The sequence below is a fragment of the Lithobates pipiens genome, unplaced genomic scaffold (genome assembly GCF_037356315.1).
Source record: "Lithobates pipiens isolate NorthernLeopardFrog02 unplaced genomic scaffold, aLitPip1_a1.2 Scaffold_8, whole genome shotgun sequence".
NCBI lineage: Eukaryota > Metazoa > Chordata > Amphibia > Anura > Ranidae > Lithobates > Lithobates pipiens.
In genome coordinates this window covers 490,176,023-490,464,380 of record NW_027507903.1, presented here as the reverse complement: position 1 = coordinate 490,464,380, position 288,358 = coordinate 490,176,023, and positions in this window count along the sequence as shown.

Sequence of the window (288,358 nt, the reverse complement as noted above, 5' to 3'; positions counted from 1 at the left end):
AATTGTGAAGTTGTCAGGGAAGGTTCCATCCGCTGATGCCACTGCCTTATATTTGACGTGCAGTGCTGTGGTCCACCAGCAGGTGTCTCCTGGCAGTCTGGAACTGCCAGGGGAGCTTTCCCCTTTTGGTAGTATTATGTCATCTTTGGGCCGCAGTACTGGCGTCCACCAGCGGATGGATCACGGCAGTGTGGCGCAGACAGCACCTCTTGCAAACAGGTGTCACTTGAGACCAATTACAGGCATATAAACACCCAGCAAACACTCACATGTTTGCCTTGGTGTCTTCCTTGTGCCCTGCATCCTGCATCCTGAACCCTGATACCTGAACCCTGAACCCTGAACCCTGAACCTGATCTTGATCCCATCCTGATCCTGTCCCTCCTGTGTTCCTGTAACCCTTACCTTTAAAGTGGTAGTAAACCCGCACATTTTTTTTTAAACCTGCAAAGCAAAAGGCATAATGAGCTAGTATGCATCGCATACTAGCTCATTATGAAATACTTACCTTAGAACGAGGCCCCGACATCTGGCCCGATCCACGCCGAGGGAACTGACATGCTCCCTCTGCGTTTCTTCCGGGTATCGCGGCTCCGGCGCTGTGAGTGGCTGTCATTCCGGCCGGCCGGCCACTGCCGGATTTTCAGGCTGAGAATCCCCTTGTGCGCATGCGCCGCTGCAGTCAGCGGCGCATACCGAGGGGAATATTTCCTAAACCGTACAGGTTTAGGAGATATTTTTTTTACCTACAGGTAAGCCTTATTATAGGCTTTCCTGTAGGTAAAAGTAAAAAAATGGAGTATACAACCACTTTAACCTTCATCCTGATCCATCCCCTCCTTGTCCTGTTTGTTCCCAGTCTCTCTTCTACTGATCCCCCTGTGTATGACCTTGGCCTGACTAACGTTTATGTTTCTTCAACATCCCTTGTCCTTCTGCTGACCTGCTGTGTATGACCCTGGTCTGGCTGACATCTGTGTTTCTGGTACTGCCCCTTGCTGTATATACTGTTGTGGTTGGTGGATTTGGTGTGTTGGTTATGAACTGTTTGTATTTTCTTTTTTATCACCTATCTTAATAAATATTAATATTATTATTCACTTCACATGCATTTTTGGTTATCTCTGTTCAGTCCACACAGTCTGGTCTACTAATTCTCCTGACAGAAGTGGAAGGATAAATGGTTTTCCATTTTTTTTACAAATAAATATCTGAAAGGTGTGGCGTGCATTGGTATTCAGCCCCCTTTACTCTGATACCCCTAACTAAAAACTAGTGGAACCAATTGCATTCAGAAGCCACCTAATTAGTAAATAGAGTCTACCTGCGTTTAATTTAATCTCAGTATAAATACAGCTGTTCTGTAAAGCCCTCAGAGGTTTGTTAGAGAACCTTAGTGAACAAACAGCACCTGAAAGCCAAAGAGCACACCAGACAGGTCAGGGATAAAGTTGTGGAGAAGTTTAAAGTAGGGGTAGGTTATAAAAAATATCCCAAGCTTTGAACATCTCACAGGGCACTGTTCAGTCCATCATCCGAAAATGAATAGAGTATGTCACAACTGAAAACCTACCAAGGCATGACCGTCCATCTAAACTGACAGGCTGGGCAAGGAGAGCATTGATCAGAGAAGCAGTCAAGAGGCCCATGGGAACTCTGGAGGAGATGCAGAGATCCACAGCACAGATGGGAGAATCTCTCCACAGGACAACTATTAGTTGTTCACTCCACAAATCTGGCCTTTATAGAAGAGTGGCAAGAAGAAAGCCATTGCTGAAAGAAAGCCATAAGAAGTCCGTTTGCAGTTTGCGAGAAGCCATGTGAGGGACACAGCAATTATGTGTGGAAGAAGGTAACTTTTTGGCCTAAAAGCAAAATGCTGTGTGTGGCGGAAAACTAACACTGCACATCACCCCGAACACACCATCCCCACCGTGAAATATGATGGTGGCAGCATCATGCTTTGGGGATGCTTTCTTCAGCAGGGACAGGGAAGCTGGTCAGAGTTGATGAGAAGAAAGATGGAGCCAAATACAGGGCAATTTTAATAAAGAAACCTGTTAGTCTACAAAAGACTTGAGACTGGGGTATAGGGTTACCTTCCAACAGGTCAAGACCCTAAATATGCAACCAGAGCTACAATAGAATGGGTCAGATCAAAGCATATTCATGTGTTAGAATGGCCCAACCCCAGTCAAAGTGCAGACTTAAAGCCAATTGAGAATCTGTGACAAAACGTAAAAATTGCTGTTCAGGGATGCTCTCCATCAAATCAAACAGCAGCCTGCAACAATAGACCCCCACCCACCCAGCAACAATAGATACCCCAGCAACAATAAACTCCCTGCAACAATTACCCCCTCCACCAGCTACGACATACACCTCAACAGGTTTTGTCCACCAGCAACAATAGATATCCCAGCAGTCAGCAATAATAGACCCTCCGGCAGCCAGCAATGATTGATAGACCTATCATTGATCTATCTATTTATTAATATCTATCTTATATATTCTATCTATCTGTCTACATAACCCTGCAGTTCTTTTATTAAAGCAGATAAATCTCCCCACAATTCCATTTTGCTTGTGTTCTGTTTTTTGCTGCTCAGGTTGGAAGTCTTAGCAGGCCAAACACAAAGAACATAATTCAACATGCCCGAAACTTGCACTGCAATTACCTCCAAGCGTTGCAATTGTTCCGTATAATTAATATCTAAAAGCTGAAATTTGCACAACAGTAAATGGTAAAATAATTACACAGGCTTGCTTTATACTACCTCCAAATTAAACTTTTAAATAAAATACTGGCAGTCCTACATCTCTATTCATATCAACTTCCTCTGTATAGAATGAGATGGCATGAAGAGGGTTGAAGGTTAAAATATACTGTACATAGATACTTAAAATGCTGTAACACAAAGGCAGGGCCAGATATACATCTCAGGAGCCTATAGGCAGAGAATTCTGAAATGCCCCCCCACCCAAAAAAAGACAGTGAGACCGACTTTTTTTCTTGATAACATTTTTTTTACTCAAAATAAAAATAAAATAAAGTATTACAAGAGAGTGCAAGGATCAGGAGTGCGTTACGCTTAGAATGCAGGGTTAAAGTGTTTGTTAACCCATATATAACAAACACTGCCAGACCCTCTGTTAGAACCTGGCATAGCACACTGCATTAGTCTTTTATAAAAACGAGCGTTGTCAATTTAATTTCGTTACAGTGTTGTATGACTGCGCAATTGTCATTCAAAGTGTGACAGTGCTGAAAACCAGGAAATGGACCAGGAAATAATTTTTTTGGGGTTAACAAACACTTTAAAGGAGTGCGTTCCACTCAGAATGCAGGGTTAAGGAGTGAGTTACGCTCACAATGCAGGGTTAAGGAGTTCTTTATGCTCAGAATGCAGGGTTAAGGAGTGCGTTATGCAGAGAATGCAGAGATCAGGAGTGCGTTATGCAGAGAATGTAAGGATCAGGTGTGCCTTACTCTCAGAATGCAGGGATCAGGAGTGTGTTATGCTCAGAATGCAGAGTTAAGGAGTATGTTGCGATCCGAATGCAGGGATCAGGAGTGCGTTCCACTCAGAATGCAGGGTTAAGGAGTGCGTTGCGCTCAGAATCCATGGTTTAGGAGTGCATTGTGCTCAGAATACAGGAATCAGGAGTGCGTTGCGCTCAGAATGCAGGGATCAGGAGTATGTTTTACTCAGAATACAGGGTTAAGGAGTGCATTACGCTCAAAATTCAGGGATCAGGAGTGCATTACGCTCAGAACCAGTTGTTATGATGGTCAGAAATATACTGTAGCAACGTAAGAATTGCTCCAAGGACTGATTGGCTCATTCTGCCACACAGTTAGACTGTGGGTGATATGCAGAGGAGAAAGCAAGCTGAATTCCCAACTGTGCACAAAAGGCTTGCCAGAACCGGGACACAAACTGACTACTCCTGTCCAAGACAATTACCTTGGATAGCCCATGTAAGCAAAAGATCTCCTGAGCAAAAATGGAAGCCAGTTCCTTAGAAGAAGCCAACTTCTTAAGGGGAATACAATGGGACATTTTTGAGAACCGGTCAACTGCCATAAGGATAACTGTGTTGCCCTGGGAGTTGGGTAACTCCACAATGAAATCCATAGACAGGTGGGTCCAGGGCCTCTCTCCATGGGGTATGGGTTGTAGGAGGCACACACGGAACAGGCAGCTATGAAGACGGTTACCTCAGCACGTAGACTAGGCCACCAGAATTGTTGGGAAATGGCCCAAAAGAGTTGCTTTTTCCCAGGGTGGCCAGCAGCCTTGGGAGAATGGTAAGTTTGGAGCACAGCAGTATGGAGACTCTCTGGGACAAAGCACAATGTTTCTCAGGAGGTGCATGGACCTTAGCAGCAAGAATTTTGTCACCCAAAGGAGAAGTGAGACTGGTGCGAACCATAGCCAGAATACGATCAGGAGGAATCACAGGAACCGGAACTGACTCCATCCTGGAAGTGGAGTAAAATTGTCGTGACAAAGTGTCAGCCCTTACATTCCTAGTACCAGGTAAGAATGAGACAATGTAATTGAAACTAGACCGTCGCACCCTTCTGAGAGAGAGTTGTTTAGATTCAGACAAGAATGTGAGATTCTTATGGTCAGTAAGAATGAGAACCGGCACAGTGGTACCTTCGAGGAGATGTCTCCATTATTTCAGGGCTAAAATGATCAATAACAGCTCTCTGTCACCAATTTCGTAAGTGCAGTCCGCAGGTGACAATTTCTTGGAAAAGTAGCCACAAGGATGCATAGCGCTCTCAGAGGTAGGACGTTGAGACAGAAGGGTGCCAACTCCAGTCTCAGAAGCATCAACCTCAAGGATAAAAGGTAACGTAGGATCAGAATGTGCCAACACAGGAGCAGAAACAAAGGCAGCCTTGAGACTCTCAAATGCCTTAATGGGCTCCAGAGACCAACACTGTGGGTTACCGTGCTTTCTGATCATATCAGTCAGGAGCTTGACCAGAGACAAGGAGTTCCGAATAAACTTCCGATAATAGTTGGCAAAGCCAACAAAACACTGCAGAGGATGTAAACCCACGGGTCGGGGCCTCTGTAGGACTGCTGAAAGTTTCTCTGGGTCCATCGAAGAACCAGCAGTGTAAATAACATAACCCAGGAATTTAACCTGTTCACAATGGAATTCATGCTTCTCCAATTTACAATAGAGATTTTTCTCTCTTAGTTTTTGAAGCACACAACAGGCATCTGTGTGGTGGCTCTCCAGGGACTTGGAAAATATGAGGATATCGTTGAGATAAACCACCACGCATAACTACAACAAATCTCGGAGGACATTGTTAATAAATTCCTGGAAAACTGCTGGGAGGTACTCATAATGGCCTGTTCTGGTATTAACCATTTAATTTTTTTTGCTAGAAAATTACATAGAACCCCCAAACATTATATATGTTTTTTTAGCAAAGACCCTAGAGAATACAATGGCGGTCATTGCAACTTTTTATCTTGCACAGTATTTGCGCAGCAATTTTTCTAACACGTTTTTTTCAGGAAAAAAACAGTTTCATGCTTTAAAAAAAAAAACAGTAAAGTTAGCCCAATTTTTTTGCATAATGCGAAAGAGGAGGATACGCCGAGTAAATAGATACCCAACATGTCACGCTTCAAAATTGCATGCCAAACTTTGGTATTTAAAAATCCCCATAGGCGGCGCTTTAAATTTTTTTATTGGTTACATGTTTTGGGTTACAGAGGAGGTCTAGAGCTAGAATTATTGCTCTCGCTCTAACGTTCGCAGCGATACCTCACATGTGTGGTTTGAACACCCTTTTCATATGTGACTTACGTATGCGTTCGCTTCTGTGTATGAGCTCACGGGGACAGGGGCGCTTTACTTTTTTTTTTTTTTTTATTGTTAATTTTATTTTTATTTTTTTAGTTTGACACTTAAAAAAAAAAAAATTGATGACTTTTATTCCTATTACAAGGAATGTAAACATCCCTTGTAATAGGAATATGGCACGATTGGACATATTTACAGTGAGGTATGGGGTCAATAAGACCCCATATCTCACCTCTAGGCTGGGAAAAATAAAATCCAAAAAAAAACAAAAACGATCCTGGCATCCTAGCCAGATCGGTGCCTTTAATTTGAATACAGAGGCCGGGCGTGACGTCATAACATCGCGCCCGGCCTCCGAACGATCATAGAGACTCCGGGGACGATCTGGTCCACCGGAAATCTCTATGGTAACTTGCGGGGGGCGGCGGATCCTGTGACCGACTCACCGATGGAAGCGGTGAGTCGGTACAAGCACCGGAGGGCCGCCCGTAAGAACGATCAAGTGGCGGAGCAGCCGCTATGATCGTTCTTATGGTGCAGGTAATCGCCGGCTGAAAACGCCGATATCTGAATGATGTCTGTGGCCGCAGGCATCATTCAGATATAACCACTGAAAGCCCATGACGTCAATAGACGTAGTATGGGCGCCAAGTGGTTAAACAAAGTTTTCCGGTCGTCACCCTCCTTAATCCTCATGAGATTTTATGTCCCTCTCAAATCAAGCTTTGTGAAAACCCGTTGCTCCCTTAAGGCGGTCAAATAACTCCGTAATAAATGGAATCGAATAGGCATTCTTAATCATGAAACGATTGAGCCCCCTATAATCAATGCAAGGTCTCAGTTCACCACACTTCCTCTTCACAAAGAAGAAACCAGCACCAGCAGGAGATGAGGATTTGCGGATGAAACCTCGAGAAAGTGTGTCTGCAACATACTCCTCCATGGCCTTATCCTCCAAGACCAACAAAGGGTAAACCCGACCACGAGGGGGTATGGCACCAGGCTGAAGGTCAATTGCGCAATCATACGACCGGTGTGGAGGCAAACTACCGGCTTGACCTTTGTCAAAGACATCGCTAGAATTGTGGTGCAATGTGGCGACCAGGAGAGAACCTTAGCACGGAGCTAATCAAAAGAGGGATTGTGCCTCTGTAACCAAGGATAACCAATAACCAGCGGAAACTTAGGTGAGGAAATAACTTGAAATTGGATTATCTCATGGTGAAGAGCCCCTACGGCCATGGACAATGGAACAGTCTCATGAGTCACATGGGCAGGCTGTAGATGTCTTCCGTCAAGAGCCTCAATGGCAAGTGGAGTGTCACGCAGCTGCAGTGGAATTGAGTGCTTTCTATATAAAGGCAGCATAAATGAACAGGCCTGCATCTCCAGAGTCGATTAGAGCCTGTATCTCGACGGACAACTCAGCCTTAGAAAGGGTAACTGAAACCAGGGGCTCATCCTTCTGCATAACTGGGGACGAAACAACACCACCTAAGGTTTGTCCATGACAGGACCTCAAGGTTTGGGCATTCCCTGGACCAGCAAGACAAGACTTCAAAAAGTGACCTGCCTGGCCACAATAAAGGCACAATCTCTCCCACCTCCTAAGGGTTCTCTCATCCGCAGAGAAACGCATGATCCCCAAGTGCATGGGTTCATCTTCACAGACCGACTCGGTACCAGGAGGCATGGGGGGTGAGGGAGGCAAGGGTGGGAGTACAAAGTTCAGAGACAAATGTACAGGAGGCTTCCGCATGTGCTCCTTAAAAGGGAGTATTTCTCTGAGTCTGGAGTCGAAGAGGATGGCAAATGTGATCAACCTCTCCAGCTTAATGGGTATATCTCTGGATGCTATCTCATCCTTGATGGTATCTGAGAGACCATGAGAAAAAGCAACCACGGGGCCTTCATTGTTCCAAGCAACCTCTGCTGCCAGATTACGGAATTCAATGGTGTAATCGGCAACAGTAATCACACTCTGTTTGATGGACATGAGGCACTTGGCAGCAGAAGCAGAGTGCGTGGGAACGTCAAATACCCTTTTAAAAGAAGTCACAAACTCAGGGTAACTCAAGACAACAAGTGTTTGCATCTCCCTTAGAGGGTTTGCCCAGGCCAAGGCTCTCTCAGAAAGCAAAGCTATCACGAAACCTAATTTGCTTCGGTCCGTGGGAAACGCCTGAGGCAGCATTTAAAAGTATATCTCAACCTGGTTGAGGAACCCTCTGCATTGGACTGGATCGCCCCCAAACCACGGGGGAAGCGGAGCGGAACCAGACATACCTCTTATAGGGGTAATACTCGAGGCAGGTGCCTGCACAGAGACTGGAGCAGCAGCAGGGACAGCCTGCAACACAAGTTATACCGGAGCAGCCACAGTGGGAGATTCCAGGTGAGCTGTGCAACTCAGGAGTGTTTGTAACGCCATGGCAAACTGATCCATGTGGTAATCCTGCTCATCCAATTTGGAAAAAATATTACCAACAAGTGGATTCACTGTATCTTCTGAATTCATGGCCTTCGCCTACTGTCAAAAATCATGAATCAGAGACAGAAGTGCAGTTAAATCACACTTGTTTAATAATAATAAAAAAAAGTTAGACAGAGTAAACGTAGCCAAAACATAGCCAGAGTTCAGGAACCGGAACGGATAGTCAGACAAGCCAAAATGTCAGGAAGCCAGAGATGAGCATAGTAGAACAGCAAGCAGGATCTGGAGCCAGAAGAAATGTTAGCCAAGCAAGTCTTAAACAGGAACACAGGAGAGCGTCTCTAGAGGTGTGACCAAGGCGAAGGCAGAGATCATCTGGACTGGACGGCTTAGGTAGGCAGGACTGGCAAGAAGAATATCATCAACAGGTGAGTCACTGTGGAGAGATAGGAGCTGGAAATTAGCCGACAGCTGAGTGGCCAGCTTTGAGAAGGAAGGACTGAGCTCAGCCCTGACAGTGAAAGAGTTGGAGATGGAGTACTGAGGCTGTCGGGGCCTTGAAGGAAGCTCCCCAGTCTGGGGGGGGATTGAAGTTGGGCTCAGGTGTGGACAGGGCTCTGCAAGAGGGCTGGTGAGTGGCATGCACAGTCGGGAGGACTTGGTGGGAGCAGTCAAGTGACATGGGTAGTGACATAAGTAAGGTTGGAGGAAGCACTGAGGTCAGTGTAAAATGCACGCGTCACCTCCTGGGTTTGGACACCCTGTCCTTTTGGTTGTCATTTGCTATTTTTGGAATAAAATTGTTGGAATGTTCCTGTGGTGTGCAGCCGTTCTTTCCTTCCTATTGATCATCGGTGGCGAGCCGTGGCTTGCACCTGACTGCTCTCACCAAGTCCCAACACGAGTCGACCAATGAGGCATGTTAATATGTTTTTGAGCATATTGTAACCAGGCTTTTTTGTGGAACTTGTGCAGTAAAGACTTCTTTCTGGCAACTTGACCATGCAGCTCTTTTTTGTTCAAGTATCATCGTATTGTGCTCCTTAAAAACAACCACACCATCTTTTTCCAGAGAAGCCTGTATTTCTCCTGAGGTTACCTGTGGGTTTTTCTTTATATCCCAAACAATTCCTGGGGCAGATGTGGCTGAAATCTTTCTTAAGCTACCTGACATTGACGTGGTATCAAGAGATCCCCAAATTTTCCACTTATTAAATGATTGAACAGTACTGACTGGCATATTCAAGGCTTTGGATATCTTTTTATATCCTTTGCCATCTTTGTAAAGTTTCATTGTTAGGCAGGTCTTTTGACTGTTCTTTTCTACCTCCTAATGGCTCAGTGTCTAGCCTGCTTAGCGCATCTAAGTGAGAGCTAACAAACTCATTAACTATTTATACACAGACACTAATAGTGATTTAAAAAGCCACAAATGTGAGAAATGAACCTTTAATTGCCTTTTTAACATGTGTGCCATCTTCTGTGTCTGTACCAAGGCCAAACATTCCAGGGTATGCAGACTTTGTATCAGGGATATTTTGGTGATTTCTGTCATCATTTTGATTTTAAAAGGATCCAAAAAAACTATGTGATAATAAATGGCTTCATGTGATCACTATCCTTAAATAAAAGACAGTTTTTTGGCATGATCAGTCATATTTTCAATATAAATGCCTGTGATAAGCCTTTGAAAAGCCTGTGTATAAATTTCTGTGATGTTGATGTGTAACTTCTATAGCTCGCCTCTTCTTCCTTTGTTGAAATTTATTGATATCATTGTCTTATATACATTCTTAAGATAAATCATATTTTTTTATACAAAATTTTTCATATATTAGTCATCTTCTGGTGTTAGATAGTTACCAGGGTCATACAAAATTGACGTCCTTTTTCTCCCACAAATAGAGCTTTCTTTTGGTAGTATTTGATCACCTCTGCAGTTTTTATTTTTTGCCTTATAAACATAAAAGACTGACAATTTTGAATAAAAAACAAAATTTTTTACTTTTTGCTATAATAAATATACCCCAAAAAATGTAAAAAAAAGAAAATTCTTCATCAGTTTAGGCCAATATGTATTCTTCCACATATTTTTGGTAAAAAAAAATCACAATAAGCCTATATAGATTGGTTTGCTCAAAAGATATAGCGTCTACAAAATAGGGAATAGATTTGTGGCATTTTTATTATAATTTTTTTTTTTTTACCTGTAATGGTGTTTTTTTGCAGGAGTGCAACATTTCGCCAGACAGATCAGACATTTTTGACACTTTTTTGGGACCATTAACATTTATACAGCAATCAGAGCTAAAAATAACCACTGACTACTGTATAAATGGAAGGGAAGGGGTTAACACTAGGGGGCGATCAAGGGGTTAATCAAGAGGTGTTTCTAATTGTGTACTGACAGGGAATAGAGTGAGATCGCTGTTCCTGATTACTAGGAACAGCAGATCTCTCTCTACTTCCCTGACAGGACAAGGATCTGTCTGTTTATATTGACAGATCCCCATTCTGTCCCTCTCAGGAGTGATTGCGGGTCGCGGGCGAAAATCGTGGCCGCTGGCCACGCACATTGGCTTCGATGTCATGCGGCGGGCGAGCTCCCCCTGTACCCCTTAATGTGGCCGCCGTACAGCTATGGTGATTCGTGCAGGGGAACCAACCTGCCACTGTATAACGACGGTGGCTGGTTGGCAAGTAGTTAAACCTTTTCAAACAAAAAAGTCCATTGTGTTATACAAGTGTAAAGTTTTCATCAAAAAAATGATTGGTGTACAGATCAATCACATCCTCTAACGGTCAATGCCAGTGCTATTAAAGTGACAGTGCTATTTCACTTTAATTCACTCCATGTGCACTGTGCCCCAACCCCAATGGGTCCAGACTCACCAAATGTAGTTGACCTCTTATGGTTTATGCCAAAAGGCATTAAAAGAAAGCTTTCCATAGCTCTGCTGTGCGTGGCTAGGTGTCCTTAAAGCTGTTTCTTTTTACACAGACCTCAGCATGTGCATAAAGAAAAGAGGGATCATCACGTAAAAAAAAAACGTCTTTATTAAAACACCTCAACACATTATAAAAATCTACTCACATTGTTAAGTGCCTCCTCGGCACCCAGGGATCATCTGCCTGTAATTATTTGAACTGCTGCTGGCCGCCACTCTGAAGGCGAAAGCCGATGCTATCCATGTATGCACTCACAGAACTGAGAGAACCGATCACTACTACTCATACGGGTTTTCGACTCTCAGTAAGACATCATCGGGAGGCCTTGCATTGCAGAGTATCTCTTTGTCCTAACCCCTCTCCTGTTAAAATTTCTACCAGCAATAAATCTTAAACAAACACACATGTGTTTTTGGGGTATAATTGTATGTATGTCTATGCCATGGGTGAGAAAAATAATTCATTTTCCAAAAAATTGTGGCAAAAAATGTAATCTTAAAAAACGCACTATGCCACCTAATAAATACCCTGGACTGCAGTGGCAGCTGGTGAAGTTTTAGGATGGGGGGGGCGCCAGATACTGCCCTTCCTTTTTGATCCCCCCCATTTCTCATAAAACCCAACCCGTATAGAATCCACCCACTCCGTTCCCTGTATTCCACTTGCTTCCACCCATAGTTACATAGGAGGTGAGGTTGAAAAAAAGACACAAGTCCATCAAGTCCAACATGTGTGTGTGCTTTTATGTCAGTATTACATTTGTGGTCGTTCAGGTGTGTTAGAAGTTTTTGAGTTAATTAATATTTTAAGTGATACAAGTTTCTGAAAATATATGTAAGTTATATGTACGGTAATAAGTGATGGTCTCTGAAGGTCACAGAACAACACAGAGTACAGAGGGGAGTGGTTTTGCTGAGTAGGTACTTCTATTTTTGAGTTACTATGTCAGGACAATGAGTGGAGTTATGCTACTTATCTTTAGACTGAACCATATTAGGTATATATGCAGATGTGGGTATTATTAGGATATGCTGACATAACATCATGAAAGAGTATAAGAATGGAGTTGGATTATGGAGAGTTAGAAAAGAGGTGGGAAGTGAAAGAACTCTACACTTTGGAGAATGTAGATCAAATGCCCCTTTCCTCCTTCTGAGACTATAACGATGCCATATGTTACCAGATGTCAGTCTTGTCTTTGCTTATCTTTCTGAACAATAAAACAACTCTTGAAGTATTGAACGAACGAAGGATTCTTCAATTTCTACTCCTGAAAATACATTGGAAATAAAGCCTTGGATAAAGACATACATATCTCCGCTACACACCCTTTAGGAGAAGGGATACTGATTCACATATTACACAAAGACTTTGCTATTCATTCAGAAACGCCCCTGTGAGTATAGTAGAATACTAGAGTAAAATGTATTTTACTAGGAAGTGTTGTGTATGTAGAGTTTTTACTACTCTCTACACCATTTTTTACAATGGCAAGCCAGTCAAAATGAAGAGTATGTGACATGTGAGAGAGCATTATCAACAGAGAGATTAAGATCAAGTTACAGACTGGTCAGACATGCCATGATATTTTTCACTTTTATGGATCAAAGCACAATACATTTGTGTGTTAAATTTTCCAGATACTTGGAAGAGGGTTCATTGATGAGGAAAATATATATTTAAAAGGGTATTATTACTTACTAAAAGTAATTGTTTTTAAAATAAGATTTTTTTGGCCTTAATTTCGAAAGTTCATTGAGATTTTTGCAGACAAAGTATCTGTCTGAGTAAATTTTTATGAATTATATAGACTTACTGTAAGGCAAATATATTTGTTAATAACAAAAGATTACTTATATACAAACATTTGAAGATCTAAAGAAAGCCCTTATTAATTTAGTATTTTTGGTAAATATGGAGATCTCTCTCAGCCATTGTACATTCAAGTGTATGTGGATGATGAGACAATTTCATTGGTATTTATAAATAAATGTGTTAGGGGTGCATTGTCCAATGCTACAGATCTGAGACATTGTGGGTTTAGCACCATTTGTTTTGAAAACATCTTATGTTATACTAAAGGTGTTATTACAAGGAAAACAGGAGGTGTCAATACACACAGCTTTGTCTAGTGGCAATTGGATGTTAAAAAGATCAGTTGTAGTGAGATTTAAAAACACTGTGTTAAATTGATGCAGTGTGAGGGATAGAGCCACAGTTGTGTAAATTAATCATGAGAATGTCACCTTTTCAACTTTCAGTGGACATTTATTGGGAAAATTATTTATTGTGCTTCTATAGATGGATCCAAATATTGGCACAATGGAATGACAATATACATTTTCTGTATGTGTCTACATTAAAAGCTGATCTTAAGACTGCCATATGTTGGTTTAGCAGTCAGTGACAGAGCAGGTGTGGTTCATTCAATCATATTATATGAGGGGAATGTTTGGTTCTGAAAATAAACTTCAACATGATCAAATTTGTTTCAGAAATAGAATATTTAGGAAAGCCCAACCTAAATTAATGTTCTTTTACAAAATTAAAATAAATTGTCAGTGTAGAGAAAAAAACTGTAATCTGGCAAGATTATACTTTTACAAGATTTAATATTAGTCACAGGATAAAGAAGGGGACTATGACATGTTGTCTTAGAATCAGTAGAGACTGATAAAGGAGATACAATTTATTGTAAAAATTGATTCCAACAATAATGGATAGAGTCATTTTTAAATGAAAACATTTCTTTTTGCATATCCAGGTACCTGATTGATTGATAGATTTTCTTTTTAAGCTAATGAAGGAAATTCTGAACTACTCATTTTAGAACACTTTGTCATCAAACTTCTGAATATTGTTTTATTTGTTTATAGAATTATCTAAAGTGAAAGAGGCCTAACCTGATACTACAAAGTATTGAGGGATTTGGCAAATCTATATAGATTGATTATATTAGTTTTTTCACCTGCTAAAGGAGGATGCTAGGATGTTGTTTTTTTAGTTAATGTTTCTTTTTGATAAATTAATTGAGGTAATTCTAGAAAAAATAATATTTTTAATATAAGCTAAGTTGTTGTGAACTTATGTCATATTCCATTGGGGTTGGATTTCAAACAATGGAATCAGTTAATAATTTAAAATTTTATAGGACAGGTAGTGAAGGACATGTATGCAATGTTAGGTTTAGTAAAGTTTTTGTTTCTTATCATCTTAAGTACTCAGGTATTGTAGAACGTATCAATAGTGTTGGGTAAGATGATTCAAGAATAAGGTGTTGACTTTTTAAGTTAACGACAGGATGTCTTTTAAGATTGGCATACTTAGTTATTTATATAATCTGTTGTATAGAAAGTAGTGTGGGTGCAAATTTTGCAAACAACAGGTATTTCAGAAGTTTGTTCACAAAACATGGCTAGGCCTTTGCTAAATTTAAAAAGAAATGATGTCTTGAATGAGATTTCTACTTCTAATGAGTATGTTTAGTAATTTATTCCAGTAGCTAAAATTATGGTTAAGAATTATAGGTCTGAAGGTACCAGGGATGCCAACAGAGATGTCAACTGGGATATCAATTGGGAAGATTATTTTGTTATTTTTAAGGTAAATTTGGATTATAGTTTTTGTTTCAAAATAATTGGTAAAAATAATTGGTAAAAATAAAAATGAAATGGGTAAACGCAGAAAGGATTATCAGTCTAAAATGGTTTAAATTAAGTAATGAAAATTATTTAGGAAAACATAAAAATAATTTGATACTTGTTTTCATTTTCTTTTACAGATATGTCTTTTGTTTCTAAATTTAAAGAAAACGATTTTTTTACTTTTTTTATTTTATTGTTTTAAATTCTTCTATGTTAATGCAACAAGCACAACTAAATTTCTATTTGTTAATACTTTTTTTTTTTCAAAAATTATAATTTTTTTGATTATGTTATCAAAGACTATCATTTTTTCTTGAACTTGCATCAAAAGCGACATATTGATCGGTCGATCATTATGTGAGGGGGAGTTAGGATGTGATTCTCATATAAGAATTTTTTTATGAATTATCTGAATAATGAGGATAGTGATACAATAATATGAAAGAGAAAAAGGTATAATTAGAGTATATGAAGAAAATGATTTAATGTGTCTAAACAGAGTTATTGTTGAATTAAATAATTTTGGAATGTTTAAAAAATAAATAGAAAAGGTTGCTTGCTGGTCATGGATAGATGGATAAATAAATTGAAAAATAAATAGAATGATAGCTAGAATATATAAAATATGACAATCGAATAATGGGAAAGTCTTTATGTATTTTGTTTCAAATCTGTATTATGGTTAGAATGAAACGATTTTATAAATTGATTAAGGAAGAAACGAAAAAAGATGAAAAAATTATGACAAATATTTTTAGTCGGAAAATTACTTCTGTTTTATCTGATCCAGTGATTAGCTGAGGTACATCTGGAGCAACTGATTCAAAATGTGTATGAAAGGGCCATAAATGAAGTGTGAGTGATTTAGGTAATATCTAGGTTGTGTGAATGTCATTTTGGTACCAGTTGTTCTCCATGTCCAGAGTTTATGACTAAAGGTCAGTGGTTTCACAGATAAGAATATACATAGAGAATGTGTCATATAATGGAACAATATACTTGAAAAGAAGATCATTTAAAGTAAAACCCTAGATTATCCATAAAATAGTTATATGATATGGTTAATGTTATAAGAGTTTCACAAGAAGTAAAAAAAAAAAAAAATTATGAAGTTGAAAGAAGAAAATCTTTAATATTACATGATTTAGTTGGAGAATTAATTAAAATTAATAAATATAATAATTTATACTTTCTCAATGGAATGAAATAGTTAAATATTTTTCATAGAAATATCTCAAAATTTTGGAAAATGTTTATGTACAATATCTGACACACTAAAATGTATTAATGTGTATTTTATTAATGTTTATTGTATTTGTTTGTATTGAAAAAAGAGAATCAGAGACATTTATTCTTTAAGATGAATGCACTTATTATATTTGTTGAATATAGTGCATTAAGGGGAAATTGTTAGAAGTTTTTGAGTTAATTAATATTTTAAGTGATAAAAGTTTCTGAAAATATATGTAAGTTATATGTACGGTAATAAGTGATGGTCTCTGAAGGTCACAGAACAACACAGAGTACAGAGGGAAGTGGTTTTGCTGAGTAGGTACTTCTATTTTTGAGTTACTATGTCAGGACAATGGGTGGAGTTATGCTACTTATCTTTAGACTGAACCATATTAGGTATATATGCAAATATGGGTGTTATTAGGATATGCTGACATAACATCATGAAAGAGTATAAGAATGGAGTTGGATTATGGAGAGTTAGGAAAGAGGTGGGAAGAGAAAGAACTCTACACTTTGGAGAATGTAGATCAAATGCTCCTTTCCTCCTTCTGAGACTATAACGATGCCATATGTTACCAGATGTCAGTCTTGTCTTTGCTTATCTTTCTGAACAATAAAACAACTCTTGTTGAAGTATTGAACGAACAAAGGATTCTTCAATGTCTACTCCTGAAAATACGTTGGAAATACAGCCTTGGATAAAGACATATATACAGTGGTGTGAAAAAGTGTTTGCCCCCTTCCTCATTTCCTGTTCCTTTGCATGTTTGTCACACTTAAGTGTTTCGGAACATCAAACCAATTTAAACAATAGTCAAGGACAACACAAGTAAACACAAAATGCAATTTGTAAATGAAGGTGTTTATTATTAAAGGTGAAAAAAAATCCAAACCATCATGGCCCTGTGTGAAAAAGTGATTGCCCCCCTTGTTAAAACATACTATAACTGTGGTTGTCCACACCTGAGTTCAATTTCTCTAGCCACACCCAGGCCTGATTATTGCCACACCTGTTCACAATCAAGGCATCACTTAAATAGGAGCTGCTTGACACAGTAAGGTCCACCAGAAGATCCTTAAAAGCTACACATCATGCCGAGACCCAAAGAAATTCAGGAACAATTGAGAAAGAAAGTAAATGAGATCTATCAGTCTGGAAAGGGTTATAAAGCCATTTCCAAAGCTTTGGGAATCCAGCGAACCACAGTGAGAACCATTATCCACAAATGGCGAAGACATGGAACAGTGGTGAACCTTCCCAGGAGTGGCCGGCCGGCCAAAATTACCCCAAGAGCGCAGCGACGACTCATCCAAGAGGTCACAAAAGACCCCACAACAACGTCCAAGGAACTGCAGGCCTCACTTGCCTCAGTTAAGGTCAGCGTTCATGCCTCCACCATCAGGAAAAGACTGGGCAAAAATGGCCTGCATGGCAGAGTACCAAGGAGAAAACCACTGCTGAGCAAAAAGAACATCAAAGCTCGTCTCAATTTCTCCACAACACATCTTGATGATCCCCAAGACTTTTGGGACAACATTCTGTGGACCGATGAGACAAAAGTGGAACTCTTTGGAAGGTGTGTGTCCAAGTATATCTGGCGTAGAAGGAACACTGCATTTCATAAAAAGAACATTATACCAACAGTAAAATATGGTGGTGGTAGTGTGATGGTCTGGGGCTGTTTTGCTGCTTCAGGACCTGGAAGACTTGCCGTGATGAAAGGAACTATGAATTCTGCTGTCTACCAAGAGATCCTGAAGGAGAATGTCCGACCATCTGTTCGTGTACTCAAGCTGAAACGAACTTGGGTTCTGCAGCAGGACAATGATCCTAAACACACCAGCAAGTCCACCACCGAATGGCTGAAGAAAAACAAAATGAAGACTTTGGAGTGGCCTAGTCAAAGTCCTGACCTGAATCCTATTGAGATGTTGTGGTATGACCTTAAAAAGGCCGTTCATGCTCGAAAACCCTCTAATGTAACTGAATTAGGACAATTCTGCAAAGATGAGTGGGCCAAAATTCCTCCAGGACGCTGTAAAAGCCTCATTGCACGTTATCGCAAACGCTTGGTTGCAGTTGTTGCTGCTAAGGGTGGCCCAACCAGTTATTAGGTTTAGGGGGCAATCACTTTTTCACACAGGGCCATGATGGTTTGGATTTTTTTTCACCTTTAATAATAAACACCTTCATTTACAAATTGCATTTTGTGTTTACTTGTGTTGTCCTTGACTATTGTTTAAATTGGTTTGATGTTCCGAAACACTTAAGTGTGACAAACATGCAAAGGAACAGGAAATGAGGAAGGGGGCAAACACTTTTTCACACCACTGTATCTCTATATGTAGAGTTTTTACTACTCTCTACACCATTTTTTACAAGGTGCCTAATAGTTTTTGAAGTTATCGATGCTCCCCGCTGAAACCATTGCCTGTGGAAGAGAATTCCACATCCTTACTACTCTTACAGTAAAGAATCCTCTACGCAGTTTAAGGTTAAACTGTGTCTATTCTAATCTTAGTGAATGGCCGTGTGTATTTTTAAATTCCCTTTCGCAGAAAAGTTATTTGGGGTCACCAGTATGATATTTGTACATTGATGTGATTGTAGCCGTATTAGTGCAATTGTGACAGAGAAAATTGAGTACTGTCCGTGATACTGCTTGGACCTGCTTGGACTTTGAAGAAGGGAACATACCCCGAAGCTTGTGCTGAAAAATTGTATGTTAGTGCAAATAAAAAAAGTATCACGGACAGTACTCAATTTTCTCTGTCATATTTGTACATTGAAATCATATCCCCTCTCAAGCGTCTCTTCTCCCGAGACGCTTGACCGCTTCTCGTAACCTTCTCATAGCCTTCCCTCCTAACTAATATCCTCCAGTCCCTTTATTAGCTTTGTTGCCCTTCTCTGGACTCTCTCCATTTCCAGCACATCCTTCCTGAGGACTGGTGCCCAGAACTGGATGGCATAATCCAGGTGCGGCTGGACCAGAGTCTTGTAGAGTGGGAGTATTATCGTTTTATCTCTGGAGTTAATCCCCTTTTTAATGCATGGCAATATTCTGTTTGCTTTGCTTTCAGCAGCATTGGCATTGCTGAGTACACATGTGCACCGTCAATAAATGTGTTTTGTTTCGTTCCGTTTTGTATTCGAATTAATTCATATTACATAATTTGTGTCCGAAATCCAATTTGGATTTGTACGGAATATAAATTTTCATTAAGTTTGTTAATGTTTCATAACAATTACGAATATTCGTTATGATGAATTTATCATTATGAGGGGCTCCCACCATCTCTGTGCTGTGCTGACTTCCTGGGTTTTTAAGTTTTCAATCTACCGTATATACTCGAGTATAAGCCGAGATTTTCAGCCTCTTTTTTGAGGCTGAAAGTGCCCCCCTCGGCTTATACTCGAGTCATCGCTGTCTGCCCGCTCGATCAGCGTGTCGAGCAGACAGACAGCGGCCATTCTATTCAAAAGCCGCGCCTCCGGCTCCGCCTTCGCCTGTGATAGGCGGAACACTGAATTTCCCAGCAGCCTGTGTTCCGCCTATCACGGACATCGTATCATCCTCGTACTACGGACGAGGATGATACGACGTCTGTGATAGGCGGAACACAGGCTGCTGGGAAATTCAGTGTTCCGCCTATCACAGGCGAAGGCGGCGGCGCAGCTTTTGAATTTTACAATGGCCGCCGACGAAGAGGGCACGGGACGGAGGCAAGGCAAGGCACGGCACGGCACGGGACGGGACGGGGGCAAGGCAAGGCACGACACGGGACGGATGCAAGGCAAGGCACGGCACGGGACGGAGGCAAGGAGGCAAGGCACGGGACGGAGGCTCGGGACAAAGGTAGGCTGGACACACACACACACACACACACACACACACACACACACACACACAGGGATGGATGGAGACACACACAGGGATGGATGGATGGATGGATGGAGACACACACACACAGGGATGGATGGATGGATGGATGGAGACACACACACACAGGGATGGATGGATGGATGGATGGAGACACACACACACAGGGATGGATGGATGGATGGATGGAGACACACACACACAGGGATGGATGGATGGATGGACACACACACACACAGGGATGGATGGACGGACACACAGGGATGGACGGACACACAGGGATGGACGGACACACAGGGATGGACGGACACACACACAGGGATGGACAGGCATGTCTCACCCTCGGCTTATACACGAGTCAATAAGTTTGCCAGTTTTTTTGGGGGTAAATTGGGGGCCTCGGCTTATATTCGGGTCGGCCTATACTCGAGTATATACGGTATGTACTCTATGGTCCATGCCGACAGACCTTAGTTTGTGCCGTAAGCGTTTATGGGGAAATCTATCAGATGCCTATGCAAAATCCACATCTACCGGCCTTCCTTTATCTAGATGGCAGCTCACCTCCTCATAATAGGTTGGTTTGGTAAGAATGATTCTTCATAAAACCATGCGGATTACTGCTAATGATACTGTTTTCATTACTAAAATCTTGTATATAGTAACTTATCATCCCCTCCAAGCGCTTGCATACTATTAATGTTGGGCTAACTGGTTTGTAATTCCCAGGGATGTATCTAGGCCCTTTTTTAAATATTGGAGCTACATTGGCTTTTCTCCAATCTGCTGGTACCATTCCAGTCAGTAGACTGGTCGTAAAAATTAGGAACAATGGTCTGGCAATTACTTGACTGAGTTCCTTAAGGACCCTCGGGTGCAAGCCATCTGGTCCCGGTGATTATTAATGTTCAATTTTTCAAGTCTATTTCTAATTCTATCTTCTGTTAGTGCCGTCAATAAATTTGTTTAGTTTTGTTTTCCGTTTCATACGAAAATTAATTTGTGCATGAAATTCAATTCAGATTTGTTAGATTCATAAACTTTTTGTAAAATAATGAATGTTTGTTATGATGAATTTATCATTATGATGGGCTCCCACCATCCCTGTGCTAACTTCCTGGGTTTTTAACCTTTAGGTTAGTTAACTTTTCATAAAAATAACGAATGTTCATTACGATGAATTTATCATTATAAGGAGTTCCCACCATACTTGTGCTGTGCTGACTTCCTCTGATTGGTGAACAAATCTCCAGTCACGTTTCTGTTGTAACGGAATGGGGATCTGAATTTCCGACATTCGTTAACAGAATTTCGTATTTCGTATAAAATTCATAAGCATAGAAATTCCCATAGGGTTCCCACCATCCCTGTGCTGAGTTCCCAGGTCTGAGTGTACACCCACAATGCCCATTATGAGGGGTTCCCACCATCCCTGTGCTGTGCGGACTTCCTGGGGTTTTAACTTTTAGGTTTGTTAAATTTTCGTAACAATTACGAATGTTCATTATGAATTTGGATGCAAAATTTGTAAACAAAATTTTTCGTAGAAATTCGTATGCATAAAAATTCATATTTCGGATTCGTACGAATGTACGAATTTCTGGAAATTCGTACAAAATTAATCGCACATGTCTACTGTTAGCCATGAGGGTGCTTCCCTTGACGTGTCATGAGGATAAACATTGCAGTTTTGGTTACTGAAGCCCCCTGTTTCCCTCGTGAATGAAGGAAAAGAAAAAAATGCAATACCTTTGCCATTTTTCCATCCTTAGTAACCTGATTCCCTTCATCATTCTTTACGGAACCAATATGATCTGACCTCCCTTTCTTACTATTTACATACATAAAGAATTTCTTGTGATTTTTTGTACTCTCCTCTGCTATGTGCCTTTCATGTTCTATCTTGGCCACCCTGATTGCACCCTTACATTTCTTGTTGCATTCTTTGTAAAGTTGAAATGCTGTTGATGATTCCTCAGGCTTGCATTTTTTGAAGGCCTTTTCTTTTGCTTTTATATGCATTTTTACATTGGAGTTAAGCCACCCAGGACTTTTATTAGCTCTTTTAAATGTATTTACCATTGAGATGCACTGGATAATACCCTTATTTAATATGCTCTTAAAGCATACCCATTTTTCCTCTGTGTTCTTTGTTCCTAAGATTCTATCCCATTTAGTATCTTCTAGCAAGGATAGTAGTTTAGGGAAGTTTGCTCTTTTGAAATTCAGTGTCTTTGTATTTCCCTATGTTACCTATTTGTGTAATTTATACTGAAACTAATTGACCTGTGGTTGCTGGTTCCTAAATTGCTCCATATTTCCACATCCGTGATCAGGTCTGTATTGTGTGTAATCAGTAGGTCTATTAATGCTTTGTTTCTAGTTGGTGCATTTACCATCTGACCTATGAAATTGTCCTGCAAGACATTTAGGAAATAGCAAGCTTTAGATGAATGTGCGGTTCCTTCCGCCCAGTCTATGTCTGGATAATTAAAATCCCCCATTATAATGACACTTCTCATCCTTGCCACTAATCCAAATTGTGATAGGAGGTCCTCCAGCCGCTGTCTCGTGTCCTCATTGGATAGATTGATAGTAGTACAGCCATTGGCTCCCACTGCTGTCAATCATATCCAGTGACACGAGAGCCGGCAGCTGGGCCGGGTCCTGCTGTCTGTGTCAATGAACACAGCAGCAGGACTCAGGAGCGTGCCTGCAAGGGTATCCCCCTGGAATGCAGGTCTTCGAGGGGACACTCGATGCAGGGAGGAGTCAGGCTTGCCCCTGGGGGACCCCAGATGAAGAGGATCGGGGCCAGTCTGTGCATAACCCTTGCACAGAGGAGGTAAGTATAACATGTTTGTTATTTATTACATTTTTTTAAACGACAACCCATTTGAGTGAGATAGGGGTATGTGAAGCTCAGAGTAAATTTTCAGTATTATAAAAAATACCTGTAATAAATGTAGCACCCCGCTGACATCCAGAACAAAAATATTACAGCGCACACATGAAAAACTAACATTTACCTCCAGCAAGGCTTTTTAAAAACACCTAGACATTTTCAAAAAACATCAAAAAATATGGGGATTTGGTCACACCATATTGCTATATGGTGCTTAAGTCCACTTACTGCAACAAAGTACCGCATGATTAGTGGGTCCTACGCTATCCATAGACTAGGAGATCCTGCTTCTCTGAATCCATACAATAGACAAACAAGATATTTTTGGGGACACACCCTAAAAAAATGCATAAAGATGGTGCTGCCATAGGGTGTGCCCCCCAAATATCTTGTTTGTCTATTGTATGGATTCTGACCAAATCCTGTTGGGTGGAGCACCCCACTCCCTCAGTAAGTACCTCTCATTAGTGACCACCTGTGTCATGGTGGAGACCTCATGTTCTCCCATATAGAGGAAAGTAGCTCCCATGGTTCAGAGAAGCAAGATCTCCTAATCGATGGATAGTGTAGAACCCACTAATCATGGGGTACTTTGTCGCAGTAAGTGGGCTTAAGCACCATATAGCAATATGGTGTGACCAAATCCCCATATATTTTTATGTTTTTTGAAAATGTCTAGGTGTTTTTAAAAAGCCTTGCTGGAGGTAAATGTTAGTTTTGGATGTGTGCGCTGTAATATTTTTGTTCTGTTGTATGGTCTTATGGCAGCACCATCTTTATGCAGTTTTTTTAGGTTCTGCGCCCCCAAATATCTTGTTTGCCCCTGACATGATTGTACCTCCAGAGACAAGGTGGACATTTCACATCAGGGTTTATCATTTAGGGAATAATGGGAAATGTGAACAGATGGGCACCAGTCACTTTCAGGTGGAGACAAAAAGGAGTTTATAGTTTAAACTCAAAACTTGAGGGGGAGATGGCTGGGCAGTTCAAAACAACCGATACTGGCCAGCAGACTCAATAGCACAACAACAGCCACCAATACAGGAAAAGGGTCATTAAGCTGAATCCTGCAACTTGTACCCTTTTGGAAGAAGCCATCTTTGTTATTAACCATATATTCTCCAATAGCAACAGCAGTAGTCCCAATGATTCCATCTTAATGTTTTCCCATAATGTTTTCTCTGTACATGTTCTTCACCCAGGACCACAAGCAGTAAAGTGACCAGTGGTACTTTATCTCAGACATCATCTTCTCCTCTCCCATCCCCTGCGAGGCTCCCTGAACACAGGGCATTAAAGTGTTTGTTACCACAGCATTTCAAATTCTCATATGTGCCTGCTGTACCATGCACTTGTATGAAAAAGTATCACGTTCTCTTTGCATTGTTTCCTTTGTGTGAAATCTGGTGTTCCAGCCAGTTTCTCTGCTCTCTGTTAAAAACTGACCAAACTAGTCAGGAGAGTTCATTGTGGTCAGTTCCCTAGCTGTGCTGGGAACTCAGCTTGCTGTCGTCCATTGATTAGACATTTCCTGACACCCCCCTTCCCCGCATAGCCTTTCACTGGGAAGATCAGTGAAATGTTGCTTCTCCCCCCCACTGTTATGCAGCTGAGAACAGGGGAAACAGAGGGAATGTGATCACTTATAAAAAAGGAACAAAAAAAAAGAAGGGATTTATAATGTTTTTTTTTTATATCTATACACAAATGTTTGCCTTTCTTTTCTATTTTAAACTGAATGGGTTGTTTTACACGGTGATTATTTGCAATTGCTTTAAGCAACCAGGCATACTGGATAATCTGAATCCTTCTGCTCCAAGCACAGGCACAAGCCTCTAACTCTTAGGCCTAATCTTTCAGCTGCTCCTAAAACATCCTACTCAGGCTGGAGCCCAGGGGGAAGAGAGAGATCACGTGGCCCTCCCCAAATATATATACTCTCCCTTAGCATGCACCAGTGGCAAGAAAACTTTCACTGTTTGGCTAGGAGAAGCTTAACTATTCATAAGCCAGCTTTACTGTAGCTTCTCATACTAAAACCAGAGGTACCAGAGACATCTACTGGCAGAAGGGAGAACAACGCCACTGAGTTAGAGGCTAGGTTCACATCTGTGTGGGTGGTGATGCTCTGGGGCCCGCACAAATACCAGCATCCTCAACCACCCACACAGAGAAATGTGTTAATAATTTTTTTTTGTCATATTTGTTATGTTAGGATGTTTTGTTTTTGTATGTCCTTTTGCATGTTCAGATTCATTTGGTATATTCGTTATTTTCCAATTAATTCGAAATTAATTTGAATTTGAAAATTAATATTCTATTCTATTCTGTTTAATTGTATTCTATTCTATTAAGTTGAACTCATAATCTTTTCCCTTTTATAGCTTACTGTATTTATTGTATTTATTGTATTTATATTTCCAATTAAAATTCAGATCATTTATTTCTTAGAATTTATTTCAGATGAACTGAAATTTTTTACTATTGTGGTTCGGTAATTCAGATACATCTGAATCTCCGAATAACGAAAATATTGTCCGAATTTCAATTGGTAGCGAAACAAATTGCACATGTCTAATTGGATCCAAGCCCACCTAGCTTGGCTTATATGGCAGTACTGTCCCATGGACCTGTCCCCCAGATTCTCATGGCATCAAGGAAGCAGCTTTTCCAGGATGATTCTACTTAAACTCCCTTTAGTTCTTCCTTAGCCCCCAAAGCATACCGGGATATGTAGTTTGGAAGCCCAGGCACTCCATTACATGGCTGTTTCTTGGACTATGCCTCCATAAGTTCCCAACATCTTGCATAAAATCTTAAGGGTTCTCCTAACTTTAATTCTCCCCCTTATGACCCGAGGGAGATTATACTGTTTTACAGACTGTGTCTGAACCTACCTTCTGTATGCACATTTATGCTTAAACCACCATTTATTTTAACCCATACCAATACATTGAGTTAATTTACTGCTAAAAGGTATTGTGTCTATTCCTGGTGCTAATTCAAAGGCAAGTTAAAGTTATCTATATCCGGGTACTTATAAGTGCTTGCAGTAACTTTCATTCAACCAGGTGTAGGTGGTAGGTAGGCAGGTAGGTGGTAGGACTCTCCTGCAATCCTTTTCTTTTGTCAGTTGTACATATTAAGGAATATTAATTTTATTTATGTTGATTGCTGATGAGAAAAATAAACAGATGGGTTTATTTGTTCCTGCCCCCAATCCTTCCTTTGCTCAATGCCTGGATCACATATCTTCATCACTGTGCCATATGTTTTCTGCTGCACCACTGGCATGGTTATATTCTATAAAATGATAATATTCTCTTAGTCCTCTCCATACATTTAGCAGAAATGTGTGCTTAAAGTAAAACTATAGGCACTTTTTATTTTTTATTTTCAAAGTAAGGGAGGGTTATAGCTCATGCCAATTTATTTTTTGCCATCCCTGTCCCATTGCAGAGATTTCTCTTCATTTCCTGCCTCATAGCCAAACAGGAAGTGAGAGGAAATTAAGGGAATCCATTGCCCCCCCCCCCCCAAGCCTAGAGCAGCACAAATCCTAAATACATATGGGATACTCCAGGAACACTAACAATAACAGAAATACACACTTATATCTATGTTACAATCTCTTGCAAAAGGTTTTCTACTAAATTTCAGAGTATGGTTCTCCCAGGAGAGACTAGGGGATTGGCCCACCTATCCCAATAGTGCATAGTCACTAGGATCGTCATAAAATCAGTACTCATGAGGCCAGGGGCAGCATCTGTGCCCATTCAGCTTCTTCCAGATACCTTCCAGGGAGGCTGAGCAGACTGGATCCTTCAGCCAAAGTCTCAGGGTTTCAGAGAAAATTTTCAGGGGGGGGGGGGGTCTGGGGCTGGGGGTTAGTAAAAAACTTGTGTGTGAGCCACTCAGGCTAGAAAAGGGTGCTCATGCCAGGCTACATCCCCAGCGCATTTCGCTCCGCCCCTCGGAGCTTAATCATGGGGAACATAAGGGGGGAAAGCTGGGGTAGTAGCCACCCCGACCCAGAAAGGTGGAATCCCTTCAACAAGAAGACCCTACTATTCTAAAGTTTAAAATTGGGGGCATTAACTGAAAATTATTCCCCTACCTGCACAAATGTGTGTATGTGTGATGATGATAGGGGCTGCTCATTGTAAAGTGTGGAAACTTATGTGTAAAATAAAAAATTGGTGAACCTCGCACCCTACTCATTGACTAAACATATACATCAGGGATATGCAATTAGCGGACCTCCAGCTGTTGAAAAACTAGTCCCATCATGCCTCTGCCTCGGGGTGTAATGCTTGTGGCTGTCAGAGTCTTGCTATGACTCATTGGACTTGTAGTTCTGCAACAGCTGGAGGTCCGCTAATTGCATATCCCTGATATACATCATAAATGCAAATTAATGCAATATGTTAAGCAACCACTAGGTGTCCCCAGTAGGTTGCTAACCATAAGATGACAGTGCAAAAAAAGTACACGTATGTATTAATTTCAAATAATGGCCACCAGATCTCTCTAGTGCGTGACAAACTTTTTTTGTAAAATTTTATAAACTTATAGTGCAATGTCCAAAAGTGAATAACAATAAGCGAACAAAGTCCATTCAATTCCCATCAAACGATATCCAAAAGTGCATGTGATTCCATATATCCAACAATGTAGTGACTAGGATATTCCTCCACCACCACCGGTCACACAGCATACTCACCGGATTTATATGACCCCCATAACAGAAGTCATATACAGCAGGTTAATACAGACAGACTCCCGAAGTTTGCCTCAATGATTTGGCAAAGAAATCTCCGATGGCAAATTCGATCAAACCGTCACCAATTTTCCAGGCATCAGTAAAGGAAAAAGAGACAGTCCTCCATAGTGAAGTATGTAGATTTATTTAAAAAATAAATAAATAATGATCTCTAGATTATAAGAGATCATCGAACGCATGAGGTAAGTAAATGCCCGATGCCTCTGTGTGTCTCCCGGCCTCCAAGATGAATGGATGGATCCGAGAGCTCCTGGGTCAGCGTCCCCACACCGCTCACTCTGGACTCTGACTCCACACTGAAAGTGTATTCCACATCATCCCACAGCATAGCTTGCCTCACTCAGGATGATCACTAGTCACTATATTGTTGGATATATGCAGGGCCAGATTAAGAGCATCATGGGCCTGGTGCTGAGGACTTTGGAGGGCCATTTTTATGGTTAATAAATAAAATTAAAAGGCAATCAAATTTTTATTAAAACAAATTAGGTATTTTTAACAAACTGCTCATTCGCACTATGTGCAAGAGAACCCGTGCAAATGAGCCCAAATTTTCTGTATACTTTTTTTTACATTTTTTTTTTATTATTTATTGCAATCTTTTATTGTTTACGTTCTTATTTTTTTTTTTTTTTTTTTTTACAATTTAACTATTTTATTTTTTTTATTTTTCCAGTGAATGGCAGTGGGTGGTGTAGGTAGTGCACTGGACAGCGTCAGCAGTTTTTTTTTCATAATTTATTTTGTGGAGAAAATAAATCTCTCTCCCTCTCTTTTTCTATCTCTATAGAGAGATATTAGGAAACCTTACTATGGTTTCTTCTGACAAATTTCTGGTTATTCAGTGATTCTGAGGCATCCGAATCTCTGAATGAAATAGTAACTAATTTCATTGAAGTTCATTTAATTTCACTTTGTATATTCATTTTCTAACGAGTTCCAAATTTTCTGAACAATTTAAATTCGGGAAGCCGCATGCTTATCAACTGATGACTCATCAGCTGTCATCGGGCTTCCCCACTAACAGATGAATATAAACAAAAGAATGCTGGCAATGAAAAATGCAGAAAAAAACTGTGTGGGGTCCCCCAATCCATACCAGCCTCTTTGGGTCTGGTATGGATTTTAAGGGGAACCCCATGCCAAAGTGTAAAAATAAATGCCGTGGGGTCCCCCCAAAATCCATACCAGACCTTTATAAGAACATGCAGCCTGGCAACTTTTGATAAACCCCCACAACCACCGGCCAGGGTTGTAGTGAAGAGGTCATTGTCCCCATCAACATGGGGACAAGGTGCCCCCCCTGCCCCAAAGCCCCCCCCCCATGTTGAGGGCATGTGACTTTGTATGGTTTACCTATATCACCTTTCCTGACTTGCCGGGCTGCATGCACTGGTAAGGGTCTGGTATGGATTTTGGGTGGGCCCCACAATTTAAAAAAAACATTTATTGCGGTGTTCCCCTTAAAATCCATTCCAGACCTGAAAGGCCTGGTATAGTTTTTTAGGGGACCCACGCTGTTTTTTCTGCATTTTTCATTACTGGCATTCTTTTTTTCAAATCTCAGCTGTCAGTAGGAAAGCCTGTTGACAGTTGATGAGTCAACAGTTAAGATTCTGCAGCTGGGTGGCGCATGCGCGGCAGCTCACAAGATGGCCGCTGGCTTCTAGAGCTCCGCTCCACCACGGCCCCAAATTGAACACCGGAGCTCTCGGAACGTCCCACGACGATCACCACCGGGCCAGGCGGATAGACGAAACCGCCAGGAATCCACGGATGTCGGCTTCGCATCCGCGGCGCAATCTCCTGGGACAGATGTCGGCGCAATCCGTTCCTGTCAGTTATGCCAAGATGGCGGCGGCAGGACACAAGACAACACACAGCGCGGAACTCGCTGAGGAGTCTATAGCCGACCAGGACCTGGCCCCTCCGTGCTCCCCAGGTACTGACTTTCCTCCTCTCCCCCAGGCAGCCTCTCCAGCGTCCACAGAATCCTTATTAAGCAGATTGGACGGGGATTGTCCTTCCACCCCCATGCTGGATCCTCACACAGGCATGCTTCTCTCACATACTGATTCTGATATTGCAGCCCCTGCTCCTAATGACTTTCCCTCCATGATGATAGCTTTTTCCCAGCTTCTAGCCAAAAGTCTGGCAGAAAATGCAGCACAGATTTCTGCATCCATACACTCTGACTTGCAGCACATTGGGGTGAGAATTGACACTATTGAAAAGAAAGCAGATCAGGCAGTTGCACGAATTAATCAGAATACAGCCAGATTACAGGATCTGCAGGATCAGCTTGAAACCGCATGCGCAAAAATCGATGACCTCGAGAATAGATCGAGACGTTATAACTTTAGGATCAGGGGACTCCCCGAATCCGAGAAAGATGTCCATGCGGCTGTGAAGCAACTGATTAAGGATCTAATACCTGATATTACTGAACAACGCCTGGAACTCGACAGAGCACACAGGGCCCTACAGCCTCCCCGCTCAGATGGCCTCCCTAGAGACATTATAGTCAAAACACACTTTTACTCTGTAAAGGAAGAGGTTATGAAAAGAGCCAGGTTCTCAGACAACCTCAAACTGCTGGGACATAAAATTCAGATTTTCACTGATTTGTCACCCTATACGGTACAGAAAAGACGTGCCCTCAAGCCACTTCTTCAAATCCTGGCGGATAAACAGATTCCATACAGGTGGTCTTTTCCTCTACGCCTTAATTTCTCTTATATGAACAAGCATCTTGGATTCTCCTCTTTTGCTGACGGCGAAAAGCTTTTACTTCAGCTGGGTTTAATTCCTCAGGACACATCCTCCAGGCAAACCATCAGAGGGACCCCGGCCTCTTCAAAGAGGCCTCCTCCGGCCAGTCCTCTACAACCAAATTGGCTACAACAGCACTCCAAACGCTCCAAAGAAAATCTCCCGCCCTGATGTGGATTCGTCTTCAGAAGAATGGACAGTTGTTCTTGATTATTCCCAGACTCTTTCTTTTTTCGCTGGTTTTTTGACCACTTACAGATCCATTCAGTGACCCTTTCTGGGACTCCCTCCTCTGGCCTAGGGCCATCTACCTGTACTTTCCAATTTTTATTATACTTTCCTTTTTGTTTTTTCTCATTGTTATTGGACTGGGGGGCTCAGGTAGGGAGGAATGGAGGGGAGGGATTGAGGGGCCTTGGCCCTATGGGGTAGGGGAGGAGGGTGGGTTATAAAATCCTATTCATTTACAGTTATACAGGACTCCTTATGAATGTATGTATCCTAACCTGGGGTTCATTTTATTGCTATCTACTTTCCATTTTTCACTCTGAGTTTTCCCAGTTAGGATCCCAGGTTTTTGGGCCAGGAAGGCATGCTTTTTCAGTTGGCTATTACTGGGGGCGGGGTTTTTGGCCCACAGGGCTCCTGCTGTTGTAAGGGGCAGCCTGACCCAGCCCCACGCCAGGCTGGAGCGGGATGCTCTTTAGGGGCCTTGTTAGGGGGAGGGAGGGTTTTGAGAGAGTATAGACCTACTGAGTAGGCCTCTTCACTGCAACCACAATGACCAGTAACAGGGTTGCGTTATTTGTTTTTTATCAATTTTCTTCGTTTCTTTACTGGTGGTTAGTTATATTTCAGGTTTGTTCTTATTCTCAGGGACGTTCGACCTATGAGTTTTCTTATGGGCTTTTGTTTTGGCTCTCATTTGCTTGTCTTATTTTTCCGGTTTCTGGGGCCGTGGTGGACCCAGTGCACCTCTGACAGATTTCTAGAGCACCTTTGGTGCCCTTGGAAACTATACTGGGGGTCCTATATTTAGGACTTTCCGGTCCTCTTAGATTACGGGGGCGGAATGACCCAAACTTTCCGTCCGTGGGGTGGGCAGGGGTCTGGGGACCCCAGGTTTTATGGGGAGATGTTTTTGTTAGGGCCTATCTATACATTTGATGTTATACTGGTGTTTTTAACATTGTCTCTTTCTTCCCCTTCTCTATCCTTCCTTCCTTTTTTTCACCTCTTTCCTATAGCTCCTCTCTTTTGCTCAAATTTTCAGTCATTAGATCCTGGCGGACCGTGGTCTTCCTTCCCATGCCCCGGCGATTTTTTTCCCACTTGGCGTCTACTCCTCCAAGTAGTACTGTTCCACTACACAGGTAAGAAAGCAGCCTATCAACTAGCCTCTACACACATATCTCATGCCTAGTTCCACCACTGCAGCCCCCACTCTCAAAATATTTTCTCATAATACTCAGGGACTTAACTCCCCTGTAAAGCGCAGGAAAATGTTCCAAAGTTATCGGTCTATGCATGCAGATGTTCTCCTATTACAAGAGACACACTTCCCAGCCTCATATAATCCTACCTTTCTCCACCAACATTACCCCCAATTTTTTCTTTCCTTCGCTTCAAACAAAACAAAGGGGGTGGCCATTTGCCTGGCCAAACATGTTAATTTCACACACCATGAGACTGTATCGGACCCTCTGGGAAGATACATTGTAGTATCGGGGAAGGTTGATGGAGAGATGTATACTTTTATATCTTACTACGCCCCTAACAAAGGGCAGAGGGCTTTCTTTGACTCCTTACTTCATAAGATTACACCTCATTTTAGGGGTACTATCATCCTTGGAGGGGATTCAAACATAGCTTTTGATTCTTCCTTGGACAAATCTAGTATTCGCGGACAAAAACTCAGACATCCACCTAGACAAAGCGTTAAGATCGCCCAATCACTACACTCAGCAGGTCTGATTGACATTTGGAGGGAAGTCAACCCCCATACAAAGGACTACACCCACTTTTCAGCACCCCATAATACTCTGGCCAGGATAGACCACATATTTGTCAGACCCACATCGATCCCCCTCGTCAATTGCTCTAAGATAGTAGATACTCCATTATCTGATCACTCCATTGTCACTCTGAGTATAAACAGGCCAATGGGGACGGGGTCCCCACCTCGTTGGCGTCTACAGGAATCCCTTTTAAGCGAACCGGCCCATTGTTCGGTTATTGAGGGCTTTATTCAAGACTATTTCAGTAACAATACGACTGAGGACGTTTCCCCTATGACTATATGGGCGGCTCATAAGACAGTAGTTAGAGGAGACATAATCAAATTATCGGCAAAACTTAGAGCGGAACATAAAGCTGACACGGTTAAGCTGATTAATGAATTTAGATCGTTGGCTAGGCTCCATAAACGTCACCCTACTCCGGCCTCCCTAGACCAATTGGATAAGGCTAGGACCCTTTTAAATTTACACTTAACGACAGCAGCAGAAAGACATCTCAGATGGACAGGGGCTAAATTTTATAGTCAACGGGATAGGATCGGCTCCAAACTTGCTGTTAAACTAAGCCCCAAACAACGCATCTTAGCTTTTCCTAAAATTAAATTGCCATCAGGTGAGTTAACACAGAATCCAGAGAAAATAATGAAGGCTTTCTTACAGTTTTGTTCTAAACTTTACGAACACACCCCCGATCTCTCGGATTCGAAACGGAAGTCCTTCCTAGATTCACTCCCACTGCCCTCCCTTTCTACTGATCACAAGGACCTCCTGGAAGCCCCATTTACCCAAGATGAAGTATTAAGTACAATCAAATCCCTGAAAACAGGTTCTTCCCCCGGTCCAGATGGTTTTTCTACAGGATACTATAAGAAATTTAGCTCCACCCTAGCTCCTCACCTGGTCTCCTTTTTTAACTCCCTTAGGAAGGGGTCACCCCTGAGTGTAGACCTTAATTCGGCGTATATTTCGGTAATACCCAAGCCAGGAAAGGACGTCAGTGATGTGGGAAACTATCGCCCTATATCTCTCATTAATAATGATGTTAAAATTATGACTAAAATATTGGCCAATAGGATTGCAAGCTTTATTCCCGCATACATACACAAAGACCAGGTGGGTTTCATTCCCGGGAGGCAGGGCCCGGACCAGATAAGACGTTCCATCGATATCATTTCTCTCCTCAATTCCCAATGGGATGGAGGCCCCCCACAGGAAGGGTTCCTTCTTTCGATCGATCTACATAAAGCGTTAGACTCGATAGACTGGGATTATTTATCAGATGTCCTGCTCAGATGGGGATTTGGCCCTTCTTTCCTTAATTTAATAAATTCACTTTACTCTACTCCTTCAGCACAAATACGATTGCTGGGTAAATATTCTGCCCCATGCCATATTAGAAGAGGTACTAGACAGGGCTGTCCACTATCCCCCCTGCTTTTTGCAATTGCAATAGAAACTTTGGCGATAGCTATTCGGACGAACCCGGACATTCGGGGGGTGGTATGTGGAGACCAGATTCATAAATGTGCGTTATATGCAGATGATCTTCTTCTGTATATTACCTCTCCCCTAATTTCTTTACCAATGATCTATAAAGTGTTGGGTAAGTTTAGTGGGATTTCTGGACTTAGAGTTAACATGCATAAATCAATGGCATTGAACGTTAATATTCCTCCGGACCGCCTTCTTCAGCTTGTTAGAAACTTTGATTTTGTATGGGCTCCCAAAGAAATCTCGTATCTGGGGATTAAACTAACTCCTAACATCAAAGATCTGTTTAATGCTAATTATCCCCCTATGCTAACCAACTGTAGGAGAGATCTGGAACAGTGGTCGAAGTGTGGTCTGTCCTGGCTAGGTAGGGTTCATGCTGTCAAAATGACGCTACTTCCCCGTATTCTGTACTTGTTTCGCTCTCTTCCCATTCCGATTCGTAAGCAGGTCCTTAACAAATTACAATCTGAGATCATTCGCTTTGTCTGGGGGAAGAAGGGTTACCGTTGCCCATCTAGAAATTTACTTCGCTTAAAATCTCAAGGAGGGTTGGGTCTCCCGGATATGTGGAACTATTACATGGCAGCTCAATTGTCGCAGATTTCTCTGGTTTTTTCCAAAGGTACAAAACCGGATTGGATCTCTATGGAGAGGAAAGCAGTCCCACTTCACACTATAGACTTCCTGCTTTGGTGCAATCCGAAGGCGCGACCAGCCATCATGTCACCTACACTGTCCCACTCTGTAGCCCTCTGTTCAAAGCTATTCCAACGTAACACTCTGACATCTCCACTGAAGCCGCTAGCCCACATATTTAACAACTCCAATTTCCCTCCTGGGTTGAACATTCAGGCTTTTAAATGGTGGACTGACAAGGGGCTATACCGCATAGGCCACTTTCTTTCTCCGGGGGGTCCCCTGACCCTTTCTCACTGTAGAAAGAAACTGGAAATGCCGGATACGGAACTTTTCAGATTTTCCCAAATATCTCATTTTTTAAAATCAATTTGGTCTGATCAACGGACACCCCCCACCATCACACCTTATGAACACTGGTGTGTCAATACTACAGACCAGAAAGGCGGCATTTCTCTGATCTACTCAGCGCTCCTGACGAGGAAGGGAAAGCCGACTTACGCTCGAGCATGGGAGGAGGACACGGGAAGCTCATGGTCCCCTACTGAGTGGTCTCAGGCAGCCACACGCTCTTTTACAGGTATTTTCAATATTTCATTAATAGAAGCCAGCCTTAAAATCTTATTCCGTTGGTATTATGTCCCAGCTAGATTGGCTCGGATGTTCCCTGGTACTTCATCCCTATGTTTTAGAGGCTGCGAACTAGAGGGTACTATGATACACATTTGGTGGTCCTGCCCACATATACGGTCCTTTTGGCAGAAAATTTTTAGAACCATCAACATAGTATTCGATACCAATGTACATCCTAACCCAAATGTAGCTCTTCTCAATCAATCCATACCCAACTTGTCCAAACTTAAACAGAAACTTGCCTTCTTCATTCTGTTGGGAGCTAAAACTACAATAGCGAAGGCCTGGAAAAAGCCTACGGTCTCTTTTCAGTGTTGTAAAAGGAAAATCTCTTGGATTATGTCACAGGAGCACCTAGTGGCTAAATTGAATGATAAGGTTGAGAGATTCTATACCACCTGGGATCCATGGGCAGCCTATTGCCACCTTCCCCTTAGACCTGGCCTGTCCAGTTGATTTCTATTTGATTCTTCCGGTAGATACACCAGTTATAACCTTTCTGTCTCTATTCTACTTTTCACTCTTTCTTTTCCCACGTATTCTTCTTTTCTCTCTTGGGGGGTATCTTTTCCCCTCTCTCCATCTGTTCTACTATACTTGTTATGGCACCCACGCATATTTGAAGGTCGGAGGCTAGTTACGGATTTAGGGATTTATGATCTGACCTTCTCCTTAGAAGCATATATGGTTCAAATTTCTATCTTTGACTTGGGGACCGGGGGGTCCAGGGGTGTGGACGAACTTTTCCAATAAGGGTTGGATGTGGTGGGGGGTGTTGGGGTGCTCTCTGGGAGTCCTAGGTCCTCACACAGTTAGCTCCCACTGGGGTGGGGGGGCCTGGACTCTCGGGGGTCGCTCTGGGGCCTTCTACTGGATCCCCTCCGTTTTTGCCATGCTTCTGGTCTCCCGGTCCTGTTTGACCTGTTTCGGGGGGTTCTCCCCGATCAGTTTAGACCATTCTTGAGGGTGTTCATGAATTGGTTACGCTTTGCTCTTTGTATGGCTCTTTCATGATATGTTATTTGTATCAATTTCATGTTTTTCTTTTGATTATTGGTACATGTATACTGGTCGCTGTATTGTTATATGTTTCTTTATTGCAATGGAGCCAATGTTATTCTGTTTACCTACGAAAATACAATAAAACTTTAAAAAAAGATTCTGCAGCTGACTTCCCAGTCTTCTCTTTAGCCACTTGCTTCCTGAGCACTTAAACCCCTCTCCAGTCCAGACCAATTTTCAGCTTTCAGCGCTGATGCACTTTGAATGACAATTGCGCGGTCATACAACACTGCACCCAAATGACATTTTTATTATTTTTTCTCCACAAATAGAGCTTTCTTTTGGTGGTATTTGATCACCTCGGCGGTTTTTATTTTTTGTAAAAAAAAAAATGAAAAAAAACTAATTTTATTTTGTAATAAAATTTTGCAAACAGGTAATTTTTCTCCTTCATTGATGTACGCTGATGAGGCGGCAGTGATGGGCACCGATAGGTGGCAGTGATGGGCACTGATGGGTGGCAATAATGGGCACTGATTGCTTACACTGATAGGTGGCACTGATTGGCACCACTGGTGAGCATTGATAGGTGGCACTTGCGGGCATTGATAGGTGGCACTTATGGGCACTGGAAAGGAGCAATAACAGGTGGCACTGTAAGTGGGTACTGATTGGCACAGATGAGGTGCCTGTGTTCCTTAATCTTCGGGACCGATGTCCCTTTAACATAAGCCAGTGATCAGCTTTTTTTTCTCCTCACACTGACAGCGCGAGGAGAAAAAAAAACAATTACTGAGCTTTTGTTTACATCATGTGATCACTGTCATTGGCTGACAGCTGATCACATGGTTAAGGGGCAGGGCGCGCAGGGAGCGTGCACAGGGGAGGTCATCCTATGACGGCCTCCTGGAAATAGAGGTCCGCGCTGTAGCCATCATTCTGCTATGGCTCGGACCTCAAGTGGTTAAAAACCAGCTGTTCTTCACACAGAATTAGAATCGGTTGATAATTTTTTGACCAATTCGACTTTAAATTGTTCCAAAGAATTTGGAATTGGTTAGAATTATTAAATTAATTTCAATAAAATTTGTTACTATTTAATTCAGAGATTCAGATATAGTATCTCACAAAAGTGAGTACACCCCTCACATTTTCGTAAAAATGTTATTACCGTATTTATCGGGGTATAACACGCACCGGCGTATAACACGCACCCCAAGTTTAGGAGGGCATTTAAAGGAAAAAAGTTTTAGGAGGGAAGTTTAAGGAAAAAAAAACGTACATTTAAATGCCCGTCAATGCAGCCTTATCAGTGTGCATCTGCAGCCTTGTCCATCATTGCAGAATGATCAGTGTCATTTGCAGCTTGCCCAGCATCATTTGCAGCTTGCCCAGCGCTGTTTGCAGCCTTGCAGAGTGTCATTTGCAGCTTGCCAGTGTCATTTCCAGTTTGCCCAGCGCCGTTTGCAGCCCTGCCCATGTTTAAATATCCTGCCACCGAGACAGACCGAGGGAGCGCCGCCGAAAAAGACAGAGCCGTCTGCTCGGCTCCGCTCGTAGTCCCGCCTCCCTGCTGTTTATGGAGCGAGCCCTGCCGAAAAAGACCGAGCCAACTCTACTGTGTATTCGGCTTGGCTCGGCTCGCAGTCCCGCCCAGTATGGGCGGGACTGCAAGCCGAGTACACAGTACAGTCGGCTCGGTCTTTTTCAGCAGCGCTCGCTTCAGAAACAGCAGGGAGGCGGGACTTTTTCGGCGGCGATCAGTCTTTTTCGGCGGCGCTCAGTCTTTTTGACTCACAGACAGTGGGGATCGGCGTATAACACGCACCTACGACTTTCCCCCGATTTTAAGGGGGAAAAAGTGCGTGTTATACGCCGATAAATACGGTATATCTTTTCATGTGACAACACTTTTCTACAATGTAAAGTAGTGAGTGTACAGCTTGTATAACAGTGTAAATTTGCTGTCCCCTCAAAATAACTCAACACACAGCCATTATTGTCTAAACCACTGGCAACAAAAGTGAGTTGACACCTAAGTGAAAATTTCCAAATTGGGCCCAATTAGCCCTTTATCCTCCCCAGTGTCATTCGACTCATTGGTGTTACAAAGTCTCAGGTGTGAATGGGGAGCAGGTGTGTTAAATGTGGTGTTATCGCTCTCACCCTCTCATACTGGTCACTGGAAGTTCAACATGGCACCTCATGACAAAGAACTCTCTGAGGATCTGAAAAAAAGAATTGTTGCTTTACATAAAGATGGCCTAGGCTATAAGAAGATTGCCAAGTCCCTGAAACTGAGCTGCCGCGTGGTGTCCAAGACAATACAGTGGCTTAACAGGACAGGTTCCACTCAGAACAGGCCTCGCCATGATCGATCAGTGTCATATCCAGAGGTTGTCTTTGGGAAATAGACGTACGAGTGCTGCCAGCATTGAGCATAGGTTGAATGGGTGGGGAGGCCAGCCTGTCAGTGCTCAGACCATACGCCACACACTGCATCAAATTGGGCTGCATGACTGTCATCCCAGATGAAGCCTCTTCTAAAGATGATGCACAAGAAAGCCCACAAACAGTTTGCTGAAGACAAGCAGACTAAGGACATGGATTACTGGAACCATGTCTTGTGGTCTGATGAGAGCAAGATAAACTTATTTGGTTCAGATGTCAAGTGTGTGTGGGTGTAACCAGGTGAGGAGTACAAAGACAAGTGTGTCTTGTCTACAGTCAAGCATGATGGTGGGAGTGTCATGGTCTAGGGTTGCATGAGTGCTGCTGGCACTGGGGGGGGGGGGGGGGGCTACAGTTCATTGAGGGAACCAAGAATGCCAACAGGTACTGTGACATACTGAAGCAGAGCATGATCCCCTCCCTTCAGAGACTGGGCTGCAGGGCAGTATTCCAACATGATAAAGACCTCAAACATGCCTCCAAGATGACCACTGCCTTGCTAAAGAAGCTGAGGGTAAAGGTCATGGACTAGCCAAGCATGTCTCCAGACCTAATCCCTATTGAGCATCTGTGGGGCATTTTCAAATGGAAGGTGGAGGAGTGCAAGGTCTCTAACATCCACCAGATTCGTGATGTCGTCATGGAGGAGTGGAAGAGGACTCCAGTGGCAACTTGTGAAGCTCTGGTGAACTCCATGCCAAAGGCAGTGCTAGAAAGGCAGTGCTGGAAAATAATGGTGGCCGCACAAAATATTGACACTTTGGGCCAAATTTTGACATTTTCACTTAGGGGTGTACTCATTTTTGTTGGCAGCGGTTTAGACATTAATGACTGTGTGTTGAGTTATTTTGAGGGGACAGCAAATTTACCCTGTTATGCAAGCTGTACACTCACTACTTCACATTGTAGCAAAGTGTCATTTCTTCAGTGTTGTCACATGAAAAGATATAAAATATTTGCAAAAATGTGAGGGGTGTACTCACTTTTGTGAGGTACTGTATATATAAACATTTAAAGAGCACTATGGGATAGATAAATAAACATCTCTTATCCACCAGACACATCTTTTTACTTAAACATGGTACTGAGCTCTTTGATAGGGGCACTCTGGGAAGACTTTCATATTTCTGTTGACACATTTAGATGTAGCTATTGATCTCTGTAAAAACAACATGCTTTCTACAGCAACCTGGTTAAGAAAGACTTTAAAGCCTATGAAGTACATGAGCTGGATGGATTTCAAGTACATCTAAAATCACCCAGAGCCAAACATATTGATGATTACATCAGAGTCTGATGAGTGATGCTGGAAAATGTTGGTCTGTCTGACCTGTTTATTTTTTGTAAAAATATTTACAAAAATGTGAGCGGTGTACTCACTTTGGTGAGATACTGTACATCCAAATTTCTTAATAACCAAAAATTTGTCCAAATTTATATTCTGACCGAAATTAATTGCACATGTCTATGCCATATCTTCCTCTTCAAGTTCATCCCCTAATAAACTAAAACAAAACCAAACACCCTGGACTAGTTCTTGAAGTTTGAGCAAGTGCTGAATTATATATATTGTCTGGCTGTGTATGTGAGCAAAGACCCAAAAAGTAAAAGCTAGGAAGGAGTCAGGCAGTTGGGGGAAGCATGACAACCAGGTAGGAGTGAGAGAGCCTCGCTGTGTCAAGCTGTGCTGTGCTAAGCCATGCTTTGTCACGCTGTGCTTTGTTGTGCTGAGCCAAGCTGTACCAAGCTGGGTAGTGCCAGAAAAACAGAGTGGACTCCTGTGCTGGACCAGGAGGCTGATTTGAATACGGAATCTGCTATCCAGAATCACTGTCCAGGTCACCATAACATCTCTTGCCGTCTGCTGTGCCGCTACTTAAGGTGGCCTCCCACAGAACAAACCATTTTCTGCCATTAGAAGATGACCACAGGGGAGTTTGGTGAGAGGGTCTCTGACCTGCTTTACAACTTTAACTATCCGTTAACCCTTTCTTCAGTCTAGACTTGACAAAAAAACTAATCTCCATTGTCCCATTTTTGCTACAAGATGTCTATCACCCTCACTGCTGCATCCATCATTCATCTACTGAGCTGTTGAATGCCACCCTCTTGAGTTTTCTTTACCTTTTTAGGCACCAACGCTTTAAGGGCCAGAGTGTTGCCAGTGGAAGTTCACCATAAAGATTGTCAAAGTCACTATGCTCTTGTGAGGGCTGGGCTCAGCCCTTTCTTCTCAGAGTTGGCTGAGTCGACTAATTGCTAGCTCCTATCTCTCCACAGTTACTCAGCTGTTGATGATATCCTCTTCGTCAGTCCTGCCTATTTAAGCTATTCAGCCCAGTGGATGTCTGCCTCGCCTTGGTCAACATCACAGAGATCTCCTACGTTCCTGTTTAACTAGTTGCTGACCGCCGGCCGTCAAATGACGGCCAAGCGGCGCACCTATTGTGGCGGGAGGCCGTCATATGACGGCCTCCCGTTTAAACAAGGAATGCGCGAGATCGTGCGCGCGCATCCCTGTTTCTTCGGTGGCGGCGTGTCACGGAGACACCGCTCGCCACCGAAGGGGGTGAACAGCCATTCGTTATGGCTGTTTACCACAGATGGTCACACCCCGAACGTGCACGGCGCATGCGCGCGATCGCGAGCGCGCTGCGCGTGCACGTCGGTGGCGGCGTGTTCCCCGGGAACACTGCTCGTCACCGACGCTGGTAAACAGCCATTGGCCGGCTGTTTACCCACGTGATCGGCTGTGATCCTTTCACAGCCGATCACAAAAATGTAAACAAACTGCGGTAACGGGATGTTACCGGGTTCTCCTCCTCACACACCGATCGTGTGTGAGGAGGAGATTGCGGTAACATCTCGTTACCGCATACAGTGTACACCAATCATACTGATTGCCCCCCCCCAATAAAGAGGACCTGTCACCACCCCTCATAGTACCTGTCAATCACAGTCCATCAGAGTACCTGTCACAGTCCATCAGAGTATTTGAGTACCTGTCACAGCACATCAGAGTACCCGAGTACCTGTCACAGCCCATCAGAGTACCTGTCAGCCCATCAGAGTACCCGAGTACCTGTCACAGCCCATCTGAGTACCCAAGTACCTGTCACAGTTCATCTGAGTACCTGAGTACCTGTCACAGCCCATCAGAGTACCCGAGTACCTGTCACAGCCCATCAGAGTACCCGAGTACCTGTCACAGCCCATCAGAGTACCCGAGTACCTGTCACAGCCCATCAGAGTACCCGAGTACCTGTCACGGCCCATCAGAGTACCCGAGTACCTGTCACGGCACATCAGAGTACCCGAGTACCTGTCACGGCACATCAGAGTACCCGAGTACCTGTCACGGCACATCAGGGTACCCGAGTACCTGTCACGGCACATCAGGGTACCCGAGTACCTGTCACGGCACATCAGGGTACCCGAGTACCTGTCACGGCCCATCAGGGTACCCGAGTACCTGTCACGGCCCATCAGGGTACCCGAGTACCTGTCACAGTCCATTAGAGTACCGAGTACCTGTCACAGTCCTTCAGGGTACCCGAGTACCTGTCACAGTCCATTAGAGTACCGAGTACCTGTCACAGTCCATTAGAGTACCCGAGTACCTGTCACAGTCCATTACAGTACCGAGTACCTGTCACAGTCCATTAGAGTACCGAGTACCTGCCACAGTCCATCAGGGTACCCGAGTACCTGTCACAGCCCATCTGAGTACCCGAGTACCTGTCACAGTCCATATGAGTACCTGTCACCGCCCTTCAGAGTACCCAAATACCAGTCACCAAACCATCACAGTACCTGTCACCAGGCCATCAGAGTACCCGAGTACCTGTCACCAGGCCATCAGAATACCCGAGTACCTGTCACCAGGCCATCAGAGTACCCGAGTACCTGTCACCAGGCCATCAGAGTACCCGAGTACCTGTCACAAGGCCATCAGAGTACCCGAGTACCTGTCACCAGGCCATCAGAGTACCCGAGTACCTGCCACCAGGCCATCAGAGTACCCGAGTACCTGTCACCAGACCATCAGAGTACCCGAGTACCTGTCACCAGACCATCAGAGTACCCGAGTACCTGTCACCAGGCCATCAGAGCACCCGAGTACCTGTCACCAGGCCATCAGAGCACCCGAATACCTGTCACCAGGCCATCAGAGTACCCGAATACCTGTCACCAGGCCATCAGAGTACCCGAGTACCTATCTCCAGCCCATGTCTCATAGAATATACGTTGGGGTGTTTGCTTTCCAAAATGGGGTCATTTTGTGGGTAATTTCACTGTCCTGGTGGTCCAGGACCTTCAAAAGTGTGATGGGTAGGAATGAAATGAGATGTGTCATTTATGCTCCTAGAACGCCTGAACGTACTACTTCAATGTTCGGCCTCTCTATGTGGCCAGGCTGTGTAAAAGTCCTACACATGTGGTATCGCCATACTCGGGAGGAGTAGCAGAATGTATTTTGGGGTGTAATTTTTGCTATATACATGCTATGTGTTAGAAATATCTTATAAATTGACAATTTTGTGTAAAAAAAAATGCGTTTAAATTTTTTTCCACATATTCCAAAAACTTCTGGAAAAAAATGAACCGTTCAAAAGACTCATTATGCCTCACAGATTATACGTTGGGGTGTTTGCTTTCCAAAATGGGGTAATTTTATGGGAAATTCCATTGTCCTGGTACTCCAGGGCCTTCAAAAGTGTAATAGGTGGTTGAGAAATGAGACGCGTAATTTTTGCTCGTAGAACGTCTGAAGGTACTACATCAATGTTAGTGCTCTGTATGTGGCCAGGCTGTGTAAAAGTCCAACACATGTGGTATCGCCGTACTCGGGAAGAGTAGCAAAATGTATTTTGGGGTGTAATTTGTTGTATGCATATGCTGTGTGTGAGAAATAATCTGATAATATGACAATTTAGTAAAAAAAAAAAAAAAAAAAAAAAATCTTCATTTTGCAAAGAATTGTGGGAAAAAATGACAACTTAAAAAAACTCACCATGCTACTTACTTAATACCTTGGGATGTCTACTTTGTAAAAAGGGGTCATTTGGGGGGTATTTGTACTTTCCTGACTTGTTAGTGTCTCAAGAAATGAGGTACACCTGATGTACTGAAGGCCTGATCAGAAGTGATCAATTTTCAGTGATTGGCACCATAGTTTGTAGACTCTATAACTTTCACAAAGACCAAATAATATATACTAATGTGGGTTATTTTTACCAAAGATATGTAGCAGTATAAATTTTGGCCAAAATTTATGAAGAAAAATTACTAATTAGCAAAAATTTATGACAGAAACGAAGAAAAAGGCATTTTTTCACAAAATTTACGTTTTATTTTATTTATAGCACAAAAAATAAAAAACCCACTAGTGATTAAATACCACTAAAAGAAAGCTCTATTTGTGTGGAAAAAAGGACGCAAGTTTCATATGGATACAGTGTAGGATGACTGAGTAATTGTCATTCAAACTGTGAGAGCGCTGAAAGCTGAAAATTGGTCTGGTCAGGAAGGGGGTGTAACTGCACTGTACTGAGGTGGTTAAAGACTTGCTTTGCTGACATCCCTTCTGGCTCCAGATCCTGCTTGCTGTTCCACTACATTGATCCCTGACTTCTGGCTTGGCTGACTATCCGTTCCGGTTACTGAACTTTGGCTGTGTTTTGACTACGTTTGTTCTTTTTACTTTTATTATTAAACAAGTGTGATTTAACTGTACTCCTCTGTCTGATTTCATGGTTTCTGCCAGCTCCTGAGTGCTGAACTGGGTTGCTGTTATTAAGTTCAGGTTTCAAGGTGTATGCCTAGATCCTTTGAGAGCTCTCAAGTGACTTAGCCTGTTACCTCTCTTTATAAACCTCTTTGGTCACTTGCGAAGTAACATGTCATATGGAGAGCTACTGTTTACATACTGGGTACTGCAGTTTACTCTTGGTTTGAGTCTAGAGGTACCTCTATTGGGTGCCTTGTATCTACTTTTGTTTTGTATATGTGCATTGATATTGATTTATCAAACTGCTTTGTTACATTTGTGTTACATTTTAATCTGCCAATACAGACCACTTATCTTTTACATTTTTGTAATCTTTTAAATTTGTGCAATTTTTATAGGTCTGCTGGGTGTTTCCAGATAATGTATTCTGTTTTTGTCAGTGAGGGTGAGGCCCTGCTAGGACTAGAAAGAGCAGAGGACCCAAACTTATAAGCGGTACACTAATACTCTTGTCAATTTTCTTTTTCTTAAAAGCATGAATAAAAGGTAAGAGGCAATATAGAAGGACTTAAAGTATATAATAACTCAAGAAAAAAAGGGCAATGACTGAAAAGTGCAAACAGACCTAAGGTTATTATAAAAACAAGGGGGGAAGATTATTTTTGACTGCTTGGTGTGAGTTACTGCAGTTATTATTTTTTAGCATTGCAGAATTTTTTTTCAACATGTAACAATACCCTTGTAAGTTGGAGATGGCAAAAAGCAGGTTCATTTCCAATTTTTGTGAAAAAACACTGATTAATTTGCTATTTTTAGAACACAGCGATTGGTTGGTAGAGCTCATCTTCAGCGGCTTCCTCTGCATTTGCCTTTCGATGTGTACAATGTTACTGTTCAGCCTTAGGGACTTGTTGTTTTATAATGAGCGAGACATTAAACCTCAGCAGTCATGTATTATACGGGTAAGCCAGTTACTCATCTTTACTTCCCATTTTTATCTCTTTCATTTAGAAGGAGAACACTGCTCCTTGTTCCTCTGGGGGTCACCGCCCGAGTCTCTCTAATTATGTTTTGTCACTTTCCACCATCTTCTCATTGGAAATTAATAACAACTTATTATGGCAAGATCCATGGGTGGAATTTACATACAAGGATCTCAAATCCAGGGCTAAAAATACAACAGCATTAAGACCATGAGCCCAAATGTTTTTTTTTTTTTTTTTATCTGATCTAAACATTTTATGTTCTCATTAGAGGAAAATATCTGTGGGTCATAACATCATTAGCAGTCCCCACATATGCTATAATTAACATTGTATTCAATGTATTAATAAACTTTTTTTTAAAGAGACACAGTCATCAACTTTAAAGTGGTATTCTTATTACTTATTTAAAAACTGAAAGTATAATACTCACCATTAGCACCTCCATAAAACTCAGTGTTACTTACTTCCAGAGTTGGGGCAATAGATTTCCCATTGCAGGGGCACCTGAAATTGCAGGAACACCTTCTAGACAACCTATAAAGAGGTTCCCAATAAGCTCTTGGAACCACCTAAAAATCACCTCACCCAGAAACAAGCTCCTGGATTCCCTAACGCCCAGACTTTTCAAAGACAGTCATACAGTGTGTCTGGCCTCCCACCTATTCTTACAATGTTCTTTTGACTTTGTCGTAGAAGAAAGTCTTCCGGGCCTGTTTTTGTAGATGGTACAATGTTTGACTCCCCCTATTCTTTACAGAGTGTTTGACCTCCCCCGATGTACCCATTCCTACACCTTTCCCTGTACATCCTTTTTTTATTCACATGCTTTCATACTGAAATAATTATAAATAAAGAATGCAAAACTGCAGGGACCAGCTGTCACAGAAGAACTGCCAACTGACAAGTCCTGCTTCATCTTGGTGGTGACCTGTCATTCTTTATGGATGCCAAATCTCACTTCTCTAATCAACAACCACCCTTCTATCACCTCTTGTCTCCCTTCCCCCCTCCTCACCCTCTACACCTTCAGTTGTTACATTCTTGTGATAAGTTTTGTAATAGTGAAAAAAAAACACTTTATGCAGGGCCAATTTTTGAGGATTGACCTTTTTATGGGTGGGCCACTAGCTCTTTTCAACCTTTTTTTTACTGTGGGGGAACCATTTAATTAATTTTCTGGTATCAGGGAACCCCTGTTAAAAAATAAATATATCTAAAGCTGATGTTATTTTAGCCCAACCACACTGGTGGTTAATGGGAGAGGAGTCACCCTATCAAGCTGGTCAGGAAATTTGTTTTCCTGTATATTGGTGGCCAGTGGTAAGAATGCCACCCTCACAGTCTGCTAACAGATCATTGGTGTCAGTGGTTACCTACAGGAGAAACAAGATGAGAAACTTCACTGGTCCCATGCTGCTGTTTTTGTCAAGTGGCTTTAGTACCAGAACTATGCAGGTACAATTGTGTAGAACAAGCTGCTACTGCTCATAGCTCAAGGAAGCCCTAGCGAGCTCAGGAAAACCCTAAGGGGCTACAGGACTCTGGTTGAGAAAAGCTGGTCTATAGGCTCTAGGGCTGTAAATCCAGCCCTGAAAGTGCACCTAGAATCTTCAGCATCTGTCATTTCTGGGCCTATTGGACACCTGCATCCCCCAACTATAGTTTTCCTGATGGCATCTTCAGAGCTACAGAGGCACACCAACTGTCAGGGAGAATCACGGCATGCAGTAAGGGAAACAGGCATCTGACATTCCCAAGTGTCAGATGCTGAAGATTCTAATGACATCTCTAACATCTTTTGAGGTGCCTTTTGGGGAAAGAATGGGAGTACGTTTCAGGAGGACAGCATTTTCAATATAAAGCTAAGATAATGAACACGGGCAACATAATCTTAAACTAGCAAAAGGAAAGTTAAAAACAAAGTATTTATACTATAAAGTATTATTTTTGTAAAAAAACAAACAAACAAAAAAAAATCAAAAAGGGCTGACTTGATGGACCATTTGGTCTTTTTTCTGCCATTACTCTTATATGCTTCTAAGCATTAAAAACTAACATTACAAAATATTATATTACAGAAAGTTGATGTTGACTTGATGTTAGCAACTGATTTCCAGTGGAGGTAGTAAGTAAGTCGACATAGACCTATGCTAAGTGAAGATAAGGTTAGTAAGGTTAAAAAAAAAAATGTCAGACAGTGCAGTTGATTTACTAAAACTGGAGAGTGCAAAAATCTGGTGCAGCTCTGCCTGATAGCCAATCAACTTCTAGCTTCTGCATGTTCAATTAAGCTTTGACAACAAATACCTGGAAGCTGAGTTGCACCAAATTTTGCACTCTCCAGTTTTAGTAAATCAACCTCTATGTAAGCAGCATCTACAGCATTTATTACCAAACACTGCTTGAGGAAGAAGAAGAAGAAGAAGAGAACATGCCATGTAACCAAAAAGAAGACCTCATGGAAAAAAGGTATTAATACACAGTTAAAAATGTAGAAGCTTCAAGCCTGGGCAAAATTAAAGATTAACTTCTGTGTGCTTATATGAAGCAGCATCTCTGACCTCTTCCAGCCTAATAGGAACCTTCAAGGCCAAAGATAGCTGACATCCTTCAATACGTAGTGGGTTGTGAGGCATAGTGGGTGCAAAGGTGGTAAAAGTCATTGGGCGCCAGACACTTCTTGGATGTAAAAGAGGTTTTATGTCTTTGACAGTCTTTTTTTATATTTTGCAAGGGAAAGGGGGTTAGGGCCAGGACACCCTTGGGTAGTTGCAATTTCAAATGGCAAACTCCAAGACTTCAATAGCAAGATAGCCGTGCAGGGAAAGGCCCCAGCAAGGTGCCACTTCTGCACATGCAGGATTTCTTTACTACAACTTATCCTTGTAGTTCTTCAACCCCGTAAGCTCCTGGTCTCTCATTGGACCCTCTGATTCACTAACTCTGAATCCTGTGAGCTCCTCAAGGCTTTTGCAATGGCATCACCCTCAAGGTCACCCACGCTTCCCTGCTAGGTCTCTAGCTTGGTACTTTGGATACCTTCAAACTTCACCCCTGCTGACTCTGGCTTGACTCACAAGGCTGCTCTGCAAGCGTCACCTCCGCTGGTTCGGTCCCTGACTTGATCATCGCCTGAAGTTTCCAGATTCTCCACTGTGCCCATTTGGTGAGAATACTGCTCCGGTACTTGCTTCAGTTACTCACTGTGGTCCCTGGTAAAGGTTATTGGTCCCTTTGTGGTGACAGCTTCCCTTTTACCTCTGACCACGACAGGTTCTCCGGGTGGCAGAACCGTCACTTTCGGTTGGACTGCAGGCTGCAGTCCCAACCCTGTGCTGCCCTCTTACTTCAGGATTGGCCCTCACACAGTTTGGCAGCCTGATGCCCCCCAGGATAGGCCCAATTTCCAGCCTAGCAGCCTGGGGCAAACGACACTCGGCACACAAGAACCTGGATCACCTGGCCTCCCCCAAATATATAGGCTCTCCCAGCAGGCCAAGGGATTCAACAAAATCCCTGCCCATTGGCTGAGATACCCCATATACCCATAACCTGACCTTGAGTTGTCCTTCTCAATCGAATACCTCCAAGTGCCGGTCACCTAGTTGTAGAAGAGAAAAGTACAACCAGGCCAAACTTTGGGAGAAATCAATGGATCCCTAGCAATTAACTACAGTAGCTACTCCCAACAAGGAATTTGGTGAGGAGCTCCCTGACTAAACCCCAGGGCACTACATTCTCCCCCTGCCCAAGAAACTACGTCTCAGAGTTTGCATTAAAAAAATTAATTTTAGCTTCCAAGCCTGAGAACGGATGTCCTGGCAAAAACCGGGATGGGTAGGGAAAACAGGAAAGGGTTAACAGTGTAACAAGATAACAAGTGTATGTGGCATACCGCACAAATAACATTATTATCAAACATGAAATAGTCAACTATGACATTTAGATATCAAAATTATTATTTACAATTTAAAGGCAATAGGGCAATAGCATTGCTCTCTGATTAGCTATCTAATATATACAGTTGTAACAATATATAACTGATTAGTGTTATCTGGTTAGAGCCTTATCTTTCCTTAGCCAAGGAACACACACCAACTCAGCAGCACCCGAATGAGAGAAATAGACAATGCCAAAGCATCCTATCCTGTAAGAGCATTGTGCGATATGCACACAGTGATTTTAAACTGGTCCTCAGCCGAGGGCAGCATGAAACGTGAGCACATCCTATATATGTTTACATTATTAACATTTTTGAGAGCAGGCCCCATTCTCAGTAAGAATGCCACCCCTTTCATAATCAATATACAACTATAAACTTTCAGCAATACTTTGTTTAGTGACAGTTCTGATATATATATGCATGAGTCAATCATTTGAAAGAATAGGCAATCCCTATAATCATTTGAAAGAATAGGCAAACTAACCACACGTCCAGTATCCATGACCATTTACCATCCATTAACTTTTGTTTCCAATTGACTACATTTCCCAGCAATTCCTTCTCATCTTCAAAAAGGAAACTCCGGGTTCTTGGCACGACCGCATTTCAAGCAACATGTGGTCAGGCCAAATTGCAAGGGACCACACTTTGGGACAAAGGCTCCCATGCAAGGATATCTTCAGTCTGCACACCTGGCAGCCAAAGACAACTTTCTTTATTCTTTTTTTTTCAACCAACAACCTGCTGAAGTCCACTGATCGGTCTTCAGGGTGAAACACCCCCAACAACTTATAATCTTTTAGGCAATGGCTCAAGTGATCGCTTTCTGTAACTGCCAGTATCATTCAGTCCAGCACAGTCCTGGCATCACAGCTTTCTGAGATTTTCTCAGTAGTAACATCTTAAATGGGTGTGCAAGGTAACTATCAGCGGAGCGTCCCTGTCATCACACAGCCCACACCTGTAATCCACAATATTATTGCTTTAATAAGACTTCACCAGTAATATCTGGAATCTTTTATTTTTATGAATAGTCACTCTGCCCAGATTACTTTTATGGCATAAGCCCCAGACATTCAACACTGAGAGGTACTTCTCTTTTTCAAGAGCTTGATATAAAGAAACTGAAGTAACTTCAGCAGTGCGTCCTTTATTCCACATTTATAATTCCCCAGAGAGCTGGATGTAGTATTTCCATAACCATTGCTAGTGGAGCCCGAGGCCGGGCAGAATCAAAGATCCTCTTGTAGCATTCACCATATTGATAAACAATTAAAGTCTCTTTGTGAAACTAACATTATTAACTTGAAGTCAATGGATAGACTTGGAACAAGTAACAGTGGGGCCTTCAATTCCCGGTTCTTTCCCATGTTTCGGTGGTAATAACTTGCTTGCACAACTCTAAAGGTGGTAAAACTTTTGCAACTTCTTCTTCAGTGAACATTTCCTCCCCCTGACATTAGGAGCAAATCTTACATCATCATCACCCATTTAATCATCACAGGTTTCCCCCTTTCCTTCTTCCCTTACCAGCTTCAGACATTGCTAAGGAAGGATACGAGACCACCTGCCTCGCTTGGCTCGTGATGACTGAATGCATTAAGCCAGTCGAGTAATAAATGTAGGCACGCCATTTTCTGTAGTGGTGACATCTGCAGTGGCAGCTGAAGTAGATGCTTGACCCTCTTTGGGCGAAAGCTGGGTTACTGGTACCACCTGTTTCGAACTAGCAGTTACTGTGGATGCCTCTGAAGAAACGCTGGCAATGGGAACTGACACTTCCACCGTAGTATCTGCAGGTTCGTCTGACACCCACCTCTAGTTCCTCGGAGGAAGAGTCAGCTCGAGCTGTGGTAGAACTGAGTTAACAACTTCAGTGCTGGAGATAAGCTCCTCCATAGTGGCGTATCCATGAACCCAATCCACCCTCATCACCCGTGAGCGGCCTTGCAGCTATCAGCAAAAACTCGCCACATTGACAGCATTAGCTCCAAGGGCGCATGAACAGGGCAAACCCGGAACACCGTCGGCAGACAATCCCCATAGCTGCAGAGGTCTGAGAGATATACAAAGCAATCTCACCCCCCATCTGAATGCTTGTGTCAGTAACCGTGGTTCCAGAGTCGAAGAAGCGGGTGATTTCCTGTGGGTCATATTCAGCCGACATGGGTTGAGGGACTTCGATCCTTGGGGCTCCCAAGTATGTCATGTCTCCTTTCAATCCAGGAGGTCTCAGCATGTGAACCCAAGATGGCAATCTGAATAGTAATGCATCCTCCTCTGCAGAGTGGGAGCTCCTCCCCTTGCCAACGGATTGGTGCACATGTTTCTCAGGAACTGTGGCACCCACCTCCTTCTTGCTGCGGTGTGACAAAACTGTAATGGTGTCCATTTTGGGGCCTGTATTAACCCTTACAGCAGTGGCGGGAAGTGTCAAAAGACCAGGCTGATTCTTTCCCATGAGCAGTGCGATTCGTTGGTTTTTCCCCACGCTGATAGTGAACACGACAACAATAAGAAGGGTAAAAGTTACTTGCCACCTTCCCACTGAGCCAGGGGAAATCCCGTTGGAGCTGAAGCCGGTTGCTATGGGCAACTGCTGCAAGGACAACACCTTAGCCCCGCATTGGGAGTCAAATGTAACAGAATCTCTGACCTCTTCCAGCCTAATGGAAACCTTCAAGGCCAAAGATAGCTGACATCCTTCAATACGTAGTGAGTTGTGAGGCATAGTGGGTGCAAAGTTTGTAAAAGTCATTGGGCACCAGAAACTTCTTGGATGTAAAAGAGGTTTTATTTCTTTGACAATACTTTTTTTATATTTTGCAAGGGAAAGAAGGTTAGGGCCAGGACACCCTTAGGTAGTTTCAATTTCAAATGGAAGACAGCCATGCAGGGAATGGCCCCAGCAAGGTGCCACTTCTGCACATGCAGGAATGCTGTTTCCTATGGCAACAGTCTTTAACAGTTCCTAACTCAATGTAACAGTTCTCTCAGCTTTACTACAATGTCTCCTTGTAGTTGCTCAGCCCATTAAGTGCCTGGTCTCTCACTGGACCCTCTGATTCACTCGGAATCCCATGAACTACTCAAGGCTTTTGCGATGGTATCTCCCTCAAGCGTCACCCACTCTTCCCTGCTGGGTCCCTAGCTTTATACTTTGGATACCTTTAAAGTGGAAGTAAACCCATCAATTTAAACAGTTAAAAAAAAGGCATGCTGGGAATACTAACTGCACATTGGCTGTGCTCTCAGCCAAACTATCAAACCATCCAATGGCTGGTGTCATAATGAATCACATGTGCAGCACCATAGCAGTTGAAGATTAAACAGAGGCAAAGATGGCAGCTTCCTTGGCTGAGAGCTATAGGAGAATTTACTTCCACTTTAAGCTTCACCCCTGCTGACTGGCTCGATCCCTGGCTTGACATACAAGGCTGCTCCGGTACTTGCTTTAGTTACTCACTGTGGTCACTGGTAAAGATGATTGATCCCTTTGTGGTGACAGCTTCCTTTCTACCTCTGACCACGACAGGATCTCCGGCCGGCATGACCGCCACTTTTGGTTGGACTGCAGGCCGCAGTCCCAACCCTGCGCGGCCCTCTTACTTCAGTATAGGCCCTCACACAGCCTGGCAGCCTGATACCCACTGGGATAGGACCAATCTCTGGCCTAGCAGCATGGGGCAAACTACACTTGTCCACCCAAATGGCAGTCCGGGTGGCACACAAGAACCTGGATCACCTGACCCCACCCCAAATATATAGGCTCCTCAAGCAGGCCAAGGGATTCAACAAAATCCCTGCCAATTGGCTGAGATACCCCATATACCCATAACCTGACCTTGAGTTGTCCTTCTCAATCTAATACCTCGTTTGTGTGTGGCCACCTAGTGGTAGAAGAGGAAAGTACAACCAGGCCAAACTTATGGATGGACAATGCATCCCTAGCAATTAACTACAGTAGCTACTCCTGACAAGGAATTTTGTGGGAAGCTCCCTGACTATACCCCAGGGCGCTACACATAGATACCAATTATTTTAGTCAATATCTTAAGGTTTTCTCATTACAATTTTTTTCATGCAATATTCACATTTTATAGGCTGTGTGATATTTTCATGAAAGTATTGCCTCTATAGGTTAGTGAAATAAGGAGTAGTGGGTATCATCATCCTGAAATGATGTAATGAGAAAGAAGGGGGATTGGACAAGGGCTACTCCAAAAATAGCCCTCAATCACCTATGGTGAATAGGAGTATCATGATACCCAAATATACAATAGAACATTGATAAAAATAGCATTTATTACAAAATATACAAAAATATATACATAAATTACAACAAAAACATCAAAGCAGTTGTTGCAAAAATCCATATGACAATAACAATAAAATGAAAAATTATAGAACCCCCACAAATATGTAGAGGCACAATGACGTAGGTATAGATGTGGACCTCAACAAGTTTTGCTTCCTCAGGAAACGTCAACCAAAACATCTATAAAATATATAATTGTGATATTGCAGTAACAAGAAAACCAAAATACAGCTATGTTGTCAAAGGCATATTTGTATTAGAGTATTAAATAAAACCAGCATGACTCACCAATGGAGGCCCATGAGGGCAACAGATGGCGTAGACTGAGACACCCGTAAAACGGGTGTTCCCCCTGGGGCGGACACAGGGGGTTTAATGGGAAGGACTAAAAATATAGACAGAGTATAAATGAATATCATGTGGGTTTCAATACAAGGCTTTCACAAGGGAAAAGGAAATTGGAAATGTGAAGGAAAAAGAAAAGAAAAAAAGGGGAAAGGGAAGGAAGGGAAAAAGAACGGAAAAAAACAAAACACATTTTCATGGCTATGCTTCATGTGCACAAGTTTGTAGATTCTTCATCAAGTAACATCTTCAACTAAAACAGTCCAGTTCAATTCCTTTGCTGAACAATCACTGAATGACAGTAAATTAGAGAATACATGGATTGCATTCTGGATGGTAGCACCTGAGCCATCTAAATTTAAATTCGAACCATACTCAAGTGTCAACCAAGACCTTTGTTAATATTCTTTCACTGATGGATAAGTTACATTGTTACTGTACAAGTTTACACTCTGTAACAAGTAGCAAAGGTAAATGTTTCTTACCTCTCAAGGAGAGGATTCTGACTTCAGAATTGCTGTGCTCAATAGCCTAATTAAAGTAAACCTGTATGGGTGAAGAAACAGGTTTGTTTATTAGTACACCCTATCTATGGGTAATATTCCCTCCAGATTCCACTCGATTGGAAAAGAAAAAGCCTTTAACCACTTAACAACCGCCCTATAGCCGAATGACGGCTACAGGGCGGTTTCTTAACTCTGGGAGGCCGGCATATGACGTCCTCCCAGAATTCCGCTCTCGCGCGCCCCCTGGGGCGCGCACTCGAGAGCATCCGTGACCACCGGGTCCACAGGACCCGGCGCATCACGGATCACGGTAAACGGCCGCTCATAGCGGCCGTTAACCACGTGATCGCTCCGTCAAGTGACGGAGTGATCACTTGTAAACAAACCGGCGTCATGTTACCGATCGGAACAGCGGAGGGGGAAGAGATTGGTGTCAGCAGCGATGTGGGCTGCATCTGCAGTGCCTACATCGCTGCTCACCGAAAATTAACCCCTCAATTCCCTGCCAATACTCTGCAATACCCTGCCATTACTCTGCATTACTCTGCATTACTCTGCATTACTCTGCAATACCCTGCAACACTCTGCAATACTCTGCATTACTCTGCAATACTCTGCATTACTCTGCATTACTCTGCAATACCCTGCAACACTCTGCAATACTCTGCATTACTCTGCAATACTCTGCATTACTCTGCATTACTCTGCAATACTCTGCAATACTCTGCATTACACTGCATTACACTGCATTACTCTGCATTACACTGCAATACACTGCAATACTCTGCATTACACTGCAATACTCTGCATTACTCTGCAATACTCTGCATTACTCTGCAATACTCTGCAATACTCTACATTACTCTGCATTACCCTGCAATACTCTGCAATACCCTGCAATACTCTGCAATACTCTGCAATACCCTGCAATACCCTGCAATACCCTGCAACACTCTGCAATACCCTGCAACGCTCTGCAACACCCGCCAATACCCTGCAACACTCTGCAATGCTCTGCAACACCCGCCAATACCCTGCAACACTCTGCAATGCTCTGCAACACTCTGCAATGCTCTGCAACACCCACCAATACCCTGCAACACTCTGCAATGCTCTGCAACACCCGCCAATACCGTGCAACACTCTGCAATGCCCTGCAACACCCTCCAATATCCTGCAATGCTCTGCAACGCAATACTCTGCAACGCCATACTCTGAGATACCCAGCCATACCCAGCCATAGTCGGTGATACCCTGCAATACCCAGCCATAGACACCCCCCCCCCTCTCCCGCCGCCCTCCGGTGCTTCTACCGACTCACCAATACCATCAAATCCAGAATCTTTTTTTTTCAGGCTTCCCAGCTTAGAGGTGAGATGCGGGGTCTTATTGACCCCATATCTCACTGTAAAGAGGACCTGTCATGCCATATTCCTATTACAAGGAATGTTTATATTCCTTGTAATAGGAATAAAAGTGATCAAAAAAATTATTTTTGGGGAAAAAAATGTCAAACTAAAATAAATAAAGTAAAATGAACAATACATTTTTTTTTTTTTTTAAAGCGCCCCGGTCCCCATGTGCTCGCACGCAGAAGCGAACGCATATGTAAGTCCCGCCCACATATGAAAACGGTGTTCAAACCACACATGTGAGGTATCGCTGCGAACGTTAGAGCGAGAGCAATAATTCTAGCCCTAGACCTCCTCTGTAACTCAAAACATATAACAAGTAAAAAAAAATTAAATCGTCGCCTATGGGGATTTTTAAGTAGCGACGTTTGGCGCCATTCCACGAGCGTGTGCAATTTTGAAGAGTGACATGTTAGGTATCGATTTACTCGGTGTAACTTCATCTTTCACATTATGCAAAAATTGGGCTAACTTTACTGTGTTTTTTTTTTTTAAGCACAAAACTGTTTTTTTTTTAAAAAAAAGCATTCGAAAAATTGCTGCGCAAATAACGTGCGAGATAAAAAGTTGCAACGACCACCATTGTATTCTCCAGGGTGTTTGCTAAAAAAACATATATAATGTTTTGGGATTCTATGTAATTTTCTAGCAAATAAATGATGATTTTTACATGTAGGAGAGAAATGTCAGAATTGTCCTGGGTGCTCCAGAACGCCTGATGACGCTCCATGCATGTTGGGCCTCTGTATGTGGCCACACTGTGTAAAAGTCTCACACATGTGGTATCGCCGTACTCGGGAGTAATAGCAGAATGTGTTTTGGGGTGTAATTTGTGGTATGCATATGCTGTGTGAGAAATAAACTGATAATATGACAATTTTGTGAAAAAAAAAAAAAAAAGTTAAAAAAATCTTGATTTTCAAAAAATTGTGGGAAAAAATTACAACTTCAAAAAACTCATCATGCCTCTTACTAAATACCTTGGAATGTCTTCTTTCCAAAAAGGGGTCATTTAGGGGGTATTTGTACTTTTCTGGCATGTTAGTGTCTCAAGAATTCAAATAGGCCGTCAGTACTTCGGGTGTGATCAATTTTCAGATATTGGCACCATAGCTTGTGGACTCTATAACTTTCACAAAGACCAAATAATATCCACCAATTTCTACTTATTTTTACCAAAGATATGTAGTAGTATAAATTTTGGCCAAAATTTATGAAGAAAAAATTACTAATCTGCTAAATTTTATAACAGAAACAAAGAAAAATTCATTTTTTTACAGAATTTTCTGTATTTTTTATTTTATAGCACAAAAAATAAAAAACCCAGCGGTGATTAAATACCACCAAAAGAAAGCTCCATTTGTGTGAAAAAAAGGACAAAAATTTCATATAGGTCCAGTGTTGCATGACTGAGTAATTGTCATTCAAAATGTGAGAACACCGAAAGCTGAAAATTGGTCTGGTTATTAAGGGTGTTTAAGTGCCCAGTGGTCAAGTGGTTAAGTACGTTTTGGGTAGGTCCATGTCAGATCTTACAAAGGGCTATAGAACTTCCACCTGTCTCCATGTGATGGTGGTTGGGCATTGGGATACCCAGTGCTGCCCAGATGCCCAAATACTGTAGTATGGAGTAAGGGCAGAGAGTCACATGCTTCTCCATCAGCACATTGATTATCAGCACAGCCCCCATCAAAAGGTGCCCATCAGTTGCCAATCAATGTCCATCACCTGCCAGCCTGTCCAGGCACTATAAAGCCTATCAGTTCCCATGAAAGTACAGATCAGTGCCCACAACAGTGCCCTATCAGAGCTCTCAGTGCTGCCTATCAGTGCCCATCAGTTTTTTTTCAAAATTGTCGTTTTTTTCCCATCTATAGCGCAAAAATGAAAAACCGCAGAGGTGATCAAATACCACCAAAAGAAAGCTCTATTTGTGGGAAGAAAACGATAAACATTTAGTTTGGGTACAGTGTTGTATAACCGTGCAATTGTCATTCAAAGTGCGACAGCGCTGAAAGCTAAAAATTGACCTGGGGAGAAAGGGGGGAAAGGGCCTGCAATTGAAGTGGTTTAGTGCCGGTTCACACCAACGTGCTCTGTGAGATCGCATGTAATTCACACCGCACTGCAGTGCAAATCAGATGTGATGTCCACACAGGACCCTTTTTTTGGTCCGCACAAGAATCAAATCGCATGGGTGTTTGTCTATATGCTGGTCCGATGGACCAAATATGATGCAAGGGAAGCCATTGGCTACTGGCTATTGAACTTCCTTTTTTAGTCCCGTCTTACGTCATCACATTCAAAACGAACAGACTTTCAAGCGGACTTAGTATGTTCGTGTGTGGCCAAGTCCGTTCATTCGGAAAGTCCGTCGGAACTCCGCCGAAAGTCAGTCGGAAAGACCGTCGGACCTAGTCTGTCGGAAAGTCCGGTCGTGTGTACGCAGCGTTACACATTAAGCCAGTGGGGTTGATTTACTAAAGGCAACTAGACTGTGCACATTGCTCCAGAGCAGTGATGGTGCATCAATAAGTGTGCACGGGTGCTGCCCCCTCTCTCCAGCCACCCCTCTATCACCAATGGATAGCTTCATGCATTCATTGCATGAATCTATCTATGGCTGCCACTGCCACCCCCTATTCAGGCGCCCTCCCCCTTTTCAGGCAGGGTATTTTTTTAAAGTGCCTGAGAGCCATAGGCTCTAATAGGCGTCAAAAAAGGTAAATATGCTTCTCTCTCGCAGTTCACTCAGCTGTGTTAGAAAGGCCTATCAGGCGTCCAATCATAGGAGCGGATGGGAGAAGATATTGAGGACATGGAGGAAAACGCTCGCTGCCCTCATTCGCTGCCCCACAGAGACAGGGTAAGTGGCTGGGTGGGCAGGGGGGGAACAGTGGCAGCATTCAATGGGCACAGTGGGAGCATTTGATGGGCACAGTGGGAGCATTTGATGGCACAGTTGCAGCGTTAGATGGGCACAGTGGTGGCATTTGAGGGGCACAGTGGCAGAATTTGATGGGCACAGTGGCGGCGTTTGATGGACACAGAGGCTGCATTTGATGGACACAGTGAGGCTGTAATTGATGGGGTTTTTTTTTCAGTTTGTTTGCGCCCCCCCCAAAAAAAAAAATTTGAGCACAAGCCGCCACTGCTCCAGAGCTTAGTAAATTAGATAAAGCTTAATTTTGCAAAGAATACCCAATCACATGCAGGGGGAAAAAAAACATAACTGGATGATGAAAGTCAGCAGGGCTTCTGCTCCTTTCCTAAGCTCTGGTCTTGCAGTGTGCAACAGCCAATTTGCCTTTAGTAAATCAACCCCTTTGTGTCAAAGAAAAAGCTTTTTAAGAGAGTGTTTGGCTCTAGAATCCTGCAGGAGACTAAAGGTATAGGCTAGTGCTTCTTGTAAGCACTAAACCCAGGACCCCTATGCCACATGGCGAGAGCTAAGACCCCATTCACACCTGAGCGTTTTGTAGCCCTACGCCTGAAGCTACAAAACGCTGGAGGGGAAAAAATACATTATTCTCAATGGAGATGGTTCACATCGCCTGAAGCCCTACGCCTGAAGCTCAAACAAGTTCCGGACCCTTTTTTGTCGCGCGAATCGGGCTGATTTGGGCGTTTTCATTCCCATAGAAACTAATGGAAATGCTCGATTCGAGCGTTTAGCGCGACAACGAGCGTTTCTATGGGCGTTTTGATGCTGTATCTGCTCAATGCTTAACATTGGTGACCTTTTGCCCTGCACAAATTCGCGTCAAAACACGGCAAAAAACGCCGTGAGTCGCGGTAAAAAACGCCGCAATCGCGGTAAAAAAACGCCGCAAATCGCGGTAAAAAAACGCTGCAAAAAACGCTTGAAAAAGCTACGCTCAGGTGTGAATGCAGCCTAAAAGCTAATACTTCAGGTGAGCATTGGACAAGATGAGAGCTGGCAGATAGGACTACTAGTGGACATTGAGCCCAAGACAATAGTTGACAGATAGGTCTTCTAGTGGGCATTGAGCCTGGGATTCTTGTATAAGAGCTAGGGCAGGGGTAGGGAACCTATGGCTCTGGAGCTAGATGTGGCTCTTTTGATGGCTGCATCTGGCTCTCACCTCTCAATCCGCGGATTGTGTGGTGTGCCGATCCGTGGATTGAGCCCATAGGAAAGGCCACAGCTTCGGCCTAGCTCCGGAGCTGCGGCCATCTTGGTACACCCGGCGGTGGCCTAGGTGAGCTGCGCGCTGACTTCATCCTCACCCGCCACAACTGCTCGTGGATCTGCCTGCCTGTGTAGTGGTAAGCAAGCAGACAATCGTAAGGGAGATGTGGATATTACAGTGGGGGAAATGACGTGGATATTACAGTTATAATTGAAATTAGTTGATTAATCGACTGAAAAAATATAAAAATTGTTTTAAATATATTGTATGGCTCTCGCGGAATTACATTTTAAAATATGTGGCGTTCATGGTTCTCTCAGCCAAAAAGGTTAGCTAGGGAATACTACTTTTGATGGACAAAACCTTCCGACTCTTCCGACTCTACCTCTGTATAAAACATGACTATCCAGCAGGGGAATAAAGCTGCCAAACCATCAGGGCTCCTATGTCTTAATTCTTTCCCATAATCCCCTGTCATGAAGCTAATGACGCTGTAAATTGGTCTGCTCCCTGGGCCCCTTGTTTAATTTCACCAAGCCTCTACGAAGAAGCGTTTAACATTGTGGATGTCAGTCTTCGTACAGCTGCGCTTGCAACATCTTTAATTCATGACTCAATTATAATTTTCCTAGACTGTCCCTGCAAGGGGAGAGCAGGACTGTTCCATTGTGTTCTGCCTCACCTAGATTGTCTATTACAAAACTTTATTTATTGACAGGGATTTACTCTTTTACAGGTTAAATAACAACTCTCACTGTGGAGAACATTACTATGTGGGACAGTGCTGATACGGCTTAAAAATCTGTTGTCTTTGTCCGAATTATCAGGAAATTAAGCAAAAGGCTATGAAAGGGTTAAAAAAGAGAGTACTAATTATTATTAGAAAAAAAATGTAAGAGAGCGCACCGCTCCCTCAAAAGGTGATGGGATTTTAATGGGTGTGTTATGTACTGTCACTGAGGCAAGCACAACCACAAGAGTTTATAAAATTATTTAAGATTAATTATAATGATACAAATATAAAATTATAATACAATAATATCATTGGTCATAAGGTATTGACCATAGTTGATACTTAATGCACAAGATGCGAAAAGATGCTTGCATTCGCAGAGAAGTTTCGCAAACTGCTTCTTCAAGGCAGCTCAGCATGCATCTATTGCGTTGTATAGATTACAAAAAAGTACTATTACTATCAGTAACAATTAATCCCTTAATAATACATTTGCAAATATTATATACAAAAGGTATAGGTGCTTACCAAACTTGTGGCATATATATATATATATAGCGACTGCAACCCCAAAGAGACAGCAGTGATTGACCCTATGGTGATTGTGCAGCGTAGTCAGATACACTAAGCTGGTCTGTTGGGCATCAGACCGTGTAAAGGCATGACATCATCGGGCCAATAATGATCTATAAGTGCAAAATATATTCGTATAATTCCATTAGTCCATATATAATAAAAATAAAAAGGAAATGAAAATAACGCAACAATAAAAAGATGAAAATAAATGAAAATAAAATAATATAAAATAAAAATGAAAAATAATAAATAAGAATGAAAACAATAATAAATTGATAGAGCACAGCAACACAATAAACTTATTGCGGTCCTCAATATCATTTTATTATTGCTTTCATTCTTATTTATTATTTTTCATTTTTATTTGATTTGATTTTTCCATTATTATTATTGTTATTCTCACTATTATTGTTTTTTCTTGTTATGTTTATGTTTATTCATTATTGAATTTTTGCTACTGTGAATATATACAGTGCCTTGCGAAAGTATTCGGCCCCCTTGAACTTTTCAACCTTTTGCCACATTTCAGGCTTCAAACATAAAGATATAAAAATTTTATTTTTTGTGAATCACCAACAAGTGGGACACAATTGTGAAGTGGAATGAAATCTATTGGATTTTTGAAACTTTTTTAACTAATAAAAAAATGAAAAGTGGGGCGTGCAAAATTATTCGGCCCCCTTGCGTTAATACTTTGTAGAGCCACCTTTTGCTGCGATTACAGCTGCAAGTCGCTTGGGGTATGTCTCTATCAGTTTTGCACATCAAGAGACTGAAATTCTTGCCCCTTCTTCCTTGCAAAACAGCTCGAGCTCAGTGAGGTTGGATGGAGAGCGTTTGTGAACAGCAGTTTTCGGCTCTTTCCACAGATTCTCGATTGGATTCAGGTCTGGACTTTGACTTGGCCATTCTAACACCTGGATACGTTTATTTGTGAACCATTCCTTTGTAGATTTTGCTGTATGTTTGGGATCATTGTCTCATTGGAAGATAAATCTCTGTCCCAGTTTCAGGTCTTTTGCAGACTCCAACAGGTTTTCATCCAGAATGGTCCTGTATTTGGCTGTATCCATCCTCCCATCAATTTTAACCATCTTCCCTGTCCCTGCTGAAGAAAAGCAGGCCCAAACCATGATGCTGCCACCACCATGTTTGACAGTGGGGATGGTGTGTTGAGGGTGATGAGCTGTGTTGCTTTTATGACAAACATATCGTTTTAAATTGTGGGCAAAAAGTTGGATTTTGTTTTCATCTGACCAGAGCACCTTCTTCCACATGTTTGGTGTGTCTCCCAGGTGGCTTGTGGCAAACTTTAGACAAGACTTTTTATGGATATCTTTGAGAAATGGCTTTCTTCTTGCCACTCTTCCATAAAGGCCAGATTTGTGCAGTGTACGACTGATTGTTGTCCTATGGACAGACTCTCCCACCTCAGCTGTAGTTCTCTGCAGTTCATCCAGAGTGATCATGGGCCTCTTGGCTGCATCTCTGATCCGTCTTCTCCTTGTCTGAGCTGAAAGTTTAGAGGGACGGCCAGGTCTTGGTAGATTTGCAGTGGTCTGATACTCCTTCCATTTCAAAATGATCGCTTGCACAGTGCTCCTTGGGATGTTTAAAGCTTGGGAAATCTTTTTGTATCCAAATCCGGCTTTAATCTTCTCCACAACAGTATTATGGACCTGCCTGGTGTGTTCCTTGGTCTTCATGATGCTCTCTGCGCTTTCAACAGAACCCTGAGACTATCACAGAGCAGGTGCATTTATACAGAGACTTGATTACACACAGGTGGATTCTATTTATCACCATCAGTCATTTAGGACAACATTGGATCATTCAGAGATCCTCGCTGAACTTCTGGAGTGAGTTTGCTGCACTGAAAGTAAAGGGGCCGAATAATTTTGCACGCACCACTTTTCAGTTTTTTATTTGCTAAAAAAGTTTTAAATATCCAATAGATTTCGTTCCACTTCACAATTGTGTCCCACTTGTTGGTGATTCTTCACAAAAAATTTTAATTTTATATCTTTATGTTTGAAGCCTGAAATGTGACAAAAGGTTGAAAAGTTCAAGGGGGCCGAATACTTTCGCAAGGCACTGTGTTTATATACATATTGTTCATTTAGAGCTCCCATTAAATGTCTCTTATAATTTGTTAGCTGTTTATCTGGCAATTGTAACACATACCACTGGGGGCGTAGGTTTTCCCTTTGGTGTTGGTATTTAATTTGAGCGTTCAGGCTTCCCTTGTGGACGACTAGGCTTCTCTCTCCTCAGCACCCATCCCAATATTCCACCTTCTGTGATGGGCCTCGCTTGCACTCTATGTCCAGGATCCGTCGTGTTTGACGTGGCCAGGACATTGGCGCATGCGCATTGACAAGGGACAGCTGCACTAGAAGTGATGTCAGTGGGCCATTTCTGGCTCATTCATTTCCGGTGGTGACCGTGTACATATAAAAGCTGCAACTGTCGGCTTAGCCACCAACAGGCACACTGTGGCGTTGGTGTGGAAGAGTTAATGATCCCTGCGCAGCCGCGGGTCTATACTATTCAACAGACTCTCTATAGGTAAAGTACCCTGCCTTTTCTGACTTGGGTGTTTCTCTCTATTTTTGTCATATTGTAACTGCCTATTGCTCAAAGTATTATACGTAACTATATATCTTACTATGACAATGTTAACGCTTTCATGTTCTATACCATGGGTTAATTACATAGGTTAAATCTATGGTAATATTACTAACCATCCAGGTTGCCTATGTACAAATATTATATATATATTAGGAAATCCTCTCCCCCCTTGTATTTCATACTTTGGGGGACACAGTTACCAGTTTAACCCTTGGGTTGGTTGGTTGATTAGAGGGGTGAGGGGAGTACTTATAGATCATTATTGGCCTGATGATATTGTGCCTTAGGAAATGAATAGTTACTGATACTAATGGTACTTTTTTGTAATCTATACAATGCTATAGATGCAGGCTGAGCTGCCTTGAAGAAGCAGTTTGTGAAATGCATCGGCTTCTCTGCAATTACAAGCATCTTTTCGCATCTTGTGCATTAAGTATGGTCAATACCTTATGACCAATGATATTATTGTATTGTAATTTTATATTTGTATCTTTATAATAAATCTTAAAATTTTATAAACTCTTGTAGTTGTGCTTGCCTCAGTGACAGTGCGTAACACACTTTTTTTTTTTTCTTATATCAATCAGGGATGTGGATAATCTGTCCCTAGAAATTATCCAACGTATTGTAAATATATTCTACTAATTATTATTATTATCGTTATTATACAGGTATTATATAGCGCCAAGGGTTTGCGTAGCACTTAACAAAATGAAGGCAGACATTACCGTTACATTACAAATTGGTACAAGAGGTATCAGAGGGCCCTGCTCATTAGAGCTTACAATCTAAAAGGGAGGGTCGGTTGATAAAAAAGGTAATAGCTGTGGGGGATTAGCTGATGGAGAAAGTAAAACAGTGTATTAGTTAGAAGCAGGATAGACTTCTTAAAAGAGAAGGGATTGTCTAAAGATGGATAGATTAGGGGACAGTCAAACAGATTGGAATAGGTAGTTCCAAAGGATGGGAGAAGCTCTGGAGAAATCCTGGAGGCAAACATGGGAGGAGGTGACAAGGGAGCTTGAGAGCAGGAGGTCTTGGGAGGATTGAAGAGAGTGGCTTGGTTGGTATTTTGGGACTAGGTTAGATGTAGCTGGGGCAGAGTTGTGGATGACTTTGTAAATGATTGTCAGTACTTTCAATTTTATTCGTCGGGTGAGTGGAAGCCAGTGGAGGGATTGGCAGAGAGGGTTGGAGCACACTGAATGGTTGGAAAGGTGGAGGAGTCTTGCAGCAGCATTCATTATGGACTGAAGGGGGGGATAGCCTATGTAAAGAGGAGGGAGTTGCAGTAGTCGAGGTGAGAGATAATCAGGGAGCAAATTAGAATTGGTGGTGTCATTAGGTAAGTAAAACCTTGGACAGAGGGGTGGCGGTGGATGTGGTATACTTGGATTTTGCAAAAGCGTTCGATACAGTTCCGCACACATGGCTCATGTGTAAGGTAAAGTCTACAGGTTTGGAAATATCAGTTTGTAAATTGATAGAAAACTGCCTAAAAGACAGAATTCAAAGAGTAGTGGTTAATGATTCTTACTCTGAATGGTCTAAGGTTATCAGTGGTGTACCCCAAGATTCAGTGCTAGGACCCTTACTTTTTAATATCTTTATAAATGATATTGGGTCTGGGATCAAAAGTAACATTTCCTTCATTGCAGATGACACCAAGCTATGCAGTGGAATAACGTCCTTACAGGATGTCTCCAATTAACAAGCCGACCTCAATGCTCTGTCTAATTGGGCAACTATGTGGCAGATGAAGTTTAATGTTGATTAATTTAAAGTTATGCACTTGGGGGCTAAAAATGCATGCATCATACATACTAGGGGGAGTACAACTGGGGGAATCCATAGTGGAGAAGGATCTGGGGGTTTTGGTAGATCATAAGCTCAATAATAGCATGCAATGCAAGCTGCGGTTTCCAAAGCGAGCAAAGTCCTTTCTTGTATTAAGAGAAGTATGGACTCCAGAGAGAGATATATCATTTTGCCCCTGTACAAATCATTAGTGAGACCTCATCTGGAATATGAAGTTCAGTTTTGGGCACCAGTTCTCAAAAAGGATATTGGGGAACTGGAGAGAGTGCAGAGAAGTGCAACAAAAGTGATAAGAGGCATGGAGGAACTCAGCTATGAGGAAAGATTAGAGGAACTGAATTTATTCACTCTTGATAAGAGGAAATTAAGGGAGGATTTGATCAACATGTACAAATATATAAGGGGTCCATATAGGGAACTTGGCGTCGAGTTATTCACTTTACAGTCAACAAAGAGGACAAGGGGGCACTCTTTACATCTAGAGGAAAAGAGATTTAATCTCCAAATATGGAAAGATTTCTTCACAGTGAGAGCAGTGAAAATATGGAATAGACTCCCTGCAGAGGTGGTTCTGGCCAGCTCAGTAGATTGCTTTAAGAAAGGCCTGGATTATTTCCTAAATGTACATAATATAACTGGGTGCTAACATTTATAGGTAAAGTTGATCCGGGAAAAATCTGATTGCCTCTCGGAGGATCAGGAAGGAATTTTTTCCCCTGCTTTAGCAAATTGGATCATGCTCTGCTGGGGTTTTTCGCCTTCCTCTGCATCAACTGTGGGTATAGAATTGGGTATATGGGATTGTATGATATTATTTTTATTTTTTTTGTGGTTGAACGGGATGGACTTGTGCCTTTTTTCAACCTAACTATTTAACTATGTAACTATTAGCTAAGGCGGCATGATTTGGACTGGGAAATGGATGTGGACATGAAAGGACTTTGTACAAAACCAACTGCACAGAGCAGGTAAGTATAACATTTTTGTTATTTAATAAACAAAACAAAATCAAACAAAAATACACTTTTATACCATTTTAAAGCAGTGCTCCAGCCCCCCACAAAAAAGTTAAAAGTCAGTAGCTACACGTACTGTAGCTACTGACTTTAAGGGTCGGTTCACAACAGTGCGTGGTGCAAGATCGCATGTGATTTACACCGCACTGCAGTGCAAATCACATGCAATGTCCGTGCGATGCAATTTCAGCCATACAGATAGTATGGCTGATATTGCATTGCATTTGGACCAAACTCGCACAGGACCTTTTTTTTGGTCCGCACCAGAATCGAATCTCATGGGTGTTCACAAGTTCATGTCTAAACTGTCAGTTTGCAGTGCAATATGCGAGCTGAAATGGGGGTTCCATTAACAATGTATTGACACTCCCGGCAGTGGATTTGCAGGGTTCCTGCATCACACGAGCCTTAGGCCCCTTTCACACTGCCGCGACTTGGCGCGATTTTGCGCCCGTGATTTTGCCGCAAAATCAAAGAATGCCTGTGAAAACTTGAAATCTATGGTCCTCAACTTGCATCAAAGCCGGACCAAAGTAGCACAGGGACTACTTTGAAGTAACACAGATATGAATGGTTATCATTGGAAATCATAGGGTATGACGTGTCATGTGAAAAGTCGCAAAAGTATGAAAGGGGCCTTAATATTAAGACACTTACCAGTCCTGATGCGTGCTTCGTCATCAAAAGGTGTCGTCTTGGGGATCAGGCGACGCACTGAATCATCGCATCTAAATAGCAATAAACCGGAACTAAGCCTCGATATGAACTCGAATTTTCCAGGAAACCGGAAACCGGAAGTCAAGACTAAAACCAAGCCTCAATGTTAACCTTAGGAGGCAAGAACCCGGAAACTAAAATCAATGTCAAAAAATGTAAAAAAACGTTATTACTAATAGTAAACAAGAGGACAAGAGGACAGTATGCGGTATAATTCATCCAATCATCAAATAATTGAAAGTGATTAACTTTATGAACACTGCATAGAACGCTAGGTATTAAATAACTAAAATCTAACAAATATGTGTATATATGAATGGTGTATATATGAAATAAATCATATATACACTATCCATTAACAAAAACATGACACACCATATCAGAATATGACCGGTTGCATCCACATATGAAAGGAGACAATCTGCAAAAAATGTATTAGACATTTCAACCACGGAAAGAGCAAAAGCAGACTACCCAAGCTTCACATCAAGTGTACAATCCAACTATATACACAAGAAAAATTTGCATATATAACATGCAATAAATTAAATAAAAAATACAAAATACAGAATATTGCAAAAATAAAAAGCATCAAGAGTTGTCTATAAATGCATTAACGTCAATATCAACGTTAAACCCAAATGGGGTGTAACATTTAATTCTATGTATCCACACCATTTCAAGCCTGCTGATTTCACGCACCAATGAACTATCTTGCCACTTAGGGCAAAATTTGTCAATGCCCAAGAACAGGTCTTAGCTGGATTTCTATTATGAACCAGAGAATAATGTTTAGAAACTGAATGCTTCTGAAACTCATTTTTAATATTGGTAATGTGCTCGTTGAGACGCACAGAGAGGAGGCGTTTAATCCTGCCCACATATTGCAGGCCACAAGGGCACTGCAGTAGGTAAACTACCCCCTCTGTGCTGCAAGTAATGAATGGTCTGATCTCATATTCAGTGGAAATAGTAGTAGAAAGGAATTTAGTTGTCCTTCTATGGTTACAATCATTGAAAGAGCACACGCTACACTTCCCACACTTATAATACCCTGTAAGATTTTGGAAAAAACCCTCTTAATAGGTGGAGGGTCTAAGACATTAGGTGCCACTCTGGCTCGTAAGGCAGGTGCACCTTTATAAATAACCTGAGGCCTATCAGTCAACAATGGTTTCAGAACTTGATCTTGAACTTGAACAGAAATAGATGCCAATGTTTATTAATACGTTGTTTGACCTTCTTATGCTGAATGGAATAGGTGGTTATAAAAGGTATTGATGGCACCCTATCTGTATGGGGAGGATTTTGATTTAATCAGGCACTAATAGAGCCTAATAAGGTACGTTCCAAAAATTCACGTGTATACCCCTTTTCTTCAAATCCTGTAAAAAGCACCCTGGCTTGTACCATAAAATCTTCATGATTAGAACAATTACGTTTACGTCTTATAAATTGACTTTTCGGGAACCGACTGGAGCCATGAAGCGTGATGACAACTGTCAACAGGAATGAATGTGTTGGTACTCTTAAAATAAGTTTGGGTATTGAATACTCCATTTTGGATTTTGATGGTGAGATCCAAGAAGTTCATCTCTGACTGATTAGCCTCAAAATGAAGGGCTATTCCTCTAGAATTATTATTAAGACCCTCAATAAAAAGATCTAAATCTGACCGACTGCCATCCCACGGGAGGAGGATGCCCTCAATGCACCACACCAAAACATTAGCTGGGGGCACTGGTCAACATAGACAACATCCTCCTCCCATAGGGCCATAAATAAGTTGGACAGGCTAGGGGCATACTTAGCCCCCATAGCCACACCCCTATCCTGGCGAAGAAATTGACCATTGAACCAAAAATAATTATGTGATGCCATAAGCAATTCCATGATGAAACAAAATTGTTTATCACAGAGGCCAGAATCTCTCCTTAAAAAGTGTTCTACGGCAAATAGACCTAAGTATGCGGTATTATAGTATGAAGGGAGGCTACATCGGCCGTCAACATCCACATCCCTGGTTTAGGGGTATGCTCGGCTAAAAGGTTAATAACATGACGAGAATGTTTAATGAGTGAAGGCATATCAGATACCAAAGGCTGTAGAAAAAATCGATATACCTGCCCACCCGGGAAGTGAGGGAATCAGTCCCACTCACTATTGGACGCCCCTGGGGGTAGGTAAGAATTTTGTGTATTTTAGCTAAATAGTACACCATAGGTGTGCATGGTGCACTAGGAATTAAATATTGTTTTTCTTTTTTATCAAGGATGCCCTCATAAAGACCTCTCTGTATAATAAGTTTTAGTTCAATGTTATACATTTCAGCCATATAGTCTTTCCGATCCAACACAGCAATACCCCTACCCTTATCAGCCGGCCTAATGACCAACTCCTAAAGTTACACAAGTAGTCTAGACCGACCGACAAGTCTCTATTGGTTCTCACCTTTTTGACAGGCAATTTATCAAGGTCTCTAAGGACCACATCCCTGAACACCTCTAGTGAAGGAGCCAGTGCACCTGGAGGATTGAAAAGGGATGCATTTGAAAGGCCTGAATGCCGATATTCTGAATATGTCAGTCTATTAGTCTTAATTGGATTATAACTAATGTATCTCTTAATACAAACTTATGCATGTCCATGTAGGTCTCAAATTTATTGAGCCTACGTGGAGGTGCAAATTTAAGGCCCTTATCCAAAACCTGTTTTTCTGCATTACTCAAAATGACCATGCTTAAATTAAAGATCCCAGCACCTACATCTTTTTTCTTTTTTGATCGTAGCCCCCCCCCTCTGACTCCTCTCTTTGGTCGCCCGATCGTTTGGAGCCCAGTCCGGGTACGTGAAAACCCCAAGATTGGTGATTACAGTGTACCATGTCACTGGTAGGGCCATTGGAATCATAAGGTATATTTGGAGTATTATTTCCCTCCAAATTATACCAAACATAATTTCTGAATTCAAGATTGGATGGAGGACCATCCTTGTCCTGAAGAGGAAAGAATTTGTTATGAGTAGTAATCTCAAAATCATTAATTTCTCTTACATTAGGACCCAACGGTATAAACCCATGCCTCTCATTTGGTCAGGTCTGGATCCAAAGTTGGAGCCATAACCATAGTTGGTACTGTGACTAGAACCTTGATGAAGTGGAGCACCCCACCCTACCTCCACGGCCAGGTGGACCCTGGCTATGTGTGTAGGGAAATTACCCATAATTGTTCCTCACATTTGTATAGGGTAATCCCTGACCTTGGTTAGCTCCATGTCCTTGGCCAGGTCCATATGTATGATAGGGGGGCACATGGGTATAATTGGGTGGAGAACCACCCCTTGTATTTGATGGAATATTACCCCTCATGTTTCCCATCAATCTATAAGGAGATTGTTGGGGCCTTCTCCTACCTCTAGGGTTATTGCCTCCCTGCGGATATTTGGGGATCAATTGAGAGCCTCCGGGTAAATTAACTCCAGTGGCATCAATGGGCTGTGATACTTCCATTTCTACACTGGCAGCATTTGATTGTTCAGCCAAAAGTTTTTTCTGCCATTCAAAAACCACTCCCCCCTGATAATCAACAAGATCCCTATTAAATTTATTCTTTTTGTTTTGGCTTTTTGCTCTCTGTCCTCTTTTTCTAAAACCTTTAAAAGTGACTAGGATTCATCCTTATATTCATTACTTTCACAAAGTGGATTGAGTTTTCAAAGTTTTTATCTCCTCATCAAGACGCAAAAGTTTGTCATTTTTTCTATCTATGAGAAATTTAAGGAAACTTAATCTTGCTTCATTAAAATATTTAAACCAATCCTCAAGTAATATATGACCTTTCTGGGGACTCATCTCCCATCTTAGGCTCCTGGGGACCATGTTATTCTTAACATATGTCTCCAGGTACGCAATGTCCCACTGGATGTGTGTCTCAGACACCGTCAAGTTCTTTAGATGTAAAAATAGACCTCCCAAATCCCCCTCCTCATCTTTATAAGGTTCAAATACACCCTCAGTATTGACCACGAGTAGCTCTGTAGTCAAAAATATCCGTAGTGGCTAATGTGATGACGATGACAAATGAGTACTAAAAAAAAATTAATATAGAAAAACAATATAGGCAATAGGAAAAAATACCGCGTTAAAGTGCATACGTGAATAAATAAGCTGCTACTGTAACTGTGAAATACACATAGATCAAATACCATACACTAAAACAGCAGCGCTACCTAAAAAATTTAATAATAAAATTGATCTAATACAAATTGATTAGTGACAATGTGCAAATTAAAAATCCAGATATAAAAAAGTGTCCAAAGTGAAGTGAATAAATCTGTGGTAATATTAAAAGCACAATCTAGTCCAAAACAATAAAGTGTCCAAAGTGAAGTGGAATATACTGTGATATTCTTGAAAGCATAATCCAGACCAGCATGCGTACAAGTATTGACAAGGTTCACCTTGTGTCAACAGTGCACCACCACCACATCAATATATTTTGCGTTTACCAGAGGCAAGCTAAGAAAAGCCTGCAACTAAAACACAGCCAGGGCCTTTGTAATATGGAGTTGGGTCACACCACCAAAAAAAGAGAGGCTTCGACACCACTTCAATGAGGCTCAAGAATCAATTAGCGGCCAGGAATTAGGATGGATATTGCCCGAGAAATAAAAAGAAGATCTCCATAGTGTAGACTGAACCACAATGAAATTTTTATATATAAAAAATATTGCACTTACATAAGTGAGGATAAAACAGACACGTAAGGGAAGCCTTGCAGCTGCACAGCTGATTCCCTACTGCGTATGCGTGAAGCGCTTTCTGAATGGCCCGGCGGTGGGAAAGGAGGAGGGGGGCCAAACTTCTGACGTACCTCGCCATGGCAAGGTCCGGCAGAAGTAGGGAGAGGTACCTGTCAAAAACAGGTACCCTCTTCCCCCAAAAGGTGCCAAATGTGGTAACTTCCTGTGCATGCTGCACTGAGACCTCAAGCTGTATTTACAACCATACCAAATTAACCTCTATAGACTACAGAACACTTTAGCTCAATGTTATTGAAAGGGAGCTGCATTCTGTAGTCTTAACATACTTTCTGTCCTATGGCGATGATGCTGCTTCTCCATAGATATAGTATGGTGAATGTTATCACTCTGGCACAGGAACTGCATTGCTGACAGGATCACAAAGTGAAAATAAAGGGAAAACACATGAAAAAAAATAAAGCTAATGTAGCCTTTTCTAGTATTTACAGAGAAGAAGCTGAACATCTAAAACCTTTCCATTACATTACTGCAAAAACTTTTATTTCTTTAGTTCTTTACCAAAAGCAGAGTTAAACTTTAAGCATACAGTCTAGAGATGCTTTAAATTGTCTTTTATTCCAACCAGAAAAGTAAAAATAATTGTGATCTTTCCATACATAATAATTTCCTGACCTCTGCACAGCCTGCCATGACAGGTCACTGGCCTCAGATTCATTAATAGTTGGCTAGCCTGACGTGGGAAAATACTATACCATGCATGCACTGACTCTCCTTAAGAAGATAACTTTAATGAGTTTCAAGTGTTTGAACCTATGGAGAGAAAATCTTACGTGAGAAGAAGTATGAATTAATAATTGTTTTGGATGCATAGTTACACTAGCTTAAAAATAATGACCTTCATTATAAAAGGAAGAATTGTAATTATGTGAAATGAGAGACACATTACAACAAAACCCAGACTAAATAATTTATGTTACATTTGTTAGAAGGGAAAGGATTCAGTGTGTTTGCTTCTCTTTTTCTTTGTTCTTGTGACTATGAATTGTTACTTTTGTTCTGTTTTGTAGATTTTGCAATATTATGGGTGTAAATTCTATTTGGAGATTAGTTTCTGTTGCTTGACTTGGTTGTGTTGGGTTAAAGTAGACTGATTCCAATCACTAAAGTCTCATCTATGCTTTCACATGATAATGTAATTTTGTATATGTAGGGGCCACTGTAGATTTGTAGGTTCTTTCCTAAAGTAGTGCAAAGGTAGCCAGACACACAACAACAGTCCATACACTCCAACCCAATAAGCAGTCTAGGGAATGTCTTTTTTTTTTTGTATTTATTGCTGAATAAACATGGAGGGAGTGTAGGGAAATATAGGATACTCCAGAAACACAACATAGGAACAGGGGTACACACTACACTGTGCTAAGCTGCTGTAAACAGTCTTCACACCAGAAGCAAAGATAATAAAATAGCCAGAACTGAGACCTTACAAGGGCTATCTTAGCCAGAGTCACCACTGGAACTTTCACATAAAGGACATCAGTCACTAGACCCTGAAGCTCAGGTCCTTACTCACAATGCCACACTTTAGCCAACTGTCTCCTTTCAGTATTCACTGGACACTCTTCAGTGAGGGAGAAGATAATGCACACAATGCCACAGGACAGCTAAACCTTTTCAACCTCTACTGGGCACTCTTCAGTGAATTTGCCAGACCAGATCCTTAGTTTCCAGAAGATTTAGAGATAGGCCATAGCTAAGACCTCAATGAACATTGTTTTGAACCAGCAGAACTGCCACAACGGGGTGGGGATTAGCTCACAGAACAAATGGCGTGGAGACTGTTGATTTTAATATTTATGTATTGTTTTGAGAGACCAACCACCTTAAAAGCCCTGTTACATTTTGAGTTCTTCTGGGTTTTACTTGGTGATTCGTATATACAGTATTTGAGGATGTGGTGGTATACCCTTGTTATGATCCTTATTAGGGATGAGCCGAACACCCCCCGGTTCGGTTCGCACCAGAACTTTCGAACGGACCCCAAATTCGTACGAACTTTAGAACCCCATTGAAGTCTATGGGACTCGAACGTTCAAAATTAAAAGTGCTAATTTTAACGGCTAATATGCAAGATACTGTCCTAAAAAGGGTTTGGGGACCTGGCTCCTGCCCCAGGGGACATGGGTCAATGCCTAAAATGTTTTTAAAAATTGCAGTTTTGGCGGGAACACTGATTTTAATGACGATTAAAGTGAAAAAAAGTGAAATATTCCTTTAAATATGGTGCCTGGGGGGTGTCTGTAGTATGCCTGTGAAGTGCCACATGTTTCCCGTGTTTAGAACAGTCCCTGCACAAAATGACATTAAACGGAAATAACATCATTTAAAACTGCTTGCGGTTTTAATGTTATATCTGGTTCCTGCAATATGGTTGAAAATCATTGAGAAAAATGGCATGGGTAGCCCTCCCTGCCCATTACCAGCCCCTTTGGGTCTTGTACGCATATTAAGGGGAACCCCGTACCCATATTAAAAAAAGGAAATGCGTGTGGCCCCCAGGCCCTATATACTCAGAACAGCAGTATACAGGCGGTGCAAACAAGACAGGGACTGTGTAGGTTTGTTATGTTAAGTTGAATCTGCTTGTAATTTTCAACTGGTACATTTTTAAAGTGTAGCTCCAGTCAAAAAAACTATTTTTAAGCTTTTTGGAAAACATAGGGAAGGGTTATCACCTCTGTATAATTTGTTTTGTCGTACATCTTTTTTCATCTCACTTGCTGTTGTCTCCTTCCGTTTGCAAGTAGGAGATGTTTGTAAGTTGGATGTTTGAACGTAGGGGCCTGCCCTATATGCTCTGCAGAAATGGCGGAACAAGGTGTTGGTTTTGCCACAACATTGTAAGCCCTCAAAGTGACTCTTGGTGGGCGCTGGAGCGCCCTGCTGCGAACGATTATATCAAGAATTGTAATTACATGCCATTGTTGAACAGTGGTAGAAAAATTTACCTTTGGTGGTTGTGGTGCTGGTGCCACAACACTATAAGTCCTCACAGTTACTCGGGGTGGGCACAGGAACGGGCCCTCCTATGAAATATTATATCAAGAATTGTAATTACATGTCCCTGTTAAACAGGGGCAGAAAAATTGGGCCTTAGGCACTGGTGCTGGTGCCACCACACTGCAACCTCTCCCATATACTCTAGTTTTATTGCAGGAATTAGCCCTGCTGCAAAGCATTCCATCAAAAATTGTAATTAAACGCCCCTGTTAAACAGGGGCAGAAAAATTGGGCTGATGGCATCACCCAGAACCAGAAATGTTCTTCCAACATATCAGCGGAGGAGGAAGAGGATAGACAATCAACATAACAGGACAGTCACTCAGCATCAGCATAGGCAGTCTTGAAGGGATGTGATATTTAAAAAAAAATTATTCGGTTACATCAGCTTCAGGTGCTTGGTAGCTGTGGGTGATCCAAGACTGATTCATCTTGATGAAGGTCAGTCGATCAACTGATTCGGTGGACAGGCGCACCCTGTGATCGGTAGCAAAGCCACCAGCAGCACTGAAGGTGCGTTCCGAAAGAACGCTGGATGCAGGACAGGCCAGTAGCTCAATTGCATACTGTGCAAGCTCTGGCCAGTGATCCATCCTCAAGACCCAGTAAGCCAGAGGATTTTCGGTGGGAAAGGTGTCCAAGTCTGACCTTGCCCCTAGGTATTGCTGCACCATGTAAATCAGACGCTGGCGATGGTTGCTGGAACCGATCATACCTTGGGGCTGCGGACTAAAAAATTGTCTGAAAGCATCAGTCAGACGGCCACCTTCTCCACCGCTCCTTCTGACCGATGCCTCAGCAACACGTTGTCCAGGACCAGGAGTTTGTAACCTCCCAGTCTCTGGGAACGCGTTGCACAGACCTTTCTGCAAGGCCTTCCGGAGATGTCTCATCCTCTGCTCCCTCTGCGATGGCAAGATAAGGTTCGGCAACCTTACCCTTGTACCGTGGATCAAGGAGAGTGGCTAGCCAGTAATGGTTCCTCTCATTGATCCGAAGAATACGAGGATCCTTCCGCAGGCTTTGCAGGATCAGGGAGGCCATGCAGCGTAGGTTAGCTGAGGCATTCGGTCCGGAGTCCTCTGGGTCACTAAGGGCAACATGATCCGCAGCTACCTCCTCCCAGCCACGTACAAGTCCACGTGTTTCTTGGGACTGTAAATCATCCCTACAAGACTGCTGCTGCTGATGCTGAGTGCCAGCCTCCACCTCCATGCTGACACAATCATCCTCCTCCTCCTCTTCCTCCTCCTCATCCTCTTCCTGTGTGATGGGTGGCACAGCAGGAACACTGTCTGGATAAAGGGGGCCTTGAGAGGCAAGGAAGTCCTCCTCTTCCTGCCTCTGTTCTGCCTCAAGTGCCCTGTCCATTATTTCACGCAGCGTATGCTCCAAGAGGTGGACAAGAGGTACAGTGTCACTGATGCATGCACTGTCACTGCTCACCATCCTTGTGGCCTCCTCAAACGGTGACAGGACAGTGCATGCATCCCTGATCATGCCCCACTGGCGTGGTGAGAAAAAACCGAGCTCCCCTGACCCTGTCCTGGTGCCATAGTCGCACAGGTACTCATTGATGGCCCTCTGCTGCGTGTGCAGCCGCTGCAGCATGGCCAACGTTGAGTTCCACCTGGTGGGCATGTCACATATAAGGCGGTTCTTGGGCAGGTTCAACTCCTTTTGGAGCTCAGCCAGCCGAGCACAGGCATTAAATGATCGGCAGAAATGCACACAGACTTTCCTGGCCTGCTTCAGGACATCCTGTAAGCCGGGGTACCTGCCCAAGAACGGCTGCACCACCAGGTTAAGGACGTGAGCTACACAGGGCACATGGGTCAGTTGTCCCTGTCGGAGGGCGGAGAGGAGGTTGGTGCCATTGTCGCAAACCACCATTCCTGGCTTAAGCTGGCGTGGCGTCAACCACCTCTCGGCCTGCCCCTGCAGAGCTGACAAAACATCCGCCCCAGTGTGGCTCCTGTCCCCCAAACAAACCAGCACAAGCACGGCATGGCATCGTTTTGCCTGCGTACTTGCGTAGCCCCTGGAACTCCTACGGAGCACCGCTGGTTCTGAGGACAGAGCACTGGAAGAGGCTATGGAGGAAGAAGAAGAGGAGGGGGTGGAGGAGAGAGGTGTGTCACAACCAATAGTAGCATTTTGGAGGCGTGGTGGCGGAACAACCTCCAACACTACTGCACCTTGTCCTGCATCCTTCCCAGCTGCCAGAAGAGTGACCCAATGGGCTGTGAAAGACAGGTAACGTCCCTGTCCATACCTGCTGGACCATGAGTCAGCGGTAATATGCACCTTACCGCTGACCGCCCTGTCCAGCAAGGCAAGGACATTGCCTTCCACATGCCGGTAGAGAGTCGAAATCGCCTTCCGTGAGAAAAAGTGGCGTTTGGGGACCTGCCACTGAGGAACCGCACATTGTACAAACTCACGGAAGGGGGCCGAGTCTACCAACTGAAAAGGCAGCAGTTGAAGTGCTAGCAATTTAGCCAAGCTAGAATTCAACCGCTGGGCATGTAGATGGCTGGGAATGAACTTCTTTCGCCTGTCCAGCAGCTGGGGCAGGGACATTTGCCTGCTATAATCGGACGTGGGTGTACTGCTAGCAGAGTGCCCGGAAGTACTTGGCTGTGACACACCTAATTCTACACCTTCATTCCTCTCAGAGCAGGTTTCAGAGAGGACTGAAGGTCTAGTGGGGTTGGAGATGCCAGCTGATGAGGAGCAAGGAGAGGTCCGCTTTGTTCTTTGGTGTGGGTCTTTGAGGTACGCTTGCCAACGAGCTGCATGGCAGGTCAACATATGTCTGGTCAAGCATGTGGTGCCCAAGCGGCTGATGTTTTGGCCACGCGAGATACGCTTGAGACATATGTTGCAAATAGCAGTGGTGCGATCTGATGCACTCGTCTCAAAAAAGGCCCACACCAAAGAACTTTTAGAATAACGCGCAGAGGCAGCGCCCTGCACAGGCGGAGCTCTGCGGTGTGATTCAGTCGGTGTGCTGCCCTTAAGCTGGCCCCCGGAGGGCATCCTGCCTCGTTGGACATGTGCCTCCTCCTCCTCCTCCTCCTCCTCTCTCCTACCAGGCACCCACGTGGAGTCAGTGCCCTCATCATCCCCTCCCTCTTCATCGCTGTAGCAAACCTGGCAATATGCTGCAGCTTGTGGAACATGACTGCCAGATTGCTGTCCCTCTTGAGCATCCCCTCTCTCTGCATTCACGCTACTGCCTTCCTCTAGCTGAGTGTCATCATCAGAGCCTACAAAACACTGGGCATCCTCCTGGAGCATGTACCCAACACTGTGCTCTAAGAGTTCTGGAGACTCCTCAGGAGGACGTGGTGGGTCTAGGGAAGGAGTCACTGATGATGACATTGAGACGAGGGAAGATGATGCATTGGCAGCTGCTTTGCTAGGTGAGAGAGGATGAGGAGGATGAAGAGGGCTTGGTCATCCACTCGATGGCCACGCGAGATACGCTTGAGACATATGTTGCAAATAGCAGTGGTGCGATCTGATGCACTCGTCTCAAAAAAGGCCCACACCAAAGAACTTTTAGAATAACGCGCAGAGGCAGCGCCCTGCACAGGCGGAGCTCTGCGGTGTGATTCAGTCGGTGTGCTGCCCTTAAGCTGGCCCCCGGAGGGCATCCTGCCTCGTTGGACATGTGCCTCCTCCTCCTCCTCCTCCTCCTCTCTCCTACCAGGCACCCACGTGGAGTCAGTGCCCTCATCATCCCCTCCCTCTTCATCGCTGTAGCAAACCTGGCAATATGCTGCAGCTTGTGGAACATGACTGCCAGATTGCTGTCCTTCTTGAGCATCCCCTCTCTCTGCATTCACGCTACTGCCTTCCTCTAGCTGAGTGTCATCATCAGAGCCTACAAAACACTGGGCATCCTCCTGGAGCATGTACCCAACACTGTGCTCTAAGAGTTCTGGAGACTCCTCAGGAGGACGTGGTGGGTCTAGGGAAGGAGTCACTGATGATGACATTGAGACGAGGGAAGATGATGCATTGGCAGCTGCTTTGCTAGGTGAGAGAGGATGAGGAGGATGAAGAGGGCTTGGTCATCCACTCTACCAAGTCGTTGGCATGTTGGCATGTTGCAGTTCAACATGTCCAGCTGCCGAAAAGAAGGACAAGCGTGTCCCATGGCCACGTGCTGATGACAATGCACCGCGTCCACGACCAGCACTGTTGTCTCTAGACACAGAGCCTGCTTGCCCTCTTTTATCGGCTCACGCCTGTCTGCCTCTCCTTGCTGGCCTTTCAGACATGGCAATGGCCTGAAGGGAGTTGGGTAAAACAGCAGCTGGGTAGTGTATATTGTGCTGGAGGCACACAACACCCACTAACTCCTGCAGATGCCTTTAGTATAGAACACCAGAGATAAAGGGGTATACTGTAATGGAGTCACACAACACCCACTAAGCCCTGCAGATGGCTCTATTAGAGAACAGCAATAAAGGGTAGATACAGGTGTATATTGTGCTGGAGGCACAAAACACCCACTAACTCCTGCAGATGCCTTTATTATAGAACACCAGAGATAAAGGGGTATATACAGATGTATACTGTGCTGTGCTGGAGGCACACACAACTTCCAATAACTCCTGCAGATGGCAAGCGGGCTCAAATAGAGAAGAGCTATGTAGGTGGATATAGCGGTGTGTACTGGGTACAGAGCACGCAGACAGCACGCACAAGCTCCTAACACTACTGACTGCAAGCTCTATTATAAAAGATAGATCACTAGCTATATAGGTGAGGTGAATATAGCGGTGTATACTGCGGTCAGGGCACGCAGACAACAACCACTACACAACAGCAAGATCGAAAATCGGCCGATAACGATCGGTGTATACTGTGTTGAAGGTACACAGAACACCCACTAACTGCTTCAGACGCCAACACACTACACAAGGCCGCCGCGCTGGCGGCCTTATATAGTGTGGGGCGTGTACTACACAGCCTGAGCTATGATTGGCCACAGGCATCCTGCCTGTGGCCAATCATGGCTCTCCTCGCTGCTGGCGCTGTGATTGGCCAAGCATGCGGGGTCACAGTGCATGCTTGGCCAATCATGAGCCAGCAATGCACTGCGATGACGCAGTGCATTGTGGGCCTTGAGCGCCGCATGAATTTGGCGCGAACGGCCCATAACGTTCGGAATTCGCCGAACGGGCGAACAGCCGATGTTCGAGTCGAACGTATGTTCGACTCGAACACGAAGCTCATCCCTAATTCTTATAAAGACCTGTCTTAAGAATCCTTCATCAAGCATTTCCTGTTATAGGTTGACTCTTGTTATGAGTTACCCTCATATGTTGTTTCCCTGGAAAATGCACCCCTGGTGGAGGCTTCGAGTTTCAGGCCAATGCCCCTGGAAGCTGGAGATCATTAAAGTAGGCACCATTAACCCAGTGATCTTCACTTGTTGCTGGGAAAAACCCAGCATCGGACAGTATAACCCTATAACCATAACCAATTTTGTGGTAGCATATTTTGATGCATATTCCCTATAACAAAAACTTTTTATGATACAATTTACTGTTCAATCTGCTATCCAATCCAAGTTGTCTCGTATTATGTAAATTGGAGCTCATGTTTTAAACTTTTTGTGTAACCCATGTACAACTTTTTTGTCACTAAAATCAATTTTTATGAAAAATCTCTTTTTGACTTACATTTGCAGCTAAAAAAAAACATGGGGAAACCTAAATGTGTTTTTTGAAAGATTTGTTTTGGTGTGTGCAGCCTTATCAGACTCTTGATAGGTGTCATTCTATGGTATGGTTTATACAATTCACTGGTAATCCTCCTAAAATGCAAACCACCAAAAAACACCACACAGATGTGACCTAGGGTTAGAGCTAGAGTTAGGGTTAGCATTATGGATGAAATTTGGATTGACACCATTCATGGTTTCACAGCTTTATTTGGGGTTTTGCTGGGTCAAACCTTTTTAAATCTTCAATATATTGCATGGCCTCTGAATCATAGTCACAATTCTTAGAAGGGACAATAATGGTGAAAATTGGATAAGCCAACCCCCTCACTCCAATATGTGGGCTCAGGTTAGTCATATTGTTGTTGTATATTGGAACTTTCAGGGGAGCTGTATAGGGAGATCCTACTTAACTGTGCTATTCTATGCTGTGGATTGAAGCGGTGGAACACATTATCTTATGTGTCCCCCCTTTTCTGTTAACAGATTTATTGACATCAGGGCTGCTGTTAGAAATCACGTGGCCCCGCACAGCCTACCAGGCTGAATGGGTCTTGGTCGATTAGGGTATAATTTCTGCCATGGCTGTGAAGCATATCATTGGGGCATTTTACCGAAAATGATATTTTCGGTAAAATGCCTCAATGATCTGCTTCACAGTAGGGTTGCCATCTCATCCCTTTAAACCTGAACACATATGAATTGCACAGGTTCTGAGGCTGATTAAGGTGGTAATTAAACTCACTTAATGCCTTATCTGCATTTAATTAGTCTCAGAACCTGTGTAATTAATATGTGTTTGGGTTTAAAGGGATGAGGTGGCAACTCTAATTCACAGCCATGGCAGAAATTATACCCTAATTGACCAAGACCCATTTAATTGAATCCTGCTGCTCTGCAAGTGCCCCCCAACCAAGGGCAAAGCACATGGTTGCGGTGCGCTAATACAGGGTTAAAGCAGGCAGTGAATATACACTAATTCCCTGTACACACAACCAGTTTTCTTGTTGGAATAAACTTTTTTTCAGACAGAGTTCCGACAGAATTCCACTGAAACTGTCTTCCATACACACAATCACACCAAAGTCCGACCATCAAGAATGCGGTGATGTACAACACGTACGACGGGACTAAAAAAAGGAAGTTCAATAGCCAGTAGCCAATAGCTTCCGTCTCGTACTTGCTTCAGAGCATGCGTAGTTTTTGGTCTAACTAGCATACAGACAGCAGGTGTTCCCGATATGAATTGGTTCCATCTGAAATATTTACATGCTCCATTTCTAGGCCCGTCAGAATTTAAAAAAAAAAAAGTCTGTCTGATTTTTCTGTTGGACATTCCGCTCGTGTGTACGTGGCATAAGTCTTACCACTGCCTGTCATATACTCTCTGAAGAGCAATCCAAATGCTGGCTACTCTTCAGAGAGCAAAGCACATTTGAACAAGTCCTTCATTTTTTTCATTATTTTTAAAAAATATATATTTTTTACATGTTTTTTTTTAAAGAATTATATTAATATTATTATTTTAATTAGTTTTGTTACATTTTTTAACTGACCTGTTGAGGGACCTTTTGGTGAAATATCAGAGGTCTAAACATAGAAAGGGAATGAGGACATTTTTCAGTCCCTTTCTCTGCACCCTCAGCTGCATTGGGCAGTGGATGAATGGGAAGCTCTCTGAGGCTTTCTTTTTATTCACAAAAGGAAAAAATTATAACTCACATCTATTGGCATGTGGTTGCCATCATCCCTTTTGATAAATACAAAATCGAAAAAAAAAATCTGTTTGGTGGGATTTTGGAGGCAACAATAAGAGAAAAAGAAATTAATAAAAAATATATTTCATTTATTATACAAAATCTTGACATTAATAGATGAAAAATGCAATACAAAAAAAGAGACAATGTACACTCTAATGCCACGTACACACGAGCGGACTGTATGGCGTACTTAGTTCGTCATACAATCCGACGGACAGTCCGTCGTACTTTCCACTGAACGGACTTGACCACACACGGATACCCAAACAGTCCGTCGAAAGCTTGCGCGATGACGTGTACAGCACGTACGACGGGACTAGAAATAGGAAGTCCAAGACACAGCAAAGCACCCTTCCGCCGTGTAAATCCTTTCTGGGCATGCGCCATTCTTAGTCCGTCGAACTAGCATACTGACGACCGTACTGTCCGCTGAAACCAAAGTACGACGGACAGAATTTCGAAAAAAACAAAATTCTTAGTACGCCGGACTGCACGCTGAAAAAGTCAGCTGAAGCCCACACACGAGCGGATTGTCCGCTGAAATGTGTTTCGACGGACTAAGTACGCCATACAGTCCGCTCGTGTGTACGCGGCATAAATCTAATCTAAAAGGAATCAGTTGTGAAAGAATGATACTATCCGCTTGGTGATCCTAAGACCTCCAGAAGACTGGTGGTGATGGAATGAGCGGGTCATCCAACGCATTTCGCTATTTTAGGAAATATAATCTTCTTCAGGGATGAAATATTGTAACATTCTCTATAATATATTGAACAGAATCCATTACATATATATCAAACAAATTACTTATCAAATACATAATATGTCTTCAAAATACAATGACTTACTAATCAGACTTGATTCACAAAGGCAAATGCATTTCCCCAATAGCTGAGGGAGAGAGAAAGCCTCAGACAGGTCCACCCAAGCCTCTCTAGCATTTCATACAGGGAGACTGGGTAAATTAATCCACAGATGGCACTTGAAAAAATATATATATATAAATTCATAAATAAAGGGCACTACAGGGGATAGACCAAAAATATATATAAACATCTGAAGTCCTTATCCTTAATGGTCCAAGACAATCCCCTCAGGAACAGGCAGAGATGTGATCTTACTCTATCATTGGAGATAAAAGGCTTGGTAATTGGGCTCCAGTTTTTGCTCTCCTGTCCCGTAGTGTTCTGCTGCAGCATCTCCATTGGAGAAAAAGGGAATGGCACCATCTGTCTCCCTTGGTGTCCTTTATATAGTGTTGTGGGCATATCCAATGTGCGCCGCGCCACCCCCCACAAGGCGCACACTGATGCGCACATAAATGCGCCGCACCCTAACCCACATTGGTGTACCACATTCTAATGTTTTCTCTGCGAATAAATAGTATGTCTGGACGCAATACTTGCGCTCCAGGTGTGAGCACGCCGGGTCCTCATGCGCACACCCGAACGCAATGCTTGCGTTCCGAACGTGGGCATGCAGGGCCCCCACACGTGCGCATATTCGAACGCAATGCGCCATCACTAACGGCTAATATGTTACCCCTGTATATTGAGCATGTCTGGCTGCAATAGATATGCGCTCCAAGTGTGCTGCCTATAAAAAACGCCCATTGACCCAGCACAGTCCTTTTTATTCAGAAATGGAAGCATAATAAACATAGTTAAATGTGTGATGAATGGACACAGGGGCGATCGGTATAAATCGCTAACTGTGTTCATTCAGGAAAGGAAGGGGACGATAAATATGACATATGGCCCTCTTCCCATTGTATGTTTGTTTTTTACATTTTTTTGTTTTTGCATTGGCACAGATCCCCTACAGCAGTGCCCAAATCCCCAAGCTATTTAGTCTAGTGCAAGCTTTTTGTTTAGCGAAAACTTGCCCAGCATCCCCACAGGGGGCCACAATTGTTCATTGAAATGTGCCTTCTATTGATTTCATTCAAGTTCACATCGGAATTTATGGTGCACACATTTTTGTGTGGTCCCTTGGAGAATAAAACCTTGGCGGATTCCAAGTAAGCATAAGAGTTAACAGTAGGGTTAATGTTGGGGTTGGAACTAGGGTTAGGTTAACATTAGAGCTAGGGCTACAGTTAAAGCAGTAACTCATAATATACCCACCACCTGAACCCCCCTATATTTTATTTATTGTATTTCCTATAAAAAAAGCACACCATGTACTTTATTAGTTTCTTTGCCAGTCTGGTGACGCCACCACATCCTTCATATCTTCTTCTGGTGGCAGTGGGCAGTCTTCTAAGACAGGAAATGGGCAGAATGACAGAGTGTTGTTCTGTCCTTTAGAAGATCACCAGCGTTGGACCAAGAAAGGACAGCGCTGGAGGGTAAGTGAAGATTGGCACGATTTCATTTTCTATACAAGATGGAGGATACTTACAATTAAAAAGAAAAATCCTGGCGTTCTAAACTAAGGTTAGCATAAGATTTAGGGTTTGCTTTGTTTACCAACAAATGCCATGTAACCGCTTTTTTGAAGCATATTTCACCTAAGTGGTCGAAAGCATGCTACATTTTAGATCAATCCAAAAAAAAAATTCTCTAAGGCCGCGTACACACGGGCGGACTGTTCGCCCAACTTTGTCCGTCCAACAGTTTCGGCAAACAGTCCGCTCAAAATTAGCATGGACGGACATGGCCACACACGACGAACGAACAGTTTGCTGAAACCGTGCGCGATGACGTGAACGGCACGTACGACGGGACGAAAAATACGACGTCCTATACACTGCATTATAGCTTTCGGCGTGAAAATCCTTTCTGAGCATGCGCGCAACTTTGTTTGACGAACAAGCCTACACACGAGCGGACTGTTCGTTGAAACAAGGTTTCAGCGGACAGTTTTTCGGAAATTCCGAAAAACCTTGTCCGTCCAACTGTCCGCTGAAACTGTCCGCTGAAAGCCCACACACGAGCGGACTGTCCGCCCAAACACTGTTCAGCGGACAAAGTTGGGCGAACAGTCCGCCCGTGTGTACGCGGCCTAAGGAGAAATTGGTAATTTCGCAATGATTTCAATTTTTCTCCCCTCACCCCTACCAGAGAATTGCTGTTCTATTTTATAATAAAAAATACAATTTCACTCTATAAAATAAGTGATTTCTTTTTTTTTTTTAATAAGGCTTTGGTCCTCTCACATGACAACGTGGCTTTGAAGCGTTTTGTTTTTTAACAGAATGGAATCATGTTTCTTATTTCCATTTATCTCACCTAAACCCTAATTACTGCTTCAATTAAAATGGATTAAAGTCTCCCTGTTTTTTTTTTTTTTTCTTTTTCTTTTTTACACAACCACTAAATGTGATCAGATGATAGAAAGAGACAAAAAAGGCACCATTAGGTTCTCTACATTAATTTCCTAGGCGGTTCTGTGCACCTCTCTGGCAATTAGGACTTATCACTTCTACCGGATATTGCCTGCTCTGATTTGGAGATTAAGTTTTGTTGCATTGTGAATAATTCAAGCGAATTATACAAAAGCACTTTGATGGAGGGCTCCCGGTGTAAACGGATGGAGCTGGTATTATTTAATGACAGCAAATAAATTAAGCGTCGGTAAGTTCTAAGAGGGCGCCAAAATCATCTCCCGTTGAAGGTCTTTCTCTCATCTGCTTTCATGTGCTCTGCGTAATTATCAGACTTGTAATTTAATCTCCTGCCATGAAAGGGGACCAATAAGGTTATATGCAAGGGTGACAAACATATGCGCATTTTAATCAGGTGCCAAGGTGAAGGGTTGACCTGAATTGGACATAGAAATTCACCATTCTACTTTACATTGGCAAAAGAAAAAGTAGGATAGGTGCAATCATACTAAATTCCTTCTGCATGTAATCTGCGACAGTTGCAAGATCTTAATGGAAGGAATTGCATGATCTTTCATCAACGGCCATTTGACAAGGGCCACAGGGCTTCTCAACAAAGCCAATAAAAATGCAATGACTTCATAACATACATAAAGTTTAATCAGCCATCCTATTGATTTAAAAAAGAGATTGGGGACATTTCTCTTCAATTTCTATTGCTGTACATAACTTCCTGGAAGCATCACAGCAAAGGCTATTAGAAATCATGGGGCCCCATACAGCCTAGCTGACAATGTCAACCCCCCCCCCCCCCCAGAATATCAAAACAATATTTTTTGCTATAAATTCACTAAAATCATTATTAACAGACACAAACACAATATAATTCACAGAATTCCTGCTAAATCTAAAATCGGTACCGTGTTCATTCAAGAAAGGAAGGGGCCAGTAAATATGACACATTGCCCTCCTGAAACATCCCCTTGTGAGTGAGGCAGGGGAGGGAAGCCAGAGAATGAATGGATTGGGGCTCGGGCATCAGGGGGAATCAGATCATGAACAGGAGAGGGGATAATTGGTGTGGCAGTGGGGCAATTACAGGAATTGATCTCCTGTGTGACTCTTCCTGCAGCAGCTGAAAGTCCATGAGAGGGAGAGGAGGAAAGGCCAGCTTTCACCTGCTGCAGAGTGAGTCACACAGGGGATCAGTTCCTGTAACTGCCCCCCCCCCTTCCTGCCCCCTTCCACGCCTACCACTCCCCTTTCATGTCCATGATCCGATTCCCCCTGCTACCCAGGCTGCTTTAATGAACTGATTGGGATTAGAACCCGTACAGGAGGACTGGCTGTTCTCATCTTGTCGGTGGCCCTTATCACAGCACCCTGCCTCAGTACTCCTCTAAAGTAAGAGTAAACTCCCTTGGCTGATTTTTACCTGTAAGTAAGCCTATAATAAGGTTTACCTATAGGCACAGTAAATATCTCCTAAACGTCCACCGTTTAGGAGATATTTACTTGTGAATGTGCTGTGAAGGAACAGCATACCCGTGCCGTGCTATCAGAGCCCTGTGCCATGAACAGTGACTTCCGTGCGCATGTGGAGGAGTGATGTCATTGCGGCTCCTTCATTCAAAACCAGAGCCCACAAACCTGGAAGGAAGACCAGGTGAAGATGGAAGCCCTGTCAGCTAACAGTGCACTGTTGGAGGGCTTCTTTTTAAGGTAAGTTTTACATAATGTGCTAGTATGCGATGCAATATGTTATAATTTTTCTGTAGTATGCTAGTGGTGTTTTCTGGTTACTACAACTTGTTACTAATATGATTTTGTTTTTTTCCTCTGTCCACCCCTCCTGTTTAGTGCTAGTTAGTTTGGTCCTAGCTAAATCCTCCCCACTTCTTCAATGTTCTCTCAGTCCGTGTAAGTTATTTGCAGAGACAGAAAATAAAATATAAGCTTAGAAATGTCATTGTCTTCTTACACTTCAAAAGACTGGAAAAACATCCTGCACTGTACTGCGATGAGCTTAGTAAAGTTGCATTGGTTCAACTGCTGTGTCCAATTGAAGAGTTAAAGTGGTTCTAAAGCCAAGATATTTTTTTTACCTTAATGTGTTCCCTGCGTTTAGGTAGAAAATGTCCCAAGAACAGTATCGCCCCCCTCACCACCATAAATACTTACTTGAGTCTGTTTTCAATCCAGCACTTTGCCTATCTGTAGCGGCTCTCTCCTCTCTCCCTGCATTCACAGAAGTTTCAGTAGGAGCCATTAGATAAAGCCTGTGAGCAGAAAGCGAGGGTCAGGGCCGAATCGATCCATAGACACACACAGCCTGGCTCAGGAACAAGCCAGCACATCCACCCTCATAGCAAATGGCTTGCTATTGTGGAAAACACAGAACCAGTGGGGGATCCCAGAAGAGGAGATTCAGGGCTGCTCTGTGTAATTCTATTGCAAAGAGCAAGTAAGTGTAACATGTTTATTATTTTATTTAAAAAAAAAAGAACCTTTACGACCGTTATACGCTGCCTATGGATGGTGCCAAGTCAACAGGCAACCATACAGTCCTAACAGACAGGACCTAAGAAGGTAAGTCAATGCATAAAAATACATTTGAAATAGAGCAATCTCTAAACCCAATCACTAAAATGTGCTATTTTTTTTAATCAGCAGCTTAAATTTAAATAATCCCTAGCAATAAATACTATACCAGGGAATAAAATAATCCCTGGTGAATTTATCATAAAGGGACTTCCTCATTGGGTGACAACTGTATCCCAATTCTGCTCTTGCACTGTTACTTTATCACATGCGTACCCGGTGGAGGCTGCCAGAGGCCATATGAAGGGCAGTCATGGTCCACCATTGTCACTATCAGGATGCTGGCTCCATGCAGCCAATGCTGGAGCAAGTGCATGTAAACAGAATTGACTAAAAGAGGCTGGAGGAGAGAAGCAGCACTGAGATGAAAAAAAAAAAGGAAAATGGTGTAATAGCAATTTTTTTTAAAACAAAATGCATTGCAACTGTTTATGATACAAAGTGCATTAGCAAACTAAATTATATACATCCAGTTAGGGTTTACACCTATATGAAACCCTCTGACAGAATATTACGTTGCATAAACCTAAATGTTCTAGTCATTTGAGGCTCCATTTCTGAAAAAGGGAAGTGGTCGATGCCTGCGAAAGTCTCAGGTAGTTATCATTAAACTTTAGAAAGGATAAAAACACGCACAATGCATTTTACCCAATAAGTGCCTTTTAAGTCAATAGATAAAAATATTTACTTTGGCAGATCGATGGATGTCCTTTCGCTGTTTGCTGGAAGCAACCTGCTCATCAAATGAAGGCTGAATGTCAGCTAAACTGTCCGCCAGGTAGAAAAACATTCACCATAATGAAATCTGCTCCTAAAGGACAGAGCCAGGCTATTAGAAAGAATAATGAATTATTTAAAAATAGATTGTTCAGTAATAATTCTTCAGTCCATGTTTACTTCTGATATTTTCAACCAGGTGCGCATATGGTAAAAGATAAGGGAGTACAGAGATAGATAGATAGATAGATAGATAGATAGATAGATAGATAGATAGATAGATAGACAGATAGATAGATAGACAGATAGATAGATAGACATATTGGGGGTTATTTACGAAAAGCAAATCCACTTTGCACTACAAGTGCACTTGGAAGTGCAGTCGTTGTAAATCTGAGGGGTAGATCTGAAATGAGGGGAGGCTCTGCTGATTTTACCATCCAATCATGTGCAAGCTAAAATGCTGTTTTTTATTTTCCTTGCATGCCCCCCTCGGATTTACAGCTACTGCTCTTCCAAGTAGACTTGTAGTGCAAAGTGGATTTCCCTTTCATAAATAACCCCCATAGAGATAGAAATGAATAGATAAGAAATAGCCATAGAAAGAAAGATCGATAGATTGACAGATAGTTACACATCTGGAACTGTTCCCTGCCACTAATACTGTCCCTAACAGACTGGTGACCTGTCCCTACACTACCCACACATGATTGCGTGCTGAACCCGGGGTCAGGGTCTTAAATAAACTCTGTCACACCTAAGGTGGCTGCCAGGGTCACATAGGTGTCCAACATCCATCCAACTGATAAGAGGCATGGAGGAGCTCAGCTATGATGAAAGATTAGAGGAATTTATTCACTCGAGAAGAGTAGATTAAGGGGGGATATGATCACCATGTATAAATATATAAGGTGTCCATATAGTGAACTTGGTGTTGAGTTATTCACTTTCCGGTCAACACAGAGGACAAGGGGGCGCTCTTTACGCCTAGAGGAAAAGAGATTTCATCTACAAATACGGAAAGGTTTCTTCACAGTAAGAGCTGTGAAAATGTGGAATAGACTCCCTCCAGAGGTGGTTCTGGCCAGCTCAGTAGATTGCTTTAAGAAAGGCCTGGATTCTTTCCTAAATGTACATAATATACCGTATTTATCGGCGTATAACATGCATGTTTTTCCCCCTAAAATCAGGGGGAAATCGGGGGTGCGTGTTATACACACGCCCTTCCTAACCTTTTCTGCCTCTCTCGGCGGCTTTCAGGTATTTTCAGCCGTTCTCGGGTATATTTGGCCGTTCTCGGCTATTTTCCTATTTTCGGCCACATTCGCCCGTCCTCAGCGGCTTTCGGAAAACCAAAGGCCGCCGAGAACAGCCGAGTGCAGCCAAAAATAGCCGAGAATGGCCGAGTGCGGCCGAAAATACCCGAAAGCCGCCGAGAACGGCTGAGTGCAGCCAAAAATAGGCGAGAAGGGCCAAAAATAGCCGAGAATGGCCGAGTGCGGCCGAAAATACCCGAAAGCCACCGAGAACGGCCGAGAACGAGCGCTGCCGAGATACACAGGACATCCGCTCTGTATCTTGACGGTGCCATTTTTAAAAAGGCAAGGAGACAAGCCTGCAAGGCTGCAATGGAAGACTGCAAAGCAAGGCTGCAATGCAAGACTGCAATGCAAGACTGCAATGGAAGGCTGCAATGGAAGGCCGCAATGCAAGGCCGCAATGCAAGGCCACAATGCAAGGCCGCAATGCAAGGTCGCAATGCAAGGCCGCAATGCAAGGCCACAATGCAAGGCCGCAATGGAAGGCCGCAATGCAAGGCCGCAATGCAAGGCCGCAATGCAAGGCCACAATGCAAGACTGCAATGGAAGGCTGCAATGCAATGCAAGGCTGCAAATGACACTGACAAGGCTACATTGATGGGCATTTAAATGTAAGCTTTTTTCCTTAAACTTCCCTCCTAAAAGTTTTTTTCTTTTAAATTCCCTCCTAAACTTGGGGTGCATGTTATACGCTGGCGCGTGTTATATGCCGATAAATGGTAAAGTTGATTCAGGGAAAATCCAATTGCCTCTCTGGGATCAGGAAGGATTTTTTTCCCCTGCTGTAGTAAATTGGATCATGCTTTTCTGGGGTTTTTTCGCCTTGCTCTGGATCAATTGTGGGTAATAGGATTGGGTATATGGGATTGTATGATATTTTTTATTTTATTTATTTATTTTTTATGGTTGAACGGGATGGACTTGTGTCTTTTTTCAACCTAACTATGCAACTATGAATCGCTGCCCCGGTGACTCAGGAAACCCTAGAACAGTGATGGCGAACCATGGCACCCCTGATGTTTTGGAACTACATTTCCCATGATGCTCAAGGACTCTGCAGTGTGGTTGAGCATCATGGGAAATGTAGTTCCAAAACATCTGGAGTGCCAAGGTTTGCCATCACTGCCCTAGAAGAACCATGTTCCTCTTGACTTCCTCTCCCTCTGCACTGCTGCTGCGGTTGAGTGCCATCTGCTGTGGAGGCAACAGACTGCACCTGCCTACAGATAGATTGATAGACAGAAATAAATAGATATTAAGTTGAAAGATAGTGATAGAGAGATCGCTAGATTGGCAGATAGAATGACATAGATAGATAGATAGATAAAATTGAAAGATAGAGATAGATGGATAGATAGATATGAAATGTAAAGATAGACATATAGATAACGGCAGAAAAAATATAAATATGAAACTGAAAGATAGAGAGATATATATTGACTGACAATTATAAGATGGATAGATAGATAGATAGATAGATAGATAGATAGATAGATAGATAGATAGATAGATAGATAGATAGATAGATAGATAGATAGATACCCTGTTTCCCCCGAAAATAAGACCTAGCGTGATTGTTGTTGATGGCTGCATTATAAGCCCTTCACCCCCAAATAAGCTCTACCCTGTTTCCCCGAAAATAAGCCCTACCCTAAAAATAAGACCTACAAGGACTTTAACTAGGGCTTATTTGGGGGATAGGGCTTATATTGCAGTCATCATCAACAATCACGCTAGGTCTTATTTTCGGGGAAACAGGGTAGATAAATAAAATTGAAAGACAGAGATTAATATATAGATGGATAGATAGATATGAAATGTAAAGATAGATAGCTAGACAGACAGATAGACAGACTGATAATGACAGAAAAAATATAAATATGAAACTGAAAGATAGAGAGATATATATTGACTGACAATTATAAAATAGATAGTCAGATAGACAGATAGATAGATAGACTGATAAATGTGAAGTAGATAGATATACAGACAATTATTAAATAGAATAATAATTAGATAGACTGATAAAGACAGAAATTAATAGATATAAAACTGAAAGATATGATATATAGATTGACTGACAATTATGAAATAGATAGATAATGATTTCTATTTGGTTACTATGACAACCAAAATATGTAGTGCGTGATGGTCGCACACAGAAGGATTCAGTTCTATATTGTCAGGCGGTATTTTGCAGGAAATGTTTCTCTCGCAGAAATGTCATTCAGCCCTGACGCTTCATAATAAGAAAATGAAGGAATATTATTTCATGTCATTTCTCATTGCAGAAATCTCATGTGATGGCGATTTCTGCACAAGAGACATCTAACCCCTCAGCCATGGTGTGCGACTCTCATTCTTCCCAGGGTCAGAAAGGACTTACTAAATGCATAGTATGCTGTAGCAATTCCATACGCATTAAGGGGCCAATCATTAGGCCAATAATAATATTTACCAATTGCATATTTCCTTGGAGGGTATAGTAATAGAAATGATAATATAAATACTCATATAAATTAAATGTAAAAATTCTATTAACAAGAATGTAAAGTTATCTGCTTATATTTTGCGTTGCCTAATTCACCCCCTCCCTTATCAATATGCTAAAGAAAATTTCAAATAAAACCTATTATCATTACATGCCATTTTCTTAATCCCAGTGACATTGCCACTGGGTCTCTGTGCTTCTCTATGCAATTTAGGCAGATTGTGGCTGATGGGAGGAATCAGCACAGTGCTATACCATACCCTATGAAAACATCTCAGCATCCTGCTTCAGTACTCCTCTCAATGGCCCTTGGTTCTGATGTAAGCAGAGGGCTGTCTCTTCTTGGGAGAGTTGCGAATATCAAAATGTCGTAATAGGTGGCTGTCATGCTGGTGGAGTGGGTGTTCCTGGGCATTTGCATGCAGAACACCCTAAGTAACACCCACATATATGAGTGAAAGGACTAAAGTCCAATGAGTTAAAGGGACGGGTCACAGAGAAGCTCATAGTATGCAGTGAAATCAGAATAAGCTATTTCATTAGAGAAGAGGAGCCTGTACAACTGTGCCAGACTGGAGTTGATCTTTAAAATGAATACCTAATCATATACATGTAAATTGTGGGTGCCTCCCTCCCCCACCCAAGAGGAGAAGATGTGGATGTAAGCGGGTTGCATTCCGCCGTTTGCTTTGCTCTATTTTCATTTCCTTAAGTTTGTTTTTTTACAGCTCATTATTTGTCACACTTATCTATTTAATGAAGTGAATCCCAGGGGATAATTTGTGTTAAGGATATTCCAGGCTTTATACATAATGACTCGTAGAGCTCTCACTGCATGAGATTTAAGTCATTATGAACAAGCCAACGCGTTTCGACTCCACTTGACTGTGATGAATTAACGGAGGGAAAAAAATAAAAATAAACAAAGATGAAAGACTGATGGAAGTGTCTTTTTTGTATCAATTTTGAAGCTAGTATTCTAGTTTTGGATAAAGTTCAGTTCTATAAATGTATCCCTCTATTATCCCCTCTTTGGTATCACATGGCTGCATATTTTCTGTAACTGTCACTGAGCTTGCATTGAATTGACAGTTATTGAAGCAAAGACTGTTACAAAGATTAAAGTGTATTTTAATCCAAAATAGATTTTTGGTATTGGGTCTCAGTATAAAATTGTAAAAGTTTTAAAATCTTAAAAGTAATTGTAAAGGCTCTTTTTTTCCCCTATAAAAATAACAAACATGTTATACTTACCTCCTCTGTTGCAGTGGATTTTCATAGATCAGCCCAGATCCTCCTCTTCTTGGGTCCCTCTTCTGGGATCCTGGCCCCTCCCTCCTGTTCAGTCCCCCCAAAGCAAGCAGCTTAGTATGCGGGTACCTGAGCTGAGTCATGGCTCCCTGTGTCCATTCAGACAAGAAGCCCCAGGCCTAGCCCTGCCCCATCTCTCCTCTGATTGGCTACCTTTTTGATTGACAGCAGCGGGAGCTAATGGCGCTGCTGCGCCTCAGCCAATCAGGAAGAGAATCTCAGACAGCTGATACACTTGTGGATATTCCTGAACGGAGAAGGACCTTAGGCAAGTGTTAGGGGGGCTGCTGCACACAGAAGGCATTTTATCTTCATGCATTGAGATAAATTACCCTCTGCCTTTACAACCTTTAAGCAAATAAATCCTATCAATCAACTTGTGTACAACCAGCCTGTCGGCTTTTTGTGGAACAATTAGTGCCATCTGCTATAGCTGGCAACACTGATCATTGTGTTCTGCTGGCAGGGAAGGCTCACCCCCCCTTCATGCCCACAGAATACTGCACGAGGGACTCCCCCACCCACAATGACTGTGTTGATGAGAGTATCGAGCAAATTTTCTTCCTTTCCTGCCTTGGTTGGAGGAAATTAGCAGCAGTGTTTTCAGCTGGCCGTGTGCCATGGCTCAATAGCCAATTAATACAGATGTAGGTGTGAGCCAGAAAAAGACATGGAAAAATATATCCTCATAATGGCACCATCTCATATGCATATACATCAAATCACACCATTGACCCTGTAAGGAGAGGAGGACCATACCCTAAAAGAGGGGGGAGAGGGGCCTCACCACCCACAAGGGAAGGGACTTTGACTGTGCCAAAAAATTAGGAAAAGATAAAAAATCTAATGTATAAAATTATAATTTTATCATATCACATTAAAAGATGAAGTGCCATCCAGATAAAACCATATAATGTAAAACCAATACAGTGTTGGACAGTCAATATATTGGATATTGTAAGTGTGTGAAATCAATGCGTTTCACTGTAATGGCTTCCTTAGCCCTTGTACACACGGTCGGAGAATCTGTCGGAATGAGTCTTATCGGACCGCGTCGTCAGATAATCCGACTGTGTGTGGTATGCATTGGACTGATTCCGTCCGAATCTCCGTCCGATCCAAATTTCCAACACGTTGGAAATATTTCCCGACCAATTGGGCCGGACGGACCTAATCCGATCATGTGTAGAGCATTTTGATCGGACCAAGTGCCACGCATGCTCAGATCAAATTCCTACATCAAAGCTATTGGCTACTAGCCTGAATGTAGTCCCATCGTAACGAAATTACGTCATCACGTTCTGAAAGATCGGATTTTTCGCCAACTTGGCCCGACCGTGTGTATGCAACAGTTTCGGACACAATCCGTCGGACTATATCCGACGGGCAAAATCCGACGGATTTGGTTGGCAAAATCTCCGACCGTGTGTACGTGGGCTTAGGATTCACGCTTAACAGAAAAAAAGAAAAACACAAATTTATATATATATATATACATATACACACACACATTCTATATGTATATATATATATATACACACGCGCGCGCACACACACACCACAGTAAAAAAAAATAGTCATTCTATTTAACCAGGAAGGACAATAAAAAAAAAGGGAGGAGGGGGACAAAGTGCAAACAAAACCAAATGCAGAAAAATAATAAATGATAATAAATAAAAACAAGACAATGGAGGGGATTCATGGGGGGCAGTGAGAAACAACAGGGGACCGCAAAGCCAACATCCCAAATGTACAGTAGATAGCCCTCTAGGGACATAGAGCCCACTCATAAAGAGATGTGTAGTCCTAGAAGTTTGACTTGAACTTCCAAAAAGTTGGATAAAGTCAGATAAAATATATCACAAATTATATGAGCCTGCAAAACAAGTGACAGTACTCAGCTTTAAAAAGCAGGAATAGGGCCAACTGAAGGAGCTCACATGGCAGGTTTGTAAAAGGGTGCAAGTTCCCTTTTATTGCAAGGTGGACTAAATATGCAGCTCTATAAATAAAAATATAATAAAATAAAGTCCAATTGTGCTGATATAATCCCCAATGAAATTCTCTCACCTTGCGAATTTTCACTGTGTATTAAACATATGTTGTGCTTCTTCTCAAATTAGCTAAAGTCCATAACTCACCAAAAGTTACGGCCGCCAAAATTATAAGCAGCAAACACACCAAATAAAACCACTCAAAGTAGTGCTGAAAACCTCCACTGAATAGTGTGAATGCGCACTCACCAAAATTCAAGCTGCAAAGTTACAAGCAGCGTGACAGATATGAATCAGCTCTCCGAATAGTTCCTCAATCCTTCTTTCTCCCACTGGGGGCAGCGGTCTTCAAACAGTCAATCATCTTATAAAATAAAGGACCCAAAGCAAAAAAGGGTCTAATAGGGTAGTATTTTATTACAAACTTTGGTCACCTTTCAGTTCTCTTTGAGGAATGTCACTTTAATCCATATTAAAACAGGGTATTTAAAATATACAAAAGATAACTTACATCAGCAGCCGCCACAGAACTCTGTTTCCATGGCAGCATAACGTCACACGTCCAAGCTCCACCTAATGCATCTTGTGCAAGCGCTCAGCATCAGGGGCCTCTAGTGTGAGTGCAGCATCTATCTTTATGTAGCCTTTGACCGGATACTTGTGGGTGGTATGACATTGCATCTTATCAATTCTTAAACCTAATACACACTGTTTTTTTGCGCTCAAAATAATGGGCTGAACAAAAAAAAAAAAACGGAAGAGCTCAGGAGGAGATCCTGTACTAACAATCCGATGTTAGTACAGCAATCTCTCCACTGAGCTATTATTTTCTCTCAGGGAAATGCTCCCTCCTGCCAGAACACACCGGTCTGAGCCATTACTAAAAACACAGCTGTGTTTGCTTACAATAACTCAAACCATTTCATCGCAAAGCAATCCCCATTCTTTGCCAATTATGGTTTTCATCCATAATTTTTTTTCTGGTACAGTTCCTTAGTCTTCAGTTGCAGCTGTTTAAGACATTGGATTTCTTCAATTCAAACATAAGATGCTGGAGGCAGATAAAAGATTTTGATAAGAAAAGGAAAGGGGGGTTAATTCTGCAAGCAGATGACCATGTATGTTTGTCTACATCAAATTTAACCACTTCAATACCAGGCACTTAAACACCTTCCTGCCCAGACCAATTTTGAGCTTTCTGCGCTGTCGCAATTTGAATGACAATTGCGCGGTCATGCTACACTGTACCCAAATGAAATTTTTACCATTTTTCCCCACAAATAGAGCTTTCTTTTGGTAGTATTTGATCACCTCTGCGGTTTTTATTTTTTGCTAAACAAATAAAGACTGAAAATTTTGAAAAAAAATATGTTTTTTTTTGTTTCAGTTTCAAAACGTTGTAAATAAGTACGTTTTCTCCTTAACTGATGCGCACTGGTGGGGCGGCACTGACGCACACTGATAAGGTGGCAGTGATGAGGTGGCACCCATGAAATGGCACTGATGAGGTGGCATTGATGGGCACTGATATGTGGCACTGATAGGCGGCACTGATGGGCACTAATAGGTGGCACTGATGGGCGACACGGATGGACACTGATAGGTGGCACAAATTGGCACTGATAGCTGGCACGGATTGGCATGGATAGCTGGCACGGATTGGCATGGATAGGCGGCACGATTGGGCATGGATAGGTGGCACAGATGGGCAAGGATGGGCACTGATAGGCGGCATGGATGGGCACCGAGTTGGCACAGATGGGCACTGATAGGTGGCACGAATGGGCACTGATAGGCGGTATTTTATTGTACTGATGGATGCCAATCAGTGCCAAACAATAATGCATGCCAATCAGTGATGCCCATTGTGGGCACTGATTGGCATCCATTGTGAGCACTGATTGGCATCCATTGTGGGCACTGACTGGCATCCCTGGTGGTCTAGGGTGGCATACCTGGTGCTGGGAATCCCTGGTGGTGTCCCTGGTGGTCCAGTGTGGGCATCCTTGTGTGGGCTGCGCTGATAATCAATCAGCGCAGACCCCCCTGTCAGAGGAGCAGCCGATCGGCTCTCCTCTACTCACGTCTGACAGACGCGAGTGAGGAAAAGCCGATTACCGGCTCTTCCCATTTACACTGTGATCAGCCATGATTGGACATGGCTGATCACGTGGTAAAGAGTCTCCTTTGGAGACTCTTTACTGAGATCGTAGTTGCGGGGTGTCAGACTGACACCCCGCAACAACGATCGCCGCGATGCGCGCCCCCGAGGGTGTGCAGCGGTTCAAAATCCTGAGGACGTCCTATGACGTCAATCAGGATTTTGAAACCACTTTGCCGCTGTCATTTGCCTATATGGCGGGCGGCAAGTGGTTAAAGATAAAATTGTCCTACAAAGAATTTGGGGCCTAAAATATGTAGTGACATTGCCACTGAAAAGGAGAATTAATTATGTTTTGCATAAGTTGGTATAAGTTGGTTGGACTCTTTTAAGATTCATCCTGTGTTTCGTGTGGCATTATTAAAGCCTTCAGTTCCTAACCCATTTTTGGATCAAAAAACAAGTCTGCCTGAACTAGTAGACATCAATGATGATGAAGAGTATGAGGTGGAGTCTATCTTGGATTGTAGAAGGAGGAGGAATCAATTTCAGCATTTGATCAAATAGAAGCGCTATGGTCCTGAAGAGAATTCCTGGGAATGAGAGCTTAATGTGCATGACAAAGAACTGGTTCAACTGGTCCACCTAGAGAAGCTGGTCCAGCTAAGCATTTGGAGGCTGTCCATAGAGGGGGGCAGTGGCAGGAAGGACCTACCAGCATACAGAATTGTGCATCAGAACAAATATCTGTGTGCAGACACAGGCTGGAACACAGTTGCGCACAGAGGTTCACGTATGTGCGCAAGAGAACTTGTGCGCACGTCTGTCACTAACGACGGCACCAGATCAGTGCGGTGTTCTCTACATCATTTCCTGAAACCTGTTATGTGCTTCTTGTATCTGACTTCTTGCTATCGATTTCGGCCTGCCTTGACTACTCCCGGTCTCTGCCTGCACTGACTTGTCCTTAGGCCTGGGCTGCCTTGAATGACCTTTTGCAGCCCACTGTAGCCACCACCACCATAAGATGTAGGATGACTACAGCTGGCACTTCTGGGTGCATGACTATCACTCCCTGTCCTCCAGCCCTGTCTAGGGCCTTGTTTTAGACTAACCAACTGCACCTGCCTACAGATATGTTGGCCATACTCCTATAGATTATCTGTAGATTTTCTATGGCTAGATGGAAAAAGTGTAACAAATTTCCCCATGTATGCTAAACTGTGGATGGAGGAATCTCCCACTGGGCCAAGCTTCAGTATCTTGCTAGTCGGCCCTACTGGCTCTCAACCTAACAAATGCCTGTACCCAATCAGAATTTTCAGGTATTGTGAGAGCCAGCAGGGCCGACTAGCAAGATATGGAAGCTTGGGCCAGTGAGAGATTCTTCCATCCACACAGTTCAGCATAGATTGAGGAATCTGTTCCACTTTTTCCATCTGACCATAGAAAATCTGCAGATAATCTATAGGTGTATGGCCAGTCTTAGCCTAAACCACACAATATTTATGGCTCTACAAGAGAGTGTGCTTCAGGTGGAAAGAGGGTTTGGAGGAGTGGAAATGGATCAGAAGGATGGAGTGAAGGTTTTTTTTAGACACGCAATCTGTGCAAATATTCTGTGTTGAGCACCTGGGCCAGGAACTGGCTTAACAACCCAGCCCCTGGGTGTTACATTAGGCTAACTAACTGGAGGCATGGCCACGTGGAGTAGCTAAGGGGTTACCCAGAGGCTGAAAACACTGCTGCTATATGTGAGCCAATAGCTTATTGTCTGCCTAAAAAAGGAAGTGCTGTTATCGACAGGATCATCAGGTAGGAACGTTTTGAACTGATTCGCAAAACATTTGCTAAAGAAAACTGTATACAGTACAAGGATATGATGCCAAACATACTGAAAAATAGATTTGGGGTTAAGATACACTCTAAGGCCCCATTCACATGGGCACTAAGAGTCATACACTGTGAATCGGCCATTTGTTTTGTGCTTATCTGCATGCTGCTGCATAGACATATATGAGCTGCAAGCATGCAACACTTGGCGGCTCAAAAAAATGACTGATTTATGGTGTCTTGGGGCTCGTATGAATGAATAGACTAAGAGCAGACCACAATAGGTGGCATCTTTGATTGTGTAGGAATCTTCTGTGATCCTTGGGACCCTTGAACTTAGCTACATTCAAGCAGCCAGCAACAAAACGTTGGCATTTCCTCTGCTATCACTTTATTAGGTAGAAAGCCTCTCTCCTGGCCATTCATGTTTCTCATTGGATAGTGGGATAGTAGGGATATGCCAGACCTGTGAAGTAGAAGGGGACTTGAAGCCTATTTTCTAACCAGTGGTCTTCTGATGCCATCTTCCTCAGATCCCCCACAGCCTCTAACCTGGAGCTTTATATGCAGATAGAAAATTACAAATCTGAAATTGTGATTCTGCCCCCCCCCCCCCCCCCCGTATCCTTCAATTTAATCCTTTGAGCCTCACTAACCAACAGAGAGCTAATCATCACAGTGGTGGTTGTGCATTGCAACTTTAAGTATTTCATTATTTGCATGCTGTTGATCTCCTCCAGCCTCTTTCAGCCACTTTCTATCTGAATGCACTTGTTCCAGTGTCGGCTGCGTGTTATTGCTCTACTGGCCTCCTGATAGTGTTAATGATGTATAAGGATGTATATGATAATGTAATGATTTGGAAACAATTGTCACCCTATAACAGCAAGTACCCAAATAAGGACTTTCATGGCATGATCAACAGGATTTTTATTAAAAGAAAGGGGGGCGTGGCTTGGACGAGATGGCCGCATGTTAGTGAAGCTCCGTCCGCGGGAGTCCTTCTAAGCCTTCACTACAGGAGCCACCACCGCATTTCAATGGGGAAATCACGGGGACAGCGCTCACAATCCCGCTCGCGCTCCCCGAGGAGCTCCGAAGCCCCGACGGGGCGCGGTATACCGGAGCTGTTCCGTCCCCGATCACGCGAGGCCGAGGCTTCATCTCAGGCCTACCCGGAGGCCGCATCTCCCTCCAGGAGTTCACCGTCGGCGGAGATTTCCCCACGAACGGACGGACCGCCGAGCCCACACAGCAGGCAAACACTCACTGTGGCGGACCTCCGGGATGTAGCCACAGACATCAAGAACTCCCTCTCGGCGGCTATAGGAGAGCTCCGCAGGGACATCCAGGCCATGCACACCAGAGTATCTGATGTGGAGGAAGCAACAGCCCGCCTTGACTCCGCCATTAGGCAGCTGCAGCATACCTCTTCTTCCTATAACGCACAGCTGAGAGATATGAACAGGTACATGGAGGACCTTGACAACAGGGGACGCCGTCACAACTTGAGGGTAAGAGGCATGCCCGAGAATGTTGAACCCGCACATCTGACCCAGGCCACTACACAGATCTTTAATGATGTCCTAGGCAGACCCCCAGAAACCTCCCTGGAATTTGAACGTTTGCACAGAGCCTTGAAACCCAGGGGCAGGGATACAGACCCCCCCCCCCCCCCCCGAGATGTTGTCTGCTGCTTAGTTAACTTTAAAACTAAAGAAGAAATCCTGAGGAGGGCCAGAGACAGACGGCAGCTGCTGTTCCAGGGAACAGAAGTGAAGATTTTCTAAGATCTGTCTCCCGTAACTCTACAAAACAGGAGAGATCTGCGCCCCCTTTTGGAGGTTCTGCGCCGCAAAGGCATTCCCTACAAGTGGAGATTCCCTTTTGGACTTTCAGCGACTGTTTCGGGTCGCACCACCATTTTGAGAGTACCAGAGGAATTGGGAAGGTTCTGCGATGCGCTTCAGTTGCCTCCGGTTGATCTGCCTGATTGGTACAAAGCCTTCCGTTCCAACCATCTTCGCAGATCTGACTCGATGGACACCATCCCTGAGAGAGATGATTTCCATATCAGACGGCGCAGACCATCGTCGCCGAGCCCGCCTCAGCAAAGGGAACATGGTGACAGGGCCTACAATAGCCCTACTGCATCACCGGCTCACAGGTGAGCACGACCAGATGGCCCTTAATTCATCGTCACTTTTCATACTTCTAGTTTGCGGGTTCATGCACCCTTGTTTACTTTACTCAGGATTCTCATTCGGTCCCGATGCTTCTTGGTAGATCTTCCCTCCCTCCCTCCCAAACTGGAGGGCTGGGGATACACTGGCACTGATTTATTTAATCGTATACCCCCATTTTTGTCTCTATTTTTGCCTTGGTAAGTGGGGTGTCCCTCTCCCCCCTCCCTTGAACCCATATGTCCCACATGACTTCAGCTACTTTCCCGTACTTACCTAGCCTGATCAGATGACAGTCACTGAGCAAATTACACCTGTTGGTTCGTGTGTAGAACGCTTACTTCCTCATAAGTCACGGCTGGATTTATTTCGCTAAGGGGCTTTTCTTTCTTTTTGCATGTACTGACATTAATATCTGTGAGGAGGGGGGGGAGTGGTCCCCCGTTCTGCTACATCTCCCCTCTTCCCCCCATCCCCCCCTTTTCTTTTTCAATTTTTTTTTTTTGTGTGTGCTCCCTCTCTCTCCCGCTCCCATAGCAGGACCCTTCCAAAGACCAGGCTGCTGCATCCCGCCAACTCGAAGAGGACCTCTCTCGCGAATCTGCCTGCGATTTGATGCCATATGACACTATTTCATGATTGGGATAGGCAACGGGGCCCCTGATACCTGCTTTGAACTGCCAAGATGAATATGTGGGGGGTGGGAGGGGGATGGTGGGGGGGATGGGAGGTCAGGGGGACTGAAAGATATGTGTCAGGTTACGCATAAGATGGACCATAGCGTTATTAGGAGCAGGGGGGATTGATAGACACATGTTAGCTTTTGCATGTCGCATATCCCTCACGGCTCCATTTCTCAATATGCAGCATTGCTCCATGGATCCGTACTGTTATTGGACCCCCCTTGTTTTATTTTCTTTTTGTTGCTGTTTTACTGTTATGTTTATCACAGGTTACACAGTTGTGGTGCTATAACTTATCATCTTTCCCCCGCTTACTTAATATAGCAGGCTCCTACTAAACCCACGGACATTTCTCAAGGACTCCCGCTGGACTGACCCCGAAAAGAATACGACCCGGACGTCCTTCCACGCACTCGCACAACGGACGGACTCACCGACTGTTGACCCATTCCGGACTTACCGCACTTGGTCAGGGTAAGGTAGCTGTGCTACACAACCCTCCGGCTCTCTCTCTTCCTTGTTCCCTTTTTCTCCTTCTTTCTCTTCTACATTTCCTATCTCTATCTTTCCCCTCTACCCTCCTCCCCACTCTCTTTCTTATACACCCTTCGCTCCCTCCCCCCCATATATTTCTCTCCGGCCTCCCCCAAACCGCACGTCACCCCACAAGGGGAGGATCTCCTTACTAGCACTGGGCTCACACTTAATTGCCCGCACATCACCCCGCTTGATCTTTATTTTGGGGAGCCCGCACTGCTGATCGCAGAGCTCAGCCACACTACCACACGCGATTTCGCCCACTTTACTTTACACAACTATGTCTGACCCAACCCCTACCCTGGGCCCCTCTACTCTAAAAATTTGGTCTCAGAACGTGAAAGGCCTTAACATCCCCGAAAAACGTAGCCAGATCCTAAACCTTATATCCAAACAGAAAGTAGATGTAGCATTCTTACAGGAAACACACTTCCGTACTAGACAGGTCCCTAACTTTCTAAGTCGAAAATATCCCACAGTTTACCATTCTACAAACCCCTCTGCAAAAACTAAGGGTGTCTCAATCCTTATCGCTAGGCATGTCCCATGGCAGTTAGAAGATTCTATTATCGACCCAGATGGAAGATACGTCTTCTTGAAGGGAACCCTATATAACCGACCAGTTACTCTAGCAAGCATTTACAGCCCTAACACGGCGCAGGTGAGTTTTTTCCGAATGGTCGTGGATCTTCTCACGAACTTTCAGGCGGGATTGACTGTATTGGGCGGCGACTTCAATGTTGTACTCCAACCCCTCCTGGATTCCTCGTCGGGTACGTCCTCCCTTCCCTACAGCTCTTTACGGCAGGTCAGAACCTTACTACAAGCTCTCACACTACATGATGCTTGGCGCACTCTACATCCCACCACAAAAGATTACACCTTTTTTTCCACGCCACACAACAGATATTCCAGGTTAGATTATCTATTCATTTCCCAAAGAGACCTCCCACTGCTCCAATCGGCTAGGATAGAACCACTCCTCTTTGCAGACCACCACCCGATCTCAATGCTCCTTACCCTCCCGATTCAAAACAGGGCCACAAAAATTTGGCGCTTGGACGCTTCTCTCCTTTCCTCTGAGACAGATCTAAATGCTATTTCATCCAGCCTAAATCACTATTTCCAAGAAAATACAGTCCCCGGGATCTCCCCTATAACGATCTGGGAAGCCCACAAATGCACCATTAGAGGGAAGTTTATAGAACTTGCCGCATTACGAAAAAAAGCAAACCAAGCCCGTATCTCCGAATTAGTCCACAAAATCCAACAGCTTGAACGAGCCCACAAACACTCGTTAGCGCAGGCCACACTTCAAGACCTGACTGACACGAGAAAGCTTTTACACGAGACGTTGAACCGTAAAACTCACCGTAAATTTATTCTCAACCAGAAACTGTTCTATGAACAGGGCAATAAAAATGGTAGACTCCTAGCCCAGGCCATCCGCACCAAGCGTACTTCCACTACTGTTCACACCATAAAGGATCCAGGGGGCACTGCACAGACATCATCGGAGGATATAGCGTCCCAATTCGAAACATACTACAAGAGCCTTTACAACCTACACAGCCCAACAACTACACCATCGACCCAAAGACACAGGGAAATGCTCCTTACGAACTTCTTGTAGAAATATAGCCCCGGAAAAATTTCAAGTGAACTGGCCTCTGAGTTGGACAATCCCATCTCAGATTTGGAGCTCAGGCAGGCCATCAAGCAATTGAAACCAGGCAAAAGCCCGGGACCGGACGGTCTGTCTGCCCCCTATTACAAGGCTTTTACAGAGATCCTCACTACACCCTTTCTGCGGGCCTTTAACTCCCTTAACAATTCAGAAACTCCATTCCATCGGCTTTTAGAAGCCCACATCACGGTCATCCCCAAACCAGGGAAGGACGCTTCCTCGGTCACCAGTTATAGACCCATTTCCCTACTTAATTCAGACATCAAGCTCTTTGCCAAAATACTGGCCAACCGCCTACTCCCGCTCCTCCCCTCTCTTATTGGCAAATATCAGGTGGGCTTTGTCCCTGGCAGGGAAGCCAGGGACAACACTACCAAGGCCATTAACCTACACCACTGGCTTACGTCCCACAATGAAAAGGGATTTTTCCTGTCTCTGGACGCGGAGAAGGCATTTGACAGGTTGGCCTGGGACTACCTAGCTGCAGTACTCCAACACTTAGGCCTACCCAACAGACTGATGACTTTAATCCTGTCCCTTTATGCTACCCCCACTGCAAGCATAAGGGTTAATGGCCACCTGTCAAATGCCTTCACCATCCGAAATGGAACGAGACAGGGATGCCCTCTGTCCCCTATTCTATTTATCTTGACGCTTGAACCTCTCCTTCGACGCTTACAATCTAATGAAGACATCAGGGGAATTCAGGTAGCAGGACACACTCATAAGTTAGCGGCATTCGCTGATGACATCCTTCTGTTCCTCAGCGAGCCGCTAACGTCTATCCCGAATCTGCTCAAGGACTTTGAAACCTTTGGCAAACTCTCCAACTTGAAAATCAATTTTTCAAAGTCCAACGCTCTAAACATCACTTTGCCTAACGACCTAGTATCCCAATGCCAAACCGCATTCCCCTTCTCCTGGAAACAGGAAGCTATCACATACTTAGGAATTCAACTCCCCAAGCATCTGTCCAACTTATACTCCATAAACTTCCTCCCGCTTTCACGCTCCATCACTGAAGACCTACGAAGATGGGACAAATCCCACTTCTCTTGGTTTGGCAGGGCAGCTATTCTTAAGATGAATGTGCTCCCTAGAGTCCTGTATCTTCTACAGACAATTCCCATCCAACTCCCTGCCTCCTTTTTCGTGCACCTTAAACGCGCGTCCACACAATTTTTATGGAAACATAAACGCCCAAGAATCAGCTATAGTCAACTTACGAGCCCTAAACCCGCAGGAGGCATAGGTCTTACGGATCTCAAATTGTATTCCCTTGCCTGCCAAATGGTCAGAATCTTTGATTGGTCAGCCCATGGGTCGGATAAGGATTGGGTCACTATAGAAAACGCTTTCTCGAACCTACCCATCAACCACACACCCTGGATCCCCCCTTCCTCTGTACCTAAGGCCCTTAAAGAACACCCCCTTGTGTACGCTACCCTGACCAACTTTAAAGAAGCTTGCAAAAAATTCAATGTCTCATCCAATCCTGGGCCCCTCATGCCTATTCGGCTTAATCCCGCGTTTCCCCCTGGCATGTCCGTAACCTTTCTTAAAAATAACTGGCCACATAAAGAAATGTTTGCGCATCAGTTTTATAAAAAGCCCTCCCGACAGATAAGGATATCCCCCCCGTACCTAAATGGTCTTACTTTCAAATACGCCATTTTCTTAAAAAGGTCCATAGAGAAGCTGAATTCTCTAGGCAGCTGACACCTTTTGAGACCCTCTGTTCACAAGCCTCTCCCCAGCGCCACCTAATTTCGATGGCCCACTCACTCCTCTCCCAGTCCAAATCACCAAAAACTTGGAAAGCATGCTTAGCATGGGAAAGGGATCTGCAAATGGAGATCTCGGAAGAAGAGTGGGAAAAAATCTTTATCATCACGCATAAAGGTTCCCTGAACGTGCATACCCAAGAGAACAATTTCAAACTTATTTCCAGATGGTATCGAACGCCGGCTCTAATTAACAAGTTTAACCCAGAGATCCCTAACAAATGCTGGAGGTGCTTTGGTACTGATGGATCCCTACTACACATATGGTGGTCGTGTCCCCGTATCCAGAACTTCTGGACCCAGGTGCATAGCATAGCCAGCTCCATTACTGACATCCCTATTGATTTTACAGCAGCTCGCATGCTCCTACACCACACTTCAATTCCAAACCGCTCCTATATGCACTCACTAGGCTTGCATCAACTCAACGCTGCCAAACTTTGCATTCCTATCCATTGGGGATCTCCCACTGTCCCCTCCACCACTGACTGGTTAAAAAGGGTAGCAAAGATAGCTGAGATGGAGGAACTCATTTACATTGCTAAAGACTCCCCACACAAATTCGCACAGATCTGGGATAGATGGATAATTTTTCAAAGCAGTAACCCCTTAAACTCCGGGGCCAACCCGACTAGTACTTCACTTAATGGGTAATCACCCGTCTGATCTAGGGAACCCCCCCCCCCGCCTCGACTCACACCGATCGCTCGGTCCCAGGTTATTTAAGCTAGACTGCTTTATCGTTCCCACCCCTCATTCTGCACATGGACAAATGGGGGAGCCCGGAGAGAAGACCCCCTCCCTAACCTATGCACCCACTACCTACCCCCCATCCCCTCTTTTGCTGTTCTCCTGTTCCTACCCTTTCCTTCTTTCTTTTTGACTTGGCTATCCCCCTGCGCGGGGATTAGACCTTTGACGCAGACACCCATCCTCGAGAACGGTTGACGACTTCTCACTGACGGAGTGAACCCCTCCCCGGCCCCCTACGCCTCTCTTCTGGCTGAAGTTTTACCGCCCACCCACCACTTCCCTCCATTATACCCCGGGGAAACAACCCGATTGCCATGGACGACTGAACATCCCCGAGACGAGCAATTTGCCACTGCACAGATACCCCTTAACACTCATTGTGATTGCAATCTTGGAGAGGAAACGGAAAGGAGTTGAGAAGTAGGGGACATAGCACTGTGTTAAGTTTGAACAGGAGATGCTGGGAAGGACTCACCTCCGATTTCCACTTCGAAACTAAGCTCTTTCCGACTGTTCACCTGTACTATTATTTCCATTGTTATTGTCTGTGATATCGACTTGTACTTTACTTATTTACCGGTAGTACATCAAGTCATGCTTGTTATACTTTTTTCTTTGAAAATAAATAAACATTTTATGGAAAAAAAAAAAGAAAGATGAAGATTTAAACAGATTGAAAATGACACTTGAACTTATGTTAACATGTTAAGGCATGAAAGGAATCATATATTACATTTCCTAGACCAGGGATATTAAGTTAGCAGACCTCCAGGTGTTGCAAAACTACAAGTCCCATCATGCCATTGCCTCTGGGTGTCAAACTTGTGGTTGTCAGACTCTTGCTATGCCTCATAGGGCTTGTAGTCCTGCAACAGCTGGAGGTCCGCTAATTGCATATCCCTGTCCTAGACTCATTCACATTTCTAGGAAAGAATAAGCGTGAATTCAGAGGCTACATCGAATGATAAAAGATTGAAACAATTATTTAGGATAATTTTGTAATACAAAAAATATTTAATATACAAAAAAATGCAGTATAACCCTTAGATAATACTGGAGAGAACCAACCAGATTTGTGCAAATTGATTGACTATTTTCTATAATGCGTACGTTGTTTGAAAAAGAAAAACAAAACAAAATACAAAATATTTGATTGATAAGTATTTCACCTAATTACTTAGCCATACATATGGATCATTTGTTGATCATACTTTTGATTCTGTCTTTTTGTCAAAATCACAAAGCAATCAAAAACAAAAAATGACTTTTATCAAGGGAAAGCCAGACACTGATTGAAATTTGGCCAGTCCCTGCTGAACTCACCAAACTTCAATCAACGTATGGCCAGCTATATCCAATCTTCCTTGACTGGGGACATTTCTCTACCAGAACCATGGATTGCAGTAAAAACCCGACAAGGATTTTAAACCTTCCCACTCCATCCAAAACCAAGAAAAAAATATTTTGTGGCTTATATTTTCCTTGTTACAATTCCATTTTAATTTGCTATTTTGTACAATTGTAAAATGTACATATGAACACTGTTAAAGTCAATGGGACATGAACATGAAAAATCAAAAGTGCTCCTTTTAAAGGCTTATATGCAAGTTATTGCCATAAAAAGTGTATGGGAACTCAGGCACATGTATCAATGCAAAATAAAGTTTTTAAAATGTCTGTTTTCTCAGGAGCAGTGGATTTTAATAATGCTTAAAGTGAAACATAAAAAATGTAATATTCTTTTAACCACTGGGCACTTAAACCCCCTTCCTAACAGACCAATTTTCAGCTTTTGGTGCTCTCACATTTGGAATGACAATAACTCAGCCATGCAACGCTGCAACCATATGAATATTTTGTCCTTTTTCCCACACAAATAGAGCTTTCCTTTGATGGTACTTGATCACCTCTGGGTGTTTTATTTTTTGTGCTATACATGAAAAAATACATTTTGTAAAAAAATGCTTTTGTCTTAACTTCTGTTTTAGCAGAAGTTTAGCAAATTAGTAATTTTTTTCATATGTATGTGACCAAAATTTATACTGCTACATATCTTTGGTAGAAATACCCCAAATCAGTGTATATTGTTTGGTTTTTGTGAAAGTTATAGAGTCTACAAGCTATGGTACCAATTATTGAAAATTGATCACACCTGAAGTACTGAAGGCCTATCTCATTTCTGGAGACCCTAAAAAGCCAGGAAAGTACAAAGACCCCCCAAATGAACCCTTTTTTGGAATGTAGACAGGTATTTAGTAAGAGGCATGGTTAGTTTTTTAAAGTTGTAATTTTTTTCCCCACAATTCTCTGCAAAATTAAGATCCTCCCCTCACAAAATTGTCATTATAGCAGGTTATTTCTCTCACATGGCATGTGCATGCCACAAATTACACCACAAAATACATTCTGCTACTCCTCCCGAGTATGGCAATACCACATGTGTGAGACTTTTACACAGCCTGGCCACATAAAGAGGGCCAACATTGAAGTAGCACCTTTAGGAATTCTAGAAGCATAAATTACACATCTCATTTCTCAAGCACCTATTACACTTTTGAAGGCCCTGGAGCACCAGGACAATGGAAACACCCACAAAATGGAAAGCAAACACCCCAACGTATAAATCAATGACGCATAATGATTCTTTTGAACGGTTCATTTTTTTACCAAAGTTTATCACTTATTAATTTATAAGATACCACGTGTGAGATTTTTACACAGCCTGGCCACATACAGAGGCCCAACATCCAAAGAGTACCATCAAGGGTTCTATGGACATAATTTATGCATCTAATTTCCTTACAACCTATTACATTGTTTGAAGGCCCTTTGTATTTCTAACACATAGCATGTACGTACCAAGAATTACACTACAAAATACATTCTGCTGAGCAAAGGGTAAACAAAAGATTACCTGTGGTTTTAGTAGTGCAGTTGTCTACAGGAGGAGAGCCCTGATCCAGGCAGCAGGCAGGGACGTGGTCAACGACAGTGAATGGAATTGTCCAGGCACCAGGCAGGAATATTGTCCATAGTCAGTACAGGCAGGGATACCGTCCATATACAGTCCAGAGTCAGTGCAGGTAGAGATATTGCCAGCAGTGCCAAAATTTTGGTCCTGGTAGTAAGCAGGAACATGGGGAAAGACTGGAGACGGGGTAGAGGCTTCTCCTACCCAAATCTCTTTAAAGCCTCCAGACAATAGACCCTAATCCGGGAATTAGAAAACAAAACAAAACAAAAAAAAAGAAGAGTTTTCTTCATCCAGAAAAACAATTCTGGAGCCCCTCACATATGTGAGACCCATGTGTTCTCACTAGCATAGTAGGGTAAAAGATCAGTCTAAAAGGCAGGCAAAAAATGTGGTCAAACAGTCCAGGGTCAGTTCCAGATCAGGCAGATAGGTACACTTTAGTGTTTCACGAGGGGGGAGGGGTTTTCAAGAAAGTGGCATTCATGGAGTCTGCTCACTGAATCAGAGCAAATATTTTCTGGTGGGCCTTCAGGGTACAAAAGGGTGGAGGTAACTTCTTCTTGATAATGCAGATAGGATACGGGGGTCTCTGTAGATTTTTGGTAAATATAAGTGTTATACATGGCCAAACTGAAAAAATAAATGAGACTTTATACCAATGGTGGGATTTTCTTGTGGGAAGGTAGGATTCGATCATCTGATCATTGAAGTCCATCCCACCCCCCCATGAGCAAATTATAGTCATGGACACAAACTGGTTTTCCGGATTGGGCCTTTTCTTCTGGGGACATCCACGTAGGTGTTGTCTGTCCCTCCTCCTGACAGCCAATAGCTCCTGGTTCCGCAAAGACGATATCTCCCCTCGTTATATCATTTTCTTGTCGAGTTTTTTCAGGAAGCCCTTTCTATTGGCTCTCACTGTACCACATGTTGAAGTGTCCCTCCAGTGAAGACTGCAGAGGAGGGGCAAGCTTGTATAAATAAGCTCCCAGACCACTTTTCTGCTGGCTCCAATGAACTCTAGGCATTCAGTGGGATGCAGTTGGGAGTCTTTCCCTTCGTACACCAGGAAGGCATAGATGTAGCCAGCGGCTTGGTCACAAAGCTTGTACAGCTTAACCTCATATCAGACCCTTTTGCTGGGGATAAACTGTTTGAAGCCCAGCCTGCCTGAGAATTTTACAAGGGACTTATCGATGGAGATATTTTGGTTGGGGGTATATAACTGGGGGAATTTTTCAGAGAAATAATTTAGAAGTGGCCGAATTTTAATTAATTTGTCAAAAGCTGGGTCATTTCGGGGAGGGCACTGGGTGTTGTCATTATAATCATAAGGTATCTTGACCTTGGCATAAGGGATGAGAAGATTGGCATGTGGTGGAATGTGATTGGTGGACCAGTAGTAGTATAAGAAAAAACTGGGCATATAGCTCAGAACAACCAAGAGGAAACAGCCTCAAAGAGATAAATTTCCAATTGGTTCAGTGGGAACAGGGACTATTGCGGTATCAGAAAATATTGTGAAACAATCGTTAAAACACAATTACATTTTATTATAATTTAATCCATATAACAGATAATACAAAGACATTGCTGTAGCAGAACCACATTATTAAATCCAATCACAGGACCCAATTGGTTCACGTTCTAAACAATTAAATGTTTTACGGAGATACAGGGATGACGCATAAATCCGACCGGTTTCGCGGTACTAAGAACACCGCTTCCTCAGGGAACGTCACTTTTAAACAATCTAGTATGAAAAATATATATGTAAGTATACAATAATATCATACAAAATATCAAGGAGTTTTTTACAGAAAAAAGGAAATAACAATAACAGCAGTAGTGAATAAACAATACATCAGCATTACATTAGAAAAAAACCTAGGTGCGTGGGAAAGGTTTATCTTTGGGGAGGATACCTTGCAACCATTTCTGGATTCTGTCCTGTGCTGGTACCGTTACATCGATGACCTATTTATTGTGTGGTCCGGTACCAGATCGGACCTTGATAGTTTCATCAAGGTTCTTAATATAAACCAATTTAATTTACAATTCACCTTTACGGCGGACAACAATAACATTTCATTTTTAGATTTAAATATCTTGAAACATCCCTCGGGCTCTCTTACCACAGACCTTTACCGTAAACCTACCGCTGGAAATACGATTCTATATGCCTCTAGTGCACATCCCCGCCCTCTAGTTCGCAGTATCCCCTTTGCCCAATATTTGAGGTTGAGGCGGAACTGCTCTGAGGACGGGGATTTTCACAGACAGGCCAATCTATTGCGGGACCGTTTGTTAGTTAGAGGCTATAGCCCCACTAATCTTAGAAAGGCCTTTAATAAAGCCTCTTCCCGTAGTCGCCAGTCACTGCTCTATGGCCCTGCCCGTATACAACAGCCCCCCACCACTAAAATAATAACAAAATACTCTGCTCACCACCAACAACTTCGGCATATTTTGTCCCAACATTGGCACTTACTGACTGAACATCACATATTAGGAAACTATGTTAAATCTACCCCAGAATTAGTTTTTAAAAAAGCCACCTCTCTCCGTGATAAATTAACAAAAAGTCACTATCAAATGCCCTCTGGATCCTTGGAGGGACCCAGAGGCACTTATAGATGTGGCCAATGCTCTAAATGCCCATGGATTCAAGAAGGAGGAGTTACAATATTACCGAATGGGGAGATGTTTCGGCCTTTACATCACGCCGATTGCGGCACCCGAGGGCTGGTTTACCTGATGGTCTGCGCCTGCCAAGCATTCTATGTAGGGAAGACCATCAGGGAATTACGCCAGCGCTTGGGTGACCATCTCTACTATTCGACTAATGGGAAAATGACCACGGTAGGTCGCCATGTGGGTATACACCACAAATTTCAATTTGATCTAGTAAAATTCTTTGTCCTTGAAGTTATCCCACAGGACCCCAGAGGGGGTAATTGGGATCAGGCCATTTTGAGACGCGAAGCATTATGGATAGAGCGGCTGAATGCTCTCACCCCTCCTGGCCTAAATGAAGCCCATTCCTACAAATGTTTTCTTTAAATATGTTACATGTTGTACATGTACATTGTACATTTTTTTCCCCCTTTTTTTTTTTTTTTTTTTTTTTTTTTTCCCCCTTTTTTAAAAAATGCAGGTAATGCCCTAGAAACCTTGCATTTGGTGTGAGGGCACTGGACTGAAGAGGGTTTCTGTGAGGGAAGTGACATTAGCCCTCCCCTTACCTTTTCCCTTTTTCTTTCCTTCCTTTTTTTTTGTTTCATTTTTACGTTTTTCTTACGCTTACTCCCCTTTTTCCCCCCCCCTCCTGTCGTTCCTAGTATTAAGAATTCTTTACCACCAGACGCTAATACTCGCTTGGTTATACTGATTTTGTGATATTATATCACTATTTAGTAACTTTCATATTTATTAAAGAAAAAGTTGGTTCCCCTTTAAATGCGGAACCTATATGATTCAGGTGCTATTCTGAGGACGGTCCTTTTCGGACTTTTATATATACATTTCTTTGTATGTTGGCTGGCTTGGTCTGGCGACTGTCACCTGCGGCCGGCCTGAGCCACCGGGTGAGGGTGGCCTTTGTTGCCGCCCCGCTTGGTGACGGGGGTCCGCGGCATTGTGACACTCCCCAGTCCATTCACAGCAGCTAACTTTGTACTACAGTCTTGGATCATGACTCTGCTATGTTTTCCCCTATTGGTTCTTCCGTGCCCCGCAGCTGGATAGACCTGAGGAGTTTGTTCTCCCCCCCTCGGGCGGACGTGTGGCACCCTGGTGTGATTTTCACACCTCCCATTTCACTGCGGATATCCTCTGCAGCGTTACATGGGAGCGCAATACAATGCGCAGGCTGCCTGACCCGGACTGATCCCTGCTTAGTTGAGGCGATGGTGAACGGGGATTATGTGTCACACAAATCCCCGCCCAGCCACGCCCCTAGACATTCCCCCTGGTCTTTCATTCATGGGGAATATGTTGGCCGTGCGCACGAGTACATCCGCGCATGCGCCGTGATGCGGGGACAGGATTAAGGAGCACACCACTGTGCCCTGAACACTTCCGGGTTGGGGGTTTAAATGGCGCGCTCGAGATTTAAATCTTCAGAGCGCTGCCTGTGTGGAGACGAGCAATGCGTAGGACCTTTGAGCTTCAGGTATTGTCCCTTCATTTTGACTCTACATATACTTCAGTTACATGCACTTTCTTTCCTGGTCTGTTTAGATGCTTGGTCTTTGACTAACTATGCTTACCTTTTATTCTGAACCAGGAAAGATCTGTAATTGAATTTCTGGACATCCCTTATAGAAAATTTGGTGATACCTTAGAAGTTTTTGATCTAACTATCCAATGTATTTGGGGTATGTTTTCCGTTTAAACAACAATAATCCTCTGAGGTGCACACTGCTTTCATTGACCATGGCTCACTGGGTGCCTTCTGTCAACATGAGAGATCTTATCTATTCATCTCTTCACTTATTCCCCTATACTGCTCTATTTTACCAGCCCATGGTCTCTGATATATTTATCCCTCTTTATTGAACACCATTTAAACGGACCATTGCATCATTATTTTTTCAGTCCCTGTTTGCGCTGCTCTGAGTCTCTCCACCTTGCCCCCCGTGTCCGCCCTTAGGGGGGGCACCCTGTTCTGAGGGTGTCTCGAAATAGGTCGCTCGTGTGCTGTGGGTTGGGAGCTCCAGGGGTGAGTTATGATCCAACACTGTTTTTTTTTTTTTTTTTTTTTTTTTTTTCTAATGTAATGCTGATGTATTGTTTATTCACTACTGCTGTTATTGTTATTTCCTTTTTTCTGTAAAAAACTCCTTGATATTTTGTATGATATTATTGTATACTTACATATATATTTTTCATACTAGATTGTTTAAAAGTGACGTTCCCTGAGGAAGCGGTGTTCTTAGTACCGCGAAACCGGTCGGATTTATGCGTCATCCCTGTATCTCCGTAAAACATTTAATTGTTTAGAACGTGAACCAATTGGGTCCTGTGATTGGATTTAATAATGTGGTTCTGCTACAGCAATGTCTTTGTATTATCTGTTATATGGATTAAATTATAATAAAATGTAATTGTGTTTTAACGATTGTTTCACAATATTTTCTGATACCGCAATAGTCCCTGTTCCCACTGAACCAATTGGAAATTTATCTCTTTGAGGCTGTTTCCTCTTGGTTGTTCTGAGCTATATGCCCAGTTTTTTCTTATATACGTATTGGGACGATGGTATCCTATTGACTTTGGAGGCTTTTTGACTAACTATGGACCAGTAGTAGTATAAATGTGTTTTTTGTCCCATAGTAAAAGCTATTTTTTCCCCCCAATTCTGCATTTTTAATGCAACACAAAAAAAAAAATTAACAAATAAAATTAATAAAAATAGTAATGGTAAGGGGTTGAATAGTATTTAATAAAAAAAAAAGTTTACTTGTCAGGATGCTTTAACTGACACGTACCTCCCAACCGTCCCTGATTCGGCGGGACCAGCTCTGTCCTGCATCCGGGCACCCTCATTCCGGGACAATACAGTGTTCCGGAATCACCCCCTGGCCTGTTGTGATGCTCTCTAAAATATCCCTCACATCGCTGCTGTCACTCACTGACAGCCTCTGGTGGACCCCTGTCCGGCGAGACCCCTTTTATATGAGCTGTTGGCTCAGTGCCCAAATGGTTGCTAGCTGCCACTCCACCTTGCATCTGGCACCCAGTGACACCACAAGGAGGAGAGAGACAGAGCCCCAACATTCACAGCGGGGAAGATTAAACTTCCTCCTCCGCACCTACTGATTAGCTCCACCCACCTCCTCCCTGCATCATGAATCTAAAGCACTCACCATGGACAAATTATGTTTAAAATCCTCTGTCAGCTCTCCTCCAGCAGCCAGCGTTCAGATAAGGGGTCTGCAGAAGAGGAGAGGACACTGACAGATGAGATTACACCCTTGGAGGGATGGAAGGAGGACGCATCCTTAGATATGGATGTGACCCCCCCACAAGTGAAGGACTACAGGTTCCAGCATGAACCCCTCAGAGCTGAAGATGTGACAACCCCCTGGCCCCCGCATGGGAAGAGTCACATCAACAACCAGCGGCGGGAGGGGTGTTCACTTTCCCTGGGCTCCGGTTGTCGGACTGGTGGCAGGCTATAGGTGACAAGTGGCACACTGCATCTGGTGGCAGGCTATGGGGGGCAAGTGACACACTGCATCTGGTGGCAGGCTGTGGGTGGCAAGTGACATGCAAGTGACATGCTGCATCACGGTGGCAAGTGGCACACTGCTTCAGGTGGCAAGTGATGAGCTCAGGGTCCCCACTGATTCTGCATTATGGTTCATTATATATTACAATGTAGTACAACACCAGCCATTCGCCCCACAAATCACCCCTGCTGCCGAATTCCCGTCAACCCGAAAACTACATTCCCCCACCCCCCCATCTTTTTTTGGGAAGGGGGTGGGTGTCCCTGAACGGCAGTTTGGAAATGTGGTCACCCTAGTGAATACTGGTCCTTGCATGTTCCCGATCTCAGCAAAAGATCATATTTCATTTCTCATAGCAAGCATCCTGGCAGTGTTGCCAAAGCTGGAGAAGAGAGCTAGCTCTTGGGGTTTTGGAAAAAGAATGTGCACTTCGCTCCAAATGTACAATGCAGTGCTTAGTGCTCGGGGCCACATGTAGCCCATTGCAACTTTGTGTGGCTTACTGGTCCTCTGCAGACACTTATCTGTAATGTGTCATGTACTATGTCTCCAGTCTATTATTGGCTGGTAAAGCATGCCTCCAGTCTCCAACAACCACTGTAGCATGTTCATAGTCTCGGACCATTTCCTGTATCATGTCTGCGGTCTCTGACAGTCTCTTGGAGCATGTCTGCAGTCTCTGACCATTTTCTGTATCATGTCTGCAGTCTCTGACCATCTTCTGTATTACGTGCATACCTCTGCGATGCAGTCTCTGATTATTTTAATGACGTTCTTTAAGTTAGGCTCAGACAAAGCAAATTTTATAGGTTCAAGGAAGCATGGATTTTGTTCAACCACATCACGTAAGACGCTTGACCACGCACACAATTTACGGTGACGTAGCCTGCAACAGGTCTTTTTACTCCTCCAGTGTCCCTCATTCTTAATTTCAAAAGTTGGGAGGTATGCTGACATCATAACCACATTGAAATTCATCCCTTTGATCTGAAGATCAATGGAACAGAGTAAATGCAAAAGTAACAAGGTTACTTTGTATCTGTCTATCACCTGTCTGAATGGAGTTTATAAACACTGTATCCAAAAGGTAAATTTTTTTTGACAGCAGCAGGTAATACAGCAGCTGTATTTATACAACACTATAATTTTTGATGTCTATAATTGATTGCAAGTGTGTGTATGTGGGGGGGGGGGGGGGGGGAGGGGGCAGCAGCAGAGGGGCAGAATAGCAGGGTGTACTACAGATACCCTGGGAACATCAATGACATTTTTTGAGTATGTGTAGCATGTTCAGTCTCCACAATTGGTAAAGATGTCAATTTGTTGCCCAATTTTGACTTCACAGTTGACAAAATGCTGGTTGCTAAACTGGTTGGTGGCAGATTGCTCAGTCTCTGTTGCTTACTTTTGAATGTATTTGCAATTCTGGGTGACTTGAAAGTGGTTGAAATTGACTGCAAAATGGCAAAAGTATGGCCAGTAAGTAGAGAGTTAGCATGATATGTATTATTAGTTATTGCTGGGCCATCTGAATTTTTAAATATTTTATTATGTTATTTACCACCTCCTTCTTTTTATATTAACTTATCTCTCAGTGGGCCGTTGACACATTTCTCACACTGCACACTTTCGGAGCATCTCCTGGGGATTTTCCAATTGATGTTTTTTTAAACTTCCGCATCTCTTTTTTCACTTCATGATCCATCCAAGAACTCACGCCGCGCCTGGCAATCCGGACATTTTCAATGTTTTTTTTTTTGTTTTTTTTTCGTGGCAGAGGCAGACAGACTGGCGGAGTTGTTTCTAGAGCATCTTTTCACTTTGTGATACAAGAATATTATATTTTACAGAATGTAATTATGCTCCCCAGGCCATTTCTCGTTTGATTTTGTAGTCTGGCAGATGGACACAAAAGAAAGTTTCTGTTTTTTGGCCGTTGAACGGAGAAAAGCTCAGCTGTTGTTAAAGTGTTACTAAATCCACAACAGTAAAATTAGTCTTTATATGCAGTAAAGCATGCTTGTTATACTCACTGTGGAACCTGTGGGGTTAATCCTCTGTATTGTGTAAAAAGACTGTTTGATCCTGTCCTCTCTGATCCTCTCTTTCTTCCACAGTCTTCAATCCATCTCCTGGGGTTAAGCTGCACATGCTCAGTTTGGTGTGAATTGCTATAGAGTTTTGGGGATGTGATCAGCACAGGGTCAATCAGCACTGTCCAGATAGGTCAGGAGTCCTGCAGCCTGCAGTCAAGCAGAGGAGAATAAAAACCCCTCCTAAAAGCTTCAACCCCCCTGGCAGTATTCCCAAGTCTGGCTCGGGGTGAAAATTCAGAACCATTAGCGGTAACCCAGAGCCAGACTCGGGATCGCATCACAGGATCCAGGATGAGTGTGCTTACCTTATCCCCTGGACATGTCTCCCCGCAGAGCGAGTGGCTCGTCCTCCGCGCGATCTATCACGGAACAGGGCTCCGTTCCCTGCGAACATTGCGACGCACAGGGACGGAGAACGGTGCCAAATTCAAAAAGTAAAACACACACATTACATACAGTATAATGTAATCTTACAGATTACATTGCTGTATGTAATTATTTCACATCCCCTTTGTCCCTAGTGGTCTGCCCAGTGTCCTGCATGTAGTTTTATATCATAAAAACTGTTCTTTATGCCTGGAAACTGGAGATTGTCCATAGCAACCAAAACTGTCCCTTTATATAAAAAGTGGTTTTAGACCAGCTAGAAAACTGATAATAAATTAGAATCACTCGTAGAATTAAGGGATAGCGATTTGTGGGGAGATCCGTCATCAAATACTGAAAAGTAATGACAGTGACAATTCTGCAACTGAGCAAATTTCAGTTTTTGATTTGATTACATTATTGAATCATTTTTATTATTATTATATTATTATTTGGTATAATTATTTATAGTTATTTATTATATTTTAATTTATGTTTTTGTTTTTCAAATTTTATCATACCTGGGACATCTACTAGACTCTGGTTTGGACAGATTTAAGTGAGTTATTCCTTAGAATTACAGGCCTACAATATAAAACGCCAAATTTCCATGCAAAACATTGTACCTCTTTCAGCACCTAAAAGACATAATCATACCGCCAGGGAGGTTAATCAGTGCTTGGCTGGACAGTGATAGAATTCTTAACCACTTCAATACCGGGCCATAGTCAAATGACGGCCACAGATGGGATCCCCCATCCTGGGTGGACGTCATATGATGGCCTCGGTATTGCGCCGCTCCTGCGGGCCCCCGGGGGTCCGCAGCGTGGCAATCGCGGATGAGCTGTGTCCCTCGGACACAGCCCATCCCCGATCTGTGGGATTTTCCTCCCCATCGACCCCCCCCATATATGTGACCGGCCATGTCCAATCACAGCCGGTCATATGTACTATGCCATTACAGCTCTCGTGCACGCGCCTGGGGCGCGTGCAGAGCACCGATCGGGGATGCGGCTTGTCACCCTGACACAGCCCAACCCTGATCGCAGTAAAGAGCCAATGAAATTGGCTCTTTACCATGTGACCAGCTGTGTCCAATCACAGCCGGTCACAGAATGTAAACAAACCGCGGTAACGAGATGTTACCGAGTTCTCCTCCTCACACACTGATCGTGTATGAGGAGGAGATTGCGGTAACATCTCGTTACCGCTCAGTGTACACCAACACACACTGATTACCCCCCCAATAAAGAGGACCTGTCACCACCCATCAAAGTACCTGTCACCACCCATCAAAGTACCTGTCATCACCCATCACAGCCCATCTAAGTACCCGAGTACCTGTCAGCCCATCTGAGTACCTGAGTACCTGTCAGCCCATTTGAGTACCCGAGTACCTGAGTACCTGTCCCAGCCCATCTGAGTACCCGAGTACATGAGTACCTGTCCCAGCCTATCTGAGTACCCGAGTACCTGAGTACCTGTCCCAGCCCGTCTGAGTACCCGAGTATCTGAGTATCTGTCAGCCCATCTGTGTACCCGAGTACCTGTCCCAGCCCATCTGAGTACCCGAGTACCTGTCCCAGCCCATCTGAGTACCCGAGTACCTGTCCCAGCCCATCTGAGTACCCGAGTACCTGAGTACCTGTCCCAGCCCATCTGAGTACCAGAGTACCTGAGTACCTGTCAGCCCATCTCAGTACCCCAGTACCTGAGTACCTGTGAGCCCATCTGAGTACCCGAGTACCTGCCAGCCCATCTGAGTACCCAAGTACCTGAGTACCTGTCAGCCCATTTGAGTACCTGAGTACCTGAGTACCTGTCAGCCCATCTGAGTACCCGAGTACCTGTCAGCCCATCTGAGTACCCGAGTGCCTGTCACAGCCCATCTGAGTACCCAAGTACCTGTCACAGCCCATCTGAGTACCCAAGTACCTGTCACAGCCCATCTGAGTACCTGAGTACCTGTCACAGTGCACCTGAGTATCCGAGTACCTGAGCACCTGTCAGCCCATCTGAGTACCCGAGTACCTGAGTACCTGTCCCAGCCCATCTGAGTACCAGAGTACCTGAGTACCTGTCAGCCCATCTCAGTACCCCAGTACCTGAGTACCTGTGAGCCCATCTGAGTACCCGAGTACCTGCCAGCCCATCTGAGTACCCAAGTACCTGAGTACCTGTCAGCCCATTTGAGTACCTGAGTACCTGAGTACCTGTCAGCCCATCTGAGTACCCGAGTACCTGTCAGCCCATCTGAGTACCCGAGTGCCTGTCACAGCCCATCTGAGTACCCAAGTACCTGTCACAGCCCATCTGAGTACCCAAGTACCTGTCACAGCCCATCTGAGTACCTGAGTACCTGTCACAGTGCACCTGAGTATCCGAGTACCTGAGCACCTGTCAGCCCATCTGAGTACCCGAGTACCTGTCCCAGCCCATATGAGTACCCGAGTACCTGTCCCAGCCCACCTGAGTACCTATCGCAGCCCATCTGAGTACCTGAGTACCTGTCAGCCCATCTGAGTACCCGAGTACCTGTCACAGCCCATCTGAGTACCCAAGTACCTGTCACAGCCCATCTGAGTACCTGAGTACCTGTCACAGCCCATCTGAGTACCTGAGTACCTGTCACAGTGCACCTGAGTATCCAAGTACCTGAGCACCTGTCAGCCCATCTGAGTACCCGAGTACCTGTCCCAGCCCATATGAGTACCCGAGTACCTGTCCCAGCCCACCTGAGTACCTATCCCAGCCCATCTGAGTACCTGAGTACCTGTCCCAGCCCATCTGAGTACCCGAGTACCTGTCACAGTTCATCTGAGTACCTGAGTACCTGTCACAGTTCATCTGAGTACCCGAATGCCTGTCACCAGCCCGTCGGAGTACCCGAGTACCTGTCACCAGCCCGTCGGAGTACCCGAGTACCTGTCACCAGCCCATCGGAGTAACAGAGTACCTGTCACCAGCCCGTCGGAGTAACAGAGTACCTGTCACCAGCCCGTCAGAGTATCCAAGTACCTATTTGCAGCCCATGCCTCATAGAATACACATTGGGGTGTTTGCTTTCCAAAATGGGGTCATTTTGTGGGTAATTCCAGGACCTTCAAAAGTGTGATAGGTAGGAACGAAATGAGATGTGTAATTTATGCTCCTAGAACGCCTAAAGGTACCACTTCCATGTTAGACCTCTGTATATGGCCAGGCTGTGTAAAAGTGTCACACATGTGGTATCGCAATACTCAGGAGGAGTAGCAGAATGTGTTTTGGGGTGTAATTTTTGCTATATACATGCTATGTGTTAGAAATATCTTAGATTTTAATTTTCTTTCCATGTTTTCTGAAGACTTGTGTAAAAAAATTAGTCAAAAGACTCATAATGTTTCATAGAATATACTTTGGGGTGTTTGTTTTCCAAAATGGGGTCATTTTGTGGGTAATTCTACTGTCCTGGTGCTCCAGGGCCTTCACAAATGTAATAGGTCGTTAGGAAATTAGAGGTGTCATGTATGCACCTAGAACCCCTTTTGGTGCTCCCTGCATTTTGGACTTCTCTGTGTGGCCAGCCTGTGTAAAAGTCCCACACATGTGGCATCGCCATACTCAGGAAGAGTTGCAGAATGTATTTTGGGGTGTAATTGGAAGTATGCATATGCTGTGTATGAGAAATAACTTGTTATTATGACAATTTTGTAAAAAAAAAAAAAAAATTCTTCTTTTTCCCAATAATTGTGGGAAAAAATTACAACTTAAAAAAACTCACCATGTCTCTTACTAAATACCTCGGATTGTCTACTTTTCAAAAAGGGGTCATTTGGGGGGTATTTGTACTTTCCTGACATTTCAGAGCCTCAAGAAATGAGATAGGCCGTCAGTACATCAGGTGTGATCAGATGTGATCAATTTTCAATGAGTCACCATAGCTTGTAGACTATAACTTTCAAAGAGACTAAATAATATCCACTAATTTGGTTTATTTTTACCAAAGAGATGTAGCCATATAAATTTTGGCCCAAATTTATGAACAAAAATGACTTATTTGCAAAATTTTATCATAGAAACTAAAAAAAAGTGTTTTTTTTTCAAAATTTTCGCTCTTTTTTCACTTATGCCGCAAAAAATAAAAAACCCTGTGGTGATTAAATACCACCAAAAGAAAGCTCTATTTGTATGAAAAAAATGATAAAAATTTTGTTTGGGTACAGTGTTGCATGACTGAGTAACTGCCATTCAAAGTGTGAGAGTGCTGAAAGCTAAAAATTGGTCTGGTAAGGAAGCTGTATAAATGCCCTGTATTGAAGTGGTTAAAGAGGAAGTAAAGGCACTTAAAAAAAAAAAAATGCAACCTGCAAGGCAAAGGCATAATGAGCTAGTATGCATAGCATACTAGCTCATTATGAATAACTTACCTGAGAACGAAGCCCCCGAAGCGGTACTCCTCTTTTATCTTCACTGCTGCCATGTATCCCGGAGTGACTTCCGGGTCTCGCTGCTTCGGCACTGTGATTCGCCGGAGCCGCGATGATGTCACTCCCGGGCACGGGAGCCGACACGAGCGGCATATCGCCACGATCTGCGGCGTGCTCAGTGCGTCTTCACGCCGCTGTCTACGTCACATGCGACGTAGACAGCGGTGCCTGTCTTTTTGTAAATATCTCCTAAACTGTGTAAATAAGAATTATTTTTTTAAACGCGCCCTGTCCCGCCTTGCTCGCATGCAGAAGCGAACGCATACGTGAATAGCGCCCACATATGAAAATGGTGTTCAAACCACACATGTGAGGTATCACCATGATCGGTAGAGCAAGAGCAATAATTCTAGCCCTAGACCTCCTCTAACTCAAAAGGTGCAACCTGTAGAATTTTTTAAACGTCGCTTATGGAGATTTTTAAGGGTAAAAGTTTGTCGCCATTCCACAAGTGGGCACAATTTTAAAACATGAGATGTTGGGTACCAATTTACTCAGCATAATATTATCTTTCACAATAAAAAATGGGCTAATTTTACTGTTGTCTTATTTTTTAATGCAAAAAAGTTTTTTCCAAAAAAGAGACTCCTGCGCAAACACGGTGTGACAGAAAGTATTGCAAAGTATTGCAACGACCTCCATTTTATTTTCTAGGGTGTTAGAAAAAAAAAAGTATAATATTTGAGGATTCCAAGTAATTTTCCAGCAAAAAAAACACCCAATTTCTGGTTCTCTCAGGGGAGAAGATACTGATCTTATCTTCATACAAAATATGAACAGTGATCTGTCATCTCCCCTAGACATCTCCCCTAGACAGTCCCCTCCCCCCTTCAGTTAGAACACAGAGAGGGAACACAATTAACCTCTTGATCGCCCCTAGTGGTTAACCCTTTCCCTGCCCATGACATTTTTACCGTAATCAATGCATTTTTATAGCACTGATTTCTGTATAAATGCCAATGGTCCCAAAAATGTGTCCGATGTGTCCACCATAATTTCGCAGTCCTGATAAAAAAAATAATCGCAGATTGCCGCCATTACTAGTAAAAAAAAATTTAAAAATTGAATAATAAAAACGCCATAAAACTATCCCCTATTTTGTAGACACTATAACTTTTGCGCAAACCAATCAATATATGCTTATTACAATTTTTTTTCCAAAAATATGTAAGAGAATACATATCAGCCTAAACTGAGGAAATTTATATATATATATATATATATATATATATATATATATATATATATATATATATATATATATATATATATATATATATATATATATATATATTTATTATAGCAAAAATTACAAAAATATTGCATTTCTTTTCAAAATTTTTGCTTTTTTTTTTTTTTTTTTTTATAGCGCAAAAAATAAAAACCGCAGAAGTGATCAAATACCACCAAAATAAATCTCTATTTGTGGGGAAAAAAAGCCAACTATTTTGTTTGGGTGCCGAATCGCAAAAAGTGCTCTGGTCGGGAAGGGGGTAAAATCGGTTAAGTGCTTAAGTGGTTAAAATCTGGCGGGTTGCAACAAACAAAAAAACAGTAAGATCCCTTTCAGGCGCTTCAAAAACGTCTGAAAAGCTCTTCAAAAGCACTCAGTGTTTTACTGGGCAGTTTACAAGCGCCTTAGTGTGAAAGGGGCCTAAATCAAACCCTTGCCGTCTGGCGCTAAACTATACAGTAGTCTCCTCTCTATACGGTGTGGGGCTGGTCCCCGTCATCGACAAAACATGTGGTAAAGCAAACCTTTTTGAAATCCAAACAGAGCGCGCTCTCTCTCAGACTCCCTTCTGAGTCACAGGCCAGAGCTATCTGTGCTCTATTCATGCTCATTTAGGCTGCTTTCACACTGGGGCGAGAGCAGCGTCGGCGGTAAAGCGCCGCTATTTTTAGAGGCGCTTTACCGTCGTTTTAGCGGCGGTGTGCGGGCGCTAGCGGGGTGGTTTTAACCCCCGCTAGCGGCCGAAAAGGGGTTAAACCCGCCCGCAAAGCGCCGCTGCAGCGGCGCTTTGCCGGCGGTATTGCCGCGGTGTCCCATTGATTTCAATGGGTAGCAGCGGTATAGGAGCGGTGAATACACCGCTCCTTCACCGCTGCAAAGATGCGGCTGGCAGGACTTTTTTCACCGTCCTGCCAGCGCATCGCTCCAGTGTGAAAGCCCTCCGGCTTTCACACTGGAGTTAAAGGGGCCGGGTTTTTTCAGGCGTTACACAGGCGCTATTTATAGCGCTGTAACGCCTGAATACCGCCCCAGTGTGAAAGCAGCCTTAAAGTCCACCTGAGCGTGGACTCAAGTAGACCACAACATCCAGACCAGAATCAAGCCTGCCACAGAGGCTGGAAAAATACAGGCCAGATTCTGCTTCAGTATCTTGCAACAGAAGGCATGCAAGGTGAAATATATAGATTATCAATTACCTCACCTAGCATAACGTCACGAATATTAATGACACCCCCAGATTGAGTCACAGATCGCAGTGCGAACTGTGGATTTAGACAGGAATCTGATCGCATGAGAACACCTATGTGATCTGATTCCAGTGCGGGGAAAGAAAGTCCCTACGCCTTTTTTGTGCGAACCCAATGCAAGTTCAGCTGTACAGTTTGTAAGGCTGAACTCGCATTGCACAGACATTGCATGTGATTGACACCGCAGTGCGGGTGCAAATCACATGCGGTGTCTGTGTTCGCTATGGGGTGAACCCGGGGTCAGTGTTATAAAACGTTCTTCTAAACAGTGCTATAGTGCACTTACTATCTGTGCTCTTCTTTTGAAGGCTGTCATTGCTTGGTATTCTTAACATCTTTTCCCCTCTGTTAAAGATTTTGGGTGGGTACATTGCCTTGCAGGGTACATGGATCCCCACTGCAGCCAGCAATTGCTTGCAAACTCCTGCCAGTATAACAGCTAGATGTTCTAGTGCTGGATGCACAATGCGCATGGGCGGCTCCAAAACCATTCCCTGGCTCCTCCTCAAACCAATTGATTGACATTGATTTCAGAGATTATTTTGAGGAAGGAAGTATATACGGAGATTCAGGACAAGTAGATTTTATAAGTAGGACATGTAAGTGCTTGTCCACATGTTAGAAGAAACATTTTTATTGGGGATAGTTTCCTGAGTTACTTTGAATATATTAAACTAGTAAAAGAGAATGGTTTAATACTACTTTAAAGAGAACTATACTGGCTTTGGGTCAATTATATATACATAGATAAAAAAAATTGAAATGTTTAAAACAAAGCCCTAACCAAGCACAAATTCATGCGGTAGTGTAAGTATCTGATTTTACCTGTTGTCAGCCTTTTGCAGTCTCTGTTCAGCCAAACCCAGACTGGGACTGGGAGTGGGAGAGGCAGCACAAGTAACCAATCAGTTTTGCTGCAGTGTTTATGTACTAACAGGGAACATGCTGATTGGAGGAGAGGAGAGAAAAATCAGGTCTCTTTCTCCTTCTCTCTCCCTCTAGAAGAAGTTAAAATAAGGAAAACCTAAGTTTGTTTGTGGAGACAGCTACCCTTATCAGTGGCAGGAAGGTGCAACCTAATCAAGAAAACTTGGAAAACTAGGCAATGGTTTCAGAAGATTGACATTATATGTAGAGAGTTGATGTGGGAAAAAAAAACAGTCAAGGATACAGCTGTGTACTTTACAATTGTCAAAGGATGGGGGGGCTTTGCAGTCCCGCACCCATGGTGCAATTTTTGGCATCACAGTTGCAGCATCTGAAAGGATGTAATGTTCTGTCTGAACAGAATCCAGGTAGGGGAATGGTGCCATTGGGCACGAGCCATGATAGCTTGATAGAGGCTCTGGAGGCTGACTCCTTCTCATTTAAATTCCCTATGATTTTAATGATAAAGAAATTATGGAAAGTGGTTAAAGAAATATTAGAGTATCAGGGATTTACAGAATTTTCACCATTGTAGAATAACAATTATTTGCCTGAACTCTAATGTAGAGCAGATTAGGGACTGGGAGAGATGTGGTCCTACCTATCTTTCTCAGTTATATAGGATGGGTGTATTTAAATCATTCCTGGAACTTAAGGAGGAATATGGTATACCAAATCATTCCTTATTTAAACACCTACAAGTCAGATACGCTCTGAAGATACAATTTAAAGAGAGACCACCGGAGTGGAGTGAGGTAAACATTCTTCAAAAAATAATTAATGCTGGTACATCCAAGGGGCTGATCTCATTTATATATGATGGTATATGTGACAGGGTGATAAGGGGAAATGAGGAGCTTCTCTGCAGGAGGAGATGGGAGGAAGATGTGGGGGACAATCAGTGTCACATTTGATGTTACTACATAGAGCATATAAGACACCTCAGAAACTTTTTTTATATGGGTTTAGGATGGATGCTAAATGCCCAAGATGCGGGGACCCAAGGGGAGATCTAATTCATATGATGTGGAGGTGCCCCAAGCTAAATAGATACTGGAGTGAAGTTGTGGGAAAAATAAATAAGGTATTTGGAATAACTCTTGACCTAGGCCCCAAAAATATGCTTACTGGGTTGTATGGAGAAGGATAATAATATGTGGGGGAGACAAACAGCAATAGTTAGATGCCTTTTCCTTGCATGGAAATTGACAGCAAGGAGGTGGCTGGCGTTGAACCCACCAACCCAGGTAGAATGAGAGGATGAGGTCAATAAAACATTATGAAAGGAAAGATTTGTGTATAATAAAAATATGGGAATGCTGGATCAGTAGATAATGGAAGGATGTGATGTAGAGCTAAGGATAAAGAGGCCCACCCTCTTGCAGATACCAAGAATTTGTATCTGCTTTTTGGAATTATGCATAGTGATTAAATAGAAATGGCATACTATTTTTGATAAAAAGGGGAAAAATTAACAATGGTGCATTATTCAAATAAAGCTATGTATGATAAATGTTGGGGTGGTTAGTTAAAAGAGAAAGTGAAGGATGTATAAATGTGTATTTGTTCTTTATCTTTTTATATGAATAAAAATTACTTCATTAAAAAAAAAATTTGTTTGAAATAAACATTAAAAAAAATACAGTGCAAAATAAGAACACAAGTGGCTGTGGAATTTTTCTATTTTTCAGGGGTGAAAAGGTGGACTCTTGCTTCAAAGGAGAACTGCACCATAGAATGTAGCAAGAATATATATATAGATATCACATAAAAAGCAGAAATTAGATTCTGGGTGAAGCATTATTCTAAAAGAAAAAGGAGGAGAGAGAGAGAGAGAGAGTACAGTGAGTGACACAGACGTGGAGAGTATTTAGAAATTGATAAAAATAAAACACATTTAGGATAATGGGTGAGAATAGGAGGAAGAGGGGAAGAGGAGCACTGAAGCTGTCATTTAAAACAAATTACCCCTGAAGTATCATTTTAGTCTTTAAGTAGCTAAAATAGTTTAAGAAACAAGCAGAACATTGCACATCATCATGATGTTTACAAAGCGATAAACACGCTAACAAATCATATAAATGCATGAGTGTGTGCGCATTTGTTTGTGTGTATATAAAGATATCCTCTCTTTTCATATATATATATATATATATATATATATATATATATATATATATATATATATATGTGTATATATATCTATATACACAAACACACTTTCTATTACTATGACCACAAAGAGAAGCTGACAAGACAGCCTGGGAGTGCTGGAGAATACAGTGGGACATTAATCAAGAGTTCTTCATTAACCTTAAACAACCGCACTCTTGATGATTCTAACAGGTAGACATACTACCGCCTAGTAGTTACCAGTAAGTTTCAAATCACCCTGAGGCAAAATACTAGGCATGTAGAACCTTCTATGCCAGCTGTACCATCCAAAATCACCATTAAAGCGGGAGTCCACCGGGACTCCGCGTTTTTTTTTTTTTTAAAAGCCAGCAGCTACAAATACTGCAGCTGCTGACTTTTAAAATAGTGATACTTACCTGTCCAGCGCGCCCGCGATGTCGGCACCCGAAGCCAATTCTAGGTCGTCTGTCGGGTCCTGCCGCCTCCATCTTGGGTATGGGAATCAGGAAATGGAGCCTTTCGGCTTCATTTCCCGGTTCCCTACTGCGCATGCGCGAGCCGCGCGGCGCAATCCGGACGGTCCCCGCTGCCTCTGGGAACTGTGTGTTTCCCAGCAGGCAGCGGGGCACTTGCGCAAAGGGGCGGGCAGTTGCGGAAAGGGGCGTAATCTACGCCCCTTTCCGCAGACAGCTATCCCGGAAGTGGGTGCAGTTACCTGGATTATCCAGGTAACTGCACCCCCCTCCCCCCTGAAAGGTGCCAATTGTGGCGCCGGAGGGGGGGGGGATTCCGATGAGCGGAGGTCCATTTTAGGGTGGACCTCCGCTTTAAGTGTCAGCCATATAAACCTTCAACAGTGTCACCCTTCCAATCCTCCATTGTGGCAGTGAATTACGGAGCCCTGTCACCTAAACAGACCAACACAAATACAGTTCCCTTTACAGTTTACAGTACAGAAGAGGGTACTATCATAATGAGACAACCAACAAAACGGCAGCCCCAACTCATACCCCCATAATGTCTTACTGACCAAGAAGGGCCATGAGACATGCAAAAGCTCATCAGTACCTCATCCAACCAAAACTCCCAACAACATGGTCTGACAAAATTTTAAATAAAGGACATAATGAACAATTCCAAATAGACATACTGTATATCAGAGAATAGACAAAGTAGATAAAAAGACTCCCAGAAACGAATTACCAGTCAATACAGAGATACTAAAAACTGGCTTCATACCTCGAGAAGCTATGAGCCCTTGTACACATGGTCGGACATTTCGACAACAAAATCCATCGGATTTTGTCCGAAACTGGTGTACACATGGTCGGACAAAGCTGTCGAAAAATCCGATCGTACGTAACATGATGACGTTATTTAATTACGATGGGATTACATTCAGGCTAGTAGCCAATAGCTTTGGTCTAGGAATTTGATCTGAGCATGCGTGGCACTTTGTCCGATCTGAATTCTCTACACACAATCGGACAAAGTCCGATCGGATCATGTTGTCGGAAAGTTTTATAGCCCAGCTCTAAAACTTTGTCGGTCGGATATTCCGACGGAAACAGTCCGATGGAGCCCACACACAGTCGGATTATCCGACAACACGATCCGATCAGGCATTTTCCGACCATGTGTACAAGGGCTAAGACACCAAAGACAGACCCTGAGCCTGCACAGACTAAGGACACTTGGCCTAGCAGCACAAACAGGCCTACAAACCTGAAAAGAGTAGACCATGCCGGCGATGTGATCAGGGGTTCCTAGAGGATGAGGCCCACTTTGTGCTATGGTGCCTCAAGTACTTGTAGTGAGTAGTGAGCGAGAGACTCTCAGTTACAGAGATTCTCCTCTCTCATTCCAAACTTCATTCTACAGAAAAGAAGAGGAAACGCCACATTCTACTGGGAAAAGAGGAGAAAACTATGAAAAAGCTGCACAATATGTTACAGCATATGACAGACACTGATGGACATAAGAAATTGTAGACTTAAAAGTTCCCTACCTGGACTCACCCCTATCCCCCTTTATATAATTCCTTACCATAATTGCATGCCTGGACTCATTCACTATCCTCATTTATATTATCTTTTAAAGTAGTTCTAAATATTTTTACCTTCATGCATTCTCTGCATGAAGGTAAAAAACACCCACTAGATGTCCCACCTCCCCTGTCCTTAAACACTTACCTGGCTCCATGTCACAGATCTGTTCCGGTTCCAGGACCGGGGTAGCCCCGTTAGGGGTCCCGGTCACGGGGTGTTCAACATCCCACAGCATGTTCCGGTTAGAGGCCCCTGATAAACCTGCCTGGTGTGGGGTAGGTATCCGTCTGTTCCTGAGTCTCGGACCCTGCTGGTCCGAGGCGCAGTAACTGAGGGAGGACTCAAGGTGTCCGGGTGTGCTCTTGGCTTGGAGAAGCACCACAGCTCGTGGAAGTGACCGGGGGAGGACTCTTCGGAGGAGGGCCGGCAAGTGGCATTCTGGGAAGTGCCTGGTTACTGAGTTGGGAAGGACATTGACAAATTCACATTTTTCCAGTGCCATTGAGGAGACGGGAAAAGTTCCAGGTGCTGATGAAAAAGGTTCCTGCTCACCCTTAGTTACAACTTGCATACGTTCATAGGATTGCTTCAAGTTTTGAGTCAACGTGCTGGCTGCCATGGTCTCTGGCTAGAGATCTGTTCAGCTTTAAAGTACCCAGCTGCGAGTGGCTATTCTCTGGGTGGAATTAGAGGCTTTGCTAGACCTGCAGTTCAAGATGCCTGAGTTCTTCACCCGTGCCCTCTGTTCCCATAAGAGACTGTGTTATTGGATGTTATTACTGCAAAATAAAACCTTTCAAAAGGACTTTATTTGTGTCAGTGTTCAAGTCGTTGGGTATCAACCCTGGGAACCCCTAGACATGGAAGAGCAGGCCAAGAGAAGGTAACTGGTAAGCCCAATAAGTCAAGGCCGTCCTGCAAGGGTTGTGGTCGCTACATGTGGGGGCTCGCATTCCGGGATTTACAGTTACCGTATAGGGCCTTGGAACAGAGGCTGGAGAGTGTTTTTTTGCACTGCGCCACAAAGATCAGCGCCATTTTGGAGAGACTTTCACTGATGTGCGTAAGCACGGAAGGAGCCTGTATCAAAAGCCTGCAAAAGTACACAGGATCCAGTGCCCAGTGGCAGGAGTCTGAGCTGATCTTTTCCCCGCACGAGGCACCGCATGAGTGGGTGTTGTGGAAGGAAGGAGTGAGTCTGTTTTCTTGGAGTTGGAGAGAAAATTTATCGGAATGTACCTCGTACCGGGAGTGCAACTTGTTTCGGGACCCAGGATGTCTCCGGGAAAGGGTCCCGTAGGAATGCCGCCACTTAGTTCGGTGTTCATGGACACGGGCATTTGCTTGCTGCCGCAGGGGGCGTTTCATACTCTACTCTACTGGAGACGTCGATGGCCTGGGTATGCTGTGCAGGAAGTGTGGCGGCCTGGTCATCAACCCACGGCCATTCTCTAGATGTGGCAAGTGTTGAGTATATGTTTTCAAGGTGGAACAGCCGATTGGATTACCAAGGACCTACCACATGGACTGGGCCATGGGTAGGATAACCGATGAACCGTTTGTTTTCGCTCCTTTGGTGAGGCCTTCCACAAAGGTGACACCTGTTGTTGTTGATGTTTCTGAGGGAGATGCTGCTACGTCTATTACGGAGACTGCGGAGGAAACCACTCTGGAACAGATGGACACTGCTACTACCACTTTTTTCAGGAAGTCGCCATGCACCCACTGGAAAAGGTAAAGCGTACAAAGTCCTCAAGGAAGCCACGTAGAGTTCTGCCGCTGAGCCCAAATGGATCCAATCGGCAGATGGCGATTGCTTCGGGAAAAAGTTTGACCATGAGTACATCTTTGTCTAATTATTTACCGGGAGAGGAATACATGGATTCATAGCTAGAGACACTGTCGGATCTAGAAGATGGGGACATATTTGAGGTATTGGAGTTGCTGTGGGCAGATGGAGATGATGTGGCCGCCACTTGTGCAAGTGTTTCGAACTGGTTGGATTTGACCTCTGGGAACGGAGTGTTGAACATGGCAGGCCCAGTCATGGTGAGTGTGACTCTCCCTAAGCCCGTGAAACTGTCCACACTGAAAAGGAGCCCTGGTGCAGCGGTCCCCAAACTCCTGCATACCGCCTGGAGAGGGAAGTGCCCGTGTATTGCCAAAACTCGCAAGATCACAGAGGCTTCTCCACAAAATTGTGGTTGCCGAGTATGGGTGGGAGTTTCCCTATGTCCCCAGGGATGTCATGACCGTAAATGAGGAAAGTCGTGAGGCTTGGTACGAAGATTATGTTTGGAACTACCTCAAGGTACCAAAGCCGCTCCGGAAAAAGGTCTTTTCACCGGAGCTTTATATCAGATTTAAAGGATGCTTGTTGCATTGGAGCTACGGTCGGCACATCTACAGTAACAAAGTTATAATATGCTGACCGGATAAAGAGAGCGCCATTTACTTCATTACTGCAGTTGATGCTCAAGGGAAAGATCTGACTGTACCTGACCCAAGGTTCTATTGGTGAGCTGTTCCTGGAGTCAAGTCTTTGAGAAGTTTTGCAGAAAGAAGAAGAGAGCTTCCTTGTGTCTTCAAATTTTTTCAGTGTTTCTGCAATCCACAAAGACTCTGGGGTAGTTAGACAGGTAGTCTACAGGAAGATGCATGTCAAGTTCTTCAGGCTTTTGGCCCACCGTGCTCATTTGTAATCGGAGTCTTCAAGTGGGAAATGCAATATTACTTAAGAAACAAGGCCTGAGGTGTGCCATGGCCTGGATGGTCGGTATGCCTGAAAAGAGGGCATACCCTGAATGTAAGAATAAAGAAAAAATACTATGAGTATGAGTGAATAACCTGGGGGAAACGGGTGGGTGGGCACCTAGAAAACCCCAACCCTGGCCCTGACAGAGGAGGAGGGTTATATAGACTCAGACTCCTCCCACAAATACAGGCTGGCCTACGGCCAGCCTTCCCACTTGTAATTGGAGTCTTCAAGTGGGAAATGCAATATTACTTAAGAAACAAGGCCTGAGGTGTGCCATGGCCTGGATGGTCGGTATGCCTGAAAAGAGGGCAAAAAGACACAAGTTTAGGTGGGAGAGGGAAGGTAAAGATCCCATCCATAAAATGACGTATGCCCAAATGCCAACCGTAAGTAACCGCTGTGAGAGTAGAACCCACCGACTCCTGACCTGGAGATGGGAAGGAACCTCCTTAGAGCCTGCAAGCTACGCAAACCCAATTGAACGTCCCGTGAAGGATAGGATGAGCCTGATGCCCAAGGTAACCCTGGACATGCGAATGAACTGCTATGAATGAGAGGATACGTGGGGAAAAGAGAGCAAGTGCTGACCCGAAGAACCCCTACAACAGACACCAGAAGAAGCACCGTGAAACACCCCTTCCCATACCTGGTAAGAGGAAGTGAGAGGGTGAGTGCCAAAAATACCAGTGATAGGAGAGGAAACCTGGCTGCCCGATGGATGTGATGGAGTAGGTGCCATGGCAATGAGCATCATCAACATGGCGGCACCAAGACAGACTGGTCCCACGGGATGCGAACAGGTCATGCTACTGCCCGAGACCTGCCAACCGAGACCGAATCCTGAACCGACAAAGGAGAAACAGACTCCAACCCAGGGGAATAAGTCCCATAGCATGATCCAGCCATGCCCAAAGTGACTAAAGCACCCCCATCCCCACCTGGAACAAACCGGGGAGGAGCAAAGATGACTGGACCGACGTCCCTGAGCAGTACTCCAGGCAACCTCCTAGACAAGAGATCGGAGCTGAGAGTGGAATCCAGAATGGCGACGACGTTGCCCAACCTACCACCTAAGGACCGTGGCTTGGACACACCCTGAGAGTATGAATCCCAGGGCGGTAACCAGGGCCTCTATACAACAGGATGTCAACTAAAGAAAATTGACGTCTGCTTTCAACCCGAGGGTGCGCCCAGTGGCGAAATGACATCTGTAAGTGAGTGCAGGCATGGTTGATATTGGTATGGATGCCAAGACAGCCCAACCTGAAAACGCAACAAGAAGGAAAGACAGACAACCAGACATGAGAACAACAACGCCCCTCTGCCTACCTAAGAATGAGAACATGGCAGAAAAGTCAAGACCACAGCGCATGAATGAACCTAATGATGAACCCCCCCACCGTGTGTGAGTTGTAAATAGTGAGTTAACCCGAGTAACCTGCAGCGCAGAGACAGGTAATTAACAGAAACTCAGGCCTAGAGTACCCACAGACCGTGGTGGGTAGACGTACAGGTGTGGTGAATGAAACATGCATCGTATGACGTATGGTATACAGGCGAGAAGATTGTGGTCAACAATCATTAATAACGAAACCTCAGCCCGTATGGATCTGTAGACGGGACAGATCCCGATGTGCGAGCCCTAGCTAACTGACCCCGGTACAAACATGAACACAGATACGATGAGACATGACAATCAATGCAGACAAACCTAACCAGAATATGTCATAAGTGAACAACGCCCTTCTGAGAACTCTGAAGCCAAACAGAGGTTGAAACACCATGACAGAAACGCTGAGCAGAAACGCTATGACAGAAATACTGACAGAAAAAATGTCACGACAATGCCATGACAGAAATGCTAAAAGTTAACCTGGGTAGAACGATGACTGAAATCCCGGGGCAGAACGCTATGACAGACATGCCGGGCAGAATGCTATGACAGGAACCCAGGGGCAAACCACTATGACCGCCATGCTGGACAGAGCGCTATGACAGAAATACTGGACCGAACGCTATGACGGAAATAATGGACCGAGCGCTGTGACGGAAAAAGCTGGACTAAATGCTGTGACCGAACCTGGACAGAACGCTATGACAGGAAAGCTAGAAAGAATGCTATGACACAGAATTGCTGGGCCGAACGTTATGACAGAAAATGCTGGGCCGAATGTTGACAGAAAATGCTGAACAGAACGCTGTGACAGAAAACTGGACTAAATGCTATAACCAAAACCTGGACAGAACGCTATGACAGGAAAGCTAGATCGAATGCTATGACAGAAATGCTGGACTGAACGCTGTGACAGAAATGCAGGACCGAACGCTGTGACAGAAATGCAGGACCGAACGCTGTGACAGAAATGCAGGACCGAACGCTGTGACAGAAATGCTGGACCGAACGCTGTGACAGAAATGCTGGACCGAACGCTGTGACAGAAATGCTGGACCGAACGCTGTGACAGAAATGCTGGACCGAACGCTGTGACAGAAATGCTGGACCGAATGCTGTGACAGAAATGCTGGACCGAACGCTGTGACAGAAATGCTGGACCGAACGCTGTGACAGAAATGCTGGAAAGCTAGAAAGAATGCTATGACACAGAATTGCTGGGCCGAACGTTATGACAGAAAATGCTGGGCCGAATGTTGACAGAAAATGCTGAACAGAACGCTGTGACAGAAAACTGGACTAAATGCTATAACCAAAACCTGGACAGAACGCTATGACAGGAAAGCTAGATCGAATGCTATGACAGAAATGCTGGACTGAACGCTGTGACAGAAATGCAGGACCGAATGCTGTGACAGAAATGCAGGACCGAACGCTGTGACAGAAATGCAGGACCGAACGCTGTGACAAAAATGCTGGACCGAATGCTGTGACAGAAATGCTGGACCGAACGCTGTGACAGAAATGCTGGACCGAACGCTGTGACAGAAATGCTGGACCGAATGCTGTGACAGAAATGCTGGACCGAACGCTGTGACAGAAATGCTGGACCGAACGCTGTGACAGAAATGCTGGACCGAACGCTATGACAGAAAATGCTGGGCAGAACGCTATGACAGAAAATGCTGAACAGAACGCTGTGACAGAAAACTGGACTGAATGCTATGACCGAAACCTGGACAGAACGCTGTGACAGAAATGCTGGACAGAACGCTATGACAGGAAAGCTAGATAGGATGCCATGACAGAAATGCTGGGCCGAACGTTGTGACAGAAAAAGCTGGGCCGAATGTTGTGACAGAAAATGCTGGGCAGAACGCGGTGACAGAAAATGCTGGGCATAACGCTGCGACAGAAAATGCTGGGCAGAACGCTGTGACAGAAAATGCTGGGCAGAACGCTGTGACAGAAAATGCTGGGCAGAAAATGCAGGGCAGAATGCTGTGACAGAAATGCTGGACAGAACGTTGTGACAGAAATGCTGGATAGCCCGTTGTGACAGAAATGCTGGATGGAACGTTGTGACAGAAATGCTGGATGGAACGTTGTGACAGAAATGCTGGGCCGAGCTCTGTGACAGAAAATGCTGGGCCGAGCGCTGTGACAGAAAATGCTGGGCCGAACGCTGTGACAGAAAATGCTGGGCCGAACGCTGTGACAGAAAATGCTGGGCCGAACGCTGTGACAGAAAATGCTGGGCCGAACGCTGTGACAGAAAATGCTGGGCCAAACGCACTGACAGAAAATGCTGGGCCGAACGCTCTGACAGAAAATGCTGGGCCGAGCACTGTGACAGAAAATGCTGGGCCGAGCACTGTGACAGAAAAAGCTGAGCCGAACGCTGTGACAGAAAATGCTGGGCCGAACGCTGTGACAGAAATGCTGGGCAGAACGCTGTGACAGAAATGCTGGGCAGAACGCTGTGACAGAAATGCTGGGCCGAACGCTGTGACAGAAATGCTGGGCCGAACGTTGTGACAGGAATGCTGAGCCGAACGCTATGACAGAAATGCTGGGTCGAACGTTATGACAGAAAATGCTGGGCCCAACGCTGTGACAGAAAATGCTGGGCCCAACGCTGTGACAGAAAATCGCAGGCAGAACGCTGTGGCAGAAAATCGCAGGCAGAGCGCTGTGAAAGAAAATCGCAGGCAGAACGCTGTGACAGAAAATCGCAGGCAGAACGCTGTGACAGAAAATCGCAGGCAGAACGCTGTGACAGAAAAAACGCAGGCAGAACATCGCAAGCAGAACGCTATGACAGAAATACGCAGGCAGAACGCTATGACAGAAAAACGCTGGCAGAACGCTATGACAGAAATACGCTGGCAGAACGCTATGACAGAAATACGCTGGTAGCACGCTATGACAGAAAAGCAATGACTAAAGCAGCATCAATGAAAACATAATGCAGCTTGTGTGCCTTAGTGTCACACGTATCCCCAGATACTGTACACTGTGTGTAGGCTGCCTATGGTTTTCATTCTGCTACAGTCTCCACAAAGATAAGAAAAAGCTGCAGCTTTTTTATAAAGCAAGGAGTATTTGGAACGAAAATGCCCATGCGAGGGGACGGGGGGGGGGGGGGGGGGCACAAGCCGGCGGCGGCCGATTACCCCCCCCCCTCACCAGGAGAATCGGCGAGTGCACTGCATATGTGGGGGGGGGGGGGCGGCGGCAGCCGACTACCCCCCCTCCCCCCGCAAGGAGAATCGGCGGGTGAACTGCATATGTGGGGGGGGACGGAGGCAGCCGACTACCCCCCTCCCCCCCGCAAGGAGAATCGGCGGGTGTACTGCATATGCGAGGGGGGAGGGGGAGACGGCGTGGCCAATCATCTCCCCCCCCCCCCCACGAGGAGAAACAGCGGGCGCTCCGTACCTGCGAGGGGAGAAGGGGAGCCGGCGGCGGCCGGCTACCTCCTCTCCCCAGGAGAATCGGCGAGCGGAGCAAAAGGCACAAATTGGGAGGGAGCAGCCGGAGCCAGCCGACCCACCTCTCCCCCAATGGGAGAAAAGCCACGAGGAGCCCTGTACCTGTGGAGAGGGTGGGCGGGGAGAGAAAGAATCAGAGACAGGAGAACGTGGGCGGACAGCACAATGCCCATGAGTGAGAGAGGAGCTGGCCGATCACCCCCCTCTCCCCCACACCAGGAGAAACGGAGGACAGGCTGACGGAGCGATACACATGGGGAGAGAGAGGCGCTGGGGGTAGCCGAACACACTCTCCCCTCCTCCCATGCCGGAAGAAAACGCTGAGCGGGATCAACCCCCCCCTGGAAGCCGGCAGGGACGAAGAGAGGAGCGTAGTGGAGGATAGATTGACCGGCCTCCTCCTCCTCCCCCCCCATGAACGCCGGCTGCCAGTGGCTCCACCTAGAAAACCCCAACCCTGGCCCTGACAGAGGAGGAGGGTTATATAGACTCAGACTCCTCCCACTTGTTAGAGGACTTGCAGTTACAGCAGCTCTGACCACTAGGTGGCGTGAGTCGGCAGGAAAGTAGGAGTAGTAGGCAGAGACTTTTCTTTTATAAGCAATTAGAGAGATACTTCATGTGCTCGAAGGAGTAAATTCCGTTGTGTCAATGATGGAATTTCACCCTTCAAAACCCGAGTGTATAGTGTACAGTGTTGTCTTTTGTATTATGTTTTTCTTTCAGGATGCATCGAGATCGGCTGTCAAGGTTATCGGAGTCTGGGTGGGCTTAGACAGTTAGCTGAGTGGTATGCATACACCATTGAATATGTCATTGTGATAAATGTAATGTTTAACCACTTCAGCCCCGGCGTATAGTCATATGACGCCCGCAGATGGGATCTCCCATCCTGGGTGGGCGTCATATGACGTCCTCTCATTCCTGACCATCTAGGGGTGATGTCCCAGATGCGCGCGCACGATGCCGCGGGTGCGCGCGCATCTGGGGCATCACTCTGGACCCGGTGCGTGTGCCCGGTGGCCGTGATGTCCGCTGGGCACCCGCGATTGCCCAGGAACACAGCAGGACCGTGGATCTATTTATGTAAACACACAGATCCACGTCCTGTCAGTGGAGAGGAGACCGATGGTGTGTTTTCAGTACAGAGGAACACCGATCGGTCTCCTCCCCTTGTGGGGGGAGGGGACTCACAAGGGGAATCAATCCCATAGGGAACATATTAACCCCTGCAACGCCCCCTGGTGTTAACCCCTTCCCTGCCAGTTACATTTACACAGCAATCAGTGCAATTTTAAAGCACCGATCACTGTGCAAATGTGAATGGTCCCAAAAATGTGTCAAAAGTGTCTGATGTGTCCGCCATAATGTCGCAGTCATGAAAAAAATCGCAGATCGATGCCATTACTAGTAAAAAAAAAAAAAAATGGCATAAATCTATCCCCTATTTTGTAGATGCTATAACTTTTGCACAAACCAAGCAATATACGCTTATTGCGATTTTTTTTTACCAAAAATATGTAGAACAATACGTATCGGCCTAAACTGAGGACATTTTTTTTTTTTTTAAATTGGATATTTATTATAGCAAAAAGTAAAAAATATTGTGTTTTTTTTTTTCAAAATTGTCGCTCTTTTTTTGTGTGCAACGTCGCACGACCGCGCAATTGTCAGTTAAAGCGACGCAGTGCCGAATCGCAAAAAGTGCTCTGGTAAGGAAGGGGGTAAAATCCTCTGGGGCTGAAGTGGTTAAACATGTATTCCCTTCTTTCCTTTCCCCAGCACCCAAAACAAGAACTCAGGCACTACTTCGTTTTTGTGTAGGATTTTTTACCCTAGTTGTTACCTAGACGATGGGGACATCGTCTAAATGACTGGGGGGATGTGAAGAAGATGACATTTCGGACAAAATGTCATACGCATGTAAATTTAGTTTTTCCCTCAGAACAGTAGGGGTTCTGAGGGTTAATCACGTAGGTTGGCCTTGACATCAGTCTGGCTGGGCTTTGTTGGAAGTTCTGCCTGGTCATGTGAGCAGTGAGGTTCACATGACAGGCCAGAACCAGGCCTGGTTGGACATTTTGAGTATCAACCTTCTCGGAACCAATCAGTGGGAGTGCCGGGCCCGCTGGGGAGTCTAGGAAGGGGTACGTAAGATGTGTGGGTCACATGTTGAGAGGAGAGGAGTTCATGAGGGTTGTGTGGTCTGCTCTGGTTCCAGGACCAGGGTAGACCCGTGAGGGGTCCCGGTCATGAGGTGTTCAACATCCCGCAACATGTTCCGGTTAGAGGCCCCTGATAGACCTGCCTGGTCTGGGGTAGGGATCCGTCTGTTCCCGAATCTCGGACCCTGCTGGTCCGAGGCGCAGTAACTGAGGGAGGATTCAAGGTGTCTGGGTGTGCTCTCAGCTTGGAGAGGCACCACAGCTCGTGAAAGTGACCGGGGGAGGACTCTTCGGAGGAGGCCATCCTGGGAAGTGCCTAGTTACTGAGTTGGGAAGGACATTGACGAATTCACATTTTTCCAGTGCCATTGAGGAGACGGAAAACATTCCGGGTGCTGAGGAAAAAGGTTCCTGCTCACCCTTAGTTACAACTTGCATACGTTCATAGGATTGCTTCAAGTTTTGAGTCAATGTGCTGACTGCCATGGTCTCTGGCTAGAGATCTGTTCAGCTTTAAAGTACCCAGCTGCGAGTGGCTATTCTCTGGGTGGAATTAGAGACTTTGCTAGACTTGCAGTTCAAGGTGCCTGAGTTCTTCACCTGTGCCCTCTGTTCCCATAAGAGACTGTGTTTTTGGATGTTATTACTGCAAAATAAAACCTTTCAAAGGGACTTTATTTGTGTCAGCATTCAAGTCGTTGGGTATCAACCCCGGGAACCCCTACATGGAAGAGCAGGCCAAGAGAAGGTAACAGGTAAGCCCAACAAGTGAAGGCCGCCCTGCAAGGGTTGTAGCCGCTACACAAAGTTTGCTTGTTTACTGTTATTACGTGGTCATGCCCCTTTAGAACCCAGTAGATTATACTGTATGTACTGTATGTACAAGCTATTGGGATATGAGCATAGGTATATTTTCTTGCTATTGTATTGCACAACACTCTATCTCATTTTTCATTTGTTTGACCCAGGTTGACATTCTGTCCACAGTAGCATTTGCAGTGGCAGAGCAGCGTATAACTGGCTAAAGAGGGATTACTTTGACGCAGTTTGCCAGCTTAAACTTGTATGTGTGAACTAAGTATCCCTTTTCTTTATTGCAAGTTTGCTTGGAAGGGTATAGCAGTGTAGTTCATCCAGTACTTCTTTTAATAAAGACTGGTCAGTGCTGCTCTGTCTCTGTGTACAAGGTGGCTGGTCTTACATTCAAAAAGCATGTGTATTTGTACTTGTGTCTTGGTTTGGTGTATGGATTTCTTCTGTGCAATAATTCAGTGTGAAAATGTTCCTCTGTGTAGAAGCTTCCTGTAGTTCAGACCAGTCCGTTTCCTCTCTTTCCTTGTACAGGGTGACTGGTCTTGTCTCCGTCCCCTCCTGTAGTGAGTGGGGTCTACTGGGTTCCTCCAATGGCTCTGCTCTGCCCAGACTATGCACAGCATGGTGATGATTTTACTGCGACTTCTAAAAGGTAATATCTATTATCTCTTATATCATACAGGTATTATCTGTTATCTATTATGCATATTTATGGCTATTAAGGAATATATCTAAATACATGTTTTATCGCCAGAGTCCACATCTAGCTATTTCATACTCTTTATCTAAAGCTAAAAAAAAAATTTTAATTAATTTTAGTTTTCCTTACGCTGATATTTTGATACCAAAAAGGGATGTTTACAGGAACTCCAAAACTTTCTAACATTGTTTCCATTATACACAATCATAAAAAGATTGAAAATTTGAAAATGGAAAAAAAATACAGAAGGGCAGAGGAAGAAGGTCTTAATAATTTATATATGAATAACACATTTTATAATTATGTAACAGTTGTTTTTTTTTTTTTACACCATTAGAGTCCATATAAAATATCCATTACATGTAACTATAAATTAAAAGAAATGCTTATTGTGTCCCTCTTCCTTTCAGAAAATTGTGAAACATGGATTTGAGGGGCTTCAAGGACAACAGCTAACCCAATTTTGAAAAAGCTACAGGTGAAAATATACATTTTTCAAAAGGATTAGTATCTTAGCCTGTGTGCAGACTGCACTATTTTCAAACGTCTTACCTCTGGAGTAAGAAACAGGTGACCACTAAGCCTTAGCCTTAGAGAGATGATATATCTCTGGCATGTTTCCCTGGCAATTAATTCCTATCTTGCCATATACAAGGTATTAGCACATAATGCATTGAATGCATATACACTTCTGCTTATACAGAGATTGTCATTCACCGATAGAGAAGGGTGAAAATTCCTTATTGGTATTTTCTATATTTAGCTTTCAAGATGCAGTATATGTCTAGGCAAATAAATAAAAAAAAAACATATTTGGGGGCGTGTCCGGATGTAAACAATGGCGGACGTATATTGTGAGAGCTCCGCTACTCCTGCAACCTAATCTGCTGCCATCCGCACTCACAAGGACCTGTTGGGAGCCAGACACCTTCCCCAGCTGAACATCTGGGTGCCCTGTGGGGTTTGGAGCCAATATTGCCCGGAGATCCTGCTCTGGACGGCCCGAGAGCCCTTTCCCCTGGACAATCACGGCCGCCATTTTGCCGCTCCGAGGCCTACCAACACCGGCCTTCATCCTCGCAAACTGGGAGGTAGGGGATCCTCATCCACCCTCATATCCCTCTCCTGCATCCTCTCTGTACCCTCCGGTGGCCTGGTTGAGCTCCGGGGACGCTCGTGGAGGCCTGCATCCTCTCTGTACCCTCCGGTGGCCCGGTTGAGCTCCGGGGACGCTCGTGGAGGCCGCGGCCTGGTCCGGCCTGGTGCGGCCTAGTGGGGCCTGCGGATTCCCGGTGTATCCTACAGCAGTCATCCCGCGGAGGTGCGACCGGCCTGGCCTTGGTTCGGAGGAGCGGGCCGTCCCTCTTTGCGCCCGGAAAAGACTCCATCTCAGGTATATACAGTGCTGGGAGGGAAGGAGGACAGATCCAGGCCTAGAGAAGCAGCCATATTGCTCCACCTGAATGCTTGTGGCTGGATAGTATAGCGGCCATCTTGGTACACCGGGGCGCGGGGCTGCCACTCGCCCATAGCCAGGTCACACCCCCCCTCGCCTGATGGAAATGCCCAGGCTGCCACACCACTGTCTATAGTGTGGCACATCTATACTTCAGTCCCCACGGTGCCTGCAAACAGGTAACACGGCCCCTGGCCTAGCAGTGGTCATCTTGCTCCACCTGGCTTCTGGCTCATTGCTGTTATAGTGGCCATCTTGCTCCACCCAGTGCTGCTATTCATGCCTAGCCATAGTCCGCCCCCCTCCTCGGCCCCAAGAGCACCCCAGACTGTCATACCGCTGCCCTGCAACACCTATTCCAGCTCTCCCCTGCTCCCCCCTGCTCTTACAAACGCCTGGAAGGAGGGCTGCTCCCAGTTCCAATCTTGTGGCTATCTTGCTCCACCCGGACACTAACACTGCAACAAGAGCCCACTTCCACCGCCAACACGGACCGCATTAGCTGCTTTCCCACTTCACATATGGGTGCGTGTGGCTGTTGATGGCCGGCTGAAGATATGTTCCGCTGAGCTCTGTGCTATCCCGACAACTGCAGGCTGTGTCCCCCACTATTCATACCCGACTTGCTGATGGCGGCTTCCAGCTCTCATCCTGCTGACTTTGCTGAACTACAACAAGGCTCTATCCAACGTTACCTACTTTGTACAACCTCACAAGACTCCCGTGCAGGGAAAGACAGGCTCTCGACGAGCCGAACCCCAGGCAAACTGAAGCACCCTCCACCGACTACAGCAGCTTGCCCCACCACTGGAAACAACTCGGTTGTACAGCCGAATCCCCCGATGGACCCTCCGGATCCCCTGGCCGGATTTGCAATGTCCTCTTCCACAAACGTAGAAGTTGTTCCAGAAGAGATGTCTTCCTCAGCCTTGAGCAGGGCTCCGGACTCCACATCCACTGCCCTACTTTCTGCCTTCAGGGCTGACTTTGATTCCTGGGCCTCCAAAATGGAAACTTCTCTCCAAAGTGAACTGAATGCCCTCAAACAACGAGTTTCGGCATCGGAGACTGCAATTTCTACAATGGTCACCACCCAAGAAGACCATACGGCCCGTATAACGGCACTTGAACTTGCATCTACGGCTCACCTCTCCCGGTTGCGGCAACACCAGCTCCGAATAGAAGACAGTGAAAACCGGAGCCGCAGGAATAACATCCGGCTGCAGGGTGTCCCGGAGGCAACCTCGGGTAATGACCTCAAACCCACTATTATTGCTATCCTAAATCAGGTCCTGGAGAGGGAAGTTACGTCCCCTATCGAATTGGATAGAGTGCACAGAGTTGGGGGGGGGGAGACGGCAGGGATCGCCCTCGGGATGTCCTTTGCCGGGTACACTACTACACTCTGAAGGAGGAGATCTTACGCAGGGCCTGGCGCCTGGGCCCACTGGACTTTCATGGATCCTCCATACACCTGTACCCAGATCTTTCCTGCAACACGCTGTACATGCGGCGGGTGGTCCGCCCACTGCTGGAATTGATTCGCCAAGTAGGTGCAACGTACACGTGGGGCCACCCCTTCAGCATCAAAGTGACCCCGGAGGATAACCACAAATTTGTCCTATCAGACCCAGACCAGCTTCCTGCCTTCTTTCTCTTCCTGGACCGAGACCCTATCACCGTCCCAAATTGGCTGGATCCTCCAGATGACCGTCAGCGACTACCGGGTCCTCCTCTGCAACGCCGGAGACACTCACGATCTAGATTTGTTCCCCCTGGTCCCAGAATACAGAGAGCCACATCACCAGAAGACTAATCTGAACTCTCTCTCTCCACGAGGAGGTTACGGGTCTTGTCCTTGATACAGGCCGGGTTTGCCTTAACAATGTTCCCTATGCTTTTTTTTTCCTCCCCTTTGTACGTTTGTTCCCCTGCCATTGACTCCTGCTAACTGTGTAATTTGAATGCTATGGGTGGTTTAGCTGTCTGGCTAGGCTCGTGGGTTCTTCCATTGCCCTCCGCTGGTGCAGTTGTACTGCTGGGGCTATGGAAGGGTGGACATTGCCACTGTTGTTGCTTATTGAGTTGCAGTGGACACACTCATTATGTTCCTTACAACGTTGGGCCTACGGATTGACTTGACATGCCTCGCTTATGGTCCCCTGGTTTGTCCTGGGGATCCCAAGTCTCTCTTCAGAACCAACCCTAAATTTATCTGTGGCTCGAGCCCAGTAGCCTTTGTCAGGGGCAACTGATGTACGTTTGCACCGTTATCTGAGCTAGACTAAGACAACGATTTTGGATAAAGCTGTTATGACTGTGGTAATTGGTGTGTTCAACCTCCTCGGGACCACATGGCCCCAGCAGTACAACTGCACCAGCGGAGGGCAATGGAAGAACCCACGAGCCTAGCCAGACAGCTAAACCACCCATGGGAATACCTGAGCCTTTCTGTTGTCCCCAGCCAGTTCCTACCTTGTTTTTCACTGCTGTTTTTTTTTTTTTTTTATACTCCTATAATGTTTCTGTAGTCCAAGGGTTCTATGGTATTAGCTATACATTCTATTTTTTTTTTTTTTTTGTGCCTACAAAGTTGAGCATTAGACGCCATGGTCCTTGGGTATGTTACACTTATGCTATATATGCCTGCTAAGTTGTCGGGATCACAACTCAGCTATTCTAACCTCGTTCTCTCCCCCTAAATAGGATTGGCACAATTCGTGCCTACTACGTGATATTTCACGACAGTGTTACGTTTTTACGGACACTCTAGGATTCTTCTGGAGCCGCCTTACCCCAGGGGCTCTCTCTGACCTGTCTTTTTTCCATCTCTCCCCCCTCCTTTCTCCCTCCCCGTCTGTCTTTGGACATCTCTCCCTATGCTCTGCTACCCTTTCTGTTGTCTTAATTGTTTTCATTTTTTTTTTTTTTTTCTGTCGCTCTATCATGGCCCACACGGCGACGTCTCAACCCAGGATACAATTTTGTTCATACAATGCAAATGGCCTCAATACTGCCGCTAAACGAGGGCAAATCCTTTACCAGATGCACAAACACCTAGTTAATGTGCTTCTGCTACAGGAGACACATTTTCACTCTGCCTCCACTCCTTCCTGTTCCAGCAGATACTTCAACAGATGGTTCCATAGTACTAACCCGACCCAGAAAACCAAGGGAATGTCTATCGCCTTTCATAAGACGCTCCCTATAGAAGTGCTTGACCATCTGTCTGACCCTCAGGGAAGGTATGTTTTCGTGAAATTCATGTTATGGGGCACCAAATTTACGGTAGCTAATATTTACCTCCCGAATGTCAATCCGGTAGCATCTGCGTTGCAGTACCTGAAGATTCTGTCAGGATTCCTGGAGGGTAAGCTTGTCTTGGGTGGTGATTTTAACACACCTCTAGAACCTCTCTTGGATTCCTCCACCTCGCGATCATGTCTCTCATTCCCCGATCTGCGTCTTGTTGACGTTTGGTGCTACATCCCACATCCCGTAACTATACCCACCTCTCTCACGTACATCACACTTATAGTCGCATAGACTACTTAATGTGTGACCACAGCTGTCTAGATTGGTCCCCTGAATGCACCATAGACCCTATGGTTTGGTCTGACCATTCTCCCATTCACATGACATTCTCAATCCCCTCCACTCCGATCAGGGAGTGGACATGGCGATTGAACGATGCGTTGCTTACAAACTCGGAGTGTGTGGCGAGGGTTACGAATACCATATCTAACTTTTTTGCTGACCACGCCTCTGATACGACGTCGCTGCCCTTTCAATGGGAGGCATTAAAAGCAGTCCTACGTGGAACCTTCATCCAACTGGGTACACGCCTAAAGAGGGAACGTTCGGCTGCTATCATGGCTGCAATCCAAACTCTTATGAACCTAGAAACTGAACATAAACGATCCCCGACAGTGACCACGCTGACGGACATTTCTAGGGCACGATCTCAACTCAGAGAACTGTATGAGACCTCCGCACGTACATATTCGGATAAGCTTGCTTTCCACCAATACAAGTTTCAGGATAAATGTGGTAGGTCATTGGCTCGATCCCTGCATCCCAAAACTTCTTCCGCTTTTGTGCCCCATATTCGGGGGGCGCGGGGGGAATTGGTCTCCTCACCCTCTAAGATGGCTGAGGAATTCAGGGACTTCTATCAACCTCTGTACAATATCCCTCTGTCTCGACAAGTAGGTTCCCCTTCTATCGAGTTGGCAGACAAACTATCCTATATCTCGGAAACCGCGCTCCCTACATTAGATGGTGACACCATTGCAGACCTGGAAACCCCTATCACTGAGGACGAAGTTGCCAAAGCCATAGCGGGAACGCCAAGTGGAAAGAGCCCAGGCCCCGACGGCTTCACTCCTAAGTTTTACAAACTTTTCGCCACCCTCCTCACACCCTTTCTAACCAGGATGTTCAACTCCTTGACAGAGGGATCTAAGTTCCCTCCACAAACGCTTGAGGCCCACATCTGCCTCATCCCAAAACCAGACAAAGACGCCACTCTCTGTGCAAACTATCGGCCAATATCCTTGATTGGTGTCGATTTGAAAGTTTTTGCCAAAATCCTTGCCAATAGATTGCAACCATTGCTGCCCAAGATAATACACTTAGACCAGGTTGGCTTTGTGAGCAGCCGGGAGGCTAGGGACAATACTCTAAAGACCCTCCTTCTGACTAATTATGCCCGGTCCCATAATATTCCACTATGCCTCTTAACAGTTGATGCGGAGAAGGCATTTGACCGGGTAAACTGGCAGTTCCTCTGATTATCCCTGCAACAAATAGGGTTGGGAACTAATATGGTAGCGAGAATAATGTCCCTATACTCCTCTCCGTATGCTAGGATTAGACTGAATGGTTCATTATCTCCAGCCTTTTCTATCTCCAACGGGACACGGCAGGGGTGCCCATTGTCCCCCCTCCTCTATGTCCTAACTATGGAACACTTGGCTATTGCTCTTCGCAACAATCCTTCTATCCAAGGCATAACAGTCGGGCCCACTCATAATAAACTCGCCCTATTCGCAGATGATCTGCTCCTGTACGTGACTCACCCTCGCACGTCCTTACCCTCAGTACTGCAGGAATTGCAAAAATTCGGAGCGGTTAGCAACTTCAAAGTTAATTATAGTAAATCAGAAATCCTTAACATATCCATGCCTAAGTCGGCCATACGAAGACTCTCGACTACTTTCTCTTTTAAAACTGATTCTTCTTCCATTAGGTATCTCGGAATTCAAATACCGGCGGACGCGTCCCAGCTCTTTGCTCAGAATTTTGCCACCCTACTCCTTAGGGCCCAGGCAGATCTCGCTACATATACGTCCAAACGGCTCTCATGGCTAGGTAGAGTGCATGCTTTGAAAATGGACGTTCTTCCTCGTTTCCTATATTTGTTTCAAACCGTTCCCATCCACATACCTAATTCGTACTTTAGGAAATTACGCCAGCTGTTCTCCAAATTTATTTGGAATGCTGCTCGCCCCAGAATACGGTATGAAACATTATCTCGTCTGAGGGTTCGGGGGGGGGCCGGAGCGCCGGACGCCTCCCTGTACCATAAAGCAGCAGTGCTCACGCGCATACTAGATTGGTTCCACCACTCTTCCACCAAGCTTTGGGTTCAGTTGGAAAGTCATATGAACCCAATAGATCTCTCCGCCCTCCCATGGACCTTGCCCGCGGTCCGGGGGGGGTCGGGTCCCCTCAGCGACCTTACTCGTCACACAATCCAGATTTGGGACCGTATGCTGACCAAAAGGGGCTTATCAAAATACATGGGACCTATGACTCCCTTCTTTGGGACCCCGGCCTTTCCTCCAGCTATGGGCGTATTAAAATTCGGACCATGGCAAAGAGAAGACCATAGGAGACTTGCCCAAGTCCTTCGGGCGGATCCCACTTTGAGGACAGATACCCCTACCAGTCTAATCTCCCGACATCCCATGCAGTGGATGCAGAGACAACAGACTATCTCCTACATCCGGACTTTCCCATCCATTCCAGATGTCCTTGCTGAACCGACGGGGTTTGAGGAACTGATCTTGCAGGCAGAACCTCCAACACATGTAGTATCTCAACTTTACTCCCTCTTGCTTAATATCTCTTTCCCTGACCTCCCTCCATTTACGGTGGCCTGGGAGACAGAACTACAACACCCTATCTCTCCTATTGACTGGCAAAAAAGTTTTATCCTGACGCACAAAATATCCCTCGCCACTAAGACCCAGGAAAAGGGTTTTAAACTGGTAACGAGATGGTACAGATGCCCATCAACTGTACACAATTTCAACCCGGAAGTACCGGATACCTGCTGGCGGTGTCTTAGCTCCCGGGGAACCATGCTCCATATATGGTGGGAATGCCCTCCGGTTCAAAGGTATTGGCAACAGATATTCAAACTTTACTGCAAGCTGATGGCGACCTCTTTACACCCCTCACCTGAGGTGGCTCTCTTGTCTATACTCCCTGGTACGTTCAAATCCATCAAAAGAGATATTCTACGACACTTCCTGGCGGCGGCCAGGGTAGTGATTCCCCGTCATTGGAGATCAACGGTCATGCCTTCCCTGAGGGACTGGGCGACGGAGGTGGACCGCATAAGGGACCTGGAACGTCTGTTGGCAGAGGAATGTGGTAAAAATGAACAGTTTACTCTCACCTGGACATCATGGTCCATGTTCCGGTACTCCTCTGAGTTTGTCTCCTGGGCTGAACATGGCCTGGATGGCGTCGCCCTGGGACCATGATGGAGTGATCCTTGTCCCCTATCTCTATGCCCTCTCTTATATGCCCTTGATCCTTTTTCCTTTCTGTATATTTCCATACATCCCTAGAAATCCATATAGCTAATGTACCATGGCTTCGGATTATCTGTTGTTCCTGAATCGATGTAAGAACCCCACGTAATATTTTTCTATAGATTTCTATATAATTTCGTCTGTTGCTCTGCGCGGGAGTCAGCCTTGCTCCCCCTGACGAAATGGAAGACGAAGGGTTCTTTAGCTTATATGCTTTATCCATTTTAGTCTATATGGATGTATGTATGTATATATATATATATATATATATATATATATATATATATATAATGTATTTTCCTTTTCTTTGCCCCCTTTTCCCCCAAACAAGGATTGTTATCATTAAAGGTTTCCTGATAGGCTTTCTATGCATGCTCTCAATCCTTTTATTTGTACCATGGACATGTTTTTGTCAAGACACATACGATACATATTGTTGGTGTATCTTGTTATTGTTTGTAATGTTTAACTTCTCTTTCTCAACCTTTCTCCTTAATAAAATTAAGATTGAATAAAAAAAAAAACATATTTAATACATTTGTCCAATGGATGCACATTTCCCCATGTTTTATCCCAAGCGCAGTGTAGAAAAATATCAGTCTATGTGCCAGAAATTCAATGCGCTCCAATTTGTTTGTTTGGTCTAACAACAATAGTCTCTTTCCAGGAACAGCAGGGGAAGGGAAGGGGATCACCGCTCCAGGTGGATGTGTAAATACAAGACTTTCCCTTGGAACTGGAGCTCCAGGTGCAGGCTAAGCATATAGCAAAATGAACAGCCACACTCCGGAATATAATATATATATAACGTCCGACAGATACAAGATACAACGAGCTGATGCATTTCACACTTAACAGTGCTTAGTCATATGACTAAGCACTGTTAAGTGTGGAACGCGTCAGCTTGTTTGTCCCATGTTTTGCTGTGACTTGTATCTGTTGGACTTTTTATAATAAAGGCTATTTTCCGGAGTGCTTCTGTCCAGAACTTCCTTTTTGCTTCAACAATAGTCTCTTTGTTGCACAGAAATCCCAAGCAGTTTTATTTTGTTGAATACAGAACATCTCCCCTATACTGTATGTTATGGATATATGGAGAGAAGGATATGTTCATGATATGCAGTGTTTCAGCAAAATAAATGGCATCCTGTAGGGTTTACATTTACTGCATTTACTACTACTACTTCTTTGTCAACAGTCTTACCAGGATATACATATAATTAATATTTTCTTAAATGTCTGGAGACCATGCTGTTCTTAGCACCCTCTAATGCCAATCAGGTTACCAAAATCCTAGGCATGTGAATTCTGTTGATGGAGAGAGTCAGAGATCTGCTCATGTTAATGCTAAACTCCAGGCAGATTTTTTTTTAAAAAGAACTCTAATAAATGCAGTTATATATTCAATAATAATGGAATGTATTATTAAATGCAAGTAGTATGTACCACATTGTTCTTGATATCAGCCTTCTGACCTTTGTTTACCTATAATAAAGGGCAAGAAATAGGAAGCAGTCATTGCTATTTCTGTAGTATATGGGCTGATGGGGGAAAATGCTGACAGTAAGAAAGACCAACGTGGCCAGATGGGTGAGCTTATCAGCATGGAGCTGCTCCGTGTTTGTCCAATCAGCAGGCTGGGGGTGTGACCAGGGTCGGACTTACCATTGGGCTTGACTGGGCTCAAACCCATGGGTCCCGCCCAATAGGGGGCCCCGCGGAGATACATGTCTGCTCACAGTCACGCCCAGTCCTGCCCTATGATGGACATAACACAGGGACTGGGTGTGACTGTGAGCCAAGCCGAGTACACTCGGCTACTCTCGGCTTCGCACGGGACTTGCGAGAAGACCCAAGAGCGCAGCGACCCATCAAAGTTTGCTACGGAAGTGACGTTCTGTCACTGCCATCTTGCTACACCCCACACTCGTCCACAGTAAGGATACAATAAGAAGGAGTAAAGCCGAAATGTTGTTACACCCACCGGAGTTTTGCATTTTAGACGTATTTATAACATTAAAGTTAGTATATAAATACAGTACTTACAACTCCGTCTGACTACTTAGATGTTGAATTTTAAAAGCAGCAAACTTCTGTCAGATTAGCAAACCTGTGAGATGAGCAGGGTTGCCGCTGCTTTTAAAATTCAAGATCTAAGTAGTCAGGCGGAGTTCTAAGTCCTGTATTTCACTATATAAACTGACTTTACCGTTATAAATCTGTGTAAAATGCAAAACTCCGGTGGGTGTAACAACATGTCCGCTTTACCCCTTCTTAGTGTATCCTCACTGTGGACGAGTGTGGGGTGTACCAAGATGGTGGCGACGGAATGTCACTTCAGTAGCAAACTGCAATGGATCGCGAATATGTTGTTACACCGCCGAGAGGACCCGAGAGCCGCAGGACTCTGTATCTCGGTGGCGCCATTTTTAAACTTCAAGACTGCAATGATAAGGCTGCAAATGACACTGGGGGAAGGCTGCAAATGACAAGGCTACACTGACAAGGCTGCAATGACACTGGACAAGGCTGCAGATGGATGGGCAAAGCTGCAGATAGACACAGATAAGGCTGCATTGATGGGCATTTAAATGTAAGTGTTTTCCTTAAACTTCCCTCCTAAAAGTTTTTTCCTTAAAATTCCCATCTAAACTTGGGGTGTGTGTTATACGCCGATAAATACGGTAATGTATAGAAGGTAGGGCCCAAAAGTGACTCAAGCCCAGGGGCCCCCACCACTCTAAGTCCTGCCCTGGGTGTGACCTTGACCAAGCTTTTTTGCTGCTGCAATGAAGGTTCAGGATTTAACTGTACTGTGTGGCAGAGGTGCCTAAAGTCTTTAATATTGATTGGACCCTGGGCAAAACTTTTCTTGGGCCCCCCCCCCCCCCCCCATGCAGTTTTGCTCTGCAGCTGTTCTGAGACATACAATAATTAGCAGCTAGACTCAAAATTAGTTTACTGAATCAGATCAGGCAGCTTTTGCAATTGGGTACAGTGCATCATTACTGCTCACTGACTGGTTATTTGGCTGCTCGGAATTACCATTTTAGCATTGCATTGCTTCACAGAAATTTAAAGAAATGCCTGGTATTTTGAAACTGCTCTATTTTTTTCTGCTATAAATTCTTTGAATTGTTCAAATGATGAATGCTTTACACTAATCTAAAGTAGTTTTATCAGAACAAAAATAGTAACACTGCCGTATTTGTAGTCGTTACCTTTCTTCTTAAACCCTAGTAAACTTGGAAATTAATTTCATCATGGGTAATATTATTAAACATCGGCTAATTGCTGAGCAATTTTCATTGACTTGTTTTCATCAGCTGCCAGTCAGTTCAAAACATGTCTTTGGATGTAATTACGAGTGAAACTCATAAGCTAATTATGGGTGGGAAATGTTCCTTTTATATTAAATAGAACATTACAGTTAGCTTGGGTGAGATGTGGATCCTGTTCGATTGATGAAAAACTATAATTTTGCTTAATTTCTTTCCTTTTCCTTCATATTTTTTCCTTTAATTTTCTTTTACTTAACCTTCCGTGCCAATTGTTTTCCTCAATTTCTTCTTTTCTTTTTACTATCCTTTAATGTAGGATTCCAGCATAAACCTATTTAGTCATCTCCCCCCCACCTAACATCTATGCTGGCTAACCTGTGTAAAAAAGATGCATGTACTTATCTTTTTTCAGCCCGCTCCAAGCTGGTCATGTGATGCGGTTCCTCTGTGTCAGCCAGCAACAGCTGCAGGGGAGAGGCTATGTGTGACATTACTGCTCTAGGCTTTACCAGCTGTTGTAGAGCACTCTCCCCACATCCCTGCAGCCACCACTGGCTGACAAAAAGGATCACATGATCAGACCGGGCTGAAAATAGGTAAGTATATGCATATTTTTTACTCTGATTAGCCAAGATATGTGTCAGAATGGGAAATTTTTAAGACTAGATAGGTTGAAACTCCTTTCCTTTCCTTTTCCCTTTCTTTCTATTCCCTTTCTTTGCCTTTCCATTTTCCTTTCCCTTTCCTTTTCTTTCCCTTGCTTTTCCTTTCCTTTTCTATCCATTTCCCCTTTCCCTTTCTTTCCCTTTCCCTTTCTTTCCTTTTCCTTTCCCTTTCTTTCCATTCCCTTTCTTTGCCTTTCCATTTTCCTTTCCCTTTCCAGTTCCTTCCCTTTCTTTCCATTCCCTTTCTTTGCCTTTCCATTTTCCTTTCCCTTTCCATTTCCTTCCCTTTCTTTTCCTTTCTTTGCCTTTCCATTTTCCATTCCCTTTCCATTTCCTTCCCTTTCTTTTCCTTTCCTTTTCTATCCATTTTCCTTTCTTTCCCTTTCCTTTTCTATCCCTTTCCCTCCCTTTCCCTTTTTTCCCTTTCCTTTTTTACTTTATATCTCTGGTTAGCCAAGATATTGTAGGGTGGGACATTTTTAAGACTAGATTTATAATGCTTACCTTTTCTTTCCTTTCCTTTCCCTTTCTTTCCATTTCCTTTTCTTTACCTATCCATTTCTTTCCCTTTCCTTTTTTTGCCTTTATTATTCTTTCCCTTTCCTTTTCCTTCATATTTTTATTTTCTTTCCTTAAATTTTCTTTTTAACTTTTTTCTTTTCTTTTTACTACCCTTTAAAGTAGAATTCCTCCATAAACCTATTTAGTCTTAAAAATGCCACCCCCCCCCCCCCCCCTCCTAACATCTATGCTGGTTAACCTGTGTAAAAAATATGCATGTACTTACCTTTTTTCAGCCCGATCCAAGCCAGTCATGTGATCCAGGTTCCTTGTGTTAGCTAGCAGCAGCTGAAGGACAGAGGCTATGGGTGACGTCACTGCTCTAGGCTGTTGTCAAGCACTTTACCCACACCCCTGCAGCCATCACTGGCTGACAGAAGGGATCACATGACCAGACCAGGCTGAAAATAGGTAGGTATATGCATCTTTTTTAATCAGATTAGTGTTAGAATGGGACATTTTTAAGACTAGATAGGTTTAAACCCCTTTCCTTTCCTTTCTTACCCTCTTTCCCTTTCATTTTCTTTGCCTTTCCCTTTCCTTTCCCTTTCTTTCACCTTACCTTCCTTTTTTTCCTTTTCTTTCCATACCCTTTCTTTCCCTTTACATTTTCCTTTTCCCTTTTCTTTCCCTTTCTGTTCCTTTCCTTTTCTATCCATTTCCCTTTCTGTCCCTTTCCCTTTCCCTTTTTACTCTGGTTAGCCAGGATATGTATTAGGGTGGGACATTTTTAATACTATATAGGTTTATACCACTTACCCTTTCCTTTTCTTTACCTATCCATTAGGATACACCTCCTTTCTTTTCATTTCCTTTCCCTTTCTTTCCCTTTCCTTTTATTTACCTATCCGTTTCTTTCCCTTTCCTTTTCTTGCCCTTACTTTCCCTTTCCTTTTCTATCCATTTTAATTTTTTCTATTTCCTTTTCTATCCATTTTCTTTCATTTTCTTTCTATTTCCTTTCCTTTCCTTTTCTTTTCCCTTCTTTCTCTTTTCCTTTGTGTTTTTTTTTCTTTCCCTTTCCGTTTCTTTTTTTCCATTTCTTTCTTTCTTTCTTTCTTTCTTTCTTTCTTTCTTTCTTTTTTTCTTTCTTTCTTTTTTCTTTTTCCCTTTCCGTTTCTTTCTTTCTTTCCCTTTCCTCTTATTTCTTTGCATTTCCATTTTATTTAGAACATTACAATTAGTTTGGTTGAGCTGTTGTACCTGTTTGGGTTCACCTGTTGATGAAAAACAATAATTTACTTTCCTTTATCTTGATGTCTTTCCCTTTAATTTTCTTTTACTTTACCTTCCTTGACCTTACCTTGTTTTCTTCTCTTTTTGTTACATTCCTTTATTTGACTTTTCCCTACTATCCTTTCAGTTATGTTTATTTCTTTTCTTTTTTATTTTATTTTCCTTTCCTTTCCCTTTGTATCCTTTCTCTTCCTTTCCCTTCCATACAATTTCCTTCTATTTCTTTACCATTCTTTACTCATCCCTTATTTTGTTTCCTCTCCTTTCATTTCATTTCCATTCCATTTAATTTTATGTGTATTCCCAACCTTTTCTTTCCTCTACTTTTCTTCCCTTTCCCTTCCTTTAGCTTTCTTTTCTTTTGCTTTATCTTCCCTTCCCTTGCTTTTCTCAATTTTCTTTTCTTTTCTTTTTTTCTTTGGCAATTTTTATTTTTTTATATATTAATTAGAACAATACAGTTAGCTTGACTGAACTGTGGCACCTATTTGCCCTTTCTTTCCTTTCTCCTTCCTTTTTTCTTTTCAAGTTGCAGTATCAACTGCCATTCAGTATAAACGTATGTAAGGTATATACGTACACTATTAAAACATGACAATTTTGCATTCATACTGACCTTTCTTTTTCGCTTTTTTTTTTTTTGCTGTAATGTGCCTTCTTTGTTTGTATACATAATCCATACAAACATTTTTATTTCCCCCCACCTTAATCAGTGTAGGATAAATAGTGTCATTCTTTTTAGAGCAAAACCCTTGAGAAATAAAAATTTTTTTTTTATAAATAAAGGTATGCATTTGATAAAAATAATCAGCTTGTATTTATAATAGCCCACTGCAAACCAGCACTCAGACTGGGAAAGGAGGGACAGAACTAGCAGCCAATCAGGCTGTGCTAAATTCACATTTTCTTACAGGTAAAATTCTGAGATTCAAGTGGTGTATGCTTGCTTTATAATTAAAACACAAACTGGGAAAAAAACAGAGAATATGACAATGTCCTTGTAATTAAATCCATATTTCTCTTATCTGTACGTAGAATACTCATACTGAACGTATTTACAAAATTTCTGTTTTCTTTGTATCTTTATCCATTTAGTATTTACTGTAAGCTGCATCACCTATCTCCTGAGGAAGCTCGATGGAGCGAAACATGTAGAGAAAAAAGCAGCATTGTCATATTTGTAGGACTGGTAACATTCCATGTACTTATGATCTGTACCAATCCTCTATGGTGTACCGATATCTTTATTGATGTCTATTTCTTGTTTTTAATTTTTGTGAATAAAAATAACAATTCTTTTATATGGGTATTCTTTGATTGACTCTACTTGGTACCATTTAAAGTCCCAGGGTTGGTTACCCTCCAGCCCTTCCTCTCCCCCCCCCCCCCCCCCCTTCTCAGTTTTTTTCCCCGTTTGTGTTTTACATAATATTGGGATGTGGTACCTTATATTTTGATCGCTTCATTTCAGTTTTTTCCTTGCTTTATAATCGTTTAGTGAGCAGACTAGGGGTGTGTTCTTGACCAGGCTATGTTGCTGATGCTGTAGAGGAAGTCAAGGGCCTGGCTGTGCTGTTTGGCATGGGTCAGAATTACAAATCATGTGTGTGGTAAGGCATCTCCCCTATACTGTATGGGTTCCAATGCAGTGGCGGCCCACTCATTAGGGGTGCAGGGGCGCCGCCCCACTAATCCATGTGCCCGGCCCCTAATCTCCATGCAGGGCACCGGACGCATGGATTCCAATGGATTTTTTTTCCCGAATCACATGATTAGGGCCTGAGGCTCTAATTGGCTTCAAAAAGGGTGGTCTCAGGGCGCAGAGCACTGTGCCCACCCAGTTGTGTGATGTGTGTGGCGGTGGTTGGAGCTGAGAGGTGGAGTAGAGGAGTGGAGGAGGAGGCGAGGGAGCTGGTGGCAGCCAATGAGCATGCAGTCTCTGGGAGTGCCTATGCAGTGCAGAGGCAGAGTTGTAGTGTACCAACCGGATGGAGAAGAGCGCAGTGCGGCCACTACGGTGAGCGTTCCCTCAGGCAGGATGCCTGGGGCTTGGTGGTCCTTCCTTCCCCCACATTGCACACTCCGCTGTACACAGGAGAACCTGGAGGAGTCCAGGGAGCCGTGTGAGCATGAGAGAATATTAACCCTACTGGGGCTGCTGCTGGCTGGGGTTCTGCTACTGAAGATGGTGGTAAGGATCTTGCAGGGGCTGAGGAACCATGTGATGTCCGGCTGGTGGAGGTGCGATCTCGACCGCTATGGGTGCTATAATGTAGCCTTTGTAGGGTGGCCTTAACTTATTGGGCATACTGGTTACCTCCACTTGGCTTGTTCTTCCACGTCTAGGGGTTCCCAGGGTTGATACCCAACAACTTGGACGCTGACACCGATAAAGTCCTTTTAAAAGGTTTTATTTTGCAGTGATAACATCCAATAACACAGTCTCGTATAGAAACAGAGGGCACAGGCGAAGACCTCAGGCACCTTGAACTGCAGACATAATAAAGTCTCTAATACCACCCAGAGAGTAGCCACTCGCAGCTGGGCACTTCAAGGCTGAACAGAGATCATGGCAATCAGCACATTAATTCAAACTTGAAAAATCCTCTGAACATATACAAGTTATAACTGAAAGTGAACAGGAACCTTTTTCCTCAGTACCTGAAAAGTTCTCTATCTCCTTGATAGTACTGAAAAAAGCGTGGATTTGTCAATGTCCTTCCCAATTCAGCAACCAGGCACTTCTCAGGATGCCACTTGTCGGCCCTCCTCCGAAAAGTCCTCCCCCGGTCACTTTCACGAGCTGTGGTGCCCCTCCAAGCCGAGAGCACACCCAGACACCTTGAATCCTCCCTCAGTTACTGCGCCTCGGACCAGCCGGTTCCGAGACTCGGGAACAGACGGATCTCTACCCTAGACCAAGCGGGTCTGTTGGGGGTAACCAACAGAAGAATGTTGCAGGATGTTGAATACCCCGTGACTGGGACCCCTCACGGGGCTACCCCGGTCCTGGAACAAGAACAGACCACATGGGCCTCACGATCTCCTCTCCCAAAACACGTGACCCCAACATCTTAAGTACCCCTTCCCAGACTCCTCAGCGAGGCCCGACTCACCCACTGGTTCTGAGAAGGCTGATACCTAAAAACGTCCAACCAGGCTTGGTTCTGGCTTGTCATGTGCACCTCACTGTACACATGACCAAGCAGAACTTCTAACACAGCCCAGCCAAACTGATGTCAAAGTTAACCTATACAATTAACCCTCAGAACCCCTACTGTTCTAAGGCAAAAACTAAATTTACACATGTACGACACTTTGTCCAAAATGTCATCTGCTACAATAATATATATATATATATATCTATATCTATATATTATAGAGGAAGGCAGGCTATGAGTGGAGTGTGTTGGTTGAGCTCCAGCCAGGGAAGCCTCATGTCCTTCTATAGAGCCATGTGTGATCAGTGGGACTGCCACAACCATGGATGACGTAAGGGTGGTGGTGGAGGGGGGGTTTATTTAACCCAAAAAAATGGAGCACCAGCCACCACTGTTCCAACGTTGTATTTAGCTGTCTGCCTTGAGTTCACGTTTAAATTTCCTGTAACATTTTAAGACACAGCAAAACCAATTCACATCAGACAGCTCTTTAATTGCATTGTGAATATATGGTAATTTTTTTTAAGGTGGAACAGCTACGAGGACTGCACGGCTTGATGTGTTCTGTTCCCAGGAAGAGATTGCTGCCACAAAGCGCACATCTTCTATTCAGATCACAACATGTAATTATTATTTTTTTTTTACCCAGCATTGTCATTAGAGATTAGTCATTCTCTGATATTCAGATAGCAAGAAGTAGATTGCGACTCCGCTTGGAAATACCTGGAACTGTTTATCCAAAATCATTACTGTACTTGTCTCCTGCAACGTTAGTATTTAGTCGAGTTTTATTAAATGTGGCACACAGCAATGTCATCACACCATGGTTGTTTGATACCTGTATGTTCTCTCATTATTAACTTCCAATATGCAGCAGTACGAGGTGGTACAGAAGCAAAGGCAACATCAACTATGTTATTTGCCAAGCAGTGAATGGGTAGCACAAGATATCCAGATCTGTAATTGTTCCCACCTGATGGTGTGGTAAGGATGTAACAACTCATGGCTAGCTTCTTTCACACACTAAAGTGTTCCAGGATTCCTTTGGATTGATCCTGGAGAAGGAAATAGGACCGTGGTGCTATATCAAAGTATTGTGCTCCAAGGGACATGTTTAAGCTGATAAAAAGTAGAATTTGTACCAATACCCAATGCATACCAAAACATCTCTCTCTTTCTCTGTCTCTCTCGTTGTAAATGGTCAGAATTTCTTCCCCGTTAAAAACGCCTATAAACGAAAACACTTATAAACAAGAGTTACCGCATTTAGAAGCGTTTACACGCTGTTACAAGCATTTGGCGTTTCAAATGCCACCAAACTACCATCCTAAACGCAATTTTCTGCTTTCACAAACATGCTTCTAACCTCAACTGCCTCTAAACTACTATAAATGCCAGAGTCTACATGTACACATAAGATAACCTTGAGGTCTGCTGAAAAAAACACTCAAATGCTCCTAAACGTCCGTTTACCAGCTGCAGTGTACATGAGGCCTTAAATTCACAATAACTGAACAGGGAGCGCTGTGTATTTGATCTTTTTTGTGTACTTTGCTTTGGTTGTTTTTAACCTTTTTTTTTTTTTCTGTTTTGTTTTTCCTTCTGTGAAAAAATTGTAAACTGATGAGGCTAAATAAGGGTCCATTGTTTGGGGCAAGAACAAACAGATCCAGGACAGTTGAAAGGAGCTAGAAAAATCCTGAAGAACCATTTAATGCCCATTGTACCCTTAATAAGCAACAATCTTTTTCATTTCTTCCATTTCACCTTCCCTATTGACTCAAATTCATTTTGCATAAATTGCGTAATTTTGATGAAATGTCTAAATCTCAGACAGAGTACAAAAATATAAAACAAGTTGTTCTGATTAGACAGTTATTGTAACAAATGCCTTGGGTAATACAACAATCATTATTATTTTCTGTGCATTTGTCATAAAATGCCTTAAAGGGGTTGTAAACCTTCATCTTTTTTCACCTTAAAGAGGAAGCAAACCCTGATGGGTTTACTTCCCCTTTGTCTCCCTGCAAAGGTAAAGCATAATGGGCTACTATGCATTGCATAGTAGCCCATTATGTGTCACTTACCTGACGCAGGAGCCAGCGAAGTCACCGCTGTCCCCTGTAGTCCGGAGCATCCATCTTCTTCCGGGTATCGCTGCACCGGCCACTCACAGTGCCGGAGCAGCGAGGATGTCACTCCCACGCATTCACATGGGAGCCGCCACTAATGGCATATCCCCGTTAGCAGCGGCATGCTGCTAACAGCGATAGTGCGCCTGCGTGCCGCTGTCTACGGCGCATGCATTGTTTCGGTAAGTTTCAATATAATGTTAAAAGTGATTTGTTACATCTGTCCAATAAATGAAAAAAAAAAAAAACTGTTGGTCCTGCGAAAAAGCTCCTAACTTCTTGTGCTTTCTGTCTCTCCTGTACAAAGTGCTATCAGCCTGGCCCGGTTCACCCCTTGAGGACTACAGAACTCCATCCACTGTCTTATGGAGAAGAGGCGAGGTAGAGGTATTCTGTAATCCTATAAACTCCCTCTCCTAGGGTGGCAACACTATTCCTCAATATATAGAGTAAAACAAGTGTTGTCTCCCTAGGCACAGGAAGGGTGTGAAGCCCTTATCATCCTCATGTACAATGCAGAACTCAATGTCCTGTATTGTATGTGATGATGTCAGGGTGTGAGTGAAGGACAAAATGCAAAAGAGAAGCAGCTTTGGGGACTGGTTGCATGGAGAGGAGGAAAATTGCGGGAAAGAGGAATAAGGTAGGCAAAACAGCTTTTTAATTGTAACCTAGATAAAAGCAAGCATTTCAAGTGGTTGTAAACCCACTTTAAAAAAACAAACAAAAAACTAAAACATGCAAGACTAAGGCATAATGAGCTAGTATGCTCATTATGTAATACTCAGATGAGAACGTAGCCCTCGCTGCGGTGCCCGTACACAGCACCAGCCGGCGACATTACTCCCGGGGGTTACTTTTGGGTATCGCAGCTCCGGTGCTGTGACTGGCTGGAGCCCGCGATGACGTCACTCCCGTGCATGCAGGCGGTAACTGCACACTCACTGAAGCAACGGCACCTACGTGCCATTGCTTCAGTTTGTGTCAGTGCGTATGTGCCAATGATGTTGGCACATGCAAATATAAGGGGTAGCTACAGGTAAGCCTAATTATAGGCTTACCTGTTGCAAAAAGTGGTATGTAAGTGTTTACAACCACTTTAGCCCTAGCAGTATGGTGGGAGCCCCAGTAGAATGAGTAAAAAGAGTAGTTTTGACTTTTCCCTGGAGTTCAGCTTTAACTCAACTATGCAAAATAATACCAAGCTATTTGCCCACATGCTAAAAAAATATGAGGCGCGGTTGCTTTATATGCATGTCACCCTTGCTACTTGCTAATAAATAAACCAATGTTTATAATTTTGTGCTTTGTTTCTCACTGCATGGTTACAATGGATCCTGTGATAATGGGAGAGAATACTAAAGGGTTGCCATGGCAACAGGCTCAGCATCTGATGAATGAGCTGTCAGCGCCGAGGTCTCTTGGCGGTTTAAGACTATAGCAAAAAAGGAATCAAAAAACAAATAGAGGAAGGAATTTCCCCACCAATATTCGCTCAGTAGGAACAGCTGGAGCAATTTTCCAGAACGCAGCTGAGAATCTGTATTCCTCCAAACAAACTGATATTATAGAGTGAGCATCGACCTGCGCTCACTGTTCAATCTGCAGCCTCTGCGTGCAATGTGTTAAAGAGGAACTCCAGACAGTTTTTTTATTTTAAAGTAGGGCTTGTTTACTTCCAGAGTTTTGTCATGTGTTTTCCTCCATTATTTTAAACACAGGTAAAATGTAGGGGAAGATGGTTAAACTTTAAAATGGGACACATTTGCACCAAAGCACTTAGGCAAGGTTGAAAATGGATAAAAGCAATGACTGCTGCATAAAGACTTTCAAAAACTCAACTTATTTTAAGTTGCATGCCATATCACAACTTTCCTTTAACCACTTCCACTGGAAGATTTACCCCCCTTCCTGAACAGGCCATTTTTTGCGATACGGCACTGCGTTATTTTAACTGACAATTGCGCGGTCGTGCAACGCTGTATCCAAATACAATTTATGTCCTTTTTTCCCACAAATAGAGCTTTCTTTTGGTGCTATTTGATTACCTCTGCAGTTTTTATATTTTGCACTATAAACAAAGAAATACAGACCATTTTGAAGTTTTTTACTTTCTGCTATAAAACATATCCAATAAAAAATGTAAAAAAATCAAATTTCTTCATAAATTTAGTCTAATATGTATTCTGCTACATATTTCTAGTAAAAGAAAATCCCAATAAGTATATATTGATTGGTTTGAGCAAAAAATATAGTGTCCACAAACTGAGGGATATTTTAAACTTTTTTTTATACTAGTAATGGCGGCGATCAGCGACTTATAGTGGTACTCCATTGGACAAATCGGACACTAACTGACACTTTTGACACTTTTCTGGGGACCATTGGCACTAACACAGTGATCAGTGCTAAAAAAATGTGCACTGCCACTGTAATAATGGCACTGGCTGGGAAGTGTTTAACATCAGGGCACTCAAAGGGTTAATCTGGGTACTCACTGCAGGGGAGTCTTGTTTTCTTGTGAGCAGCTGTACCAGAATGAGTCAGCTTGTTGAATATTTAGGCTTCGCATGCGCATTAGTCTTACATACAGGTTCCTGCTGACAGAAAAAAATTATCCACTTACTTCTGTTGCATTTAAAAATACTTTAGATTAAAGGGTAAGTTCACCTTTACAGAAAATCTGTAAAGTGAACTTACACTGGACCCCCTCCCCATTCCCCCAGTCCCACTGACCTTGAGGGCCACGATCTCCCGCTGTGACACATGGTATAAACGCTTTACCGGTCTGGGGATGTGAAATCCCCGTGGTTTTCTCTCCTCTTCTCTCTCACTGACAGGACATGCTACACGGGTACATGTGACGGTGCCAACCAATTAGAATGCCTCCTATACGTACCTTTAAAAGGTACGTTTAGATTTCATATCCCTGGACTGGTAAAGAGGCTATACGATATGTCACAGTGGGAGATCGAGGCACTCAAGGTCAGTGGGACCCGGGGGGATGTGGAGAGGGTAAGTTCACCTTACAGATTTTCTGTAAAGGTGAACTTACCCTTTAAGAATGCTTTCAGAAAATGTGTTAATAGTTTATTTTTATTGATTAATAAAATGGAAATTAAATGAACAAAAGAGAAATCCAAATAAAATCAATATTTGCCATGACCACCCTTTGCCTTCAAAACAAGCATCAGTTCTTCTAGGTACACTTGCACATGATTTGTGAAGGAACTTGGCAGGTAGGTTGTAGTTTGCTGTACTTGTCAGCATTGAGTACACCACTGATCCTGCCAAATCTTTAAGTCCATTTGCGGAATTGCAGCCCCAAACTTGCAAGGAACCTCTACCATGCTCCATTGTTGACTGCAGACACTCATTATTGTACCGCTCTCCAATCCTTTGGCAAACAAACTGCCTCCTGCTACAGCCAAATATTGGAGCAACCTACCTGCTGAGTTCCTTCAAAAACTGTGTGGAAGTGTACCTAGCATTTTTACTTTATAGCATTTCTTAACACCTGCCTAAAACCTTTGCACAGTATTCAATATTGTACGTCTAAAGATATTTACATCTATATTGTGTCTGTATGCATCTATCTGGACCTACTAGATTCTACACACATTTAGGCACATGGGTGCATTAAAAATGCAGGATTTTCACTGGCAGGGATGCAACTCTGCTCTATTTTTTTGTTTCCAGAGCTAGGCCTCCCCTATCGAAATGCGAATGAACTTGTTGGACTGGTTCTTGAAGTTTAGCACAGGAAATGTTGCTGCAAGAAATTATGTAGGCAGAAAGTGAGGGGAGAGGAAAGGAAAATACAATAAAATAACACCAAGGAAGATCTGTGCCAGAAGAAGCATCAGCGGTTGGCGCTATCGCCCGATTTCATGCAATCGCTTGTATACTAGATTAGAGCCTGGGGTCCTGGTGGCATACGGAGATCATGAAGCTGCTATAACCTGCGCTAAGTAACTTTTCAGCATTTCCTATTGTATACCATTCGCTAGAAAGTATGTAACCTTTTTTCCTGTTATATTCCATGTATATCTGCCAGTCTTGTACTGTTTTTCTATTATTGTAATAGTTTGTTTGTATGGCATTTTTGTTTAGAAAAAGCACATCAACAGACTTCAGAGATTTCTAAGCTTCCTTGCTTATACTTACAAAGAACCTTACTAGATGCAAAGCAAAACAAATGGACCCTTATGGCCTCTTTTATTAATTTGAATAAGAGCCTCCTGGATATGTTTTTTAATATGTGACCTGAAAAATTCTGGACGGAAGCACTAAACATTTGGACAGGTTCACAATTTGGGGTCAATGCCGAATGCACACAATAGCACTGGCTGACCCTTTCTGTAGTCAAGTCCCTGTGGACCCGACTGACCGCTGGATTATAATAAAACCTGTGACCTAGCCTCCAATGCCTTCTATTCCATCCCCTCTCCCTAGCTATATAAAGCAGAATATATCTATTTTCCTGAGATGCACAAAAAGTGCCCAGGTGCACTCTTCATTAAACACAAAGAATGTTCGGCATAAAGGCCTTAATGGTTTCTGTAATAGAGAATTGCAAAAGTATTTCTTTGCAAATGACACACCTGCACTTGAAGTAGCAGGAAAAACACTGTGTTGCAGAATTCTTAGAGATAAATGCTTCTCTTCCAAACAATGTATGCATAAACAGAACAAATTTACATTTTAAAAGCATGTTCCAGCTTATACTGTGCTGTGTTTGAGTCGTTCAAATGCGTCAAGACTGTCATCTTGAAATGTATAGGTTGTTAAACTGACTAAAGAGGAATACTAGTCCTTTTAATGATTTTATACATACACCTGAAAAGGCTAAGCTTTGCACTGAATTCCAGGCAAATACCTAAATACTAGAGGTCGACCGATATGGGTTTTTCTCTGGCCGATGCCTATGCCGATATTTAGAAATCATGGCGGCCGATAGCCGATATATGATGCCGATTTTTTTGGGCCGATATGTTAGGCCGATTTTATTTTATTTATTTATTTTTTTCCTTTTTTATTATTTTTTTTTAATCCCCCTTGATCTAACACACCTTTCCCACTGGGGGGGTTTTTCAGGCGCTTTTGGGCTAAAAATAGCGCCTGTAAAGTGCCTGCAAAATGGCTCCCCTGCAGTCTGTGTGAAAGACAGAGTGCTTTCACACTGAGGCGATGCGCTGGCAGGATCTTAAAAAAAAAAGTCCTGCAAGCAGCACATTTGGAGTGGTGTATACCGCTCCTCCACCACTCCTGCCCATTGATATGAATGGGCACCACTGCCGAAGCGCATGCAATGCAATTTGGCAGCAGTGCTTCATGGGCGCATTTAACCTCTTCCTTGGCCGCTAGCTGGGTTATATGTGCCCCACTAGCAGCCAAATAGCACTGCTAAAATTATGTTAAAGAGCCGCTAAAACTTGCGTTTTACCATCAACGCCTGCCCGCTCCAGTGTGAAAGCAGTCTTCATAAGTGATACAGAAAAATTCTTACATTTAAACATTTATTAAACAAAACAAACCTCCAATCAGTTTACTTGTATGTATGATTTAGATAAAAAAAAAAAAAAACCTATATATTAAATAAAAACAGGTAGTCAAAACTTTTGGACGAAAAAAAAAAATGGGCTAACTTTACTGTTTTTATTTTATTTTTATTTTTTAAATAGTGTATTTTTTTCCCAAAAAAATGCATTTGAAAGGCCTCTGTGCAAATGCCGTGTGACATAAAATATTGCAACAACCGCTATTTTATTCCCTAGGATCTCTGCTAAAAAAATATATATAATTTTGGGGGGGGGGGGGGGGTCTAAGTGATTTTCTGGCAGAAAATACAGGATTTTTACTTGTAAGCAACAAGTGTCAGAAAAGATTTAGTCTTTAAATGGTTAAACTGAGAACTTCTACACATGGAGATGATTTTATTCATTCAAGTGTAAACATTGTATCTTTCTGTTCTTTTCTTGGCAGCCTGCCCAGAGAGGGGGAAAGACGTTTCTATGACGACTCAGGCAACTTACACTGACTTCTATTACAGAAGTCATTTCAAAATCCCGCTGTCGTTTTAAATCGGCTTTTTATCAGCACAATCGGCCGATGCCGATTATTTAAAAAACGGCAAATATCGGCCGATATATCGGTCGACCTCTACTAAATACACAGATGAAATACATAGATGGGAGTCTAACCCGCCAACGGAATTGTATTTCTGTGAACACAGTCCTGCGATTTATATAGCGCTGCAACACAGCATAATCCTGTCTACACTCCTGAGTTTTCTCTGCTTTAGTTCAATAGCACTTACAGGTCTTCTCCCTTCCCCCAGTCTTGTGACTGGACATTGAAAGGAGAAGCAGCAGGCTGATGAGTTCACCCATCTGTCACTTTGTTCTTACTTCATATCAGCATGCTCCTTTTATTGCAACAGAACTGATTGGCTCTGTGTGCTGTTTCTGTCTCCACCAGTCACAGTTGTGCTGTACAGGGACTGCAAGATGCTGATGTCAAGTCAAAATAAAGCATTTACACTGCTTGGACCTAAAACAAAAGCACATGTAATGATGTATTAATGGATACAGAGCTGGATTAGGCTACATTTGCATAGGTGACTAGCATCACATTTTTAAATTTAAAATGACTCTTTTCTCACTCCTGACAAAGCCTTTTTATGGGTGAAAAATGTTGAATTTTGGGGTGCTCACGTTTGATGTGCTTTATTTTATCAGGAGACACAGGGTAAAACTGAAAAATGGTCTGGTATGGCAGGCACTCATTAGTATGACCAGTTTTTGTACATAAGTAAGGGAATGTCCCTAACAGTTTTTTTTACCCCCTGCATCCACCGGCCACAGAACCCACTAAACTTTTATTCATACGCAGCTAAAAATAACCTATGTTGGCAAAAATGAAAAAATCATTTTTAAATTTTTGCCAACATACGTTATTTTTAGCTGTGTATGAATAAAAGTTTAGTGGGTTCTGTGTGCAGAGATATTGACGCACAGCTCTCACATTGATTTATCAGTTGTGATTCCCACAAAACAACTTGTGATTATTTTAATTCTAGATAGTCAGGCGAAATTATTGGTTTATAGTTTTTCACAACCTAGATGCATAGAGGGGCCCAAAATCCAAACAGTAGCTTTGGGTTCTGAAGGAGCATAAATTAAATATCAAAAAAACAAAAAACTGCTAACATAGGCTTTTACAGGTACCAGAAAGTACTTTTTTTAAACTTTATTCAAAACATTCTATAAAAATTGTTAAGAAAACAACCCCATAGGGCAAGTCAACAGAAGCAAAGATATTTACTGTATTTGGCATATTGTAGACACAGACACAATATAACAATTATGCAGCAAGAGGCAAAGAATATTGTCCCAGATGTGATATTCCATCAAGGATTCCAACACATACAGTGCCCAGGCCCGATTCTGGGTGGGTGCGTGGGGTGCACTGCACCCAGGTGCAACAGAAATGGTGGCGCCGAAGTGCTCGAGTGCTCCTCTCCCTCCTCCAATCCTTGTGTGTGGGCAGGGGTGCTAGTGTGGGCACACCCTCCCTGCAGCTTGAGCAGGGTGTTTTGTGTCCCACACGCTACAATGTTAGCTCTCAATGTTAGACAGCTTCTCTGCTCGCCAGCTGCCTTTCACACTGACACCTGGCAGAGAGAACTGAAGTCACAGCTTCTTCATTGGCTCTGATGACTTCCTCCACACAGACAGTGGGAGGAGCCAAGGAGGAGAAGAGACAGGCAGTGATAGAGCTGCATTTAGTCAGCACTGATAAGCTGCATTTGGTGGGCACTGTTAGGCTGCATTTGGTGGGCACTGGTAGGCTGCATTTGATGGGCACTGCACTGGTAGGCTGCATTTGGTGGGAACTGGTAGGCTGCAATTGGTCGGCACTGGTAGGCTGCAATTGTAAGTTGTAATATAAGTATGAACACCGATCTCTCTCCTCCCCTAGTCAGTCCCACCCCCTACAGTTAGTACACACCCAGGGAACACAGTTAACCCCTTGATCGCCCCCTAGTGTTAACTCCTTCCCTGCCAGTGTCATTTATACAGTAACCAGTGCATTTTTATAGCACTGATCGCTGTGTCACTGGTCCCAAAAATGTGTCAAAAGTGTCTGATTTGTCCGCCGCAATATCACAGTCCCAATAAAAATCACTGATCACCGCCATTACTAGTAAAAAAAAAAAAAAAAAAAAAAAAGCCATAAATGTATCCCCTATGTTGTAGAAGCTATACATTTTGCGCAAACCAATCAATATACGCTTACTGCGATTTTTTCCCCCAGAAATATGTAGAAGAATACATATCGACCTAAAGTGAGGAAAAAATTTTGTTTTTTACAATTTGAAATATTTATTATAGCAAAAAGTAATAGTTATTGTTTTTTTTTCAGAATTGTCGCTCTTCTTTTGTTTATAGCGCAAAAAAGAAAAACCGTAGAGGTGATCAAATACCACCAAAAGAAAGCTCTATTTGTGGGAAAAAAGGACGTAAATGTTGTTTGGTTAGAATGTCGCATAAGGCTCAATTGTCAGTTAAAGCAATGCAGTGCCAAATCGCAAAAAATGGCCTGGTCATTGAGCAGCCAAATCTTCTGGGGCTGAAGTGGTTAAGAGGCATGGAAGACTTAATTTTTTGCCACAAGTGTTTGGAAAATGGAGGGAAAAAATGTAAAAAAAAATTCAAACAAATTGTGAGATTAATAAGATATTTCCCACACACAGCATTGGCATACTTAGAATTACAACCCAAAACACATTCTACTACTCCTCCCTAGTATGGTGATACCACATGTGTGAGACTTTTTTACTGTTTGAATAGATTATGTACCAGACATTGTATCTTGTGTGTCACATAAATCAACCAATTGTGTCAAAACGTATGTACTGTAATGGTCGCTTCTGTATGAGTGGTCAGGAAATATAACTTTGTGTACCATCACCTATAGCACTCACTGGTCCTATAAGCCAAGCAAGGCTAGCCTACTGGTACATGGCTGCCCCCAGGAATGCCATGTTTACTGGCCAGGAAGTAGAGAAGGTTAAAGAAAGGAAGAACAAAAGAGTTACTATAGTTCCAGGAGTGCAGTTGTCCACAGGGAATGGCTGGGACTGGTGTCTCGCAGGAACATAGTCAATTGGACATGCAGATGGGTCAGTTCAGGAGGCTGGCAGAGACATGGTCAGCAAACTGGCAAAGGGTTGGTCCAGGAAGCAGGCAGAAACATGGTCAATAAACAGGCCAAGTACCGGTGGCAGGCAGAGGTAACATGCACTGGTGTGGCAGTGATCAGGAATACTGTTGATGGCAGCACTGGTCTGGTGACAGTGGGACTTGTGTAGTGGCAATCAGGAACACTGCTGTTGGCTTACAATGGTCTGGTGACACTGGGAATGGTGTGGCAACAATAGGGGACATCATTGTTGGCTTATACTGGTGTAGTGACACTGCCACTGCTGTAGCAATAATAATGATAAAGAACACTGTTGCCGGCATACACTAGTCTGGTGACAGACTGGTGTGGGGACAATCACGAACGATGATTCTAGCTGAACTGATCTGGCGGCAATGTGACTGGTATGGTGGTAATTGGAGACACTGACTGGCTGCACTATTATAGCTTGTTCACACGTGAATCGGGGGGGGGGGGGGGGGGTGGTGTAAACCTTCACGTTGGATTTTTGCAGGATCAACAGGTATTTTTTGCACTTATAAAGAAGATACAACAAACTACTTTCAATGGTAACTTAAAGATGAAAAGAGAAATTCACTGTTAGTGTTTTAATAAATGGTAATTCATTTTTTATTTTGAACAATGTAACATTGTTAAGTGTTATCATAAACAGCCCAACAACCCACTACCTCCCTGCTAAACATATATAGAAACAGAGGTGGACATCCCAGCTCATTTAATTACAAACAAATGAACTGCAAGACTTGTTCATCTTCATTAACTTCATTTGATGAAATAAAAACTAATATTTGCATTATCTGCCCAGGAGTCCTGCAGGGCTGCAGACATATTACGTGTGTTTCTCTCACAGCTATGACTAATTTAATTAATGTTAATTCCCCATTTTTATTCAATATTTATCATTTTTTATGATTTTTCTCCCAGGGGTAATAATTATAATTTCTGCAGCAGATTAAGTGGCATTAGCAGTAATTTACAAGTTACACTAATATACATTATGTATGCGTTATTAATGTACAGCAGCTGCTACTCATTTGGTCATGTAGTGTTGGGAGACAGAGTTTTAAGTAATTAAATACTGCAAGAATCTTGGCATGCCAAGTGCAACACATACCTGCTTTGCAAGGCATGCAGGGAGCTGTTTTCCCATCCACAGTTCAAACAGGTGCTGTCACTGATATACTTCAGGCCTGTGGTATTCAAGTATGGCAACGATCAACTGCTAGCTTACAGCAGTTAGAAGACAGGAGAGGTTCAAATTTCTCAACTGACCTCACTAGGTGGTTGGTTGCCTTTTTTTAAAGGATTGTTTGGTCGTGCAACATTGTACCCAAACAAAATTTATATACTTTTGTTCCCACAAATAGAGCTTACTTTTGGTGGTATTTGATCACCTCTGCAGTTTTAATTTTTTGCACTGTAAACAAAAAAAGACTGCCAGTTTTGAAAAATAAAACAATATTTTACTTTCTGTTATAATACATATCCAAAAAAAAATATATATATATATATATATATATATATATATATATATGTATTCATCAGTTTAGATGATGTAATAAAATGAGACAAAGATACATAATTTCAGAACTTTTTCCAACTTTAATGTTACCTATAAACTGTACAATTCAGTTGAACAACAAACTGAAATCTTTTAGGTGGAGGGAAGTAAAAGTAAAAAAGCAAAATTAAGTGGTTGCATAAGTGTGCACACCCTTCAACTAATATAATAATAATAATGGCATATCTTGACTTGGAAATATTTGCCCACTCTTCTTTGCAAAAACACTCCAAATCTGTCAGATTGCGATGACATCTCCTGTGCACAGCCCTCTTCAGATCAACCCACAGATTTTCAATGAGATTCAGGTCTGGGCTCTGGCTGGGCTGATCCAAAATGTTAATCTTCTTTGGTGAAGCCATTCCTTTGTTGATTTGGATGTATGCTTTGGGTTGTTGTCATGTTGACAGATGAAGTTCTTGAAAGTGAAAAAGAACAGCACTTATAATGCCACATCTGTAAATTGTAGGGAGAAAAAAGAGGTACTAGAAAAAGTAACCAAGGGTCGGACTTTTGAGGCATGGAAACAATCAAGAAGTAACAAAAATATGTTTATGAGATGTACATATAAATCAATAATAAATAAAAACAATATAATAATATATATATTTATTTTTGATTTATATGTACATCTCATATTTTCTTCTGCTTTTTTACTTAGAATCTAGAATTTTGACACAGGCATATATCATTCCCTGAGGAAGCCAATGTTTTGGCGAAACATGTCGGAATTGATGACCCGTATTACCTACTGGCCTTTCTAACATCTTGGCCTGTGTGTCTATTCAAACGATTGTGCTATTTGTGTTCACACCCTTGAATGCATATGTATTGATGGCTGTAATTTTCTGTGTTATTCATGTAATAAAATTAATTGAATATATTTCTTTTTGAATATTGAAACTTGTTAAATATATGGCAACACTATAATCCCCTCTACCTTTCCTCATTACACAATTTTGTTGCCAAAATTATTGGGATGATGTGACACATATTTCATGAGGATTCTCCAACCTCACCTCTTTTTTCTACCTACTAGAACAGTTGAACTTTATTTGGGATTAATCAGAGACACTTTAAATGATGGCAGGTGTGTACTGACTCCTATTTAAGATGAGTTTGAATGTGATTGCTGAACACAGCTACATCCCCAGTTATAAGAGTGTGAGCACACTTATACAACCACATTATTTTAGTTTTTAAATTTTTACCCACCCCATAAAAAAGATTTAAGTTTGTTGTTCTACTGAGTTGTACAGTTTATAGGTCACATTAAAGGTCGAAAAAGTTCTGAAATTATTTTTCTTTGTCTCATTTTTTTACATCACAGAAGCCTGACATTTTAACAGGGGTTTTTAGATATTTTTTTTATATCCACTGTATATTGATTGGTTTGCACAAAAGGTATAGCGTCTACAAAATAGGGGATAGATTTATGGTATTTTTATTTATTTTACTAGTAATGGTGGTGATCAGTGATTTTTAGCGGGATTGCGACATTGTGGGGGACAGATCCGACAGCTAACTGTAATTTTTTTACACTTTTTGGGGAACCAGTAACATTATTACAGTGATCAGGGCTAGAAATATCCACTGACATTATACTAATGACACTGGCAGTGAAGGGGTTAAAATCAGGGGCGATCAAGTGGTTAAATGTGTTCCCTATTTGTGTTTTTGAACTGTATATGACTGGAGAAACACACACATCTGTCTTTCTGCATATGTCTTCCTGCGTACCAGGAAGATAGATCTCAGTGTCATCCCCTGACAGAATGGAGATCTGCCTTGTTTACTTTGGCAGATCCCCGTTCTGTCTCTGCGGGGAACAATTACCGGGTGGCTGGCGGACATAGAGTCCGCTGGACCCGCTGATTGGCTCCCTATCAGGTGATAGAAAGCTAGTGCATGAATAGCTGTACCGGTACGGCAATTTGCGTAGCCGAGCCACCTTGCCACAGTACATCTGCGGCAGGTGGTCGGCAAGTAGTTAAATAAAAATGTGTTGTTATTTTCCCTTTAATTATAGATCAGATATGCCAACACTGAACCACACAGTTTTCTTTTAAGAGCAGTTTGAATAGCAAGCTTTGACAAGGCATTTGCAAAGCTTTCAGCATGCTTTGTTAAAGCTTTTAACCTCCCTGGCGGTAATCCCAAGTCTGGCTCGGGTTAGGATTTTACTATCATAAACGGTAACCCCGAGCTGGACACAGGGAGAAGTTACTTACCTTGTCCCCTGGATCCAGCGATGTCCTCCGTGCTGTGTGATCGAGCTGTCCTCCGCTCGATTCACACAGTGGCCAAATGCAGCCGAGCTCCGTTCCCTGCGACGTTACGGCGCACGGGAGCGGAGATCGGCGCCAAATTCAAAAAAGTTAAAATACACAACACACACAGTACTGTAATCTTACAGATTACAGCACTGTATAAAAAAATTACACACCCCCTTTGTCCTTAGTGGTCTGTGCAGTACTGCATGTACTTTTATATTATAAATACTGTTTTTTTCTGCCTGGAATTTGGAGATTGCCCATAGCAACCAAAAAGTGTCCCTTTAGGTCAAAAGTGATTTTAGACCAACTAGAAAACAGCGAAAATAAATTATAATCACTTGCACAATTGAGCGATAGCGATTTGTGGGGAAATTCGTCATCAAACACTAAATCTAATGACAGCGACAATTCTGCAAATTAGCAAATTTCAGTGTTTTTGGATTTGATTATATTATTGAATAATTTTTATTATTATTTATTATATTATAAACTTTATCATACCCGGGATGTCTGCTACACTCTGGTCTGAACAGATTTAATTGAGTTATTCCTAAGAATTGCAGGACTACAATATAAAACGCCAAATTTCCATGCAAAATAATTGTACCGTTTTCAGCACCTAAAACCAGAACTAATCATACTGCCAGGGAGGTTAAAGTACCATTCAGCTCTTGTTTGTAAATGTTAAACACCGGTTCTAATGGGAGAGTGTTGATTCCCAATATAAGTAAACTGCTGGCATGATACAGCTCTTCTGGAAGTTTGTTGAAAGCCTACTGACCCTGCTACCACCCCTTCAACCTTCTGGTCAAGGATACTGTGTTTTGCTTACTGGCGTATACTTGGACTATTCCATCTCTCACGAGGTCTAACAGTGAAAAATTCACAGTAAACTCTCTGGCTTTTCGCATTGCCTGACACAATTGTGGATCATGAGTTAACACTCCCATAGCCACTGCTTCCTTACGTGACAAAACAACACTGTCCGCCCCTTCATCCCACAAGCGTAGGAGCCAACTCAATAGGGGCTCCCCAGACCTTTGTTTGTATTGTTTTGCCAACTCATGAATTCAGTTTGTGTAAACACCCGTACTTCTTCAAATTCAACATCTCTGGGGTTGCGATAATGTACCTCCCCATCTGCCATATCCTCTCTATCATGTTGCCTTTTCCTATGCTTACAATGAGAGGTCTGGCATACTTTTTCTTTCCCACTAGCAGATCATCCTCTGAAATATCAAACTCCATCTCCTCACTATTTTTTGAGGAGAGCACATCCTCACAATCTCAGTTTTAGGATGTGACAATGGCACATACCCTGGCTTTACTAACAGATTTTCCTGTCAGGTTTTCTTTTCTTCCTTTTCCTTAAGGAATTAATTGATTTGATCATGATGGCTGCACACAGCTCTTGTAAATCATTAGCCCGACTAGTGATTGAACGTACACACTCTGAAGCAAGTTCTAGCTGGTCTTTTAATATCTTAACTTCTGCCTTCTCCGTGATTCGGTATACAAAGCATGATAGAAGTACCAACTCACTGTGGACACTGTCCTCTACTCTTTTTTACTTAAATCCAACCCCTTAAGGCTAAAATCTACAAAATGATCTGAGATTTTATTACCCCAAGTCATATTTACGAGAGAAGCATACTTTACAAATTCTTTAGCAAGAGGCTCCCACTCATTGTTTCTGGCCCAGATAGGGAAGCTGCACACTTCATTCTGCTAACCAGAATCCTCTGCAGCCTTGTTTTTCCTAAACAGCTTACACATCATTTTTATCCAGCACAAGCTACACAACACACCACAGAAAAAAAAAGGTCTGCTTCAGTTGAACTTTAGCACAATCTCGAACGAGCCCCCAATTGTTTTGCTTCCGTCTATCTAGCAAGGTTACTTTGCGGTATAAGCAAGGAAACTCAGAACTCTGCAGTGTGTAAATGTGCTTTTTCTATACAAAAATGCTGTACATGCAAAGTTATTACAATATTAGGAATACAATACAAGACTGACAGATATCTATAACAAGCAAAATGCCTTGCAAATAAACAGCCTAGGGTCTGTAACAGTAGAAATACGCTTACAAGTTACTTAGCTCCAGTTACTGTGTTCATGATCTCCATTGACAACAAGGCTTCTGGAGATCAGGGACCTTCTTGTTCGCTTATTACAGATGAGAGTCTTTTTTGGTGTTAATCCATGTTAAAGTCTCCTGGTCTTACAGACTGTCCTTGGTTCTAATGCATGATGACTGGCTCCCAGCTTATGCCTGGCAACCTTTTATATAGCTCAGGTTGTTTTCTATATCAACCGACTAACAGTCATTCTTTCAGTTTGAGAGACCCTCTCTTACCTGTTTACTGTAGCTATAGAGACAATAACCTTTTCAAACTGTCAACTGAATACTACAATACGTTCCCATTGTATCCAACAGCATTTGTTTGAGAAATATCTACTAAAGCCAAAAGCTGACAGTAATCTGATTTCTATGAACAACTACTGTGGTAATATTGTGCCATGTAATGTTATGTCTGATTAATAATATTTATAATAATATTAATGAAATTTATAATTAATATTGAATTTATAATTAATATTAATGAAAAAACAACAACATATTTTAACAAACACAGCACATACTGTTAGCAACTTACAGATATATTTTAGACAATTGTGATCTTCCAATTTTGTAGTAACAGTTTGAGTAAGGCCCTTTTCTGTTCCTGCATGACTGTTCTGTGCACAAAGTTAACTTCAAAAAGACATGCTTTCACCAGTTTGGTGTGGAGAAACTCAAGGGGCCTGCACAGAACCCTACTTTACACCATGGGGAAAAATCTAAGTGACGATTATTAGCCAGATCTTCTCATCCAACATTAGTACCTGAATTCACAAATGGTCTTTTGGCTGAATGGGCACAAATTCTGAGAGACACACTTCAAAATCTTGTGCAAAGCCTTCCCTGAAGAGTGGAGCCTTTTATAACCTTAATCACATCCCGCCCACCATATAGCATTATGACATCGGGAAAGTGATTCTGTGATTCTGTTAACCTGACTGGACGTCATATGACGTGATCAGGATAACAAGCCAGCGCGCGCCCATGGGGTCACGCAGCTTGGCCATCAGTGGTGCTGTGTTTCACTCTGACACACTGCAACACAGATCTTGGTCTCTGATGGAGACTCTTTACTAAGTGATCAGCTGTGTCCAATCACAGCTGATCACTTTGTAAACAGGAAGAACCGTGTATCGGCTTTTCCTCACTCGCATCTGACAGGTGCAAGTAGATCGGCTGCTCTCCTGACAGGGGGGTCTGTACTGATTGATTACCAGCGCAGTCCCCCCTAAGGATACCCACCCATGACCACCAGGGATGCCACCAAGACCACCAGGGATGGCCACCACTGATGACCACCAGTCATCAGTGTCCATCCATGCCCGTCAGTGCCCACCTATCAGTGCCTATCAATGCCGCCTATCAGTGCCCACCAGTGCCACCTATAAGTACCCATCAGTGCCACCTATGAGTGCCCATCTATGGCGCCTATGTGTACCCATCACTGCAGCAGCCTCATCAGTGTTCATCAGTGAAGGAGAAAATGTACTTATTTACAACATTTTATAACAGAAACAAAGAAAACCTTTTTTATTTTGGTCTTTTTTTATTTGTTTAGCAAAAAAGTCCCAGAGGTGATCAAATAACACCAAAAGAAATCTCTATTTGTGGGAAAAAAATGATTAAAAAAAATTTGGGTACTGTGTAGCATGACCACACAATTGTCATTTAAACAGCGACAGTGCTGAAAGATGAAAATTGGCTCGGGCAGGAAGGGTGGAAAGTGTCTGGTATTGAAGTGGTTAAAGGAGGTGGGGGGATACTCTATATTAAAGTGGAATTCCAGATTACACCTACCTATTCTTAAAACTGTCACCTTCCCTCTTCTAACACCTAAGTTAACTAACCTGTGTAAAGAATATGTATATACTTACCTATTTAAGGCCACCCCGGTTCAGTCACGTGATCCTGCTCCCTTATGTCAGCCAGTGTGGCTTCAGGGGAGAGGAGGAAGTGCCGACAATGGATGGGCCATTGAAGCCTATGGGTGATATCACTGCTCCAGGCATTACCAGGCATTGTTGAGTGCCTTCTCCTCTCCCCTGCTGACACAGGGGAGATCACGTGACCACACTGGAGAGGTCTAAAAAAAATAGGTAAGTATATAAATCTTTCTTATACAGGTTAGTTAGCATAGGTGTTAAGAGGGAAGGCAGAGACAGTTTTAATGTTTGTTGGGTATAAGTTGTAATTCCACTGTGTCTATGGTATTAGAATTGGAATTCCAACAAGTTCATATAGATATTCAGGTGTATACAAACTGCTGGCCATAACGTTTATATATAAACAAAAATTATTATGTGTCAAAAGCCTACAATAGCCAAGAGTTTTGGTGGGGGACCTGTTGCTCTGTACATCACGATAAATAATGGATTGAGCAGCGATGTCCCCTGAACCCATAGGCCCCAGGATAGCCGAACACTGCATACTTTTTTGTAACACCTTTGACGATCCCCTTTATTAGGAGCTGTGTAGTGCTCTCTGAAAACATAACACCATTAAGTGACAGGAAAAGAAAAGAATGCGACTTCAGAGAATAGTTGAAAGGTTCTTCTCAGAATCAATGAGATAGCTCAGTACGGAACGTTCAGAATCAGCTTCTGAGTAATTGAAATGTCCTAAAAGTCCCATGAATCACAGCAGCATAATGTGTGCTTGGCAATTCTGGCTAAAAGTAGAAAAGGTTAAGCAGTGGATTATTAAGCAGAATGAGTGTCATGTACTTTCTAAGATTTCTCTTCTAGCGCATAAAACTGCTTTGCATTTCAGCTTTGCATGGATCTATTCTCTGAGTTAAATAAAATATGTTTTCCCCCTAATATTCTGTCAAGAGTTGCCCTGTGTGATTGATAAAAAGGAACACTATATGCCCAATAATGAGCAAATGTATTATATACATGTAGGACAAAATAAGCCCTAGTAGATTTGCATGTCTGTTTTAATAAAACACTGTTCTTAAATATGGTATTGAGAGCTAGACATGTGACAGTACATCCAGTATGCATGGGTCCTACCCATTGTGTTCCCCTGGAAGACAATCTCACACCAGGACTGCTGTAAACCAATGGAATACCCAAATAATTAAAGCTGAAGTTTAGTTATGGCCAGGGGTCAAGTCCTGGGGAAAAAAGTGTGGGAACTCCCACCCAAGATCCACTCGCCCACCAAAAAAATAAATAAATGATACGCTCATATGCACGAGCGCTTCAAAAGTGGTATTTTTCATCCAATTTTCGTATTGTGTGTATGAAGCTTATCTGTTAGTAAATAAATAATAATAAAAAAAAAAACAATCCTCAATAAACATCAATATGGTAATTCTCTGAATAATCAGCATTCATTCAATTGTGATTCCATGCAAATGTGAGCATCATGTTCTGATCTTTATTGTGGAATGTTATTTTGTATATAGTGTTTATGTGGTGAGGTTACACTTTTCATTGAACAGAGTTTGGGTAACACAGGGTTAAACGGAAAGGTCATAAATGAACTGCACATTATCTAGACAGAATGCTTGGGGAGATAGTGATGTGTTCCTGCTTAGGAGATGTATGTTAGTTTGGGGGGCTGCAAACTCTGCAGGGCTCCAACACACACTCGCTGCTATTCCAACCCTTCACATATTTCCACATAAACTTCCCCCCGGCATTAAACTTTGCCAGGTATTGTGCTCAGCTTACCACCCCAAACTGATGTTCCTCCCTCAGCTCACCTCTCTCCCTGCATGTCCTGTGAGCAGAATAGCTGTGCTCCTTCTCTGGGTTCTCTCATCATATAGCACTGAAGATAGAGGAGGGGGGGATTCAGCGGGACACACAGAGCAAGTATGCAGGAGACTGGGGTGGGGGGGGATGAGGAGACAGAAAATCAGGAGGGGGCGGCGGGGAGGAGAGCATCAGGAGAGGTCTGACTAAATACAATCTCTTAGCAGCAGGGACCCGGATCTACCCATCAGCTAGCTGTGATTGACAGGTAGATTGAAGCGGAAGCTGTCATGGGGCCCCCTACTGCCAATGCCTGAATGGTCAGTCCACCCCTGGTGTGCGGCACTTACTATTGCGAGCTGCTGGTGTAGCACCTCCCACACAGTTTGCATACTTCAAAGTCTTGCATAACGCGGCTGCTAACGGGAACTGAGTTCCTGTTGTGGAAAAAGTACAGGAACTCCGTTCCCATGCGTTCCCGCAGGACTTGAGCCCTGGTTATGGCTTTCTTTGCAAAGTTACATTAGTCCAGCTACAAGTATGCATGTGCCTGGCTGATTCTTATTGATGATGAAAATCACTGTAGTAGGCACTGCTACTGCAGTGATCAATTCTAGGTTCCATGACGAGTGGCTGCCCTGCTGCTTAGTAAACACAGGAGGTCACTTGCTTTAAAGTGGCTCCATTCAGAGGATAGTTTGCTATTTGTCAAGGAATGCAAAGTGGTTTTTGATTGGACATGGTGAAGAATGTAACATCAGCCTCTCCACCATGTCAAATCAGAGAATGCTTTTCAGTAATTGTGAATGCGCAAATTGTGAAAATTACATCTATGCTGAGCAATTGTCCCCCTGTGTTCACTAGGTGTCAGAAACCACAAAATCAGGCTGAGACAGAAGTGTTTAATAATAAAAGTAAAAAGAACAAATGTAGTCAAAACATAGCCAAAGTCCAGTAACCGGAATGGATAGTCAGCCAACCCAGAAGTCAGGGATCAATATAGTGGAACAGCAAGCAGGATCTGGAGCCATATGGGATGTCAGCAAAGCAAGTCTTGAACAGGAGTGCAGGAGGATTTTCTATGATTTTTGACCAAGGCAAAGGCAGAGCTGCTCTGGACTGGATTGCTTAAGTAGGCAGGGCTGACAAGCAGGGTATCATCAACAGTATGATTAACTGACACATACTGATAGAGCTGGCTGACTCATACTGACAGAACGGGCTGACAGAGAGGGGAGGTTCACAGAGGAGGGGTGGGCTCACAGAGAGGGGAGGGGAGAGAGGGCTGACAGAGAGGAGGGGTGGGCTGACAGAGAGGGGGAGAGCTGACAGAGAGGGGTGGGCTGACAGAGGTGACAGGGCTGACAGAGGGGGGGCTGACAGAGGGGGGGCTGACAGAGGGGGGGCTGACAGAGAGGGGTGTGGGCTGACAGAGAGGGGGTGGGCTGACAGAGAGGGGGTGGGCTGACAGAGGGGGTGGGCTGACAGAGAGGGGGTGGACTGACAGAGGGGGGTGTGGGCTGACAGAGAAGGGTGTGGGCTGACAGAGAGGGGGTGGGCTGACAGAGGTGGGGGGGTGGGCTGACAGAGGTGGGGGGGTGGGCTGACAGAGGGGGTCTAACAGAATCTCCGGATCTGGGGTGGGGGGCAGTCTAATGATTGTTGTGCCCAAGGCAAATCAGAGTGCCAAGATCACAGGACAGGATTCCTCTTGCAGCAGATCAGGCTGTCTGCTGCGGACATAAATCAAATGACAGGACCACAGAGTGGAGTCTCCCTCCCCCTCCCCATGCTCAGCAATCAGCAGCAGCTCCCTTATAAAAAAGAACAGCCATCAATCATCCTAATTCCTCCTCGGAGCGCAGCCTGCCTGCACAACAGAAACCCCTTCCTCCCCCCTTCTCCTGTCAGATGATGAGCACTGCAGACTCAGCCAGCTGCTCCCTCCCCAGCGGTCTAGCAAGGAAACAGCCAGCAGCTCAGCAGTCATCATCACACCTTCCTTGCTTCTGGGCTCTCTCTCTCTCTGCTCCACTTCTCCTTCTTTCTTCTTTCTCATGCCAGATGCAGAGGCACCATGTGACACAGAGGGCTTTTAAAAGGTAGCACCTCTGCATAGCATTCTGAATCAATCCGCCCCCCCCCTCTCAGCCGGGACTAACTAAACATCAGCAGCTTATGCGGCTGTATCCCTCCTCTTCAAAAAGAGTCCCCAGCCAAATAGCAGACAGGATTCACAGCAGGTACAAAATGAGTTTAAAAAAATTGTGTAAATTTTATGCCAATACCTCAGTGGAATTTTTCGAGGGTGCTTGAAGATTTTCTGGGGGGCTTCAGTACATCCAAGCACCCACTGCTCATGGGGGCCCCCCTGACTACGGGCCCTCAGTCGGTGCTCGAGTGACCTGATGGTCAGTCCGCCCCTGGTGCCCCCTCTTTTCTGTTCCCTTGTTATTCGTCCCAGTCTGTTCTTTTCCCCTCTCCACCCCCCCTTTTTTATCCATGTTTCTTTCCTCCCCCTTTCCTTCTTCCTCCTCCCCCCCTCTTTCCCCTTTCTTTCCTCCTCCCCCCTCCATCTTCCTCTCTCCCCTTTTTTCTTCCCTTCCTTTGTCCTTTTCTTCTCCCCTTCCTTCCAAGATTTTCCTTTTCTCTCCCCCCCCCCCTTTTCCATTTGATATCTTTTTGCTTGTGGCACAGTATTTAATACATTATGTTTGGAAATCACACTTAAATTTCCCATCTAATGATGGTTTTATACCTATATTGCTTTGTTTTATAGATGGCAAGTCTCTGCCCATTACCATTATGGGAGCCTGTACTTAAACTCTACAGCTATTTTACATCCGTACTGCGATTCTGCATTCACATTCTTTCAATCTGTGATGTCATCTAAGCCTAGCAGAGGTAGGTAACTATCTAAATTACTGACCTGGGATACTATAGTGTCTTACAACTACTGGGCCTGTAGCACCAACTGGTGATTGGGATATGCTGCCCCTGTCTTTCTGTTTCTATATTTTTTATCTTTAACATGCTTTTGATATCATATTTATAGGGCTGTGGAAACTAAAGATTAATTCTACGATTAATTGTTAATTTTTTTGAGCGATCAAAATACTCACCTCTCTGCCGGCTTCCGAGTCTTCAGGGTGTTCCGTCGGAGATCCGGTGACGTCAAGGACATCACAAGGGGGGAGGAGTCCGGTGACGTCGAAGTTCTGATTGAACCTAACACGGATGGGGAGGAGCTAATCATGATGTCACCCGCTGCTGCCCTACGGAACTAACGCGATTGTCGGCTTTACATGCTGTGTTTTTATCATCTTTATGTGAGTAGTTTGTGTTTGAACACAAAAATTAAATCTTATATAAATCTTATAGGGATTGTCCATCTACTGTGGGAAAAAAAATTGTCAGTGCTACAGTTTGAATTTAAAACGTATTTGTGTGAACTGTGAAGTTAAGTCATGGATTGTGGAAACGAACTAGTGTCGGGTGATTGTATATAGTGTATACAACATTTACCACTGACTAATACAGAGTTGCAATGCAAGGAGATCAGCTAAAAGTAGTTGGATCTGTATGTGTATTATAATTAATCAAAATTTGTTGATTAATCGATAAAAAAAAAAAAACTATTAATCGATCATGAAAATTGTAATCAGTAACAGCCCTACATATTTATCTTGCTCACTTTTGGTTCACATGTATGTATTAGGCATGTCCACGCATTCTGCTCCTTTTCTGGTTGGCTGTCTCTCAGATACAGTGTTGCCAACCCCACCAAGTGAAATTTACTGGCAAGACGCCAAAAATTATAAACGGCACAAATTTTTTACTGTCACTTCAAAAAAGTACCTAAAATGGCTGTTTTCTGTGCGAAACTGTGCAACTATTAGTATTTAAACTATAAACATATAGCCTGTGCTATTAGCAATGTGTTTAAGTTAAACAAAAGTCAAAAAACAAATTTCTCTATTTACATGAAGGTCAGGTTAATATAACACAGCCAGCACAGAGTTCCCCATTACAGTGCAAGGGAGAACTCTGCTAACCTTGATGTAAAGGACGATGCCACAGATCATGATGATCTAAGGGGAAACTCTGATGTAAGTGGGGGCTCTGTGCTCCCATTTACATCAGAGTTCCCACTTACATCAGGGTCTGCACTCTGCAGCATCGTCCTTTACATCAGGGTCCGCAGAATTCTCCCTTGCACTATAAGAGGAAATCCTACAGACTCTGATGTAAAGTAGAACATTGTGAACTCTAATGAAAGAGTGGGACTTTGGTGACCAGAGCTTACCTTCCGCAGAGTGAATACACTAAGGTAACGGGGGGGGGGGGGGGGGGGGTTACTGATATAAGGGTTAACCTTTATTTCAGTGCCCCCTTACATTATTGTGTTCACTCCTCCCCCCCCTTACATCAGTGACCCCCCCCCTCAGACTGACCTCCTTTCAGGTGCACCGTGCAGGGCTCAGTCAGGCAACTGATGGCGGCTCTGGTTTTATCCTATAGTCTCCTCTACACAGTCCACAAACATCTGACTTCTCTCGTGATGCCCAATCTGGTGGCGCTCCTACTCTTGACTCCTCTCCAGGCTCCCCCTCAGAGACTGCAGACATGATAAAAGGTGAGATGGTCAGAGACTGCAGACATGGTACAGGAGATGGTCAGAGACGGCAGACATGGTACAGGAGATGGTCAGAGACTGCAGACATGGTACAGGAGATAGTCAGAGACTGCAGACATGGTACAGGAGATGGTCAGAGACTGCAGACATGGTACAGGAGATGGTCAGAGACTGCAGACATACTACAGGAGATGGCCAGAGACTGCAGACATGGTGCAGGAGATGGTCAGAGACTGCAGACATGGTACAGGAGATGGTCAGAGACTGCAGACATGGTACAGGTGGTCAGAGCATATGTACAGGGCACAGGTGGTCAGAGCATATGGACAGGGCACAGGTGGTCAGAGCATATGGACAGAAAACAGGAGGTGGTTAGAGGCTACGGACAGTTCAAAACAAGTTGGCTACTAACTATGTATGCAATGCATGCACAGCTGCACGCTACTCACTAACCAGGGGGCTGCAGCCAGGGCAGGGTGTGGCGCTCAGTGCTGGTCAGTGGCACTGGTCAGGGGGACTTGTGTGTCCATCCAGGGGGTCAGCCGGGTCTGCAGTGCCCTGCACTGTCCATCTCTCGCCGTCTTGCGTTGCTGCTGGTGCCTCAGCCTCAATTGCATGTCCGTGTCCAGTGAGTCTACTCAGATTTCCCGCTCAGCTTCGCGAGTGCGTGGCTTGCGGTATGACATCACCAGCGGGCACGGGGGCGAGCCAGGTGGTGTGGGGCTGGCTCATGATCGGACAGTCTCGGGGATTTCCCGACACCAGTCCGGAGTTGGCGCTGCGCAGGCGCAGTTCTCATCTGAGCCTGTCACAGCCATTTTTACTGCCACCGTTCGGCTCCCACGGACATTTACGGGCGTCAGAAAAGTGCCCTGTTTTTATGGGCTGCCCATAAATCTACGGGCGGTTGGCAACACTGCTCAGATACAGTTCTGTTATAGTATATGCTGCTTTTTACTAAATTGAAATATCATATATCTAAATATGTATATACTGTACTTACTGAATGTCTCCTTTTTTAGAAATTGTTTATAATCTCATGAAGAAGCGGTCCTCGTGAAACATGTACAAATTGCTCCATTGTTACTTACCCTTGTCCAGCCATTTCTTTCTGTTCGGGCTGTTGTGGCTTGCTACATCTGACACCAATGGCTATCATTGGAGATATTCAGCCTAGCACTGTAGATTGCTACAGTCTTTTTAAATGTTATTTTTATAATTTCATGTATAAATTGTTATAAATAAAATTTGTTTTTTTTCTCATTAGTGCCTAAAAAGTACATTTTTCCCCTTCTCCAATTCACATTATTTCATGATTTGGACGTGGCACTGCACTACTGTTTACACCCACAGTACCATCCTGTGATGGTGTATGTAGCTCTCTTATTCAATCACTAAGGTGTCATATAACCTGTTCATGTTGAGCCCTGCAACTTAAACAGTTAAAGTGGTGGTGATATTATCCTTGTGACCTTTGCTATGCATTAGGTTTCTACTATTTTGTCCTTTTATGTTTGTTTTGTTCCTTTTCTCACCAGCCCACCATGCCTCCAATCACATAAGCCACAAAAATTATATAACATTTATTACTGATATGTAATTATAAGAGCACTTATGCAGCAATATGATTGTGTTTGGCTCTTATATCTGCAAATGATGTCCTGTTTTACCTAACGGTCCTGCTCTTGTTCAGGCATGTCCTGTTATGGGATGACAACATTCTGTGCCTGTCTCTTAATTTTTGCTCCCTGTCAAATGATTACACATGTGTGGTTCGAATTGAAATTTGGACATATTTTTCATTATTCAGAAATTCGGATGCATCCGAATTTCCAAATTACAATAGTAACAGATTTAAAAGAATCCAAAATAACAAAATTTGCCCGAAATTTGAATTAGAAACGAATTTGAAAACAAATTTGAAATTGAATTTGAAAGTAACGATAGAGTAAAATAGAATAGAAAATAATAGAATAGCATAGAAGAAATGTAATAGAAAATAATAGAATAGAGTAAAACAGAACAGAAAAATAGAATAGAAAATAAAAGAAAAGAAAAGAAAAAATTTAATAAAATAGAATAGAAATTAAAGGAATAAAGAGAATATAATAGAATAGAAAAGACTAGAATAGAAAAAATAGAATATAATAAAATAGAAAGAATATAACAGTCTTCCCAAAATTCTAACTTCAAGCAGAATAAATTTGAATTTGAAAGGCGATTCAACTTAAAATTCTGAATTCGAATCAAATTCGAACTGAATTAAAAAACAAAACAAGTTCAGAAAAGGAATTAAACAAATTTAACGAATTTAAATAAACTGAATGATTTAAATAATGAATCAAAATGAAAAAATAATTATTTATTTCATTCTGCAAATGTCTACAAATGATCACCCCAATGGAGACCCCCAAGTGGCCATTTCAACAAATATTAGGCAGGCATGGTCCCATCTGGAAACCTTCCCTGAGACATTTCATGCAGCCATCACTAGATATATGGAGGTAACAAGTAAGCATGACCTTTATGTTTGGGTCGAACATTGGCTGTTCGATCGTTCGATGAAATACGAACATTATTCGAGCATGCTTTGGCCAATCACAGCGCTGTCAGCAAACAGAACCATAATTGGCAGGGTGCCTTTGGCCAATTATTGCTCAGTGGGTTAAGTCCACACCCCACACTATATAAGGCCCTGTGTAGTGTGTTGCTGGCTTTGACTGAGAGAGATAATTTCATTTAGAGAGTGTAATTTCATTTAGATTGAGCAGGCAGGCAATTCAGTTAGCTGCAGTGTATTTAGTATATATACATCCAGGCTTATATATATATATATATATATATATATATATATATATATATATATATATATATATATATGTATGTATATATATATATATATATATATATATATATATATATATATATATATATAATATACACGGTATCCAGTTTAGCTAGATCTGACTGCAGTCCATTTCTGGTGTACTGTTTCTAATATACGTCAGGCAGGTAGGTGATTCAGTTAGCTGCAGTGTATTTAATACATATATACAGTCAGTCTCATATATATAGTTCTGGCAGGCAGGTGATTCAGTGAGCTGCAGTGTATAAAATATATATACAGTCTCCTGCATATATATATCCACTGCATTCTAGCCTAGCCAAGCCTATATCTGACTGCAGGCCATTCCTGGTGTACGGTTTCAAATATACTTTCAGGCAGGCAGGTGATTCAGTGAGCTGCAGTGCATAAAATATATATACAGTCTCCTACAAATATATATCCACTGCATTCTAGTCTAGTCAAGCCTATATCTGACTGCAGGCCATTCCTGGTGTATGTTTTCAAATACACTTTCAGGCAGGCAGGTGATTCAGTGATCTGCACTGCATAAAATATATATACAGTCTCCTACATATATATCCACTGCATTCTAGTCTAGCCAAGCCTATATCTGGCTGCAGGCCATTCCTGGTGTACGTTTTCAAATACACTTTCAGGCAGGCAGGCAGGTGACTCAGTATTCTGCAGTGCATAAAATATATACAGAATATACAGTCTCCTACATATATATCCACTGCATTCTAGTCTAGCCAGGCCTATATCTGACTGCAAGCCATTCCTGGTGTACGTTTTCAAATACACTTTCAGGCAGGCAGGTGATTCAGTGATCTGCAATGCATAAAATATATATACAGTCTCCTACATATATATCCACTGCATTCCAGTCTAGCCAATCCTATATCTGGCTGCAGGCCATTCCTGGTGTACGTTTTCAAATATCCTTTCAGGGAGGCAGGCAGGTGACTCAGTATTCTGCAGTGCATAAAATATATACAGAATATACAGTCTCCTACATATATATCCACTGTATTCTAGTCTAGCCAAGCCTATATCTGACTGCAAGCCATTCCTGGTGTACATTTTCAAATAGACTTTCAGGCACGCAGGTGATTCAGTGATCTGCAGTGCATAACATATATATACAGTCTCCTACATATATATCCACTGCATTCTAGTCTAGCCATGCCTATATCTGACTGCAGGCCATTCCTGGTGTACATTTTCAAATATACTTTCAGACAGGCAGGCAGGCAGGCAGGGGATTCAGTGATCTGCAGTGCATAAAATATATATATATATACAGTCTCCTACATATATATCCACTACAATCTAGTCTAGCCAAGCCTATATCTGGCTTTAGGCCATTCCTGGTGTACGTTTTCAAATACACTTTTAGGCAGGCAGGCAGGCAGGCAGGTGACTCAGTAATCTGCAGTGCATTAAATATATATATACAGTCTCCTACATATATATCCACTGCATTCCAGTCTAGACAAGCCTTTATCTGACTGCAGGCCATTCCTGGTGTACGTTTTCAAATATACTTTCAGGCAGGCAGGCAGGTGATTCACTGATCTGCAGTGCATTAAATATATATACAGACTACTACATATATATATCCACTGAATTCCAGTCTAGCCAAGCCTATATCTGACTGCATGCCATTCCTGGTGTACGTTTTCAAATACACTTTCGGGCAGGCAGGTGATTCAGTGATCTGCAGTGCTTTAAATATATATACAGTCTCCTACATATATATATATCCACTGCATTCTAGTCTAGCCAAGCCTATATCTGACTGCATGCCATTCCTGGTGTACGTTTTCAAATACACTTTCGGGCAGGCAGGTGATTCAGTGATCTGCAGTGCTTTAAATATATATACAGTCTCCTACATATATATATATCCACTGCATTCTAGTCTAGCCAAGCCTATATCTGACTGCAGGCCATTCCTGGTGGCAAAACGGCCTATTCCATCGGCTCAATGTCATCAGTCACTCCTTCCCTAGCCCCACCATCATGCACCGAGGAGTTCCCCAAACTGTTCGACCACAGTGTCGTGTACATGCTGCAGGAGGATGCGCAGAGATTGAAGGCTCTGATGATGGTACCCAGGTTTGGGAAGGCAGTAACGTGAGCCCAGAGAAAGGGGGTGCCCAAGAAGGACAAAAAACTGGCAGCCATGTTCCCCCAGCTGCAGCATACTGCCACGTTTACTCCAGTGATGAGGAGGGAGGGGATGATGAGGTCACTGACTCTGACACTGGGTGCCTGATAAAAGAGAGGAGGAGAAGGAGGAGGAGGCACATCTCCAATGAGGCGGGATGTCCTCCAGGGGCCAGCTTAAGGGCAGCCACTGCATCACACCGCAGAGCTCTGCATGTAAAGGGCACTGCCGACTCTCCGAGTATTTTGAAAAGTTCTTTGTGTGGGCCTTTTTTGATACATGTGCAGCAGATCACACCATTGCTGTTTGCAACATATATCTGAAGCGTATCAAGTGTGGCCAAAACAGCAGTTGCTTGGGCACCACATGCTTGACCAGACATATGTCGACCTCCCATGCAGTCCGTTGGCAACAGTACTTAAAAGACCCACACCAAAGAACAAGGTGGACCTCTCCTTGCTCCTCATCAGCTGGGATCTCCAACTCCACTATACCTTAAGTCCTCTCAGAAACCTGCACTGAGAGGAATGAAGGTCTAGAATTAGGTGTGCCAAGTACTTGCGGGCAATCTGCTATCGCTACACCAACATCCGATTGTAGCAGGCAAATTTCCCTATCCCAGTTGCTAAACCGTCAAAAGAAATTCGGTCCCCCCCATTCACATGCTCAGCGGCTGAATGCTAGCTTGGATAAATTGCTAGCACTCCAACTGCTGCCTTTTCAGCTGGTAGACTCTGCCCCCTTTCGTGAATTTGTGGAATGTGCGATACCTCAGTGGCAGATTCTCAAACGCCATTTCTTTTCACGGAAGGCCATTCCGGCTCTCTACCGGCATGTGGAAGGCAATGTATTGGCTTCAGACAGGGCGGTCAGCGGTAAGGTGCATATTATCGCTGACTCATGGTCCAGCAGGCATGGACAGGGATGTTACGTTTCTTTCATGGTGCACTGGGTAACTCTTCTGGCAGCTGGGAAGGATGCAGGACAGGGTACAGTATTGTTGGAGCTTGTTCTGCCACCACGCCTCCAAAATGCTAGTAGTGGTGATTCTGCCACACCTCTCTCCTCCACCCATTCCTCTTCTTCCTCTATGGCCTCTTCCTCTGCAGATTTGTCTTCAGAACCAGCGGTGCTCCATAGGCATTCAAGGGGCTACGCAAGCACTCAGGCAAAAAGATGCCATGCGGTGTTTGATTTGGTTAGGGAACAGGAGCTACAGGGGCAGAGATTCTGTCAGCTCTGCAGGGGCAGAATCAGAGGTGGTTGACGTCATGCTAGCTTCAGCCAGGAATGGTGGTTTGCGACTATGGCAGCAACCTCCTCTCCGCCCTCTGACATGGTCACTTGACCCATGTTCCCTGTTTTGCTCACGTCCTTAATGTGGTGGTGCAATGGTTCTTGTGCAGGTACCCGGGCTTACAGGATCTCCTGAGGCAGGCCAGGACAGTCTGTGGGCATTTCCACTGGTCATATAATGCCAGTGCTTGGCTGGCTGACATCAAAAGGAATGCAATCTGCCCAAGAACCACCTCATTTGTGACATGCCTACCAGCTGTAACTCAATGTTGGCAATGATCTAGCGGCTGCACACGCAGCAGAAGGCCATCAATGAGTACCTGTGTGAGTATGGCACCAGGACAGGGTCAGGGAAGCTTGGCTTTTTTTCACCACGCCAGTGGCTACTGATCAAGAATGCATGCACTGTCCTGTCACCATTTGAGGAGGCCACGAGGATGGTGAGCATTGACAGTGCATGCATCAGTGATACTGTCCCTCTTGTCTTCCTGTTGGAGAACATGCTTTGTGGAATAATGGACAGGGCACTTGAGGCAGAACAGAAGAAGGAAGAGGAGGACTTCCTGAAAAAGAAAATAATTTGGGACTTTAAATGAGGTCTCTGAAGTAGGAATCAGAAGTACCTCCATCCCGGCTTTTGCGCAGCAAAAATTGAGAAAGGGTTTAGGACTTTGAGTGAAGCATGCAGCTGGAGAGCAAGGAGGCACTAAAGGCTATCAAAATTAATTTTATTCCATAAATACAACATACAATACAATACATTACTGGAACAGAGATACATTGAGACCCGCAAGCCATCTAATGTTGAATTACATAATTTATAATATGCAATATAAATACGTAAACATAAGATACAATTGTATATGAAGTCCCATACATTAGTGATAAAATAGTCACTGACTGTAAATATAAGGTAGCAGCATTGTTGGCTCAAACAACTGGATGTATAACCATAATTGTAGCATCTATAGCTTGACGCGTTTCGTGACTAACTGCCACTCATCAGGAGCAGACACTGTAGGGATGTCTAAAAAATTGAAAGGTGAACAGTGAGTAAACTGAACACACATAAGATGGGAAAGAGGGAATGATGGAACATTCACCCATACTTGCAGGTCAACAATGAACGTGGAGTGCGGCGGTGGATGCCAAGGCGAAGCTGCGGACAATTGTCTCCCACGGGAGCAGAGTTGGCAAAAACAATGGAAAAGCAATGGGGTATCCTGAAGGGTGAGGTGGACCCCACCAAAATCCATGTATGTGCATGGTTTGTGAATGAAAACATCTATAAATAAATATAAAAGTGTGTATGAATATATGAGCAGTATGTGAGATATTATTATATTACTGGTGAAGCAGTAATCCAAATCTATTGTGAGAAAGTGGTAAAAGATGTGGGAAGTGAACGTAAATGTGGAAAGGAATGTGAAAAAAAAAAACATGGAAAAAAAACAAAACTAAAAAAAAAAACACACTATAAAGGAAAGACCAATATTGTTGATGTGCCTGAACTTAAATCAGATGGGTGAAAAATTGAATGGAGATAAAAACTACAAAGGCAAAAAAAATAAAAAAGCAGGAATAAAAGATGAAAATGACCTCTTAAGTGAATGTGCATGTATGTGAGATAGCCGTGCATGATAACCCAGAGAGCACCAGCCCAAACAGAGAGTGCCCGTTCAAACAGTGGAAGTATGAATACTCCACTGCAGCCATTGTGTGCCACCAATGTAACGCTGGCAGATATGGGAGAGAGGGAAGGCATCAACCCGAGCGATAACCACCCAGCGAATGGCGCCAAACACACTCACTCATCCAAAACGCCGGATGTAAAGCCCAGGAAGCCAGCGCACCGACATCAAATCGACGTCATGCACCCGGGCCTGGGGGCGTGGTGTCAAAGTCCATCCGACCCCTCCACTAATGGAGTAGGAAGGGGGGACTCCCGATGCACGTTGCAGCTCCCAGGGCATGACCAACCACAGCCGCACCAAGCAATCCACTCAGACCACACACCAAGAAACACTGTGTCATGAATGTATGAGTGCATGCTGCATATCTGTATATGACATGTTAATGACTGCCTGTCCTATTTATCTTGACCCATGAGTATGCAAGGGAAAAGAGTAGGGTTGTCCAAAAATTGCTGTCCCTGCATACATGCTTCCATCCTTGATAATTAATGAAAAAGAAAAGAATTTGGGACTTTAATGAGGCCTTTGAAGTAAGAATCAGAAGTACCTCCATCCTGGCTTTTGCGCAGCAAAAAGAGAGAAAGGGTTTAGGACTTTGAGTGAAGCATGCAGCTGAAAAGCCAGAGGAGGAGGAGGAGGAGGAGGAGGAGGAAGAAGATTGTGTCAGCATGGAGGTGGAGCCTAGCATTCAGCATCAGCGGCAGTCTTCAAGGGATAATTTTCCATCCCCAGAAACACATGGACTTTACATGGTTGGGAGGAGGTGGTTGTGGATCATGTCATCTTTAGTGACCCAGAGGACTCCAGATCAAATGCCTCAGCAAACCTTCGCTGTATGGCCTCCCTGATCCTGCAAAGCCTGCGAAAGGACCCTCGGATTCGTGGCATCAAGGAGAAGGATCATTACTGGCTGGCAACCCTTCTTGATCCACCTTACAAGGGTAAGGTTGTGTGCGTAACTTGTCCAGTCTTCAAAGAGGGAGCAGAGGATGAAACATCTTCGAGAGGCCTTGCAGAAAGGTTTGTGCAATGCGTTTCCAGAGCCTGGGAGGTTACAATTTCCTGGTCCTCCTGGGCAACGTGTTGCTGAGGCTTTGGTCAGTCATAGAAGGAGCGGTGGAGAAGGCGTCCGTCTGACCGATGCGTTCAGACAATTGTTTAGTCCGCAGCCCCAAAGTCTGATCGGTTCCAACAACCACCTCCAGCGTCTGATTTACATGGTGCCGGAATACCTAGGGGCAAGATCAGACTTGGAGACATTTCCAATTGAAAATCCACTGGGTTACTGGGTCTTGAGGATGGATCACTGGCCAGAGCTTGCACAATATGCAATTGAGCTACTGGCCTGTCCTGCATCCAGTGTTCTTTCTGAACACACAATCAGTGCTTCTAGAGGCTTTGTGTCAGGAAAGGTTCCCTCCGCTGGTAATATCGATCATTTAGCGTTCAGTACTGAGATCCACCAGCAGGTGTCTCCTGGCAGTTGGAGCTGTCAGAAGAGCTTTTCCCTGCTGAAATTATGTCATCTTTGGGTCGCAGTACTGGCGTCCACCAGCGGAGGGATCCTGGCAGTGTGGAGCAGGTATTATCTTCTGCAATCAGGCGTCACATGACTGATAGCAGCCATTGTATAAATACCCGGCAAGTGCACACACACTTTTCCCTGGTATTGTCCTTGTGCCCTGACCTGCAGCCTGTTTACCTTTTACCTGAACCTTGATTCCTGCATCCTGCCTCCTGAACCTGTTGTACCTGTTGTACCTGATCCTATCTATTCCTGCATCCCTGGAACCCTATCCAGCAACCCTATCGCTTTCTCCTTGTCCCCCCATCTGCTCACCTCCTGTTTATGACCCTGGCCTCTCTTGACTACGATTCTGGTACTCCCTTTTGCTACATATGCTGGTTTGTTTGTTTATCATCAATGTTTGGTTGTTTGGTTTGCTCACTCAGTTTGTATTGGTGGTGTGTTCATATTTATATGCATTTACTTTAATAAACTTACCTTCACCTATTTATGTCTGTTTCACTCTGTCGCAGTCACACAGTTCTGGTCACATCCGGATTATGACAGAATACCAGGGCTATCCCTGACCAGAAGTGGCTGCACAGGGGAACCATTTTGCTTCAGTTTGGTTGAAAACATGAATGCTGATGAGGTTATTTATTTTTCTCTGCTGGCATCTGAAAGTAGTGATTATTGCTGCCAGGCTTTGAAAGGATGGTCTAGTGACCAGTTGTTTGCAGCTATCTGTTTGGCTCACTCCCTGGTCGATCAGGGTTATATATTTTTTGGTGAGGTGCAGCCTTTGATCAAGATCTATACTGAGCTGGCCCTGCCCTGTATCCCAGACGGCCATGATGATTTCACTCCTCCTTTTAATATGAATCAGGTTGTATCCTTAGTATGGCTTTTTGAAGATGATCCTGCTGATTTTTGTGAACACTACTCAGCCTGTTCCCCACAAGTGATTGCTGAGTGCATTGTGTCTGCTCAGTCTTTTGTTAGACAGGGAGACATAAAACTACAGTTTATACAACCTATACTTTCAGCATGGTCTGACATGGTGCAATCAGCCCCAGCCAAACAAACCACCTCTGCCTTTAGACACCAGCCTACCCAAATGTATGTTTCCCCATCAGCCATGTCAACCTCAGTTGCAGCCCAGTACACGCTGCCCCCAACCAAATACTCATATCCAGTCTCTGCTCCCTGTACTTATCCTGCATTCCACTAACCTGCCTCTTCTCCGCTGCCTACCAACCCACAGATCTTCCCCCAGCTACGGTTACCTCTTCTCTGTCATATCCCAATCCTCCTTTCTAGTCTGCTGCACCCCTTACCTACAGTCCTGCAGTCACCCACAGAACTTCTGTGGCTAAGCTAAAGAAAAAACAAAAGTTTTTCCCAACCAAAACGATCCTACCATTAACCCAACCTGCCTCCACACCCACCAATCTGTCCCAGCTTGAAGTTCCGGTGCCAGAGTTCCAGCCCGGAGTGCCAGAGTTCCAGTCCGGAGTGCCAGAGCCAGAGTTCCAGCCCAGAGTGCCAGAGTTCCAGCCCAGAGTGCCAGAGCCAGCGTTCCTGCCCGGAGTGCCAGAGCCAGAGTGCCAGAGCCAGCGTTCCAGCCCGGAGTGCCAGAGCCAGCGTTCCAGCCCGGAGAGTCAGAGCCAGCGTTCCTGCCCGGAGAGCCAGGGCCAGCGTTTCAGCCTGGAGAGCCAGGGCCAGCGTTCCAGCCTGGAGAGCCAGGGCCAGCGTTCCAACCCGGAGAGCTGGGGCCAGCATTCCAGCCTGGAGAGCCCAGGGCCAGCGCTCCAGCCCGGAGAGCCGGGGCCAGCGTTCCAGCCCGGAGAGCCGAGGCCAGCGTTCCAGCCCGGAGAGCCGGGGCCATCGTTCCAGCCCGCAGAGCCGAGGCCAGCATTCCAGCCCGGAGAGCCAGGGCCAGCGTTCCAGCCCGGAGAGCCAGCATTCCTGCCCAAAGAACCAGAGCCAGTTTTCTGGTCTGAAGGTGCATTGCCCATTTCCCGGCCCGATGTGCCTGCTTTCCATCCTGATGTGTCTGTGCCTGCTGCCCAGCTTGATGTGCCCACTGCCCTGCTTGATGTGCCCGTGCCTGCTGCCCAGCTTGATGTGCCTGCTGCCCAGCTTGAAGTGCCCATGCCTGCTGCCCAGCTTGAAGTGCCCACTTCCTAAACTGATGTGCCCATGCACGCTGCCCAGCTTGATGTGCCTGCTGCCCAGCTTTAAGTGCCCATGCCTTCTGCCCAGCTTCAAGTGCCTGATTCCCAACCTGATGTGTCCGTACCTGCTGCCCAGCTTGATGTGCCCACTGCCTAGCTTGATGTGCCCGCTGCCCAGCTTGAAGTACCCGTGCCTGCTGCCCAGCTTGATGTGCCTTCTGCCCAGCTTGAAGTGCCTGCTTCCCAATCTGTTGTGCCCATGCCTGCTGCCCAGCTTGATGTGCCTGCTGCTTGGCTTGATGTGCCCGTGTCTGCTGCCCAGCTTGATGTGCCCGGGCCTGCTGCCCAGCTTGATGTGCCTGCTGCCCCGCTTTATGTGTCTGCTGCCCAGCTTGATGTGCCCGTGCCTGCTGCCCAGCTTGATTTGCCTGCAGCTCCGCTTGATGTGCCGGCTGCCCTGCTTGATGTGCCCATGCTGGCTGCCCAGCTTAATGTGCCTGTTGCCCAGTTCGATGTGCCTGCTGCCCAGCTCAATGTGCCTGCTACTCAGCTTGAGGTTCCTGTGCCTGCTATCCAGCTTGATGTACTTATTGCCCAACCTGATGTGACTTTGCTCATGGCCCGGCTTGACGCAATGGATTTTCCCCAACAACCCCTAGTTGGAGTGTCCAGACATCACTCCTTCGAGGGGGGGTACTGTCAGGAAATGTTCCCTCCGCTGGTAATATCGATCATTTGGTGTGCAGTACTGAGATCCACCAGCAGGTGTCTTCTGGCAGTTTGGAGCTGTCAAAAGAGTTTTTCCCTGTTGTAATTATGTCATCTTTGGGATCCTGGCAGTGTGGAGCAGGTATTACCTTCTGCAATCAGGAGTCACATGACTGATAGCAGCCATTGTATAAATACCCGGCAAGTGCACACACACTTTGCCCTGGTATTGTCCTTGTGCCCTGACCTGCAGCCTGTTTACCTGTTACCCGAACCTTGATTCCTGCATCCTGCCTCCTGAACCTGTTGCACCTGTTGTACCTGACCCTATCTATTCCTGCATACCTGGAACCTTATCCTGACACTTGATCCCTTTCTCCTTGTCCCCCCATCTCCTGACCTCCTGTTTATGACCCTGGCCTGGCTTGACTACGATTCTGGTACTCCCTTTTGCTACATATGCTGGTTTGTTTGTTTATCATCACTGTTTGGTTGTTTGGTTTGTTCACTCAGTTTGTATTGGTGGTGTGTTCACATTTATATGCATTTACTTTAATAAACTTACCTTCACCTATTTATGTCTGGTTCACTCTGTTGCAGTCACACAGTTCTGGTCACATCCGGATTATGACACTTTGTAACTGATCACAGAGTGCACCTGTCCACAGACTTAGTTGATCGGCTCACCTTCATAAAAATTAATCAGCCTTGGATCACCAGCTACCAAGCACCTGATGCTTATGTAACCGATTCATTTTTCAATGAATGTGAGATCCCTTGAAGACTGCCTATGCTGAGTGACTATCCTGTTATGCTTAGTGACTATCCTATTCCTCCTCAATGTTTATCTTGATAGCTTCTAAGAACATTTTTGTTTCAGGGCACCACCACCAGTGGCTAAGGCCCAATTTTTCTTTTTTTTTCTTTTTTTTTTCCAATATAATCTTTATTCAACTCCAAACAGGGAGAAACGGTCCCCAAAATACAACATACAATGACAAAGTACAAAACAATCCAGAGAACAAAAACTCGGTACAAATAAAAAAGTGCAATTATAAGACTGTCGTACATCAATCATATCCTGGTGAGATCTAGTGAGAATGGCGTGCCAGAGTTCGGGATCATATAAACCCCAGGTCCCCCCGGCACCAGCCATCCCCATATACGGGAAGGGGGCCGTTTGTCCCACTTTTCCACATTTTCAAAAAGAACAAGTAACGGGGGGGGGGGAATTTTTCTGCCTCTGTTTGACAGGGGCGTATAATTATCATTTTTGCTGTAATATTTTGCAGCAGGGCTCGTTCTTTTGCTCAACTAGAGTATCTGTGAGGGGTTGCAGTGTTATGGCACCACCACCAGTGCCTAAGGCCCAAATTTTTCTGCCCCGTTCAACAGGGGCATGTAATTACAATTATTTATATAATATTTCACAGCAGGGCCCATTCCAGTGCCCACCAAGAGTAACTGTGAGGGCTTACAGTGTTCCCCTAGGAAGGGAAATTCTCTCCTGTAAGAGTTAATATGGGAAAAAGGTGTCTCCACTGATGCTTTATCACCAACCCTTGTTTCCCTAATAACCCCAAATTTTCTAAATCCAATTGTCATTGGGACAGAAAGTGAGGTAAAATCTTCTGAACAGGGGCACAGAGAGCAAAACAAATGTTACAGGGTTGATAACCCTTCCCTATGTTATCCAAAAAGCTTAAATATAGATGCTTTGGCTGGAGCTACACTTACAAAATGTACCTGTTCCAAATTACAAACAGATTCAATTTAAGAACAAACCTACAGTCCCTGTCTTAAGCCGCGCACACACGGGCGGACTGTCTGGCCAACTTAGTCCGCCGAAACACATTTCAGCGGACAGTCCGTTCGTGTGTGGGCTTCAGCGGACTTTTTCAGCGTGCAGTCTGACGGACTAAGTATTTCGGAATTTCCGTAATACTGTCCGTCGGACTCGCATTTCGGCGGACAATCCGCCCGTGTGTATGCCAGTCCGCCGTACTTTTGAAATGAGCGGACTTTTCCCGCCCGGAGAAAAGTCCGCTCATTTCGAGCGGGTATCCAGGTAGGCGGGGCCCGCGAAGGAGACGTCGCTGGCCCCGCCGCCTGGTATCGACTTAAAGGGGAACCCCAACGCCGAAAAAAATCGGCGTGGGGGTCCCCCCCAAGTCCACAACAGACCCTTGTCCGAGCACGTTACCCGGCCGGCCAGGAAAGGGGGGCGAGCGAGCGCCCCCCCCTCCTGAGCCGTACCAGGCCGCGTGCCCTCAACATGGGGGGTGCTTTGGGGAAGGGGGGCCGCGCGGCACCCCACCCCAAAGCACCTTGTGCCCATGTTGATGAGGACAAGGGCCTCTTCCCGACAATCCTGGCCGTTGGTTGTCGGGGTCTGCGGGCGGGGGGCTTATCGGAATCCGGGAGCCCCCTTTAATAAGGGGGCCCCCGGATACCGGCCTCCCACCCTATGTGAATGAGTATGAGGTACAATGTACCCCTACCCATTCACCTGTAAAATAAAAGTACAAAAAAAAACACAACACACGAGATAAAATACTTTATTGCACAGCTCCGGGGGTCTTCCGTCTTCGGGGGTCTTCTCGCCGGACTCCTCCGCTATCTTCTTGTAGCTCTTTTGCTAGCGGAGGAGTCCGGCTTTCTTCCTCGCCGCCGGCCTCTTCTCCCGACTTCGGGGGTCTTGTCCCCCTCTTCGGTTCTTCTGCCGGGCCACCGCGCCTTCTTATAGCTCTTTTACAGGCGGTGTCCCGGTCTTCTGTCGCCGTCGCCGCCGCCACTGCCTTCCGTTCTTCTTCTTCTTCTTCTTCTCCAGGAAATGTTGCCTCGACGATCTCTCCGGCCGGAATGCCAGGGAAGCGCTGCGCGGCCACTTATATAGGGACAATGGGGCGGTGTCACATGGCTTTATGTCACATGGGTTGGTGTCACATGGTGACCCCGCCCCCTTACGATGTCATAGTCCCCATGTGACATCAACCCATGTGACCAACCCATGTGACATAAAGCCATGTGACACCGCCCCATTGTCCCTATATAAGTGGCCGCGCAGTGCGTCCCTGGCATTCCGGCCGGAGAGATCGTCGAGGCAACATCTCCTGGAGAAGAAGAAGAAGAAGAAGAATGGAAGGTGGCGGCGGCGGCGACAGAAGACCGGGCCACCGCCTGTAAAAGAGCTATAAGAAGGCGCGGTGGCCCGGCAGAAGAACCGAAGAGGGGGACAAGACCCCCGAAGTCGGGAGAAGAGGCCGGCAGCGAGGAAGAAAGCCGGACTCCTCCGCTAGCAAAAGAGCTACAAGAAGATAGCGGAGGAGTCCGGCGGGAAGACCCCCGAAGACGGAAGACCCCCGGAGCTGTGCAATAAAGTATTTTATCTCGTGTGTTGTGTTTTTTTTGTACTTTTATTTTACAGGTGAATGGGTAGGGGTACATTGTACTCCATACTCATTCACATAGGGTGGGGGGCCGGTATCCGGGGGCCCCCTTATTAAAGGGGGCTCCCAGATTCCGATAAGCCCCCCGCCCGCAGACCCCGACAACCAACGGCCAGGGTTGTCGGGAAGAGGCCCTTGTCCTCATCAACATGGGGACAAGGTGCTTTGGGGTGGGGGGCCGCGGGGCCCCCCTTCCCCAAGGCACCCCCCCATGTTGAGGGCACGCGGCCTGGTACGGTTTAGGAGGGGGGGCGCTCGCTCGCCCCCCTTTCCTGGCCGGCCGGGTAGCGTGCTCGGACAAGGGTCTGTTGTGGACTTGCGGGGGACCCCCACGCCGATTTTTTTCGGCGTTGGGGTTCCCCTTTAAGTCCATACCAGGCGGCGGGGTCAGCGACGTCTCCTTCGCGGGCCCCGTCTACCTGGAGACGCGCTCGAAATGAGCGGACTTTCCTCCGCGTGTGTGGGCGAGTCCGTTCATTTCAAAAGTAGGGCGGATAGTATGGCGGACTTAGTACGCCGTATTAGTCCGCTCAAAAAGTGGTGTGTGTGGGCAAGTCCGTTCATTCGAAAGTATGACGGATTGTCCGTCGGATTGTCTGACGGACTAAGTTGGCCAGACAGTCCACCCGTGTGTACACGGCTTTTTTTGGACCACCTATATACTGCTGTTCAGAGTATATAGGGCCAGGGGCCCCACGCCTTTTTTTTTTTTAATTTGGGTGCGGTGTTCCCCTTAATATCCATACAAGACCCAAAGGGCCTGGTAATGGGCTACCCATGCTGTTTTTCTCAATAATTTTCATCCATATTGCTAGGACCCAACATTACATTACAGTCGCAAGCAGTTTTAAATTACTTTTCTTCCTTTAGAAATGTCATTTTGTGCAGGAACTGTTCTAAACATGGGAAACACGTGCCAATTTACAGGCATACTATAGTCACCCCCAGGTACGATATTTAAATGAATATTTCACTTTTATTTTTTCACTTTAAGTATTATTGAAATCACTGCTCCCGAAAAAACGTCAGCTTTTATAACTTTTTTTTGCATTGATACATGTCCCCTGGGGCAGGACCCGGGTCCCCAAACACTTTTTATGACAATAACTTGCATATTAGCATTTAAAATTCGCACTTTTGATTTTTCACGTTTGGGTCCCATAGACTTAACGTTGTTTGAATGTTCACGCAAACTTTCAGTCTGTTTGCATGTTCTGCCGCGAACTGAACCGGGGGTGTTCGGCTTATCCCTAGTAATAAGTATTCCTATATAATTTACTATGCTTTGTGCATGAAAAGCATGTTTCACCAAACATTACAGTAGCAAAATAGTACGAATGGATCCCTAAGTTACGATTGACTTCCTACCTTCCTCTCTTTGTAGCATATCATGTTGCAAATCTGCAGATGCGCCATAAATAAGGTAAGAAGTAGGTGGAAAAAAGAATGCAGTAGCCTTATACCAGAATGTTGAAACATCAAATAGAATGGATGTGTTTACTTTAAAGAAATAATCATCTTTGACGGCTGTTGGCAGACAGAATTCACCGTGAAAAGACAAGCAAGTTATTTGTTGCATCGATTTTCCAGCACACGCAATCTGAGGCGACACAGTACAAGGACCGTAATCTATTTGATGGCTGTCAGTAATGGTGACTCCTGGAGATTGATGATAAGCTTCACCGTTATTTTCTTCCTTAGCAGTTAAAGTGATACTAAAGGATCGTTTTTTTTTTTTTTTAAATAAACATATCATACTTACCTCCAATGTGCAGCTCATTTTGCACAGAGGGGCCCCAAACATCCATTTCTAGGGTCCCTCGTGGCTCTTGCGGCTCTTTCCTGCATTAGATAACCCCCTTGGAGAAACTCTCTCCCGAGGGGGGTGTTTAATGCTGTATATTTCAGTGCATTACTTCACGTTTATGCACATTTAACGCAGTATATTTCAGTGCGTTACAGCACGTTTAAGGCTGTATACTGTATTTCATTGCATTACTGCATGTTTAACGCAGTGTAGTTCAATGTGTTAGTGCACGTTTAATAAAGTATATTTTAGTGCGAAATATACTTCGATAAATGTACATTAACGTACTGAACTATACTGCATTAAACACTCAGTAACGCTCTGCAATATACTGTGTTAAATGTGCAGTAACGCACTGAAATATACTGTGTTAAACGTGCAGTAACACACTGAAATATACTGCGTTAAACATGCAGAAATGCACTGAAATATACTACGGGAAATGGGCTCTGACAAAATAAACTGACAGTAAAGTAAAAATGAATGGTCATACTACAGTCATGCTGCACTATTATTAAATTCACACTAAACTGATATTCTACACTGACAATAGAATCAGAATAGCACACCATAGCACACTAACTTGTTAGTAGCACTGAACCCTGTTCTATCCCTCTTCATGCTATTATCACGCTGCAAATCTAAAAAAACAAGCAAGATCTTGCGAGCTACCATGTAATGATCCAAAAATGAATTAAAGGACAGCTGCTGTTGATCATGTCTCAGATACGCCAGTATATAAACCAATAAAATGCTGCCCTATCCAAATTATTTATGTAGTAATCATACTAAATACTTACACTGACAACTCCAAAAAGAATAATATTAAAATGTTATGCAATTAATAAATGTGCATATAATGCGATCCTATAGATTAAAGGTTGCAATTCTATGGAATACTACCAGTGACAACCTGTGTACCTAAACACAGCTCTGTATACATTTGTTGCAATCCTGTGAAATTACCAATTGCATTCTGTGCGATAATTTGTGTAACAGCCTGTATATCTATACAAGACTATAAATAAAGTGCATCACCATAAAATAATCAAAATACAATAAAGTAAAATAAAATTCAATTCAATTCAATTGTGTTTAAAGTGCTCTTGTGCAAAAATATTCATGCGTTAGTGTGTCTAAAAAGGATCGCAACATCAAGTCTATTCCTAATTAATCCATTCTTCTGATTCTCATTACAGATGGTATAACAGCAGGGGCTTGTGTCCACTCTGCGCTGTACCTTAGAGCGTGTGACCTTGCACCTAAGCAAGGTCAAAACACGCTTTTAATCCACTTCTGGGTTTATTGTCAGCATTCAGATCCTTGGATAGTTTCTTACACATATATCCATATAGAAAACAGAGGAAACTGGATAGTGTGATATTGTTTTATAAATGTATTAAAAGTAACAATTTTCCCTATATTAGGGTACTCACATTTCTTAGGTGCCCATTCTATACAAGCCAAAAATCGTAAAAACTCTGCACTGGTGTGTCCTCTCCTGCACTGAGAACAATCCACCATTTCACACACCATCCTGTCCCCTCCCCAACATGTGTCAATACCGGGAAATTACGTATTTTCCTCAGGGGGAATTCTATTGGACGGTTGAGATGGCAATCATTTAAAATCATTTTAAAGTGTGGCCATTTTGTTGAAGATCGCAGACACGCCATTGTTTATTGTATTCTCACAACCATTTTCTGGTGGATCAAGTATTAATACTAATGACTTAAAGAGTGCTCATGAGCCTACTAAATACTATAAGTATCCCTCTGCAAGCTACATTCAGGATGGTGTATACTCTAGTGAGGATGAGGAAAATGACAAAAATCACCAAAATCAAATAAACTAAAGGACTCGGCTATCGTGCTCTGAGCTAGGGCTTTTATAACCTCCTATATGTCGCCTTGTGAGGTTTTCAGAGCTTGTGCTATCCTCACCCAGGATATGTATATGTGGTAGTGGCCTTTTAAACGCTTTCAAATGGTTTTTGCAGCTATACTCTGCCCGCAGGGCAGCTCTGTAAAAACCTCCAGCCAGTTTATTGAAAGCAAACAGTTAATTTATTTAAATTACAACTAAACAAAACAACAGTTTACTGCCGCCATAGTAAATACCAGTCCAAAATCCTGGTATTGGTAGTTTAAGCAGGCTCACCGCTAGTTTTTTTGGTCCCATACAGGAGTTAGGCTTCTCCAGAGCAAGGGTGCTAGGCAGGTCAGCCAGAGGAGGTCAGCAGCCTGTGTCTCCTTAGGACAAAGAGCTCACACTGGCTGCACAGCTTGTGAGACTCTCTATCTCACTTCCTTGACACAGGGGCATATTTCCCTCTGCTGCCTTTCAAGCCTCCCTCCCCTGGGACTTAACCCCTTCAGTACAAGTCCTAGGGATAAGGGTTTGAAGACTCTGCAACTGTCCCCCATAAAGGGACTTAAATATTGGGGGAATGTACCTGCCATCTAAGACACATTCCCTGTGTCCTGCACAGTTGATAGTTTTGTTTTTCCGTTCTGTTGTGTTGGCCCGGTTCGCTTTGGAGATTTGTTTTTTCAGGATTCATGTTGTATATTTGTTGGACTGGGTGGATTAGAAAACATTTCCAATAACTTTGGATGGATCCAAATTCACTGCGAATAGCTGTGGTTTTTAAGGAACAGTCGGCAACCACATCCTTAACAACCATTACCCTTCAAGTCTGGTATTTCTTAATTTTTTTTAAGAAATGGCATGGGGTCCCCCCAAAATCCATACCTGACCCTTACTTCTCATACCCTTCCAAAGCACCTTGTCCCCATGTTCTTGAGGACAAAGGCCTCTTTCCCACAACTCTGGTCTGGTAGATGTGGGTGTGCGGCGGCAGTGACTTATCAAAATCTGGAAACTCCCAGATCCTGCCCTCCCATATGAATGAGTATGGGTTACATAGTATCCCTTCTCATAATACTGATATTTACTGCAACCCGTGACAATACATTGGGATAATTTACCAGTCTGATGTTTGGTTTTTTATACTGAAACTTAGTTGGGTGCAGGGTAGCTATATTTGTGCTCCCAGTAGCAGTGCAATATCTATTTGTTTAACCTGCTGTGTAAGTGGGGCTGTAGTTGTTCTCAGAGTTGAAGCAGAGGAACAGAGAACCCAATCTACCAAGCAGTTCTTGTGGGGGTAGTGTTACACGTGGAGCAGAGAGCACCACTGTAAATCGGACTGCATTTTTTAAATTTGTTTCAGTTTCTCTGCTTTTTAGAGCATGCCTGCATCTGCCAGTTACGCCCCTGTTTATGTAAGATTATGATGAAACGCATATGTGCGGGACCTGTGACGCATGATGCACATTTTGATCATGTACATGTGAGTTTGCTACTAATCTATTAAAGTGGCCTTTATTTTTAAACATGCTGCACTATGGTACTTTCTATTCATTTATGAGGTAAATGCCTAATGTGTCAGATGGGATATCGAGGGAGGTGCTGGTCACTAGGATCATATGATGATATGCAATTCATTTCAAGGATTAGAGGTTACCATAAAGGCTCCCAGTTGATGTCCGGTGTATATCTCTGATCGGAATTTCGCCATTAACAGCCATTAAGTGTTATAGGCCTCTCTATAATTTGAAGGTCTACACAGTGACAGAATTATCAGAGTTGCAGCAGTCGCATTTGCAACTGGGCACTGTTGTTCCGACACTTCAGGGGGGCCCGCCCATTCGCCAGCATGAGGTGCCCGCCCACCGCCCATGTGAGAGGTCCACCTGACTGTCCTGTGCATCCATTCTGGCTTCTGTGATGAGGCCGTCATGTGTCGGTAAGGTTTGTTCCGCCGCAGGGAGGGGGACTTTCGCCTGCTGAGGGGAGAGAGAGCAGGCAGAGGCAGCGCTGAGATTGTGGACCGCCCGGCCCCGCCTATACAGAGACAGAGAGAATGTAGGGGGGGGGTGGACACTGAAAAATACAGTCAGCAGGCTTGCTGACACCAATTGAGTGAAGGCAGAGAAGCTCACCCCTCTGTGACTGAGTGGAGTCCCTGTCCCATCTATCCATGAGGCAAGGCATTCCTGGAGGAGGCACGATGACAGAATTCTGAGGGGGAATCGATTGATTGACGGTAAGTCAAGTGACATTTTGCAGTGAAATCGATCCCAACCTCCACCACCTCCGCCTCTTACCGATTCCATCCACCCACCACAGCAGATCTCATTCCTATCCCCAAATACGATCCACCTAAAACAAACAGAAGGGTATTCCCTCTGCTTGGATCGACGGGCTTGGAGGGCAGTTGGGTGTAAACAGACAGGTGGTGGTAATTCTCAGACTTAGTCTGCAGGCATATCTCTGTATTGGTAATGTACTTGTGTAAACTGTTCCAGTTTGTATTTGGTTTATGTTTTGTGCTTTTTCATGTTTTATATGGCTGCATGTGGTCCTGGAAGGAACATTCTCCTTCCTCAATTTTTTTCCACACTTGTATCAGCATTTGTCCTAGGTACCGCAGTGTGTATACATATTTTTTTGTACCTGTTGCAATTACCTTGTATTACTGTTCTGTACAAAATCATAGTAAAAAGTAATAAAAAAAAACAAAAAACAGACATGCGGTCCACGTACATCCAACTGCACATAGAGCAGAGTGGGCTATGTCCATGTCCGCTCTGCATAAGCAGAGTGGACATGAACCAGTTATCCACCCGCTCTGGCAGCAAGTGATAAGTGGGCAGATCCCCTGCTGAGCAAACGGATCAGGAGTTGAGTGCGCCCGTGTGAAAGGGGCCTTAAAGCGGTTGTAAACCAAGGATGGTGCAAAAAAAAAAAAAATAGCACATTATGAAATACTCACCTTGGAACTAAAGCCTCCAGTTGTCACAGCTGAGTGTGCTGACATGTTCCCCCAGTCTTTTTTCCGCATTTGTGTGGTCCGGCTATCTGATTGGCCAGTTCCACGGTGATGTCATGCGTGCAGGAAACCTCGGTTCTGGCACGAAACTCTGAAGTTCTGGAAAGGTATGTCGGACCTTCAGATCGCATGCACCAATGATGTCACTGGCTGCATGCAGGGTGAATATCTCATAAACGGTGCACATTTAGGAGATATTGATTTTACGGATAGGTAAGTCTTATTATAGGCCTTATAGGTAGGTAAAAATTCTCAGAAACGTAAAAAGGCTAAGGGAGAACAAAAGAAAATTCAATAACTGCCTAAAATAAGTCACTTCTTTTCCACCCCTGTCTGAAAGTTCTAGATATAGCAGTTAGGAACTGAAAAAAGTATTCAGGAAAGTGTAAATATCTCACGGATCAGTGAGGCGACAGTCAGTGAGAAACTTGCTCTACTGAATTTTTACTAGAAGATGACAGCAGTAATCCACTTGAAGGCTGTAGCACAATACAAGACCAACCTCTTGGCACCACTCCAAATACTGATGAAGATGAAGATTTAGATTTGGTGAGCAGTAGAGCATCTTCAGGTGGTGCTACTGAAAGTAATATTGTTGGTGAGAAATATGTGCCAGTCACAATAACAGATCCAAATGTTAAAAGATTTATATTAGCTCATAGCCCATGCAGACCTCCAGGACCTTTCCCCCAGGATAATGATGCTAAGAAAATATGCTTTTCTGAAATGTATTATGAGCGAGTCACCAAGACAGGGCTTAAACTACCTTTAATGTGGCTTTGTTACTCTCCACAGCTTAATGCAGCGTACTGTGAACCATGCTGGTTGTTTGCAGACCATAAAAAAAGAGGATTTGAACCTGCATGGGCAAAAGTAATCCAGAAGTGGCAGAGGCTGTCTGCTAAAATTCAGATCCATGAGTCTTTACAAACTCACATGGAAGCATGTGTACTATATGATCAGTGGAGGCGTAATAAAACAATTGATGGGGAAAATGAAAAACGAATTAGACGGGAAAAAAACTTTTGGAGGCAGGTCCTACAAAGCATTGTTAAGTTAATGTAACATTAACAATGGCAATGGCTAATCTAGCCTTTCGTGGTCTCCGCACCTGGGAGAGGTTAACAATGGAAACTTTCTCTCCATCAGAAATTCTGTCCAATAAAGTGCAAAGTGAAATTGTTCCTGAAATAAAATAAAAAAACACAGTTTTATTCTTTAATAATGGACCCAACCCAGTACATATCCAAAGTAGATCAGATGACTCAGATATTTAGATATGTGTCTGTGGAAAGAGATATGAATCGGCGAGCCTGCAGTATAACAATAAGTTAGGCTTTCTTAAGCCGCGTACACACGGGCGGACTGTCTGGCCAACTTAGTCCGCCGAAACACATTTCAGCGGACAGTCCGCTCGTGTGTGGGCTTCAGCGGACTTTTTCAGCGTGCAGTCTGGCGGACTAAGTATTTCGGAATTTCCGTAATACTGTCCGTTGGACTCGCATTTCGGCGGACAATCCGCCCGTGTGTATGCCAGTCTGCCGTACTTTTGAAATGAGCGGACTTTTCCCGCCCGGAGAAAAGTCCGCTCATTTCGAGCGGGTATCCAGGTAGGCGGGGCCCGCGAAGGAGACGTCGCTGGCCCCGCCGCCTGGTATGGACTTAAAGGGGAACCCCAACGCCAAAGAAAATCGGCGTGGGGGTCCCCCCCAAGTCCACAACAGACCCTTGTCCGAGCACGTTACCCGGCCGGCCAGGAAAGGGGGGCGAGCGAGCGCCCCCCCTCCTGAGCCGTACCAGGCTGCGTGCCCTCAACATGGGGGGGTGCCTTGGGGAAGGGGGGGCCGCGCGGCCCCCCCACCCCAAAGCACCTTGTCCCCATGTTGATGAGGACAAGGGCCTCTTCCCGACAACCCTGGCCGTTGGTTGTCGGGGTCTGCGAGCGGGGGGCTTATCGGAATCCAGGAGCCCCCTTTAATAAGGGGGCCCCCGGATACCGGCCCCCCACCCTATGTGAATGAGTATGGGGTACAATGTACCCCTACCCATTCACCTGTAAAATAAAAGTACCAAAAAAAACACAACACACGAGATAAAATACTTTATTGCACAGCTCCGGGGGTTTCCGTCTTCAGGGGTCTTCTCGCCGGACTCCTTCGCTATCTTCTTGTAGCTCTTTTGCTAGCGGAGGAGTCCGGCTTTCTTCCTCACCACCGGCCTCTTCTCCCGACTTCGGGGGTCTTGTCCCCCTCTTCGGTTCTTCTGTCGCCTTCGCCGCCTTTAAGTCCATACCAGGTGGCGGGGTCAGCGACGTCTCCTTCGCGGGCCCCGCCTACCTGGAGACGCGCTCGAAATGAGCGGACTTTCCTCCGCGTGTGTGGGCGAGTCCGTTCATTTCAAAAGTAGGGCGGATAGTATGGCAGACTTAGTACGCCGTATTAGTCCGCTCAAAAAGTGGTGTGTGTGGTCAAGTCCGTTCATTCGAAAGTATGACGGACTGTCCGTCGGATTGTCTGATGGACTAAGTTGGCCAGACAGTCCGCCCGTGTGTACGCGGCTTTAGGGTTCCATGCCATTGAAGATCAGAGTGCAGCACAGATTGCTAGCAATATTGTTGCCTGCATAGAAAGCAAGGTCCTTGAAATATCAAAGTATCGTGATCGGGGGTATGATGGTGCAGCAAGAATGAGTGGTGTTTATTCTGGTGTGCAGGCTCGGATAGCAAAGATGGAAAAGAATGCCCTCTATGTTTCATGTGCAGCACACAATCTAAATCTTGTCATTCAGGATGCTGTTTCTGACATACTGGAAGTTTCTAGATTCTTTGATGTGGTGCATTATTTATACATTTTCTTTGGAGAAAGCATATGCAGATGGGCCTCATCTGAATCCTCTGTCACACTGAAACGGCTTTGCCCTACACGGTGGTCTTCTAGACATGATTCCCTGCTTGCACTTCATTTCTGTTTTCTAGACATCATACAAGCTTTGTCAAAAACAAGCCTTCATTCATCCAAAATAAAAGAAAGAGATGACACGCAAATCTAAAGAAGAAAATTTAATCTTTTGAGTTTGTGCTTCTTTTCACCTTGCAAACTAAAATCTTGAACCATGCGAATGCAATTTCAAAAGCCTTGCAGTCAAAAGACATGCAACTTTCTGGAGCAGTGCAGCTCATTCAGAATGCTGTTACAGCCCTTTCCCGCTATAGGGATAATTTTGTGGAAGAAACTGCACAAAAGTGGGGAATTAAAGTAAAGTTTTCAAATAAAAGATTTAAAAAGTAAAGCGCCACTTTGATGAGGTGTGCATGGATGAAAGATTATCTGACCAGAGGAATGCTTTAAAACAACTGTATTTCATAGATGTTTGGATATGATTAGAAACCAGCAGTCAGACGCCGATTTACAGGAATGAATGCAGTCCTTCAAAGATTTGAGATAGTTCAGCCTGCCATTCTTGCTTCTCAATCTGATGACAATCTGATTGCAAGAGCATCAAAACTGCATGAATTTTACAAAAAGGATCTATCACCAGATTTTCCTGGGCAGCTGCTTTCATTCCGTTCAGCACTTCAAGAAGAGGTTCACAGTTGTTCCACTGTAAAGGATGTTGCTCACCTACTACTTGTTGAAAACAGTGCACTGTTAGCCTTACTGCTGTTCCTCACACTCCCAGTAACCGTAGCAACTGCAGAAAGGTCTTTTTCAAAATTAAAACAAATTAAAATTATTTGAGAAACACCATGTCTCAACAAAGACTCACTGGACTTGCTTTGTTAAGCATAGAGTATGAGAGAGCTAGAAGACTCAACATCGAAAGGATTGTAGATGACTTTGCTGAAGCAAAAGCAAGACGTCTTAATTTTTTATGACCGTAAGTTTGCAGTTATATTTGTTCTGTTATAAGGGTCAATGAGAGGAATAAAGTCTACATTGGTGGTCAGTGGGAAGAATGTCTTTCTTACAGTGGTGATCAGAATGCCACCTTTCAGACGGCTAAATAGATCAAATTGCCCTGGATCAAAGCATTTGCCATCAGACAGGAGGTCAATCAGCCGCAGCTCATGAAACCCCTGACTGATTGCCAAATTGCGTCTGAAAGGCATGTCTCAACTGAAGGACCCTAAACAGGTATGAATTGGGGAGGCATATTTCTGTCTAAGGGAGTCGAATGTCTGGAGTACACCCCCTCACAGATTTGGCAAAGATATTTTATCCCTTTATAAGCCCACACAGTGGGGAAGGGAATCAAGAAAAATTGCTTCAGGGAAGGGTTATGCCATAGAGGTGTATGTGGTGAGTAAGTACATGAGGGCCTGGGATGTTGAAGCTGCCACGCCTAAATGACGGCGGTCATAGATTGTGTGAGAATGAGTGATGCTAAATCACCCCTGTAAAGTATATTGCGTAGTGCTTCATAAGAGCTGAGCAGTGCAGCCTCAAGCACCACGGCAGCATTAGTCTCATCAGCTAGCAACCAGTGGAGGGCCTGGGTGAGCAGAGCTGCAAGGTAATATTTAAATAAATTCGGACTTGCTAATCCACCCTCAGTCCAGGCCCTTTGCAAGACTGTCAGCCGAAACCTAGGCCTTTGAGTTCCCCAAAAGAACAAGGTCATTGCAGACTCAAACTGCCTAAAGTATTTTTTAGGGATCCATACTGGGGCATGGCGGACGATATACAGTATAGAGGGTAGTAGAGGGTAGTAGCTTCATTTTGAAAAGATTAATCCTAGTGAAAGGGGGAGGTGGGACCACGCTGATAGAAGTTGTTTTGTAAGATTCAATAGCGGTAGAAGATTTAGAGCCACTTAGTCAGATGCTTTTGGGGTAATCACTACCCCCAAATATTTGGCAGAGGCAGTCCACTTAAGGGTTAAATTTGGGTCGGCCCTGGCATCAGCCCCCCTGTCTATGGGTAGGATCAGAGATTTTTCCCAGTTGACCTTTAATCTTGTTAGGGGAGACTAAAAGGAGAGCAACGTCAGAGCCTCTTTAAGGGAAGGTCCAGAGTCTTTTAAGAAATGGACCATGTCATTGTCATAAAGCGCTACTTTCTCTGTGATGGTGCCTACTTGAATGCGGTCAATTAGGGGCGAGTTACATATGGCCTGAGCTATGGGTTACATTACAAGCGCAAATAGCACCGGGGACAACAGGCACCCCTGTCTAGTCCCTCTGCCAATGGGAAACTCTCCCGATAACTCTCCTCCCAATTAAATTTGTGCCATAGGGGCTATGTATAGGATATTAATCCAGTTACAAAAACGTGGACCAAAACCCATGACATCCAACACGGCCACATGTATTCCCAATCTGTCGAATCAAAAGCCTTCTCTATGTCAAGCATAACCAGAACTCTGGAGGCTGATTCCTCAGGGGGAAGCTGCAAGTGAGTCAGGACTCTGCATAGATTAATGTCAGTTGATTTCCCGGGGATAAAGCCGGGTTGATCAATACTGATCAAAGTTGGTAAGATATTGGTCAGTCTTGTTGCTAGAACTTTAGTCAGTACTTTAAGATCATAATTTAAAAGGGAAATCGGCCTATAAGAAGCACAGTACTTGGGGTCTTTCCCTCGCTTGGTTATGAATATAATATGTGCCTGATACATGGATGGGGGGCAGGGACTCATAACTTTGCAAGAAAACCTTGCATAGCCTGGGAGCTAGATGTTCAATTTGTAATTTATACCAAACCCCGAGTAGCCTGTCAGGTCCAGGAGTTTTATTAGAAGGAGATGAGTTAACCACTTTTAATATTTCTTTCTATTTTCAGGGTCGACAAGGAGAGAGTGTGCAGAGTGTCCAGTGGAGATGAGAGATCTGGGGAAGGGCCCTGGCAATACAAGGCTTGAAAAAAACATTGAAACTCATATAATATATCGGGGGTGTTTGTTATAGAATCTCCAGTGTCGGAAAGCAGTTCAGAAACAACCTTCAGACGCCGGGAATCCGCTACAAGGTTTGCCAGCATTCTACCATTTTTGTCCCCAGACCCAAACAGCCTGCCAGCCTGTAAGGCAGCATCTGTATGAGTGAGGGAGGTGAGGTGAAGTTCCAGGTCCCTGCAAGCCTTTGCAAGTGTAGAGTAGTTGTCCCCGCTGGGGAAGGACACAAACCCAGAAGCTGTGTCAGACTAAGCCCGCTCTAGTAAGGACAACTGCGAGTTATACTCTACCCGTGCAGCAGGGGCGGACTGACAGCTCATGGGGCCCCCCGGGCAATAGGAGATTATGGGGCCCCCAGGCAATCAGAGATTATGGGGCCACACAGTAGACACAAACACACACACACACCGTATACAATCACACAGTATACACAGACATTTTTCTATTGGCTAAGAAGGTACTGGAGAGGTGGGGCAGCTATACTCTCAGGATTTTTACACCAGAAGGATGTCGGTAAGGGACATTTCAGAGACAGATGTAAAAAAAACACAAATTTTTACATACTGTCCCTGGTTTACTGAGGCTGGCAACCCTGATGGGGCCCCCTAGTGGCCTGGGGCCCTCGGGCAGTGCCCGAGTGGCCCAATGGTCAGTCCGCCCCTGCCGTGCAGTTTTAATGGCAGAGATAAATTGACCACGAGTTAAAGCTTTAAAAGCATCCCACACCAACTGAGGGGATGCAGTGGAAACATTCACCTCCCAGAAGTGGGGGCCGAGTCCTGCAGCAGCTGTACTCTCCCATTATGTATCCATTTAGAATCCTAGCTCCAGACACCTGGGGATCTACCCACTCCCACCCGCACTATAATTTCCATCTGGGAATCATCCGAGATGCCAGCCGGCAAGTAGGAAGCATTCTGAAGGGCAGATAGCATAAGGCAGAACTCGAGGGGTTAAGTGCGTAACCTAATACTTAACTGGTAAGGTAGCTCCAGTAATAGAAGGAGAAACAAAAAAAGGAAATAAAAGGAGTATAGTGACTGCTTACTACTAGTGCACAGTGAAGAAGGCTTGACAAGTTGAGTCAAGGGTGAATGTAGCAGCCCCTGCTGGCCAGCCCATCAACACCAAGGGACCCTGGGGTTGTCTTTATGAGGGTAAACAGAAGTTAATCCGGAACAGGATGGGTGTATGGTGGCCAGCTAACTTGAGAACAAGAGCTTAGTACAAAGCATTCAAAATAGTGGATCTTAAAGTTAAAGGTCTGTCCCATATTGACTCTAGGAGGCATTTCATAAAGTTGAATTACAGGGTCTGGTTCATCTCAAGGTATTCAACCAGGTATCTGTGTCAGTCAGGGAGTCGAAGAAACTAACTAAGCCATTATATGGGACCCTAAGGCAGCTAGGGTACATCATGCTGTATTTAATGTTCTTTTCCTCTAGGCGCCTGTGGACTTCGTTAAAGGTTTTCTGCTTACGTTGTAGCTCTGCTGAGAAATCAGGAAACAGTAGGGCAGAGGAGCCGCCATGCTGAAGGGTGGGGTGTTTGCGGGCCTCGGACAGAATCCTGTCCCGAACTCTGTAGTTAAGAATACGAACACGGAAAGGTCTGGGATTTGCTCCAGGAATGGCTTGTCCTGAGGGTACCTGAGGTCTCCCCAATGTAGGTTGGGGCGACCTCAGCAAAGCCTAGCAAGTTCTTGAAGAACCCCTCTGCAAATTCAGCCGGTTGATCACCCTCCTCGCCCCCTCTGGGAGACCTAGGATATGGACATTGTTGCATTTCACCCTGTTTTCTGCATCATCAGATTTAGTGGCACACATTTGTATTGTGTGTTCTAGGTCAGCTATTGTATTGGTGTGAGTTGTTGTGGGGTCCTCAGTGGCGGATATTCTGTATTCTGTTTCAGTCAGCCGACCCCTGATTTTATCAAGATAGTTTCTTATGAGATTGCATTTTTCCATGAGACAATCTATTCTTACAACCATGGATGGCTTGCAGTCACCCCACAAGAGAGGCGTCAGTATGTGTAGCTGGGGTGGGTGGGCGGCTCGGCATGTTTTTGTTTACCCCCTTTTTTGGAGGGTCCATTCGTTTGGAGGGGAGAGGAGCACTGCACAGACCTGAGACTGTTCACCCCACTCCACAGCAACTATCACTGTCTCTGTGCAAGGAGATGCTCTAGATTGGGAGGCACAGTGTGTCTTTTTTCTCAGAGAGCCAGAAACAGCAAGGGGCTCAAGGGAGTCACTCCACACTAATAGCTTTCAGTCACATACTGAGGGGGTTAGATGGCACTCACCCGGGCCTCTGGACAGGGGGTGTTGTGGGAGCCAGGCAGGGTATGATCTCAGGGGTCAGAGGCACCTACCATCCGCACTGCTGTTCCTCCATGATCCAGCTGGGTCCCCAGAGAGGCAGGATGAGCAGGATGGGGCCAGGAACAAACCGCTTCTTAAAGGGCAATGTACAGGTACATTAATCTGTCTGTACGTGCCCTTCTGCCGACGTATATCGTTGCGAGTCGGTCAACAAGCGGTTAAGGGGAACTCTTCGCCAAATTTTTTTTTTTAAATGGCATAGGGGTCCCAAAATGAAAAAAAATGGTATGGGGTCCCCCCAAAAATCCATATTAGACCCTTATCCGAGCACGCAACATGGCAGGCCGCAAGAAAAGAGGGAGGACAAGAGAGCAGCCCCTCTCCTGAACCGTACCAGGCCACATGCCCTCAACATGGGGAGGGTGCTTTGGGGTAGCCCCCCAAAGCACCCACGAAGTCCATTCATCTGCTTCTCTCGCTCTGCCGACGGACTGAAAAAAACAACCTCGCAAGCCTCCACCGATCTGCCTCCATGGGAGGCACCCGCCATATGACACGTCCTCGCAGGTGACAGTTCTTTTATTACTGAGGGCGGGGCCACACAGTGACGTACCTGGATGACCCTGCCCCCCTCGGACACATGGAGACTTCCCAATGGCTTCCCTATTGCGTTAGAGGGGGCGGGCCACCTGAAAGCCAATCGGGAAGTCCCCATGCATCAGAGGGGGGCAGGGTCACCCGGGTACGTCACCGCGTGGCCCTGCATCGGCCCTGCAGATAATTGATGTATTTGGAACATATTCCTGAAATTGGGGTTGACTGGGATAAATCTCTCATATATCCCTTGAATTCTTCTGTCATGGTTATGCAATAGAGTTTGTCTGCTTACCTGTTTCCATGTGTTCATCTCTAGAGACCAGCCGACCCTCACCTGACTGCTTTTGTAATCCATCCTCTGGCATGGCTCCACCCTAGCTCCTATCAGAGAACTCTATATTAACCTATGCACTGCAGGCCAACCCTGCTGATCAACCTTTGTGTGTTTGGCTTCCTGTTACCTGCCGTGTGCTCTCCTGTTGTTCCGTTACTGACTTTGGCGTGTCCTTGACTATCCCAGTTTGCCTGTGATCCTGACCTATTGGCATGCCCCTGACTATTACTGTCTGCTTGTGGCCCCCGACCTTGGCTTTATCCCTCACTATCCCTTTCCTCCTGTTACCTACTGTGGGTGCGAGCTGGGGGACCCTGGTGGTCACGACCTGGAGCCAGTTGCAACCCAGTCCATCCTCACCACTAGAGGCTCTGGTGAACACCTGCTGGCTCATAGACTCTGCGCCCCAGGGAATCTTATGCTCTAACCACGGTGGGATCTGTCTTGGTGTTCCTTATCACCTTGACTCCCATCCGCAGAAGCCAGCCGTAGGGTCCACAACCTTACGGTACACTCCTGATCCCTACGGTGTGTATCTGTCACCTGGCCTCCGGTGACCTGGCATCTTCACAGCCTAGACCACCTTTACAGAGCTTGTTAGTCTGGGTGAACAGCTTTAAATACCTGAGTATACGTATGGGAGTACCGGTCACTGGGTACTTGGACCTCAATCTAACACCCCTGCTGACATCATTCACGCTGCGCTGTTTGGACTGGAAGTCACTTCCCCTTACTCTAGTTAGCAGAGTAAATTTAATAAAAATGATTTTTCTCCCCAAATTTTTTTTATTTTTTAGGAACTTCCCACTCTTGCTCCCGCCATCATTCTTTAAAAGACTAAAGTCTATAGTCATCTCCTTTATCTGGCTAGGTGGGGTGCCTAGGCTGGCGATATCCACACTGCAGCTACTGATAGAAGAGAGTAGACTTGCCCTCCCCAACTTCCAACAATATTACTGGGTGGCTATCCTAATGATGGTCCACTGGTGGTTCTCGCAGCCCAAGGACAACCCAGCGGTGACCTTGGAGGCTGACTCCTGGGGTCATATGCTACACTCAGTAACCTACTGTTCCAAGGGGTCAGGTCCCACTCTAAGTTAACAACTTTAATGTGTACAACAAAAACAGTCTGGCATAGAGCTAGGGTGTCACATCGCTCTCCGAAGACCTTCTCTCCCCACACTCCTCTGTCAGGTAACCCCAACCTCCCTCAGGTTGAGTATGCTTCCAGAGCTTAAGGCAATGTATAATTTTCCCAACTGGATGTTCTTCAGATACTTTCAGGTGAGACATGCCTTTCAGCACCAATTCCCCAGTGTTATCACCCTTGAGTCAGATCAAGTGGAGCGGTTGTTGTCAACTAAAACCCTGGTAAGCCTCTTGTCTACACTATATTTCCACCTCTCGGTGTCCTCATCTTCTAAACTATAAGTAGGTTAATAAAAAACAATTCATATGTGAGTCCATAAATCATAAATAAATGTCCATAGAAATATCAAAAAAATCCAACAGATAGTGTGACTTGATTGAATAAAAATAATATACTTGACTTTGTGATAATGCAGTAACAAACACGCTACCACAATGCGGAAATTTGAATCCGGCTTTAATCAATTAATTTTTTAAGTGAACTTGTACTATGTCCCCCATTAGAGTTGGACGAACGGTTCGGCCCGAGCATCAGTTAAGATAAAAATAACCTTCTGACGTTACAATCCCTTTAACAACTGATGAGTCTTCATCTGTCAATGGGCTTCCCCGCTGATAGCTAAGTAAAAAAATAAAATTGCTGGTAATAAAAAAGTAAAAAAAAAAACTCTCTGCAACCCCCTCCAACCACCCCAATACATCTTGTCCCCATGTTGATGGGGATAATAAGGGCCTCATCCCCACAACTATGGCCAGTGGCTGTGGGGGTCTGTGGGCAGGGGGCTTATAGGAATCTGGAAGCCCCCTTTAACAAGGGCACCCCCGATCCTGCCCCCCCCATGTGAATGAGTATGGGGTACACCTACTGATTCAACAAAAAAGTGTCAAAAAGTAATAGAAACACAGAGACAGTTTTTGACAATTCCTTTATTAAAAAAAAAAAAAACAGTGTCCCCAGATATAAATCCATTGCCAATCACGCCGCCCACTGCACCACCGACCCGAAAAAAGAAAGAAAGAAACGCTTGCACCGTCCATGAAGGCTGGCTGCAGACTCCGCCATTTGATAGTTCTTATATAGGAAAGAAGGGGGCACCTAGCGACATCACCTGGTGACACCGTCCCCCCTTTTGAGGTCACAGACCCAGAATGCTTGGTTTACAAGGATATACAGGACAAATGGCTGCAAATAAACAAGTACAACTTCTCTTGGCATAGCTAAGGGTTTACACCCACTTTAACTGTTACAACTGATACTAAGTAACATTAACCAAAAACCATCATACTTATCTCCTTTTGCAAGGCAGTATAAAGGATTAGCATTATTAATCTTTAATTGTGTATTGTCTTTTTTTCCCATGCTTTACGTGAAACCTTTCACCTTTCTCTGGTCCGGAGGCTTCTGTGCAATAACAGATTTGCTTTGTCTTCAGTTGGCTGCTCTTGCACATGTGGATGCAGACAATTATACAGAGCGGTAATAACAGCGCAGATGTGAGCCTGACAGGACTCAGGAGATACTTGGAATATTACTGTAATTTAAATAAAAGAAACATGCTGCCGAGCAGTGTTTACAAGATAATTGCTGTGTCAGAGTAGGCTGTGCTCTCCATGGCAGAAATATCACTTCGGAGCAGCAGACGACCAGAGATAAACACAATAGAGATGCTGCCTGTAGCAACCAACTGTATCACAGCTTGCAGGAAAAAAGATCATAAACATCTGATTATATTTTTTCCATTGCACTACTTTTTCCATTACAATGATATTTACAGCAACTTCACTCTGCTTTTTCCCCTCAGACATTCTGTGTCCCTGCCGCCATCTTGGTGTTTTCAGACAGCTTTTGTTATTGTAGAAGAGTCGACAGAGACTTAAAGCCAATTTTACAGAGTGAACTTCAATTTTAGTTGTAATACGTCTGTAGTTCTACCCTCTGGAGATGCCACTGGTTTATTGTGATCTTAGGCCCATTAGCTGTTCGATCAGGACCGCCTGCCCATTTTTCAGAAAGACCCGATTGGATCCTCCATTCACATTTATGGAACAGCGGTTGTAAACAGGTTTGCGTCTATTTAAACCCACTTATATCCTATCCGATCTGCTAAAAACAGATGGATGGGGATCTGGCCAGATTGGATGGCAGTCAGATGTAAACGGACAGGCAGTCTGTTTAAATATGACCACCCATAAGGGAGAACATACTGTGTCTGTGTCCGCTCTGCATAGGTGGAGTAGACATGGACCAGTCACCCGCCTGCTCAGCAGAGATCATTGGACAGATCCCCTGCTGAGCAAGCGGACTCATGACAGAGTCTACCCTGTGTGAAAAGGGCCTTATAATTTTTGTAGATGATTACTGATTATGATCACCTGGGTAGTACCTGAACCTATCAACAAACCTAGGATTTTGCAAGAGTTTTATTGGGCAAGTATGTCTGGTAAAAAGCTTATGAGAAGGAAACAGGCAAACAGTGTTTCACTGCAGTAAAATGCAATTAAGCAAGACACAAAAATGTAGTAGACACAGCCAACAGAGACAACTGTACTGTAAATAAGCACAACTGTTAATATAGGGGGCACCAGTGGCGGTTGCTCCATTAGGGGCACAGGGGTGCCACCCCCCTAATCCATGCGCCCGGCTTCTAATCTACAGGGCGAGGCTCTAATTGGCTTCAAAAAAGGGTGGGCTTCGGGCACAGTTGTGTGACATGTAGGACCCACTTCCTGCTCGGCCAGGAGGAGAAGCAACGGCCCCGGAGTTTGGAAGAGTCAGGGAGAAGGTCAGCCTGTGGTCCACTCCAGCTGGGACTCGGCTCCCTCTTCCAGGGATGGCTCACCTGCAGCCACATTCAGCACTCCCGGGCTCAGACATTGTAGGTAGGAGGAGGGGAGATCAGATTGTTATCCCGGGACTCGTCACCTGCCTCCTAAGTTAAGGCGGCCTCTGATCGCTGCATCCCTGTCCATCCGTCTCCCATGCGGGGGGGGGGGGTGATCGCCGTCATCACGCCTGTCTCCCGCTGGGGGGATTCGCACACTAAACCACTAGCCAGTGAGTACTGTGCACAGTCCACCAGCACTAGGGGCCCTGAGTCTTTTGTTTGACCGTTCACTATCAACAGGGTGTAATTGTACAGTGACACAGCAGCACAGTGCTTCCCTTACAGTGTCTCATCTGCAGTCAAACCACTTGCGTCCGCTGTATTGCCCGCTGTAACTCAGTCAATGGCAGGTGCAAAGCAACACTTTCCTTACAGTAATAAAGCTTCAAGCCAATGTAAACTCGAATGTAGCCAATAACTTCATTATAATAGTCAGAGACTGCTTAGCAACCAGAAACTGTTCAGACATTGAACAATTTGGTGAGATATATGTAATGTACAATATATTGTCTATAGTGCAGGAGTCTGTAAGGCAAAGTACAGGGGTCAAGGATGTACAATGGAGTTCAAGAGTGTGTAATGCACAGCGTGCTGCAGTCAGTGTTGGTTTAGGAGTAAATAACATAAAGTTTAGGGGTCGGGGTATGTAATGCCTGGAGTGCAGAGGTCCAAGGTGTTTAATGCAAAGAGTTCAAGGGTCAGGAATATGTAACACAGAGAGTACATTGCACATAGAGATCAGGGGTCAGTAATATGCATAGTTACCAATAGTCCAGAATTTCCTGGGACATTCCCAGGATTAAGACCCTTTTCCTGATTTTAAAAAAAAGATAAGTTGGGTATTAAAGCGGGAGTCCGCCGGGACTCCGCGTTTTTTTTTTTTTAAAAGCCAGCAGCTACAAATACTGCAGCTGCTGACTTTTAAAATAGTGACACTTACCTGTCCAGCGCGCCCGCGATGTCGGCACCCGAAGCCGATCTCTAGATCGTCTTGTCGGGTGCTGCCGCCGCCATCTTGGGTATGGGAATCAGGAAATGGAGCCTTTCGGCTTCATTTCCCGGTTCCCTACTGCGCATGCGCGAATCGCGCTGCGCAATAAGGATGGTCCCCGCTGCCTCTGGGATCTGTGCGTTTCCCAGCAGGCAGCGGGGCACTTGCAGAAAGGGGCGGGCACTTGCGGAAAGGGGCGTAATCTACGCCCCTTTCCGCAGAGAGCTATCCCGGAAGTGGGTGCAGAATACCTGTACTGTACAGGTATCTGCACCCCCCTCCCCCCTGAAAGGTGCCAATTGTGGCGCCGGAGGGGGGGAGGGTTCCGATGAGCGGAGGTCCACTTTAGGGTGGACCTCCGCTTTAATGAGCATATAATTGTGCCACATCCAAATTGCTACCAGAAACAAGAACAAATCCCCTGGTGGTGGACTTTTAAGGCACAAACATTATAATGAAAAAGATATATTTATTTGATATGAAAATACAAAACATATATAAAAAACACATAAATGATATGTTAGAACAGTTTTTTCAACGTTGTCACCAAAAACATGATACCAATAATAAGCTAGTAGTTCTTATACCCAACGCGTTTCGGAGTGAAAGAATATTTCTCCTTCTTCGGGGGTATGATTTGAGCAAGAACATTTGATATTCTATAATAAGATTAAAAAAAATGTATATAATACCATAAATATGTAGATATGTGTATGCAACACTGTAGATATAGGTATCAGAGAAAACACACATAAATTCAAGGAGAAATGAAAGGGAAATAAACACTTACATTTAACGGGATGACAGATATTGTAGATTAAAACTAAATAAAATTGCATTAATTACGACTCCATTCTTCTCAAGGAGAATCCTTCAAGGAACGGTTTAAAACAAATAGCTTCATTTAAAAACCTGGAAATTGAGTCACTTTTAAAGTGTATATCCACCGCAGCTCCAGCTGGAGGAGGACCTTGTTCCAGTCTCCTCCCCTGGGGCTGGGGTGCACACGGTCGAGGATTAGGGGGTGGGACGGGGGAGGTTCTTTGGCATTTTATGGCCACTCTCTCCGACGTCCAGGCCAGTCTTGGGCTGGATGCTGGAGCGAACAGACACACACTCTACAAGGTACCTTTGGATGTTATCCATAGTGGATTTACGTTAAATACATCTTTATAACTTAACTTTATTGAAACCTCTCTCGGGTCGATGCTGTGTGTGTGGGAGAGCTGGACTAGCATCTTTCAGGCCAGGCACCTCCTGGTTTGCTTTTGAGGCACGTTTTGTTTGTGTTGAACTCTCTGGTTCAAGCAACTTGGAAGCATTCCTCTGTGCAATTTTATATATTTTTAATCTACAATATCTGCCATCCCACTATTTGCAAGTGTTTATTTCCCTTTCATTTCTCCATGAATTTATGTGTGTTTTCTCTGATACCTATATGTACAGTGTTGCATCCACATATCTACATATTTATGGTATTATATACATTTTTTTCAATCTTATTATAGAATATTAAATGTTCTTGCTCAAATCATACTCCTGAAGAAGGAGAGATATACTTTCACTCCGAAACGCATTGGGTGCAAGAACTACTAGCCCATTATCGGTGTTATTTTTTGAAAAACCTGTTCTAACATATTGTTTTTTTTATATATATATATGCTTTGTACTTTCATATCAAATAAATATATGTTTTTCAATATGATGTTTGTGCCTTAAAAGTCCACCACCAGGGGATTTGTTCTTGTTTCTTTGCCTGATTTTAGTGTTTCCCGGGAAATGTCCCGGGAAATCCCTTTTTTCCCGAATTGTTTTTTTTTCGCTAGAGGTGCGCGGCCAGCGGAGATAATGTCTCAGCCAGCCGCCATTTTACAGAAGACCAGAACATTGAGCTCAGCAATGGGCAACGGCTGGTGTCCTGTGATTGGCCGAGCAGGTCATGTGCGGGATGGACGGAGGACATGAGGGTCTGTGATTCGCCTGGGGTAGCTGGTCACATGCGGATGCAGGGCTGGACTGTGTTTGTGGGTAATCTCGCCAGCCCTACATGCTGCCGGAGTGAGTCCTAACTCGCACTGTGTCTCCTGAGGTCAGTTTCTCTCAGCTGCCCCCCTCTCTGTCAGACCCCCCTCTGTCAGCCACCCCCCTCTTCTGTCAGCCGACCCCCTCTCTGTCAGCAGCCCCCTCTCTGTCAGACTCCACCTCTGTCAGACCCCCCTTTCTGTCAGACCCCCCTCATCTGTCAGCCCCCCCCCTCCTCTGACAGACCCCCCTCTCTGTCAGACCCCCCTCCTCTGTCAGCCGCCCCCATCTCTGTCAGACCCCCTCCTCTGTCAGACCCCCCTCTCTGTCAGACCCCCCTCCTCTGTCAGCCCCCCTTCTCTGTCAGCCCCCCTCTCTGTCAGACCCCCTTTCTCTGTCAAACCGCCACTCTCTGTCAGACCCCCTCCTCTGTCAGCCCCCCTCTCTGTCAGACCCCCCTCTCTGTCAGACCCCCTCTATTCTCTGTCTGACCCCCCTCTTCTCTGTCTGACCTCCTGCTCTCACCTACCTCTTTCCCTCCTCAGGGGGTGGGGGCCTCATGAGATAGGCTGTATGGGGCCCCAATCATTTCTAAAAGCAGCCCTGTGAGTGAGTACACCAGATTGGATGTGTCTTGACCTACCCCCTGTCATAGAGGGACCCCTACACTCCACACTGACCTACCCCCTGTCATAGAGGGACCCCTACACTCCACACTGACCTACCCCCTGTCATAGCGGGACCCCTACACTGCATACTGACCTACTCCCTGTCATAGAGGGATCCCTACACTCACCTACCCCCTATCATAGAGAGACCCCTACACTGCAACACTGCATACTGACTGACCTGAGATGTAAAGAGGAACTCCACTGAGGACACTGAGATGTAAGGAAGCACTCCGCTGGGGACACCTGAAACGCAAGGAGGGACTGTACTGGGGACACCTGATGGCATCTGGTGACAGCGGACGTGACAAGTGACACACTCGGGGCTCCCACTGGTTCAGCATTATGGTGAGTTGAACTATTTCATTTTATATTACAATGTAATAATAATGCGCTTCAATCATCCTGACACCATAACAACCATGGTGCCGGGATGATTGAAGCACCAACACCAGATGTTTAAAGTATCTTTATCTGCTTCTTGTTAAACTTTCTGAAATACACATATTTCTATTGTGGTGCAGGATCTGGGCCTGCTGTCCCTCCACCCCTTTCTTTCTCCCTTTGTTTCTCCCTCCATTCCTCATTCATCTCAGACTCTACCCACACACCCTTTGATTTACGCCCTTTTAAGCCACTCCCACTATTTCATGCAAACCGCGCCCATTTTTCGATGCTAAGCATGCCACATTTTTCTCTTCCCCTATGCCACACCCACTATTGCATTCCCCGCCCCTAATTATAATGTGACCCCCCCCCCCGCCTAAAGCCAAAGTGGCCCTAAAAAATTTTTTACAGAATGTAGGAGACAGGAATGTGTAATGCATAGTGGGGGTCAGGAGTACAAAATGGAAAGAGTGTAGAAGTCTAAAGTGTGTAAGGCACAGTGCAGGGTTGAAATTCATCCTACAAGCAATGCTTTTCTGCCACTTTGCCCTTTCAGCAACAATCCCCGTTTGGGACAGAAAAAAAGAGGAGTCTTTTAGTTCTTCTGATGTACTGCAGAAATACATCACAAATACCAACTATGTCCAGTATACATGTGTGGTTTGTTTTGTTCCAAATCAAAGTTTGGAATCGGAAAGCTATTGTGTTCTCTACAGGGAGAACTTACTATGATTATTGCTAGCCGCTATAGTTGCTGGCAATAATCATAAGAAAAATCTGACATGCTGGTTGTACCCAAGTCGATCGATGGATTAACTGGGGTATAATTATCCTGACCTTAGATTGTTTGAATCTCAGCAGGTCCCTGCTGAACCGGTCAAAATTAAACCATCTGTGTCCAGCTTTACTGTAAGTACAAACAGAGATAGAGATGGCCTCGCAGTTCGCGGTCGGTTCGCGGCGAACATTGCTTGTTCACGATTCGCCAAACCGGTGGACTTCTGGCGCTGTTCGCCGGCGGACATATTAGTTTACATTGTGAAGAACTTTGACCCATGGCACATCCATCATGGGGTACAGGACAGCCAATTGAGACATTTCAGCACATGGACATACCCCCTACCTTTTAAATAGACCTGATCTGGAGGCCATTTTACATTCTGTCTTTTGTCAGTGTAGGGAAAGGACGCTGTGTGGAGCAGGGACAGTCAGTCTGTTACTATTAGGTCCACAAAAGTCATTTCAAGGACTGGTATAGGTGTACAGTATATAGGGTTATAATACACTTATAATATACTTTATTTCAAATATAGAAAGCATATTATAGTGCACTGCAGTGCTGCTGAGTGCTGACCGATCCTGCAGCTGTCGTTTCTCAGTGTAGGGACAGTTTGGTGTTTGGAGCAGGGACAGTCTGCAATTCACTAGATACTAGCTAGCTACTATTAGGTCCACAAAGGTCCTTTAAAGGACTGGTATAGGTGTACAGTATATAGGGTTATAATACACTTATAATACACTTTATTTAAAATATAGAAAGCATATTATAGTGCACTGCAGTGCTGCTGAGTGCTGACCGATCCTGCAGCTGTCGTTTCTCAGTGTAGGGACAGTTTGGTGTTTGGAGCAGGGACAGTCTGCAATTCACTAGCTACTAGTTAGCTACTATTAGGTCCACAAAGGTCCTTTTAAGGACTGGTATAGGTGTACAGTATATAGGGTTGTAATACACGTATAATATACTTTCTTTCCAATATAGAAAGCATATTATAGTGCACTGCATGCAGTTCTGCTGACCGATTCTGCAGCTGTCATTTCTCAGTGTAGGGACAGTTTGGTTTTTGGAGCAGTAGACCATGTATATGCATAACTCTATAAACGATTTATATAATCTAGCACACTGACCTTTTTTCTACCTTTGGCTCACTTGTACAAAAAAATCACACCGTACTATATGCACGTACCCTCCTGTTTGAAGAGGTTGAGCGGTGTCATATTTTTGGGTCCCGCAGCGAGTTGCTGGTATCAGTGCTGGTGTCAGTGCTCTCTATCACGGTGCTGGTGTGGTATCCGTGTTCTCTATCTCGGTGCTGGTGTCAGTGCTCTCTATCATGGTGCTGGTGTCAGTGCTCTCTATCACAGTGCTGGTGTCTGTGCTCTCTATCACGGTGCTGGTGTCAATGCTCTCTATCTCGGGGGTGGTGTCAGTGCTCTCTATCACGGTGCTGGTGTCAGTGCTCTCTATCTCGGTGCTGGTGTGGTGTCAGTGCTCTCTATCACGGTGCTAGCGTCAGTGCTCTCTATCTCGGTGCTGGTGTCAGTGCTCTCTATCACGGTGCTGGTGTCAGTGCTCTCTATCTCGGTGCTGGCGTCAGTGCTCTCTATCTCTGTGCTGGTGTCAGTGCTCAGCCTCTATCGCAGTGGTGGTGTCAGTGTTCTATCTCAGTGCTGGTGTCAGTGAGGGAGATAGCAGCAGAGAAGCCAATCAGCAGGCAGTGCCAGCACCAGGGCTGAGGATCAGCACTGGACTGGCACCTCCGGACCACCGCAGTGGAGCCCTGCATAGGTGGGGGTAAGGGCCGGGCAGAGGGAGGGGTCAGGGGCTCAAGCACAGGTTGGCACACTGGGACACTGGCACAGGACTGCGCTGCCCTGACTGTGGCACTGATCATCTCCTGCACCCCCTTCATAGCCTGGCCTGACCTTGCCTCTCCTCCATGGTCTTCATGTGCTCCTGAATTGACAAAATTTCACAGATAAAAAAAGAATGCTTGTCGTTGTCGATCCCAGATTCACTTAATACTTCTGGTATGTCAGTGTCCATGTCGTGGGACTATGTGTGCACAGCTAGTAAGTATTTTGTGGCTGAAAATATGACCTGGAGGTTTTTAAGGTTCGCCTGCCATTAAAGTGAATGGGGTCCGCCACGAACCTTGCGGTTCGCAAACTTTTGGGCGCGTTCGCGGATCACATTTGCGAAACATCCTGTCGGAAGTTCGCCCATCACTAAATAGAGAACAGTACAGCCACAGAACTTTTATGGTAAATATAACTTGCAAGCAAAGCAGGCGAGAAACAGTTTGAGAATAACATATTTTTATACATTATTATTATAATGCCTATAATATTCACTTTGTGGTTACGAATGTCCACGTGTTCTTCTGGGTTGTAATTTTTTTTAGATCATGTGCAATATTTCTTGAGATGTTTTATTATAAAAAATTACACAAAAATCATAAGTTATGAGGAAAATTTTGCGGTTTGCGCCTTCAGCAAATTTTCTTTTGGAAAGTCTGAATTGGCTCTTGAAATTTGTGTACACATGTGAAAATGTTATGATTATTTTGAAATAAAGAATTTTACCATCATCATACTGTATAATGTGTAGGCCCCATTAGTGATAGCCACATTTATTACAGGGTAGACTTACCATTCCATAGATATGGACACAGTTAGGACCAAATTTTGCAAATTTGGGCCAAGTATGACATTTCCAACTCCATCAAAAAAAATGTTGTTCCCTTTTGGCCACAGGGGAGGGAACAATATTAACTGACAGGCTTTCCTTCTGTTCTTAGGAACATATCTGCATATGGCAAGAACCAGTTATGATACTGTATACAAATTTAAGTTATTCTAAGGGTCCTTTCACACATACGTTCATTTCATCAGTTCAGTCCATCTGTTTTTCATCAGTTCAGTTCATCCGTTTTTTATCAGTTCAGTTCATCCATTTCTCATCAGTTTTTTTTCATCCACTACCAATGCAAAAATGGTTAAAAAACTGACCATTTGTCAGTTAACATCCGTTTTTCATCCGATCTGTTTTTTCCACAGATGAAAAGTAGAGCTTTCATCCAAAAATTGGATGTTGATGGAAGTGTATGAAAACGGATGAAAATAGATGATCATCCGTTGTACGTTTTTCCATAGGAATCAGGCCCGGACTGGGACAAAACATAGGCCCAGGCATTCTAAGCTGAGCAGCCCATTTAAGAAAAAAATTTTGATTTTTATCAGGACTGCGACAAATCGGAAATTTTATACACATTTTTGGGACCACTGACATTTATAGAGCGATCAGTGCTATAAAAATGCACTGATTACTGTAAAAATGCCACTGGCAGGGAAGGGGTTAATACTAGGGGCGGTGAAGGGGTTAACTGTGTTCCCTGTTATGTATTTATAACTGAAGGGGGAGGGGACTGACTAGAGGAAGTGACGGATCATGGTCCCTAGCTATTAGGAACACACACGATCTGTCATTCCTCACAGAAAAAAACTGGGATGTGTGTGCTTACACACACATACCTGTTCTGTCTCTTGTGCTCGTGATCGCTCTTGGCGGCAGTGATCACGAGTGTCAGCCACGAGTATCGGCACCCCCGCAGTGCAGCGTGCGTGTGCCTGCTGTCCCGATTCTGAGAGCCGACGTATAGCTATGATGGTTCGTGGGATCGTGCCGACCTACCGTCGTAAAAAGACGGCCGCTGCTTGGCAACCGGTTAAGCTGAACTCCAGCTGAACTACATATAAAAAGGACCTGCGTTTTGTTGCAAAGGATTTTAATTTTAATTTGTATCCATGTGATTTACAAAGCCATACCATATAGTACAGTCAGCCTGACCTTTCTCTGCTGCTGTTAAGCAACACAGCATGGTCACCTCAATTCTCCCAGCTTATGACTGGACAATGAAAGGCCAGCAACAGCTTGGTCAGGTAAACACTCTCCTGATGCCAAATTGTCAATTTCCAGTCCAAGCAAATTCTGGCATGTCTCCCCTACATGTAAAAAATATTATTTTGCTAGAAACTGACTTGGAACCCCTAAACATTATATATATTTTTTCAGAGACTCTAGACAATAAAATAGAGGGTGTTGCATATATTTATGTCAGATGATATTTGTGCAGCAGTTTTTCAAATGCAAATTTTTGGGGAAAAATACACTTTAATGGTTTTTAATTCCCAGAGACGCAATATAATACCAAGCAAATTATCGCTGAGTAAATTGATAACAAACTTGTCACACTTTAAAATTGCGTCTGCCCATTCAACAGGGCCAAATTATGGTACTTACAAATCTCCATAGGCAACGCTTTTAAAGTCTTTACAAGTTACCAGTTTAGAGTTACACAGGAGGTCTGGTGCTAGAATGATTGCTCCCACTTTTTGCAGCGATACCTTACATGTCTGGTGCATTTACATATGCATGTGGGACATACATGTGCGTTTAAACGTGAGCATGGGGAACTTAAAAATTTTTTTTTATTCATTTTGTAATTTTTTTCTATTTAATTAATTTTTTTCAACGCTGCTATTACAAGGCATGAACAACCTCCCTTGTAATAGCACGGGTCACGACAATTCCTCTTTATGGAGAGATCTGGGTCTATTAGACACCAAATCTGTCTTCTGGCCTCCAATAGAGCTAATCAGCCTGACCGGTAATGGCCAGGTAACTAAAGAGCCACAACAGGAAGTGACTAAATCCTCTATTCTTGTTTCTTACTTCACACACTGAGAGGCGCCAGAGTGGCTGCTTCTGGCAAGCAGAGGGCTCTGCATGGGAGGTTGGTGGTGTTAAGCCAGATGGTGAGGAGTGCCCCTGAAGTCACCGTCACCCACGAGCACCTGCCCCCGGTAGCTACCACAGCACCCCCTGCTGGCCAGGAGGACCAGTGATCAGAGGGCGAGCTGTCTGAGTTGGATTCGGAGGTGCCAGAAATGGCGGCGGACCTGTCAGGTTCTCTACAGGGATCTGGAGTGACGGCTGGTCGGCCGGTTTCCCCTGGGCAGCCTGGTAAGTCCTCTTCTTTTTCTTTACCTTTCTCTTCTCCTGTGTCCATGTTGTCTGTGCCCCCCCCCCCCCGCCGTCACCTCCTCTGGGGTTACGGGTAGAGATGGTCCACTAACAGCGCCAGTTTTAGACAATGGGAATGGGGTAGGGGCTGCAGTAATTAATGGTGTTGTTAGCGGGCTGCAGAGATATGGTGAGCAGGGGCATAACAGGGGCGTCACAGTGGTGCCCGTTGCTGCTACGTTCTCACCAGCAGTGGCATGGGTGGTCGTGGGGATGTGCGACCTGTCGCCTCCCCCCCCGTCGGCAGTCCCACTATCGGCTGCAGTGGGTCAGCAGGCTCTGTCGGCACTAACCAGGGTGGCTGGGGTTCCCTCGGCAGTGGTGGGGGCCCTGCAGGTGAGTACAGGGGTGGGAGCCACCCCTCTGGCAGCAGCAGGAGCTTCTTAGGTGAGTTTGGGGATGGGTGTTACGCCCCCAGCAGTGGCTGGAACCTCCAAGGTGAGTACGGGGGAGGGCACCACTGCACGGTCGCTGAAAGTAGATGGGATTTGGCTGGCGGACGCAGCTGCAAGGTCTATATTCGCTACGAGGGCCCCCTGGGGGCTCACTTAAAAGCTGAGGTGAGGGAGAAGATCTGGAAGGGTGACTACATGGAGATCTTTTCTCTGCTGTCGCTTCAGAAGTTTAATTTAGATAAGGTCAAGCGGAAAAACAGCGTTACCTCCTTATACCGCAAACATTTGAAGACTGGATGCAAGCCTTTAACATTTTAGCTAGTGTTATCGGGGAGGAGGCGCCAGAAAATAATTTGGCCCTATTCTGCTATCTCTACTCTATTAGTGAGGCCCAAAGGGTGTATGGGGGTGGCGTGGCTTCGCTACGATTAGCAATTCCAGCATCGGAAGGCAGTGAGACCAACATTGCATTGGGATCACAAGCACATTGGTTTGTGGATGAAGCTCATGACGCAAGCCAGGGTCACACTGCAGCACTTTCATGGGGGGGCCGGGGGTGCCCAAGCCTCCTCACCATTGGCCAGTAAGCGCAAGGGGTTCTGACAGTTAAATGAGGGCACTTCAAATTCGGGGGATCATGTTGTTTTCGGCATGAGTGTTCGGGTTGCAGAGGAGCACATCCTTTGTCAAAATGCTTCAAGAGAGGAAGAAAACCAGGCAACGCTGGAAAAAGGGATGATGTCGGTGAAGGTGGAAAAAACGGTGCCTGTAGGTATCTAAACAGGGAGGTGGCGCGGACGCTGTGGTTCGGCTTTAAGGAGGGATTCCCAATTCCCAGCGAATTGGCAGAAGTCCCTCCCATCTCGGCCAACCTGTGGTCAGCATATGATCACCCGGATGTGGTTTCTAGTAAACTGCAGAAGGAGGTAGGATGGTGGGTCCATTCGTAATACCGCCAGTTGGGGACTTGGTGGTATCACTGTTGGGGGTGGTCCCTAAGAGAGAACTGAACCAGTTCCATCTTATTCATCACCTTTCCCACCCAAAGGGTGGGTCGGTGAATGATGCGATTGATCCAGCGCTTTTCTCTGTGTCCTATGCCTCCTTTGACGAGATGGTGTGATGGGTGCAGCAGTTTGGTAGTGGGGAGCTTATGGCAAAGACCGACATCGAGTCGGCCTTTTGTTTGTTGCCGGTGCATCCAGATAGTGTACGTTTATTGGGATGTAGTTGGGAAGGGAAGTATTTCGTGGATAGATGTCGGCCTATGGGTTACGCCATCTCCTGTTCTTATTTTGAGTTGTTCAGTTAATTTCTGGACTGGGTGGTCAAGGATTTGTCGGGCCCTCACTCACTTTTGCACTATTTGGATGAATTTTTGGTGATAGGCCCTCCGGACGATCGTTCTTGTTTGATTTCGTAGGCTACCATTCAGCACGTTTTTCAAGTTTTCGGGGTCCCCTTGCAGAGGACAAGACGGAAGGTCCAGTACCAGTATTGAAGTTCTTGGGTATCTTTATTGATACTGGGCGGATTGAGTGCCGGCTGCCAAGCGACAAGCTAGAGGATCTTAAGAGGTAGGTGGCGGCTGTGGCTCGCTGCTCCAAGGTACAGTTGTGGGACTTGCAGTCATTGTTGGGGAAATTCAGCTTTGCGCGCCGCATTATGCCAATGGGGAGGGTGTTCTGCAGGCGATTGGCGGCGCCTACAGCTGGGGTCAAGGCCCCGCATCATTTTGTTCATCTGGGATGGGACCACAGTGTCATGGTTATGCAGTGATCTTCCTGTTTGCTTACCTCCCCTCATGTGTTCAGACTAAGAGGCCAGCCACTTCCACCTGGTGGTTTTTATAACCTCTCCTCTAAGCATGGCTCCACCCCAGGCCCTATCAGGGAACCTTATATTAACCTGTGCACTGCAAGCCAACAGTGCTGATCAACCATTGTGTATTCCTTTGTGTGTTAGCTTCCTGTTACCTGCCGTGTGCTCTTCTGTTGTTCCGTTACCGACTTTGGAGTGTTCTTGACTATCCCTGTTTGCCTGTGATCCTGACCTTTTAGCGTGTCCCTGACTATTCCTGTCTGCTTGTGGCCCCGACCTTGGCTTTGTCCCTCACTATCCCTATCCTCCTGTTGCCTACTGTGGGTGTGAGCTGGGGGACCCTGGCGGTCGCGACCTGGAGCCAGTTGCAGCCAAGTCCATCCTCACCACTAGAGGCGCTGGTGAACACCTGCTGGCTCTTAGACTCCGCGCCCCAGGGAATCTTACGCTCTAACCCCAGTGGGATCTGTCTCCCGTCTGCAGCAGTCAGCCGTAGGGTCCACAACCTTGCGGTGCACTCCTGATCCATACGGTGTGCATCTGTCACCTTGCCTCAAGGTGATCTGACAGTTTGATCAGCCCTGGACCCGGCTGACGTGCCGCTTCCTGCAGTCGATCCGTTGCAGGGCTTAGTTCGCAGACTTGAGACCCAAGAATCGCATCAGACCCAGGTGATGCGATTCCTTCAAGATCTGGCTTCCCGCTTCGAGCAGCTACAGGCTTCCTTGGGAACCCCGAACCTGCAGCCTCAAGTACAGTCAGCAGCTGCACCTATCGCACCAGTCGCATCCACGCATGCATTATTACTGCCAGCTCCGTCCCGTTTCTCTGGGGACTCCAAGGCTTGCAGTGGGTTCCTTAGCCAGTGCACAATTCATTTTGAACTTCAGCCCCAAAACTTCCTGTCCGATCGGGCAAAAGTAGCATATATCATATCCCTCCTTTCCTGCGAGGCGCTAGCTTGGGCTGCCCCTCTGTGGGAACTGAATGATCCAGTGGTTTTTAGCCTGTCTGATTTCTTGAAACTTTTTCGGAATATCTTCGAGGAACCGGATCGTGTCTCCTCAGCGGCTAGCACTCTTTTACGTCTCCGTCAAGAGTCTGCGTCTATGGGACAGTATGCTCTTCAGTTCTGTATCCTCACAGCTGAATTGAGCTGGAATAATGAGGCCCTAGTTGCAACCTTTTTACATGGCCTCTCTGATAGAGTGAAGGATGAATTAGCAGGAAGATCCCTTCCTGCTGATCAGGACAGTGTCATCACCTTGTGTAACCAGATCGATATTCGCTTTGAGGAGAGGGCCCTGGAAAAAAGACGCCAGCACTCCCCGTTCTTTAGGCAGCCTGAGCCCCCAGTCCCTTCTCTTCGATCTGAGGAGCACCCCCTGCCTACCGAGGAACCTATGCAGTTGGGGTGGACTAAGTTATCCCCCGAAGAATGTGCTAGGCACAGAACTCTGGGCCTATGCCTCTATTGTGGGGCCAAAGGTAATTTCCGTGACACTTGTTCTCTTCGTCCGGAAAAACGCTCAAGGCTAATACATCTGGAAGGTGGAGTATTAGACCCTGAGATATCACTTTCACCTTCTCGTCTTCTCCTTTCTGTGTTGCTTCATGCCGGTGCTTCCTCTCGTTCGGTCTCAGCACATCTGGATTCCGGAGCCGCTGCCAATTTCATGGATTGGGAAACTGCATCCTCCATGAGACTTACCCTTTTGCCCCTTACAACGCCATTGGTGGTCTTGGCGATTGATGGCACGGTTCTCCCAGGGGGCCCAATCCGCTTCCAGACTCTTCCTGTTAAGATGTCAATAGGGACACTCCACCAGGACTGGATATCCTTCCTTGTCTTACCTAAGGCTTCATCTCCTATCATATTAGGTCTTCCTTGGTTACGGCTCCATTCTCCACACGTTGACTGGTCTGCTGGACAGATCCTGGCTTGGGGTTCCTCCTGTTCCTCTTCCTGCCTACTCAAGGGTACCCCAAAGAGAAACTTCCTGTTACCACCATCCCAGTATCTTCTGCTCTTCCCGCTGTATATAGTGATCTCTGGGATGCGTCCTGCAATAGTCGGACTGATGCACTCTCTAGGTCATGTGGTACACTGGATGAGGGGCCCACCTATGAACCTGAGTCGATCATTCACTCCAGTTCACATAACCATTTACCTTTGCCTGTCCCTAATCAGCCAGGCTAACTTGCCTGCAAGTTCCACAGTTGCTATGCCCTGTGATGCGATTGAGATGGTCGCTACACCTGACAATACTATTCAGTCGGCCTCTGCACCAGTTATGCCAGTCCAGCCCATGCCCAATGAGCTTCCTGCTTCTTGTTCGGGACCTTCTGTGACCTGGCCTCACCCTACTGCTACTATGTCCGTTCAAACCTGTTTAAGAGGCTCAATCCATCCTTTGGATAGAATACCTCATTCGGCCAGGAGGGACACCGAGATGAGAGGGTACTCTCTAGTGTCCCCATGAATGCACACAACCCGCAAAATTTTGCTTACCGGACCGATCTTCCCAATTACTCTAGGGTGAACCAGGGTTACCATGCTTCCAGAGTCCAGCAAGGCCCGTGCAGGGTGGTGGTTCACTTGGACTTCACACTCAAAATTCCTCTCTCCAAGGTCAAGATGTGTTGTACACGATTTATGGGCATAAAAAGACCCCCTCCGAAGAACCCCGCATTCCATGGGTTCTTCCTGCAATGGGCAGTGGGCCCGGGTATGGCCCCAGGCATGACATCGCCAACATTGTACATCCCCTCCTCTCCGATCAGGAACAGGTCGCTGAGGGGGTAACGGGTGTGACTCTTGGCCTTCCGGGGTGTTGGTTCCAGGGCTCCTGGGGACATCCTTTTGAAGGGCGGCAGTTGGTCGGAAAGGCCTTGGCAGACTGGGCCCTTGACGCTTGGCGGGGCCAAGCAGATCCTCCACCACTGTATATCGTTCCACCATCTCGACAAGGTGGTTTACGGTTTTGGGGTCTCCATGGCTGACCCACCGTTGAAGGTCGTCTGGCAGTGACCTTAAGTATCGGTCCAGCACGACCCGCTCCACAATTTGGGGGCCAGACAACACTTCGGGCTGCAGCCATTTTTTTACAAGTTGCACCAGGTCATGCATTTGAGATCGCAGTGGCCGGTTTGAACGATACTTCCATTGGTGCACTCGTTATATATATATATATATATTTTAACAAATTGTTACCAATCAGTGTCCCTATCACTGCCACACCAACTATACGATGACACTGTATTGCACTGGTGACAGTATGTAACAAAAAAAAATTATTTCTTAATTTTTCAAAAAATTGTGGCATGCATTTGTATTCAGCCTCCTTTACTCTGATACCCCCAACTAAAATCTAGTGGAACCAATTGCCTTCAAAAGTCACTGAATTAGTAAATAGAGTCCACCTGTGTTTAATTTAATGTCAGTCTAAATACAACTGTTCTATGAAGCCCTCAGAGGTTTGCTGGAGAACCTTGGTGAACAAACAGCATGATGAAGGCCAAGGAACACACCAGATAGGTCAGGGATAAAGTCATTGAGAAGTTTAAATCAAGGTTACTGTAGGTTATAAAAAATATCCCAAACTTTGAACATTTCGAACATTTGAACAAATGTAGCAGAATACATTTTGGCCTACATTTATGAAGATACATTATTTATTTGCAAAATTTGATAACATAAACTAAGAAAAACGTGTTTTTATTTCAAAATTTTCGGCATTTTTTTATTTATTTAGCAAAAAACAAAAAACCCAATTGGTGATTAAATACCACCAAAAGAAATCTGTGTCTGTCCCGAAAAATTTACTTTGGGTACAATGTTGCATGACTGAGTACTTGTCATTCAAAGTGTGACAGCGCTGAAATCTGAAAATTGGCCTGGGCAAAAAGGGGTGAAAGTGTCCCATATTGAAAAGGTTAAGGATGGCTTTTCAATGATGAAAAAATGGAGCTTCTCTGGAAAAGTATACTGTTTCCATATATCGGGACATGTCAGGAATTTATTGAAGCAAACATTTAATGTTTCTAAAGGGTCCACTTTATGTTTACATAACGGTGTCAGTAACAGAACTCTGTGGTTGTTTACATTCCTCTTCGATCTGAGGAGCACCCCCTGCCTACCGAGGAACCTATGCAGTTGGGGTGGACTAAGTTATCCCCCGAAGAATGTGCTAGGCACAGAACTCTGGGCCTATGCCTCTATTGTGGGGCCAAAGGTAATTTCCGTGACACTTGTTCTCTTCGTCCGGAAAAACGCTCAAGGCTAATACATCTGGAAGGTGGAGTATTAGACCCTGAGATATCACTTTCACCTTCTCGTCTTCTCCTTTCTGTGTTGCTTCATGCCAGTGCTTCCTCTCGTTCGGTCTCAGCACATCTGGATTCCGGAGCCGCTGCCAATTTCATGGATTGGGAAACTGCATCCTCCATGAGACTTACCCTTTTGCCCCTTACAACGCCATTGGTGGTCTTGGCGATTGATGGCACGGTTCTCCCAGGGGGCCCAATCCGCTTCCAGACTCTTCCTGTTAAGATGTCAGTAGGGACACTCCACCAGGACTGGATATCCTTCCTTGTCTTACCTAAGGCTTCATCTCCTATCATATTAGGTCTTCCTTGGTTACGGCTCCATTCTCCACACGTTGACTGGTCTGCTGGACAGATCCTGGCTTGGGGTTCCTCCTGTTCCTCTTCCTGCCTACTCAAGGGTACCCCAAAGAGAAACTTCCTGTTACCACCATCCCAGTATCTTCTGCTCTTCCCGCTGTATATAGTGATCTCTGGGATGCGTCCTGCAATAGTCGGACTGATGCACTCTCTAGGTCATGTGGTACACTGGATGAGGGGCCCACCTATGAACCTGAGTCGATCATTCACTCCAGTTCACATAACCATTTACCTTTGCCTGTCCCTAATCAGCCAGGCTAACTTGCCTGCAAGTTCCACAGTTGCTATGCCCTGTGATGCGATTGAGATGGTCGCTACACCTGACAATACTATTCAGTCGGCCTCTGCACCAGTTATGCCAGTCCAGCCCATGCCCAATGAGCTTCCTGCTTCTTGTTCGGGACCTTCTGTGACCTGGCCTCACCCTACTGCTACTATGTCCGTTCAAACCTGTTTAAGAGGCTCAATCCATCCTTTGGATAGAATACCTCATTCGGCCAGGAGGGGTTTTCAATCTTTTTCTCATGGATCTCTGCATTCTGTTTGTGTTTCAGCTATCCAGCTTGACCCTTGTGACTTGTCACCTTCTAACCAACCTGACCTCTGGGATCCACTGACCTCTGCCCAGTCTGGTGGTCCTGTTATGGATGCCCAGCTCATCTTTAAGGGTCTGGGGGACTCTGCTCAGGTTCCTGATCTTCTCATGCCATTACCCATTCCTAAGGAGCCTTTAGTCCTCAAGTCCTCTCGTACTCTCCCTACCTCAGTTTCAGTCTCTGAGGATAATCTAAAATACGAGGTTAGTCAAGTTTTGGATTCCCGGCTCCGTAAAGGCATTCTTCAGTACCTCGTACATTGGAAAGGGTTGGGCCATGAGGAGAGGTCTTGGATCACTGCATCTGAGGTCTTTGCTCCTCGTCTGTTGAGGAGGTTCCATCTGGAGTTTCCCTTTAAGCCTGGACCCAGGCGGGGGAGGCCTCGTAAGAGGGAGGGTACTGTCATGGTTATGCAGTGATCTTCCTGTTTGCTTACCTCCCCTCATGTGTTCAGACTAAGAGGCCATCCACTTCCACCTGGTGGTTTTTATAACCTCTCCTCTAAGCATGGCTCCACCCCAGGACCTATCAGGGAACCTTATATTAACCTATGCACTGCAAGCCAACAGTGCTGATCAACCATTGTGTATTCCTTTGTGTGTTAGCTTCCTGTTACCTGCCGTGCGCTCTTCTGTTGTTCCGTTACCGACTTTGGCGTGTCCTTGACTATCCCTGTTTGCCTATGATCCTGACTTTTTGGCGTGTCCCTGACTATTCCGGTCTGCTTGTGGCCCCGACCTTGGCTTTGTCCCTCACTATCCCTATCCTCCTGTTGCCTACTGTGGGTGTGAGCTGGGAGACCCTGGGGGTCGCGACCTGGAGCCAGTTGCAGCCAAGTCCATCCTCACCACTAGAGGCGCTGGTGAACACCTGCTGGCTCTTAGACTCCGCGCCCCAGGGAATCTTACGCTCTAACCCCAGTGGGATCTGTCTCCCGTCTGCAGCAGTCAGCCGTAGGGTCCGCAACCTTGCGGTGCACTCCTGATCCCTACGGTGTGCATCTGTCACTTCGTCTCAAGGTGACCTGACACACAGGGATGATTTAAAGGCTTGGGCGGAGTTTTTGGAAAAGTAAAATTGTAGGTCTTTTTGGCTTGGACCCGCAGTGCAGGCACAGGAACTGGAGTTGTTCACGGATGCAGTGGGATCTGTAGGTTTTGCAACTTACTTTCAGGGGAGGTGGTGTGCGGAACAATGGGCGGAGGAGTCGGCGGGGTTCCTGTTGATTAGGAACTTGATGTTTTTGGAATGTTTCCCTATTGTGTTGGCAGTGGAGCTTTGGGGGGCGGAGTTCAGGGACTGGAGGAAATCTGTTTTCATTGTGATAACCTGGGGGTGGTGCACACAATCAATTCACTGTTGGCATCATCTTTGCCGGTGGTACATTTGTTGCATCATTTGGTGTTACGTTGTCTTATGTTGAACATTGTTGTGTGTGCTGGGCATATCCCAGGAGTTGAGAATGAAGTGGCTGACACACTTTATCGCTTACAGTGGGACAGATTCCAGCAGTTGGCACTGGAAGTAGAACGGCATGGGGTTCCGTGCCCCAGTTGTTTATGGAATCTTGTGCTGGCACCATAATGGCGTTGGTTCAACGGTCGGTCGTGGAATCCACTTGGAGGTTGTATGAGCGGGTTTGGTGGGAGTGGTATGAGCTGGGGAGTAACATTGTTGGTTGTCCTGGCAACGATGACAGGCTCCATGCGTTGCTTTATTTACTTGGTCGGAATTGCGAGGAGGGAGTGTCAGTAGCTTCTTTGAATTGTAAGATGGCTAGTTTGGCTTTTTTGTTCAAGTTGGGCGGTCTTGAAGATGTTACTAAGGCTTTCATTGTGTGTAAGGCATTATGGGGTTACAGGAAGGGACGGGCAAGATTCTAGGCGCCCGGTGTCATTGGGGATGTTAGAGGTTTTGGCGGCGGTGTTACCCCAGGTGTGTTTATCTTCATTTGAAGTTCAGCTGTTTAAGACAGCGTTTGTGTTGGCCTTTTTTGGGGCGTCGAGAGTGGGCAAATTGGTCAGTCCATTGAAGTCGCAGGTTGGGTGTTTAGATGTGTCAGACATGTCAATACAGGGTGATGCAGTGACGATACTCATCCGCAAAGACGGAACCGTTAGGAAAAGGGACCCGGGTTGTTCTGGGGAGTGTTCCTGGCTTGGTGCTATGTCCGGTCACGGTTCTCCGGGAGTGGTCAGGGTTTCGGCCTCCTGGGGTAGGTCCACTTTCATGAAAGGGGGTTGTCTCTGTCCAGGTATAAATTTGTGTTGGTGTTCAAAAGATGCCTGGAGGTGGGAGTGTTCTCTGTGTTAGAATATTAGTCTCAGTCGTACAGAAGCATTACGGTTGGGTTCTAGTGATCAATTCTTACAGCTTATTGGGCATTGGGAATCTCATTGGTTCAGGTTGAACATCCGCCCTCACCTCTGTAGGGGGAAGGGTGGAGCAAGTCCCATATGGTGTGTTCTTCATATCTGTGTTTGTTATTTGGGCTGTCATTCTGGGGTATGTGCATGCTTGGAGTGTGTATGGTGCTTGTTCCCTGGGTCTATGTCCTGTTGTTTCTTACTTACAGGCCCGGTATGTCTGATGTGGATCCTGGGCCATTTTTATGTACACTGGGGGGCAAAAAGGTCAGGCCGGAAGGCAGACAGTTGGTTTTCCCCCGGGCGGAGGCCATGGTACGGTGGATAGGGATCTCAGGGATGCTATGGTCCAGGGTATTGCCGGAAATCCAATGGTATGCTCGTTTGGACAAGCCCCCGGATGTGCTCCTGTTACACATTAGAGGCAATGATCGGAGCAATCTCTCAGTGCTCTGCATTGGCGCCAACACAGAGCCTGACCGCGCAAGTACCACCCGCGGGGGAATCAGGTTGTTTGTTTAGTCAGTGCTCTGCATCGGTGCCAACACAGACCCCGACCTCAAGAGTACCACCCGTGGGAGAGCGGGTCGGGTGGTTTGTTTGCCACCCTCCTCAGCTGGAGCACCACCTGCCACTGACTGAGGTTCTCTAAAGGACGCAGACCCTCCCCTCTTCTTTTTGTATCTGAAACTGGAGCAAACTGAAGTTCTGCGATGTCCCTCTGAAATTTTTCATCGGCTTTGCAGGTAGTAGCTCTTTTAACGCCTTTAAGATTTCTTCTGTATTTGAGGAGGGTCTTCTCCTTAGACACTGTACTTTCAAATGTTCAGATTATCCACAGCTTTAACACTTTTACCAAGATGCACCGGGCTATACAATTTAACTTCTTCCAGAGCCTTTCCCCCAGAGGCTAGGGTAACTATGGCTTTCTGAACATTAGTGAGAGATTTCTGCATTTGTGCTTGAGTCTGCTACTTGCATGACTATCTTCTGGATCTTATTGTGACTGAGCTATCTCTGATATTGCTTTCATTAGAACCTTTACCGCTTCCCACCCGGCCTATAATAGAATGACAGCCGAGCGGGAGCTCTGCCATCTTGGGTGGATATCATATGATGTTCTCCCAGGATTGTGCATCTCAGGCACCCCATGGGCCACGCTGCAATGTTATCTGTCACCCGCTATGTCCACCAGACACATGATGATAAATCAGTGTACCGGGCTGCTGCTGGTACCATGTGATCGCTATGACCACAGCAGATCACATGCCAATTGTACACAATGAATGGCTTCCACTGAGTTTATTTTTTTACTTTATTTCTTTATTTGACATATTTCAATATTATAGACCAAGTTATAACAGACCAAGTTACAGCATCAGTATATATTTTACAATTTTGTTTCCTTATACCGCTAATACGTCCTTTCCTCATTTTCCTATTTATTTTGATTGATCCGTAAAAAACATCTTTTTACATTTTTTAATTTTTATCTTTTCTTTCTTACTTACCACTATCATATATACTTCCTAACCATCCTTTAGACGCAAGTATTTACAAACATACACAAAAAAAAAAAAACGCACACACCAGGCGACAAATCCATAGCGTAATTTCTATAGTGAGTTATATAACTCAAGCTGACAAAGGAGAAGATTACTTCTACCCACATCTTATTTCATTACAAAAATTTTTTTTTTATTTTTTCCTGCCCTCTGGTATAACCCTCTACCCCGTTTTCCTTCTAATACCGTGTTTACTGTCCCACTCAACAGAAAAAAACGGTACTAACCACTCAAAACAGACTCCCACAATACTAGTGAGAGTGGGGAAGGCTCCCATTGATAGCCATTCATTGTATACTATTGGGTTGATCACAGTGATCACATGGTACAGACAGGGTCAATCAAAGTGCAACTGTACCCTGTGATAACTGTGGCCAATCACAGTTTCACAATAGTACACACTGGATGAATGGATGTCATTCATAAAAAGTGGTTATCACTGTTATAAACAATCATAGTGCGTAAAAAACAAATACCGATGACCTCCTTAGAGTTATCTTCAGTGTCACTAAGGCAACACTGTACTACTCTGGTTGTAGTATGTTTAAAAAATCATATAGAGAAATAAAAAAAAATGGACAAAAAAGAAAATAGTGTTAAAAATTATAAAAAAATAATATATATATATATATATATATATATATATATATATATATATATATATATATATATTGTAATGTTCGGGGGACCAGGTAGATCGCAGGACACAGGCTTTGCACACAACAAAGGGTTTATTAAACTTAAATCGCTTTACAGCAGCCAAAAACAAAAGGAAAAAGGTTTGTAGTCTCACCGACTTGCAAAGTCCAGAACAGCTGTCTTTATCAGAAACAGAGCTTGATCTTGATGGCAGGTAGCTTCCCCTGCCAGGAGCCTTCCAAACAGGACACTGCTGTCCACTTCAGTTGCTGCAACCCAAAACAAACACCAAACACCATCCACCATGTGTTCTCCACTCCTCCACACCCATCTACCACTTCCTGTCTTGTTTTTTAAAGGCACTCCCTTAACAGGTGGGTTAATCAATTTTATTTATTTAAAAAGACCACAACCCAAATATAGCGTCCTTCCAGGACCCAGCCACGGCGTCCTGTACATATCCCCCCCCCTGTGCCCCAACGCCAAGGAGGTGGAGGCAACAGTGGAGCTCAAACAATGGACTCGGGAGAGGGCATCTGCATTTTGATGCAGTCTCCCGGGCCTATGCTCCACTACAAATTTAAATTCCTGGAGTGCCAGGAACCACCGGGTAACCCTGGCATTAGTCCCTTTTCCCTGTCTCAGCCATGTTAAAGGGGCATGGTCAGAAATCAACCTAAACTTCCTTCCCAAAAGGTAATATCTGAGGGATTCCAGAGCCCACTTAATGGCCAGACACTCTCGTTCAATTATGGCATAGTTTTTCTCCGCTGGTGTTAACTTCCTGCTGAGGAAGACTATCGGGTGTTCCTCGCCATGAATAACCTGTGACAACACCGCTCCCAATCCTACATCGGAAGCATCAGTCTGGACAACAAACTCTTTTGAAAAGTTAGGTGCTACCAGTACAGGGTGTTGGCACAGCGCCGACTTGAGCTCCAAAAAAGCCTTCTCAGCGTCTGCATTCCACTCCACCATGACCGATTTCCGACCCTTAGTCAGATCGGTCAACGGAGCCGCCAACGTGGCAAAGTTGGGTACAAACCTCCTGTAGTATCCCACCATGCCCAGGAATGCACGTACCTGCTTTTTTGTGAGGGGGCGGGGCCAATTCTGTATAGCCTCTATCTTGTTGACCTGAGGTTTCACTACCCCTCTACCCACAATATAACCCAGGTATTTCACCTCCTCCATTCCCAAAGCACATTTTTCAGGGTTTATTGTAAACCCCTCCTTCCAAAGAGAGTCCAGCACTGCCTGCACTTTGGGCAAATGCGATTCCCAGTCTTTGCTAAAAATGACTATATCGTCCAAGTATACTGAGGCATACTTCCGGTGAGGTCGTAAAATCCTATCCATTGCTCTCTGGAACGTGGCTGGAGCAGTTTGCAATCCAAAAGGCATCCTTTTGTACTGAAAACTCCCCTCTGGGGTAGAAAAAGCAGTTTTCTCTCTAGCAGCCTTAGTCAACGGTATTTGCCAATACCCCTTGGTAAGGTCTAACGTAGTGATATACCTGGCTGGACCTAGTCTCTTGATAAGCTCATCTACCCGGGGCATGGGGTAGGCATCAAACCGGGAAACTTCATTAAGTTTCCGGAAATCATTGCAGAATTGCAGAGTCCCGTTGGGCTTCGGTACCAACACAATCGGGCTCGACCACTCACTCTGCGATTCTTCAATAATCCCTAGGTCTAACATCTTTTTTACTTCCTCTGAAACGGCCTTCCTTTGAGCCTCTGGGATGCGGTAGGGCCGGACAAAAACTTTGACTCCTGTTTCTGTGACAATATCATGCTCTATGACACTAGTGAGCCCTGGCAAGTCTGAAAATGTTTCTTTATTTCTCTGCAAGAACTCCTTTGCCTGCTGACTTTGGGTTTTAGACAGGGTATTTGCTACTTGGACACTCTCCACCCCAACCCGAGGCTCAAGTTTTGTACTAGCCAGGGAGGTCACTGGTTCCCTGACTGTCCAGGGCTTTAACAAGTTTACATGATATATCTGGAAGGGTTTCCTCTTGCCTGGCTGGTGGACCCTATAATTTACCTCTCCCACTTTTTCTACAACCTCGAAAGGGCCTTGCCATCTGGCCAAGAATTTACTTTCCACAGTGGGAATCAACACTGCTACTCGATCCCCCACTTGGAAGTTCCTAATTTTGGCTGCCCTATTATAGACCCGTCGTTGAGCCTCCTGGGCTTTTTGTAAGTGTTCCTTAACTAGCGGCATCACAGTTCGGATCCTCTCCTGCATTTGAGAGACATATTCAAGAACACTCTTATGCTGAATTGGTTCGCTTTCCCATTCTTCTTTAACAAAGTCCAGTAATCCACGAGGTCTCCGCCCATATACCAATTCAAAGGGCGAAAACCCAGTGGAGGCCTGGGGCACTTCTCGGATAGCAAACAGGAGAGCTGGTAACAGGCAGTCCCAGTCTTTCCCATCCCTTTGTACCACCCTCTTGAGCATAGACTTAAGGGTCTTATTAAAACGTTCTACCAATCCATCTGTTTGGGGATGGTAGACCGATGTGCGCAGCTGTTTAATCCGGAACAGTTTGCATACATCAGCCATAACCTTTGACATAAACGGGGTGCCCTGGTCTGTGAGTATTTCTTTGGGAAAACCTGTCCGTGTAAACAACTGGAATAACTCCCGTGCAATAGCCTTAGAGGAGGTATTCCGCAGGGGTAGCGCCTCAGGATATCGAGTGGCATAGTCGAGGATCACTAGTATGTAAGAATGACCTCGAGCCGACTTTACCAAGGGACCCACTATATCCATGGCTATCCTCTCGAATGGGACCTCAATTATGGGCAGAGGGACCAACGGGCTCCGGAAATGGGTCGCCGGAGCGGTCAACTGACAGGTGGGACAAGAGGTACAGTATCTCCTTACCTCTGCTTTCAAGCCTGGCCAGTAAAACTGGTCGGCGATCCGTGCCTCCGTCTTTTCAACTCCCAGGTGTCCCCCTAAAACATCATCATGGGCTAGGTCCAGGACCTTGCGTCTATATTGTTGGGGTACCAATAATTGTTCTACCACATTTTCTCTCACTTTAGTAACCCGATAAAGCAACTCATTACATATTGAAAAATGTGGCCACCGCTCATTAGCACCTGGCTCTTGGGGCTCCCCATTTATTACTACAACCTGTTCCCGTGCCCTGGCCAAAGTGGGGTCCTGCATCTGGGCAGTACCAAATGCCCCCTGGGGAACACCCAAATCTGGCAAGTCAGGGGTAGAGGCCATTTCCTCACCGTCTTCCCCCAGCATTACCTGAAGCGGGGAAGGTTCCCCCCCCCTCAGTGTTCAGGTAGGTCTGAGAACCCCACATATTGACATCCTTAACAGTATCAGCACTATTTTCATCATTATTAACCAAAGTCTTGGCGTTTTTATCAACTGGGTCCATATTATGAACATGTGGCATCTCAGGGTTATTACCCTCCACAACAGGAACAGAGGGACTAGTTTCTTCCCAGTCTCTGGACCTTTCAGATAGTTCTCCTTGTCTCCAAAGTTTTGCAAACAATGGACAGTCTCGTCCTATGATAACGTCATGTACCAAGTTCTTTACTACCCCCACCTCTTGAGTACCAGTGCCACATGCTGTGGAGATGGACACCGAGATGAGAGGGTACTCTCTAGTGTCCCCATGAATGCACACAACCCGCAAAATTTTGCTTACCGGACCGATCTTCCCAATTACTCTAGGGTGAACCAGGGTTACCATGCTTCCAGAGTCCAGCAAGGCCCGTGCAGGGTGGTGGTTCACTTGGACTTCACACTCAAAATTCCTCTCTCCAAGGTCAAGATGTGTTGTACACGATTTATGGGCATAAAAAGACCCCCTCCGAAGAACCCCGCATTCCATGGGTTCTTCCTGCAATGGGCAGTGGGCCCGGGTATGGCCCCAGGCATGACATCGCCAACATTGTACATCCCCTCCTCTCCGATCAGGAACAGGTCGCTGAGGGGGTAACTGGTGTGACTCTTGGCCTTCCGGGGTGTTGGTTCCAGGGCTCCTGGGGACATCCTTTTGAAGGGCGGCAGTTGGTCGGAAAGGCCTTGGCAGACTGGGCCCTTGACGCTTGGCGGGGCCAAGCAGATCCTCCACCACTGTATATCGTTCCACCATCTCGACAAGGTGGTTTACGGTTTTGGGGTCTCCATGGCTGACCCACCGTTGAAGGTCGTCTGGCAGTGACCTTAAGTATCGGTCCAGCACGACCCGCTCCACAATTTGGGGGCCAGACAACACTTCGGGCTGCAGCCATTTTTTTACAAGTTGCACCAGGTCATGCATTTGAGATCGCAGTGGCCGGTTTGAACGATACTTCCATTGGTGCACTCGTTATATATATATATATATTTTAACATATTGTTACCAATCAGTGTCCCTATCACTGCCACACCAACTATACGATGACACTGTATTGCACTGGTGACAGTATGTAACAAAAAAAATGTATTTCTTAATTTTTCAAAAAATTGTGGCATGCATTTGTATTCAGCCTCCTTTACTCTGATACCCCCAACTAAAATCTAGTGGAACCAATTGCCTTCAAAAGTCACTGAATTAGTAAATAGAGTCCACCTGTGTTTAATTTAATGTCAGTCTAAATACAACTGTTCTATGAAGCCCTCAGAGGTTTGCTAGAGAACCTTGGTGAACAAACAGCATGATGAAGGCCAAGGAACACACCAGATAGGTCAGGGATAAAGTCATTGAGAAGTTTAAATCAAGGTTACTGTAGGTTATAAAAAATATCCCAAACTTTGAACATTTCGAACATTTGAACAAATGTAGCAGAATACATTTTGGCCTACATTTATGAAGATACATTATTTATTTGCAAAATTTGATAACATAAACTAAGAAAAACGTGTTTTTATTTCAAAATTTTCGGCATTTTTTTATTTATTTAGCAAAAAAACAAAAAACCCAATTGGTGATTAAATACCACCAAAAGAAATCTGTGTCTGTCCCGAAAAATTTACTTTGGGTACAATGTTGCATGACTGAGTACTTGTCATTCAAAGTGTGACAGCGCTGAAATCTGAAAATTGGCCTGGGCAAAAAGGGGTGAAAGTGTCCCATATTGAAAAGGTTAAGGATGGCTTTTCAATGATGAAAAAATGGAGCTTCTCTGGAAAAGTATACTGTTTCCATATATCGGGACATGTCAGGAATTTATTGAAGCAAACATTTAATGTTTCTAAAGGGTCCACTTTATGTTTACATAACGGTGTCAGTAACAGAACTCTGTGGTTGTTTACATTCCTCTTCGATCTGAGGAGCACCCCCTGCCTACCGAGGAACCTATGCAGTTGGGGTGGACTAAGTTATCCCCCGAAGAATGTGCTAGGCACAGAACTCTGGGCCTATGCCTCTATTGTGGGGCCAAAGGTAATTTCCGTGACACTTGTTCTCTTCGTCCGGAAAAACGCTCAAGGCTAATACATCTGGAAGGTGGAGTATTAGACCCTGAGATATCACTTTCACCTTCTCGTCTTCTCCTTTCTGTGTTGCTTCATGCCGGTGCTTCCTCTCGTTCGGTCTCAGCACATCTGGATTCCGGAGCCCCTGCCAATTTCATGGATTGGGAAACTGCATCCTCCATGAGACTTACCCTTTTGCCCCTTACAACGCCATTGGTGGTCTTGGCGATTGATGGCACGGTTCTCCCAGGGGGCCCAATCCGCTTCCAGACTCTTCCTGTTAAGATGTCAGTAGGGACACTCCACCAGGACTGGATATCCTTCCTTGTCTTACCTAAGGCTTCATCTCCTATCATATTAGGTCTTCCTTGGTTACGGCTCCATTCTCCACACGTTGACTGGTCTGCTGGACAGATCCTGGCTTGGGGTTCCTCCTGTTCCTCTTCCTGCCTACTCAAGGGTACCCCAAAGAGAAACTTCCTGTTACCACCATCCCAGTATCTTCTGCTCTTCCCGCTGTATATAGTGATCTCTGGGATGCGTCCTGCAATAGTCGGACTGATGCACTCTCTAGGTCATGTGGTACACTGGATGAGGGGCCCACCTATGAACCTGAGTCGATCATTCACTCCAGTTCACATAACCATTTACCTTTGCCTGTCCCTAATCAGCCAGGCTAACTTGTCTGCAAGTTCCACAGTTGCTATGCCCTGTGATGCGATTGAGATGGTCGCTACACCTGACAATACTATTCAGTCGGCCTCTGCACCAGTTATGCCAGTCCAGCCCATGCCCAATGAGCTTCCTGCTTCTTGTTCGGGACCTTCTGTGACCTGGCCTCACCCTACTGCTACTATGTCCGTTCAAACCTGTTTAAGAGGCTCAATCCATCCTTTGGATAGAATACCTCATTCGGCCAGGAGGGGTTTTCAATCTTTTTCTCATGGATCTCTGCATTCTGTTTGTGTTTCAGCTATCCAGCTTGACCCTTGTGACTTGTCACCTTCTAACCAACCTGACCTCTGGGATCCACTGACCTCTGCCCAGTCTGGTGGTCCTGTTATGGATGCCCAGCTCATCTTTAAGGGTCTGGGGGACTCTGCTCAGGTTCCTGATCTTCTCATGCCATTACCCATTCCTAAGGAGCCTTTAGTCCTCAAGTCCTCTCGTACTCTCCCTACCTCAGTTTCAGTCTCTGAGGATAATCTAAAATACGAGGTTAGTCAAGTTTTGGATTCCCGGCTCCGTAAAGGCATTCTTCAGTACCTCGTACATTGGAAAGGGTTGGGCCATGAGGAGAGGTCTTGGATCACTGCATCTGAGGTCTTTGCTCCTCGTCTGTTGAGGAGGTTCCATCTGGAGTTTCCCTTTAAGCCTGGACCCAGGCAGGGGAGGCCTCGTAAGAGGGAGGGTACTGTCATGGTTATGCAGTGATCTTCCTGTTTGCTTACCTCCCCTCATGTGTTCAGACTAAGAGGCCATCCACTTCCACCTGGTGGTTTTTATAACCTCTCCTCTAAGCATGGCTCCACCCCAGGACCTATCAGGGAACCTTATATTAACCTATGCACTGCAAGCCAACAGTGCTGATCAACCATTGTGTATTCCTTTGTGTGTTAGCTTCCTGTTACCTGCCGTGCGCTCTTCTGTTGTTCCGTTACCGACTTTGGCGTGTCCTTGACTATCCCTGTTTGCCTATGATCCTGACTTTTTGGCGTGTCCCTGACTATTCCGGTCTGCTTGTGGCCCCGACCTTGGCTTTGTCCCTCACTATCCCTATCCTCCTGTTGCCTACTGTGGGTGTGAGCTGGGAGACCCTGGGGGTCGCGACCTGGAGCCAGTTGCAGCCAAGTCCATCCTCACCACTAGAGGCGCTGGTGAACACCTGCTGGCTCTTAGACTCCGCGCCCCAGGGAATCTTACGCTCTAACCCCAGTGGGATCTGTCTCCCGTCTGCAGCAGTCAGCCGTAGGGTCCACAACCTTGCGGTGCACTCCTGATCCCTACGGTGTGCATCTGTCACTTCGTCTCAAGGTGACCTGACACACAGGGATGATTTAAAGGCTTGGGCGGAGTTTTTGGAAAAGTAAAATTGTAGGTCTTTTTGGCTTGGACCCGCAGTGCAGGCACAGGAACTGGAGTTGTTCACGGATGCAGTGGGATCTGTAGGTTTTGCAACTTACTTTCAGGGGAGGTGGTGTGCGGAACAATGGGCGGAGGAGTCGGCGGGGTTCCTGTTGATTAGGAACTTGATGTTTTTGGAATGTTTCCCTATTGTGTTGGCAGTGGAGCTTTGGGGGGCGGAGTTCAGGGACTGGAGGAAATCTGTTTTCATTGTGATAACCTGGGGGTGGTGCACACAATCAATTCACTGTTGGCATCATCTTTGCCGGTGGTACATTTGTTGCATCATTTGGTGTTACGTTGTCTTATGTTGAACATTGTTGTGTGTGCTGGGCATATCCCAGGAGTTGAGAATGAAGTGGCTGACACACTTTATCGCTTACAGTGGGACAGATTCCAGCAGTTGGCACTGGAAGTAGAACGGCTTGGGGTTCCGTGCCCCAGTTGTTTATGGAATCTTGTGCTGGCACCATAATGGCGTTGGTTCAACGGTCGGTCGTGGAATCCACTTGGAGGTTGTATGAGCGGGTTTGGTGGGAGTGGTATGAGCTGGGGAGTAACATTGTTGGTTGTCCTGGCAACGATGACAGGCTCCATGCGTTGCTTTATTTACTTGGTCGGAATTGCGAGGAGGGAGTGTCAGTAGCTTCTTTGAATTGTAAGATGGCTAGTTTGGCTTTTTTGTTCAAGTTGGGCGGTCTTGAAGATGTTACTAAGGCTTTCATTGTGTGTAAGGCATTATGGGGTTACAGGAAGGGACGGGCAAGATTCTAGGCGCCCGGTGTCATTGGGGATGTTAGAGGTTTTGGCGGCGGTGTTACCCCAGGTGTGTTTATCTTCATTTGAAGTTCAGCTGTTTAAGACAGCGTTTGTGTTGGCCTTTTTTGGGGCGTCGAGAGTGGGCAAATTGGTCAGTCCATTGAAGTCGCAGGTTGGGTGTTTAGATGTGTCAGACATGTCAATACAGGGTGATGCAGTGACGATACTCATCCGCAAAGACGGAACCGTTAGGAAAAGGGACCCGGGTTGTTCTGGGGAGTGTTCCTGGCTTGGTGCTATGTCCGGTCACGGTTCTCCGGGAGTGGTCAGGGTTTCGGCCTCCTGGGGTAGGTCCACTTTCATGAAAGGGGGTTGTCTCTGTCCAGGTATAAATTTGTGTTGGTGTTCAAAAGATGCCTGGAGGTGGGAGTGTTCTCTGTGTTAGAATATTAGTCTCAGTCGTACAGAAGCATTACGGTTGGGTTCTAGTGATCAATTCTTACAGCTTATTGGGCATTGGGAATCTCATTGGTTCAGGTTGAACATCCGCCCTCACCTCTGTAGGGGGAAGGGTGGAGCAAGTCCCATCTGGTGTGTTCTTCATATCTGTGTTTGTTATTTGGGCTGTCATTCTGGGGTATGTGCATGCTTGGAGTGTGTATGGTGCTTGTTCCCTGGGTCTATGTCCTGTTGTTTCTTACTTACAGGCCCGGTATGTCTGATGTGGATCCTGGGCCATTTTTATGTACACTGGGGGGCAAAAAGGTCAGGCCGGAAGGCAGACAGTTGGTTTTCCCCCGGGCGGAGGCCATGGTACGGTGGATAGGGATCTCAGGGATGCTATGGTCCAGGGTATTGCCGGAAATCCAATGGTATGCTCGTTTGGACAAGCCCCCGGATGTGCTCCTGTTACACATTAGAGGCAATGATCGGAGCAATCTCTCAGTGCTCTGCATTGGCGCCAACACAGAGCCTGACCGCGCAAGTACCACCCGCGGGGGAATCAGGTTGTTTGTTTAGTCAGTGCTCTGCATCGGTGCCAACACAGACCCCGACCTCAAGAGTACCACCCGTGGGAGAGCGGGTCGGGTGGTTTGTTTGCCACCCTCCTCAGCTGGAGCACCACCTGCCACTGACTGAGGTTCTCTAAAGGACGCAGACCCTCCCCTCTTCTTTTTGTATCTGAAACTGGAGCAAACTGAAGTTCTGCGATGTCCCTCTGAAATTTTTCATCGGCTTTGCAGGTAGTAGCTCTTTTAACGCCTTTAAGATTTCTTCTGTATTTGAGGAGGGTCTTCTCCTTAGACACTGTACTTTCAAATGTTCAGATTATCCACAGCTTTAACACTTTTACCAAGATGCACCGGGCTATACAATTTAACTTCTTCCAGAGCCTTTCCCCCAGAGGCTAGGGTAACTATGGCTTTCTGAACATTAGTGAGAGATTTCTGCATTTGTGCTTGAGTCTGCTACTTGCATGACTATCTTCTGGATCTTATTGTGACTGAGCTATCTCTGATATTGCTTTCATTAGAACCTTTACCGCTTCCCACCCGGCCTATAATAGAATGACAGCCGAGCGGGAGCTCTGCCATCTTGGGTGGATATCATATGATGTTCTCCCAGGATTGTGCATCTCAGGCACCCCATGGGCCACGCTGCAATGTTATCTGTCACCCGCTATGTCCACCAGACACATGATGATAAATCAGTGTACCGGGCTGCTGCTGGTACCATGTGATCGCTATGACCACAGCAGATCACATGCCAATTGTACACAATGAATGGCTTCCACTGAGTTTATTTTTTTACTTTATTTCTTTATTTGACATATTTCAATATTATAGACCAAGTTATAACAGACCAAGTTACAGCATCAGTATATATTTTACAATTTTGTTTCCTTATACCGCTAATACGTCCTTTCCTCATTTTCCTATTTATTTTGATTGATCCGTAAAAAACATATTTTTACATTTTTTAATTTTTATCTTTTCTTTCTTACTTACCACTATCATATATACTTCCTAACCATCCTTTAGACGCAAGTATTTACAAACATACACAAAAAAAAAAAAACGCACACACCAGGCGACAAATCCATAGCGTAATTTCTATAGTGAGTTATATAACTCAAGCTGACAAAGGAGAAGATTACTTCTACCCACATCTTATTTCATTACAACAATTTTTATTTTATTTTTTCCTGCCCTCTGGTATAATCCTCTACCCCGTTTTCCTTCTAATACCGTGTTTACTGTCCCACTCAACAGAAAAAAACGGTACTAACCACTCAAAACAGACTCCCACAATACTAGTGAGAGTGGGGAAGGCTCCCATTGATAGCCATTCATTGTATACTATTGGGTTGATCACAGTGATCACATGGTACAGACAGGGTCAATCAAAGTGCAACTGTACCCTGTGATAACTGTGGCCAATCACAGTTTCACAATAGTACACACTGGATGAATGGATGTCATTCATAAAAAGTGGTTATCACTGTTATAAACAATCATAGTGCGTAAAAAACAAATACCGATGACCTCCTTAGAGTTATCTTCAGTGTCACTAAGGCAACACTGTACTACTCTGGTTGTAGTATGTTTAAAAAATCATATAGAGAAATAAAAAAAAATGGACAAAAAAGAAAATAGTGTTAAAAATTATAAAAAAATAATATATATATATATATATATATATATATATATATATATATTGTAATGTTCGGGGGACCAGGTAGATCGCAGGACACAGGCTTTGCACACAACAAAGGGTTTATTAAACTTAAATCGCTTTACAGCAGCCAAAAACAAAAGGAAAAAGGTTTGTAGTCTCACCGACTTGCAAAGTCCAGAACAGCTGTCTTTATCAGAAACAGAGCTTGATCTTGATGGCAGGTAGCTTCCCCTGCCAGGAGCCTTCCAAACAGGACACTGCTGTCCACTTCAGTTGCTGCAACCCAAAACAAACACCAAACACCATCCACCATGTGTTCTCCACTCCTCCACACCCATCTACCACTTCCTGTCTTGTTTTTTAAAGGCACTCCCTTAACAGGTGGGTTAATCAATTTTATTTATTTAAAAAGACCACAACCCAAATATAGCGTCCTTCCAGGACCCAGCCACGGCGTCCTGTACATATCCCCCCCCTGTGCCCCAACGCCAAGGAGGTGGAGGCAACAGTGGAGCTCAAACAATGGACTCGGGAGAGGGCATCTGCATTTTGATGCAGTCTCCCGGGCCTATGCTCCACTACAAATTTAAATTCCTGGAGTGCCAGGAACCACCGGGTAACCCTGGCATTAGTCCCTTTTCCCTGTCTCAGCCATGTTAAAGGGGCATGGTCAGAAATCAACCTAAACTTCCTTCCCAAAAGGTAATATCTGAGGGATTCCAGAGCCCACTTAATGGCCAGACACTCTCGTTCAATTATGGCATAGTTTTTCTCCGCTGGTGTTAACTTCCTGCTGAGGAAGACTATCGGGTGTTCCTCGCCATGAATAACCTGTGACAACACCGCTCCCAATCCTACATCGGAAGCATCAGTCTGGACAACAAACTCTTTTGAAAAGTTAGGTGCTACCAGTACAGGGTGTTGGCACAGCGCCGACTTGAGCTCCAAAAAAGCCTTCTCAGCGTCTGCATTCCACTCCACCATGACCGATTTCCGACCCTTAGTCAGATCGGTCAACGGAGCCGCCAACGTGGCAAAGTTGGGTACAAACCTCCTGTAGTATCCCACCATGCCCAGGAATGATCGTACCTGCTTTTTTGTGAGGGGGCGGGGCCAATTCTGTATAGCCTCTATCTTGTTGACCTGAGGTTTCACTACCCCTCTACCCACAATATAACCCAGGTATTTCACCTCCTCCATTCCCAAAGCACATTTTTCAGGGTTTATTGTAAACCCCTCCTTCCAAAGAGAGTCCAGCACTGCCTGCACTTTGGGCAAATGCGATTCCCAGTCTTTGCTAAAAATGACTATATCGTCCAAGTATACTGAGGCATACTTCCGGTGAGGTCGTAAAATCCTATCCATTGCTCTCTGGAACGTGGCTGGAGCAGTTTGCAATCCAAAAGGCATCCTTTTGTACTGAAAACTCCCCTCTGGGGTAGAAAAAGCAGTTTTCTCTCTAGCAGCCTTAGTCAACGGTATTTGCCAATACCCCTTGGTAAGGTCTAACGTAGTGATATACCTGGCTGGACCTAGTCTCTTGATAAGCTCATCTACCCGGGGCATGGGGTAGGCATCAAACCGGGAAACTTCATTAAGTTTCCGGAAATCATTGCAGAATTGCAGAGTCCCGTTGGGCTTCGGTACCAACACAATCGGGCTCGACCACTCACTCTGCGATTCTTCAATAATCCCTAGGTCTAACATCTTTTTTACTTCCTCTGAAACGGCCTTCCTTTGAGCCTCTGGGATGCGGTAGGGCCGGACAAAAACTTTGACTCCTGTTTCTGTGACAATATCATGCTCTATGACACTAGTGAGCCCTGGCAAGTCTGAAAATGTTTCTTTATTTCTCTGCAAGAACTCCTTTGCCTGCTGACTTTGGGTTTTAGACAGGGTATTTGCTACTTGGACACTCTCCACCCCAACCCGAGGCTCAAGTTTTGTACTAGCCAGGGAGGTCACTGGTTCCCTGACTGTCCAGGGCTTTAACAAGTTTACATGATATATCTGGAAGGGTTTCCTCTTGCCTGGCTGGTGGACCCTATAATTTACCTCTCCCACTTTTTCTACAACCTCGAAAGGGCCTTGCCATCTGGCCAAGAATTTACTTTCCACAGTGGGAATCAACACTGCTACTCGATCCCCCACTTGGAAGTTCCTAATTTTGGCTGCCCTATTATAGACCCGTCGTTGAGCCTCCTGGGCTTTTTGTAAGTGTTCCTTAACTAGCGGCATCACAGTTCGGATCCTCTCCTGCATTTGAGAGACATATTCAAGAACACTCTTATGCTGAATTGGTTCGCTTTCCCATTCTTCTTTAACAAAGTCCAGTAATCCACGAGGTCTCCGCCCATATACCAATTCAAAGGGCGAAAACCCAGTGGAGGCCTGGGGCACTTCTCGGATAGCAAACAGGAGAGCTGGTAACAGGCAGTCCCAGTCTTTCCCATCCCTTTGTACCACCCTCTTGAGCATAGACTTAAGGGTCTTATTAAAACGTTCTACCAATCCATCTGTTTGGGGATGGTAGACCGATGTGCGCAGCTGTTTAATCCGGAACAGTTTGCATACATCAGCCATAACCTTTGACATAAACGGGGTGCCCTGGTCTGTGAGTATTTCTTTGGGAAAACCTGTCCGTGTAAACAACTGGAATAACTCCCGTGCAATAGCCTTAGAGGAGGTATTCCGCAGGGGTAGCGCCTCAGGATATCGAGTGGCATAGTCGAGGATCACTAGTATGTAAGAATGACCTCGAGCCGACTTTACCAAGGGACCCACTATATCCATGGCTATCCTCTCGAATGGGACCTCAATTATGGGCAGAGGGACCAACGGGCTCCGGAAATGGGTCGCCGGAGCGGTCAACTGACAGGTGGGACAAGAGGTACAGTATCTCCTTACCTCTGCTTTCAAGCCTGGCCAGTAAAACTGGTCGGCGATCCGTGCCTCCGTCTTTTCAACTCCCAGGTGTCCCCCTAAAACATCATCATGGGCTAGGTCCAGGACCTTGCGTCTATATTGTTGGGGTACCAATAATTGTTCTACCACATTTTCTCTCACTTTAGTAACCCGATAAAGCAACTCATTACATATTGAAAAATGTGGCCACCGCTCATTAGCACCTGGCTCTTGGGGCTCCCCATTTATTACTACAACCTGTTCCCGTGCCCTGGCCAAAGTGGGGTCCTGCATCTGGGCAGTACCAAATGCCCCCTGGGGAGCACCCAAATCTGGCAAGTCAGGGGTAGAGGCCATTTCCTCACCGTCTTCCCCCAGCATTACCTGAAGCGGGGAAGGTTCCCCCCCCCTCAGTGTTCAGGTAGGTCTGAGAACCCCACATATTGACATCCTTAACAGTATCAGCACTATTTTCATCATTATTAACCAAAGTCTTGGCGTTTTTATCAACTGGGTCCATATTATGAACATGTGGCATCTCAGGGTTATTACCCTCCACAACAGGAACAGAGGGACTAGTTTCTTCCCAGTCTCTGGACCTTTCAGATAGTTCTCCTTGTCTCCAAAGTTTTGCAAACAATGGACAGTCTCGTCCTATGATAACGTCATGTACCAAGTTCTTTACTACCCCCACCTCTTGAGTACCAGTGCCACATGCTGTGGAGATGGACACCGAGATGAGAGGGTACTCTCTAGTGTCCCCATGAATGCACACAACCCGCAAAATTTTGCTTACCGGACCGATCTTCCCAATTACTCTAGGGTGAACCAGGGTTACCATGCTTCCAGAGTCCAGCAAGGCCCGTGCAGGGTGGTGGTTCACTTGGACTTCACACTCAAAATTCCTCTCTCCAAGGTCAAGATGTGTTGTACACGATTTATGGGCATAAAAAGACCCCCTCCGAAGAACCCCGCATTCCATGGGTTCTTCCTGCAATGGGCAGTGGGCCCGGGTATGGCCCCAGGCATGACATCGCCAACATTGTACATCCCCTCCTCTCCGATCAGGAACAGGTCGCTGAGGGGGTAACTGGTGTGACTCTTGGCCTTCCGGGGTGTTGGTTCCAGGGCTCCTGGGGACATCCTTTTGAAGGGCGGCAGTTGGTCGGAAAGGCCTTGGCAGACTGGGCCCTTGACGCTTGGCGGGGCCAAGCAGATCCTCCACCACTGTATATCGTTCCACCATCTCGACAAGGTGGTTTACGGTTTTGGGGTCTCCATGGCTGACCCACCGTTGAAGGTCGTCTGGCAGTGACCTTAAGTATCGGTCCAGCACGACCCGCTCCACAATTTGGGGGCCAGACAACACTTCGGGCTGCAGCCATTTTTTTACAAGTTGCACCAGGTCATGCATTTGAGATCGCAGTGGCCGGTTTGAACGATACTTCCATTGGTGCACTCGTTATATATATATATATATTTTAACATATTGTTACCAATCAGTGTCCCTATCACTGCCACACCAACTATACGATGACACTGTATTGCACTGGTGACAGTATGTAACAAAAAAAATTTATTTCTTAATTTTTCAAAAAATTGTGGCATGCATTTGTATTCAGCCTCCTTTACTCTGATACCCCCAACTAAAATCTAGTGGAACCAATTGCCTTCAAAAGTCACTGAATTAGTAAATAGAGTCCACCTGTGTTTAATTTAATGTCAGTCTAAATACAACTGTTCTATGAAGCCCTCAGAGGTTTGCTAGAGAACCTTGGTGAACAAACAGCATGATGAAGGCCAAGGAACACACCAGATAGGTCAGGGATAAAGTCATTGAGAAGTTTAAATCAAGGTTACTGTAGGTTATAAAAAATATCCCAAACTTTGAACATTTCGAACATTTGAACAAATGTAGCAGAATACATTTTGGCCTACATTTATGAAGATACATTATTTATTTGCAAAATTTGATAACATAAACTAAGAAAAACGTGTTTTTATTTCAAAATTTTCGGCATTTTTTTATTTATTTAGCAAAAAACAAAAAACCCAATTGGTGATTAAATACCACCAAAAGAAATCTGTGTCTGTCCCGAAAAATTTACTTTGGGTACAATGTTGCATGACTGAGTACTTGTCATTCAAAGTGTGACAGCGCTGAAATCTGAAAATTGGCCTGGGCAAAAAGGGGTGAAAGTGTCCCATATTGAAAAGGTTAAGGATGGCTTTTCAATGATGAAAAAATGGAGCTTCTCTGGAAAAGTATACTGTTTCCATATATCGGGACATGTCAGGAATTTATTGAAGCAAACATTTAATGTTTCTAAAGGGTCCACTTTATGTTTACATAACGGTGTCAGTAACAGAACTCTGTGGTTGTTTACATTCCTCTTCGATCTGAGGAGCACCCCCTGCCTACCGAGGAACCTATGCAGTTGGGGTGGACTAAGTTATCCCCCGAAGAATGTGCTAGGCACAGAACTCTGGGCCTATGCCTCTATTGTGGGGCCAAAGGTAATTTCCGTGACATTTGTTCTCTTCGTCCGGAAAAACGCTCAAGGCTAATACATCTGGAAGGTGGAGTATTAGACCCTGAGATATCACTTTCACCTTCTCGTCTTCTCCTTTCTGTGTTGCTTCATGCCGGTGCTTCCTCTCGTTCGGTCTCAGCACATCTGGATTCCGGAGCCGCTGCCAATTTCATGGATTGGGAAACTGCATCCTCCATGAGACTTACCCTTTTGCCCCTTACAACGCCATTGGTGGTCTTGGCGATTGATGGCACGGTTCTCCCAGGGGGCCCAATCCGCTTCCAGACTCTTCCTGTTAAGATGTCAGTAGGGACACTCCACCAGGACTGGATATCCTTCCTTGTCTTACCTAAGGCTTCATCTCCTATCATATTAGGTCTTCCTTGGTTACGGCTCCATTCTCCACACGTTGACTGGTCTGCTGGACAGATCCTGGCTTGGGGTTCCTCCTGTTCCTCTTCCTGCCTACTCAAGGGTACCCCAAAGAGAAACTTCCTGTTACCACCATCCCAGTATCTTCTGCTCTTCCCGCTGTATATAGTGATCTCTGGGATGCGTCCTGCAATAGTCGGACTGATGCACTCTCTAGGTCATGTGGTACACTGGATGAGGGGCCCACCTATGAACCTGAGTCGATCATTCACTCCAGTTCACATAACCATTTACCTTTGCCTGTCCCTAATCAGCCAGGCTAACTTGCCTGCAAGTTCCACAGTTGCTATGCCCTGTGATGCGATTGAGATGGTCGCTACACCTGACAATACTATTCAGTCGGCCTCTGCACCAGTTATGCCAGTCCAGCCCATGCCCAATGAGCTTCCTGCTTCTTGTTCGGGACCTTCTGTGACCTGGCCTCACCCTACTGCTACTATGTCCGTTCAAACCTGTTTAAGAGGCTCAATCCATCCTTTGGATAGAATACCTCATTCGGCCAGGAGGGGTTTTCAATCTTTTTCTCATGGATCTCTGCATTCTGTTTGTGTTTCAGCTATCCAGCTTGACCCTTGTGACTTGTCACCTTCTAACCAACCTGACCTCTGGGATCCACTGACCTCTGCCCAGTCTGGTGGTCCTGTTATGGATGCCCAGCTCATCTTTAAGGGTCTGGGGGACTCTGCTCAGGTTCCTGATCTTCTCATGCCATTACCCATTCCTAAGGAGCCTTTAGTCCTCAAGTCCTCTCGTACTCTCCCTACCTCAGTTTCAGTCTCTGAGGATAATCTAAAATACGAGGTTAGTCAAGTTTTGGATTCCCGGCTCCGTAAAGGCATTCTTCAGTACCTCGTACATTGGAAAGGGTTGGGCCATGAGGAGAGGTCTTGGATCACTGCATCTGAGGTCTTTGCTCCTCGTCTGTTGAGGAGGTTCCATCTGGAGTTTCCCTTTAAGCCTGGACCCAGGCGGGGGAGGCCTCGTAAGAGGGAGGGTACTGTCATGGTTATGCAGTGATCTTCCTGTTTGCTTACCTCCCCTCATGTGTTCAGACTAAGAGGCCATCCACTTCCACCTGGTGGTTTTTATAACCTCTCCTCTAAGCATGGCTCCACCCCAGGACCTATCAGGGAACCTTATATTAACCTATGCACTGCAAGCCAACAGTGCTGATCAACCATTGTGTATTCCTTTGTGTGTTAGCTTCCTGTTACCTGCCGTGCGCTCTTCTGTTGTTCCGTTACCGACTTTGGCGTGTCCTTGACTATCCCTGTTTGCCTATGATCCTGACTTTTTGGCGTGTCCCTGACTATTCCGGTCTGCTTGTGGCCCCGACCTTGGCTTTGTCCCTCACTATCCCTATCCTCCTGTTGCCTACTGTGGGTGTGAGCTGGGAGACCCTGGGGGTCGCGACCTGGAGCCAGTTGCAGCCAAGTCCATCCTCACCACTAGAGGCGCTGGTGAACACCTGCTGGCTCTTAGACTCCGCGCCCCAGGGAATCTTATGCTCTAACCCCAGTGGGATCTGTCTCCCGTCTGCAGCAGTCAGCCGTAGGGTCCACAACCTTGCGGTGCACTCCTGATCCCTACGGTGTGCATCTGTCACTTCGTCTCAAGGTGACCTGACACACAGGGATGATTTAAAGGCTTGGGCGGAGTTTTTGGAAAAGTAAAATTGTAGGTCTTTTTGGCTTGGACCCGCAGTGCAGGCACAGGAACTGGAGTTGTTCACGGATGCAGTGGGATCTGTAGGTTTTGCAACTTACTTTCAGGGGAGGTGGTGTGCGGAACAATGGGCGGAGGAGTCGGCGGGGTTCCTGTTGATTAGGAACTTGATGTTTTTGGAATGTTTCCCTATTGTGTTGGCAGTGGAGCTTTGGGGGGCGGAGTTCAGGGACTGGAGGAAATCTGTTTTCATTGTGATAACCTGGGGGTGGTGCACACAATCAATTCACTGTTGGCATCATCTTTGCCGGTGGTACATTTGTTGCATCATTTGGTGTTACGTTGTCTTATGTTGAACATTGTTGTGTGTGCTGGGCATATCCCAGGAGTTGAGAATGAAGTGGCTGACACACTTTATCGCTTACAGTGGGACAGATTCCAGCAGTTGGCACTGGAAGTAGAACGGCTTGGGGTTCCGTGCCCCAGTTGTTTATGGAATCTTGTGCTGGCACCATAATGGCGTTGGTTCAACGGTCGGTCGTGGAATCCACTTGGAGGTTGTATGAGCGGGTTTGGTGGGAGTGGTATGAGCTGGGGAGTAACATTGTTGGTTGTCCTGGCAACGATGACAGGCTCCATGCGTTGCTTTATTTACTTGGTCGGAATTGCGAGGAGGGAGTGTCAGTAGCTTCTTTGAATTGTAAGATGGCTAGTTTGGCTTTTTTGTTCAAGTTGGGCGGTCTTGAAGATGTTACTAAGGCTTTCATTGTGTGTAAGGCATTATGGGGTTACAGGAAGGGACGGGCAAGATTCTAGGCGCCCGGTGTCATTGGGGATGTTAGAGGTTTTGGCGGCGGTGTTACCCCAGGTGTGTTTATCTTCATTTGAAGTTCAGCTGTTTAAGACAGCGTTTGTGTTGGCCTTTTTTGGGGCGTCGAGTGTGGGCAAATTGGTCAGTCCATTGAAGTCGCAGGTTGGGTGTTTAGATGTGTCAGACATGTCAATACAGGGTGATGCAGTGACGATACTCATCCGCAAAGACGGAACCGTTAGGAAAAGGGACCCGGGTTGTTCTGGGGAGTGTTCCTGGCTTGGTGCTATGTCCGGTCACGGTTCTCCGGGAGTGGTCAGGGTTTCGGCTTCCTGGGGTAGGTCCACTTTCATGAAAGGGGGTTGTCTCTGTCCAGGTATAAATTTGTGTTGGTGTTCAAAAGATGCCTGGAGGTGGGAGTGTTCTCTGTGTTAGAATATTAGTCTCAGTCGTACAGAAGCATTACGGTTGGGTTCTAGTGATCAATTCTTACAGCTTATTGGGCATTGGGAATCTCATTGGTTCAGGTTGAACATCCGCCCTCACCTCTGTAGGGGGAAGGGTGGAGCAAGTCCCATCTGGTGTGTTCTTCATATCTGTGTTTGTTATTTGGGCTGTCATTCTGGGGTATGTGCATGCTTGGAGTGTGTATGGTGCTTGTTCCCTGGGTCTATGTCCTGTTGTTTCTTACTTACAGGCCCAGTATGTCTGATGTGGATCCTGGGCCATTTTTATGTACACTGGGGGGCAAAAAGGTCAGGCCGGAAGGCAGACAGTTGGTTTTCCCCCGGGCGGAGGCCATGGTACGGTGGATAGGGATCTCAGGGATGCTATGGTCCAGGGTATTGCCGGAAATCCAATGGTATGCTCGTTTGGACAAGCCCCCGGATGTGCTCCTGTTACACATTAGAGGCAATGATCGGAGCAATCTCTCAGTGCTCTGCATTGGCGCCAACACAGAGCCTGACCGCGCAAGTACCACCCGCGGGGGAATCAGGTTGTTTGTTTAGTCAGTGCTCTGCATCGGTGCCAACACAGACCCCGACCTCAAGAGTACCACCCGTGGGAGAGCGGGTCGGGTGGTTTGTTTGCCACCCTCCTCAGCTGGAGCACCACCTGCCACTGACTGAGGTTCTCTAAAGGACGCAGACCCTCCCCTCTTCTTTTTGTATCTGAAACTGGAGCAAACTGAAGTTCTGCGATGTCCCTCTGAAATTTTTCATCGGCTTTGCAGGTAGTAGCTCTTTTTTTTTTTTCAAATATATACTTTATTTATTTAAACAATGCCCAACCTGGGCGCACATATAACATAAACATACAGTTGGGATACATGGGGGGAAGGAAGGGAAAGTGCCCAGTGAGTACAATACAGAGATAGAGGGGGAGGCGGACATAGCCTACATACAGTACATCTGAAATTAACATGAGTTCCCGTAAGGTGGTAGTAGCTCTTTTAACGCCTTTAAGATTTCTTCTGTATTTGAGGAGGGTCTTCTCCTTAGACACTGTACTTTCAAATGTTCAGATTATCCACAGCTTTAACACTTTTACCAAGATGCACCGGGCTATACAATTTAACTTCTTCCAGAGCCTTTCCCCCAGAGGCTAGGGTAACTATGGCTTTCTGAACATTAGTGAGAGATTTCTGCATTTGTGCTTGAGTCTGCTACTTGCATGACTATCTTCTGGATCTTATTGTGACTGAGCTATCTCTGATATTGCTTTCATTAGAACCTTTACCGCTTCCCACCCGGCCTATAATAGAATGACAGCCGAGCGGGAGCTCTGCCATCTTGGGTGGATATCATATGATGTTCTCCCAGGATTGTGCATCTCAGGCACCCCATGGGCCACGCTGCAATGTTATCTGTCACCCGCTATGTCCACCAGACACATGATGATAAATCAGTGTACCGGGCTGCTGCTGGTACCATGTGATCGCTATGACCACAGCAGATCACATGCCAATTGTACACAATGAATGGCTTCCACTGAGTTTATTTTTTTATTTTTTTACTTTATTTCTTTATTTGACATATTTCAATATTATAGACCAAGTTATAACAGACCAAGTTACAGCATCAGTATATATTTTACAATTTTGTTTCCTTATACCGCTAATACGTCCTTTCCTCATTTTCCTATTTATTTTGATTGATCCGTAAAAAACATCTTTTTACATTTTTTAATTTTTATCTTTTCTTTCTTACTTACCACTATCATATATACTTCCTAACCATCCTTTAGACGCAAGTATTTACAAACATACACAAAAAAAAAAAACGCACACACCAGGCGACAAATCCATAGCGTAATTTCTATAGTGAGTTATATAACTCAAGCTGACAAAGGAGAAGATTACTTCTACCCACATCTTATTTCATTACAACAATTTTTATTTTATTTTTTCCTGCCCTCTGGTATAACCCTCTACCCCGTTTTCCTTCTAATACCGTGTTTACTGTCCCACTCAACAGAAAAAAACGGTACTAACCACTCAAAACAGACTCCCACAATACTAGTGAGAGTGGGGAAGGCTCCCATTGATAGCCATTCATTGTATACTATTGGGTTGATCACAGTGATCACATGGTACAGACAGGGTCAATCAAAGTGCAACTGTACCCTGTGATAACTGTGGCCAATCACAGTTTCACAATAGTACACACTGGATGAATGGATGTCATTCATAAAAAGTGGTTATCACTGTTATAAACAATCATAGTGCGTAAAAAACAAATACCGATGACCTCCTTAGAGTTATCTTCAGTGTCACTAAGGCAACACTGTACTACTCTGGTTGTAGTATGTTTAAAAAATCATATAGAGAAATAAAAAAAAATGGACAAAAAAGAAAATAGTGTTAAAAATTATAAAAAAATAATATATATATATATATATATATATATATATATATATATATATTGTAATGTTCGGGGGACCAGGTAGATCGCAGGACACAGGCTTTGCACACAACAAAGGGTTTATTAAACTTAAATCGCTTTACAGCAGCCAAAAACAAAAGGAAAAAGGTTTGTAGTCTCACCGACTTGCAAAGTCCAGAACAGCTGTCTTTATCAGAAACAGAGCTTGATCTTGATGGCAGGTAGCTTCCCCTGCCAGGAGCCTTCCAAACAGGACACTGCTGTCCACTTCAGTTGCTGCAACCCAAAACAAACACCAAACACCATCCACCATGTGTTCTCCACTCCTCCACACCCATCTACCACTTCCTGTCTTGTTTTTTAAAGGCACTCCCTTAACAGGTGGGTTAATCAATTTTATTTATTTAAAAAGACCACAACCCAAATATAGCGTCCTTCCAGGACCCAGCCACGGCGTCCTGTACATATCCCCCCCCTGTGCCCCAACGCCAAGGAGGTGGAGGCAACAGTGGAGCTCAAACAATGGACTCGGGAGAGGGCATCTGCATTTTGATGCAGTCTCCCGGGCCTATGCTCCACTACAAATTTAAATTCCTGGAGTGCCAGGAACCACCGGGTAACCCTGGCATTAGTCCCTTTTCCCTGTCTCAGCCATGTTAAAGGGGCATGGTCAGAAATCAACCTAAACTTCCTTCCCAAAAGGTAATATCTGAGGGATTCCAGAGCCCACTTAATGGCCAGACACTCTCGTTCAATTATGGCATAGTTTTTCTCCGCTGGTGTTAACTTCCTGCTGAGGAAGACTATCGGGTGTTCCTCGCCATGAATAACCTGTGACAACACCGCTCCCAATCCTACATCGGAAGCATCAGTCTGGACAACAAACTCTTTTGAAAAGTTAGGTGCTACCAGTACAGGGTGTTGGCACAGCGCCGACTTGAGCTCCAAAAAAGCCTTCTCAGCGTCTGCATTCCACTCCACCATGACCGATTTCCGACCCTTAGTCAGATCGGTCAACGGAGCCGCCAACGTGGCAAAGTTGGGTACAAACCTCCTGTAGTATCCCACCATGCCCAGGAATGCACGTACCTGCTTTTTTGTGAGGGGGCGGGGCCAATTCTGTATAGCCTCTATCTTGTTGACCTGAGGTTTCACTACCCCTCTACCCACAATATAACCCAGGTATTTCACCTCCTCCATTCCCAAAGCACATTTTTCAGGGTTTATTGTAAACCCCTCCTTCCAAAGAGAGTCCAGCACTGCCTGCACTTTGGGCAAATGCGATTCCCAGTCTTTGCTAAAAATGACTATATCGTCCAAGTATACTGAGGCATACTTCCGGTGAGGTCGTAAAATCCTATCCATTGCTCTCTGGAACGTGGCTGGAGCAGTTTGCAATCCAAAAGGCATCCTTTTGTACTGAAAACTCCCCTCTGGGGTAGAAAAAGCAGTTTTCTCTCTAGCAGCCTTAGTCAACGGTATTTGCCAATACCCCTTGGTAAGGTCTAACGTAGTGATATACCTGGCTGGACCTAGTCTCTTGATAAGCTCATCTACCCGGGGCATGGGGTAGGCATCAAACCGGGAAACTTCATTAAGTTTCCGGAAATCATTGCAGAATTGCAGAGTCCCGTTGGGCTTCGGTACCAACACAATCGGGCTCGACCACTCACTCTGCGATTCTTCAATAATCCCTAGGTCTAACATCTTTTTTACTTCCTCTGAAACGGCCTTCCTTTGAGCCTCTGGGATGCGGTAGGGCCGGACAAAAACTTTGACTCCTGTTTCTGTGACAATATCATGCTCTATGACACTAGTGAGCCCTGGCAAGTCTGAAAATGTTTCTTTATTTCTCTGCAAGAACTCCTTTGCCTGCTGACTTTGGGTTTTAGACAGGGTATTTGCTACTTGGACACTCTCCACCCCAACCCGAGGCTCAAGTTTTGTACTAGCCAGGGAGGTCACTGGTTCCCTGACTGTCCAGGGCTTTAACAAGTTTACATGATATATCTGGAAGGGTTTCCTCTTGCCTGGCTGGTGGACCCTATAATTTACCTCTCCCACTTTTTCTACAACCTCGAAAGGGCCTTGCCATCTGGCCAAGAATTTACTTTCCACAGTGGGAATCAACACTGCTACTCGATCCCCCACTTGGAAGTTCCTAATTTTGGCTGCCCTATTATAGACCCGTCGTTGAGCCTCCTGGGCTTTTTGTAAGTGTTCCTTAACTAGCGGCATCACAGTTCGGATCCTCTCCTGCATTTGAGAGACATATTCAAGAACACTCTTATGCTGAATTGGTTCGCTTTCCCATTCTTCTTTAACAAAGTCCAGTAATCCACGAGGTCTCCGCCCATATACCAATTCAAAGGGCGAAAACCCAGTGGAGGCCTGGGGCACTTCTCGGATAGCAAACAGGAGAGCTGGTAACAGGCAGTCCCAGTCTTTCCCATCCCTTTGTACCACCCTCTTGAGCATAGACTTAAGGGTCTTATTAAAACGTTCTACCAATCCATCTGTTTGGGGATGGTAGACCGATGTGCGCAGCTGTTTAATCCGGAACAGTTTGCATACATCAGCCATAACCTTTGACATAAACGGGGTGCCCTGGTCTGTGAGTATTTCTTTGGGAAAACCTGTCCGTGTAAACAACTGGAATAACTCCCGTGCAATAGCCTTAGAGGAGGTATTCCGCAGGGGTAGCGCCTCAGGATATCGAGTGGCATAGTCGAGGATCACTAGTATGTAAGAATGACCTCGAGCCGACTTTACCAAGGGACCCACTATATCCATGGCTATCCTCTCGAATGGGACCTCAATTATGGGCAGAGGGACCAACGGGCTCCGGAAATGGGTCGCCGGAGCGGTCAACTGACAGGTGGGACAAGAGGTACAGTATCTCCTTACCTCTGCTTTCAAGCCTGGCCAGTAAAACTGGTCGGCGATCCGTGCCTCCGTCTTTTCAACTCCCAGGTGTCCCCCTAAAACATCATCATGGGCTAGGTCCAGGACCTTGCGTCTATATTGTTGGGGTACCAATAATTGTTCTACCACATTTTCTCTCACTTTAGTAACCCGATAAAGCAACTCATTACATATTGAAAAATGTGGCCACCGCTCATTAGCACCTGGCTCTTGGGGCTCCCCATTTATTACTACAACCTGTTCCCGTGCCCTGGCCAAAGTGGGGTCCTGCATCTGGGCAGTACCAAATGCCCCCTGGGGAACACCCAAATCTGGCAAGTCAGGGGTAGAGGCCATTTCCTCACCGTCTTCCCCCAGCATTACCTGAAGCGGGGAAGGTTCCCCCCCCCTCAGTGTTCAGGTAGGTCTGAGAACCCCACATATTGACATCCTTAACAGTATCAGCACTATTTTCATCATTATTAACCAAAGTCTTGGCGTTTTTATCAACTGGGTCCATATTATGAACATGTGGCATCTCAGGGTTATTACCCTCCACAACAGGAACAGAGGGACTAGTTTCTTCCCAGTCTCTGGACCTTTCAGATAGTTCTCCTTGTCTCCAAAGTTTTGCAAACAATGGACAGTCTCGTCCTATGATAACGTCATGTACCAAGTTCTTTACTACCCCCACCTCTTGAGTACCAGTGCCACATGCTGTGGAGATGGACACCGAGATGAGAGGGTACTCTCTAGTGTCCCCATGAATGCACACAACCCGCAAAATTTTGCTTACCGGACCGATCTTCCCAATTACTCTAGGGTGAACCAGGGTTACCATGCTTCCAGAGTCCAGCAAGGCCCGTGCAGGGTGGTGGTTCACTTGGACTTCACACTCAAAATTCCTCTCTCCAAGGTCAAGATGTGTTGTACACGATTTATGGGCATAAAAAGACCCCCTCCGAAGAACCCCGCATTCCATGGGTTCTTCCTGCAATGGGCAGTGGGCCCGGGTATGGCCCCAGGCATGACATCGCCAACATTGTACATCCCCTCCTCTCCGATCAGGAACAGGTCGCTGAGGGGGTAACTGGTGTGACTCTTGGCCTTCCGGGGTGTTGGTTCCAGGGCTCCTGGGGACATCCTTTTGAAGGGCGGCAGTTGGTCGGAAAGGCCTTGGCAGACTGGGCCCTTGACGCTTGGCGGGGCCAAGCAGATCCTCCACCACTGTATATCGTTCCACCATCTCGACAAGGTGGTTTACGGTTTTGGGGTCTCCATGGCTGACCCACCGTTGAAGGTCGTCTGGCAGTGACCTTAAGTATCGGTCCAGCACGACCCGCTCCACAATTTGGGGGCCAGACAACACTTCGGGCTGCAGCCATTTTTTTACAAGTTGCACCAGGTCATGCATTTGAGATCGCAGTGGCCGGTTTGAACGATACTTCCATTGGTGCACTCGTTATATATATATATATATTTTAACATATTGTTACCAATCAGTGTCCCTATCACTGCCACACCAACTATACGATGACACTGTATTGCACTGGTGACAGTATGTAACAAAAAAAATTTATTTCTTAATTTTTCAAAAAATTGTGGCATGCATTTGTATTCAGCCTCCTTTACTCTGATACCCCCAACTAAAATCTAGTGGAACCAATTGCCTTCAAAAGTCACTGAATTAGTAAATAGAGTCCACCTGTGTTTAATTTAATGTCAGTCTAAATACAACTGTTCTATGAAGCCCTCAGAGGTTTGCTAGAGAACCTTGGTGAACAAACAGCATGATGAAGGCCAAGGAACACACCAGATAGGTCAGGGATAAAGTCATTGAGAAGTTTAAATCAAGGTTACTGTAGGTTATAAAAAATATCCCAAACTTTGAACATTTCGAACATTTGAACAAATGTAGCAGAATACATTTTGGCCTACATTTATGAAGATACATTATTTATTTGCAAAATTTGATAACATAAACTAAGAAAAACGTGTTTTTATTTCAAAATTTTCGGCATTTTTTTATTTATTTAGCAAAAAACAAAAAACCCAATTGGTGATTAAATACCACCAAAAGAAATCTGTGTCTGTCCCGAAAAATTTACTTTGGGTACAATGTTGCATGACTGAGTACTTGTCATTCAAAGTGTGACAGCGCTGAAATCTGAAAATTGGCCTGGGCAAAAAGGGGTGAAAGTGTCCCATATTGAAAAGGTTAAGGATGGCTTTTCAATGATGAAAAAATGGAGCTTCTCTGGAAAAGTATACTGTTTCCATATATCGGGACATGTCAGGAATTTATTGAAGCAAACATTTAATGTTTCTAAAGGGTCCACTTTATGTTTACATAACGGTGTCAGTAACAGAACTCTGTGGTTGTTTACATTCCTCTTAGGTAATGGCCACTGTTTTTTGTATTTTCTAAATGGTAACTCATGCCATTATTCTTGCACTTATTTCCCTTTACCCTCTTGCTGTCCTTCATCAGTCTGTGTATTCATCCCTGTGCCCTAATTATTATTCTCACCAGTAAATGGCAGTGAACTTTATCCAGACAGATGAAGGATGAGAACAGGAATGTTCCAGCATGTTGTAAACAGACTCCTGATAAGCAATTTTCTCTTTATTCCAATCTCGAGGACACAGAAACGTTAGTTTTCAGGTGATAGATCTGTCAGTTTTTTCTCAGAAACTGTCAAATATAGAAAAACCCAAGTCAGATGTGTAATGGCTGCATGCAAACATGCCAAGAATGTGAAATCAGTTGTGTGTCCTTTAGTTTCAGTTTAGTCATTGGCTCCAGCACAGAGACAGCTGGTATTCTGCAGACATGTAGATGTCTATCACATGCATGTTAAGATGTCCTTATACCAAACATACAGACCATTCATCCCTTAAGTTGAGAGACTGGGTGGTTCAAGTTGTGAGGTCCCTTCATTATTGGATAGAGGGTAAAATATTTTAACACAAAGTATGAGAAGTAACAAAAAAAAAAATCACAGGAGGAATGAATATGATTTTGTTTAGCTTTGCTATAAAGCACAGTCAGCAGCTACAAATACTGTAACTGCTGATGTTTAATCAAAGAACACTGTCCAGGGTCCAGCGTTGTGCTCTTCGCCAGTCTTCAGGTCCCCGGGGCCGGCATGTTTACTGTGTGTAGCTGGCCGCCCACAAACCACAAGCGAGCCATGCTGCGCTTTGTGAATAGTCCCGCAGCCTTCTGGGGCCTTTGACGTGGCCCAGAAGGTTGCAGCCGGGGAGGGAGGAGAATTTCTGATAGATCGTGACTAGGGATGAGCTTCGTGTTTGAGTTGAACATACGTTCGACTCGAACATCGGCTGTTCGCTCGTTCGGCGAATTCCGAAAATTATAGGCCGTTCGCGCCAAATTCGTGTGGCGCTCACGGCCCACAATGCACTGCGTCATCGCAATGCATTGCTGGCTCATGATTGGCTAAGCATGCACTGTGACCCCGCATGCTTGGCCAATCACAGCGCCAGCAGCGAGGAGAGCCATGATTGGCCACATGCAGGATGCCTGTGGCCAATCATAGCTCAGGCTGTGTAGTACACGCCCCACACTATATAAGGCCGCCAGCGCGGCGGCCTTGTATAGTGTGTTGGCATCTGAAGCAGTTAGTGGGTGTTCTGTGTACCCTCAACACAGTATACACGATCGTTATCGGCCGATTTTTCGATCTTGCTCTTCTGTAGTGGTTGTTGTCTGCGTGCCCTGACCACAGTATACACCGCTATATTCACCTCACCTATATAGCTAGCGATCTATCTTTTATAATAGAGTTTGCAGTCAGTAGTGTTAGGAGCTTGTGCTTGCTGTCTGCGTGCTCTGTACCCAGTACACACCGCTATATCCACCTACATAGCTCTTCTCTATTTGAGCCATCTGCCATCTGCAGGAGTTATTGGAAATTGTGTGTGCCTCCAGCACAGCACAGTATACATCTGTATATACCCCTTTATCTCTGGTGTTCTATAATAAAGGCATCTGCAGGAGTTAGTGGGTGTTTTGTGCCTCCAGCACAATATACACCTGTATCTACCCTTTATTGCTGTTCTCTAATAGAGCCATCTGCAGGGCTTAGTGGGTGTTGTGTGCCTCCAGAACAGTATACCCCTTTATCTCTGGTGTTCTATAATAAAGGCATCTGCAGGAGTTAGTGGGTGTTGTGTGCCTCCAGCACAATATACACCTGTATATACCCTTTATTGCTGTTCTCTAATAGAGCCATCTGCAGGGCTTAGTGGGTGTTGTGTGCCTCCAGTACAGTATACCCCTTTATCTCTGGTGTTCTATAATAAAGGCATCTGCAGGAGTTAGTGGGTGTTGTGTGCCTCCAGCACAATATACACCTGTATCTACGCTTTATTGCTGTTCTCTAATAGAGCCATCTGCAGGGCTTATTGGGTGTTGTGTGCCTCCAGTACAGTATACCCCTTTATCTCTGGTGTTCTATAATAAAGGCATCTGCAGGAGTTAGTGGGTGTTGTGTGCCTCCAGCACAATATACACCTGTATATACCCTTTATTGCTGTTCTCTAATAGAGCCATCTGCAGGGCTTAGTGGGTGTTGTGTGCCTCCAGTACAGTATACCCCTTTATCTCTGGTGTTCTATAATAAAGGCATCTGCAGGAGTTAGTGGGTGTCGTGTGCCTCCAGCACAATATACACCTGTATATACCCTTTATTGCTGTTCTCTAATAGAGCCATCTGCAGGGCTTAGTGGATGTTGTGTGCCCCCAGTACAGTATACCCCTTTATCTCTGGTGTTCTATAATAAAGGCATCTGCAGGAGTTAGTGGGTGTTGTGTGCCTCTAGCACAATATACACTACCCAACTGCTGTTTTACCCAACTCCCTTCAGGCCATTACCATGTCTGGAAGGCCAGCAAGGAGAGGCAGACAGGCGCAAGCCGATAAAAGAGGGCAAGCAGGCTCTGTGTCTAGAGACAACAGTGCTGGTCTCGGACGCGGTGCATAGTCATCAGCACGTGGCCATGGGACACGCTTGTCCTTCTTTTCGGCAGCTGGACATGTTGAACCGCAACATGCCAATGACTTGGTAGAGTGGATGACCAAGCCCTCTTCATCCTCCTCATCCTCTCTCACCCAGTCTCAGGGTACTAGCAAAGCAGCTGCCAACGCATCGTCTCAATGTCATCATCAGTGACTCCTTCCCTAGACCCACCACGTCCTCCTGAGGAGTCTCCTGAACTCTTTGAGCACAGTGTTGGGTACATGCTCCAGGAGGATGCCCAGTGTTTTGTAGGCTCTGATGATGACACTCAGCTAGAGGAAGGCAGTAGCGTGAATGCAGAGAGAGGGGATGCTCAAGAAGGAAAGCAATCTGGCAGTCATGTTCCACAAGCTGCAGCATACTGCCAGGTTTGCTCCAGCGATGAAGAGGGAGGGGATGATGAGGGCACTGACTCCACGTGGGTGCCTGGTAGGAGAGAGGAGGAGGAGGAGGAGGCACATGTCCAACGAGGCAGGATGCCCTCCGGGGGCCAGCTTAGGGGCAGCACACCGACTGAATCACACCGCAGAGCTCCGCCTGTGCAGGGAGCTGCCTCTGCGCGTTATTCTAAAAGTTCTTTGGTGTGGGCCTTTTTTGAGACGAGTGCATCAGATCGCACCGCTGCCATTTGCAACATATGTCTCAAGCGTATCTCGCGTGGCCAAAACATCAGCCGCTTGGGCACCACATGCTTGACCAGACATATGTTGACCTGCCATGCAGCTCATTGGCAAGCGTACATCTAAGACCCACACCAAAGAACAAAGCGGACCTCTCCTTGCTCCTCATCAGCTGGCATCTCCAACCCCACTAGACCTTCAGTCCTCTCTGAAACCTGCTCTGAGAGGAATGAAGGTGTAGAATTAGGTGTGTCACAGCCAAGTGCTTCCGGGCACTCTGCTAGCAGTATACCCACGTCCGATTATAGCAGGCAAATGTCCCTGCCCCAGCTGCTGGACCGGCGAAAGAAGTTCACTCCCAGCCATCCACATGCCCAGCGGTTGAATGCTAGCTTGGCTAAATTGCTAGCACTTCAACTGCTGCCTTTTCAGTTGGTAGACTCGGCCCCCTTCCGTGAGTTTGTACAATGTGCGGTTCCTCAGTGGCAGGTCCTCAAACGCCACTTTTTCTCGCGGAAGGCGATTCCGGCTCTCTACCGGCATGTGGAAGGCAATGTCCTTGCCTCGCTGGACAGGGCGGTCAGCGGTAAGGTGCATATTACCGCTGACTCATGGTCCAGCAGGCATGGACAGGGACGTTACCTGTCTTTCACGGCCCATTGGGTCACTCTTCTGGCAGCTGGGAAGGATGCAGGACAAGGTGCAGTAGTGTTGGAGGTTGTTCCGCCACCACGCCTCCAAAATGCTACTATTGGTTGTGACACACCTCTCTCCTCCACCCCCTCCTCTTTTTCTTCCTCTATGGCCTCTTCCAGTGCTCTGTCCTCAGAACCAGCGGTGCTCCGTAGGCGTTCCAGGGGCTACGCAAATACGCAGGCAAAACGATGCCATGCCGTGCTTGCGCTGGTTTGTTTGGGGGACAGGAGCCACACTGGGGCGGATGTTTTGTCAGCTCTGCAGGGGCAGGCCGAGAGGTGGTTGATGCCACGCCAGCTTAAGCCAGGAATGGTGGTTTGCGACAATGGCACCAACCTCCTCTCCGCCCTCCGACAGGGACAACTGACCCATGTGCCCTGTGTAGCTCACGTCCTTAACCTGGTGGTGCAGCGGTTCTTGGGCAGGTACCCGGGCTTACAGGATGTCCTGAAGCAGGCCAGGAAAGTCTGTGTGCATTTCTGCCAATCATTTAATGCCTGTGCTCCGCTGGCTGAGCTCCGTTTGAGGAGGCCACAAGGATGGTGAGCAGTGACAGTGCATGCATCAGTGACACTGTACCTCTTGTCCACCTCTTGGAGCATACGCTGCGTGGAATAATGGACAGGGCACTTGAGGCAGAACAGAGGCAGGAAGAGGAGGACTTCCTTGCCTCTCAAGGCCCCCTTTATCCAGACAGTGTTCCTGCTGTGCCACCCATCACACAGGAAGAGGATGAGGAGGAGGAAGAGGAGGAGGAGGATGATTGTGTCAGCATGGAGGTGGAGGCTGGCACTCAGCATCAGCAGCAGCAGCAGCAGTCTTGTAGGGATGATTTACAGTCCCAAGAAACACGTGGACTTGTACGTGGCTGGGAGGAGGTAGCTGCGGATCATGTTGTCCTTAGTGACCCAGAGGACTCCGGACCGAATGCCTCAGCTAACCTACGCTGCATGGCCTCCCTGATCCTGCAAAGCCTGCGGAAGGATCCTCGTATTCTTCGGATCAAGGAGAGGGACCATTACTGGCTGGCCACTCTCCTTGATCCACTGTACAAGGGTAAGGTTGCCGACCTTATCTTGCCATCGCAGAGGGAGCAGAGGATGAGACATCTCCGGGAGGCCTTGCAGAAAGGTCTGTGCAACACGTTCCCAGAGACTGGGAGGTACAAACTCCTGGTCCTGGACAACGTGTTGCTGAGGCATCGGTCAGAAGGAGCGGTGGAGAAGGTGGCCGTCTGACTGATGCTTTCAGACAATTTTTTAGTCCGCAGCCCCAAGGTATGATCGGTTCCAGCAACCATCGCCAGCGTCTGATTTACATGGTGCAGGAATACCTAGGGGCAAGGTCAGACTTGGACACCTTTCCCACCGAAAATTTTCTGGCTTACTGGGTCTTGAGGATGGATCACTGGCCAGAGCTTGCACAGTATGCAATTGAGCTACTGGCCTGTCCTGCATCCAGCGTTCTTTCGGAACGCACCTTCAGTGCTGCTGGTGGCTTTGTTACCGATCACAGGGTGCGCCAGTCCACCGAATCAGTTGATCGACTGACCTTCATGAAGATGAATCAGTCTTGGATCACCCACAGCTACCAAGCACCTGAAGCTGATGTAACCGAATAATTTTTTTTTAAATATCACATCCCTTCAAGACTGCCTATGCTGATGCTGAGTGACTGTCCTGTTATGTTGATTGTCTATCCTCTTCCTCCTGATATGTTGGAAGAACATTTCTGGTTCTGGGTGATGCCATCAGCCCAATTTTTCTGCACCTGTTTAACAGGGGCGTCTAATTACAATTTTTGATGCAATGCTTTGCAGCAGGGCTAATTCCTGCAATAAAAATAGAGTATATGGGAGAGGTTGCAGTGTCGTGGCACCAGCACCAGTGCCTAAGGCCCAATTTTTCTGCCCCTGTTTAACAGGGGAGTTTAATTACAATTTTTGATGCAATGCTTTGCAGCAGGGCTAATTCCTGCAATAAAACTAGAGTATATGGGAGAGGTTGCAGTGTCGTGGCACCAGCACCAGTGCTTAAGGCCCAATTTTTCTGCCCCTGTTTAACAGGGACATGTAATTACAATTCTTGATATAATATTTCACAGGAGGGCCCGTTCCTGTGCCCACCCAGAGTAACTGTGAGGACTTATAGTGTTGTGGCACCAGCACCACAACCACCAAAGGTCAATTTTTCTACCACTGTTCAACAATGGCATGTAATTACAATTCTTGATATAATCGTTCACAGCAGGGCGCTCCAGAGCCCACCAAGAGTCACTTTGAGGGCTTACAATGTTGTGGCAAAACTAACACCTTGTTCCGCCATTTCTGCAGAGCATATAGGGCAGGCCCCTACTTTCAAACATCCAACTTACAAACATCTCCTACTTGCAAACAGAAGGAGACAACAGCAAGTGAGATGAAAAAAGATGGACGACAAAACAAATTATACAGGGGTGATAACCCTTCCCTATGTTTTCCAAAAAGCTTAAAAATAGTTTGTTTGACTGGAGCTACACTTTAAAAATGTACCAGTTGAAAATTACAAACAGATTCAACTTAACACAACAAACCTACACAGTCCCGGTCTTGTTTGCACCGCCTGTATACTGCTGTTCTGAGTAAATAGGGCCTGGGGGCCACACGCATTTCCTTTTTTTAATATGGGTACTGGGTTCCCCTTAATATGGGTACAAGACCCAAAGGGGCTGGTAATGGGCAGGAAGGGCTACCCATGCCATTTTTCTCAATGATTTTCAACCATATTGCAGGAACCAGATATAACATTAAAACCGCAAGCAGTTTTAAATGATGTTATTTCCGTTTAATGTCATTTTGTGCAGGGATTGTTCTAAACACGGGAAACACGTGGCACTTCACAGGCATACTACAGACACCCCCCAGGCACCATATTTAAAGGAATATTTCACTTTTTTTTTCACTTTAATCGTCATTAAAATCAGTGCTCCCGCCAAAACGGCCTTTTTTAAAAACATTTTAGGCATTGACCCATGTCCCCTGGGGCAGGAGCCAGGTCCCCAAACCCTTTTTAGGACAGTATCTTGCATATTAGCCGTTAAAATTAGCACTTTTAATTTCGAACCTTGGAGTCCCATAGACTTCAATGGGGTTCTAAAGTTCGTACGAATTTGGGGTCCATTCGAAAGTTCTGGTGCGAACCGAACCGGGGGGTGTTCAGCTCATCCCTAATCGTGACAGTGATCTGTCTGGAAGTGGGAGCAGATACCTATCAAAACCAGGTAATTACCGCCCCCCCCCCCCCCCCTATAATTGAAAACACATGCAATTTCTAATGTAATACAATTTTTGAAAGTGATTATTGTTTCTGTTTAAACCTTTGAAAGAAACCATTTGTATGTGACTTAAGTAACAGCTATGTTGGTTCTTACATGAGACCTTAATGTCCTAACAATGGATTAGCATACAGTAACTGTCAGAAACCATGAAATCAGACCGAGACAGAAGTATAGTTAAATCACACTTGTTTAATAATAAAAGTAAATAGAACAAATGTAGTAAAAACATAGCCAGAGTTCAGGAACTGGAATGGATAGTCAGATAAGCCAAACATCAGGGAGCCAGAGATGAGCATTTTAAAACAGCAAGCAGGATATCATAAACAGCTGAGTAACTATGGGGAGATAGGTACTGACAATTAGCTGACAGCTGATCGGCCAGCTTAGAGAAGGAAGGGCGGAGCTCAGCCCTGACAAAAACATCCTGATTATTTATGGTAGCTTTTCTGTTATGTTTCCAGGAATGCTATACTGTACCTTTGTTTTAACCTTGCTTCCATGCTTTTGCTGCTTATTAAAGGTTATTTTTTCCATGGGTCAAACTGTCATGCTTAATGATGTGTGAAGGAAATTAGTTGTTGAAAGCATGCTATTACACAGTGATCATTGATTGCTTGGGTTCTTTTTAATATTCAGTAGCTGTATCAAATGACAGTCAGACCCCTTTGTTTTCCTCCAAGTCATGGTTATTGATATTGGCCAAATTGGAAGTGTCAGATAATTGGCCCCAGAAGATTTGTGTGTCATTACCAGGCCATTGTGGAGCTGTGTGTATTATGGTGTTACCCTTTGCCTCTAATTACTGCCATTGTGCAAGATACCTTAACATCATAAAACTACCAATCAGGATTGAAGTGCCTTTAAAGGAGGTCTCTTATAATATTAAACCATATTTCATGTATTCTCATCAAACCTGTTTTTTCTCTCCAGATGCTAAATATGCATTCCTACACTGCCAGAGCCAAATCAAAATGTATTTCTTAAATTACAGGGTGTTCATATTGCTAGGCAGCCAGTTCTGAGCTTTAAATACAGCAGGTTATATTATATAGTGATATTTATCTCCTCCTCAGCCTCACCCCTTTTATGTTGCCTGTTATGAAAAACGAAGATTTCTCTTTGTAGTGAAGATTTAGGAAGAGATCTATTGGCAAAAATGTATCCATTATTAATATTATTATTATTATTATTATACAGGATTTATATAGCGCCAACAGTTTTGCGCAGCACTTAACAAAATGAAGGCGGATATTATTATTGAAATTTGGTACAAAAAGAATCAGAGGGCCCTGCTCGCTAGAGCTTACAATCTAGGAGGGAGGGTCAATTGAAACAAAAGGTAATAGCTGTGGGGGATGAGCTGATGAACAAAAAACAGTGTATTAGTTAGAAGCAGGATAAGCTTCTTTAAAGAGAAGGGTTTTCAGGGATCTTCTAAAGATGGATAGATTAGGGGACAGTCAGACAGATTGGGGTAGGTAGTTCCAAAGGATGAGAGAAGCTCTGGGGAAATCCTGTAGGGGAGCATGGGAGGAGGTGACAAGGGAGCTAGAGAGCAGGAGGTCTTGGGAGGACAGAAGAGAGCGGCTTGGTTGGTATTTTGAGACTAGGTTAGTGATGTAGCTGGGGGCAGAGTTGTGAATGGCTTTGTAAATTATTGTTAATTCTTTGAATTTTATTTGTTCGGTTAGTAGAACCAGTGCAGGGATTGGCAGAGAGGGGTGGGGAACACTGAATGGTTAGTAAGGTGGTTGAGTCTTGCAGCAGCATTCATTATGGACTGAAGGGGGATAGTGTATGTAAAGGTAGTCCAACGAGGGGTGAGTTGCAGTAGTCGAGGCTAGAGATGACCAGGGAGTGAATTAGAAGCTTGGTGGTGTCATTGGTTAAAAAAGGAGCGTATTCTAGAGATGTTGAGGAGGCTAAGGCAGCATGATTTGGACAGGGATTGGATGTGGGCCTGAAAGGACAGTTCAGAGTATAGGGTTACCCCTAGCACCCTGGCATGTGGGGACGGACTGATAGTTCTGCCATTGATCTTGACAGAGAAGTCAGGGGAAGAGGCATGTGGGGGAGGAAATATTATGAGCTCGGTTTTAGATAGATTCGGTTTGAGGAAGTGGTATGACATCTAGGCTGATATGTCTGTTAGTAAATCAGTGATGTGTGAGGAGACTGAAGGGGTAAGTTGAGGGGTAGAGAGATAGATTTGGGTGTCATTGGGCATATAAATGGTAGTGGAAGCCATGGGAGTCTATCAGCTGACCCAGGGAAGATGTGTAGATCGAGAATAGTAGAGGTCCAAGGACAGAACCTTGGGGGCCCCAACGGTAAGAGGTGTCGGAGAGGAGGAAGTAGAAGGTGCGGTGAGATAGGTAAGATTAGAACCAACGGAGAGCACAGCCATGGATACCAAGCAAATTGAGTTTTTTGAGGAGTAGGTGGTGATCAACTGTATCAAAGGCAGTGGAAAAGGTCCAAGAGTAAGAGTACGGAATAATGACCGTTGGTTTTAGCTGTTAGTAAGTCGTTTGTGAGTTTTAGGAGAGCAGTTTCTGTGGAGTGCTGTGGATGAAATCCAGACTGAAAGGGATCAAGAAGGTTATTCTCAATGAGATGGTCGCTCAGTCAGTTGTAGACTAAACGTTCAAGGAGTTTGGAGGCAAAAGGGAATAAGGAGATGGGTCTTTGGTTGTTAAGATTGGTGGGCTCCAGTGAGGCCTTTTTTGGTATGGGAGTGACCAGTGCATGTTTCAGAGTATTGGGGAAGAAGCCAGTAGAGAGGGAGAGGTTGAAGATATGAGTTAAAGAGTGTAGGATAGAGTCAGAGGGTGATCATCGTATTTGAGAAGGAACGGAGTCCAGCGGGCAGGAGGTTAGGTGGGCATTAGAAATACGTTTATTGACTTCCTCTGTAGTAGTTGGGTTAAACAAAAGTTTTGATTGTACAGGAGGACAAAGAGTGTAAAGCGAGGGAGATATCTGTAGAGTGGAGTAGATCTCAAGACGAATTGTCTCAATCTTATTTTTGAAGAGATTAGCAATCTTCTGGGCATTGACTAAATTAGTGGGTGGAGGTAATGGTGGATGAAGTAGAGCATTAAAGGTAGAAAAGAGTTGATGGAAACTGCGTGAGAGGGTGTTAATGAGAGCGATAAAGTAAGTCTGTTTGGCAGCAGGGAGACAGGAATGGAATTTTGGAAGGAAGATTTATATTGGCTGAAATCTTGCTGTGACTTTGTCTTACGCCACTGAGGCTTTTGGTAATGTCTGTCTGCCAGGGTTGTAGTGGTCGGGGCCTCATTCTGTGCATAGTGAGGGGGGCCAAGGTATCCATGGTGGATGACAATGAACTGTTGTAGATAGAAGTGGCCAGGTTGGGGCAGGACAAGGATGAGATTTTGGCATAGAGACAATCTGTAGCAGAAAAAAGAACAGAAGAGATAAGATGGCAAAGGTTTCTATGGGTAATTGTTTGGTAGTTGGAAGGCAAAGAGGAGAAGGACAAGGAGAGAGTGAAACTAATAAGGTGTTGATCAGAGAGAGGAAAAGGAATGTTGGAGAGGTTGTGTGGAGTGCATAGATAGGAGAATATGAGGTCAAGGCAGTTGCCAGCAGAGTGAGTAGAAGTGTTTGCCCATTGTTTCAGGTCAAAAGAAGAGGTTAGGTTCAGAAATGTAGACGTAGTGGGAGTGTTAAGATTAACAGGGATGTTGAAGTCACCAAGAATGATTATTGGGATTTCAGAAGAGAGAAAGTAAGGTAGCCAGGCAGAGAAGTCATCAAGGAAGCTTGATACCGTCCAGGAGGCCAATAGATCAGAGCAATTCTCAAGGAAAAATATATATAAAAAAAAAAGAAAACTGTGCTAGACCTAAAATGTGAATAATATGTGAATAATAAATCAAATAAATAAATATATAAATAATAAATAAAATAAATCTATAGGCTGCAGCTCAAATGTGGGATACACACACAATAACTAGAAAGACATTTATGGATCTGCGCCAATAAACAACAATTAATTAATATTAAATTAGAACATGAATATAAGTCCACATTAATTCATCATCAATTGGCAGTGTTTAATCTTCAATAACACCTCAGTGACTCCAGAAATAATTTGTTTTAAAAAACAACAGCCGGCCGCCAAAATACAGAGCCCGTCCTCCTCCCGAGTAGCGTGGTGGCGTCACTGCGTGCCCTCCCAAAATTCTCAATGAAACTGGAGAAAATAGAAAAATACAGTGAGCTTCAAATGAGGAGAGGCACAGAGAAGGGGTTGGATGAAGAACCTGAAAAATGCTTTGAGGAGATAGGAGGATTCCAACACTACCTCCTTTCAGTCCACTAGGCCTGAGAGAGCGAGTCCACAGAAGGCCACCATGGGAGAGGGCAGCAGGAAAAAGAAAGTCAGATTCTTGAAGCCATGTCTCCGTAATTGGAAGAAGGTTGAAGGAGTTTGTGATAAATATGTCATGGATCGTAAGTTTGTTACAAACCGAGCGGCATTCCAAAGGACACAGGAAAAGGGAAGGCTGGTTCTAGGCAGAAGAGGAATCGAAATTAGATTGTGTAGATTGCAGCTTCTGGCAGAGAATAGGGGGTGCTGGGTATGTTGGCCATGATGGCGGTCCAGGATTTGGAGAAATATCTCCAGACATTAGGAGAAGCAGAAGGGTGAGAGAGGTGATATGGGAGTGTGACTTATGTGGGTGGACACTTCTCAGTGTCCTGGAGGTTTTATTGGTACGTGGGTTCAAAATTAGCTGATGAGTGCAGTAATACGGTGAAGACAGGAGTGAAGGTGGTATATATAAGCTGTGGGGTGGAGAAGAGGGGTGAAGGAGAGAAAGTTTAAGAAGAGAGGATGCAACTGTGAGAAGGAAAAAAATTATATGCAGAGGTTCATTTTCATTTAAAATGTCTTTCTTTCTTTCTTTCTTTCTTTCTTTCTTTCTTTCTTTCTTTCTTTCTTTCCTTCTTTCTTTCTTTTTCACAATTTTAGTTAGGCAAATATGAAATAATTAATCTCAGAAATGCATGTGAATATTTTATACTTATATTTATAGCCAGCAGGGGGATCTCCCTTGGCAAGGGGTCCTGAGAGTATGGCAAGTTACAAATAGGTAATATCACCAAAAGTTATACTTTAACAAAAATGGAGTTTAATTTTGACAGGGGAAACCATTTTTAGATAAAGCATGGCTTGCATTAAAATGTAAGGTCACTTACACTGCCCAGGCCCCCTCCCCCTTAACAAATTACTGTTAGTAAGTGGGGATGGGTGAACACATTCGTTCGGGCTGAACATTGGCTGTTTACGATGTTCTCCTGTTGAACGACCACAATGCACTGTGCTGCTGCACAGTGCATTGAAAGCCCAGATTGGACGAAGTAATGAAAGCTTCGCCCAATGAGGGCACAGAACACTGTCAGAACCATGATTGGACGCTGTCATGAAGACTGTATCCAATCATGGCTCATTGCTCTTAAGCCTGCCCCCCACTATTAAAGTATTCTTTCCATAGCAGCCATTTGTAGTGTGATGGTGGCGTGGAAAGCTATAGAACAGGGCTCTGTTCAGTGCTATTAGACAGTTATGCCCTGTAAACACGGTCAGACTTTCCAACAGAAAATGTGCGATCAGACTGTGTTGTGGGAAAATTGTGCGTGAGCTCCATCTGACTTTTTCCGTTGGAATTTCCGGCACACAAAGTTTGAGATCTGGATCTAAAATTTTCCGACAACAAAATCTGATTCCGATCGTGTGTAGACAATTCCAATGCACAAAGTGCCACACATTCTCAGAATAAATTACAAGACAAAAGCTATGTGCTACTGGCCTCTTTATAGTCCCGTCGTACGTGTTTTATGTCACCTTTTCTGAACGATCTGATTTTCCGACAACTTTGTGCGACTGTATGTATGCAAGACAAGTTTGGGCCAAAATCCGTTGGAAAAAATCAGACGGATTTTGTCGTCAGAATGTCCGACCATGTGTACAGGGCATTAGTGTGCTATCATGTGCGATTCTGATTATAATGTCAGTGTAGAATATTAGTTTAGTGTGAATATAGTGATAGTTCAGTGTGAATGTAGGGCGACCATTCATCTTTACATTAGTGTGAATGCAGGGATAGTTCAGTCATTGTGAGTGTAGTGACCGTTTAACATGGTATATTTTATTGCGTTACTGCAAGTTTAACACCATATAGTTCTGTGCGTTACTGCAAGTTTAACGCCGTATAGTTCTGTGCATTACAGCAAGTTTAACGCCGTATATTTCATTGTGTTACAGCAAGTTTAACGCCATATAGTTCTTTGCGTTACTGTAAGTTTAAAGAGGAAGTAAACCCGACCAAAAAAATTCTAATTTTCTACTGTTGCTATTATACTATACATCAGCCTTCATACTATATATGTAATTCCTAAAAACGAGCGCTCTAGATACCTTTTTTCTCGTTTTCCAAAATATCTCCCTTCCGGGTATCGCCCGCGCCATTGCAAAGTCTGGTTTGGACGTCCCTTGCGGACATCATTTCCGGCCTTAGTTAGATTTCCCTCAGGAAATCTCGCGCATGCACCGTAGCGTCATAACAAATCCAAACCAAGCCTCGATCTCGGTTGCCGTTACTAAGGCAACAAAGCATTTCATGTAAGGGGGAGTGTCAGGAAGAGCAGGGATATCTTTACAACGCGAGACTTCTCCTCTGCCGCAATGAGGAGAATGCCTCGTAGGCAGAGAATAAGGAAGATCAAAGGCGGCAATACAAGATACGCCGCATTCGCACGTCAATACTGCGCAAGCGCGGCTGACGTCATCGACATCAAAACGGCGGTTTTTTCGAAAAGGACACAAGTAAGTGCACTTTCTCAGGCAGCGATCAGCTGCCTGAGAAAAGTATGATCTACTAAGCAAAACATGTTTAGGAGGGTTTACTTCCACTTTAATGCCGTATAGTTCTGTGTGTTACTGCAAGTTTAACGCCATATATTTCATTGCGTTACTGCAAGTTTAACAATATATATTTCATTGGGTTACTGCAAGTTTAATGATGTATAGTTCTGTGTGTTACTGCAAGTTTAATGCCATATATTTCACTGTGTTACTGCAAGTTTAACGCCATATAGATCTGTGCATTTCTGGAAGTTTAATGGCGTACAGTTCTGTGTGTTACTGCAAGTTTAACAGTGTACATTTCATTGCCTTACTGCAAGTTTAAGGGTGTATAGTTCTGTGCGTTACTGCAAGTTTAACGCCGAATATTTCATTGTGTTACTGCAAGTTTAACGTTTTATATTTTATTGCATTACTGCAAGTTTAATGCCATATAGTTCTGTGCGTTACTGCAAGTTTAATGCCGTATAGTTCTGTGCCTTACTGCAAAATTAACGCTGTATATTTAATTGTGTTACTGCAAGTTTAACGCTGCATATTTCCTTGCAATACTGCAAGTTTAACGCCATATATTTAATTGCGTTACTGCAAGTTTAACACCATATAGTTCTGTGCATTACTGCAAGTTTAATGCCGTACAGTTCAGGGTGTTACTGTACGTTTAACGTCATATATTTCATTGCGTTAATGCAAGTTTAACACTGTATATTTCAGTTTAACACCATATAGTTCTGTGCATTATTGCAAGTTTAACGCCATATAGTTCTGTGTTTTACTGCAAGGTTAACACCGTATATTTAATTGCGTTACTGCAAGTTTAATGCCATACCGTTATGTGCGTTACTGCAAGTTTAACGCCATATAGTTCTGTGTGTTACTGCAATTTTAACGCCGTATATTTCATTGCATTACTGCAAGTTTAATGCCATATAGTTCTGCGTGTTACTGCATGTTTGATGCAGTATATTGCAGTATATATATATATATATATATATATATATATATATATATATATATATATATATATATATATCTGTGTGCAGTGTGTCTGTGTTGTGAATGCTCAAATTAAAGTGCACCAAACGCAACTTTCCATTGATTAAAGTGCATCCACGTACACATTTACACATCTTTATTACATTTTGTTTATTAGTACCCCCCACTCCCCCCATCATGTCTGGGAGGACAGCAAGGAGAGGCAGACATTCCCATCGCTCTGTAAGAGAGCCAGCAGCGTATATATGTCTACAGGCAAAGGTGTACGTGGTACAGGGGCGGATCCAGAGTCTAGTCTTGGGAGAGGCACTGGCAGAAAATGTATTTTTTTGTGGCAATTTATCGGGTAAATGGCTCATGTTGGCGCTTCAATCATTCTGGCACCATGGTTGTTATGGATGATTGAAGTGCATTATTTTTATTATTACATTGTTATATAAAATGAAATAGTTCAACTCAATAAAATGCAGAATCAGTGGGAGCCCTGAGTGTGTCACTTGCCACCGTCGGCTGCCACTAGATGCAGATCGTCACTTGCCATGTCACCTGCCACAAGTTGCGGCTTATCACTTGCCACATCGCCTGTCACCAGATGCAGATTGCCTCATGCCATGTCACCTGCCACAAGTTGCGGATTGTCACTTTCCATGTTGCCTGTCACCAGATACAGATTGTCACTTGCCACATTACCTGCCACATGTTTTGGCTTGCCACTTGCCACATCACCTGCCACATGTTGTGGATTGTCACTTGCCACATTGCTTGTCACCAGATGCAGATTGTCACTTGCTATGTTGCCTGCCACCAAATGCAGACTGTCACTTGCCACATCGCCTGTCACCAAATGCAGATTGTCACTTGCCACGTCACCTGCCACACGTTGCAGATTGTCACTTGCCATATCGCTTGTCACCAGATGCAGATTGTCACTTGCCACGTTACCTGCCACAAGTTGTTGATTGTCACTTGCCATGTTGCCTGTCACCAGATGCAGATTGTCACTTGCAACGTCATCTGCCACATGTTGCAGATTGTCACTTGTCACATCGCTTGTCACCAGATGCAGATTGTCACTTGCCACATCACCTGCCACAAGTTGCGCATTGTCACTTACTGCGTCGTCTGTCACCAGATGCAGATTGTCACTTGCCACATCACCTGCCACACGTTGCAGATTATCACTTGCCACGTCGCCTGTCACCAGATGCAGATTGTCGCTTGCTACGTCACCTGCCACACGTTGCGCATTGTCACTTGCCACGTTGCCTATCACCAGATGCAGATTGTCGCTTGCCACGTCACCTGCCACACGTTGTGGATTGTCACTTGCCACATTGCCTGCCACATGTTGAAGATTGTCACTTGCCACATTGCCTGCCACACGTTGAGGATTGTCACTTGCCCTGTCACCTGCCACACATTGCGGATTGTCTCTTGCCACGGCCCCTGTCACCAGATGCAGATTGTCACTTGCCACATGTTGCAGACAAGCGTGCCCCATGGCCACCTGCAGAAGATGCACTGTGTCCATGACCAGCACTGTGGACTGTAGACACAGAGCCTGCTTGCCCTCTTTTAGTGGCCTGTGAGCGTCTGCCTCTCCTTGGTGGCCTTCCGGACAAGATGGGGATTTTGTTTTGCAACATCACATTACACTGTATTGTGTACTGTGTACACCACCAGAAAAGTAGTAGCAACTGCACTATGGGTTAGGGTGTTTCATTTTTCCAAAGATGTGATTTTCATATGACTTTGTTTACGCCCCAAGTCTCCGTGATGTAAAAGATATATAT